The following is a 288,358-nucleotide window of genomic DNA, read 5'->3' as shown; positions in this document are numbered from 1 at the left end:
AAAGTATTTGGAATAAACATCCAATGCTTTGGCAGGACAAGAGGAAGGGACTGCGGTGTATCTTGGACATGTGGCCATGTGGCTGACAGGGTCTTGGTGCTCCAGCGGGGTGTCAGGCCTGAGCCTCTGAGGTGGGAGAGCCGAGTTCAGGACACTGGACCACCAGAGACTACCAGCTCCACGTGATATCAATCGGCGAGAGCTCTCCAAGAGATCTCCATCTCAATGCTAAGACCCAGCTCCACTCAACGACCAGCAAGCTCCAGTGCTGGACACCCCAGGCCAAACAATTAGCAAGACAGGAACACAACCCCACCCATTAGCAGAGAGGCTGCATAAAATCATAAGAAGTTCACATACACCCCAAAACACACCACCAGACGCGATCCTGCCCGCCAGAAAGACAAGATCCAGCCTCATCCACCAGAACACAGGCACCAGTCCCCTCCACCAGGAAGCCTACACAAGCCACTGAACCAACCTTACCCACGGGGGCAGACACCAAAAACAACAGGAACTACAAACCTGCAGCCTGTGAAAAGGAGACCCCAAACACAATAAATTAAGCAAAATGAGAAGACAGAGAAATACGCAGCAGATGAAGGAGCAAAGTAAAAACCCACCAGACCAAACAAATGAAGAGGAAATAGGCAGTTTACCTGAAAAAGAATTCAGAGTAATGATAGTAAAGATGATCCAAAATCTTGGAAATAGAATAGAGAAAATACAAGAAACATTTAACAAGGACCCAGAAGAACTAAAGAGCAAACAAACAATGATGAACAACACAATAAATGAAATTAAAAATTCTCTAGAAGGGATCAATAGCAGAATAACTGAGGCAGAAGAACAGATATGTGACTTGGAAGATAAAATAGTGGAAATAACTACTGCAGAGCAGAATAAAGAAAAAAGGATGAAAAGGATTGAGGACAGTCTTAGAGACCTCTGGGACAACATTAAACACACCAACATTCGAATTACAGAGGTCCCAGAAGAAGAAGAGAAAAAGAAAGGGACTGAGAAAATATTTGAAGAGATTATAGTTGAAAACTTCCCTAATATGGGAAAGGAAATAATCAAGTCCAGGAAGCGCAGAGAGTCCCATACAGGATAAATGCAAGGAGAAACGTGCCAAGACACATATTAATCAAACTATCAAAAATTAAATACAAAGAAAATATATTAAAAGCAGCAAGGGAAAAACAACAAATAACATACAAGGGAATCCCCATAAGGTTAACAGCTGATCTTTCAGCAGAAACTCTGCAAGCCAAAGGGAGTGGCAGGACATATTCAAAGTGATGAAACGGGAAAACCTACAACCAAGATTACTCTACCCACCAAGGATCTCATTCAGATTCAACAGAGAAATTAAAACCTTTACAGATGAGCAAAAGGTAAGAGAATTCAGCACCACCAAACCAGCTTTACAACAAATGCTAAGGGAGCTTCTCTAGGCAGGAAACACAAGAGAAAGAAAAGACCTACAATAACAAACCCAAAACAATTAAGAAAATGGTAATAGGAACATACGCATCGATAACCACCTTAAAAAGTGAATGGATTCAATGCTCCAACCAAAAGACATAGACTGGCTGAATGGATACAAAAACAAGACCCGTATATATGCTGTCTACAAGAGACCCACTTCAGACTTAGGGACACATACAGACTGAAAGTGAGGGGATGGAAAAAGATATTCCATGCAAATGGAAATCAAAAGAAAGCTGGAGTGGCAATTCTCATATCAGATAAAATAGACTTTAAAATAAAGACTATTACAAGAGACAAAAAAGGACACTACATAATGATCAGGGGATCAATCCAAGAAGAAGATATAACAATTGTAAATATTTATGCACCCAACATAGCAGCACCTCAATACATAAGGCAAATGCTAACAGCCATAAAGGGGGAAATCAACAGTAATACAATAATAGTAGGGGACTTTAACACCCCACTTTCACCAATGGACAGATCATCCAAAATGAAAATAAATAAGGAAACTCAATCTTTAAATGACACATTAAACAAGATGGACTTAAGTGATATTTATAGGACATTCCATCCACAAACAACAGAATACACTTTCTTCTCAAGTGCTCATGGAACATTCTCCAGGATAGATCATATCCTGGGTCACAAATCAAGCCTTGGTAAATTTAAGAAAACTGAAATCGTATCAAGCATCTTTACTGACCACAACACTATGAGACTACATCAGAACTGCAGGGAAAAAAACTGTAAGAAATACAAACACATGGAGGCTAAACAATATGTTACTAAATAACCAAGAGATCACTGAAGAAATCAGAGGAAATCAAAAATACCTAGAAACAAATGACAATGAAAACACGATGACCCAAAACCTATGGGATGCAGCAAAAGCAGTTCTAAGAGGGAAGTTTACAGCAATACAATCCTACCTCAAGAAACAAGAAACATCTCAGATAAACAACCTAACCTTACACCTAAAGGAACTATAGAAAGAAGAAAAAAAAATACCAAAGTTAGCAGAAGGAAAGAAATCATAAAGATCAGATCAGAAATGAATGAAAAATAAATGATAGCAAAGATCAATAAAACTAAAAGCTGGTTCTTTGAGAAGATAAACAAAACTGATAAACCATTAGCCAGACTCATCAAGAAAAAAAGGGAGAAGACGCAAATCAACAGAATTAGAAATGAAAAAGAAGAAGTAACAACTGACACTGCAGAAGTACAAAGGATCATGAGAGATTACTACAAGCAACTATATGCCAATAAAATGGACAACCAGGAAGAAATGGACAAATTCTTAGAAAAGCACAACCTTCCAAGACTGAACCAGGAAGAAATAGAAAATATAAACAGACCAATCACAAGCACTGAAACTGAAAATGTGATTAAAAATCTTCCAACAAACAAAAGCCCAGGACCAGATGGCTTCACAGGCGAATTCTAACAAACATTTAGAAAAGAGCTAACACCTATCCTTCTCAAACTCTTCCAAAATATAGCAGAGGGAGGAACACTCCCAAACTCATCCTACGAGGCCACCATCACCCTGATACCAAAACCAGACAAAGATGTCAAAAGAAAGAAAACTACAGGCCAATATCACTGATGAACATAGATGCAAAAATCCTCAACAAAATACTAGCAAACAGAATCCAACAGCACATTAAAAGGATCATACACCATGATCAAGTGGGGTTTATCCCAGGAATGCAAGGATTCCTCAATATACGCAAATCAATCAATGTGATACACCATATTAACAAACTGAAGGAGAAAAACCAGATGATCATCTCAACAGATGCAGAAAAAGCTTTCAACAAAATTCAACACCCATTTATGATAAAAGCCCTCCAGAAAGTAGGCAAAGACAGAACTTACCTCAACATAATAAAGGCCATATATGACAAACCCACAGCCAATATCGTTTTCAATGGTGAAAAACTGAAACCATTTCCACTAAGATCAGGAACAAGACAAGGCTGCCCACTCTCACTACTACTATTCAACATAGTTTTGGAAGTTTTAGCCACAGCAATCAGAGAAGAAAAGGAATCCAAATCGGAAAGAAGAAGTAAAACTGTCACTGTCTGCAGATGACATGATACTATACATAGAGAATCCTAAAGATGCTACCAGAAAACTACTAGAGCTAATCAATGAATTTGGTAAAGTAGCAGGATACAAAATTAATGCACAGAAATCTCTTGCATTCCTATACACTAATGATGAAAAATCTGAAAGAGAAATTAAGGAAACACTCCCATTTACCATTGCAACAAAAAGAATAAAACACCTAGGAATAAACCTACCTAAGGAGACAAAAGATCTGTATGCAGAAAACTATAAGACACTGATGAAAGACATTAAAGATGGTACAAACAGATGGGAGAGCTATACCAAGCCCTTGGATTGGAAGAATCAATATTTTGAAAATGCCTACACTACCCAAAGCAACCTATAGATTCAATGCAATCCTTATCAAGCTACCAATGGCATTTTTCACAGAACTAGAACAAAAAATTTCACAATTTGTATGGAAACACAAAAGACCCTGAATACTAAAGCAATCTTGAGAAAGAAAAACAGAGCTGGAGGAATCAGGCTCCCTGACTTCAGATTATACTACAAAGATACAGTAATCAAGACAGTATGGTACTGGCACAAAAACAGAAATATAGACCAATGGAACAGGATAGAAAGCCCAGAGATAAACCCACACACATATGGTCACCTTATCTTTGATAAAGGAGGGAAGAATATACAGTGGAGGAAAGACAGCCTCTTCAATAAGTGGTGCTGGGAAAAATGGACAGCTACATGTAAAAGAATGAAATTAGAACACTTCCTAACACCATACACAAAAATAAACTCAAAATGGATTAAAGACCTAAATGTAAGGCCAGACACTATAAAACTCTTAGAGGAAAACATAGGCAGAACACTCTATGACATAAATCACAGCAAGATCCTTTTTGATCCACCTCCTAAAGAAATGGAAATAAAAACAAAAATAAACAAATGGGACCTAATGAAACTTAAAAGTTTTTGCACAGCAAAGGAAATCATAAACAAGACTAAAAGACAACCTTCAGAATGGGAGAAAATATTTGCAAACGAAGCAACTGACAAAGGATTAATCTCCAAAATATATAAGCAGCTCATGCAGCTCAATATCAAAAAAACAAACAACCCAATCCAAAAATGGGCAGAAGACCTAAATAGACATTTCTCCAAAGAGATACACAGATTGTCAACAAACACATGAAAGGATGCTCAACATCACTAATTATTAGAGAAATGCAAATCAAAACTACAATAAGGTATCACCTCACACTGGTCAGAATGGCCATCATCAAAAAATCTACAAACAATAAATGCTGGAGAGGAGGGTGTGGAGAAAAGGGAACCCTCTTGCACTGCTGGTGGGAATGTAAATTGGTACAGTCACTATGGAGAACAGTATGGTAATTCCTTAAAAAACTAACAACAGAACTACCATACGACCCAGCAATCCCACTACTGGGCATATACCCTGAGAAAACCATAATTCAAAAAGAGTCATGTACCACAATGTTCACTGCAGCACTATTTACAATAGCCAGGATGTGGAAGCAACCTAAGTGGCCATCGACAGATGAATGGATAAAGAAGTTGTGGTACATATATACAATGGAATATTACTCAGCCATAAAAAGAAACGAAATGGAGTTATTTGTAGTGAGGTGGATGGACCTAGAGTCTGTCATACAGAGTGAAGTAAGTCAGAAAGAGAAAAACAAATACCGTATGCTAACACATATATATAGAATCTAAAAAAAAGAAAAAAAAATGGTTCTGACGAACCTAGGGGCAGGACAGGCATAAAGACGCAGAGGTAGATAATGGACTTGAGGACATGAGGAAGTGAGAGAGTGGCATGGACATATACACACTACCAAATGTAAAATAGGTAGCTAGTGGGAAGCAGCCGCATAGCACAGGGACATCAGCTCAGTGCTTTGTGACCACCTAGAGGGGTGGGATAGGGAGGGTGGGAGGGAGACACCAGAGGAAGAGGATATGAGGATATACGTACACATATAGCTGATTCACTTTGTTATACAGCAGAAACTAACACAACACTGTAAGGCAATTATACTCCAATAAAGATGTTTAAAAATAATAATAATAAATACTGTGAAATTTTTCCAAAAAAATAATTAATTAATTAATTAAATAAAATCGCTACTCAACGTGGCTGTAATGATCAGCCTTGTTGTTGCCGAAAGTTTCACATGGCTACTTACATCCTGTAAAAGGAAATGGTGTCAAAATTGCAGAGCATTAAAAACAGAGGAGTTGCTCAAATGTTTGTTTTTGCCGAAAGTTTCACATGGCTACTTACATCCTGTAAAAGGAAATGGTGTCAAAATTGCAGAGCATTAAAAACAGAGGAGTTGCTCAACTGTTTGTTTTTGGTTTTTTATTTTGGGGGTTTGTTTGTTTCTCTTTTACCAAATAGGGCCATAAGTCTTTTCATTAGGGTTCAGTTCATGGCAATTTAGAACACACACACACATACACAAAAAGCCACAATAACTAAAGGAACATGAAGAAAAACAGAAACAAACAAAACCTCAGATTTAAAAAAAACGAAGAAGAAAACCCGTCTGTAATCAAGAAGGCAATCTCATAAATGGCTGAAGAGGTGAGGGCTCCAATTAATGAACTGACACTAAGTTTTTCAGAATTTCAGGATACAAAGAACATTCTTCCACGTCTGCTCCGAGGAGACCAGTAGCCAGAGCCTCACAAGCCTCTCTTCATTAAAATTATTTACAAAGGAAGCTTGGGGCTGACTATACCTGTCTTCCATAAGGAGCCAAACACATACCGTTTTCACCATGGATCTGTTCTTGCATGAAGCAAGGGCAGAACAAGTTGCACCAAAAAATGACCAACTGCCGGTACTCATGCCCATTTGGACCAGAGAAAAAAATTTCACGAATTTGTTTAGACTGATGGCTTCCATACGCCTCACTTTGTTGTCATTTTTTCCTCTCTGTTTCTCGTCACTTTTTCCCAATTACTTTGTATGCTCATTTCCCTACCTCTACAAATGTCATATATACTAGCTTTCTTTAACTTTGGATTCCAGAAGTTTCATACATTTGCCGTACGTTTAAAAGCCTTTATCACCGTCTCTTCTATCCTCTAAAGGCATGGCCGTCACATAAAAATTAGGTTCCAATGTCAAGTCAACCAACACTGAGGAACCAGTCAAGGTGAGGAGGGAAAGGAGGGCGGGAGAGGCGGGGGCAGGATGTAAGGCACGGAGGATGAAGGCTGCTCCTGCCTGGGAGGCCCACGGGGGAAGCGCCGCTCCTGGTCCAGCCCAGCAGCTCAGGCCCGACTCGCTTCTGACGTCTGTCTTCCCGCTGCTCAGCCAGAGGCGCCCGGAAGTCCAGGCACAAGTCGAGGGTGGGGAGGGCTGCCCCCATGCCACTCCTTCAGGTAAGAAACATCGAGGGGCCATGTAGACACTGATGACGCCTACTCATCCATTTTTCCCCCTTTTCGTTCTGTGTTTCCTGAAATTCAAGATCTGCGTCGTCCCCAGGGCTCTCCTGTGAGTGTGGCAAGGAAGGGCATCTGACCTCACCCCTTCGGAGGCTGCACCCCGGCCCCCTGGGTACCACGTTCCCGGCCCCTGCCTCTCACGGGACACTCCAGGCTCTTTGAAGTGGGCGATGTTTCTTCTTGCAGAATTCCACCCCATGTTACACTCTTCCTTCTTGTTAGCTCTCCGCAGGATTTAACCTGATTGCCCTTCCACCCTCCCGCCAGGAAATCCTCCCCAATTCCTGCACGTCACACCGAACTTGTCCGCTTTTGCCCCTTCGTGACTCCACGTCGGCCCCAGCGTGTTCCAGCCCCGATGTGGGTCTCCGGCCACCGCTCCTTCCCAGCTTCCCTGTTTTCTCAGGAGCCCCGGGACCTGCCGGCGCCCAAGGAGCCCCCGCCGCTCCCCCTTCGCTCCCGTCACGTCAGCCTGAGGTCTCTGCCCCACTTCCTGACGAGCCTCTTCCATCCCTGCGCCCCTCTGTTCCAGTCACCCCCAGCCTCTCACTGCTTCCCGACAGGTGCCTCCACATAGGTACGGATAACAGCCAACCTTCCTAAAGGTACTACTTTGATTCTGTAGCTCCACCACTCCAAGAAATGTCCCGAGAGACCCCCTCATCTAACGTTAGAGCTCAAACACTCCCGCTACATACACGCCGGCCATGTCCTCTTGATTTCACCTCTTCACCGTCGACGGTCTTCAGGTTCCTTTTCCATGAAACTGACTTTGACCACAAGGATGCACGTTAAACACCTTCTTCTCCGAAATCTTGCTGAACTTACTGTCACTTCACATAGTTGGTATTTAACTAAGTATAGACCCATACTGTTACATCACTATTTTACGTATTTTATTTTATCTCCACCAATGAAATGGTTAACCTAAAGTTTATTTTTCATTATTCTCACCATTGAACATATAGTAGGTATGTAATAGCTGTTAAACACTATTTGATTTGTTCAACAAGTATTTCTAGAGACCTGCTAAGCCACCGGCATTGTGCTGAGATACAACAGTGCACAAGGAAGATGTGATTCCCCCTTTAAGAGGTTTCAATCCAGTGAGTAAGTCACAGGGTAAGTGGTCGCAGCTCCTCCCCGTGTGAGCACCGTGACAGGGAGGCCCATGCGCCGTGGGGGCCAGAGCGGGGACCCCGGCCGGGAGAGATTCTGCAGCACACACACATCAGCGTCCAAGCGGTCCCCCCATCACCGCCTCCGCATCAAGAAGCCACCTGCCTTACTCAGGCACCTGCCCCCCAGCTTTCACACACTTCTCTTTTAGCAAGTCTGGTCACTAATGTAAGAAACTGAAAAGGTTAACGGTCAAAATGTGCAATGGTTACATTAATTTTTATGCACAATTCTGAAAATCAGAAATACAACCAAGTAAAACGTCGTGATTTTTCTTTTGACTTTTCGAAACCTCCAGATCCCTATTTCTTCAACCTGGAACATTTGCAGTGAAACACAAATAACAACAGTCACAGGCGCAAACCACGGAGTCATGACCACGCTCGATACCGCCCCGGCCGAGCGCCTGCCTCTGCTGCCCGGGGATGACTTACCGGGAGGATGGTTTTTTGGAAGCATAAATGGAACCCAACCACACAGCCCCTAAAACGCTAAGAGAAACCACACTGAGCCCACAGCGTGCTTCTGATGGAGTTTACAAAGTGAAAGTCAAATTCTGCAGCGGCGCGTCGGTGACATCAGGGTCTGGTGCACTGACCGCAACGCCCTCTGGGAAGGAGATGGGAGCTTTGTTTCTGAAAACTGTCACCTGCTTCACAGACAAATGTGAAATTCGTGCTTCTCCACAAGTAAACGTGTCCTCAGACACAGCTTACTTGGCATAAACCAACAGACCCTGTGCACCTACTCCAGGTACGTCACTCTGTGCCGTACGAAGTCACAAACAGCGTTTTCCTTCAAGGGCTTATCTCAACTCAACTAAAACCATCTGCACAGTTTTCCCGGTGAGGTCCGTCTCCTGGACGGGGTAGGAACCACTTCTTCTTGCTCATCATATCATTATTGCCCAGTGCCCAGCACGCTAACCTTGTTGACTGAAAAACACAAGTGTGCCAAGCTTCAAGGGTGGGGAAGGCGCATTTGAAGAAATATAACACAGCACCCCTGTCCCCAAGGAGTGTACAGACCTAGCTGGGTAGACAAGACAAAAGATAATTTAAGGAGCAGATTTAGCGAAGATACATGACAAATGCTTTAGATAATAACTTCACAGACATTGCACACATATTACTGCAATATACGTCTTTGTGCATAAAGCCTTATTGTGCAGAATTACATTCTTAAGTGATACTCCCAGAACTGGAATGATTTGGTGGTATTCTATAGAAAAATAACATTAATCCCCTTTTTGCAAAACAAAATTAATTTAAAAATGGTAATATCTGGAATATCCTAAACAAACTTCCTGGTTTTAAATGTCTGAAAGATATTTTAATAGAAAAATTATTTAAATGGATGAAACAAGAGACAAAGATAAAGGACTTTAAAACAATTCCTCACCACTCAGTCACTGTTATTACTCCAATGAGTAAAGAGCTTAGAAGTTGCCCCTCCTGTCCTGACAGCAAGAAAAAAGTTTAACAAACGGAAAATCAGTTATCTTTCTTGGATCTATCAGAAAATTGAGTCACAGGGCAAACAACTGCCCAGAAAACTGGAGACAGAAGAGTCAAGGAAATCACAGCAAGATCATCCTACCTGGCGCAGAAGCACTGCAGCTGTTAACTGGTGGGGACACGGAAATGGTGCTGTCGACGGCGGGGCTACAGCTGGACTCACCGGAGAGGAGAGATTCCTGGGGCCACAGTCCCAGGGGGACCCCACACTGTCATGGGTTGTAGCTCCATGGACAGGCCCAGATTCTCAGGTGACGAGCCAAGGAAAATCCTCCTCTGTTTCTGGCAGAGAGAAGGGGAAAGGAATGAATCATCACGTAAAGACACCCAGAGCGCTCGCTGATACAAAGGCCTACTCTGCAGGGGAAAACCGTACCCTACCTGGGGGAGGGTGACCACCATCCAGCCCTCTCTGGCCTTCCGTTCTCACCTGAGGAACACTGCAGAAGTCAGGAGCTACTTACAGGGGCTACTTACAGAAAGGCAGAGCACCGGAGAAGGAATAAATGAAGGAAAGTAAAATCATTTTTTTCTTATTCTTAATTGATGTCACAGATAAGTGTTTGTTCAAAGTCATCAGAGTAACAATGTCTCAGGTGATGGCAGTATATGGAGAAATGCAGTGTTATAAGGGATGGGCAGGCATCAGGGTATCAGGATACTTAGTTAATTTAAAAGCTACCTGTCCCCCCTCCTTAAGCAGTGTAGTGTTACCTGGAAGTGAACTTAGATTAGTGGCAAATGTATATGGCAAACTGTCTGGCAACCACTAGAGAAAAATTTAGAGGTAAGTATAATTGATGTGCTAAGAGAGGATAGAAAATGGGATTGTATAACATTTTGATCATAGGCCATCAATTAAAGCCAGAAAATCACTATCTAATCACTGTCTAACAGAGAACTGTATGCCCTGTGAACGAAAGTCTTCAAAGTAATCCTACGTCAGGGATCCTAACCCGTCTGAAAGTTACGGCATTCACCGCCTGGCACGCTATTTAGCACCCAGTCTGAAGATGGAGCTGAATGTTTGGAACCAGACCATCCCAACTGCCCAGCCTGGAGTGGTCACCAGGCAAAGACGGAGGCACAGGCGCCGGCCCGAGCATCAGGAGATCCAGGCTCCCAGTCTAATCTCCTGACGATTAGCTGATAGTTAGCCTGCGCCAGTTTCTTCGCACCTCTAGCCTCATTTGAATCATCATTAAAGTGAGCTAACATACTCTAATCTCTAATATTCTTTCCAAATTCACAATTCTTGAATTCTAAATTGATGAAAATAAAACAATAATTACTAAATGTACACAACTCTACTGTGCAACTCCAGACTGTATGTGAGTCTGCATACAGACAACACAAAATACAGTACGATAAGTTCCCACTGCCTTCGTTAATTGTTTTATAATTTGAAAGCCAAATGGTAATTCTTGTTTATCAACGGTAAACACAACGTACATAAAAATAGCCCATTCCACACCACATTTAAACTTACTTAGGTTTTCATTAACACCATGTTTCTTGACAAAGGAGACAACTTTCAAAGTTCTCCACTCATTTATCCTGAATTCTTGACTCTTGGTCTTACTGGTTTAAAGCCAAGACTCCTATCACATCACCAGAGGACCAAGAGTCCTGTGTAGCGTCTGTCACTGAACCCTGCGCTATACTCGATGGTACACGCGTTACCCCACGGACTCCTCATGACACACCTGTGAAGTAGGTATCATCCATATTGGATCCATAGAGAAACTGGGTCTCAGAGAGGTTAGGGAATTTGGCCCTTGTCATAAGTCTAGTACATTTCAGGGCCAAAGTTCAGTTCAAATCTCCCTCAGCTCACACCGTGCTCTTGCCACCCCCTTTCTGGAAAAAAAAAATGTACACAGAACCTCAATAAACAAAACGAATAACTGCGATAGTATATTGGACTTTTATAACACACAAATAAACATATTCATGTCCTATTATACAGTAAATCAATGAACATAATAATGAATTCTGATGAGATGTGACATCGGTGTTACTGTTACATTAGCAATTTTTTCAGGCTCTGCATCAGTTTACTCCTGTATTTTGTTTTGGATGCACAGCACCCAACACAGCTGAAAAAGCAGCAGGTTTTTAACATTTTTTACATTGCAGTTGCAGGCTACTCTTCAATCAAACTGATCCAGAAGTCTGAAGGAAGATGAGCAGGAAACTATAAAAATAAGAGCAGAAGGCCCAGAATTACAATACACACTACACTAACCTAAGCTACAAGGGCATGACTCCAAGACGCCGACCCGCTTGGTACTACACCATGGGCGGACAGACTCTCCCGAGGTCACGGCCAAACCAACACCCCAAAGTGTGCCCCACATTTCATGCAGCCAGTACACAGTACAAACATATCTACACAGGCTCGGGTAGCACAATCTTTTACAGAATTTGATGTGAATAGGTATCACAAGCCTGAATTTTTTTTAAAAAGAAGGAAAAGAGATCACTTAAGAGATGAAACTTTTGGAATTAATGATAGAGTTAGAGAGTTATAAGAAATGCCCCCAAGCGGCAGGATAGTCTTTATTTTAAAGTCTTCCCAAAAGAAGTTAATCTGGAAGCATAAATCAATGTCCTAATGGTTTGATATCTTCCAATGTATTAAAATATAGAATTTTCTGCAATTTGAGGATGTTATTTCTACCACTATTTTTAAAAAGAGCTTAAGAAAGAAACTCACAGACACAGAAAACAAACTTATGGTTACCAAAGGGGAAAGGGGAGGGGGAGGGATACATTAGGAGTTTGGGATTAACATACACATTGCTACATATAAAACAGATAACCAACAAGGACCTACTGTATAGCACAGGGAATGTTTTGTAATAACTTGTAAGGGAAAAGAATCTGAAAAAGAATACATACATATAAAAAGAATATATACACATATTAACTGAATCACTGTGCTGTACTCCTGAAACTAACACAACATTGTAAATCAACTATACTTTAATTTTTTTCAAAAAGAGTTTAAATTTTACATGAAGATATGTATTCATATTCACAGCACTAATGCACCCTGCTTTGGTGCTGTGAGGTTAGTCCTGATTGGAACATGCCTAGGAGGGCTATCTAATTCCAAATGCTCAAATAGGACTGTCAGGATGTAATGAGCTCTTCAAATGAAACCAATGACCTTGTTTTATTGGTTGCCTCTCCTTAATGGGAAGATAATACAGCGCTGTTGCACTGGGTATTTTTTCAATGCTCCCTTTGAGGTGCAGAGCTAAATTGATATTTTGTAGGCTATCAGTGGCTTGCCAAGTGTCAAAAGTGAAACAGCAGAGTAATCGGTTCCAATAATTTTCTTAAACAATATATAGTTTTAGTACTGAGTAATTTATTAACAAAACTAATGCCTAAGATGTTTTTGTCAAGTTTTGCAAAAATGGCATAAATGTTTAAGATGCCATCCACAAAGGCTGACTGCCAGGAAAAAGCAGTCCCATTACATAGGACTTTATGGAATATTTATAAGATTCAATTTAAAATAATTCCAGGCAGTTGGCCAAAAGTGCAAGATACTCGCTTCGTTTTATAATTTAAGCATTTTATGAAATTCAACAAAACAGAAGAGAATTTGAATAACTTCAGGTGCCCCAATAACACTTTCCTTGAGACTGTTCAATACCTTCGCAGATATATTCTACATATTTATCCATTTCTCCCCAAAGAATCCCTGAGATACCTTAAGAACTTACTTATGCCACAAAAATTGGTTGGTCCTTGATGGATTTTTTTAATCAACATATGGAAAGAAAGCAGAGGGATGGCATGAAAAGGGTCCCTGGATGTGGGCACTGGAATTATTAGACTACTAGACAAATTATACATATGAAAAGTTACAGTAGACAAAGCCCATAAACAGGATAACGCTGCACCGCCCAGCAAGGGGGGAAATCGCCACCAGCTTCAACTTCTGGTTGTCAACCTCCTCGCATAAGACAACGTGCTGGGACTTCCTTGGTGGCGCAGTGGTTAAGAATCCACCTGCCATGGACATATACACACTACCAAACGTAAAACAGATAGCTAGTGGGAAGCAGCCGCATAGCACAGGGAGATCAGCTCCGTGCTTTGTGACCACCTAGAGGGGTGGGATAGGGAGGGTGGGACGGAGATGCAAGAGGGAAGAGATATGGGGACATATGCATATGTATAGCTAATTCACTTTGTTATAAAGCAGAAACTAACACACCATTGTAAAGCAATTATACTCCAATAAAGGTGTTAAATTAATTAATTAATTAATTAAAAAAGAATCTGCCCACCAATGCAGGGGACAGGGGTTCGAGCCCTGGTCCGGGAAGATCCCACATGCCGCGGAGCAACTAAGCCCGTGAGCCACAACTACTGAGCCTGCGCTCTAGAGCCCACGAGCCACAACTACTGAAGCCCACGTGCCTAGAGCCCGTGCTCTGCAACAAGAGAAGCCACCACAATGAGAAGCCCGCACACCGCAACGAAGAGTAGCCCCCACTCACCGCAACCAGAGAAAGCCCGCGTGCAGCAACGAAGACCCAACGCAGCCAAAAATAAATACATAAATAAATAAATTTATTTAAAAAAAAAAAGATGACGTGCCTGCTGGCAGTGACACGAAGGAGGCAGCAAGTCACACCTGGGTGCAGAGACTGGCGACAATGCTTCACCGGGGAACGTGCAGATTGAATGAACCACGGGAAGTATTCCTTTCTCAATCGAGACGCACTTGCTCCAGGCCAGCTGAAGGGGTGTCATTTACTTAGAAAAAGAAAACTCGTGCCGTGATGAGGTTGAATACTGTGGCCTACTTCCAGGGATCTGGGGGCCGGGGCTGGTGGAAACAGGAATGTCCCCCTACATCGCATAGAGAACTAGTTTAAAATGTAACATTTGTTGAAGTACAGAACTGAGCGCCACAGAAAAGAACAGAAAACCCCAGAGGCCAAGAGTAAAAAGAGAAGGCAGAGAAGGGCGTTGCCAGCCAAGACTTTGGTGCCCCGAAGCCCCAGGGACTGGAGGCGTGGCCTGAGCCTGGAGTGGGGAGCTCGAACCCAGCAGGGGCTGAACCCAGAACCACCAAAGGCACCAAGGATGGAGCAGGGCAAAGACGCTTGCCGTCTCTGCAGGGTTTGGAGAGACAAGAGCATCCGTATGATACAGGATGGCCGCGTCGGCAGCACAGGAGGGTGCAGGGTGTGACTGCAAATGCCTGCAGGAAGCCGGAAATCCAAGCAGAGAAATCACCTTCACGCTGAGGCCGGAACCTCTGCGCCTGCATTGTGCCTCCAGACGCAAACAGTCCGGATGGACAGTTCCTAACCAGGGCAGATGGAAATCACACACACAAACACACAGACACACACGCCACACACACCCCACATACACACACATGCACATACATTCACACACACAGACCAGTTCAGGAAACTTCGTCACGGAGGAATTATGTAATTTTCCCACTGTCAAAGAGCTAATAAATAAAACAGCTGGTATCTGAACCCAAGCAGTACAGCTATAGAGTTTTTAAGACCCGACAGTCAAATCCAACATTTAATCTCTGCAGTGCTGCATGCACACAGCTGAATGAGATAGGAGGGAAATACATCTGGGCCAACAGGTGTCACTTGAAAAGAAATGACAAATTTAGAACCAAATGAAGATGAATGTAATACATATCGGTATCTTAGGGAAACGGTTCACATGGTACCTGAAGAAAAATATTTAGCCTTATGGGCATGGATGAAAATAAAATTAAAAATTAATGAGCTAAGTGTCCAACTTAAGCTTGTAAACCCTAAGGAGAGGGACAGTACTACAGATTGAATGTTTGTGTCCTCCCAGAATTTATATGTTGAGGCCCTGCCCCCAGCGTGGCTGTATTTGGAGACAGGGCCTCTAGGGAAATAATTAAGGTTAGATGAGGTCATGAGGGTGGGACCCCAATCCAATAGGACTAGTATCCTTATAGGAAGAGATGCCAGAGAGCTCCCCCGGCACTCACCGAGGAAAAGCCTGGTGAGGTCACAGCGAGAAGTCAGCATCTGCAGCCCAAGTGGAGAGGGCCTTCACCAGAGCCGGACCACACTGGCACCCTAACCTCAGACGTCCAGCCTCCAGAACTGTGAGAAGAAAACATCTGTTGTTTAAGCCGCCCCATCAATGGTACTTTGTTACGTCAGCCTTAGCTGAGTAACACAGAAGAAAACAAAGGTAAGAGCAGCATCATGACATGGAGAATAGTGAGGTGAGATGCTGTTCTACAACCGTGACCTTCATAAACTTCCTGGGCCATTTTGATCTACGATAACTTTGGATGTTTACAAATAGGTCATTCTCCAACTATTTTTCTTCCTAAAAATTGCCTTTGCTATTCTTGGTCATTTTCATACAAATTTTTAAATCAGCCCATCAATTTCCATAAAATATTGCGGGATTTTTATTGGAATTGCATTGAATCTACAGATGTCTTTGGAAATGATGACATTTTCACAAAAATGTGTTTTCCAATCCATGGATATAGCAAGTCTCTCCATATATGAGGGTCTTCCTAAATTTATTTCAGCAATGTTTTATAATTTTCAGTATAGAGATCTTGCACTTCTTTCACTAGATTTATTATTAGGTATTTCATCTCTGTGGTGCTACAGGTAATTTATTAAAATTTTATTTCTAATTATCTAATGACAGTGTATAGAAATGCAAGTATTAACCTTGAAAACTTTACCCATTAATGTGAATAGTTTACCTGCAGATTCTTCTGTCTATGTACACTACTCAATACAACATCTGAACACACTGAATCCAGTATCTGAACTATTTTCTATCTGCTGAGTGATTTCCTCAGTAGCAGTGATGACTGTATTTTTTAAAGGGATATTTAGGAATTACGCTTCCAGTTTACTTAGATTAGATGACAGTACATTAGAAGAGCTAGAATTCTTCCCTGTCCACCTCCACCCTCAGCCCAGGCTGAGCTCAACAGCCTTCCTGCAGACGTGGCCAGCATCCTGTGCTCACAGCTGTCTTTCCGAAATGACCTATGTATGACATCATCTTCCCCTTCCTTGTCTTTCCCCTGTCCTGCAAACGAGGTCTGTCTTCTTCATTCTGTATCCTCAACACCCACTGGAAGATAAGCTCTCAATAAATATCTATGGAACCAAAGGGCCAAACTAGGCTATTTGAGTCCAATAATGGCCAAGGCTTTCACTAAATGATCTTATTCAATCTTCATGAAAAACCTGTGAGGTACGAAGAGCAGGTATTATTAATAACCAGGTTACAGGAAACTATGGGTCAAAACAGTGGTTAAGGGGACTTCCCTGGCAGTCCAGTGGTTAAGACTTTGCCTTCCGATGCAGGGGGTGCGGGTTCGATCCCTGGTCGGGGAGCTAAGATCCCACATGCCTTGAGGCCAAAAAACCAAAACATAATACAGAAGCAATATTGTAACAGATTCTATAAAGACTTTAAAAATGGTCCACATCAAAAAAAATCTTAAAAAAAAAAAAACAGTGGTTAAGTAGGAACTGTCCACGGTATGAGCCCGGTCTGGGGCAGATCCAGGGCCCAGGTGGGCACATGCACGTCCCCTTCTGGGCTGTGTCCATACAAACATGAAAATGCTGAGAGTACGACTCCGGGTCAGATTTCTGTTGCACATCTAACCAACGCACATTACTGCCTTATGTGCCTGCCCCTATCACCCAAGTCTTCAGTAATAAAGGGCCTCTGCAGCAGGCAGGTCTCCCGCTTTTATTGTAAACCGATCCTAACTAGGCTACATGGTTCAGATCTTCACATCACCATAGTCAAAGTGGGCGGTTATCAACTTAAGTGTGTCCCCCAAATTCACATGTTGAAGCTCTAACCCCACATTGCTTCTTTAAAGAAGCAATTAAGGTTATAAGGGTGGAGCCCTGATCCAATAGGATAAGAGGGAGAAATACCAGGAATTCACCCAGAGAAGGGGTGGTGAGGACCCAGCAAGAAGGCCAGGAGAGGCCACAGCAGAAACCCAACCTGCCGGCCCCTTGACCTTGGGCTTCCAGCTCCAGATGGTGAGAGGATAAGTTTCCAGTGGCTGAGCCGCCCAGACTATGCCGTTTTGTTACGGCGCACGAGCTGACTAATACATGGGCCCCAAGCAAAGCTATTGGACAAATGACCCCCCCATGTGTTTGCACCTCCCCTGTCCAGGCCCCCTCACTTCCGGGCACCCAGGAAACTCGGAAGCACGGCACGTCCCACCCACTTGTCTTCTGCAGCAGACCCTGCACTGGATCTTGTCCCCACCCTCAACCCCGAAGTACCCACCCCGTGTGTACAACCTTCCACATGGACACACAGCAGCCAGAGAGAGGGGAATAATATGGGGGCGGCTACCACGATGGAGCAGAACTCACCAGGGCACATGAAGAGAAGGCAGCTACCACAACGACCACGTACAACCCCCAGCCTGGGGGCACCTAACCCTTCTGAACGATGGCAAGAGGAGAGGACGACCATCAAGGAACAGGACGCCCAGCTTGTTCCGACTCCAGGCCGACTCACGGTCTACCCCGTGCAGTGACAGTGGTGGCATAAGTAAGGCACATGGATGTGCAGCTGTGAGATTTATCACCAATAAATCTCTCTGACCCGTCACGGGAGAAGCAACAGTACCCAACGAGTTTGCATCAACATGTTTGTATTTATATATTTATGAAAAACTCTAAATTTTTATAAATATTTAAATTCATGCAATAAAAATTTCATTCCTTTGCTTCTTCTCTTGACTTCTCCACGGTTCCCACCTACCACCTCCTTTGCGACCATCTTAGTGCGACCATCCCTGGGATCAGATCAGGCTCACATTTCCAGTGACTTCTATTCTCATCCCAGTCCAACATGAGAACATGTTTGTGGCTCTCAGCTGTCTGTGGTGAAGGCACAAAGGGCGGTCAGTTGTCTTCCAAGGTGTGCAGGCCACATTTCACTCTACAATCCAAACTGTGCACGAGCCTCCCACGTTGTTCTCGCTGCATGTGAACTAGTGAAATCCAGTGACGTCTGCAGTTTAATTAACTATGCTGTGCCGAGGTTAATTTCCTAGGTGCTTTTCTCAGCTTTGATGATTACGTGATGGCTCCGCGTTCACGTCAGAGGGAGCAGGCGGAAGATGTACGGCGACTCTGTAGTATTCAGCAACTCTTCTTTACGTCTAAAATCATCTCAAAATAAAAGGTTAAGAAAAACAAAAACACAGGCTTTGGATTTGGCCTGGAGATGGGGGTATGGAGGAGACGGGTGGTCGCCTGCCGTCTGTTCAGCTGATTCTGATGGGAGTTGAGGGATGGTGGTCCCACCGCTGTTAACAAGACCCTCTATTTACTAAGTCGACATTGGCATCTGTAACAAACAGTCCCCAACATTTCTGTGGCTTAACACAAAAAAACTGTGCTTCTCTCTCCAACGCCAGCCTGGTGGAGGCTCTCTGTCTTCAGTTCGTGGCTGCTGGGGCCTCTCACGTGTCAGCATTAGTGGCAGAGGGAGAGTTCAAACGCTGGCCCCTGAGTTTTGTGGCCAGACCGGAAGCAAACCCACCACTTCTGCTCAAATTCCATCATTACCACCAAGTCACATGGCCACACCCAACTGAAAGGAAGCCTTCCTGTGAGTCCAGGACAAAGCCGTGGTGATGTGGCCAGCACTGGTGGCCTTGACCTTGACCCCTGACCCCAGGAGTCCCTTACCAGCCATCACAGCCTCACTCAGACGGAGGTGGAGACATAAAAGGCCACGCTCTGACCTCTGAGGCCTTCCCTGGGCCTCAGCCACTGGAGGCTGTCGTGACGGAGTCACAGTTACCGGTGGGAGGTGACCGGTCTGAAGCTCTAGTCGGGGTCAAAGGGTCAGCAGTCAGGACACTGCAGCATCATGACGAGCACTGGCCACTCTGCTCCGGCGGTGAGTCAAGAGCGAGGGTGAGAGGGCTCAGCTCCGGAATCGCCTCTGCGGGAGCCCAGTCACACCCTCGGTCTTGTGCCAGGTGTGCGACACACTGTCACCCGGCTTAACCCTCACGGCCACCTGTGAATCCAGCACAGACAGAGGAGCCTGAGGCTACACGTCCTGGGACCCCACAGGAGTGGGACAAGTCTGTCCCTGGAGCCAGGGCCTCACACTAGGAGCTTCCAGAGCCCGAGGCCTCCCATCCACGCCCGCCCCCAGCGACCGGCTCCATCACTGCAGAGTCCTGGCCACCTTGGAGTAGGTGTCCGTCCCTTGTATTTAAAAGACCCGCGTGATTCAGAGTCCTTTGCCTCACGATCGCCAGTAGAGGCACCTGGTCTGAGGTTCCTATGAGAAATGCTAATGACCTGTTGGAAAACTGAGCCCAGGACACCCCCTGTCATTATATGGTGAACTCTTCTTGGTCAACCCCCAACTTTTGGCAGCTAACAACCCCAACTCCCCAACTTTACTTACTTACTAGAGAGAACTTCCTTAAAAAAAACCAAAAAGCCCTACTGAATGGAGAAGAAACTCAGTGTCCGCATCTTGTGCATGGACCCCGGCTCTCTTGCATCTCTGACACCTGCCAGTGCAAACCCAAACACTTGTATTTTGGAAGTAAAACAAATGAAGAGACAGCCTGACCAGCCTCTGCGACAGGGTCCTGTGATGTTTCTCCTTCTTTAGAATTAATCCCTTTGGGCTTTCCATCCCCTTCTCAAGACCAAAATACTCCCCACAAAGTGCCGTAGGAACCGGAGTCCTTTCTTTCTTGCCTTTTCTTTTTTCCTAATGAGTGAGGCCCAGATGGGAATTTCCCAGTGGTCCAGTGGTTAGGACTTGGCGCTTTCACCTCCCGCCATGGCCTGGGATTCAACCCCTGGTCGGGGAACTAAGATCCCACAGGCTTCACAGTCAAAACAAACAAACAAAAAGGGATGGCCTCTTGCAGAGGCGCCATCAGCCCCCGTCAGCCCCCATCAGACCCCCCCGATTGGACCCCCATCAGCCCCCCGTCAGCCCCCATCAGACCCCCCATTGGACCCCCATCAGCCCCCCGTCAGCCCCCATCAGCCCCCCCATTGGACCCCCATCAGCCCCCCGTCAGCCCCCATCAGACCCCCCCGATTGGACCCCCATCAGCCCCCCGTCAGCCCCCATCAGCCCCCCCATTGGACCCCCATCAGCCCCCCGTCAGCCCCCATCAGCCCCCCCCGATTGGACCCCCATCAGCCCCCCGTCAGCCCCCATCAGACACCCCCGATTGGACCCCCATCAGCCCCCCGTCAGCCCCCCCATTGGACCCCCATCAGCCCCCCGTCAGCCCCCCCGATTGGACCCCCATCAGCCCCCCGTCAGCCCCCATCAGCCCCCCCACTGGACCCCCATCAGCCCCCCGTCAGCCCCCATCAGACCCCCCCGATTGGACCCCCATCAGCCCCCCGTCAGCCCCCATCAGACACCCCCGATTGGACCCCCATCAGCCCCCCGTCAGCCCCCATCAGCCCCCCCGTCAGCCCCCATCAGACCCCCCATCAGGTCCCCACTGGACCCAGTCCATGAGCTGGGCAAGCTCTCTCTGCCCGACGGTGCTGACAATGAGATGATAACCACTGCCACGGGGCGCCGGGGCCGCAGGGACGTGCTGTTAGCCACTCACCAAGCAGGACGTACTTATCACAAGCGCTCAGACCTTGAAAAGGACTCCCATTCCCGAGTAATATTTGCTCCTATGCTAATTCGATCTTGGAAAAACCAGGTTTCCCTCCCAAGAAACGCAAGTAAGAGAAAGAAGAGCAGGCTTTTAGCCAAAGCAAATGGGAGGAAGACTCTAATTCTGTCTCGACTCGTTTCACAGATTTTCCAATTTAGGGATTTGAAGAGGGTCCGCGCTTCACTTGTTTGTCCCAGCCTCTGCGACAGGGTCCTGTGATGCTTCTCCTTCTTTAGAATTAACTCCTTTGGGCTTTCCTTCACTTGTCTGTCCCTGTGACTTAAGACAAATCCTGCTGACAGCGACAAAGCACTTTCTCTGTCCCCACATCAGTTAATTTAAAGGGGACATGTTTACTAGCAGCTTCATCTGTTTAGTGCAAATACTCTTGCATTCTTTTCCTCCAGCAGAAACAAAGCCTTCAAAAATCACAGGGAAACTTCCAAAGTCTTAAGCTAGCCTTCGCAGCCACGTGACGTCTGTGTGCATCTCAGCTGCACACACACGCCTCCCTCAGCCCCTAAACTTCTTCCCTTTGTGAAACGTTAAGACCAGAAGCTGGCATTTTGAGTGCTGGTCGCCATTTTTACAACTTTGCACGGCGCAAACAATAAAATACCAACGAAAGCTCACTTTGATCCAAAGAAATCCCTTCCTCTGAGAATCAGCTGAAAGGAAAGCACCTTTTATGTTCTGTTGAAAACTGACAATAAACTTAATTAGACTTGACATACTGAATAAACCAACAGTTGTTGGAATTTCACAAACAGAATATACCAAGTTGCTTTTCTTTAGCTATTACGTAGTTATATCAGGAAACATTTGATTCTACCAAAGTAACCAGCTGCGTGGAAGTTTTAATATCAGATTTGCAAAAGAAGTATAGTATAATTTTAATACTGTACTTGCTAATCTTTCACTCTAAATACAGAGTAATCTTTTAAATTGAATTTAACTATGAAGCTTCCATAAAATAAAAAGGCATGATCTCATAAAATCAAATCAGTCTTTAATTGTAGTAATAAAAATTACATTTAAGTAATGGTGTCTCTGAGTTAATAGCTCCATAAAACAGCAGCTGAAAAGCCAATCTTTGCTACCTGAGCAACTATTTCTTTAACATTTCTGCAATTAAAAGATGAAGCTCTGATATAGACTCAAATTGTCCCATGACTCTGCAGAACTCCTGTTTGGAGTGAATCCCCAACCGAGCCCACCAGGAAGTGGTGAACGGGACATCACAGAGCAAAGATGAGTCCCCTTGGTCTCTGAAGGGGTGACTCACTTTAACTAGATTCCAGAGTAAAATGGCATCATTAAACCAGGCAACGTTAAGAAAACTAAATCTACGCCAACATTATCCTTATTAATAAAGATGGAAGTAAATTTTGTTGGTTTTTTTCACTGCACAGTGAGTAATATTTCCCCAGTATTACACATCGTTATTGCTATTTTGTGGATTACGGGGTTTATAAGTCTGATCTTCACTTTTAAATGCATCATGAAGCCAGCCAATGAGGAAATCCTACTTTACAAACGAACTTTATTTCCAAGAAAGGCTCCTACCTGTTTAAATCTTCAAGGTAACACGTGTTACTTCTGTGTCTCAGAGGAGACTACTAGCAGGGTTGAAAAGCAGCCCATGGGACGGGAGAAAATACTTGCAAATCATATGTCTCATTAAGGACTGATATCCAGAATACACAAAGAATTCCTAAAACTCAACAACAACAAAAACAAACAAAAACCCAATTCAAAATGGGCAAAAAAAAAAAAAAAGTAGCCTGTCTATTAAGAAGTTAATTCACCCTTTCCAAGGTTTCCAATCTTTTCATGCACCCAATTATTGAGCAAAATTACTTGCAAAAAACAGGAGGAGCTAGTGTCTCTGATTTAAATCAATAGCAGAAGGCTGGTCTCTGAACTACCTGGTCCATACAGCAAGAGGATGTTTTTCTCAGTTACTGAAGATAAAGGGACAATGAGGGACGATGTGATGATCCTTGGGCAGGGTACCCAGGGACACCAAGTCTGGCCCTCACCACCACCATCAGTCCCCACGAGGCCCTGAGGTGGTGAATAGGGGAAGGAGTGACTGGGCCACGCAGAACTTCACGTGTCCTTGGCCGTTGGCCCCCAACCCCAGTGTACAACCGTGTAAACTGGGCTGGATGTGCAGATGCCTTGTTTCCTAAGCTGCTTGGGAGTAGATGACTCTAAGGCAGTGAAACGCCACAGCTGCTCCTACCTTCATGCTCCCCACCGCCACCTTCAACTGTGGGACCGCAGCCTGGACCTGAGCACCGCGACACAAAAAAGGCAGGTCCAATCACGGTGCCTGTGGCTAGGAGAGCAGGTCGCCCTTCCCCGGCCCATCACCTCCTCGGCTAACAGAGTCTGATTTCTGCCGGGCACTCTGCTCCCAGGAACGAAGCACTACATCTTCCACCCTCCCTGGAAACTAGGGACTACATTCTGGCCGAAGCTGCATGATGGGACAAGCTCTGAGGGGCCTCACGCAGCTGGAAAGGGGTCTCCTTTTTCCTTCTTCCTTTCCTTTCTCTGTAGGCTTTACTACGACGTCTGGAGCTTCAGATGCTGTTTTAGCCAATGATCATGACCTTGAGAATGTAAATCCCTCCGGCAAAGCGCAAAGATAGAAGGATACTGAGGTCAGACTATTTTGTGGACCCGCCAGAGCAGCCTGTTGGCCAATTGCTTGTGCGTGTAGCTGACTATAATCTGAGCTCCATTATTTGCAATGACATGTCATCCCAAGAGTGTCCCCCACGCCACCCCGCCCCTGCCACCCTCATGAGTGGAGAAGCAGAGCCTGAGCCCAAACCAGCCCCCGGTGTGGGCGGCGGGGGAGAGGAAAGGGGAGGGCTGCCCAGAGGCCCCTCGGCCACCCCCGCCACCGCCACCCCCGAGGGCCGCTCTTGAGAAACGCCAAATAACACCTGTAGTGTTTGTCACTGGTGTCATTCATCTCACCTGAGGGACCGTCTTCTTCTCCGCCGGCTGGACTTGAAGCAGAAGGCTGTGAGGATCAATTCAACATACTGACCTCTGAAACTCAAGTTATTTTTCAAAGGGCAATACATCCTAAATGAACGGTCACAGGCGGTGACTTCTGAAAACGTTCGGAGGAGAAAGTCACTCGAAGGAGGACTTGGACCAGCCACGGAGAACAACGACGGAGACGTTTAGCAAAGAGGAGACCGAGGAGGGGGGCTGAAAGCAGCCGCGTGAACACGGCAGGCGACACACGCGCAGCGCCTTGCACCGCAGCCCAAGTCCCGGCCGCAAGCCCACGCCCCCGCCTCCGCCCACGCCCGCGGACGTCACGCACGGCACGCACGGCACGCAGGCACGCACGGCACGCCACGCCCCACACGTCCGCGGCTGCGGCGGTGGAGTCGCCGGATCCGCTTCCTTTCGCGGTTCCGGGAGGCTCGTGGCCGGTGGCCCGGGGGGAGCCCCGCACACGGGTGTAATCTCCCCTCGTTTAACCCTCTACCCGTTAGCAGTCACAGGTAATCATTTGAACTCGGAGCGAACGCCTTCCTCACACTTGCACCTTGTCTTCAGAGCCCTGGAGTAACCCAGGATTAACCCACTCTTTCAGCAAACGCTGGGAGCTCCTCGTGCGCCGAGCGCAGGCAGATGTGGGGCGCAGGTGTGCGCGGGGCTGGGGCACCAGCGGGCGCACGACACCCGAGCCTTCAACTCGGCGTCCCCTGGGTGCCGCCGACGACCACTGCCGGGGTGCGGCCACCCTGGGGGGATGAAGGACTGTCCCGGGGAAGCGACATGTGACCGATGCTCGGCCAGGCCGGCGGAGGAGAGAGAACAGTGCGTGCGGGGACCTGCCCTAGACAGGACTTTGCTGCGTTCAAGGCGCCGAGGCCGGGACGACCACATCCGAGAGCGCAAGGAAGCAGGAGGGGCCCTGGGCTGATGGCTTGAGAGCAGGCCTGGCCCTTCATTCTCAGGGCAACGAGTGTAATCACAAACATGACAAGATGACACTTGCAATTTCAAAGGGTTCCTCCAAAAGTTAGAACAGAAAGGCTGGGGGCAGGAGCGGGGGTGGGGCGGGTCGACCCCTGCTTCCACGAGGTCAGCGCTCGCCCCGCGTCCCCGCAGGACAGCACGGCAACGGCAGCGGGTGCGGAGGCAAAGGTGGATGCACGTTGTAAGGTGGGCGCGGAGGCCCGGATGGGACCGAGTGGAGGCCCGACCTGGGGTCCTGCCCTGCAGGGGTCAGAGGGCGTGAGGCGGGAAGGCAGAACCTGAGCGGCCCAGCCTTCTCGGAGTTAGCAGCGCTGCCCAGGAGCCCAGCGAGGTGGGGAGCGGAGCAGCGGAGGTGGGTCCAGAGACAGGGCCGCGGCCCACCACGTCCAAGGCTGCCGGGTGGTGAAGGAGCCGGGGAGTCAGGTTCACGGAAAAGAGGAGCCTATTGCTTATTCAGTGGTGTCGCCGCTGGCGTGATCAGAGTATTTTATCCTGTTTATTGCAAATGTTCAATATTTTTGCCATAATATTAGTTAAATGAGCTTTCTTAACTAACCCTAGAATTCAAATACAACTTAATAGTTTGTATTACAAGTTCCCAGAAAAACAAAACCTGACTTACAAAGGCGTTTTAGGACAGACACCCAAGACTGGCAGCACCTTCACAGAGAGAACCTGCCAGAATCGGGTATAAGGAAAGGATGGGACTTCGCTCTGACAGCATTACAGCTGGATCTCAGCCTAAAATGAAGCAACGCCAAGAGCCGCGGCACCACCACAGCCTGTTCGCAAGGCTCATAACCTCTGTGCTGTATTTGGCCAATTGTGCCTTTGAAGCAGCAGGAGGGTGGGAGCCTGACAAACGGCTCCCACTCACCCAGCATCATGCTGTCAGGGCGCGGGATCAACAAAGGGCAGCCAATGCAGGCGTGTGTGTCTTTATGCTGAACCTGAACTTAAAAGAGTGGCCAACACCTAGACCACATGTGATTTGCTGTCATTGTTCTCATCCAGCGTTAACTGGGAGCCATAGACATGTATTGGATTGGCCAAAAAGTGCCTTTGGTTTTTAAGTAAAAATAAAAGACACATTTTACATTTTCACCAAGAACTTTATTGAACAACGTATTCACCCTTTTGTTCCACTACCTTCTGCCGTTTTTCAGGCAACTTCATTCCATCTTCCCAAAACGTTTTATCTTTCTGAGCAAAGAACTGTTCCAGGTGCCTTTTACAATCTTCCAGGGAATTGAAATTTCTTCCATTAAGAGAAGTTTGTAAATGGAAATCCAAAGATGCAGTGTCTGGTGAATATGGCAGATGAATCAGAACTTCCCAGCCAAGCTGTCACAGTTTTTGCCTGGTCATCAAAGAAACACGTGGTCCTGCATTATCCTGCTGGAAGATTATGCATTTTCTGTTGACTAATTCTGGATGCTTTTCATCAAGTGCTTCTTTCAGTTGGTCTAATGGGAGCAGTGCTTGTTGGAATTAATCGTTTGGAAGGAGCTTATAACAGAGGACTCCCTTCCAATCCCACCATATACACAACATCACCTTTAGATGAAGACCGGCCCTTGGCGTGGCTGGTGGTGGTTCATTTCGCTTGCCCCACCATCTCTTCTGTTCCACATTAGTGCACAGTATCCACTTTGCATCACCTGTCACAATTTGTTTTAACAGTGGAATGTTTTTGTTACATTTCAGTAGAGAATCACATGTGGAAATACAGTCAAGAAAGTTTTTTTCTCTTTACTTATGTGGAACTCAAACATCAAAGTGGTGAACATAACCAAGCTGGTACAAATGATTTTCAGCGCTTAATTTGGATATTTTGAGTATGTCTGCTCTCTCCTGCGTGGTATAACGTTGATTGTTCTCAATTAATGTCTCGATTTGATCGCTGTCAACTTCAACTGGTCTACCCGACTGTGGAGCATCGTCCAGCGAGAAATCTATAGCACGATACTTTGCAGACCACCTTTGACACGTCCGATCAGTCACAGCACCTTCTCCATACACTACACAAATCTTTTTTTGCATTTCAGTTGCGTTTTTACCATTCTTAAAATAATAAAGTGTAATATGCTGAAAATGTTGCTTTTTTTCTTCCATCTTCAATATTAAAATGGCTACACAAAAAATTCACCAATTTTGATGTCTTTTTTAAATGCACGCTGATGTGACAGCTGTCACATATAATCTGACAAAATTGTTTTGAATGACGTTAAAGACAAAGAAGTGCTACTAGAGCCATCTTATGGAAAAAAAAGAACAAACATTTTGGCCAACCCAATACACACTGCCAACCTCAAACTCCCTAACTATTCCTCCTCCCATCCTTCTCCTCTGGTAACTGTAATTCTACATCGAGGCCACTGATGAGATTTAAACAAGCTGGAGTCAGGAAGCAGGATGTCAGAGATTTCTCCTCCCAGTTTACACCAGCTACTTCTTCATAGGTCTGGCGTGGGTCCTGGGCCCGGCGATCGCCTTACCTATCTCTCGGGTGGGCCCCGCCCCACCTTGCACTGAACTGTGAGCTGCACAGGGCAGGGACCTCCGTCATCCTCCCGGGCATCCTGCAGCCCGCTGCCCCGCACAGCACCGGCACCTGGCAGGCACTCGGTGTGGGTATTTACTGAATGATACGCAGAGCCATTAAATCCTTCACGTGGGGAGTGTCATGGCCAAGTCTGCATTTTAGATAGATCGTCCGACTGCTTTAAAGAGGAACTGATAGACCTTTTTTGCACAGCAGTGGTCCTAGTAAAGACAAAGAGAAAGTTGGAAGGCAAGGGATAGATGAGGTTTTTAAATCTGAGGTAAAATCTGCAGGACTCAATAACAAGAAACATAGTGTATTGCTTTCTTTCAAGATCATCTGTTGGTTTTAACTTATCGATAGAATCCTCAAATATCTGATTAAGATATATTAAAGAAAAAGCTTCAAGCTTCTTAATTCTACCTTTCCCCATTTCTCCTTTCTCTTTCTTCCTCTTCGTCACGAACTGGATGTTGTCTGACCCCAATGTCATAAAATCGGGCCTGTACAGCAGCTCTCCATCATCAAGATGAAGAGACAAACGTTAGATCAGACCCACGCAGATTCTGAGGGCACAAGTATGCTGCATGAGCCAGTGGCTGAGCTCCCCGGCACCTGCGCTGCTGCATCTCATCCCACACCCGAGGCCTCGGGAAGAGTATCCACTGACCAGCTGAGTTAGCGATGAGAACTCGGGCCTCTTGTGTGAATGGTCGTGTACGATAGGCTGGTACCACCCAAAACTGGGCAGCTGCAGCCCTACAGCCCCGTACAGGCTGCTTAAGGGAAATCCTCCTAGCAGGCAGAACTTCAGGTAAAGCATCTCGTTGTTCATTCTGCCCGGAAGGAAATATGGCCAGAGCTTTCCCGAGCAGTGGCTATCCATTTGGCTGGATGGTCAAAGATTTGGAGGGAATACACTTGGAAAGGTGACAACAAGGTGTGAGGAAACACGTGGAGAGACCTCTCCAATGGACACAGAGTGTGAGTGTATCTGTGTCTCGTGGGAAGGCTTAGCAAACGGCAGCTTCATCAGAGAAGGACTGGATGGGCTTCGTGAATGTCCGACAGCCTCTCTCCCAGTCGCCATGGCCATGTCACATGGACTCTTGAACAGAGGGGCTACAGCACCAAGAATGGAGGTTATTCTTGGGCTCAGCAGCGTGGACGTCCACTCACAGAGGCTGCTGTGGCTTTGGCCACCCTGCGTCCCACATTGCCAGCAGCAGAGGCCATCGCTGAGTCCTCGGGAGGTACCAGACCCCAGGGAGACCAGTTGCCCCCTGACAGCGGGCTGATAGCATTTCCATCATGGGAGAGGTAGGTCTGTCTTCTCTCTGGAATAGACAGGTACTCTAGACAGAGATTTGCTTTCCCTCCCCACAATGCTTTTGCCAAAATTGCCGTCCATGGAATTAGGCAATACTTTTTTCATCAACAGATATTCCATGTAACGCTGCTTCTGACCAGGGAACTCATCTGATGGCAAATACCATGTGGCAGTCGGCTCCTGTCCGTGAAATTCACTGCTCCTACCACCTTCTCCGTTCTTCTGAAGCAGCTGCCTAGTGGAATGGTAGCCTTGTAGGGCTGGGGTAACATCCTCCCAACTATGCTGTATGCTCTGAATCAGTGGCCCAAATAAGGTTCAAAGTTCAGCTCAGGCACTGCCCCAGGAAATCTTTCCGGAGTCAGACCTCCTCAAATGCACATGTCCTCGGACTGAGCAGGGGTCTCACAAATCACGTTATATCCCTTTATCATAATCATTACTACACTTTACTAATATTATCTGCCTACATATTTTCCTCCTCCTACCCTAAAATTTAAAATGCTCAAGGAACTGGTGCCTGACATAGACAAAACTTCATAAATATGTGTTAAATTGATTGTATCTAGCATTATACTTCTTATAGATAATTCTGCAGCAGTTTCAAAAAGATTATACACACCGACCAGATACATGGGGTTCAATACCTCACCTTGCTCCTTCAGGCAAAATCAGGAGTTAACAGCTTCCTTTCTCACCACAAAACGTCTCTGCATCAGTGCCGTCTGCTCCATCAACGTACTCACGTGCACACAAATTACACAGTCTACCTTTTCCCTTGTATCCCAGGCTGATACTAGGTAAGATATAGAATATTCATGTATAGAGGTTTCAGTAGCTTAGGGGTAAAGGTAGCAGTAAAAAATCATGAAGAAAATATTACATATCAAGTTTGTAGGCTTCAGCTAAAGCAGTAATTAGTGGAAAATCTTTAGCCTTAAATGTATATGTTAGAAAAGAAGAAAGCTGAAAATAAATGAGGTAACCATCCATCACAAATAGGAAGAAAAAATGTAAAGTACACTAAAGAAGATAGAGAAAGAAAGAAATAAAGGGCTGAAATTAATGCGATAAAAACAAACATTCAATAAAGAAGATCAAAGGCCAAAATTTGCTTTTTGAAGTAACTAGTGAAGTTGATAAATTTCTGACCTGAGCAAGGATTTAGAGAAGATGAACAAATAGCCAATATCAGGAGTGAAAAAAGGGACATCACTAGAGATACTTTAGGAATTATAAAGATAATGTTATGAACAACTTTATGCCTATAAAATTGAAAACTTCGAACAAAGTTTTTAATTCCTTGAAAAATATAACAAACTGACTCAAGAAATAAAGCAAAGCCTAAATCATTCTATAATAATTAATGAAATTAAATCAACAGATTTTCCCACTAAAAAAAATGCCATACTCAAGTGGTTTTATAAGTGACTTTTACCAAACTTTCAAGGAACAGATCACTAATCCCTTAACAAAATAGGAATAGAGGGGAAATGTTTGTCCAGATAAGGAATATCTACCAAAATCTGCATCAAAGTTCACTTTAGTGGTGAAACATTAGAAGCATTTCTTTTACTATCACAAATGAAACAATGATGCCGCAATCTCTTACAGTCAACATTGGACAAGAGGTATAGCTTGCACAGTTAAGAAAAGAAAAAGAAATTAAAGGCATGAGAATTGGAAAGGAACAGATTTCATTATTTATAGATGATACAACTGTCCAGAAGACCCAAAGAATATTCAGGAAAATTATTGAAAATAGAGTTTATCAAAATAACTTACCATACAATCCACATATAATAATCAATATCATTTCTTGACCAGTGACAGAAAAGAAAATCAAAAAATTTTAATACCACTCAAATAGCAAAGCAAACCTTTATAAATCACAAGGTATGGGTCTGACATCAGATGGGTAAAACCTACACGGAGACATTTTATAAAGTTTTATTGAAAGGCATTTAAAAAGAACTACAAAACAAATGCAGAGCGATACTATGCTGATGCACAGAAAGACTCAATATCATGCTGAATTCTCCCCCAACCAGATGTACCAGGTAACTCCACATATATCTAGAGTATTCAAGATGGTGGCACAGCTATAGACAACAACCCAATGGCAAAGAACAGAAATTACAGAATTAAACCCATGTATATATGGAAAGTTGATATAAAACAGAGACAGTTCTGTATACCACTGAAGAAAGGATAGCTATTTATTAAATGGTCCTGGGAAAATTAAGTGTCTTTAGTGAGGAAAAAAAAAAAAAAAAAAAAAAAAAAAAATATATATATATATATATATATATATATATATATATATATATATATATATATCAGACTGGATCTCTACATTATATCATACACAAAACTCAAGTCCAGGTAAATCAAAGGCACTATAGGTGAATATCTTTATGATCCTAGGGTAGAGAAATTTCTCTTAAACAGACGACAAAAAGCACTAACTATAAAGAGAAAGCTTGACAAATTGGGCTACATTAAAATTAAGAGCTTCTCTTTGTCAAAAAAGAATATAAAGAAAATGAAAAATAAGCCCCAAACTGGGATATTAGCAACACATCTAACTGACAAAGGACCTATATTCAGAATATATAAAGTACTACATATGAACATACTAGGTAAAGGTAAATGACATTAAATAAATAGAAAAAGACATGATCAGGGATTTCACAGAAGAGGAAATAACAGAAAGTTATCATATGAAAAGTTGTTCTACCTGAGTAATCAGGAAAATTCAAACTAAAACTATGATGGGGTCACACGTTACACTTACTAGATTTAAGAAGCTTAACAATGCCAAATGTTAGAGACACTGGATTGCAGAGAACTTTACACCCCACTCTTGGGAATATACATTGTTATAACCACTATGAAATCACTATAAAAAGCATTTTGACACTGTTTAATAAAGTTGGACACTTACATACCTTACCTAGGAATTTTATTATTAGGTATATACCCTAGAAAAATTCTTGTATCTCTATACCAGGGAACATGTGTAGAAATGTTTAGAGCAGCCCTAAGTCTAATAAAAAATAAACTAGGAAAAACCTGAATGTCCATTGACTGGAGAATGAATAAACAAATTGAGGTATAAGCATGACACAGTAGCAATGAAGAAAAAAAACAGATGACCTACAACTGTAGGCAACAGTGTGGATGAATCTAAAAAACATAACATTAAATGAAAAAAAGTCCTAGAAGATAATATTAAGTATGAGACCATTTGTATAAAGCTGAAAAATAAGGGGGGAAATGTAAACATATTGTTGAAGATATGAAATATATAGAATAAAACTGTATAAACAAAAGCAAGGAAATGATAAACACCAAATTCAGAATGGTGGGTTACCTCTGTAAGAGAATCCCTGTGATAGAATGAAAAAGGTACAGAGGTACATGCAAGGCTGTGGTGATCTTCTAGTCCCTACATTAGGGTGTGGGTTCAAATATTACCTTATGAAACTTTCACATATATTCACATATAATATATAAGAGAAAGAAACTCTACCTTATCTAATACCAAACCCAGGCAAACAGAGTACAAGAAAACCACACAACAATATCCCTCATGAACATAGATGCAAAAATTCCCCACAAAATATGAGCAGATTGAATCTAGCAATACAAAGAAAAGAATAATACTCCATTGTCAGGTGGGAAGGTGGGGATTATTCCAGGAATGCAAGGCTGGTTCAACATTCAAAAATCAATCAATGTAATGCATCATATAAACAGACAAAAGAAGACAAACCACATGATCATATGAATTGGTGCGCAAAAGCACTTAACAAAATTCAACATCAACTCATGATAAAGTACTCAGAAAACTGGGAATAAAGGGAAATCCCTTAATCTGATAAGGGGCATCTACAAAAAAAAAAAAAAAAAACCTAGAACTAACATTATATAAACATCATATTGCAGGTCCTAGCCAATTCAATGTGGCAAAAAAGAAAAATAAAAGGCATACAAAAATTTTCCCTGTTCTCAGATGCCATGATTATAGAAATCCCAAAGGTTCTACAAAACAAGCTTCTAAAACTAATAAGTGAGCTTAGCAAGTTCGTAGGATACAAAGTCAACCCACAAAAATCATGTTTCTGTATATAAGCAATAAAGAATTAGAAAGAAACATTTTTAAATAGTAATATTTATACTAGTTCCAAAAATCATACATTTAGGTATGAAAACTGTAAAACCTGTTTAAAGAAAGGAAGGAAGATCTAATTAAAAGGGGAGACATAACAATGTTCATGGGTTGGAAGACTCTCCAATCAACCTACAGGTTTAATGCAATTCCAATCAAAATCCCAGCAGAACTTTTGTGTATACATTCAAGCTGATTCAAAAATTGATAGGGAAAGACAAAGGATCTAAAATAGCCAAACAACTGAAAAGAAGAGCAAACTTGGAGGACCCCCCACTAACCAATTTTAAGAATTATTATAAAGCTACAGCAATCAAGACAGTATGGTATTGGCAAAGGAATAGAAGAAACATATCAGTGGAACAGAATAGAGAGTTCAAAAACAGACCCACACAAATACGGCCAGTTGATCTTTGACAGAGAAGCAAAGGCAATTAGTAGAAAATGGATAGTCTTTTCAACAAATGCTGCTGGAATAACTGGACATATGTATGCAAAAAAAACAAAAAACAAAAAGTTAACCACCATCTAAACCTCACAGCTTATATAAAAATAAACCCAAAATGCATCACAGATCTAAATCTCAAATATTAATCTATAAAAATTTTAGAAGAAATCATACGAGCAGTCTTTGTGACCTGGAGTTAGGTAGAGATTTTTTAGATATGACACTAAAAGCACAATCCATGGAAATAAACATTGATGAACTGGACTTCATCAAAATTAAGAAATGTTTACTCTGCAAAGGCACTGTTAAGAAAACAAAAAGATACGCTATAGACTGGGGGGCAATATTTGTAAATCACTTATCCACCAAAAGACTTGTATCCAGAAAATACAATGAATTCAAGCAACCCTTTTTTTTTCCAACATCTTTATTGGAGTATAATTGCTTCACAATGCTGTTAGTTTCTGCTGTATAACAAAGTGAGTCAGCTATATATATACATATATTCCCATATCCCCTCCCTCTTGCGTCTCCCTCCCACCCTCCCTATCCCACCCCTCTAGGTGGTCACAAAGCACGGAGCATGGAGCTGATCTCCCTGTGGCAACCCTTTTTTTTTAATGGGCAAAAGAACAGACACTTCACCAAAGAGAATATGCAGATGGAAAATAAGCACCCGAAAAGATTCTCAACACCATTCTCCATTGGGGGAAATTCAAACCACGATGAAATAGCACCACATGCATTATGAGGATGGCTACTAGGAGGAGGGGGAAGAGGAGGAGAAGGAGAAAGGAGAAACTGACAACATCATGTGCTGGTGAGGACGCGAAGCAACGAGAACTCTCCCACATGCACGCTGACAGCATCGTGTGAAGTTAAACACACTTACATGGGACCCCCCACTCCTAGATATCTATCCAAGAAAAATGAAAACATATGATCACACAAAAACCAGTATATGAATGTTTATAGTGGCTTTATCCATAGTTGCCAAAAACTGAAATCAACCCAAATGCCCATTAACCTGTGAATGGATTAACAAAGTGAGACACACTCACAAATCGGTATATGTCTCAGCAATAAAAAGGAACTTTGGATGCACGTCACAACACGAATGAATCTCAACTGCATTATGCTAAGGGGGAAAGCCAGACTCAAAAGGTCACATACGGCGTGATTTCATGTATAGGGCATTCCGGAGTAGGCAAAACTGGGGGGACAGAAAGTAGATGAGTGGCTGCCAGGGGCTGGGGACACAGGGAAGGGATTTATTACAAATGGACGGAAGGAAACACTTTGTGATGACAGGTATGTTGTTCATCTTGATTTTGGTGGTGGTTACGCGATTGTTTGTGTTCGTCAAAATGCATGGCACTGTACAGTCAAAAAGGGGTGTGAATTTTTTACCTCAATATACTTGACTTTAAAAATATTCTAGGTATAGAAATATAAATGTAAAGGAAAGTTATTGCTTCAAACAGGAAACAAAGGGAATGCCGATAAATAAAGGTATGCCTGGATAAATTCTGGTACACCCATACCATGTATTATTTTGCAGCTATTAATAATATATGTAATATGCAAGCTTGAATTTCCTACCAATCATTAAGTCTACAGATGCAGATTGAGCAGCAGAGCTAAACTTCTTTTAAGAGAATCGTAAGGTAGAAGAGAGAGGGTTAAGTGCATCCAAATGTCCTACATCCCAAACCTCTTTCTTTTACCTTTTTATTGATCTGAGCCATTGCTCGTTAAAACCAGAGAGGAAACGGAAGTACAGAGCATCGCGGAAAACAATTAATTTACCTCCCAGTATAATCAACCCAAGCTCAAGAAAAAGAATCTGAAACCAAATGTTCAGATGAAGATTATATGCCTTTGTTTTCCATCCAGTTTTTATGGTGTTTGAACAAGGATTTTTTTTTTAAAGCCTTGACTTTCAAAAGGTCACATGCGCAACATTTCCCTAAATCTTTGTCTAGTCTCACAACAAGGCGAGTTTCCTTAATGCTGCCGCCAATCAGGTAAAAGCCACGCCGAGGGGAAAGTTAAATAAAAAGCTATCTCAAATAGCATTTTTAAAAGGCAAACATCAACCTTGTAAGTATTAAAAGCACGTTCTAAAATCCGCTCTGATGACAGTTTAAGAAAGCCGCTTTTATGTGCGGGGAGCCCTGCGGTGCAAGGTCTTTTAAATGCGAGTGTTTACCTAAAATACCGGCAAGGGCCAGATCTGTCCTTGAAGAGGCGCCTTCAGATAGCACCCAGGGAGCTCAGCCTTGAACTAATAAACCGTCCCACACCTTTGTCTCGCCCGAGAAAGACCCAGGTCTGCTCTCTCACAAGAACGTACAAGCCTCTTTAAAGGACTTGGGTTTTTCACTCTGCGTCTCTGTACTTGTTGATTTAGAGTTTCTATGAGTGACAATGCACATCACTGGGGTTTTTTTTAACTGTCATCTGTGCTACTGAGTGTACTTTGACTCAGATCAAAGTTGAAAGCTTCTAGAAAGATACACAAACCACAGTGTGACAAATAGCATGCTGTGTTTGACCCAGCAAACAATAAATTACTTTCATCAATCCAGGTAAAGAATCCCATGTTTTCAATGCTAATTCTGAGGTCTGAAATGATAGAACTCTACTACATTCTCAAAGCGCGAAGAGCTTTAAATAATAAGGAAAAGACATAAATAAAACTCACATACTACAAGCACTGAAATTTCCATTGTTCAGAGAACTGTGATTTCAATCTGCTGTTGTCTGAAACCCAGTTGTAAAGTTTAAACTAAGTAACATAAGTTCAAATAAAACAAGTTAATTTGCCTCTATTTTCATAGTTGAAAAATAATTTTTAGTGTATCTGTGCCCAACCAGACGGTATAGAAGCAAGACTTCCATATCATCGGCAACACTACACAGCCTAGCTCTCTCCCGCATGGACTTTTACCACAAGGGACGCTTTGATAAGGACTGGCCACCAAATTCATCGGGACAGAAACACCAGCTTTGCCTGGTTGTACATTACACCACCTGTAACCACTACTAACAGCAAAAACACCAACCGTTTCCAAGCACGTGCTACCTACTAGGCACTGGGTAAGTGCTTTACATATATTCTCTCACTTAATCCTACAAAATCACCTAATTTAATTTACATATACTACCTAACTTAATCCTACAAAAATCCCCAGAGGCAGATATTATTACTCCCATTTTCCAGGTGAGGAAACTAAGGCACAAAGAAGATCTTGGGCAACTTGGCTAGATCTTGCCCAAGATCACACACACACCTAGTAAGTGACAGAGCCTGGATTTGAACCTGTCTTTTTTACTTCTAAAACCCAAGCTTTATTGCACTGTGTTAAGAACAGTTTATCCTAATAAACATAGTTACTATAATGGTTTAAGAACTGATACACTGATCTTTTACTTCAAAACCCTTCTGGAATCAAAGAAAAAAGTCCTCCTTTTTTATCCCTAACGGAGGGTTGGAGGGTTTAAATCATATGGGTATTCCAACACAGAAAAGGATGAATTCCACAAACGTTCGCTGGGTGTCTCCTATTGGGGGGGTGGGCTGCAGAACTGTGTACTGGGAACACCACAAATAAGAAAAACAAGCAAAATTATGTTCAATTCCATGAGATTGCTGGTTTTAATTTTTTTAGTATATTTTTGGATTCAGACGTCCTGCCAGAATCTAAAAATCAGTAAATTCAAAACTCAGCTAACATTTCAAAATGTGACTAATCCTTCTCCCCCCTATAACGACCCAGAAAAATTAGGTAACGCAATTTGGGCAACAACTGATAATCACAGAACAAAAATAGGGAAATTGCAAACTGCGGAATGAAAGCGGTTGGCCTTCCTCTGTGAGATCAGAGGTGACAAAACGTGCAAGAAGCACTGAGCTATGGCAACACCAGAAGTGACAGCAAAAGATCCGTCTTCACTCTTTACTCTCCAGCAAAGGCTACGTGTACTCACTTGGAAGGCCTTAGTGATGCTTAGTTTCATGGCTGTCGACATCTTTTTTTTAAGTTATTATGGAAATTCCTACAGGAAAAAAAAGTAAGTCTCAATTAGGAACCTAAAGCTTTCTTCTTTGCCACATTGAAACTATTTTTAATGAGTTGTGATTGTTTGAGGCCACGTAGGTTAAGTACCGGCTCCGTGCACAGAACACTGTCTCCTGCGGCCTCCGAGCACCTGGTCCCCGAGCTCCGGGGCACCCTGGCCGCCCTCCCGCCCGCCCGCGTCGCTAATGCTGCTCTATCCCTCCCAGAAAGCTCTTCCAGCCCAGACTCTCCTCTCTCCGGCCCGACTCCCGCCAGGTCAGGCTCCTCACAGCACAGTCCTGACGGGTCCTGCCCTCACTCAGCACCTCTGGTCCTTCCCACTTCCCACCGGCTCTCTGCAAACCTGTCCCCTCTCCCCTCCTTCCGCAGCCAAACCTGCTCTCACCTGGTCCCGAACACAGCTTCCCCACCTGCTCACCTGTGTGACTCCTTCCAGGACACTTGCTCTGCGCCTTGTGCCCAGATCTCTTGGTCTCTCATGGTCCACCTTCCCCTGCAGGGCTTCTCTGATTCCAGCCCGTCACCCCAAAGCCAGGAGGGCCGTCTCTCCCCCCCACCCCACCCCAGCTTACCCACGCTTCTCCACGAGTGGAGGGCAGCTCTTCTTACCTTAACTTCAGTTCTTCACACACTCGTTCTTCTCCCCCTTCGAAACTAAAGTCTCCTTGAGGGCAGGGCTCTGAACTGACTTAACTGTAATGTCTCTAGAGTTCTTGGCATCACACTTTCATAGAATAGACGTTTAATAAATATTAGTTTAATGAATAAACAAATCAAACATATATCTAAAGACGTGGCCACATGAAGTAGTTATGTCGAGAATAACACAGAAACAAACTTCAGTTAAAGTATACGTGAAAATACTCCCAAACCAAGCCACTGAGAGGAGTACAACATAATAGAACAGCTTTAGAAAAAGAGAACTAATATTTCATGTATTATCTTTCATTTAGCAGTTTCTTTTTGTATTTCTACTTACATAAAACTACCTCTTTTTCTGTTAAAGAAGTTTAAGCTTCGTAGAAGTTCTTAACATGACATTTGTTCCAGTGTGGTGTTTATTTCCTATTCGACACTGTCACAACTGAGGCAGCTGGACCCTTTCAGTATTCAACTTCATGCATTGCTGTGTACACAAAATGTGATGATTTCTTACAAAATTCACACACCTGCTGTACTTAAATATACTCCAAACTCACTTTCTTTATGAATCATTTTAAGGGTAATAAAGAGATAGTGACAGTTGTTATAATAGGATTTAATATGAATGAAAAGTACAACCTATGTAAAAGACTGTTGCTACCTAAAGGCTCAGAGCTAAGAAATTGAGTGCAATTTAAAAAAAAAAAAAGAATGGATACTTCATATGGAAACTTCTAGAGGATTTCAGTAACAGTGAAAACAAATACCATATGAATGACACGTATGACACAAAATTTTCACACATTTACTTCCAACTTACCTTTGAGCTGTGAAAAAAAATACATAGGCAACTGCATAAAAGTAGTTTAATGGCCTCATTTTAAACAGTGTCTGGATGAGTTAATAAATTCTGGACCCATGAGCTAAGATCGCACTTAAAAAGTAGTAATGATATGTTTCATATGTCAACGAAGTTGTCTTCTCATACCCGACAGTTTCACTTGTCCAGACAAAGCACACGATGTGGCCATGCCCAGGGGAGAGGGGTGAACAAACACAAAGTCGCAGGCAAAGAGCTCGCACACCAGCTGGATCCGCCCCTTCTTCCTGTACCCAGACACTCTCCCAGTCCTTTGCGGTGCCGCCCCTCTGATTTGGGCTTCACCCTGTGACTTGCGTTGACTGTCAGCATAGTAACACACATGCAAACAAAGGCCAGAGTGGCCCCTTTGCACTTTGCCGTCATCGTGAAGAACACACCTAGGCCAGCCAGCCTGGGGATGAAAAGCTTGTGGGGTACGACTGAGCGATCCCAGCTGCCCCAGCCAGCCTGGGGATGAAAAGCTTGTGGGGCACGACTGAGCGATCCCAGCTGCCCCAGCCAGCCCAGGTCAGCTGACGGCCTGCCAATGTTATTTGAATGACAGCTCTTTTTGGTTTCTTCCTTAGTAAGTTGGCTGTTCATGTGAGAAGTCATCCCAGATGAGGCCAGAATAACCTCCAGCTAAGCCCAGCCAAAATCGCCAACATGTAGGCTTACGCATAAGTCAGATGAATCCTATTGTTTGAAACCCCCTGAGTCTGGGGTGGAGAGGGGTTGTAATAGGGCATTACTGTGACAACAGGCAACTGACACGGCATGGAAACATGGAGGGACTAAGTATATAAATGGACAACAGCCAGACCGTACGTGACAATAGAACGCTGACCCACAATCTCTGCAGCAACCAGCCCAGGAAGCCAGACCACAGCCTACTGCAGCCATCGGCCAGGCAGTCAGGATTGGTCCATGCCGGCTTCCGTGTGTTTGACCCCTACTGTCAACTCAGGGCAAAGCAGAAGAGCTAAGTTGCCCCCAACCAGTGGTATAAGATGTCCCACTTCCGTTTAGCCTACCTCCAGCTTCCCTATGCCGGCAGCCTCCAGCAGGGCACACCTGAGCCTTCCCCTTTTTCACTGTGCAGCTCCCCACTCCCCTGCCTGCCTTCAAGGCTCTGCTGAACACAAGTGCTGGTGGCCGACTCCCTTGCGATCGCAAGCCCTGAATCAACAGCCTGTGTGTTCTTGGCCGGTCTTTATTTCCACAACATGAAGGGAGTAGAGAACTGTAGACATCATTACAAGCTGTGACAGATGTATAACCAGAAGCCAAATGGATGGGTCATAATATGCATAAATAGTGCCAGATCTAAAAACTGCATTGTAACATCCCTTCACTTCAACTTCACCTTTTAAAACAGAGTCTCTTGTAGCAGATGATTCAAGACATTCTTCAATGTGTTCCCAAGAGCTTCTCTTAATCCTTCAACCTCTAAACCTTTCTCTTTTGAAGCTCCTTCCTGGCCATCATCCTTGTCCTTTTCTCCTCTAAAATCACTACCTGGTCTAAATCTACCAGATCTTCGATCAGTGATGGCTTTACCTGTGAGGCTACCATGTCATTTTCATCAACAACATCAAGTCCTGATTCTTTCACAACATTTGTAATTTTAGCTTTGCGACCTATTTGTCTCATATTCTTAAAAGTTTAGAGTGTCCTCTGTCTGTGAGAGACGGACAAAGAAGCTGAGGCATAGCTAATAGTGGAAGGTGGAAGGGATATTTCCATAGAGCGAATTTTATAAATGTTTCGGTAGATAAATTTGATCATGAAACTGGGATAGCACTACTTCACTGTTTTCATATATTTTAGAAAGATCTTTTAGAAACAAAAATACTGTAGTAAAATATTTTATCTAAAAATAACCTCAATACTTTATATTTTTAAAAAAGCATGTATAGTGGGAGTCTCTTTATCTCAAATTTGCTCTTATAATCTGTCTCTCTGTATATATGCATTGGAAATATGGCTAAATGATGTTCACCAAATGTTCATGATAATTACTCCTTGGTGGTGGGATTTTAAGTATGTCTGAATATGTTTATATGTGTGTATATATGTTTACTTTCTTCTTTGTACAGTTATATATTGTAGAAATTTTATAACAAGGCTCTATGATTTTACAAAAACAGTAAATGTTTCCTTTTTAAAAACCCAAAACTTGAAAATAAACAAATAAAGATCTAAATCTATTCATTCAGTAACTTAACAACTTATGAAAGTAAAAAAAAATCTGGGAAAAGTTTAGAAATAATATATACACCAAATAAAAAGTAGGTACTGGGCTTCCCTGGTGGTGCAGTGGTTGAGAATCTGCCTACCAATGCAGGAGACACGGGTTTGAGCCCTGGTCTGGGAAGATCCCACATACCGCGGAGCAACTAAGCCCATGCACCACAACTACTAAGTCTGCACTCTAGAGCCCACGAGCCACAACTACTGAAGCCCACGCACCTAGAGCCCATGCTCCGCAGCAAGAGAAGCCACCGCAATGAGAAGCCCGTGCACCGCAACGAGGAGCAGCCCCCGCTCGCCGCAACCAGAGAAAGCCCACGTGCAGCAAGGAAGACCCAACACAGCCATAAATAAATAAATAAATAAATTTATTTTTTAAAAAATTAGAGCAGAAATCAATGAAATTGAAAACAGGAAAACAATAGAGAAAAATCAACAAAACCAAAGCTGGTACTTTTAAAAGGTCAATAAAATTTATAAACCTCTAACCAAGAAAAGAAGAGAGAAGACAGAAATTGCTAATCAGAAATTTAAATGGAATTATCAATGGATCACTAACGACCCATTGGACATAAAAAATAGTAAAGGAATATTCTGAACAACTCTACGCCCACAAATCTGATAACTTAAATCAAATGGACCAATTCCTTAAAAGATACAATGTAACAGAACTCATAAAAAGAGAAACAGATAATCTGAATAGGCCTATATTTAAGATAGTACATTAACAACTAATAACCTGCCAAAAAAATTAAGCAGCAGGTCCAGAGTGTTTCACTACAAGACTTTTAAGAAAGAACTCAGACAAATTCTCTACAATCTCATCCAGAAAAATAGAAGCATTACCCTGATACCCAAACTAGATAAAGACATTATAAGAAAGGAAGACTACAAACCACTATCCCTGATGAAAACAGATGCCAGTTCCTCAACAAATTATTAGCCAATAGAATCCAACAATGCATGAAAAGAATTACACACATGACCAGGTGAAATTTATTCCAGGTAGGCAAGGCTGGTTCAACATTTAAAAATCAATTAATGTAATCCATCACATCAACAGGCATCAAAAGAAAAAAAATCATATGATCCTATCAATAGATGCAGATAAAGCATATGACAAAATTCAACACCAATTCATTATAAAAACTCTTAGTGAACTAGGGATAGAGGAGAACTTCCTCAACTTGATAAAGAACATCTGTGTAAAACCTACAGCTAACATCAGACTTAATTGTGAGAAACTAGATGCTTTACCTGTCTGATGGGGAAAAAAAGCAAGAATGTCTCCTCATTCCACACCTATTCAACATCATACTGAAAGTCCTATCTAATGCAATAAGACAATAAAAGTAAATGATAAAAGTATACAGACTGGAAAGGAAGAACTAAAACTATATTTGTTCTCAGAAGACATCATTGTCTACATAGAAAATCCCAAAGAACTAGCAAAAAGAAAAAGAAAAGTCCTGGAACTAATAAACAATTATAGCAAGGTTGCAGGATACAAGGTTAATACACAAAAGTCAATCACTTTCTGTATACCAGCAACGCACCAGTGGAATTTGAAATTAAAAACAGAATACCATTTACATTAGCTCCAATAAAAATGATATACTTAAGTACAGATCTAATAAAATATGTATAAGACCTATGTATGGAAAATTACAAGACTCTGATGAAAGAAATCAAAGATCTAAATAAATAGAGAGATATTCCACGTCCATGAAGAGGAAGACAGTACGTTTAAAATATCAGTTCTTCCCCAATTTGATCTATGGATACAACACAATCAAAATCCCAGCAAATTATTTTGTGGCAATCAACAAACTGATTCTACAGTTCATTTGAAAAGGCACAAGACCCAGAATAGCCCACACGATACTAAAGAAGAAGAACAAAGTTCAAGCACTACCCCTCCGAACTTAAAAGACTTATTATAAAGCTACAGTAATCAAGACAATGTGGCACTGGTGAAAGAATGGACAGATAAATGGAACAGAATAGAGAGCCCAGGAAAAAAAAAAAAAGGGAATCTAGATACAGACCTTACATCTTTCACAAAAATTAACTCCAAATGGATAATACACCTAAATGTAAAATGCAAAAGTATAAAATTTGTAGACGATAACCTGTGAGAAAATCTAGGTGACCTTGGCTTTGGCAATGACTTTTTAATAACAACACCAAAAGCACAATTCATGAAACGAAAAAATTTTTAAAGATGGACTTCATTAAAATTTAAAACTCTGCTCTGTTAAAGGCACTGTTAAGAGAATGAAAAAGACAAGACACAGACTAGGGGGAAATCTTTGCAAAACACATATCTAATTATGGACTTCTATTCAAAATATACAAAGAACTTTTACCACTCAACAATAAGAAGGTAACCTATTTTTTTAAATGGACAAAAAATCTGAACAGACACCTCACCAAGGCAAATATACAGATAGCAAATAGGAATACCAAAAGATGCTCAACGTCACCTGCCATAAGAGAACTGCAAATTAAAACAAAAATGAGATGCCACCACACACCTATTAAAATGGCTAAAATTCAAATAACTTACAATATCAAGTACTGATGAGGATGTGGGGCTGGTGGGGATTTGAAAGGTACCCTTTGGAAGACTATTTGGCAGTTTCTTACAAAGCTAAACATAGTCTTCATATAATCCAGCAATCCAAATGAGCTGAAAACTTAGGTCTACACAAAAACTTGCACGCAAATGTTTACAACAGCTTTACTCACAATCGCCAAAACCTGGAAGCTACCAAGGTGTCCTTCAGTAGGTGAGTGGTACATAAACTTGATACATCCAAACAATGGAATATTACTCGGCAATAAAAAGAGATGAGCTATCAGGCTATAAAAAGACATGAAGGAAACTTGAATGCATATTGCTAGTGAAAGAAGCCAATCTGAAAAGGCTACACACTGTATGATTCCAACTCTGTGAAATTCTGGAAAAGGCAAAACTATAGACAGTACAAAGATCAGTGGTTGCCAGAGGTTCTGGGGGAAGGAAGGGAGAGATTTTTAGGGCAGTGAAATTCTGTGAATGATACTGTAATCGTGGACACATGATGTTATGCAATTGTCAAAACATTTACGACTCTACAAAAAGAGAAGTGAATTCTTAAACTATACACTTTAGTTAATCAGAATGTATCAACACTGGTTGGTTGATTGGGACAAATACAGCATACAAATGCAAGATGTTAATAACGGGAAACTGTACAGAAATGCTCTGTATTATGTGCTTATAATATATTCAGCGTCAAGGACTGTGTTAAGACAGGCAGGAGTAAAATATGCATCGAGTAGGACTAAGAATATTCTGCAGGTAACAAAGAAGAAACGTGAGAGCATTAACATATTAAATATGTGAGTAGAAGGAGGAAGAGGAGGTTAAACTAGTAAGAACCACTCTGATCCTGCCTGGAGTCCATCAGTACAGAGCTCAGAGCCTCGGCAGACGGGCAAACTCAATCTGTGTGGACCAGATGTATTAAGAATCCATACTTTCCCACCGCTAGTATCCAAGAATTTGTCCCTGGTGTAACAGTGGAAAAAACTCATCCTCAATCAGGAGACAAACTCCAACTGCCAGTTCTAGTTTTTGGACACTTTCCCTGGGCAGCAAAGAAGAACACAACTGACTCCATATTGAATCTAAACTTTGTGCTCAGTGGCCTGTGCTTGGTCATGCTGGCTCTGCACCTTTTGTAAAAGAAGGTTGCCTAGAGCCTGAAATATATTGTACATAACAGCCCTTTCTCAATGCTCTGCCTCCCAGGCTTGACCTTTAAAGGTGTAACACTTTCCATTTATGTAGAGGTAAAAAGTCTCAGAACGGAAAATAACAATTATCTTGCTGGAGGTTTAAAGGAACCTGTGAACAAAGGATTCTGGCACCAGGAAGTCTACAACAACCCCTCCTCTTTTAGCAAACAAGAAGCCTGAATGCTAACCTGGGTACAATGGTTCTTGGGACACGAGTCCACCACCTTCTCAGTCTGCTGGCTTTCTGAATAAAGTCACCATTCCTGGCCCCAGGACCTTGTCTCTGGCTTTACTGGTCGGCTGTGCGGTGAGCAGTATGGGCTTGGACTCCGTAACACCTGCATTGCTCCTACACAGACAAAATACAGTATAAGATTTCCCCTTCATGTAAATGTTTCCCATTAAATAGCCAGCCCTTCCTGTCTTCGGCTGCCCCTCCTTTGAGATGTGTGGGCACCATCACCCTCCTCGTCACAATGTCTATGCCTGGATCTCTAAACTACAGCCCCACACAGGAGGCTTCTTTCTTCAGCACCGTGGAGAACAGAACACAGCGTGCTTATTCCAGGCACACCTGTGTCCTCTGTGCAACTAAGCAAAGCAGCCAGACCCAGCTTGTCCTCTCCATGTGCATCTCATCTCCTCTCAGCTTTCTCTTCAGACCATTCCCAGAACATCCAATTCATGTTTTTGAAATTCTAAAATATATTAATCATGCAAGTGTAATCAGATAGGGTAGGGGGACCCCAGAGAAAGGGAACAGGCATGGCTTTCTAGACATAAGAGAAGCCACTTTTGGCCTGAGCCATTTTGTGATCTAAGCCTGGACGCAATGCTTGCCCTTGAACGGGTCTCAGTAATTACTGATCTTAAGGGAAGTGAGGACCAAAGGAAAAGCAGTCAAGAAACAATAGTTCAGCCATAAAACAGAGTCTGAGTTCCTCCTCAAGGGGTGCACATAACAATCTGATACAGTCATTGAGTTCTGCAGAAATTAAGGCCCCCACCAGGTACAGGATGGGATGATGACATTGACACTCGAAGAGCATGACTTGGATGAACTAAAGCTTGGACTCCGTCAACCTTCACCCCAATTCAGCGCTGAATTCTCCTCTGCTCAAGCCCCTTCATGAATATGCAAGTACCCTTAGCTTAAAACTTCCCCAACTTTGCTGTTTGGGGAGACACCACTTTGGGAAAGATCCCCAGAGTTCTCCTTACTTGCTGCAAGTACAGGAAGTCCCCTACATATGAAAGTTGCGAACTTTCAAAGATGCAGACGTGTGTTCATATGTCCAATCACGTAAGTTAGTTCACGTGTCTGGCATTATCTGTAAACGTTGGGTACCTAGGCTAACTTCGTTGGACTTACAAACAAATTGGACTTACGAACACGCTCTTGGAATGGAACTCGTTCGTATGCAGGTGACTTACTGTAATCAGTCCTTTCTTCTCCCGCTTTTTGGCTTGGTTGTGTCTTTTGGCTCAACACCCACCAAGAGTTGAACCCAGTTTTCAGGTAACATGAGTGCTTACATAAAGGGCACTGGACAGTACTTTGGAAAATGTACTCAGGGGGTTTTCAGAGGATGCAAACACACTCTACATATGCAATTTCTTAAGCCCATCTTGAAACAAACAAACAAAAAACGCTAGAAGCATAACTACAAATCATTGACAGCATGCTTTTGGGAGTGAGAAAGGTGGCTTATACAAGTTATTGAACCCTTCCCATCCAAGAATGTCACGTTCTGATGACGGACAGAACACTCTATCTGGAGGAGGGGTGAGGGACATGGTCCTCATAACATCTTCTTCAAATAACAACCATGTCAGCTATGCTTTCTGTCAACAATTACAAAGTAATAATTGCAAGACTAAATTTTTAAGCAAATGCCTGCAGAAAAATATTCTGTGTAGCTAAGAAGAAAGACCCATTTCTTTTGGATAGAAAACATGCAGGTAGTAAAACTGTCCTGAAAGTTTAAACACTTGGATGGAGGGAAGGAATTTTTAAAATGGGAATTTTTCTTAGATGTTTAAGTTCAATAAAAATACCTTAAAATGGATATAAAGACTAGCAGGCACTGAACTAGGCAGTTCACATACGTATGCCGTCTTAACCTCACCAGAGCCTTAAGGTGGTAATAATATACCTATTTGTCATTTGAATTCTTCCCATTACAAGTAACAGAAAACCAGACTTCAACTGGCTGAAGCATAAAGGGAATTTATTCACTCAGGTAAGTAGAAAGACTCAGAGTTGGGCTACCTCCAGGGCTTAAACTATCTCACCAGGGCTTGGACTCTGTCCAAATCTCTGCCACTTCCTGTATAATCCTCCTTCGGAGGTTCACGATGGCCCCCAACAGCTTCAGGCTCTCGCCTTGTGATGACAAGATAGCCAGCACAGCTGCAGTTTCACGTCTTTTCTTGTTTCTACATTCAGTAGGAAGAATTAAAGGAATTTTCCAGTAGCTGCCACAAATATACCGAGTCCATCTGATTAGCCCCACTAGGTCCTATGCTCATTCCAATTACAGTAAGTCCCCTACATACCAACCTTCAAGTTTCGAACTTTCAGAGATGCAAACGTGCATTCCCACGTCCAATCACGTAAGGTAGTTCACGTGTCTGGCGGACACTGTCACATGCGTGCATCCTCTACAAGGGGTTGTGCTTTTGTGTACTTCACTGTACAGTACTGTATAGAGTAGAGTAGTACAGTACCTTTATTTCTAGCCCAGGATGTCCAGAAGCAAGCATAAAAGCAGCGGTGATGTAGCTGGTACTGCTAAGAAGAGATTCACGACGCAAATGGCAAGGGGATTTTCTTTGAGGAGGCACTGTTAGTTTTTGAGGGACAGGACCCAAACGTAGAACGGCACACGAAGGTTGCAGCAGCCCTTCGGAATGCAATCCAGTGCTACCGCGTCACCTATGAGGAGAAAAAAAGAGCTACTACGTAGATATCACTGGATCATTTTTTCAAGAGGGTAGATAGAATTGCATCCAGCAAGGAACCAGAACCCGTGCCATCAACGTCAGGCGTGAGTGGAATTGCAGCTTGCCCTCCGTCTCCTATTGCTGAGGATCCTTCAGCTCTACCATCTCCCACCTCCTCTCCCTCCTCCAGTCAGTAACTCTTCTTGCCTGTTCACTCGATGCCAGCCCGTGTGTCACCTGTTGTTCTGTACTACTGTACTTTTCAAGGTATTGTACTGTAAGATTGAAAACATTTTCTTCATTTTTTGTTTGTTTTTTATGTATTCTTTATGTGAAAAGTATTATAAACCTATTACAGTACTATATAGCCGATTGTGTTAGTTGAGTACCTAGGCTAACTTTGTTGGACTTACGAACTGGACTTATGAACACGCTCTCAGAATGGATCTTGTTCATATGTAGGGGACTTACTGTAAGTCACTATGGCCAGGGCACTGAGATTTTCTGATGAGCTGAAGCTGGGCATATGTTCCATCCCAGGACTGAAGCATCCCCAGGACAATTGGTGGAGAAGGGCTCATGGATGCTGAGGGGAGAAGTAAGAAATGTCCCCTTTATGCATAGAACCCAAAAGTAAGATCTACCTATCTGAATCCAAAGCTTTCCCACTCTTTCCTCTGTGCTCTGAGTCACAGAACAAAAGGTCCTCAGGACTAGTGACCCTTACTTGTCTCCTAGACCCATCACCAACTGGAATGTAAATCAAGATTACAATATTTGTCAGAAAAGTTTGAAATATTATGTGAAAGATTACGAACTTCATTATGAATTTAATTTGGCTTTATCAAAAAAATTTACCTTGTTTTTAGTCTGCTTCAACAAACTTCCAAACAGTAGTGGCCATCTTAGAAAATTTAATTCCATTAGGAAAAAAATTATCTTCAATAAAGCTTCAGATTATCTTGTTTCATCAATATATCGTTTACTCCAATGTTACATCAAAAACTTTAACTTTTAGGCCTTTAACCATCAATGACCTACTTCCAATCAACTTGGTAACTTCTTTAGACCTCACTTTCAGAGAAGTGAAAAAAAAAGACTATTTGCATTTTGTATTTTTCTCTGTACTTTCAGCTGAACTTCATTTCAATAAAAGTTTAAATAGCACAGCTGAGTCACTGTCTCAACAAACTTCTATTGGCCTCTGCGTTGGGCCACCGTGAAGCGTTAGAGACTGGATTTAAGCTTACCTCCGTCAACTAAAAAAATCAAATATATGAAACAATGGTTTTCGGACACTGGACAACGGGCAGTGCAGGATGTGACGCTTAAAGAGGGGAAAGCAAGTGGGCCAGGCGTGTCCAGGCTACACCCGAGGCAGGGCCAGCGGCCTGGCTGCCTGGGGCAGTCAGGGCTCCAGGACCCGCAGCAGGACGCACTCCGGGAGCCGGAGCTCCGACGAACGCTACACGAAGGAAACCACGGAGCCGGGGGACTCGAAGACCCGCCCCACGTGCGTCCGCGCCCCGCGCTCCACACACCGCCACCGACACTTGCGCGAGCGCGCACGGCGGCGAGCATGCGCGGCGCGGCCCTGTGCGGCGCGCAGCAGATGAGCATGCGCGGTGTGAAAGCACCGCCCAAGCGATAGAGGCGTCTGTACCGTGCTCAGGGCAGAGCCGGTGAGCATGCGCAGTGTGGCTGCACGAAGGGCGGGACCTGTGAGCATGCGCAGTGTGGCAGAGCCGCAGCGGGCTTCCGGAAAGTGGTGCTCAGCGTGGGGCAGGACTGGGCCGTTGAGCATGCGCGCTGGCGTGCGACCGGAGCGGCGGCGGTTGCTAGGCAACGGCGAGCCGCAGAGGTGGAGGGCGTCGGCAGCGGTGGGTGTGCAGAGGGTGGGGTCGGTTCCGCTGCAGGTGCGGCCCCGGGTGGAGTAGAGAGGAGGGGTGGGATGGGTTGGGGAGGGCAGGGGAGGGGGCGCCCTGGAGGCGGGAGCGGCCGGGACTGTCCTGTGCAGCCCCAAAGGTCCTCGGGTCCCCAGGGCAGCCCGCCTACTCCGTGGCCATCCCTTGGGAGGGCCTAGAACGGTCACTGTCTGAGAACCACAACCAACCCGTTACTGAAAGGGGGTCCACGGTTAACATATACAGCGGACCCTTGAACGAGGGTGTGAACTGCCGGGCCCACCTGCAGGCCGTACCCGGATTTTCTTCAGCAAATATGTACCGCAGTGCTACACTCTCCCTGGCGGGGGACGGGGGTCGGGTGGAGGCTGACTCTGGGACTTGAGCGTCCTGGGGTTTTGGTGAAAACCGGCGGGTCCTGAAACCAGTCCCACGGATACCCAGGGACAGGAGGACTGTCATTTTACAACTGTTTCTGTGCTTCTGGCCAACCTGGGTGGAATCTCATCAAAAAAGTAAAACAAGGAATTCCTAATTTATAAAACCTGGCAACACAGTGTGTCCAATTGTCTTTTAAAAACTGTTTCTATGGTGTTCCTGTGTTTTTAACTAGCATGTTTCTAAATTAGTTTAAAGTCACTTAGACAAATCAGTAACTAATTACTTTGCCACCACAGTGGTATCTTTTTACCAAGCCCTACCTCTTTTAACTAATTGTTAACAATGGAATTTACAAAGAAAAAATATTCCTATTAATTTTAGCTCTTAATACTGGGTAAGGATTAAGTTTCTAACCCTACCGCTGCCACAGACTAATTACATAATTTTGGAGGAGTCAGTAATCTCTGGATATGTTTTCTCCTTTTAAAATGAAGTTGGACTAAATAGTTGAAAATAGTTTCTAATGCTGAAATTTAACGGCACTATAGGACTTACAAGGGGCACAGTTTTTAAAAGTTCTTGATGTTAAGCCCAGTGGCTTACAGTGTAGACACTTGAGATAAAATTGTCGACTGCAGATAGCTAGCTATGATTATTAAACAATTTTTAGGATAATGCAAACTGTATTCTGCCAGGTTGTGGGCATTTTTAAAGTAGAAGATTCTGTTAGTGATTTTTCAGCATTTTAAATACCTTCTACCATTTCTTCAGCCTAGACTGTTGTGATGCAATATTAGATGGAAACTCCTTCATTCTCCTCTTGATGCCAGAATTGAAGGGGAACGGGGTTGCCATAGAAGCTGTCACCTCACTGCTAAGGGGTCTTGGGGATCTCACAGACTCCTTTCCACTATGCTTGCTTTCCTCATTCTGCACTCACCCCTGAGGAAGCTCATTCTGCAGGACTAACTGAATATAGGTGTTGATCCTCAGATACATATTTGGATTAATTCGTCTCTCGTCTTACAATCAGGCCCGCAGCAGTACTCCCTAGATTACTCCAGCAGTTTACTGTTCCTTCCCATCCCAATATATTTTGGACTCTCGTCTTCATAAGATATACCCTTGTCTAAAAACTAAAAGGGCCAATTCCAAATTCTTCCACCAGCTTTTTTTTTTTTTTTTTTTTGTCTGCGTTGGGTCTCCTTTGCTGCACGCAGGCTTTCTCTAGTTTCGGCGAGTGGGGGCTACTCTTTGTTGCGGTGCGAGGGCTTCTCACTGTGGTGGCTTCTCTTGTTGCAGAGCATGGGCTCTAGGTGCGTGGGCTTCAGTAGTTGTGGCACGTGGGCTCTAGAGCGCAGGCTCAGTAGTTGTGGCGCACGGGCTTAGTTCCACTGCAGCATGTGGGATCTTCCCAGACCAGGGCTCGAACCCGTGTCCCGTGCATTGGCAGGAGGATTCTTAACCACTGTGCCACCAGGGAAGCCCCTTTCCATCAGCTTTGAAGGGAACTGGATCAAGCGTAACTGTTTACAGAGTATCTTCTGTGTAGAAGGACCTATTTTAGATACTTTACAAAGGTTGTCTCATTTAATCCTAACAGTAACCCTGCAAGGAGAGCATTATTATATCTGTCTTGAGGTGGGGAAACAGCCTCAGATATGCTACGTATCTTGTAGAAACAGGTAGAGCAAGACTAGAACCCATGTTTGTGCCTCATATTCTGTATGTCTCTGTTGTGGATAGAGTGAAGTCAGACAGTATTCCTCTTACATCCCAGGGCGTCCACTGTTCCCTTCTCCTCTAAAACATAAATACCTGCTGAGTTCTGGAGTGCCTGTGCTTTTCTTGTACCTGTGGGGTAGCATGTTCATTGCCTGCTCTCTGTCCTTCAAATCCCTGTTTTAATATTATCCCTTTAAGAGGTATTTCACTTACATTCTCTGATCTTTGTAGTCTGAAATTTTGTTGTATTCACGTATAGTATCACTATATTTAGCAACAGATTGTTCTCATTCATATTAATAGGTTCCCTCCAACTATCAGGAGAACTGCTTGAGGACAGGTGAATCAAGTCGTGACCGGCTTGAGTTCCTCTGGGATCAGAGCACAGAGCTTCGTGCTGTGCTGGTGCGCATTCGTCATCAGTTAGGCTCTCCATATTTCTCTTCCCCATAAACTTCATCAGAGATTTTAGGTACACTCTAACGTTGGCTTTCTGTTGGCTTTTTTACAGTAGAAGAATCAAAGGACTGGGATATGAAATGATGATATAATTTGATATAGCCAAGCAACCACTTCTCCTGAGTCAGCATGTTAAAAAATAAGGTACACAATCCTTTTTAAAACATACACATTATTTTACTCATGAATGTATTTTAATTCAGCTATTTGACAGTATAAAAAATAGTTTGCAAACCTTGCTTCAGTGAGGAACTGTCAGCTGTAGTACTTGGTGTAAGCATCTCTTAGCTGCATGGGAATTGTATTGTGTATAAGTTTTCACTAAAAAAGCATACACTTTTAAATGCAAGATTCTCTTTAGTATCACAGAAGCAAGCTTGGCCTGGAGTCTAATTATAGTGAAACAGAATGTGCTCAGGCACGCCCAGCTTATATACGTCAGAATGCATTTATTCATATTATGATTAAGGTCTTAGTAATTAAGTGAAAAGATGTTACTATGTCGTTAACATAAATGGTGAGACTGGGCTTTGCTCCCCTGACTTGGGTAACGACGGGTGAAGCATTCTTTACTACTGGATTTGGTCTGGTATGCCATCAAGGTTGAGTGTTAAAGCATAAGCTTTCTTGTAAATGGTACATTAGATAATGTTCTGCATGTAAGGCTTTTTTCCCCACTTTTTAGGGTCATTCATCTAAACAGGATAACTTAGCAGTCACTGCAGTGGCTTTACAAGATCACATTTTACATGATCTTCAACTTCGAAATCTTTCAATAGCAGATCATTCTAAGACAAAGGACAAATGTACAAACGTACATTCTTGGACAGAGAACAGATCCAAGTCTCTAAAAAGAAATACAAAAGCAATAATAGATACTGGACTTAAAAAAACCACCCAAGGCCCTAAAGTGGAAGATCCAGAAAAAGAATACGTTCTTGATCCAAAACCACCACCATTAACTTTAGGTAAGCTAATCTTCATTCATATTTTGACTTATTAGAGCTAAAGAATCTAGTTGAGATTAATAGTACCATTTTCTCTGGTACAGAAATTATTTTAACTTATAATCTTACAGAAAGATATGTCTGTACTGAAGTTTAAAAGCAATAATGGGGCCAATTTGAGCAAGAAAATAAAGATAGTAATGATAAGTAGAGTAAGAATAAGTAAAAACAGAATAAAGTAGATATCCATTAATCTACAGTGACAGAAATAAATAATTGAAGAAATAAATAAGTAATGGGAAAGGCTGTTTCTTACAGTAGAATGACAACTATAAGTATAGCAGACCAGAGGTAGAAATAGAAAATCACCATGTGGTAAAGACCACACTGATAACAACCATCTGAGGACGCTGGAACTAGAGGGGGAGTCGCGTTGAGACACAGGTGGGGGCACAGCCTCATGGCATTGCCCCAGGGGCCAACTCACCGCAGGAGAAGCAACAACACCTTTACCAAGTGACAAAGTCTGACGCCAGGCTCTCAGAAGGACGCAGATCCCTCCTAGGGCATTCTCACCAAAGATGCATCTCCGAGTGTAACTCTGAGGAAAACTTAGATGACCCTGGTGGAAGGACATTCTACACAGTTCCTGGCCAGCGCTCTGCAAAAGCATCAAGAGAAGCAAATAAAGACTGAGGTGCTGTCCCAGATCCTGGGAGGCCAAGGGGACAGGCCTGTGAGTGATCAGGGTCAGAACAAAAGGACGTCAGTGAGACAAGAACGACATCCTGCGGGGAGTATAGATTAATTGAGAGCGTTGGATCAACATAAATTGCTAGATTGGACCATCGCACTCAGGTCGTGTAAAATGTGAACATCTGGGGAAGCCAAGTGCAAGGCACGTGAGGATTCTTTACACGGTTTTACAACCGTTTACAAGTCCGAGATTATTTTAAACTGCAAAGTTAGGAATAGAAAAGGTTTTGATTTTTATTTATTATTTTTATTTTTTGCAAGGGAGGCTGGGAAGTAAGGTCCAGCTGTGTGCCCAGGAGGAGGGGAACAGGCTGGTGAACATCAGCTAGCTTCCGCCATAGATTCAAAGGATTAAAAGGGTTTATCCCTGCGAAGAAAGAGGAAGAATGTTCTTGACGGAGGAGAAGACAGAGGCAGGGCTCTGAGGCAAGAGAGCTGGGGCGTTTGAGGAGCTGAAATAAGAACAGAGTGGCGGAGCCTGGTGAGCTAGGATGGAGGAGAGCGGGAGAGCAGGGAAGAAATGGGAGGGGTCGGATGAGGAGAGGGGCTTGGGGTTTTAATATTTTTGTTGTGGTAAAATATACATAACACCTGCCCACTCTCACCACTATTATTCAACATAGTTTTGGAAGTCTTAGCCACAGCAGTCAGAGAAGAAAAAGAAATAAAACGAATCCAAATCGGAAAAGAAGTAAAGCTGTCACTGTTTGCAGATGACATGATACTGTACATAGAGAATCCTAAAGATGCTACCAGAAAACTACTAGAGCTAATCAATGAATTTGGTAAAGTAGCAGGATACAAAATTAATGCACAGAACTACGTTGCATTCTTATACACTAAGGATGAAAAATCTGAAAGTGAAATTATGGAAACTCTCCCATTTACCACTGCAACAAAAAGAATAAAATACCTAGGAATAAACCTACTTAAGGAGACAAAAGACCTGTATGCAGAAAATTATATGACATTGATGAAAGAAATTAAAGATGATACAAATAGATGGAGAGATATACCATGTTCTTGGATTGGAAGAATCAACATTGTGAAAATGACTATACTACCCAAAGCAATCTACAGATTCAATGCAATCCCTATCAAGGTACCAATGGCATTTTTCACAGACTAGAACAAAAAATTTCACAATTTGTATGGAAACACAAAACACTCTGAATAGCCAAAGCAATCTTGAGAAAGAAAAACGGAGCTGGAGGAATCAGGCTCCTGGACTTCAGACTCTACTACAAAGCTACAGTCATCAAGACAGTATGGTATTGGCACAAAAAGCAGAAATATATATCAATGGAACAGGATAGAAAGTCCAGAGATAGGGCTTCCCTGGTGGTGCAGTAGTTAAGAATCTGCCTGCCAATGCAGGGGACACAGGTTCGAGCCCTGGTCAGGGAAGATCCCCCATGCCACAGAGCAATTAAGCCCATGAGCCACAACTACTGAAACCTGTGCACCTAGAGCCCGTGCTCCACAGCAAGAGAAGCCATCGCAATGTGAAGCCTGCGCACCTCAACAAAGAGTAGCCCCTGCTCACCGCAACAAGAGAAAGCTCGTGTGCAGCAAAAATAAAATAAATAAATTCATTAAAAAAAAAGAAAGTCCAGAGATAAACCCATGCACATATGGTCACCTTATCTTTGATAAAGGAGGCAAGAATATACAATGGAGAAAGACAGCCTCTTCAATAAGTGGTGCTGGGAAAACTGGACAGCTACATGTAAAAGAATGAAATTAGAACACTCCCTAACACCATACACAAAAATAAACTCAAAATGGATTAAAGACCTAAATTTAAGGCCAGACACTATCAAACTCTTAGAAGAAAACATAAGCAGAACACTCTATGACATAAATCACAGCAAGATCCTTTTTGACCCACCTCCTAAAGAAATGGAAATAAAAACAAAAATAAACAAATGGGACCTAATGAAACTTAAAAGCTTTTGCACAGCAAAGGAAACCATAAACAAGACAAAAAGACAACCTTCAGAATGGGAGAAAATATTTGCAAATGAATCAAGAGACAAAGGATTAATCTCCAAAATATACAAGCAGCTCATGCAGCTCAATATCAAAAAAACAAACAACGCAATCCCAAAATGGGCAGAAGACCTAAATAGACATTTCTCCAAAGAAGATATACAGATTGACAACAAACACATGAAAGAATGCTCAACATCATTAATCATTACAGAAATGCAAATCAAAACTACAATGAGATATCATCTCACACCGGTCAGAATGGCCATCATCAAAAAATCTACAAACAATAAATGCTGGAAGGGTGTGGAGGAAAGGGAACCCTCATACACTGTTGGTGGGAATGTAAATTGATACAGCCACTATGGAGAACAGTATGGAGGTTCCTTAAAAAACTAAAAACAGAACTACCATACGACCCATTAATCCCACTACTGGGCATATACCCTGAGAAAACCATAATTCAAAAAGAGTCATGTACCAATCTTCATTGCAGCTCTGTTTACAATAGCCAGGACATGGAAGCAACCTAAGCGTCCATGACAGATGAAGGGATAAAGAAGATGTGGCACGTATACACAATGGAATATTACTCAGCCATAAAAAGAAACGAAATGGAGTTATTTGTAGTGAGGTGGATGGACCTAGAGTCTGTCATACAGAGTGAAGTAAGTCAGAAAGAGAAAAACAAATACCATATGCTAACACATATATATGGAATCTAAAAAAAAAAAAAAAAAAAAAAAAGGTCAGGAAGAACCTAGGGGCAAGATGGGAATAAAGATGCAGACCTACTAGAGAATGGACTTGATGACATGGGGAGGGGGAAGGGTAAGCTGGGACAAAGTGAGAGAGTGGCATGGACATATGTACACTACCAAGTGTAAAACTGATAGCTAGTGGGAAGCAGCCGCATAGCACAGGGAGATCAGCTCTGTGCTTTGTGACCACCTAGAGGGGTGGGATAGGGAGGGTGGGAGGGAGGGAGACGCAAGAGGGAGGAGATATGGGGATGTATGTATATGTATAACTGATTCACTTTGTTATACAGCAGAAACTAACACACCATTGTAAAGCAATTATACTCCAATAAAGGTGTTTAAAAAAAAAAGAGAAAAAAATATACATAACATCAAATTTACCATTTCAACCATTTTTAAGCGCACAATTCAGTGGCATTAAGCGCATTCCCACTGTTGAGCGACCATCGCCGCTGTCCGTCTCCAGGACGTTTTCATCTTCCCAAACTCTGTCCCCGCCCCCAGCCTTGGGCAACCACAAATTCACTTTGTGTCTCTACGAATCTGACTACTTTAGGAGCCGCATATAATAGCAGTCATACGATACTTGTGCTTTTGTGTTTATTGCTTTTAGCATAACATCTCCAAGGTCCGTTCATGTTGTAGCACTATCAGAATTTCATCCTTGTTTAGGACAGAATACCATTCCATTGCCTGCATATAGCACATTTGGTTTATCCATTCCATCAATGGACACTTGAGTTGTTTCTCCCTTTCGGTTACTGTGAATAATGCTGCTGTGAACATTGGTGTACAAATATCTGCTTGAGTCCCTGCTTTCAGTTCTTTGGCAAATACACCAAGAGGAGGAATTGCTGGATCATATGGTAATTCTATATTTAATTTTTTGATGAAGCACCATGAAGTTTTCAGTGATGCTGGGCACGGAAAGTAGGTTTGGCTGGGACCTTGCGTCCGAGGGCAGGTGACGGATGGAGGAGGAGCCGAAGGCCTGTGGGCAGGAGCTGAACCGCGAAGAGGGAGCCTGAGGTTGCTGCGATGCCCAGTGGACACTTTGTCATTCTCCCCGGAACTGCTAACAGTGCTAGTTCTGTCCTAGACACGGCATCTCACACGAGAGGCGCAGGCTTGGAGAATGTGACAGTGATTTAGTGACTGTCTTCCATGTGCATGTACAGTTTACAGAAATGATCAAGCAGCCTCAGAGCAGTCACCTGAGCAGGGTAGATGTAAATTAGACATCAGGAAGAGAATCCCAATTTGGAGTAAATGAGTCATTCTTTCAGGAGCTCTTATTTTAAAAATCTAATTATTATGCATATTAGTTACTAATGAGGTTGGACCACATGCTTTTTTTTTTAACATCTTTATTGGAGTATAACTGCTTTACAATGGTGTCTTAGTTTCTGCTTTATAACAAAGTGAATCAGCTATACATATACATATATTCCCATATCTCCTCCCTCTTGCATGGTCACAGAGCACCGAGCTGGTCTCCCTGTGCTATGCAGCTGCTTCCCACTAGCTATCTATTTTACATTTGGTAGTGTATATATGTCCATGCCACTCTCTCACTTCGTCCCAGCTTACCTTTGCCCCTCCCCATATCCTCAAGTCCATTCTCTATGTCTGCATCTTTATTGCTGTCCTGCCCCTAGGTTCTTCAGAACATTTTTTTTTTTTTTTAGATTCCACATATATGTGTTAGCATATGGTATTTGTTTTTCTCTTTCTGACTTACTTCACTCTGTATGACAGACTCTAGGTCCATCCACCTCACTACAAATAATTTTGTTTCTTTATATGGCTGAGTAATATTGCATTGTATATATGTGCCACATCTTCTTTATCCATTCATCTGTCATGGACACTTAGGTTGCTTCCATGTCCTGGCTATTGTAAACAGAGCTGCAATGAAGATTATAGTACATGACTCTTTCTGAATTATGGTTTTCTCAGGGTATATGCCCAGTAGTGGGATTAATGGGTCGTATGGTAGTTCTATTTTTAGTTCTTTAAGGAACCTCCATACTGTTCTCCATAGTGGCTGTATCAATTTACATTCCCACCAACAGTGCAAGAGGGTTGGTTCCCTTTTCTCCACACCCTCTCCAGCATTTATTGTTTGTAGATTTTTTGATGATGGTCATTCTCACCAGTATGAGGTGATACCTCATTGTAGTTTTGATTTGCATTTCTGTAATGATTAATGATGTTGAGCATTCTTTCATGTGTTTGTTGTCAATCTGTATATCTTCTTTGGAGAAATGTCTATTTAGGTCTTCTGCCCATTTTGGGATTGCGTTTATTTTTTTGATATTGAGCTGCATGAGCTGCTTATAAATTTTGGAGATTAATCCTTTGTTAGTTGCTTCATTTGCAAATATTTTCTCCCATTCTGAGGGTTGTCTTTTCATCTTGTTTATGGTTTCCTTTGCTGTGCAAAAGCTTTTAAATTTCACTAGGTCCCATTTGTTCATTTTTGCTTTTATTTCCCTTACTCTAGAATGTGGGTCAAAAAGGATCTTGCTGTGATTTATGTCATAGAGTGCTCTGCCTATGTTTTCCTCTAAGAGTTTTATAGTGTCTGCCCTTACATACAGGTCTTTAATCCATTTTGAGTTTATTTTTGTGTATGGTGTTAGGGAGTGTTCTAATTTCATTCTTTTACATGTAGTTGTCCAGTTTTCCCAGCACAACTTATTGAAGAGGCTGTCTTTTCTCCATTGTATATTCTTGCCTCCTTTATCAAAGATAAGGTGACCATATGTGCGTGGGTTTATCTCTGGGCTTTCTATCCTGTTCCATTGATCTATATTTCTGTTTTTTGTGCCACTACCATACTGTCTCGATGACTGTAGCTTTGTAGTATAATCTGAAGTCAGGGAGCCTGATTCCTCCAGCTCTGTTTTTCTTTCTCAAGATTGCTTTGGCTATTCAGGGTCTTTTGTGTTTCCATACAAATTGTGAAATTTTTGGTTCTAGTTCTGTGAAAAATGCCATTGGTACCTTGATAGGGATTGCACTGAATCTGTAGATTGCTTTGGGTAGTATAGTCATTTTCACAATGTTGATTCTTCCAATCCAAGAACATGGTATATCTCTCCATCTGTTTGTATCATCTTTAATTTCTTTCATCAGTGTCTAATAGTTTTCTGCATACAGGTCTTTTGTCTCCTTAGGTAGGTTTATTCCTAGGTGTTTTATTCTTTTTGTTGCAATGGTAAATGGGAGTGTTTCCTTAATTTCTATTTCAGATTTTTCATCATTAGTGTAGAGGAATGCAAGAGATTTCTGTGCATTAATTTTGTATCCTGCTACTTTACCAAATTCATTGATTAGCTCTAGTATTTTTCTGGTAGCATCTTTAGGATTCTCTACGTATAGTGTCATGTCATCTGCAAACAGTGACAGCTTAACTTCTTTTCCGATTTAGATTCCTTTTAGTTCTTTTTTCTTTTCTGATTGCTGTGGCTAAAACTTACAAAACTCTGTCGAATAATAGTGGTGAGAGTGGACAGCCTTGTCTTGTTCCTGATCATAGAGGAAATGGTTTCAGTTTTTCACCATTGAGAATGATGTATCATGTATCATTTAAAGCTTGTGTTTCCTTATTTATTTTCATTTTGCATGATCTGTCCATTGGTGAAAGTGGGGTGTTAAAGTCCCCTACTATTACTGTGTTACTCTCAATTTCCCCTTTATGGCTGTTAGCATTTGCCTTATGTATTGAGGTGTTCCTATGTTGGGTGCCTAAATATTTACAATTGTTATATCTTCTTCTTGGATTCCCTTGATCATTGTGCAGTGTCCTTCTTTGTCTCTTGTAATAGTCTTTATTTTAAACTCTATTTTATCTGATATGAGAATTGCCACTCCAGCTTTCTTTTGATTTCCATTTGCATGGAATATCTTTTTCCATCCCCTCACTTTCAGTCTGTATGTGTCCCTAGGTCCAAAGTAGGTCTCTTGTAGACAGCATATATACGGGTCTTGTTTTTGTATCCATTCAGCCAGTATGTGTCTTTTGGTTGGAGCATTGAATCCATTTACATTTAAGGTAGTTATTGATATCTATGTTCCTATTACCATTTTCTTAACTGTTTTGGGTTTGTTTCTGTAGGTCTTTTCCTTCTCTTGTGTTTCCTGCCTAGTGAAGTTCCTTTAGCATTTGTTGTAGAGCTGGTTTGGTGGTGTTGAATTCTCTTAGCTTTTGCTTATCTGTAAAGGTTTTAATTTCTCCCTGGAATCTGAATGAGATCCTTGCTGGGTAGAGTAATCTTGGTCGTAGGTTTTTCTCTTTCATCACTTTAAATATGTCCTGCCAGTCCCTTTGGCTTGCAGAGTTTCTGCTGAAAGATCAGCTGTTAACCTTATGGGGATTCCCTTGTATGTTGTTTGTTGTTTTTCCCTTGCTGCTTTTAATATTTTTTCTTTGCATTTAATTTTTGATAGTTTGATTAATATGTGTCTTGGCATGTTTCTCCTTGGATTTATCCTGTACGGGACTCTCTGCACTTCCTGGACTTGATTAACTATTTCCTTTCCCATATTAAGGAAGTTTTCAACTATAATCTCTTCAAATATTTTCTCAGTCCCTTTCTTTTTCTCTTCTTCTTCTGGGACCCTTATAATTCGAATGTTGGTGTGTTTAATGTTGTCCCAGAGGTCTCTAAGATTGTCCTCAGTTCTTTTCATTCTTTTTTCTTTATTCTGCTCTGCAGTAGTTATTTCCCCTATTTTATCTTCCACGTCACTTGTCCATTCTTCTGCCTCAGTTATTCTGCTATTCATTCCTTCTAGAGAATTTTTAATTTCATTTATTGTGTTGTTCATCATTGTTTGTTTGGTCTTTAGTTCTTCTAGGTCCTTGTTCAATGTTTCTTGTATTTTCTCCATTCTGCTTCCAAGATTTTGGATCATCTTTACTATCATTACTCTGAATTCTTTTTCAGGTAGACTGCATACTTCCTCTTCATTTGTTTGGTCTGGTGGCTTTTTACCTTGCTCCTTCATCTGCTGTGTGTTTCTCTGTGTTCTCATTTTGCTTAACTTACTGTGTTTGGGGTCTCCTTTTCACAGGCTGCAGGTTTGTAGTTCCTGTTGTTTTTGGTGTCTGCCCCCAGTGGGTAAGGTTGGTTCAGTGGCTTGTGGAGGCTTCCTGGTGGAGGGGACTGGTGCCTGTGTTCTGGTGGATGAGGCTGGATCTTGTCTTTCTGGTGGGCAGGACTGCATCTGGTGGTGTGTTTTGGGGTGTCTGTGAACTTACTATGATTTTAGGCAGCCTCTCTGCTAATGGGTGGGGTTGTGTTCCTGTCTTGCTAGTTGTTTGGCATAGGGCGTCCAGCACTGTAGCTTGCTGGCCGTTGGGTGGAGCTGGGTCTTAGCGTTGAGACAGAAATCTCTGGGAGAGCTCTCGCCAATTGATATTACGTGGGGCCAGGAGGTCTCTGGTGGACCAGTGTCCTGAACTCGGCTCTCCTACCTCAGAGGCTGAGGCCTGACAGCCAGCCAGAGCACCAAGACGCTATTAGCCACACGGCTCACAAGAAAAGGGAGAAAAAAGAGAGAAAAAATAATAATAAAAAATAAAATAAAAATATTAAAATAAAACAATTTTTAAATTACTAAAATAAGAAAATAAAAAGGTAATTAAAAAATAAAAAGAGCAACCAAACCAGTAAACAAATCTACCAATGATAATAAACTCTAAATACTAAACTAAGAGAAACATAAAACCAGAAACAAATGAGATGCAGAAAGCAAACCCCAAGTCTACAGTTGCTCCCAAAGTCCACCTCCTCAATTTGGGATGATTCGTTGTCTAGTCAGGTATTCCACAGATGCAGGTACATCACGTTGATCGTGGAGCTTTAATCTGCTGCTCCTGAGGCTGCTGGGAGAGATTTCCCTTTCTCTTCTTTGTTCGCACAGCTCCTGGGGTTCAGCTTTGGATGTGGCCCCGCCTCTGCGTGTAGGTCGCCTGAGGGCGTCTGTTCTTCACTCAGGCAGGACGGGGTTAAAGGAGCAGCTGCTTTGGGGGCTCTGGCTCACTCAGGCGGGGGGAGGGAGCGGTACGGAGGAGGCGGGGCAAGCCTGCGGCGGCAGAGGCGTCGTGATGTTGCAGCAGCCTGAGGCGCGCCATGCGTTCTCCCGGGGAAGTTGTCCCCGGATCCCGGGACCCTGGCGGTGGTGGGCTGCACAGGCTCCTGGGAGGGGCAGTGTGGAGAGTGACCTGGGCTCACACACAGGCTTCTTGGTGGCGGCAGCAGCAGCCTTAGCATCTCATGCCCGTCTCTGGAGCTCCTTTAAGCAGCGCTCTTAATCCCCTCTCCTCGCGCACCAGGAAACAAAGAGGCAAGAAAAAGTCTCTTGTCTCTTCGGCAGCTGCAGACGTTTTCCTGGACTCCCTCCCACTAGCTATGGTGCACTAGCCCCTTCAGTCTGTGTTCACGCCGCCAACCCCAGTCCTCTCCCTGCCATCTGACCGAAGCCCGAGCCTCAGCTCCCAGCCCCGCCCGCCCTGGCGGGGGAGCAGACAAGCCTCTCGGGCTGGTGAGTGCTGGTCGGTACTGCTCCTCCGTGCGGGAATCTCTCCGCTTTGCCCTCCGCACCCCTGTGGCTGCGCTCTCCTCCGTGGCTCCGAAGCTTCCCCCCTCCGCCACCCGCATTCCCCGCCCACGAAGGGGCTCCTAGTGTGTGGACACCTTTCCTCCTTCACGGCTCCCTCCCACTGGTGCAGGTCCCGTCCCTATTCTTTTTTCTCTGTTTTTCCTTTTTTCTTTTGCCCTACCCAGTACGTGGGGAGTTTCTTGCCTTTTGGGAGGTCTGAGGTCTGCCAGCGTTCAGTAGGTGTTCTGTAGGTGTTGTTCCACATGTAGATGTATTTCTGATGTATTTGTGGGGAGGAAGGTGATCTCCACGTCTTACTCCTCCGCCATCTTGAAGGTCCCCTGACATGCTCTTGATTATTATCCAAACATAGTATTGCACTTGGGTTTGCTGCCTTTTCTTGCTGATTTGCTGGAGTTCTTTGTGTCCTCTTCACATTAATCCCATGTTGTTTTAGCCACAGACAATATCTTCTCTGGGCCTGTCACCGTCTTTTACTTTTATGTCTGATTTTATATTTGAATAAAATCTTCATTCTGATTACTGTTAAGTCTATCAGTTTTTCTCTTTATCGTTTATGATTTGGGGTTATCGTTATGAAATCCTTACCCATTCTGAGATCACAAAGATGTCCCCACATTTTCTTTACTACCTTTGAAGTTTTGCCTTTCACATTTAGGCCTCATCACAGTATATTTTGCAAATGGTTTGGGGAACATCAATTGGTATAACAATTTAAGTTAGATTCTTCCCTCAAACCGTAAACCATCCTTAGCTGGCTGTGGCACCCCCTTATGCATATACCAACTTTTCTGTGTTTATGGGAAAGAGGGAGAGATAGAGTGTGTGTGATCGGAGCTTCTGTTTCTATGTCATTATCTCACTGTTTTAATTTATATAATTTTGTAATATGTCTTAATAACTGGGTAGGAAAAGACCCAAAATTTGTCCCCAAAAATCTCTTCCAAAAATATATTCTCTCAGTACATTAAAATACAGTAGGTAGGGACTTCCCTGGTGGTGCAGTGGTTAAGAATCTGCCTGCCAGTGCAGGGGACATGGGTTCGAGCCCTGGTCCGGGAAGATCCCACATGCCATGGAGCAACTAAGCCTGTGCGCCACAACTACTGAGCCTGTGCTCTAGAGCCTGCGAGCCACAACTACTGAGCCCACGTGCCACAACTACTGAAGCCCGCGCACCTAGAGGCCATGCTCTGCAACAAGAGAAGCCACTGCAATGAGAAGCCCGCACACTGCAACGAAGAGTAGTCCCTGCTTGCCGCAACTAGAGAAAGCCCATGCACAGCAATGAAGACCCAATGCGGCCAAAAAATAAATTAAAAATTTTTAAATAGTAAAAATAAAATACAGTAGGTGATCTTTCATTTTATCTTCATGGAGACATTTTTTCTAGAACCTTCCATCATCCTGCTCCCATCTGGACCAGTTGCTCTGTGGGGCTGGTGCAGAGCTTTTAACCCCGGATCTCTTCTCAGCATCATCCTGTGGATTGAGGACCTTTGGCTCTTTTGGGTTAGGTCTTCTTTCCCTTAGTTGACTCGTGCCTTGCAGTGAAGTTATCCCCCAGGAGCTTCCTAAGAAAGAGTGCATGAGAGGCCACATACAGGCTCGCAGACAAAAGATACTTTTATTCTGCTCTGACATTGGATTGTGGCTAATAAGAGATTTTGATATGGGAATCTTTATCTCAGAATTTTGGAAGAATTGCCTTCTGGTGTCTGTGTTGCTATAGATATGTCTGATATGATTCTGATACCTGGTCCTTTGGGATCTTTTTCTGCCTCTGAAGTTTCACAGTGACAGGACTTGGTGTGAGTCCTTCCTTCTGGGCCTTGCTGTGTCCTCTCAAGCTAGAAATGCAGGTCCTCTTCCGGGAGACATTTGGACTCTTTATTTACTCTCCGTTTTCTTTGCTTTCTTTCTGGAATGCCTGTCTTTCAGATGTCAGACTGATCCTTCAGTTTTCCTGTTTTCTGTCTCCTCCTATATTTTTCTACTTTGAGATTATCTTAAGTTCCTCTCCCAGGCTTTGGTTGACTTTCACATTTCCGTTGAAGGCTGAAGGGTTTCCATTTTCAGGAGCTCTTTTTGGTACTCTGAGCGTTCCTGTTGCAGCCTCCTGTTCTTGTTTGGTAGACGTAACCCTTCACTCTCTGTCCCTGAAGACGGCCCTGTAGGTTGACGCCGTGTCCACTCAATGGCCTGGGGTCGGGGTGTAGGGAGTGGAAGCTGGTGCTCACCGCCCCACCGCCATCCTGCCGAGCTTGTGGAACATCCTTCTTCAGAGTGAGTGTTTCCACCGGATTGGTATTTCCGCATACCAGGCCTGCTCCAGGGTAGGCACGCGGTAGGTTCTCAAACACCGCTGAAGGAAGGGACTACCCTGACGGTGATCGCATGTCATAGGAATCTTTTAGCAAGGGAAGAACTGGATTGATGCTCACTTTACAGAGGCCACTGACGGCAGAAACAAGCTAAATTGGAAGGAGGCAATGCCAAAGGCCGAGAGAGAATTAGCTGAGAGATGGGGGAGACCTTTGGCCAATACCTGTGAAGACATTTGTAAAAGTGGATATCAGTCCGGCCTACCTTATAGAATCGTTATGAAAATGAAAAAGGTATGGGGAATTCTTTGTAAATAAAAGCCTAAAGCATAAATGTAAGATAGTATTCTCCTTGACTTCTGTTCACGCGTATATATAAAAGCAGCATTCTAAATATGGTGGAATAAAGTATGCAATGGAAATGTTTTGCTTTAATATTTGCAAAATAATGTCATTAAAATTATGCATGTTACCATATTCTAAAAGAGATTTAACTCATATTTCATATTGTTTTAACTTCAGCACAGAAGCTGGGCCTCTTTGAACCTCCCCCATTGCCACTGTCATCAGATGAATGGGAAAAAGTGAAGCAAAGATCCGTCCTGCAAGGGGCGTCCATGCAGCCATGCCCAATATGCAAAGAAGAGTTTGAACTTCGCCCGCAGGTGTTTAGCGTGAGCTTAGATAAGCAGGCCTATGGGGCATTCTCTCGTGACTGGACTCTGAACTGGGGCTAAGGGAGTCCATGCTTCATTTTCCAGTCTCTTCCTCCTATGTGACCCTCAAAGACTTACATTTTGTTTCCATTAATTAGAGTATGTGTGTGAGAAAGAGCTAAACACCCTCATTAAACAGTCTTATTTACTGAATGCTATTAGTTCTCAAGTACAAAGTTTGTACAAAAGGAATGTTCCCATTCCAGTGGCCGTGAGCAGCTGGGGGTGAGTGGGGACACTGCTGGGAGAGTACCGAGGGCAGAAGGATGGGAACTTTTAAGTTGTTTTGTGACTTGAAACCATAAAAGAAAAACCAAGCTTGAATATCTCCAAAGAATCTGTGGAAGGATCTTTAAGTAAAATCTTTTAACAATCTTTATTCATGAAAGTTTACCATAGTAAGATTGATGATAATATGCATAATATACAATCAATCTATGTCATAGGGGTTTTTTCTATACATACTTTGTCTGCCTAATTAAACTTTAATCTCCTGAAAGTTAGGGACTCTGCTATTCTTAGATTTTTTTTTTTTTTTGAGCTAATGGCCACCGTGTAGTGATTTCTCACATGCATAGCATTATGCTTCCTACACAGAGGCACTTGGAACTTTGCTTTAAAAAATACAGCAAATACAGTTAAAGGCAGGCTTAAAATTCACAGCCTAGGAACCCCAGCTTTACCTACTATACTGGCACATAAACCCTCAAACTTAATTTGCTTTAATAAGTTTCACTGTTAATGAGTTAGTTCACAGTCATAAAATTGTGTTCTTTACTAATTTGAACTCACACGTTATTTTAAACATACTTATTATGTTCTAGTTCTCTATCAGAACCTAATCTTACATATATGAAAGTTGGATATTTCAGAAAGATATTAGCCCTTAAAGCACAGAAATACCTCTAGGATGATTTAGCATTTTAGTAGCAAAAGAGCTAATAAAGCCACAAGGAATCTTTCTGGCCCCAGCAACCTCTTTCTTAATTATGCTATAAATATCTAGCCTGACTGTGGTATGAAGAATGAAAGTTTGAAGTTGAATATCTTAAGGGGGAATCAGGATGCAACATGCCCACCATTTCTTCCATTTTGTTTTTTATAAATTTCTCACTATAGTATTTTTGGTTCTAGATATAGACATGTGTTTATTTTGCATTTCTAGTTATTGTTCTCATGTTTAGCTTTTTCCTTAGTTATAAACAATACTTGGCATTTTCCCGACATTTGATGATTTGAGAAGGCTTCGGTTAATCTCACGTGTCCCTGAGATAGGCATTATACCCCTTTAACAGATGAGGACATAAACAATTCACGTGATCCACAGTAGGCCAGCTCAGGAAGTGTGCTTGGGACAGCTAGAATCTAATCTGAACTTCTGGGACATTTTCAGTGTATTCACCACTGCTGAATCGTTTATTTTTGTTATCTCAGAGAGTGTTTGCCAATAACAAATATTTATGGACATTTAAAAGTATATTTTAAATATACGGAGTAAAATATTATTCAGTGTAGATCATCAAATGTCTGCTGATCGATAAAACACTCTGAAAGATGGTTCTATAGAGAATGAGCAATTGAATGCACGAAAGGCTGCCGTTAGATTCAAGGGGGATCATTAAAAAGGACCCTCATGACTGAGTTTTTCCAATTTAGGCTTATTGGTGGCAGGCAGTAAGTTTCAAGGAAAGGTTTTAGAACTTCTAAGTTCTATTTGTTCTGATATTTCTTCCATTCTTCCCATTAAAGAAGAAAAGTGTAGACCGAACGAAGGCATGGGGGTTCACTTTGAAACTGGAAAGTTTCACCAAGATCAGGTGGCCCTGGGAAGGTGGAAGCCTGCACTGCTGGGGAAATGCCTCTGCCGCCTGCCTCCGTCCCGCACATTCGGAGAGAGGCCGCGGGCGCCTGAGTCACTTGTCCTGGCTGTCCTGGTCTCACCCCTCCCTGGCCTTTCCTTCCAGAAGAGCCAGCTACCTTTTTCTTCGTTCAGTCCAAGCTGCTTTGTCACAGCCCAGAATGTCATCACTTAGTGGAGAATTTGGGTCACAGGAAGGTGGAATTTTCTGGAGACCACACTTTCCCTGCATTTAAAAAAGAAAAAGTGATTCATATGTCTCTAGGATGTATTGCTAATTAAATTTAAGAGTGCAGCTGAGTTGAACAAAGTCCTAAGAAAAGATGTTTGTTTTCCCTTCTCTGCTCCCCGCCCCCCAGCCTGGGTCCCCACCAGCGTGCACTCTCTCTTTGGATCTGCCCAGAAATACTTCTCTTTTGTAATTGTTTCAGTTTTAAATATACACTCATTCTACAGCAAACTTCATGTGTTCGTTTGATGTTTCAGATTGTTGTTAAGTTAGTTTTTCTTGTTGAGATTATATACCTGCGCTATGCTAAACTGAAACGCCAAATATTGTAAATATCAAAGTTGTTAATCAGCTTTTTAAATTTTTCAAAGAAACAACACAGCCTACCCTTTAAATAGTCAGAATTTTTCTCTTAATTAATGCATTTATGCTGCTTCTCTTTTAAACTAATTTAAACTTCAAACATCTGTCTTCTCGTGAACAGGTGCTGCTTTCATGCTCCCATGTGTTCCACGGGGTGAGTAACCCGCCTCCGCCCCATCCTGCAGCGCTCGCAGCATCCTTGTAGCTCAGAGGGGTGGAGCCTCGTCTCTCTCACTTAAAGGCTCCTAAAAGGAACCATTTATTTTATCCATAATCACCATTTACGCGTAGAAATATGACTTTAGGCTAGAGTACAATTCATCCTGTTTCGAAAAGGGTGAATTTTCTGTGGCAAAAGAGCCACAAATGTTTGTAGGAGAGAGTGTGGCTGGTAAGGTACGTCAGAGTGGGTGACAGCTCTCGTCCTCTGAGTTCGCTGCACAGTCGCCCGTATGCAGGGACCATCCGCCTTCACACGAGGTGTTCCCAGAAGTTTTTGATGTATCTGCATGTATATTCTTGTAAAATACCATTTTGGGAACAAGTTTCAGGAGGAAGGTGTTAGCATCTGATGAAACTTCTCCCCTTCATAATCTGAATTGGGCTAAGTCTCATAATTATGAGAGAAAACAACACTATAATTACATTAGAAGTAAAAATGTTGTTTATAAGTAATTACTCGCAAAATTTTAAGTGAAATGTTTTTCTTCAGGCATGCCTTCAGGCTTTTGAAAAGTTCGCAAATAAAAAAACCTGTCCTCTCTGTAGAAAGAACCAGTATCAAACCAGAGTGATTCACGACGGGGCCCGGCTCTTCAGAACAAAGTGTGCGGCCAGGTGAGGGGTCCCCGAGCCGCAGGGACGTGCCTGCCCATCTGAGAGGGTGCTCGGAGGCCTCTGGAAGCTGCGGGGGGTCTTCCCTGGGGCCTCGCCGCGCCCCGGGGCTGGCACGGCGGGGCTGATGGGGTCCTGTGCTCCAGGATCCAGGCCTTCTGGAGGGGACACGTGGTCAGGAAGTGGTACCGGGAGCTGAGGAGGACGGTGCCGCCCACGGACGCCAAGTTGAGGAGAAAGTTCTTTGAAGCAAAGGTGGGTGTGACCCTCGACGCTCCGGGCCGGGTCCCTGCCGGTGACTCATGGGTCACGGAGGCCAGCGAGGCCGTGAAACCCTGAGCCTTACTTCAGTTTGGGGCTTTTTACAAATGGTTGAGATGCGGGCACCTTAAACTGGCTTTCTAACCCAGGCGGTCCATACTTTCAGATTTCCTCTTCTAGTCAAATCATAAAATTCATAAAATTGGAATAAGTTTAAATTCAAAGCAACTTCTGTTTGGCCATTTTATGACAGTTGTTTAAATAAACATCCCCTGAGAAATGGAAGGGAACTTAAAAAAAAAAAAAAAAAGGCCCGCAGTGCTACCATTTTATTGAGGACCTCCTGGGGTCACCAAAATGCGAGCGTTTTAGAGATAAATAACTTTAGTTTCTACCCTTTCTTTTAACCATTTTTATCTGTACTTTTCGGCTTGTTTGACAACTTTCTGTTATGTGCCTCATACAAAAAGGCCAGGCCCAGAGGAAGGAGCAGCTCCCCGGGCCGCAGTCCCCGGTCTGCCCTCCCCAGCTCTGCGGCTTCAGGCCAACAGCTGCAGCTGCGGCCTCAGAGTCTGCGCCTGTGATGTGAAGGCGGTAATCCCTCCCTGCAGAGCTGCTCCAACCCTGAGAGTCGCAGCACACAGTAGGCACCTGAAAATTTGTATCTATTACAAATGTTAACATATTGTTCAAGTTAATCTTTATGCTGTTTTAGATTTAGGGCTAGTCCACACTTCTTTAGGATAGCACTGTATGAGAGTACGGTATTCTGACGATGTGACCCTCAAATCACTGAGATAAAACTCACAGTCACGCTTCCCTGTTACGGTTATTTGTGGAAGCATCACTCACACATTTATTTCGATCTTTTCTAAACGTACCTGTCTTTTGGGCTGCACTCCCATGTGGAACAATGAGTGATAGAAAATTACCCTTCACTGTATGCGGGATCCCCTCTCTTCTGCTGTGTGACTTCCGTGGGCGTGTGAAGCGTAAGGACCTTGGCCCCGTGCAGCTGCCATCAACACATCACCCCCGTGCTGTCATCCGACCCCAGGCCTGACCTCAGGCCGCCGGGCTGCTGTCTGTGCGTCTCCTTCTCTGGCGTCTTGCAACTTCGCCCACCCTCTGTGTGCCGGGGTGGGAGGTGTGAGGGGGCTTCTTCACAGTGTCCCAGGACTGCGCGGGAATCCTAAGAGTAAGAGGATTGAGGCTCGACTCTAAAGCAGTGCAATGATAGATCTTTTTTCTAATACCTTCCTGATCGCTTAGGTAACTGTTCCAGGCAAGGTGGCTATCAGTATGTGCAAAAGAAAATCAGAGTCATGGCCTATGTGATGTCTGTGCCTCAGACTTACCAAGAAAATATACTTGATTTGCCCTCAGGAGTAGGAGACCATTAAAGGCAGTATGTGAGCAAATGGCCTTAAAACACTGTGGCTCTTGATGACGGAGGTTGAACAGTGGGTGGAGAGATTTGCTTCTGTGGCGCCGGCCGGCCGGAGATGCCCACGGTGCTGTCCCCTGTCCTGGCTCTAGGAGGCGCCCCTCTGGCAGGGTGGGCAGTTCCTGCAGCCGCTCTGGCCTTTGGAGAAGTCGGGGGCAGAAGCAGGGGGGTGAGAGGCTGTGATCGAGTATCTGGGATTCTACCTTGTTTTCTCCTAGTCATTCACACCCCTTCCAGCAGGACGGGGCGCAGAGGACGTCTGGGACGGGATGGGGTCCTGTTCTGTTGCACTTCTGATCATTTAGTAGATGACTTTTGCAATTTGATGATTTTTCCTACCTTTTCCAACTTGATGGAGCTCACATGCTGAGCTATAGGCATGATCTAGGAAGCGTTAATCCACAACTTTAAAATGCCAGTGTGCTTTAATGGAATTTGAAAGATGATTGAACTAGGTCACTGAATTTCATTTTACCCAGGATTCTATAGATATGTTCAGACTATATGGATGCACACAAATGACAGTTTGAGAACTATATGTCAGGAAATTACTGTAAGCTATTGGGTGAACAACTGTCGAGGAACTGGATTTTCACACAATCTCAAAGAATCATCCCACACATCAGTGAGAATTTATAAAGAGAATGAGAAGTCTGCACACTGGAAAGGTCTGGAAGACATCTTCGCAGCCCAGTGACCACCACTAGCTGCACAGAGTGACCCATGGGTCTCTCACGTGCATGGGGAGCACTGGGACCAAACACTGCCTTTGCACGTTCACGCCAAAGCTGCTTCACCTGAACCCAGTCATGCGGACACACGTAGCCAGGTAAATCCAAAGTGAGGACTATTCCGCAAAGCAGCTGACTTCAACTGTAAAATGTTAATAAAGAAAAGAAGAGGAATGTTCTAGAACAAAGCTGTCTGAGAGATATAACATTTAAATGTAATGAGAGGTCTTTGATTGGATCCTGGATCAAAACTAAACGTAAAACCAGTGCTATAATTGGGATATGTGGGGATATGAACATGGACCATATATTACACAGTAGTCATGTGTCAGTTGTGTGTTCATTGCAGTGTCACTGTCAGGTACAGTGTCCTGGTTCTCAGGAGTCACATGCTGAAGGATTTAGGGGTGAAGTATTGTGATGTCTGCATCTAACCCTTAAATAGATCACACACTCACATATACACATGTACATCCGAAGAGAGAATACAAATGCAGTGAAATGTTAACAATTAAAATGTAAAGATAAACTCTATATGAAATGTAGAACTACAATGTACAGTTTCTAAATCCCAAGGAGTTGGGCTTGAGTCAGAAATGAGAAGGAAGGGGCGGGAGGTTGGAGGGGAGGAGGAGAGGGTATAAACAAAAATGGAATTCACTCCTTACACCAGAATATATTCCATACAGAACAAAGAGTTAAACATGAAAACTTAAACATAGTAATTTTAGAAGAAGGCATTATAAAATAAATTCCTCATCTGGTAGTGAGAAAGACCTCTCTGGTACGATCTGTAAAACGATAAACACACACACACAAACCATAAAGGAACGGATTCGTAACTACATAAAACTTCAAAACGTATGTATAAGGAGAAAAAATTGAAAGACCAATGACAAATCAGGAAAACATATTTGCAATTCAAAGGACTAAAAGCAAATTTCCTTAATATGTGACAAGCAGTTTACAGGACTATGGATACGTGATTACTGTATAAAAAGACGCTCAACCTTACTCATAATTAGAGAAAACTAAACTAAAGCAAAAATAAGAACCTGTTTCACCTATTAGATTGGCAAGAATTGAAAATTTTGATGATAATTATCTAGAGCTGATAAGAAGGAGGGGGAAATAGTCTTATAAGCCATTGGTAGAACTAAGAATGTACCATCCTGCTGGCTGACAGTTCCCTTTGATCCCTTCTCTAGAAATTTACCCCCCAGATATGCTCATAATGTTTTCTAAGATACATTCATGAGTATGTTAACTATAGCAATGATTATAAAAGAGGAAGAACCATAAACAACCCAAGAGCCCGCCACCAAGGAAGCATGCATACAATGATTTCTTCACAGCAATTATGAAGACCAAAGTGGATATATATGTGGTGATATAAAAAGATTTCCTACAGGGACTTCCCTTGCGGTCCAGTGGTTAGGGCTCCACGCTTCCACTGCAGGGGGCACGGGTTCGATCCCTGGTCGGGGAAATAAAATCCCGAATACCACGTGGCACGGCCAAAGCATAAAAAAAAAAAAGATTTCATACAAGTCAGGAAAAGGCAACAAGAAAGGATAATGAGTAGAAAATGTAAGATGATAGGATAACAGTTACAACAAACAACGATTGAGATAAATTTCTGTATTAAACAATAGATTCTTGAATTACATTGAAAAAAATCTGCTAGTAGCTGCTTATGGGAGATTTGAACCAAATGAAACAAAAATGTTCTACACAAAAACATGTTCAAGAATAAATGAGGAATGTGCAAACAAAAGAAATAAAATAGAAAATCACAATAAAATAAATGAATTTTAAAGTGTATTTGGGAATCAAGAATCTAACATACACTATTCTGGTGTGTTCATGACACTGCTATTCCGTGGTACATAGCTAAAGCTGTACTTAGAGGACAGTAGTGTCAAGTACATTTATTATTGAACAAGAAAGATGAAAGAATAATGAACCAACCATTCAAATCTTTAAATGTAGGAAGTAGAAAGTATAAAAATAAAATAAGTAATTTATTAGGAAAAAAGTAAAACTGGTAAATGAAGCCAATAGCTGGTATTTTGGAAAAGAGAAACTATAAGATAAATAGCTCATCAGAGTTTAAAAAACATTAACAGTGAGGTGGATGGACCTAGAGTCTGTCATACAGAGTGAAGTAAGCCAGAAAGAGAAAAACAAATACCGTGTGCTAACACATATATATGGAATCTAAAAAACAGAAAAAATGGTTCTGATGAACCTAGGGGCAGGACAGGAATAAAGATGCAGACATAGAGAATGGAATTGAGGACACGGGGACGGGGAAGGGTAAGCTGGGACGAAGTGAGAGAGTGGCATTGACATATATACACTACCAAATGTAAAACAGATAGCTAGTGGGAAGCAGCCACATAGCACAGGGAGATCAGCTCAGTGCTTTGTGACCACCTAGAGGGGTGGGTTAGGGAGGGTGAGAGGGAGAGGCAAGAGAGGGGATATGGCGATATATGTATACATATAGCTGATTCACTTTGTTATACAGTAGAAACTAACACAACATTGTAAAGCAATTACACTCCAATAAAGCTGTTAAAAAAGAAAAAAAAGCTCTTCCCAAAACAAAACAAAACAAAAACAGGAACAACTACGAGGTAAAGTCTCACCAGGGTTAAAACAAATTAGATAAAGCAGAATGCAGATACACAGAATGGGAGACATAATCACATATGTGGAAATTATCTCTAAATTATAAAAGACTATTGTATACAACTTTGTGCTGTTAAATCTGAAAATGTAATTGAAATTACCTCCTATAAAAATAGCAAACATAGAAAGAAATATAAAAATGACTGAGAAAGGGGCTTTCCTGGTGGCGCAGTGGTTACGAGTCCACCTGCCAATGCAGGGGACTCTGGTGGGTCCAAGCCCTGGTCTGGGAAGATCCCACATGCCTTGGAGCACCTAAGCCCATGCGCCACAACTACTGAGCCTGCACTCTAGAGCCTGTGAGCCACAACTACTGAAGCCTGAACACCTAGAGCCCATGCTCCACAACAAGAGAAGCCACCACAATGAGAAGCCTGCGCACTGCAACAAAGAGTAGCCCCCACTCGCTGCAACTAGAGAAAGCCCGCGTGCAGCAATGAAGACCTAATGCAGCCAAAAATAAAATAAATAAATTTTAAGAAAATGACTGAGAAAAATTATATTAAAGCATCTCAGTCTTTACTGAAAATATATTAAATTTAACAGCCATTCCTAATAATGACAGCGAACTAGAACTAAATGAAATTTCCTTGTCACAATAAAGACTACATATCGGAAACTAAAAACACATTATTTTAGATAGTGAAACCCTAAAGATGCAAAATAGGTTACCCACAATCACACTTTGGCCATTCCTTGCCAATGCAATAATACAAGAAAACAAAAATACAATGTGTGTGCATTATATAATCCATATTTATTATCTATACACATGGATTTTAAATCTATAAAATCATTTGAAAAATTATTAGAACGAAACCATTAGATGTTCAAATTCAAGATAAATATGCAATAATAATTGCATCCTGTATAGCAACAATAATCAGATATAAAATGCAATGGAAAAGGATCCCGTTCATAATAGTTAATACCTAAAAATAAACTTATAAGAAATATACAAATACTGATAAGGAAAAGTTTTTCTGAGGATGACGTTGGCAACATGGCCAAATAAGTTGTCCCTCACTTGTATTCCCCATAACCAGCAACACAGCTTGGCATTCATCCATGGACAAAACTGCCTTAGTGGGAACTGTGGGATCCAGCACCATAAGCCAAGAGACCCGGGAGGAGTCTCACCCACCCAAGCATCGGGTCACAGGCACACACACCTTGGTCCAGGCTGTGGACCCTGAAGTGGCCCTTGAACCTGCTCCAAGCTGCCCCAGCCCCTCTCGCCTGCAGCCTGGGTGCCCCTGGAGAGCACTGCCTTAGACAATCACCTACCAACAAGAAAACCTTTGTGGAAGCCCAGGTTTCCAAAGGCAAAGTTCCAGCACACTGTTGGAACAAAAATATATATATACAAGTTTGGACACATTGGAGAGGGAAAGAAGAATAGCCTGACTTTACCCATGTCACCCTCCCGCCAAGGAAGCACAGCTCAGGGCCAAGTGATTTCTCCCACAGGGGAAAATGAGGGCATGTGAGTAAGTGCCTGGCTTCCCCAGCCATGTGGGACACTGCCAAAGAGGCTCATCTTTCCCTCACCCCATCCAGAGTACTGAATCATGAGCCACATGACTGGGGATGGAAAAGGCTGGGGAAGCAGTAAATAGGACTCTCAGAGGACACTGAAGGGATGTGGATCCTACCGACAGTGTTGAGGACTCCATCAAGAAGCCCACTCAGGAGCCACTGGGGAGGCCTCTCCTGCAGGTCCCTCTCCTGGCCCCAGCACTCCACGTGCCTCGCCCGCACCACGTGGCTGGCTCCCTGGGTGCACCCCTGACAGTGAGAGCCAGCTTTGGCAGATAGCTAGTGAGCACGTGCAGAAAGCCAGCCCAGGTCTGCAGGCAGGGAGGCACCACCGACTTGAGCTCCAGCCTCGCCTTGGGAAAGCAAAGGAGGCTGTCAGCACCTGGCCTGATATGTTGCAGGATTGAGAGAAGGCACACATGCTTGGAATTCTGCCACAGAGGGAGCAAGGAGCGAGGAGCGGGCGTATCCACAGACCGTCTGAGAAGCCTCAGTATCCCAGCAGGGCTGGTGAAAGGGATTTGTCTCCTGAAGTCAGTCAGTAACGACTGGGGGAAGTGACTGCTTCCTCAGATGCAAAGACAGCAACACAAGACTTCAAGGAACATGAAAATCAAGGAAATATGACAACACCAAAGGATCACACTAATCTTCCAATAACTGACCTCAAAGACACAGAGATCTGTGATTTATGTGATAAAGAATTCAAAATAAATGTTTTGAGGAAGCTCGATGAGCTACAAGAAAATACAGAAAAACCATTCAACGAAATCAGGAAAACAATACAGGAACAAAATGAGAAGTTTAACAGAGGGACAGAAAAAATTAAAAAGAACCAAGTAAATTCTGGAGCTGAAGTATACAATGAATGAAATGAAAAATTCAATAGAAAGCATCAACATTAGAATGGATCAACCAGAAGAACGAGCCTGTGAATTAGAAGACAAAACCTTTGAAATTATTCAGTAAGAGGAGAACAAAGAAAAAAGAAAAAGAGTGAAGAAAGCATATGTGATCTTTGGGATACAGCAGAAGAAACAATTTGTAAATTATTAGAGTCCCAGGAGAGGAGAGGGAGAAGGAGGCAGAAAGGATATAAAGAAACAATGGCTGAGAACTTCCCAGATCGGGGAGAGATTTCGATATCCAAGTGTATGAAGCTCATAGGTCACCAAACAAACTCAATTTAAAGAGATCTTCTCCAAGACACATTACAATAAAACTCAAAAATCAAAGACAAAGAGAGAATCTTAAAAGCAGCAAGAGAAAATAAGCTTGTAACTAACTTAACAAGAAAATGCCCAAAGGCTAACAGTGGATTTCTCAGCAGAAACCTCATGGGCCAGAAGATGCCCAAGTGCTAAAAGGAAAACACTGCCAACCAAGAATACTCTATCTGGCAAAGATGTCCTTCAGAAATGAAGGAGAGATTAAAGACTTTCCCAGACAAACAAAAGCTGAGGGAGTTCATCACTAGACCTGCCTCACGAGAAGTGCTGAAAGGAGTTTTTCAAGCTTAAAAGAAAGGATGCTAATTAGTAACATGAAAACATATGAATATATTCATCACACTTGTGAAAGAAAGTACATAGTCACATTCAGAATATTCTAATATTGTAGTATTGTGGTGTATTAACCACTTAACTCTCTTATAAAGGTTAAAGGACAAAAGTATTAAAAATAACTATAGCTACAATAATTTGTTAATGAATCTACACTACAAAAAAGATGTAAACTGTGACATCAAAAACACAAAAGGGGGGGAGTAAAAGGGTAAAGTTTTTGTATGCAATCAAAGTTATCAGTGTGAAATACACTTATACCTATACGATGTTTTATGTAAGCCTCATGGTAACCACAAAGCAAAACCCTACAGTAGATACACTAAGATAAAGAGAAAGGAATGAGTGCGTACCACTCTGGAAAGTCATCAATTCACAACGGAACACAGCAAGTGAGGAAGAAAGGAACAAGGGAACTACAAAACAGCCAGAAGACAATAAGGTGGCATTAGTAAGTCCTTACCTATCAGTAATTACTCTTAATGCAAATGAATTAATTTCTCCAATCAAAAGGCATAGAATGACTGGATAGATAAAAAACAAAACTCATATGCTGCCGACAAGAGACTCACTCCACCATTAAGGGCTCAAAGTGCAGGGACAGAAAAAGATATTCTACTCACGTGGAACCCAAAAGAGAGCAGGGGTAGCTATGCTTCTGTTAGACAAAATGGACTTTAAAGATGTAACAGACAGAGAAGGTCATTATATAATGATAAAGTGATTAATTCATCAAGAGGATTTAACAAAAATTAACTCAAAATGCATTAAAGACTTAAACCTAAAGCCTGAAACCACAAAACTCCTAGAAGAAAGCACAGGGGCAGGGAATTCCCTGCCAGTCCAGTGGTTAAGACTTCACTTTCCAATGCAGGGGACATGGGTTCAATTCCTGGTCAGGGAACTAAGATTCCACACCGTGGGGCAAATAAGCCCGCGTGCCACAACTACTGAGCTCGCATGCCTCAACGAGAAAGCCCGTGTGCCGCAAACTACAAGAGCCCATGTGCTCTGGAGCCCTCATGCCACAACTAGAGAGAAACTCGCACACCACAACTAAGAGCCTGCGTGCTACAACTAAGACCCGATGCAGCCAAAAGAAGAAAAATAAATAAATAAAATAAAATAAATATTAAAAAAAGAGAAAGAAAGCACAGGGGAGAATCTTGACAATGGTCTTGGCAATGATTTTTTGGATATAACACCAAAAACACAAGCAACAAAAGCAAAAATAAATAAATGGACTACATCAAACTTAATAGCTTCTGCACATCACTGGAAACAGTCTACAAAATGAAAAAAGACAACTTACAGAATGGGAGAAAATATTTGCAAATCATATATCTCATAAGGGGTTTTTATCCAAAATATATAAAGAACATATACAACTCAATAGCCAAAAAACCCAAATGTCTGATTAAAAAACTGGGCAGAGGAGGTGAATAGGCATTTTTCTGAAGACATAACAAATGGCCAACAGGTACATGAAAAAGGTCTTCAGTATCACTAATCATCAGGAAAATGCAAATCAGCACCACCATGAGATATCACCTCACACCTCTTAGAATGACTGTCATCAAAAAGACAACAAATACCAACTGTTGGTGATGTGGAGAAAAGGGAGCCCTCCTGCACTGTTGGTGAGAATGTAAATTGGTGCAGCCTCTATGGAGAACAGTATGGAGGTTCCTCAAAAAATTAAAAGTAGGACTACCATATGATCCAGCAATTCCACTCCTGGGCATCTCTCCTTCCACAGGAGATGAAATCAAGATCTCACAGAGATTTCGGCACTTCCATGTTCATGGCAGCATTAGGCACAGCAGCCAAGACACGGAAACAACCTGTCAGTCAACAGATAAATGGATAAGAAGATGTGGTACATCTACAATGGAATTCAGCCAAGAGAAAGAAAGAAATCCTACCATTTGCAACAACATGAATGAACCTTGAGGACGTTATGCTAAATGAAATAAGTCAGACAGAGAAAGACAAATATGGTATGATTCCACTTATGTGTAGAATCTAAAAAAGTCAAACTCACAGAAACAGACCAGATGGTGGTGGCCAGGGGCTTGGGGAGGGGGTGGGGGGAACGGGGAGATGCCGGTCAGAGAGCAAGCTTCCAGTTAGGAGATGTCCTAATGCACAGCGTGGTGACTACTGTTAACAGTATGGTATTATAGCCTTGAAAGTTGCCAAGGGATCTGAAACGTTCTCACCACAAAAAAGAAATGGTAACTGTGTGAGATGGTGGGGGTGTTAACTAACCCTCCGGTGGCCATCGTTTCCCAACATATAAATGCATCAAATCATCACATTGTACACCTTAAACTTACACCATGTTGTACATCAGTTATATCCCAATAAGGCTGTAATGAGGGAGAACATCCTTGTTAAATATCAAAATATATATAAAATTTTGGTAACTAAGATTCTTGTGAAATGTTAGATGAACAGGTGATGAACCAGTAGAAAGTTACCAACCTCAGTGCACAGGGATTCTAAGTCTACAGTGAAGGACACATATGAGATCAGTGAAGAAAAAGAGTGAGAAAGTCAATTAATTTATGCATTCATGTGAAGGAGAAAAATAGACATTACTTCATACCTTATTCTCAAAAAAGTTCCACATGGATTAATTATGTAAATACTTTTTAAGTGAATAAATAAAATTAGTAGAATACAACATAGATGTCGTACTGGGCACTGAGCTCTGCCTGCGCTCTGGCAGGGGGAACGGCCTGGTGACCCCGGTGTGAGGTAGGAGCTTCGAAAGCCCTCCTGACGCTGCAGGTGGAGCGAGGGGTCAGCGGCCCCCACCTCGCCAGGCCGCTGTGCAGAAAAGTACTGGACACACTGATGGTGGGCAAGGCAAAGTGACCGCCTTCACTTGGATTTTTAGTAACAGTGGAGCATTGGCTTACGCATACATTAAGACACATATATTATTTAGGAGTTTCGGCTATTTTCTTGTGGTTTTTAAAAGATGTAATCCTGTGAGTAGAATAAGTATTTCACGGTGCAATACTAGAACAGCCTGATGACAAAGAATGTTAGACATATGAAACAACCCTGCACCCTGAGTTAGGAAAGAAAGAAATCATCATCCAGAGGTGCCTTTAGGAAAGACTTTTATCTTAGTTTAATAGCATACCCTATTTTACAAAAAGAATTAAATAGCATTTTTCTAATGATAGAAACTGAATTTTATTCAGTTCATCAAGGAACAAACGTGTGTTTCAGTAAAAAAATAAGTTTGAACTGATCATTTTCCTTTAAATACCTGTAAAAATACTTTAACTTAAGCTTGTCCGTATAATGAGGCTTTAAAATCTAGAAATCACAGATTAAGATATTTAAAGTAGGGCTTCCCTGGTAGCGCAGTGGTTGAGCATCAGCTTGCCAGTGCAGGGCACGCGGGTTCGAGCCCTGCTCTGGGAAGATCCCACATGCCGCAGAGCAACTAGATCCGTGAGCCACAACTACTGAGCTCTGTGCGTCTGGAGCTTGTGCTCCGCAACAACAGGCCGCGATAGACAGAGGCCCGCGCACCGCGATGAAGAGTGGCCCCCGCTTGCCGCAACTGGAGAAAGCCCTTGCATAGAAACGAAGACCCAACACAGCTAAAAATAAATAAATAATAAAAATAAAGGAATTCCTTAAAAAAAAAAAAAAGATATTTAAAGTAAAAATATAACTCTTGGTCCTAGATTCTCATTATATTCATCTTTACAGTTTTTCAGAACTAAACTTGTATCCTGAAGCCCAGCTTCAGAAGAATTGGGGTCCGTAGGTTTCCTAGTAATAGATGCAGTGAAAGGTAAATTCCAAAGCCAAAGTGAACAGTGAGTTTATCAAGGCTCCTTTGGGCGGGAGACCAGCTCTGTGACAGGGACATTCCAGGAGTGCCAGGTTTCCTGCACAGGCCTGCCTTTCAGCTCTGCGTTTTGACCCCCGTGTCTTCACCCCGTCACCCTCCTCACAACCTAAACGTGCACAGAACTTTAGATCAGTGGACTATTAGGGATCCAGTGTTTGAATTTTAGAAGTTGGAGCGTTTACAAAGCAAACTGTGCAGTGACTACAGTATCAGGTGCGGCAAAATTCTTCACTACCTGTGGAACCATAGTTCTCGAATCTGGGGTGACGTGCAACCACCAGCCACATTTCCAAGCTGTATCTCCATACTCACCACTGGTGACAGTTAGATTAATGCAAATTCGTCTTATGTTTAGTCTAAACAACTGAAATTGCAAATTACTAGAAGAAATAGATCATGTGATGCATCCCGCTGTCCAAGGCAGATAGATATGTCAGATCCACCGCCTCATTAGTCAGTGAGGCCAAGACGTTGCAGCAGCTTCTGCCTTCTCCCCCAGCAGCCTGCTGCCATTCTGTACTCCAGTGGCCTCCAGACCTTTGGAGTCTACAGATGGTCAAAGAGAGACTCAGGGCTCCAACAAGGTCACTGCCAACTTTCAAAACCTTTCTATTTTGCCAAGTAAGAGTTAAAACCAAGCATCATACACCATCAGAATCATCTCATAAAAGGAGGACTATTTTTCAACACCAGGAAAGTTGGAAATGCTTGACCACCACTAAAGGATATGCCTTTACACTGAACCATTTAGCTTTAAAAAATTTCACTCCACTGAATTCACTTTTTTTCTTTTCTGGCAGATGGGTGAAAACTTCTTTGTCATACTTGGGAACCACTGGTTTAACTACCTTCAGGGAAAAGAAGTCTAATCAACAGAAAAGAAAGGCAAAGAGGGATAATAATGTGATATTTTTAGGCACAATAAATGAGGAAGTGCTTGTTTCCTTTAAAGTTTCAAGCTCTCACCAAGATGGATATGTTTTTAATACTCTAGATTAGATTAGCTCAGGCCATTCTATTTTTATAAATTAATCTATCTTACTTGCAAAAGAACTGTGGCCTTGCATTTTCACTCTTCTGTTGCAGAGGGGATTCATGAAGTCTTTCCTTACCTTAGTTTTCCTGCATCTACTGGGTCTTAACTAATTAGTAGAATACAGAGGTCATCTTTCTACAAATAGCCATGCTTCCATATGCTGAGGATTTCTCTTCGCAGATCTGCCTTGCTTTGAAATATCACTGGCACATTCCTAACAAGACTGAAGCAGAGCAAAGTGAAGTTGTGTTACACTGTAGGTTCTTTTAAATAGATGGCAGTCCTGCGGTAAGAACTGCGCGGGTCAAATTTTGCGTTTTGTACCCACAAGTAAGTGTCAGAAGTAACCTTGAGTCAGCAGCGCCTTTGTCATGGAGGGCGCTGGGGCCGTAGGGATGATCCAGGAGGCCTGGTGCGCTCCTGCGTCGTCTGGTGAACTCAGATCAAAGCCGCCTGGAGAGGTCACTAGAGCTGCTGTGCTCATACCTGTCACCAGTGTGTACAGAAAGCCCAAGTGTTGCCCAGAATGCAGTGGTTGGTCCTTGAATGCCTTTGATCCTTATCTAGAAATTCTGCTAGCATATGTCATATAATTGAGGTATGGCCTTTTATTGCTGCAATTAAAACTTTTCAAATGCATTATACTATCTCAACCCAAGCTAAAAGTCCTGAGCATTGTTTAAAAAGTGAGGTTGGGGATTTGTCAGATGCTGTGGGTGACTTTAGGGGCTGCCGCTCCCACACCCTCCCGCAGGAGACTTCTCTTACTTTTTTTCATTTACATCTCGCCAAACAGCATAATGGTCTTAAAGTTTGTTTAGTCCTTTGACTTCCTTTATCACACAGAGATGGCAAACATTCTGTTGCTAACTTGAAGTGGCTCCAAGCAGCAAGACTGGGAGGACATTAAACCAGTAAAAGCTTATCAACTGATTCATTGATATGCTGTAAATTCCAGGCTTTTCACTTTGCTTTTGAGGGCGGCCGTAAGTCAACACATTAGTAAGCAATTGCTGACATCAAGATGGATGCTGAGAGGGGCCTCCTGGGCAGACAGAGTTCACCTGGGCACTTTTGTTAGTATATTTTTTTTACTGTTTAGCCAGGATGTACTTGTAAATGACCAGTAATTGCTTTATATATCAATAACCTGAATTCGTAATTACTTAATTTATCACATATCTGAAATGTGAGAGTGAAAAAGAAAAATATAAGAAGATATTCATTTTTTAATTGAAAATGTTATGTATTTTGTCCGTAGAATTAATATTAACCACTAGTTTGAAAACTAGAACTCAATCGTCTTTGCGTGTGTGGTGCTTGCCTTTTCAATCACTGAAGGCCTCTGACCCATGTGACAGTGAGGCAGTAAATAGGAGAAGGATGCTAATCACACAGGAATTTGACATTTGAGAAATATTTCATAATAGCTACACTTAGGACATTGCTCTGACCTGGCCACGATAGGTAGTCCGTAAATATATGCTGATTTAAGTTTTTACAATATTACCCTTGTTAACTTTCCAATACTTGAAGCACAAGAATAAAGACGGTCACATCAGTTCACTTTTAGAAATTTGCCATAAATATATACTGAAGGATTTTCGGCATGTTTATTAACAAGCTAACGTCAGTGTTATAATTAGAAGCCAAACATTGATGCTTCACTGAATCTTGACACGGCAGGCTCCTTCAGCATCATTCCACGCAGACAGTCCTTTTTTTCAATCCCCACAAAGGAACTTGTACTGCACTCCTTTAGAATATGCACATTAGGGCATGTACGTGTCTCCATTTCTAATCTATTGCAAACTAAAGTCGACATTTTTTATTGAACGCCAAGGGCCTCGCCAAGATAAATCTAAGGAACGAGGAGATAAGAAATACACACAGGAAAAACGTATGAGCACCCAGCCGGTGACAAGTGTCAAGCGAAGGGGCCAAAAGTGCTCTCTGGGCGTCCAGAGAGCGCGCACGTCCAGCCCAGGCGCGGGGGACACACAGCTGTGCAAAGGTCGCAGGGACGGAGGAGCATGACAGTCATTCGTGGGCTGAGTGAGTCTGGCCAGACCGGAAGATCCCTACGGGAAAGTAGTGCCTTTCCTGAGGAGAGGCGGGGGCGAGGCCCGGGGAGGAGAAGCTGGCATCAGGGATGGAGGGCGAGGTGGGGACGGCAGTCTCCCCTGCAGGCGGTGAGGGCGAGGGAGCAGCTGGGGGCGCCTGGCCCACACCTGCCTGCCCCTCCTGCCCCTGCACCTCGCAGTCAGACCCTCTCTTCCGCACCCTCTCCTGGCCTCCCCCCCCACCCCCAATCCACCTTCCTGCTGGGTTGGGCGCCCTGTCCTTAAAGGAACAAGATGTGTCCCGGCCCGGCCCGGCCCGGCCCAGGCTCCTCTGGGACCCGTCTGTGCTTTCTATCCCTCACCCTGCCACAGCTAAACGGCAGCGTAAAGGCAAAATTACTTAGCTTAGGTTGAATAACCTGCATTTTAAGTCTTTAACCACCACTGCATATAAAGGGGATTGTTATTCTTCTCATTTACGACATGCTTGCCATTTAAGCCGAGGAAGAAAGCATGGTCGTTAACGAGTGTGAAGGTGATGCCAGGTGTGCCAGGCAGGCTGGCGGACAGGAGAATACAAACGCGCGCACCTGCGTCCGGCGCTGACCCTGCGCCTCGCCCGTTCAGGACGTGGTTCCGGGTGGGGAGCCGCTGCTTTCCAGCGGCCTCCGCAGACCCGAGCGTCGCCCCGGAGCCCCTGCCTGCTTCCCCACCAGACTCACGGCCTCCTCTGGGTGCGCCCCACCTTCCTGGAGGGAAAGAGGCAGGAAACACTCTGTTGAAAACGGTATCAGTTTCAACCAGCCGTGTCATGGAGAAAACCCCGAGGAGACGAAGGCGCAGGGAGCCGACTGTGAGGGTCGGAGGCTAGCGAGGCCGGCCGGGCGCGTTAAGACCCGCCCTCCGCACAGGCACTAGCTGCATCTGCGAAACTGACGAGCCCGTTTCTTCAGCAAGTGTTTCTGCTGTGTCCCCCGTAGTTGGCGTACGGAGCGACCCACAGACAGACAGAGGCGGGGACCCAGGGAGAGCTCTGCACGGTGGGCCAGCGTTGAGTGCAGCACTCAGCGCCCAAGCTGACAGTGAGAAGGAATGGAGGCGGCCCGCAGCGCAGGGAGGCGACATCGGGGACCGTCCCCACTGGGGCCACGTGGGACCCAGCAGCGTGCACACTAGCTCCAACTCAAGCCGTGAGAACTCACTCAACGTGTAGGAAGAGCACCACAGAGATACCTCGCCACACACGTGACAACATTAACATATATATACAGAGAGGGATATATAAATACTCGTGGCCTCCACATTTACTCTGTTGCTCTAAGTGAGCTTTGAAAGCTCACGGGGACACCTCACACTTGGAGTTGGGTGGTTACGTCTCCAGGAATGATGACTAAAGCTGTGTTAAATAACTTTGACTCAAAAATTAATCGGGAAACTTCTATGATGGCAGTTCTCAAGCATGACTGAGCATCAGAACCCCCTGGGGGTTGTTAAACCACAGACGGCTGCTTCCTACCTGCAGGTTCTGACCCAGGAGGGCTGGGCCGGCCCGGGAGTTGGCATTGCTGACAAGTTACCAGGTGATGCAGATGCTGCGGGTCCGGGGACCTCACCTGAGAAGCAGCATTGCGATCCTTTCACACCAACCTGTCTGCTCCAAGTAGCACTTCTGTTCAGAACTAATTTGAGAACACACCTCATAATCTGAGATACTCTGTAAGGTCTGGAATAGAACGTGATCCTTTTTATTCTGAGGTATAATTTTGGAGGAAGAAAAGACCTTACCTTACAGGTCTATATGGGAAATATCTCACACTTCAAGAAAACCCAATTTACAGAAAACTTGAATTATAAAACATTAATTGGAAGGCAGTTGTATGCATTTCCAAGTAATTCTTCCTTTTATAAAGTATAGGGAACTCTTCTATTTTCAATAATTTATTTGGATTTATCAGGTATTTGAAAGGCTGAGGAACAGAGAAAATGAAACACTGCCAGCTGGAGCCCATAAGCTAGGATCCAGCTGCCAGGCAAGTGTAATTAGAATCAGCAAGAAACAGAATTGGATTCATAGATGGAAAAGCATCTTCCTCCAGACCTCCAAGTACGGCTGAAAAACAACTGCATGCAAAACCCCAAAACACAGGTGCCTGGATTACAACCCCGTGGGCCGCCTGCCGTGTTACAGCACGGCCTTTCCCTGAAACCCAGCACGCATCCTTGTTAACACCCAGGGACCAAGGCTGGGCAGGCTCACTCACCACAACCGCTGCCCCCTTCCCGCGCAGGCTCGAGTCTTCTTGCGGGACGGATGGGAATTGGGAGGGAACACCAGGTCCGTGAAGGCACCTTCTGATGGAGGTGACTTACAGAGACATGGCATCCCGCCAGGTTGTCCACATAAAAACAAATGAACAGACAAACCGCGCACATGGGATGTCCAGTAGAGTAGGATACTTGAAATGGGAAAGTCCTCCACGTCCACAGAGAACATGTTCCGCGCATCACACACCTAAATGACTGCGAGGTTTGATGGGCTGAGTTCCTTTCATCCTGCCCAGTTCCATGAAACAGCCACAGTCTCTCAGCCAGGACACTGCTAATTGCTGAAACAAATAAACCCCTAATTTCAACGACTGAAAATAGAAGCTTCAGTGACCTGAGTTGCAGCGTGCCACCCTGTGGGACACAGATACTGTCCCCCCCATCCTTTTGCCCTACCATCCCCTGGGCCTCAGAGACCTGTGTGTCCAGCCCAGAGACCCCATTCCCATTGGAAACGCTGTGTCACGTGGCCCCACCTAGCACAGGGGGAATGGGGAATGTGGTTTCTGGTTGGGACGCCTTCTGCAGACCGCTCTGTGCTGGGGAAGGACGAGCACGACAGCCAGCAGGTGACAGCCGCCACCGTCACACCCTTTAAACAACAGATCACCCCTACCGTTTACATCAGCCTTCAAACGTTTCACAGACGAGCTATCGAGCGGCCCTGGGTTGGCTACCTCTCTGTGCCCGGACGTGAGGTCACTCCTTTCTAGTGTCTTTCTGAGCCGCCAGGCCACGCTGTCCAGTGCGGGAAGCCACGAGCCACCTGTGGCGGTCCAGTCCACATGGAGGTGTGATGCGCGGGCACAGCATGCTCGGATTTCAAAGCCTTTCAGGAAGGAAAGAATATAAAGATCTCAACAGCTTATTCAATTGATACATTTTGAAGTGATAAATATTTTGGATATGTTGGGTTACGTAAAATATTAAATTTAATTCCACCTATTTAGAAACTTTTCTTAATGTGGCTCCTATAAATTTTAAGATTAGACATGGCTCACGTGACATTTCTTGCAGACGGTGTCGATCTAGACTAGCTGGTGAAGTCTTACATTTTAGAAAGTTCTAAAACAATTATACGAAAAGGGTTTTTTCCAAGTATATCATACAGCACTTTGAGAAGATCAGGGAGAGAGAAAAAATAAGACCAAATACAGCCCTATCCCCAAATCTCTTTAATAAAAACCATTTACTCCTGTGCCCCAGCTGTTCACAGGCCTTTTTCTTTTCTTTAAATTTTTATTGGAGTATTGTTGATTTACAATGTTGTGTTAGTTTCAGGTGTAAAGCAAAGTGAATCAGTTATACATATACATATATCCACTCTTTTTTAGGTTCTTTCCCCATATAGGTCATTACAGAGTACTGAGTAGAGTTCCCTGTGCTATACAGTAGGTCCTTATTAGTTACCTATTTTATATATTGTAGTGTGTATATGTCAATCCCAGACTTCCAATTTATCCCTCTCCCCTCACCCCCTGGTAACCATAAATTTGTTTTCTAAATCTGTGACTCTATTTCCATTTTGTAGATAAATTCATACTGAGTGAAGTAAGTCAGGCAGAAAAAGACAAATATCATATGATAGAGTTTGTATGTGGAATCTAAAACAAAGGGAGGGAGTACAAATGAACTTGCCCAGTCTTTTCTCATAAGATTCCCTCAACAGCGAACATAACTTGCCCAAGGTCATTCAGCTGGTAACTGAGAGTCTGGATTTGAACCCACAGTGATAATCCAGGTCTTTAAAACGTAACTGAAATCCATGAAACTCTTTTTCCTTCCCAGCCCATCTAAGGAGACCGACTTCTGGAATCTTGACGCCCTTTGGAATCACAATATCACTCACCTATCTAGGCATCCCTGCTAATGTGTATGTTCCTGAAAAATCATGCAGGACTTATGGGAAAATGGGCAAGCCATCTAAAACCTGTGCAGCTGTAACCAAAACACTAACAAAAACCCTAAAAAGTTTAAGACGTTAAATTTCTAATAAACCAATAACTATACGACCTTGTGTTTTCTAAAAAGGAGTGGACGGCATCTTGATGGAAGGGTATACACAGAAGACTTAAAGATTCCTAATTTGGGAGATTACAATTCAGAGAGATCAGAGAGACTCACACAGTAAATATTTCCAAAGGCCAGACTGAGTCCAGAGCAGGGAGGCTGGAGGATATCACAGTTTCGCTACTTTGCAGTGAGCAACTGTTACCACTTAATGGACCAAAAATGCACACACTTTGGTCCATCTGGGGGAAGTCACGCATGAGTCCACATACCTCCCACGTGATCTAGGCATGTTGCATTTTACGAATCACAGGTGAGGGAACTTGCACTGCAAATGCGTGCATTCATCCTGGCAATTCTGGTTTGCTGCCATCAGGAGGCGACAGCATGCCACAGCTAACAACTAACTCATTTGTCCTGAAATCACTATGCTTTTCTAAATCTTTCTGTATCAAAATATAGACCTTTATAAAAGGACTGAGCTTGGCGGAACATTAGAGACTGTATTTAAGGCTAATGCTTCTAAAGCAGAACAAAAGTTTGAGACAAAATGTAACACGCCGTCTCCATATTTACGCTAGCAGTGAAAACAGGATTTTAAGGTAAGTCCTAAAGATGTGTTCTGTAGCAAGGGGACATACAATTGTCCATAAACTGATTAACTCAGCTTATTTTTTAAGGTCCTTAGGCAAGGGGTGGGGTTCAAAATTATGATTTTAGAGCTCGGTGAGAAAAGCAGAATGAGTAACCAGTTTGAAAGAAGGAGATAATCTTTCTCTTGGAAAGATTACTTTCTAAATGTTTTTTAAAAACCATTTTTCAAAACGTTCACACTAAAATGATCATTCATAGTCTGCAACCCCAGGGGAAGATGTTGTGGAGCAAGGGGAAGCGAAGCAGCTCTCATTAGCGACGGCCTGGTGGTGGCCCCAGGAAAGCGGCCCTGTGCAGTGACCGTCCCCGTGAAGACTAGGGTAGCTGCTGCCAGACCAGGATGACCATGTGACTACTTGTGCAAAATTCTAATCCTTTCTCCTCTCAGCTTCTCATCAATGTATTCCCTGCTAACAAGCAAGGCTTACAACCAGGTGCCCCATTCTGGTAAAATCTCTGCACCAATTCTCTGGACTTGGAGTGATTAAGGAAATCGCCGTGTGTCTATTTCCCCAAGAAGTACTATTCAGAGGCAGGGCCTTAGCGAAATGAGCAGGAAAGGTGGTCAGGACTCAAGAAGGTGCTTCCCTTCAACCTCCCTCCAGAACTTCTCGCTGCCTTTGTGTAAGTGTGCCCCCGCCGTGTCCCCAGTTCACAGAAATCAGCCACCGCCTGCTGTGCTCTTACCACACGGACATAGACGAGCTCTTCTCAGAGATCGACCGCTGCCTGGCCCTCAACCGCAGCGTGCTGCAGCAGCTCGAGGACAGGTGTGGCCACGAGCTCACGGAAGAGGACTGGGGGAAGATCCAGACACAGGTAGGCTGTGCCCGGGACAGGGCAGCCAGCGGCTCTGCAGTGCTGCCTGGGGAGGGACCCACCAGGAAAGGGGGGGCCCGGCCTGTGCCCGCACCACGTGGGGCCCCAGGACCTTCACCACCCACTCTGGGGTGAGCGCCAAGGCCCTTGAGTGTGAAATTCTGCTTTGATGATGGCATTTTGTGAAAGCGCCGAGGGAAGAGGCCTCCCCACATGCTCTTCCCCCACCCCCTGGAGTTTCCCTGCAGGTCCCAGCCTGCCCTCCTCTTGCATCTGTAGGAGCCATGAAAGAACGACACTCCAAATCCCACAGAGGAAACAATTGCTTAGAAAATCACAGAAAGAGGAAAATGTGTAAAGAAGTTTAGCAGCTACAGAGTATCAAGAAATTTGAAAAAGACTACTCTTCATTGCTTAATTAAAAGAAAATCTATATTATTAATGTTCAGCATTTTATAAAGTATTTGTGTTTCAAAATGGGTTATCCCAGGGGTGTTACTATCCCTTTCCATTTTTCACAAGAGTAGCAGAGTACGTATATAATTAATGTTATTTTAACACAGAATGAAATATCTTCATTTTTAGAAGATCCACGTCTGTCAGTATACAGTTCTCACTTAAATTTCCGGAACTTCCTATCACGATGAAACCAACCACCTGCGTGACAAACCCCCGTGTCCTTCTGTGTTGCAGGCCCTGCTCCGGGAGAGCCCCGAGTGTTCCATCTGCCTCAGCCCGCTCTCCGTCGGCGGCCAGGCTCACCTGGTCCCCTCGGCACGGCACACGGCCCTCCTGTCCTGCTCACACGTGTTTCACCACACGTGTCTCCTTGCTCTGGAGGAGTTCTCCTTGGGGGACACTTCTCCCTTCCACGTGTGTCCTCTCTGCCGCTCTTGCTATCAAAAGAAAATTCTTGAATGTTGAATTCACAGGAATAAAATTATATAATTCGGGGGGAAAGGTTTACCTTAATTTTGGTAGTTGTACTTAGGAAAGCTAACGATATTTTAAAAGCTGGCAACCCATCCAATTTTAGTCTTTATAAAAAGAAAACTTCAGATTCATGAGTTTAATCAGTTGAGGTAAGTGAGGAATGGACTAAAAACTTCTGTCTTAGAGGTTCTGTAATTTGTTGATTTGCTCTGCCTCTAGTGGGCCAGCTGGAATTGCTCATAACAGTAAAGGGACTCCCTTCTGACACAGTAGCCTGGCTCACTGGCCCATTTCCACAGCGGTTCTGATTGGCCCGCAGGGGGGCTGCTGGTAGGGTTACAATACTCTGTCTTCCCAGGCCTGGCCCCCGCGTGGCTGGGTACTTACCTACAGCTAGTGTCGACCACAACCTAAAGGTCCTCTGCCACTCCTAATTCTTGTTTTGTAGTAACTGCTTTATTTCTATAGGATAAATTACTGTTGTACTTCAGCACTTTGAATATATAAACCCAAGACATGAAAATAAAATATTCAGTGGTTTCAACATCAGAAAATAGTAAATCACATAGTAATGACTTAGAGCCACATATACTGTTTTAGTTCATACGTGAAGAAATCCACGAAATCTTCCTGGGAGCCTGGTCGCTTACAAGAATGAAGCGCAGTTGGATGGTGAGGTGCCCCAGCTGCTGGAACAGATAAGGCCCAAACCTCAGGGACGGACAAAGCGGCCTGTTCTTGTGAACCCCAGCCCTTCGGCAGCGGGTGAGGGCTGAGGGGCTTCTCTAAGTGGACCCTGGCTCGTGGCCCGTGGCCCTGCCCGGGCTCCCCAGTGCCTCTCCCGTGTGCTGAGGCAGAGACGTTTGTGGCCGCGCCGGGGCACCTGGCACACAAGACCGCAGCCACAAGTAACTGCAGGCAAGGAGACAGGAAGCCCGGCCCGGGAGGAAAAAGACAGACAGGTTGCCAAGGCCAGGAGCACGCCTGCCACGGGTGCAGAACAGCCCCAGTGTCGTGTGGGAAGAAATACTAAATGTATGTTCCTATTTATTTTCTACCCCATCCTTTTAAAACACTCATCTGGCATGTTTTATTTATATATAGCCATATACATGTATGTCATTTAAATGAGTCAATCCACACATGTTGGCGTGTGCTCACTTTTCAATGGTGGAGTTACAGGGGGAATGGACGTCAGGTTGGCTGGTTATCACGAAACTATCACAGTGGAGCTGTTCTGATGTGATTTTTCCCATTACAAAATGTGGAGACTAACTTGGAGAATGATTTAAAGAGTGAGTGAACACTTCTGTTGTGAGACAGCAGAGGGAGGCTGGATCCCAGACGTCACTTTTCCGTTCAGAAGGCCCACGAGGCAGAGCACAGCCGTGTGATACGACTGGGCCAGTCTGATTCCAGGCCCCAAACCTGGAATCTGTGAGGAGAGTCCAGGGATGCCCAGGTCACTCAGTGATAGTAAGAGGCCCCTAAGGGCCAGGTGTGACCATGTCCCTGCACTCCTGTCCCTGGGCACGATGACTGGGTGTGGCCGCCCAAACCCCCGGCAGTCCCGCCTGCTTTCTGAACCCACTTCTCAAGCCTTCCCACTGCATCTGCGAGCTGTCAAGTCCTTCCAGTAAACTCTTTTCCTGCTAAGTGAGCACGGTCCGCCTCTGCTCTTTGCAACCAAGTACTCCACTGACCGAGGCCTTAGTTAATTGTAGGCAGCGGGTACACAGGGAAAATCAGTGAGGATGGAAATCTGGGGTTGGTCATCATTGGGGAAGATGGCAGTGAAAACCCCATGAGTGTTCAGGGGTGAGTCTCACACAGCTGTGAAAGTCGATGGCAAATCAGGTGATTTTCTTATTGACAAGTCTTCTGGAACAGCATGCCCAACAAAGCCTTGGGGAGACCAAGTTACAACCACAGAACAGTAAAAAAAAAAAAAAAAAAAAAAGCACTTCAGTGGAGTAGCTGCTTCTCTGGACAGTTTGAAGACGACAACACATTCTCAGGTCAAGCCACGAACACCACACGGACTTTTGTACGGTAACATCACAGCCTCTTCAGGTCTCATTCAAAAATTGGTCATCGTCCAAGAAAGAGTTGGGGCCCTAAGAAGCGTGAGTTTGGTGGAGGACTCACTTGGGAGAGGGAAAGTCTGTGATGTTATTTAAATCCATGTATAATCCATAAATTTCTGGAGTTATTTACAAATACCATTTTTACCTTTCCAGGTGGTTGGGTATTTAGTTTATTACCATTTTGATTAGTAAATCCCAGTTTTGTTTCATTTTATCAGGGAGTATGATTTTATTGTCCCATTGCTGTAAAAACGCTTATGACAAGCAGCATTTATTACTTATCTGTTGGATGGGGGCTGCCTGCTCTGTGGTGGGCTCAGCTGGGCTTGGCTGCAAACTGTACCTTAGATCCAGATGTGTTCCCTGAGCTTGGTGAATTTGGTTTCTGGCACCTGCAACCAAAGAGCTCTGATGAGCACAAGATAGCACAAACTAAGGTGGAACCAGAGAAGAGAAAGAAGCAAGAGGACTTCCCTGGCGGTCCAGTGCTTAAGACTCCTTGCTTCCACTGCAGGGGGTGCGGGTTCGATCCCTGGTCGGGGAGCTAGGGTCCCGCATGCCGTGTGGTGCAGCAAAAAAAAAAAAAAAGAAAAGAAAGAAACAAGTGGTAGCAAAAGAAGGCAAGAAGGAGGCTGAGCTCCATATGATGAACACCTCGCACACCTGAGCTAGCAGTGGCCCCAACAGGAAGACCGTGTGTTACGCGATTCCTCACGTCCATGAGTTAAAGAGAGTTCAGGGAGAAAATGGCTACCCTCTCTCTCTTTTTATGAAAAGTGCCTCCTCTCTCTCATTGTTTGACTTGGCAACTGGGGTGGCTGTGGAGTACGGCTCGGATCTCCTTTCAAGAACACCGGCCGTGGGGAGTCAGCCGGCTGACGTCCTCCAGACGCTGCCCCTCCACGTCAGACTCGGAGCTCAAGCCAAGGCCACACGCTCCCCAGGCTGCTCCTGAGCACTCGGGGTCCAGACGACTCACACCAGTAGTCCTCCCACCTCACAGACCACCGCTCCTTATGCTCAGCTCAGACATGGCTTTTCCCATAAAAAGGCGGCTGTATGACAGACAGAATAAACACATGGTGTTCACTCCGAGGTCCCAAGATGCAGTGGTGAGTTTCCTGGGACAGATCTTGTAAAGTATTCCTCATACAGGCTGATGACCTCACACCAAGGTCAACGTGTACTGATACACCTCAATGGACAACAGGGTGTGGACAGGTAACTTCCTCCCGGGGAAGCTGAGAGCCTGCAGAGGACACGCGAAGACGAGGCCCCGAGTCCGCCCTGAAGTGAGCGCTAACAGCACCAGAGTGCCTACTTAAGTAAGTCACATAGGGATCTCAGCTCTTATTCTAGTGGCGCAAACTCAGATGCCTTCTGCGGCCGAGCAATAACAGATAAGCGGGAAAGCAGTTGGTTACTGATTAGTATCCATGATCCTACAACATGGAACTTAACGCTGCCAGATTATCTAATTTTTGAAGAGACTATCTCTCACTCAAAAGACACCGAGGCTTTTGACTCTGATGACAATATGGTACTGGCATAAAAAGACAAATAGATCAGTGGAACAGAATAGAGAGCCCAAAAATAAACCCAAGCATATATGATCGATTAATTTACATCAAACAAGCTAAGAATATACAATGAAGAAAGAAGTCTCTTTAATAAATGGTGTTAGAAAAACTGGACAGCTACATGCAAAAGAGTGATGCTGGACCCCAGTCTTAAACTATATACAAAAATCAACTCAAAATGGACTTAAGGACTTGAACTTAAGAGCTGAAACCATAAAACTTCTAGAAGAATACACAGGTGGTAAGCTCCTTGACATAAATCTTAGCAATTATTTTTTGGATGTGACACCAAAAGCAATACAACAAAAGCAAAAATAAATAAATAAAAAATATAAAATAAAAAAGCTTCTGCAAAACAAATATCAACAAAATGAAAAGGTAACAACCTACAGAATGGGAGAAAATATTTGCAAATCATGTATCTGTTAAGGGGTTAATATCCAAAAATACATAAAGAACTTATACAGCTCAATAGCAAAAAAATAATCTGATTAGAAAATGGACAGAAGATCTGAATAAACATTTTTCCAAATAAGACATACAGGTGGCTAACAGGTACATGAAAAGATGCTCAACATCAGTAATCAACAGGAAAATACAAATCAAAACCAATGAGATATCACCTCACAACCGTTAGAATGACTACTATCAAAAAGACAAGAAAAAAGTGCTGGGGAGGGTGTGGAGAACAGGGAGCCCTCCTGCGCTGTTGGCGGGGATGTAAATTGGTGCAGCCACCGTGGAGAGCAGTATGGAGGTTCCTCAAAAAACTAAGAATAGAACTACCAAATGATTTAGCGATTCTACTTCCGGGTATGTATCCAGAAGAAATGAAATCAGGATCTCCAAGAGATGTCTGCATCCCCATATTCACTGCAGCATTATGTGCAATAACCAAGTCATGAAGACAATTTTAAGCGTCCATCAATGGATGAATGGTTAGAGAACATGTGGTATGTAAAATATTATTCCTCTGTAAAAAGGAAATTCTGCCATTTGTGACAACATGGATGGAACTTAAAGCCATCACGCTAAGTGAAATAAGTAAGAGAAAGACAAATACCATATGATCTCACTTGTATGTGGAATCTAAAAAAACAAAAAAACAAACTCATAGATACAGAGGACAAACTGGTGGTGGCCAGTGGAAGGGGGGTGGAGGTGGTGAGAAAACGGGTGAAGGGGGTCAAAAGGTACAAACTCACAGTTATAAAATAAGTCCTGGGGATGTAATGTGCAGCATGGGGACCAGAGTTAACAATACTGTACTGGAACCATCAAATGCTTACTTTATGCTTTCTGCAGGGAGTGTGGATGTACATCTAACTTACCTAAAATGGTGTAAGACTTTTTAAAAACGTTATCCCTGGTTCTCATGGTAGTGTTAGGGGATGAAGTTTTCTATGAGCCCCAATAACCAGCTGTAATATTGAATTCATGAGCCCAGGCCATAACCTATCTCTGCCCAGTGAGAGAAAGGCCTAAGAAGATCAAAGATTACACTTTGGCAAAATTCTTTGTTACATGGTATTTCTGAAATTTTGAAATAATCTAGATGTACAAAAAAGTTATGGGCTTCCCTGGTGGCGCAGTGGTTGAGAGTCTGCCTGCCAATGCAGGGGACACGGGTTCGAGCCCTGGTCTGGGAAGATCCCACATGCCGCGGAGCAACTGGGCCCGTGAGCCACAACTGCTGAGCCTGAGCGTCTGGAGCCTCTGCTCCACAACAAGAGAGGCCGCGATAGTGAGAGGCCCGCACACCGCGATGAAGAGTGGCCCCCACTCGCCGCAACTGGAGAAAGCCCTCACACAGATACGAAGACCCAACACAGCCAAAAATAAACATAATAAATAAATAATAAATAAAAATTTAAAAAAAAAAAAAAAAAAGTTATAACAACAGAATTCCCATGTAGCCTCCACCCAGCTTCCCCTCATGTTAGCATGCCACAGTAAAACTGTCTAAACCAGAAACTAACACTGATACAACAGTGTTAACTAATCTACAAATTTGATCAATTGTCTCTGAGATGTTTTGTGAACAAGAATTTTCTTTGCCAACAAGAATGCTCATGTCTAAAAGAATGTACCTTCCAAATTATAAGCCAAGTGTATACAGTGATGTCACCATACTATGTGGAAGTTTCCAGACAGAGGAGAATGAGTCATTGACAAGAGCTCCATGAAATGAAGAGTACGTCTAAGTATTCATAATTCCAAACACAAGGTTAGTGTTTGCTACATTAAAAGAGGCGAATAATCTTCAAAACAGTTTATGAGATATACTAATTAGAGTTTCAGGTTATAGAATTTAGAAATAAGCTTGATTTTATGGACAACTGGTTTATGGAAAAGGCACTGAAATCACGCATATTGTTTACTATATTGCCACAACCGACTCATCATCTGGGGAAACAATAAAGCTGATCAAGGATCGGCTGGAACTGCATTCAGGTGCTCACGTCGGGGTCGGACCTGACTGCGGTGGCCTGAGTGCAAGACGAGTTGCCATCTCCTAGGGAGCCCCAGGAGGGCAGGCAGGGCAGCTGTGCACCCCACGGGCACCCAAGCTCTTGTGACTGTCCATCTTCAAGGTAAGTTCATGGTGGGAAGTGGCTCAGAGCCCCAGTCCTAATTCCCTATCACATCCACGGTGCTTCTCCTGGCGGACTCGCTTCTTGGAGTCACCTTTCCGGGGACCCTCACAGCAATCTCCCTGATCACCCCTGAGCCGTGTGGCCACAGCTACCCACCGTGGGGGGCTGGGTACACTGCCACCTTACAGAAAACCAGACTTGTGGTGCTTAGCATGAAGGAGAGCAGGTGTGTGCCAGTGACGGTCTGCACAGCCACTATCTCATTCCTTTCATCAAAATAAACTCCAGACAAAGGGATGCCTGATTACCAAAAAACAGAGGCTTAAAAGTAGTTATGTTTGAGGTGATGAAAATGTTCTGGAATTAGATGGTGGTGATGTTTGTGAATATACTTAATGTTAAAAGAGAAAAACCACAGGCCCAAAATGGTCACTTGTGTCACTTGTGCTAAAGCCCATGATACTTGACCTAACTGCAGTTTTGGCCTTCACCAGAAATGTAATCTTGATCAACCAGTCTGGAATCTTCTAGTCTTCACCAAGGAGGTAGTCTGCCACGTGGGCCCTCTCCACCCCCAGAGGAAGACGAGGCAATCTGCATGATGAAACCCTTGCTGTTCCCTTCCCCCCAAATGATGTCTTGAACCAAAAATATTCCTTCCTTTTCTTTGGCTAATAGCTCCCTTGCCCCACCCTTCTCCCTATAAAAACCTTCTGTTTTGTACAACCCCTGGGAGCTCCTTCTAGGTGCTAGATGGGATGCTGCCCTAATCATAAGCCACCTAATAAGGCCAATTAGAGCCTCAATTTACTTGGTTGAATTTTGGTTTTTGAACACTAAACACCAGTGAACTGTTTACTCTGAGAGTGAATTTTACGGTGCACCGTCAAGCCCCCCAAGATGGCTGCTCTCTTGCTCTCTGGACATCCCCTGCTGGACCAGTCCCTGCCTCACCTACACCCTACTCACCTGGCTGACCTTCCCTCTTCATCACAGAGTCTGATCAGTAACTGCCTACATGCTTGTCCCCGGCCCCAGCTACTGACCGTCCTAATCTTCCCATCAGAACGGCTCCACTAGGATAGTTTCCCTGGTAACCAGCCGACCTGATGTCCATCCCCCTGTAACCCTCACCCCCGCCCCGCCCCACAGCCGGAGGTGCCACTGCAGGACTTTGCTTCAGAGATAAGATCCTGGGTCCAATAAACTACTGATGTCTCTGTCGCCACCACCAGGTTCTTTCTTTGGTCTCGCGACTGGGCAATTACAGGGCTTGCAGACCTGTAGGGTGCAGCCCAACATGTGATATGTGAGCTACATCTTAATTAAAAGAGTTAGAGACAACAACAGATAAATATTTTTACCTTGGAGTAGGGACTCTTGGAGTAGGGAAGTCCTAAGTACGATATCAAAAAATTTATGGGAAATTGTCAATTGTGACTACTTCAAAATTTTAGATTTCCATGTAGCAGAAAACAATGTGAACAAGTTAAAAAAACAAATAACCAGGAAAAATATTTACAACACAACAGAAAGACAAATATTTACTACTGTAATAGAAAGGTTTTATAAAACAATAAGAAATACCAAAAGTGGGCTAAGTACATTTAATAACTCATAAAAGCAGAAATACAAATAGTTGCTAAAATTCTTTTTAAAGTTCCCCCCACTAGTTATTAAAAGTGTGAGAAAAACAGTATTTGCCCATCAAGTTGCCACTAATGTAAAAGACTGGCAAAATCCAGTGTTAGCTAGACACACACATGCTGCTGATGAGAGCATGATGATATGGTCTTTCTCTTGGAAGTGTGCATTCTCTTTGATCCACTTTCATTTCTAGGAATTATGTGACATTGTGACTTATAATAAAAAATACACATGTGGTCCTCCTCCATTTCTGGAACAGAGCTCTGAAGACCCTTGTAATTTCCTAAGTGATAAGAGGATAAGGGTATCTTTTTATATTCATAACAAGCCCCTTTCAACCACACCTGGGCTTATGTGAATGAGGTGACTTTTTTTTTTTAATTGAAGTAGAGTTGATTTACAATATTGTGTTAGTTTCAGGTGTACAGTGATTCGGTTATACATATATATACACATATTTATCTATATTCTTTTTTTTCTGATTCTTTTCCATTATAGTTTGCTACAAGATATTGAATATACTTCTCTGTGCTATACAGTAAATCCTTGCTGTTTATTTATTTTATATATGGTAGTGTGTATCTGTTAATCCCATACTGCCAATTTGTCTCCCCACCCTTCCCCTTTGGTAACCACAAGTTTGTTTTCTATGTCTGAATTTGTTTGTTTTATAAATAAGTTCATTTGTACCACTTTTTAGATTCCACATATAAGTGATATCATGATATTTGCCTTTCTCTGTCTGACTTATGGCATTATTTCATTCTTTTTTATGGCTGAGTAACATTCCATTGTGCATATATTCTTTATCCATTCATCTGTCAATGGACATTTAGGTTGTTTCCATGTCTTGGTTATTGTAAATAGTGCTGGTATGAACGCTGGGGTGCATGTAAATTTTCAAATTAGAGTTTTCTCCAGATATATGCCCAGGAGTAGGATTGCAGGATCATACGGTAACTCTATCTTTAGTTTTTTTAAGGAACCTCCACGCTGTTTTCCATAGTGGCTGCACCAATTTACATTCCCACCAGCTGTGTAGGAGGGTTCCCTTTTCTCCACACTGAATGAGGTGACTTCCGGAAACTCCCCAAGGATGGCCAGGGGAACCAACCAACTAATTAGGGGTCAGCCCCACCCTCCTGACCTCTGGGGAGTGGAAAGGGGCTAGAGGGTGAGCTCATCGCTAGTGGCCAATCATTTAATCCATCACGCCTATATAGTGAAGCCTCCACACACACAAAAACCGCTAACTGAAGGGACTCCGAGAGCTTCCGTGTCGGTGAACGCATGGAGGCTCTAGGAGCGTGGGGCACCCCGAGAGGGTGGGGAAGTTCAGTGCCCCTTCCCCAAACCTGGCCTGTGCATCTCTTCCATCTGGCTGTTCCTGACTTGTATCCTTTATGGGAAACAGGTAATCTAGCAAGTCAACTGTCTTCCAGCATTCTGTGAGCTGCTCTAGCAAACTACTGAACTGGAAGAGGGGGTCCTGGGACCCTCTGATGTACAGCTGGTTGGTCAGAAGCACAGGTGACAGCCTGGGCTTGGGATCAGCATCTGAAGCGGGGGGGTGGGGGGGGGGGTAGGCAGCCAGTCTTATTGGGACTGAGCCCCTAACATGTGGGTGTGCCCTAATTTCATGAAGATAGTGTCAGAATTGAATTGAATTGTAGGACACCCATGTAGTTATCCACAGAGAATTGGAGAAATACTTGGTGTAGAAAAAAACCCCACATATTTGGTGGTTTACAAGTGAAATAGTGAGAGTACGAGAAAGAGGAGTTTTTCATTACAAACTTCTAAGGAGATAATAGAACACTGTGCTAAGATACATGTAGAAAGCTATTTGTTAGTATTTACAGTAGTTCGAAACTGGAAATAATCTAGACACCCATCCCTAAGGAGTTGATTAAAATATGGTCCATACACATCAAGAGGAATACTATATAGCCATTCAATGGAATGATGTAAACCTGCATCTATTGGCAGGAAAAGAAGCTCACGAACAAACGAGGTTCCACATGCATACGACAATCCTGTGGTTGCACGTGGTTCGTCACAGAGCAACCACATGGAATTACAATGACAATTTAAACGCTGACACTTGAGTTAGGTCAGGCAAATCAGCAGAAACACCGTGACGGTCCAATATCATTGCGCAACCCCCCATCTTTTCTGGCTGAGCTGAGAAGCTTGCGGGACCTCAGATCCCCGACCAGGGATTGAACCCAGGCCTCGGCAGGGAAAGCGCTGTGTCCTAACCACTGGACCGCCAGGGAATTCCTCACTGCCTTTTGTAGACAGACTTGGCTTCTATTTAAAAGACAAAGCCTCATAAGGAAACTAATTAATTTAATGTTTGACACGTCTAGACTCTCAAGCTTAACCAAATAAACGTAATGAGGATGTGGAGACCCAAAAATGCTTTCTTGTCTGTTACAAGTTTTTAACATAGCCTGTATGATTCCAAAATCCTCATCATAATTTAAGAAATGATGATTTTAGGCAACTCCAGTAGATGAAAAATTTCCACGAGGATAAGTGAGGACTCACTTAGAAAAGCCCCATATGGACCAGATAAATGCTGAATGGCTTTTATGGAGCTGGTCTCAGTTGTTCTTATACAGCCCCACTATCAAAAATTTTAAAGTCTTATTTTAGCCCTTTATAGGATCTGCTACAGCTAATTGTGACATTATCTTAAAAATGTCAAGCAACTATAAGAGAACATTTAAATAAATTATTTAAAATAACAGCTAATACTTATCAAGTACCTAATGTTTCAGGCCCTGTGTCAGTGGCTGTGGCATGTCGGCCACAGCCTGGTGCACATGTAACACATACATAGATACACATGCACAGATACACATGCACTGATACACATACACAGATACACAGATACATATGCAGATACACATGCACAGATACACAAACACAGATACACAGATACACATGCACAGATACACATACACAGATACACATACACTGATACACATGCACAGATACACATACACAGATACACATGCACTGATACACATACACAGATACACATACACAGATACACATGCACTGATACACATACACAGATACACATACACTGATACACATGCACAGATACACATACACAGATACACATGCACTGATACACATACACAGATACACATACACAGATACACATGCACTGATACACATACACAGATACACATACACTGATACACATGCACTGATACACATGCACTGATACACATGCACAGATACACAGATACACATGCACAGATACACATGCACAAATACACACACACTGATACACATGCACAGATACACATGCACAGATACACATACACTGATACACATACATAGATACAGAAGCCACCCGGCGTGTTCCACTACATGGTACACAGGTGTGATTCCCCCCCTTTCAGATTGGTAAATAACTATGGCTACTGTTTCCTAGCGCTTTTTCACAACCACAGGTCCTGCCTGCCCCTTTTACGTGTTGGGGAAAGGAATGCAGAAATCATGAGGAAACCGAAGCTCTGGTCAGCTCACGCTGAGGCTCAAGGCCGCCAGTTCCAGGCCTGTGCTCGCTGAGCACCAGTGGCTCACAGCGGCTCTGCCTAAACCCCTCCCAGATGCAGAGCTCGCTGTACGGCGGGAAACCTGCAGGGCCGCGCCCTGTGACACGTGAAGCAGAACCACCATCTTTAAAAACCTTTCCCGGACCGTTTTTCTTCCTTCCAAGGCAATCACGCCACATTCTTAAAGCCCAAATATCGCACACGTGTTCTCTACCTGGTTCAGTGTCCTCACCAAGCACCACGAAGACAGGTAACAATTTTAAACAAGTCCCTTTGTTCGGTCTCAGAGGCTCTGATCTTAGCTAGGGCTCTGTCAACTGGTCTCAGGGCCTCCTGTGTGAAAACAGGTGCCTTCTTTTCATCAGCTGTAATTGATAAGTAAAGTCTATCTGAGAAGCAATGTTTATAAAGTGGTTAAGGGTAAGGACTCAGGAGCCAGCTGGCCCGGGATTCGAATCCTGTGCCCTGTGGGTCCCCGGGCAGGTTACTTAACCTCTCTGTGCTTTAGCTTCTTCATCTGCAAAGTGGGAATACTAACAGTACCTACTTCACAGGATTGTCAGGAGGATTAAATAAGTTACATATTTAAATAAACATGCATATACACACACATATAAAATGCTTAGAACAATACCTGGCACAGGAAAGCACTATTTAAGTGGCTACTGCTATTATTATTGTTGTTGTTACTACTATTTTAAAGCAGTAAGTCCCTTTTGCAAGCTATATACATAAAATTCGTCTCATTTTAGAACCACATCTTAGATATCTACTTATGTTACCTGCATTATTAAATGTTTAGCTGCATAACTGAGAAAGAACTAAGTCTGCTTGAGTTTCTAAGGCCTAGAAATATGGACCCTGGGACTATGCCACACTTCTGCAACTCCCCATCAGCACTAAGACAAGTGGAAAGACAGACGATGTTCAAACACCTGACTCAATATCCTGGCGCTGGAAAATTCTGAACCACCCGACTGGAGTCACTAAGAAAAGAAATCAAAACCCCCAAACCAGGAAGAGGTGAGACTCAGTGATACTGACCTGTGTTCACAGACAGCTCTTCAACTCCCTAGCCGTGTGACCTCAGCAAATCTTAACCTTCGTGTGTTTGGGCCCCTTCTCTGCAAAATGGAGGCGGGTGTTTTCCCATCTCCCAGGTCTTCGGGCTGCTGAGCGCGAGAACATAGCACCTGCCTCCCTTCCCCTGCGCCCCCTTCACCTCCTTGACTGCGAGGTCTGATGAGATGCCACCGTGAGGGCTAAAAAGAGAAAAGAAGAAGTGAATCGCTGCTGAGACTGAAGTAAAGAGAGGATGAGAGAGAGTGGAGGTGATGAGAAACTCTCTGAACAGGCACAGGCCGGGGAGAGACAGGTGCTAGCGTCGGCAATCATACCTCTGTCACTTCATCCTCAAGGCCACTGTTAAGCCGACAGAGAAAAACTATAGAAGATTTCAAGAGGGCTGTGAAAGGAAAGCTGCAGAATCAATATGCTAGCTCCAGAAGTATCCCAAATCCTTGATCCTCAGTGTCACTGTTTGTAAGCAGTACATTCTTTTAGTAATAGCTTTTCAAAGGAAAAGACATTACATCCTTCACGTAGTATTCTTAGAAACTGATAAAACTTTCTTCCTCAGATTCACAGCCCACATTTGAATCTCAGCCTCCTCACATCGAGACACTGAAGATCCTTCTGTTTCTCTCTGGTCCTCAGAAAGCATGCACAGCAGCTGCTGCTGCCCTGCTTTCTGTAATCCATGCTTGTGAGAACCTGACTTCTTCACACCTTTAGAAGAGCACAACACCAAAGTCATATCCAGTATGACTGGGTTTTGTGTGAATTTCTTGTTTGACTACATTTGAACTTGAAAAAACTTTTTCCTAATTGAATTGCAAAGAATTGGAAGTTAAATAACTTATCTTGAAAACTAGCTCCCAGCACTACTCCTTTAAGACATATGGATCAATCACTTAGTTTTGAAATTTTATAATCCACTTTTTAGAGTTTGAGCAATTTCTACTGATTTTAATTACATTCTTTTCAGTGGAACAAGTAATTTGCATATGCAATCCTTTTGTTTCAGTGGTATTTGCAATAATGAATTTTACCTGAACAATATTCAAAAGCCAAAAAAATGCTTTGTATTCTTTCAGCCAGGAAATGACTTGGTGGTTTGTGTCAAGTATTTTTTAAAAAAATACCTTAGAAAAATACCAACAAAACAGAATAGAAAAAGCCAGCATGCATCACACACAGTAAAAGTAGGTACTGTTTTGTTAAATTTTTGTTTGTATGTATAGAAGTATGTACGTGTGTGTGAGTTACAATGTAAACTGGATTTCTTACTCTGGTCAGAAGTCTGAAAGCCACTGCCGTAGAGGCTTCTATTTGTCAGTGAATGAAGCACATGCTAAAGGCATTTGCCTTCCAAGCACTCTGGATTAAGCTGCTCACACCACAATCAGGTATGTGGCTCAGTCCTTCAATGGAAGAAATCAGAGAAATCAAATCTAAATAAGTCAAATAAATAACATACATGATTTCAATTACTGATGCTACATTTTAGGTTGCAAGAAATTGATCTATCAAAAACTCCCCAACAAAAAGGAGAGAAAATATCCACTCCTTCCTCAATTCAACATTCCACCAGAATAGTTATTGCCCTTTATAAAATTGAAATGAAAATAACCTATATATGCTCTTAAGTTTTAGCCATGATGGTATTTAAGATTAAAAAATAAAAAACACATTTGAGTACTTATAAACCAAAATATGAAATCACTTTTTGTAAAACTTTAATTTCTGAGACATTTAAAAAGTCACACTAAAAGTATCTCATAGAAACAAGACTGATAACCTGTAAACAAAACACTCTGTAAACAAAAATAATTTGCCAGTGCATCCAAACATTATTTTTAAAGTAACATCATACCAATTTTTTAAAAGTTTAAAAAGTCAGTACTGCATGTATCCTCATACTTAAAAAAAATTATTGTAAGAACTCTGCCTTTATATACTAAGTACTGTGCTAACAACATAGAAAGCCACCTAGGGCTTTCACGCGATGTAAGCCTGTGTTGCTGGCAAATAAGGCGGTTACAGAGGCCACAGGGAGGCCGACTGCTCCAGAAAGCCAGGCAGAAGCCGATGCCCCGAAGGTCAGGTATATATGTACCTTTGACGCACCCGAGACTGAGAACCACCAGGAAGGTTTCATTCTCATCCACTGTCAACCCCTCAGCGTGGCACTGAAGGTGCTAACGTGTGTGTGTGTGTGTGTGTGTAATTTTCACATAAAGTCTCATATTTACAGCAGATCTATTTTTACATAGAATGTATATAAAGCTAAACAAATTTTAAATCTAAGAAATATCTTGGAAAATCAGTAAAAATCATTACAAACGTTATAATCTGTAAAATTTATAACTTCAAAATAGTTTATTTACATACTGTAGAACCAATGAATGATAAGAATTGGCCCAGTCTCCTCAAGAAACTTTGTGATTGCAGTGCCTAATGTCCTTTTAAAATAGATCCTAGCGGTGAGAAAACATAAAAGGAGCATTTGATTTAACGCAGTCAGCGATGTACCCCATCCACTTAGAAGGAAGGCCGTTTCAGGCCCGTCCGGCTGCCGGCGCCGGGACCTCGGACCTAAGGCCTCGTGCCCGCCCCGCACTGCACTCACAGCTGCAGTAACAGGAAGCTCACGGGTGCCTGTCCTTACCGGTCCTCCGGTGCTCGGTCTCAGTGCGCTGCACCCGCTTCTGCCACAGGTGCATATGCCAGCCTCCAGTGTGCGTCCAAGAGAAGCACCTGCATTCAGAGTAAGTGTCTCACTCAAGAGGAAGATTGTGCTTGTGACCAGGAATACACCAGGTGTTTCTAGAGCCTCAAGTGCTTGTCATTACGTGCAGACCGAGGATGTGACCACCTGTATTTGCTTCCACAGAAGGCATCTTGCACCCAAGGTTCAAAACCGTCCCTCTGTTACACACAGCAATGAAGAAGCATCCACTAAGAGCTTCAGGAATTTATAATACATTTCACTCCTTACTAATCCAAACCTGGCTTAAGTCCTCTGACGGAAAGAAACTTTCAAATGAACAAAGAGTTGATATAGACATTGAAAAGTTTAATATTTTACTCAAAAATTTTCAGACATCTTACAAATACCCAGAAGCTCTTCCTCTGGATGTCTGCCCTGAAATTGGTGTAAGTTAAAAGTGATATTCTTTTATTTAAAGGAATTCCTTTCTCTTCTCCCCTTGACCTGGTCTGCTCAAAGCAAGCAAGTTTCGGTAAAAATCAAAACTTGCAATTAACACTTAAATAGGTATAATTACCAGTAAAATTAGAAAGCAGCCAATTTTTATTCATTTTCTCAGTATGTGGATCTTATGCTGAGAAATTCACCCATACTAGACTGGTGGTATTTACTGAGTGTTATTTAGAATCACAAAATGTTCTTTTATTTTAAAACTAAGCTGCATTTTAACAAGAAGAGAACCTCAGAAGGCAATGCAGAGGTATAAATAAATAAAGGAGAAGTATACACAATGGAGCTTTGGGTTACTTTCTCTTATTATATTGGATCTAAGTGGAAATTTTTGATGTCAAAATATATATAGCCTGTTTTTCATAAATTTCTCCCAAAAAACCCTTTAAATTCAACAATTTGAGAAAACTGTTCTTCTACTTTTGTCTGAACACAATCTGTTGCCAAACACACAGCGCATATGAACATATGTGTTTATAGAAGCTGCATGATATGAATTGTGTGCAAGTGGACCCATCTGCTATTTTTGCATGCACAATTTCTGGTACTCAATCCTAGTGGATGGTAACACAGAGTATAATGTTATAGCTTTTATTCAGTGGACTTAAAGTCAAGAACCCATCCCAAGAATTATTTACAATTTAATAACTGAATGATCATCAGACCACGATACACTGCAAAACTTTTCTTACATCATGAATGCTGATGCTGTGTGTTTTGGGTGTTAAATGGTAACATTCGTAAGTCTGATGTTTAAATTGGCATGTACAGAAGTGATCAAAGCCTGAAGACTGTGGCGATAGAAGGGGTGTCTACCACAGAGCACTTATAGTTCATAATGGACACAAGGAGCACAGGGAATTAAGGGATTTCTGAAAAAAATGCTTAAAAAAAACTGAGTGTACATATAGCCTATAAGGCAAAATCTAAGTTACAAGTGTATTCAACACTGGCAACTATGTTATGAGAGGTAATACTGAATTATATACACAAACTGTCAAAGAACTATGATTACATAATACTTCCTACCATAGCTTATTCCACTGGACAGTAGGAGGTATTCCTGTGGCATTCTACCAAGGCTCAAGTTTTAAAAGAATTTTGTATTTTTCCCTTGACTCAAAGTCCAATCAATATCATTCTGTAACATAAATCAGAACTATGCTTTTGTTTTTTCTTTAAGGAAGTAAAAAATATAATTTGCAACCATTTACAGTTCCAATGTACCCATTGCAGTATCATCTATAAACTTTCATTTTTTGCAGAAACTTCACATCTAAGTACCAAGGATGCCCTTTCATGTAGGGCATGAATGGAATTCATTTTGAATGGAATATATAGCAAGATTTAAGTGAATCCTTAGAAAGCCCCAAAGTTGGCCTTTTCTAACACGCTCACATGGGTGCATAACTGATGCAAGCAAACATGGCCCCAGAAGGCGCGCCGCCCTGAGGAGCCTGCACCCGGCTGGAAACTAACAAGGGACCCCCCAAAGGTAAATAAAAAGAAGAAGACCTGCAACAGCCAAGCTCTTAGATTATGAAAACGACACTGACAGGCCCAGGCCCTAAACGTGGACCACAGGCAGCAGCAAGCATCCCTGACTGACGGGAATGTCACGAGTTTGGGGTGCTCAGGCTCTTGATTGCAGAGCGGTGCTGTGGGGCTCACAGTGCTTTCTGATGCCCATTTGCAGAAGGCTTTGCGGTTTCTGAATCCCTTGAAGTATCTGATAAGTGAAGTTTATGAAGCCCTGCAGGAAAATGAAGAAAATGTAAGAACTAATGCGCTGTTGAGAGGTCGGGCAGAGTGTGCCGTGTTCCTGAGGGAACCGTGCCGCTCTGGCTACACTCCCTGCAGGATGAAAGGGCCCTTCTCCCCACCGGCAGCGCCCGGGCCTGAGCTGAAGACAGCTGCCCAGGAGGCGGTCAGGCGTCCCCTAGTTCAGGGCAGGCTGGGAGTCCTTCCTTCACCCAACAACCCACGGGGCCGGCTCAGGCTTCCGGTGAGATGCAGCGGCCACTGCCCTCCGCACAGCTCCTGCCCCTGCCCCGCCCTCCACCTTGGTCCAAGAGCAACTTCTAATAAACCTCCTCCTGCAGGCTTATCCCCATACCCGAGTGCCCTTCCCAGGGAACAACCTGAAACGAGGATGACCCCATTTTTGTTTTAAAAGACACCCATACATATACACTCCCAGGAAAACACAGGGAAAGACACATCAAAACATAAAGCATGCAAGTAAAAAGAAAAGCAACGGAAGACACTACCAAGAAGAAAGAAATGGCAACAGAACAAACTGACCATAAATAAGATTTCACTACTCAAAGATATTTCACAGAGTAAAAGATTATTACTACCTTTTAAGTTACATTACTTTCCGTCTGTATCAAACAGCAATTATTTGCATAGTATACCTGACACGTAGAACAATACTGTGCCCTCACAGGCAGAAAAGTGAGAAGAAATTTTAAGAGTTTAAGTGGCATTAAAGCTCTGAGCACTTTAACAAAATGAAGCATAAAGACATTCAAGAACACATAAGCAACACATCCATGGAAAAGATTTTGAGAAAACAATTTTTATAAGGCTCAAATATTTGTAAAAATATACCTGGATAAGATTATTTTTCCCCTAAAATTTCAGATGGTTGTCTATCTGACTGGTAAGCAGTTTTATATCCCTCGTAAGCCAACACAGCACTCCAAATTTTAAGATTTCTATCACTGCATATCTTAATGAAAGAAAAGGTAAAATTGAGCCTGTCTATGATGCATGACTGGGAAGGGAAAAATAAATCAATCCAGCACACACAAAAAAACAGTTCTTGTCTCAGGAACGGCCAAGCCACTGAGTGACAAAAGGCACCTACAACTGCTGGACATGAGGAAGCGTGTTAACACAGGCCGGCTGCAGAAGGAAGTGGGCAAAGAGAGCAGCGACCAAGTGATCAACGCCCTCACTGGAACAGAACCCCTTTAGGATCGATTATTTCAATGAGTTATTTCTAAAACCTGGGTGTAGCACAGGTTATACATTCAGGAAAAGTACAATGTCTCTCTTCTGCAAAAACAATCAGCTCCACCACCATCATGGTAGCTAAATTCTGAGTGTCTACTATGTGCCAGATGCTCTATGAGGTAGATGTTATGATTCTCAATGCACAGCAGCAGAGGAAAAAATCCCTCCCACCCCACCTCCTACACACACACAAAAGAAGAAGAAGAAAAAAGAAAGGAGATAGTTAAATTTTATATTTTATAATCAAATTATTATTCCCAGTGAAGTCATATTTAAGATCTCAGATCATTCACACATGACATACACTTAATGAGGATCTTTTTCTAGGTATAAGGCATTGCCTCCTTAGAGCATTCCAAAGAGTAACAGAAAACATTAAGGAAAAAAAAAAAACTGTATCTATTAGATGTTTTACACAACTCTTGATGATTTCACTGCCTCTTATGGTCAAAGAGCCAACACAACATTTACAACCTTTACCTTCGGTTAAATTACATTTTACTGCTTTAATAAAGACTTCCTTAGCAAGATGCTATCCAGAATACCCAACCCAAACGCTAAATTTACTGCAATTTATTCATAACCATCTCATTTTCGTGAATGGTAAGTAGGAATTTATCTGAGATTATGGCTAACTAATATTGCTGATGCTACAACAGGCTTAGAAATGAAATTTTAACACTAAAAATTTGGCTGAGAGGACTGTTTGATTCTGACTTCATCTTTAGATTTTAATCTGACCAGCAATAAGGAACCTAGGCATTAAAATCCATAAATCATCTGGTGCTTCAGCTGAAATGAGATGTAACTTTCCCTTTCGGGCCAATATCTCATCAGCCACCCCCTCTCACGATAAATTTGCAGTAAAACAGACATGAATAGATAATCTGAAATCCTTTTTCCTTCCCAAAGGTCATACTTTCAAGCATCAGGGTTGGAAAGGCTTGGTGGCATGCAAAGCTTTATTGTTGTTCATAAGGTTTAAAGTATCTGAAAACAGAATCTTAACGAATCAATCATTATGTTGCCTTTTGCAATAGCTAAAAGCCACAAAGGAATATGGAGTGTAAGCATTCAAATGATGTCAATTCAGGTAAATGAGCTAATGTCAAGACTTTCTACAATAAATCAGTACCTTTCCCTTCTTTTATAAAATTACACACCCTAAAGCCAAGAGGGTTTATATAGCAAGACAGTTTATATTGTCCTGGTATTCCTAAAATACAAAGCCTGAAATATGTTTAGCACTAATGTTGAAGCAAGCATGAAAAATACGTTCATAGGTTACGTTTGTACCCTTTATAGCTTAGCCAAACCTATGGTTTTTAATACTGTCACAATGCACATGACTCACAGAATACATAATGAATGCCCTCTCTCTTATTAATGCCAAGAACACTAATATTTTTATTCTGAATTATTATTTGACTAACTGAAGAGAATTATAATTGTGGGTCAGCCTGATACCTATAAAATTCAATCCTCAAAAAAACCTTTAACTAGAAACTAGTAAGAGAATCAACACCAAATATAAGCCTTTAGCACACCATCATCCTCAGCTCACCACACCTCCCCTCATCATCGTAACCAAAGAGCTACTGTTTACTGAGCTCTTACCAGGTACTAGGATTATGCTTAGGCCCTTAAAAGAACTATTTCAGCTAATATTCACAACAGTCCTGAAAGAAGAAGATATTATCACCATTTTACAGATGAGAAAGATGAGACTTAATGAAGTAATTTTATACAAGAGCATAACCAGTAAGTAGTGGGTCAGGAATGTGACCTCTAAGGATTTACACATTTGGAAAAATGAATAGGTGAAGACTTAAAATTAGCTGAAATGTCAAAATTATTAATAAGTAGAAAAAGAGAAAAATACCCATAAACCTCAGAATTACCTAGGGCCTTGAAAAGTTCTTCTCGTACAGCGGAGGTGAATTTTCTGACCAGACACAATGTTGTCATAATAGCAAAAAGCAAATTGTAGGATAACACAATATAGAAATTTCCCAGCCAATTAAACCTTCCAAAGTCTCCAAGTAGATCAAATCTAGTGATTCCTGTTAAAAATAAATAAAATAGCCCTTAATAAAATCAGGTACAATAAATTTACATATATATAACAAAATAAAGTACAAATCAGATAGATCAAATTCTATGGACTTTCTCATTTCTGTTAGTGGGATCCTAGGTAAAACGCAGGGCTGTTACCTGGTGGGAAAACCCCAGTCAACCCTAAGCGACTCTGCCCACATATCGCAGCCTCTTGGAAGCGATGAGCAAGGGCGCTGACATGAGTCACTCGCTCAGAAGTTCCGCCGACATCCACAAGAAACCCACCGTGCCACTCGTGTGGGGCGGGTAGGTGCAGCCTGCTCCCCTGAACTAGGAACCCAGGGTCGTGATGGAAGAGACACCTGACAAACCCTCTCACCTCCCCCACCCTTGTCCCCTCTTCATGCAGGTTCCTGTTCACATGTCACCTCCTCCGAGAAGCCACCTGATTCCCCTACCCAAGACAGTGGACCTGCCAATGCCCTGCACCCTGATTATGTTTCTTCACAGCACACACTGCCTGAAATGTTTCTTATCCTTTGTGGTTTATTTATTGCCTACTTTCGCCACTAGAATGTAAGTTCTATAAGAACAGGGACTGTGTCATTTTCATTCCTATAATTCCAATGCCCAGAGCAATGCCTTGCACATACTTAAAACTTATTACATAACGAATAAACAAATAGAGTGATTCCTTTCCAAGGGAAAAAACACACACACACATTATTCATCTGAGTTGGATGCTACAGGCTTGTGCAGGGAAATGGCCAAAGCTGGAAATACAGTGTAATTATGTCGTATAGGTTGGAAATGCAGTGCAGTTGTATCATATAGGCACTGAAGTTACTTAAATTCACCTATACACATTTAAAAAACAAGTCTTTTTATTGAAAAAGAAATCTGAATAGTCATTCTATTCAATGAGCACGTGTCCTAGGCCCAATACTTATTGGAAAGAATATGCGAATGGTAGGGTTTTTCTGACTACTGGTAAATGAATAAATAAATAAGTAAAACAGCATTCAAGTGGTCAGTCAACTGAGAGATGACGGGATTGTGGACATTCTTTAAGGAAGAAACTGAAGAGCTACTCGGGGCCATATAAAAGTTTAACCACAAAGGACCGTATAGACAAAATCATGTACCTTTAATTTTATGGGTGATCTAAGAATTTCAAAAATAACTTTGACTAAACTCAATTTCACCTTATCAGCTGACTTTTAAACTTAACTCTCATCCCCACTCAATGAAATCCCATCACCTATTATACAGACAGACTCCACAAAAGCAGCTTATGGAGACAACAGAAAAACAGCAGGTTTCAAATAGCAGCTCTTTCGTAGCCACATCTATCCAGGACCAATGTATTTGAATTTGAGAGACAAAAACCTATCATAATATTTTAAAGAAATATAAGGTTAGTGAAAACATACAATAAAATATCTTTTAAAAGAAGGTAAAAGGGACCCAGACCCTAGTAGAGTATGCAGCGTAGGTCACACCATGAGATCATGGCAACAATCCTGGCGGCAGTTTATCAGACTAAAGACTTAATAAGACTTCAATCTATTAAAAAGAATATGGGACTTCCCTGGTGGCACAGTGGTTAAGAATCTGCCTGCCAATGCAGGGGACATGGATTCACGCCCTGGTCCGGGAAAATCCCACATGCCCCGGAGCAACTAAGCCCGTGCGCCACAACTACTGAGCCTGCGCTCTAGAGCCCGTGCTCTGCAACAAGAGAAGCCACCGCAATGAGAAGCCCATGCACCACCACAGAGTAGCCCCCATGCGCCGCAACTAGAGAAAGCCCACGTGCAGCACCGAAGACCCAATGCAGCCAAAAACTAAATTAATTAATTAAAAAGAAAAAAGAATATGTATCTAATCATATATATTATTTTTCAAATGAAGTACCACTTAATTTAAACTAGGCAGTTATATGTAAACAAGGTACAGTCCTCCCAAAATGAACTTCAGTGGTTTCATGGCCCAGGGATCCCAGATAAGCATATTTGATTTTATGCATTTTTTAAAAAACATTTATTTATTTTTGGCTCCATTGGGTCTTCGTTGCCATGCGCGGGCTTTCTCTGGTTTCGGCAAGCAGGGGCTACTCTTCGTTGAGGTGCCCGCAGGCTTCTCATTGCGGTGGCTTCTCTTGTTGTGGAGCACGGGCTCTGGGAGTGCGGGCTTCAGTAGTTGTGGTACGTGGGCTTAGTTGCACCGCGGCATGCGGGATTTTCCCGGACCAGGGCTCGAACCCATGTCCCCTGCCTGCATTGGCAGGCGGATTCTTAACCACTGCACCACCAGGGAAGCCCAGCATATTTGATCTTTAGGGTCAAAGACTCCTGAGAATCTGGTGAGAGCCATGGAATTTTTCACAAGAAAAACACACATATATGAGGGGGTGCGCGTGGGCGCACGCACACACACACACACAATTGTGCATATCATGAAGCTCATATTTATGGAGGAACTGACAAATAAAAGAATAAAAACCCTCACCCAGATGCGCTATAAGAGTCTTATCCGGTCTCAAAAATTTTTTTTTTTTTTTTTTTTAATGAGGATCTTGAATCAGATGCGTATGTTTGATTGATTGATTGATTGATTGATTTTGGCTGTGTTGGGTCTTCGTTTCTGTGCGAGGGCTTTCTCCAGTTGTGGCAAGCGGGGGCCACTCTTCATCGCGATGCGCGGGCCTCTCTCGTTGCGGAGCACAGGCTCCAGACGCGCAGGCTCAGCAGTTGTGGCTCACGGGCCCAGCCGCTCTGCGGCATGTGGGATCTTCCCAGGCCAGGGCTCGAACCCGTGTCCCCTGCATTAGCAGGCAGATTCTCAACCACTGCGCCACCAGGGAAGCCCTCAAAAATTTTTGATCATACACCACTAAAAGCAAAGATAAAATCAGAGTCCATATACCCATTATATGTGTATTTTAATTATTTATAAACTACTGATATATACGTACTACTCACTGACATTTACATTATTTTACACACAAAACAAAGACTTTAAAAATTAAAACAATAGGGCTTCCCTGGTGGCGCAGTGGTTGAGAATCTGCCTGCCAATGCAGGGGACACGGGTTCGAGCCCTGGTCTGGGAAGATCCCACATGCCGCGGAGCAACTAGGCCCGTGAGCCACATTTGCTGAGCCTGCACGTCTGGAGCCTGTGCTCCGCAGCAAGAGAGGCCGTGACAGTGAAAGGCCCGCGCACCGCAATGAAGAGTGGCCCCCACTTGCCACAACTAGAGAAAGCCCTCGCACAGAAACGAAGACCCAACACAGCTAAAAATAAATAAATAAATTAATTAATTAATTAAAAAAATTATAACAATAAAAATAAATACAAGTTCTAATAGTTTCTTCACACAGCCCAATGACTTACTTTGTGAATGGACGGGAAACAAACTCCACTTTGGAAACCACAGTCATATGCTAAATAGCAATTTGGCACTGCCCAGAACTTGGCCTGTGTCGTGCTGGGACAGCACCACTGCACGAGAGTGAAGTCGGGGGCAGAAAGCATTTGCAGAGTGAGAAGGGAAGGTATGTTATGAACAACAGAAAAATGCTTTCATTAGAACTTCTTAGTGGACTCAACTTGGTATCTTGAGAATCAGGGTCAAGACCCAGTGAGAAACACCAGGCAAAGAGCAATCTCTCTCATTAGGTGTCCTGGTCCCCAGATACCTCAGGTTGGCCTCACAGACAGAAATCCAGGAGTCTGTTGCTAGAGTACGTGTGAGGCAGCAGACAAAATAATTAGAGACTATAGGGACGAGCTCTAAAGACCTTGTTGTTTCAAATTTAATGTTTTAAAAATCTAACTAATATCGACTGACTAAAAGATTACTCTGGTACCACACAGTTCTTCACTTCTGAAAATCTTCTATTAGACAAGAAGCCTTAAATAATCACTTTTCTAAAATGTCTGAGAGGATTGTGTCACAGTAATAATTAAACTGTACAATGTACTTTTTATTTTAATTCTTTTCTTCCAGTTTTATTGAGATATAATTTACATACCTCATTATGTAAGTTTAATGTGTGCAGCATAATGACTGGACCCACATACAAAAGAAATGATTATTATAATAAGTTTAGTGAACATTCATCACCTCAGATAAAAACTTTAAAAAGCTAAGAAGAACTTTTTCCATGTGATGAGAACTCTCAGGATTTACCCCCGTAACAACCTGCCTCTACAGCACACAGCAGTGTTAATTCTAGGTATCACGTTGCACATCACACCCCTAGTACTCATTTATCTTGTAACTGGACGTCTGTACCTTTTGACGGCCTTCATCCAGTTCCCCTTCCACCCACCTCTCGTCCCTGCTAACCACAAATCTGATCTTTTTTCCTATGAGTTTGTTTTTGAAGTATGATCGACCTAAAACACTATAAGTTCCTGTTACACAACATAGTGATTCAATATTTCTATACATTTCAAAATGATCACGATGTCTAGTTACACAGTTATTGACTATATTCCCCACACTGTACATTTCAGACCGTGAATTCTGCAACTCTAACCTCCTCACCTATTTCTTTCCTCCTCTTACCGCCCTCCCTCTGGAAACCACCTGCCCTCTGTATCTATAACTCTGTTTCCATTTTGCTATGTTTGTTCATTTGTTTTGTTTCTTGGATTTCATATTATCAGTGAAATCATACAGTATTTGTCTTTCTCTGTCTGACTTATTTCACCAAGCGTAATACCCTCTAGGTCTACCCATGTTGTCACAAATGGTTATATTTCAATCTTTTTTATGTTTGAGTAATATTCCACTGTGTGTGTGTGTATGTGTGTGTCTGTGTGTGTGTGGTGTGGTGTGTGGATATACACACACCCCACATCTTTATCCATTCATCTATTGATGGGCACTTCGGTTGCTTCCATATCTTAGCTATTATAAATAATGCTGCAATGAACATAGGGGTGCATATATATTTTCTAATTAGTGTTTTCATTTTCTTCAGATAAATACCCAGGAGTGGGATTGCAGGATTGAATGGTAACTCTATCTTTAGTTTTTTAAGGAACCTCCCTACTGTTCTCCATAGTAGCTGCACCAATTTACATTCCCATCAACAGTGCAGGAGGGTTCCTTTTTCTCCATACCCTCTCCAGCATTTATTATTTGTAGACTTTTTGATAATGGCCATTCTGACCAGTGTAAGGTAATACCTCGTTGTAGTTTTGATTTGTATTTCTCTAATAATTAGCAATGTTGAGCATCTTTTCATGTGTCTCTTGGCCACTTGTATGTCCTCTTTGGAGAAATGTCTATTTAGATCTTGTGCCCATTTTTTGATTGGGCTGGGGTTTTTTTTTGATATTGAGCCTTTGTATATTAACTACTTATCGGATATATGATTTGCAAATATCTTCTCCCATTCAGTAAGCAGCCTTTTCATTTTGTTGACAGTTTCTTTCATTGTGCAAAAGATTTTTAGTTTGATGCAGTCCCATTTATTTTTGCTTTTGTTTCCCTTGCCTGAGGAGACAGATCCCAAAAACATATTGCTAAGGCTGATGTCAAAGAGCATACTGCCTGTGTTTTCTTCTAGAAGTTTTATGATTTCAGGTCTTACACTTAAATAATCTGTTTTGAATTTATTTTTGTGCATGATGTGAGAGTGGTCCAGTTTGATTCTTTTGCATATAGCTGTCCAGTTTTTACAACACCATTTATTGAAAAGGCTGTCTTTTCCCCCATTGTACATTCTTGCCTCCTCTGTCATAGATTAATTGATATAGCTGCATGGGTTAACTTCTGGGCTCTCTATTCTGTTCCATTGAGCTATGTGTCTGTTTTTGTGCCAGTACCATGCTGTTTTGATGACTGTAGCTTTGTAGTATCGTTTAAAATCAGGAAGCATTGATACCTCCAGCTTCATTCTTCCTTCTCAAAATTGTTTTGGCAATTCAGTATCTTTTGTAGTTCCACACAAATTTTAGAATTATTTGTTCTAGTTCTGTGAAAAATGTCATTGGCATTTTGATTGTACTGATTCTGTAGATTGCTTTGGGTAGTATGGTCACTTTAACAATGTTAATTCTTCCAATCCATGAACACAGTATTTCTCTTCATCTGTTGTGTTGCTTTCAATTTCTTTCATCAGTGTTTTCTGAGTACAGGTCTTTGCCTCCTTACTTAGATATATTCCTAGCTATTTTACTCTTTTTGATGCAATGGTAAATGAGATTATTTTCTTAATTTCTTTTTCTGATAGTTTGTTGTTAGTGTATAGAAATGCAACAGATTTCTGTATACTGATTGCTGTATATTAATTTTGCATCCTGCAACTTTATGGAATTCATTGATGGGGTCTAATAGTTTTTTGGTGGTGCCTGTAGGATTCTCTAAGTATAGTATCATGTCATCAGCAAACAGTGACAGTTTTACGTCTTCCTTTCTAATTTGGATTCCTTTTATTTCTTTTTCTCGTCTGACTGCTGTGGCTAGGACTTCAAATACTATGTTGAATAAAAGCAGCAGGACTGGGCATCACTGTCTTGTTCCTGATCTTACAGAAAATGCTTTCAGCTTTTCACCACTGAGTATGATGTTAGCTGTGGGCTTATCATATATGGCCTTTATTATTTTGAGGTATGTTCCCTCTATCCAGTTTGTGCAGAGCTTTTTATCATAAATGGATACTGAATTTTGTCAAAAGCTTTTTCTGCATCTATTGAGATGATCATATGATTTTTATGCTTCAAGTGTCTTAATGTGATATATAACATTGATTGATTTGCAGATACTGAACCATCCTTGCATCCCTGGAATAAATACCACTTGATTTATTTATTTATTGGTGTATGATCCTTTTAATGTACTGTTGAATTTGGTTTGCTAAGATTTTGTTGAGGATTTTTGTACATGTTCCTCAGTGCTATTGGTCTGTAATTTTTTCGTGTGATAGCTTTGTCTGGTTTTGATATCAGGGTGATAGCATGCCTTCCTTTGCAATTGTTTAGAATAGTATGCAAAGGACAGGTGTTAACTCTTCTGTAAATGTGTGGTAGAATTCATTTGTGAAGCCATCTGGTCCCGGACTTTTGTTTGCTGGGAGTTTTTATTATTGATTCTATTTCATTACTGGCTATTGGTCTGTTCATATTTTCTATTTCTTTCTGGTTCAGTCTTGGGAGACCATACATTTCTAGGAATTTGTCCATTTCTTCTAGGTTGTCCATTTTATTGGCATACAGTTGTTTTTAGTAATCTCTTATAATCCTTTGTATTTCTGTGGTATAGGTTGTAATGTCTTCTTTTTAATTTCTGATATTAATTCGGGCCCTCTCTTTTTTTCTTACCAGTCTGGATAAAGGCTTATCAATTTTGTTTACCTTTTCAAAGAACCAGCTCTTAATTTCATTGTTCTTTTTTTTTTTTTTTAGTTTCTATTTCATTTATTTCTGCTGTGATCTTTTATGATTTCTTTCCTTCTACTAACTTTGAGTTTTGTTTGTTCTTCTTTTTCTAGTTCTTTTAGGTATACAGTAAGATTCTTTATTTGAAATTTTTCTTGTTTCCTGAGGTAGGCTTTTATCACTATAAATGGCCCTCTTAGAATTGCTTTTGCTGAATCCCATAGATTTTGGATCATTGTGTTTTCATTTTCATTTGTCTACAGGTATTTTTAAATTTCTTCTTTGATTTCTTCAGTGACCCATTGGTTGTTTAGTAACATATTGTTTAGCCCCCACATGTTTGTGTTTTGGGAAGTTTTTTTTACTGTAATTGATTTCTAGTCTTATAGTATTACAGTTAGAAAAGATGCTTAATATGATTTCAATTTCCATAAATTTACCAAGACTTGTTTTGAGGCCTAGCATGTGATCTAGCATGTGCAGAATGTTCCTTGGGCACTTGAAAAGAATGTGTATTCTGCTGCTTTTGGATGGAACAGTCTGTATATATCTATTAAGTCCATTTGGACTAATGTACTTTTTAATTAAAAATACCAACACAAGAAAAAGTAACAATACTTAAAGTTTTAACTTAATAAGACATACAAATGTAAAATACTTCAAAATCTCTATTTCTAGGGAAATATATAAAAGGATACTAAGGCAGCAAATTTTAAAATACTACTAACTATAAGAAAATTTTATTTACCAAATGCTGTCATTTCACTCTCCTAGTCAAATACTGAAATGCTTATTCCCACTCGGAAGTTCATTTCTTTAAAAGATAAGTAAAATATATACCAGGTAAGAAGCTCAGTTAGTTAAACAGCAGCTAAGCATAAGGCCACATTATCTGAATTATCTGTCAATAAAATACTCTTCATAACAAACCTAGTGCAGCTCCCTGCACTAGGATTCAACTGAAAATGTTTTATGCATAATTCCTTGAATAAAGATCTTTTTGAATCCATACCTATAAAAGAACTAAGGTACAAAACAAAACCTCATTTCAAGAAAGAGCTGGTTACTCCACCTGCAATATGAGTCAAGAGAATTTACGTTTGTTAGCCCACCTGAGTCAACTTAGACTTTTAGCAAGCAGATTCATGTTCCTTAGCTAGCAAGAAGTTGAGAGAGAATTTATAAAGCTTGACACACTAGAAGGATCATTAAAGTAACTTTCTCAATAAATCATGTGTGCTGGCATATCACACAGATGGCTGACATGAATATCCATGGCTTTAATGAAAGACTGCCAAAAAGAGCACATACTTTTATTATAAAAAACAAATTTATAAATTAAGTGTTCTTTGACAAAACATTGGGATTAACACATTTCCCCCCTCTCTGGACTCCCATAATAGTTAGTATAAATTATTATCTTGACTAGATTTTTAAATTCCCTTCTCTAAACAAGGCTTTTGAAATAAATTTACCTACAGTGTCAAAAAATAAATGTGACTTAAAGAGTATGAAATAAGAAAATCTACAATCAATTTTGAATATCATTAATTTCAGGACTAATGTAAATAGGCTGTCAATTATTTTATTTATTCACAAAGAAAGGAATTCTAAAACTAATGAGAGGTTCCACTTTTGGGGGGTAACAGAAGATGATGTTAAAGGAAAGAGTTTAAATCTGACCAGTCTTACTCTGCAAATAGATTTTCATTATATTACATCAATTAGAAATATGTTTATTGACTTCAGATTCCAGCCAAAACTAAGTGAAGGAGACCAGATTTTCCCTCACACCTGAATCAATCAAAAAACTGGACCAAATATACAAAACCGTGGTATTCGAGACCCTGAACATCTAGCAATGAAGGTCAATGATGCTGAGATGAGAAACAAGCAAGGTGGGCCCTTTGTTTGTCATAGCTCCTGCCTAAAGAGGGCTTTCTGACTCAGAGTGGAAAGGAACAGGGACAGAGTCCAACCATCTCATTGAGTTGAGGTGCAGGTGGAGCTTGGGACAGCATGGTGGCTAGAGAGCTGAACAGGGTGGGAACCTGAGAGGTGTGCACAGGACGTCTTGAGTATTCAGTCGGGAACTGACCAACACGTTGCTTGTGGGAAAACAACCAACCCAGAAATGACACAGATGACAGAATGAGTATGAAGGACATTAAAACAATTATAACTATATTCCTTATATTTCAGAAGCGAGAGGAAAGCATGAACTTGTTAAGTAGAGACATAAAAGATATAAAACAGACCCAAATTTACCTTCTACAGAGAAAAATTACAATGTAAGGTATGAAAAATACATTAGATGGGATTAAAGACAGATTAGACACTGCAAAAGATGAGATTAGTAAACTTGAAGACATTTTCAACAGAAACTACTCAAAATGAAATACAGAAAGCAAAACAAAACAAAAAAACGAATGGAGCATGAGTGACTAAAAAAGAAAATGATTATGTCAATAGATACAGAAAAAGCATTTAACAAAATACAACATCCACTCCTAATAAAAACTCTAGCTAAGCAGGAAAAGAAGGGAACTTCTTCAAGCTGGTAAAAGGCATCTACAAAAACAAAGAAACAAACAAAAACTATAGCTAATACCAGTTAATGGTAAAAGTCAGAATGCTTTCCCACTATGGTGAGGAACAAGTCAAGGACATCTGCCCTCATCACACTTCTATTCAACATTGTACTGGAGGCCCTAGATAATGCAGTAGGGAAGAAAAATAAATAAAAGCATCCATATTGGAAAGGAAGAAGTAAAACTGCCTTTATTCACAGACATCATAATCATCAAAGTAGAAAATTCAATGAAACCTATAAAATAGATTTAACAGAATTACTAGAACTAATAAGTGAACTTATTAGCAAAGTTGCAAAATAAAAGATCAATATACAAAAATCAACTGTATGTCTACGTACTAGCAATGAACTATTGGAAACTGAATTTTTTTTAAAAAATACCATTCACAACAGTATCAAATGTGCAAGACCTGAACATAAAACTACAAACACTGCTGAGACAAATTAAAGAACTAAATAAGTACAGACTGTTCAAGGACTGAAAGACTCAATACTGTAAAGACATTAATCATCTCCAATTTGTTCTACAGATTAAACACAATCCAAATCAAAACCCTAGCAGACATCTGTGTGAAAAATGACAAGCTATTTTTAAAAGTCATATAGGAATGCAAAGGACTTAGAATAACTAAAACCACTCTGAAAAAAAGAACAAAGCTGAAGGACTTACACTACCTGATTTCAAGTCTCATGATCAACCCACAGTAACACAGATGGTGTAGTATTGATGTAAAGACAGAGACATCGATGGAACAAAATAGAGTTCAGAAATAGATCTGCACCCACACATACATGGACAATAGATTTCCAACAAAGCTTCAAAGGCAATTCAGTGGAAAAGAATAGATTGTTCAAGCAGTGGTGCTGGAATAATTGGTTACCAAATGCCAAAAAATAAACTTTCATTCATACCTCATACTATATATAGAAATTAACTCAAAATAGGTCATGGACCTAAGTATAAAATTTCTAGAAGAAAACATCGGAGATAATCTTTGTGATCTTGGGTTAGAGAAAGATTTACTAGGTATGACACCAAAAGCACAATCCATAAAAGAAAATTTCGTTAATTTGTTTTCATCAAATTAAGAATGTCTGTACTTTGAAAGATATTGGTAAAAGAATAAAAAGACAAGCCACTGAATGGGGAAGATATTTGCAAATCACGTATTGTGATAAAGCACTTTTAAAAAATGAGCCAAAGATCTGAATAAATATTTCATCAAAAAAATATACAGATGGCAAATGAGCACACTAGTCATCTGAGAAATTCAAGTTAAATCCACAAAAAGATACCACTACACACCTATTAGAAGGGCTAATGTTAAACTGACTGACTATACCAAGTATTGGTGAAGACGTAGAAGAACCAGAGTTTTCATACACCTGTGATGGAGATATAAAATGGTATAAGCACTTTGGAACAGTTCAGCCGTTTCTTTAAAAATGAAGTATACACCCAGGCATTCCATTTCTAGTTACTACCCAAGAGAAATGAAAGCCTAAGTCCGTACAGAGACTTGGATGTGAATGTCCATGGCAGCTTTATTTACAATAGCCAAAAGCTGTAAACAACTCAAATGCCTTTCAATGGGTGAATGGAAAAACAAATTGTGGTATATATGTACAATGGAATACTACTCAACAATAAAAAGAGAGTGAACTATTGACACATGAAACAACATTGATGAATCTTAAAATAAATACACTGAGTAAAAGAAACCAAAAAATAGTACACAGTGTATGATTTCATTTATAAAAAATTCTAGGAAATGTGAACTAATTTATAGTTATAAAAAGGTCAGTGGTTGCCTGGGGATATTGCTGGGGCAGGGGTGTGGGGGGGAGGGATGGAGACAGGTGTGAGGGAGGAACTATACAGGGCCAAAAGGAAACATTTGAGGGTGACAGACTTATCCACTATCTTGATTGCAGTAACAGGTTCACAGTTACACAAGTTATGCCAAACTTACCAAATTATATACTCTAAATATGTACAGTTTATGATATGTGACTTATACCTCAATAAAGCTGTTAAAATGCATTTATCAGGCTTCAGACTATATATCCCATATCATGCATGAATATATTAGTGTATGGCTGTGTCAACTAGATTTAATTAGAAAGTCTATATTTCTGTATTTGCTGTTGTGGTATGAGTTAAATTTTAAAGTATTTTTGAGTTCCTATTCATATTCCTGACCCTACACAGGTACTGTAAGAGTTACAAGTAAGTATGTATAACATTTATTCCCTTCATGGAATTGAGAGTCTTCCTAAGAAGATTTTCATGACATGAAATACTTCCGGCACAACTAAAAGTCTTTGTACAGTTAAGTGAAATGAAAAATTGAAAAGCACACGAGTTCCTCCATTGCACACACGTCCTAAATGCTATGTGCAGGCACCTGATACACTTGACCATTACTTCCCTTAAGGAGCTCACAGTTTTATGGAGCGAAGAGAAAAGTGAGCAGTTAGAACACAATGTGACAAGTGACATGGCAGATATACGGAGGACTGAGAAAAGTATTTTGGGGGTACACAGGAGGGAGCTTAAAGGGGGAGAAATTCAAGGAAAACTTTACCTGTGGAGTTAATGGTGAGCTGACTCTCAGATGACATGTTAGGTTATGCCAGAGAACAGGTGATGACAAAATTATTCACACAGACGAAGTAACATATTCAAAGACATAGTGGGTACACAGCAGTATTTGCTTCCCATCCCAACACAACTGGAGAGCACCCCTTTTATTCATGATGGTTCAGAATGTAAGGCTCGGAGAGGCAAGAGATGTAGTTGGACATACAGGCGGAGTTAGGCATAAATGTTCTTCTGTGCCACCTTATGGAAACAGGTAATTATTCTAATGGCCAAAGACTTTAAAGCACTGGGAGCACGGTAATGACAGGATCACATTTTCACTGTAAGAGAAAGAGGTGCTGAACTAACCCTTAGATCATGACTAAACTCTGGGTGGAGAGGAGGGTGGAGGAGACACTCCCACCTGGGATGCTATCAGTACAATAAAGGCCCCTGTTGTCTGATCCCTCTTCCTTTATCAAGTGCGTAACACTAGAGAGACAAATAAGTCAAAGACTGACTCATAGTCATAACAATATTTAGGCCTCAGGACCAAAACTACAGCTACATAAGGAACAACCATCTCTGAGAACAATCTGAAGACTAGCAGAACAGATTTTTCAACAACTAAGGATATAAAGAAAAGGCCACTTGAGATGGATGCGCAGAGACTTGGTCTAGTCAGAACCCACATCCCCCCGTGTAGCAACCCAGAGCAGGAGGGATATCATGACGGCACAGGTGCCCCCTGAGGAGCAAGGGGTCCAGGCGCCATGTCAGGCTCCCCCGCCCAGGGGACCTACACCAGGAAGATGAGCCCTCACAACGTCTGGCTTTGAAAACCAGCAGAGGCTAACCTCCAGGAGAGCCAGAGGGCTGCTGGAAGCCAAGACTCCACTCAGGAAGGGCACATGCGCCAACGTACTCGCTCTGAGTTCCAGCAGAGGCAGCAGCTTGAAAAGCAACTGGGTCATACAAGGAGACTCGTGACTAACTTTAGGGAGTGTGGAGGAGCAGGGATCTGGTAGAACTTTCTCCAGGGACAGAAGTGCTGCCATCTTTCTCTTACTCTCCTTCCACCTGGCTGGCCTGGTACTGGGAGGCACCATTTCTATCACTGTCCATGAACCTAGCTAACACCATGCGGCCCATCCTGGAATTCCCGTGAGGACCAGCCCCTCCAAAGCGGCTCCTGCCCCACCCCACCTGGCAGGCAGCCTCAGCCAGCTCTGGCGCCCCTCCAAAGCAGCTCCTGCTCCAAGGGGCACCAGTGTGCCGGTAGCAGTTGCAGTCAGCTGGCCTGGGGGCCAACCCCGCCCACCAGTGCCCCCTCAGCAATCGTGGCCCAGCCACAGCAGGGAGGTATGTGCACCCCACACAAGGGGATGCCCCTGAAGCACCTGGCTCTGGTGACTGGGGGTGGGATTCACAACTTGGCCCCATAAGACACCTATATACGGCCATTCCTTCAAGACCAGGAGATGCAGCTGATATGCCTAATACACAGAAACAAACACAAAGAGGCAAACGAGGAGACAATACCTTCCGGATGAAAGAACAAGACAAAACTCCAGAAAATGAACTAAATGAAACGGAGATATGCAATTTACCAGATAAAGAGTTCAAATGAATAGACATAAAGAGATGCTCACCAAACTTGGGAGAAGAAAGGATGAACTCAGTGAGAATTTAAAAAAAGAAATAGAAAAAAATATATACATATATATTTTTTAAAATCAGAATTGAAGAATATAATAACTGAAATGAAAAATACACTAGAGGGAATCAACAGCAGGTGAGAGGATGCAGAAGAACGGATCAGCAAACTGGAAGACTAGGTAGCAGAAATCAATCAGAAGAGCAAAAAGAAAAAAGGACTTAAAAAAAATGAAGGCAGTTTAAGGGACCTCTGAGACAACATCAAGCATGCTAACATTTGCATTATAGAGGTCCCAAAAAAAGAAGAGAGAGAAAGGGACAGGGAATCTATTTGAAGAAATCAGCCTGACAGCTTCCCTAACTAGGCAAAGGAAACAGACATCCAGGTCCAGAGATCCCAAACAAGATGAACACAAAGAGACTCACACCAAGTCACATTATTATTAAAATGTCAAAAGTTTAAGATAAAGAGAGAATCTTAAAAGCAGCAAGAGAAAAACAACTAGTTACATACAAGGGAACCCCTACAGTTCAGCTGATTTTTCAGCAGGAACTTTACAGGCCAGAAGAGATTGGTATGATATACTGAAAGGACTGAAAGGAAAAAACTTACAACCAAGAATACTCTACCCCAGGGGTCCCCATCCCCCCAGCCGTGGACCAGTACTGGCCCTCAGCCTGTTAGGAACCGGGCCACGCAGCAGCAGGAGGCGAGCGGCAGGTGAGCAAGCAAAGCTTCATCTGCCGCTCCCCAGCGCTCGCGTTACCACCTGAACCATCCCACCCCCCTCCCCCATCCATGGAAAAACTGTCTTCCACAAAACCGGTCCCTGGTGCCGAAAAGGTTGGGGACCGCTGCTCTAACCAACAAGACTATCATTCAGAATTGAAGGAGAAATAATTCCCCAAACAAGCAAAAGCTAAAAAAGTTCATCACCACTAAACTGGCTTAACAAGGGACTTCATTAAAGGGAAAAGAAAAGGCCACAACTAGAAACAAGAAAATTATGAAAGAAAAAAATCTCACTGGTAAAGGCAAACATATAGTAAAGGTAGTGGCTCAACGACCTGTAAAGCTAGTATGAAGGCTAAAAGACAAAACTGGTAAAAATCATCTGTATCTAAAATAAATGGTTAAGTGATACACAAAATAAAAAGATGTAAAATATGACATCAAAAACATAAAGTGTGATGGGGAGGGAGGGTGGGATGTAGTGCTTTTACAATGCACTCAAACTTATGCAACCGTCAACTTATAATGGACTGCTATATACATAGCAGGTTGTTACACAGGAACACCATAGTACCCACAAACATAAAACCTATGAAAGATACACAAAAACTAAAGAGAAGGGAATACAAACATAACACTAAATAAAGTCATCAAATCACAAAGGAAGAGAACAAGAGAAGAAAAGAACAAAGAAGAATTATCAAAAAACGCAGAAAACAATTAACAAAATGGTAATAAATAAATACCTATCAATAATTATTTTAAATGTAAATGAATTAAATGCTCTAATCAAAAGACATACGGTGGCTGAATGAAAAAAGACAAGACCCAAATATATGCTGCTTACTAGAAACTTACTTCAGATCTAAAGGCACACACAGGCTGAAGGTAAAGAGATGGAAAAAGATATTCGATGCAAACGGAAATGAAAGGGAAGCTAGAGTAGCAAAACACAAATTCAAAAAGATACATGCACCCCAATGTTCACTGCAGCATTGTTTACAATAGCCAAGATATGGAAGCAACCTAAGTGTCCATCTATGGATGAATGGATAAAGAACGTGTGATATATATATCTATATGTATGTGTATATATGTATATATATATATATATATACACATACATACAATGGAATATTAGTCAGCCAAAAAAACCTGAAATCTTGCCATTTGCAACACATGGATGGATCTAGAGGGTATCATGCTAAGTGAAATAAGCCAGACACAGAAACACAAATACCATATGATCTCACTTATATGTGGAATCTAAAAAACGAAACAAAATGAAAATAGGCTCATGGATACAGAGAACAAACGGTGGTTGCTAAGGGGAGGGGAGTGGGAGGGTGGGTGAAATAGGTAAAGGGGATTAAGACGCACAAACTTTCAGTTATAAAAGAAATAAGCTACAGGGACATAATATGCAGCATAGGGAATATGGCCAATAACACTGTAATAACTCTGTATGATGACAGATGGTCACTAGGCTTATCATGGGGATCAATTCATAATGTAGATAAATGTCAAATCACTATGTTGTACACCTGAAGCTAATATAATATTGTACGTCAACTATACTAAAATAATAAACAAATAAATAAATAAAAATTTAAGGAAAAATTTAGCCCTTGGGATTAGATTACCATGTCAAGGAAACAGGGAAGAGAACAAATATCAATATTTACTATCTACTGTGTAAAGATCTTTTCTTAAAAATATAATTTATTGAGATGAAATTCACATAGCATAAAATTAACTAAATAATTCAGTGCATTTACTGCATTCACAACATGTGCAACCACCATCTCTATCTAACTGCAAAACATTTCCATCAGTTGAAAGTGAAAGCCCCTACCCATTAGCAGTTTTTCCTCACTACCCCTCCCCCCAGTCCCTGGCAACCACTAATCTACTTTCTGTCTCTATGAATCTTCCTCTTCTGGACACTTCATATAAGTGGAGCCATACACTATGTGACCTTTTGGGTCTGGCTTATTTCACTCAGCACAATGTTTTGTTTTTTTTTTTTTTTTTTTAATGAGGATCTTGAATCAGACGCGTATGTTTTGATTGATTGATTGATTGATTGATTTTGGCTGTGTTGGGTCTTCGTTTCTGTGCGAGGGCTTTCTCCAGTTGTGGCAAGCGGGGGCCACTCTTCATCGCGATGCGCGGGCCTCTCTCGTTGCGGAGCACAGGCTCCAGACGCGCAGGCTCAGCAGTTGTGGCTCACGGGCCCAGCCGCTCTGCGGCATGTGGGATCTTCCCAGGCCAGGGCTCGAACCCGTGTCCCCTGCATTAGCAGGCAGATTCTCAACCACTGCACCACCAGGGAAGCCCAGCACAATGTTTTCAAGGTTCATCCACGCTGTAGCGTGTCTCAGTGCTTCATTCCTTTTTCTTTTTTTGTTTAATTTTGGTAGAACGAGCATAACATAAAATTTACCACCTTAATCATTTTTAAGTATGCAGTTCAGAAGTGTTAAGTACCTTCACACTGTTGTACAACTAACGTCCCGAACTCTTTTCATCTTGCAAAACTGAAACTCTGTTCTCACTAAAGAACAATTCTCCATTTTCCTGTCCCCCAGGCACTGGGACCCACCATTGCACTGTCTGTTTCTATGAATTAGATGACTCTAGGTACCTCATATAAGTGGAATCATACAGCATCTGTCTTTTTGTGACTGACTTATTTCACTTAGGCATCATTCCTTTTTACAGCTGAATGATATTACATTGTATGTATGAACCACGATTTATTTATCCATTCATCTGTCAATGGATGCTTGCGTTGTTTCTAACTTTGCCTATTATGTAAGGGTCTTTTAAAATAATACAACTAGCATACTTGGTCAAAAAAGCTTGGAACATGGAAATAAAGGTAACCAGGATGAAAGGAGGATGCCTAGAATATCCTGGTTCACCTATTCTGAGACAGTCCACATTCAACATGGTGGCATCCAATGACATCACAAATATTTATTAACTAGGGACTGTGAGGGATAAAAAGACGCATAAAATTTGGTCTTGCCCTTTAAGAAATGTAAAGTCCCTTGAGAAAGTCAATTCGCATAGGTACGTATACCACAAGGCTGAAACAAGAATCTGGTACACCTTCACATACGACAGAGGATGCAACCTGGCCTAAGAGGGTGGAAGGACTTGCACAGGCAGAGAAAGGTTGAGACCGTGGGAACAGTGTGAACCAATGTGGGCCTGGAGATGGAAAAGTGCATTTGCAAATATCACATCAACTTTAGTCATGACTATTTACATGCTACAAACTCATTTTGTCCTAAGGTGAAGCAATTTAACTCAGTAGTCCAGATGAACTAGCATATGTGAATTTTAATACAAATTAAAATTAAATGAATGGTAATTATAATCATAGCCCAAGAACAAACTTGAAGTGCTAATTTTAAAACAAGTGTAAGTTTAAGACCTCCAATGATGGTAACTGCCTACTCTCTTCCTGGAGAAAATCTCCTGAGATGGGGCCTCCAGAGTATCTCTCAATATCACATCCTCATTTGGAAAATTAAATACTTCCCTGGTTCTTTTGCTTTGGTTTCACTTCTTACTCTACCCTCCTCAAAGAAAAGAACACCTGTTTAGAATCCACTTCATGAACATTCCCTCACAATGAAATATTAAAATAAAATCATATACTCAGCTCTCTGCTTTGATGCTAAACAAGTCTGATTCTTTGCACTTTTTTTTACAAGGGAAATGGGAAGGCAGGGGTGAATGTGAGAAATATTAACAAGATGAAAATGAGGAGTGCCATTAGGTATTGGTACAGGAAGGTGGAGGCATCTAATAAACTCCCCAGTTTCTGGTTTGGCATACTGAATAGAAAGTGCCCAAGGATGGAAGTACAAGGGAGGGAGAAAAGGAGAGAGGAGGGAACGAGGGAAAGATGGAGGGAAGGAAGGAGGGACACTCACACAGACACACACACACGTGCACGCACGTAGGGGTCGCACAGGGGAAATGACCAATGTGAGATGGCTGCGGGACAACACGTGGAGTACAGAGGCAGGGTTATCTGCTCCTAGCTCAGGGGTGGGTGGTGGGTTAGACGTGCGCATCTGGGGACAAGTGTGTGGATGAAGCGGAGGAGCAGTAAAAGAGACAGCTAAAGAATAGCCAGAGAAGGAGAAGGAGAAAAAAGAGGAGTGGTGCCCATATATTAAGAAAGAAGACCTCTGTGAAGCGGGGTTACAAACAGCAAGTGCTACTGAGCAATTAAGATGAAAACAAAATGCACACGACTGGGCAACCAGGAGGTCACTGGTGACCTGAGCAGGAAGAGATAATTAAGTATTCTGGGTTGAAATTCATTTTCAGCTGACTGAATTCTGATGGAGGAAGTGAGTTCAAAACCTCTTCCTCTTTTAACTCCTACTGATGGCACAACAAAGCTAGACGTCAAAGAAGAAACAAGAACGCCCATCAGAAACTAAGTAACACCCAGGTGACAGTTATAAATTTCCTACAGAGTGCACTGTGTGTGTGCGTGCACATGCACACGCGCGAGTGTGTGTGTGTGTGTGTACACACAGAAAAAGATTTTAAAAGCTACATATCAAATTGATTCCTGGAAACTCTAAAGAAAGGACTGGTATTAAAAGTGGTGGTCGGTAGGACCTTCAAGATGGCAGAGGAGTAAGACATGGAGATCACCTTCCTCCCCAAATACATCAAAAATACATCTACATGTGGAACAACTCCTACAGAACACCTACTGAATGCTGGCAGAAGACCTCAGACATCCCAAAAGGGTCTTCGTGGTCCGGCTGGCTGTCAGGCCTGAGCCTCTGAGGTGGGAGAGCCGAGTTCAGGACACTGGACCACCAGAGACCTCCCAGCCCCACGTAATATGAATCAGCGACAGCTCCCCAAAGATCTCTGTCTCAACACTAAGACCCAGCTCCACTCAACGACCAGCAAACTCCAGTGCTGGACAACCCAGGCCAAACAACTAGCAAGACAGGAACACAACCCCACCCATTAGCAGACAGGCTGCCTAAAATCATAAAAAGTTCACAGACCCCCCAAAACACACCACCAGACGCAATCCTGCCCGCCAGAAAGACAAGATCCAGCCTCATCCACCAGAACACAGGCACCAGTCCCCTCCAACAGGAAGCCTACACAACCCACTGAACCAACCTTACCCACTGGGGGAAGACACCAAAAACAACAGGAACTATGAACCTGCAGCCTGCAAAAAGGAGACCCCAAACACAGTTAAGTTAAACAAAATGAGAAGACAGAGAAATACACAGCAGATGAAGGAGCAAAGTAAAAACCCACCAGACCAAACAAATGAAGAGGAACTAGGCAGTCTACCTGAAAAAGAATTCAGAGTAATGATAGTAAAGATGATCCAAAAACTTGGAAACAGAATGGAGAAAATACAAGAAATGCTGAACAAGGACTTAGAAGAACTAAAGAGCAAACAAACAATGATGAACAACACAATAAATGAAATTAAAAATTCTCTAGAAGGAATCAATAGCAAAATAACTGAGGCAGAAGAACGGACTAGTGACGTGGAAGATAAAACAGTGGAAATAACTACCGCAGAGCAGAATAAAGAAAAAAGAATGAAAAGAACTGAGGACAATCTCAGAGATCTCGGGGACAACATTAAACGCACCAACATTCGAATTACAGGGGTCCCAGAAGAAGAAGAGAAAAAGAAAGGGACTGAGAAAATATTTGAAGAGATTATAGTTGAAAACTTCCCTAATATGGGAAAGGAAATAATCAAGTCCAGGAAGTGCAGAGAGTCCCATACAGGATAAATCCAAGGAGAAACACGCCAAGACACATATTAATCAAACTATCAAAAATTAAATACAAAGAAAATATATTAAAAGCAGCAAGGGAAAAACAACAAATAACATACAAGGGAATCCCCATAAGGTTAACAGCTGATCTTTCAGCAGAAACTCTGCAAGCCAAAGGGAGTGACAGGACATATTCAAAGTGATGAAAGGGAAAAACATACAACCAAGATTACTCTACCCAGCAAGGATCTCATTCAGATTCAATGGAGAAATTAAAATCTTTACAGACAAGCAAAAGCTAAGAGAATTCAGCACCACCAAACCAGTTTTACAACAAATGCTAAGGGAGCTTCTCTAGGCAGAAAACACAAGAGAAAGAAAAGACCTACAATAACAAACCCAAAACAATTAAGAAAATGGTAATAGGAACATACACATCGATAACTACCTCAAATGTAAATGGATTCAATGCTCCAACCAAAAGACATAGACTGGCTGAATGGATACAAAAACAAGACCCATATATATGCTGTCTACAAGAGACCCACTTCAGACCTAGGGACACATACAGACTGAAAGTGAGGGAATGGAAAAAGATATTCCATGCAAATGGAAATCAAAAGAAAGCTGGAGTGGCAATTCTCATATCAGATAAAATAGACTTTAAAATAAAGACTATTACAAGAGACAAAGAAGGACACTACATAATGATCAAGGGATCAATCCAAGAAGAAGATATAACAATTGTAAATATTTATGCACCCAACATAGCAGCACCTCAATACATAAGGCAAATGCTAATAGCCATAAAAGGGGAAATTGACAGTAACACAATCATAATAGGGGACTTTAACACCCCACTTTCACCAATGGACAGATCATCCAAAATGAAAATAAATAAGAAAATTCAAGCTTTAAATGAACCATTAAACAAGATGGACTTAACTGATATCTATAGGACAGTCCATCCACAAACAACAGCATACACTTTCTTCTCAAGTGCTCATGGAACATTCTCCAGGATAGAGCATATCTTGGGTCACAAATCAAGCCTTGGTAAATTTAAGAAAATTGAAATTGTATCAAGTATCTTTCCTTACCACAACGCTATGAGACTGCATATCAATTACAGGGAAAAAAACTGTAAAAAGTACAAACACATGGAGGCTAAACAATACGTAACTAAATAACCAAGAGATCACTGAAGAAATCAAAGAAGAAATCAAAAAATACCTAGAAACAAATGACAATGAAAACATGATGACCCAAAACCTACGGGATGCAGTAAAAGCAGTTCTAAGAGGGAAGTTTATATCAATACAATCCTACCTCAAGAAACAAGAAATATCTCAAATAAACAACCTAACCTTACACCTAAAGCAATTAGAGAAAGAACAACAACAAAAAAAACCCCAGGGCTTCCCTGGTGGCGCAGTGGTTGAGAATCTGCCTGCCAATGCAGGGGACACAGGTTCGAGCCCTGGTCTGGGAAGATCCCACATGCCGCAGAGCAACTGGGCCCGTGAGCCACAGCTACTGAGCCTGCGCGTCTGGAGCCTGTGCTCCGCAACAAGAGAGGCCGTGACAGCGAGAGGCCCGCGCACCGTGATGAAGAGTGGCCCCCGCTCGCCGCAACTAGAGAAAACCCTCGCACAGAAACGAAGACCCAGCACAGCCAAAAATAAATAAATAAATAAATAAAAATTAAAAAAAAAAAAACAAAAAAAAAACCCCCAAAGTTAGCAGAAGGAAAGAAATCATAAAGATCAGATCAGAAATAAATGAAAAAGAAATGAAGGAAACGATAGCAAAGATCAATAAAACTAAAAGCTGGTTCTTTGAGAAGATAAACAAAACTGATAAACCATTAGCCAGACTCATCAAGAAAAAAAGGGAGAGGACTCAAATCAACAGAATTAAAAATGAAAAAGGAGAAGTAACAACTGACACTGCAGAAATACAAAGGATCATGAGAGATTACTACAAGCAACTATATGCCAATAAAATGGACAACCTAGAAGAAATGGACAAATTCTTAGAAAAGCACAACCTTCCAAGACTGAACCAGGAAGAAATAGAAAATATAAACAGATCAATCACAAGCACTGAAACTGAAACTGTGATTAAAAATCTTCCAACAGTGACTTCCCTGGTGGCACAGTGATTAAGAATCCACCTGCCAATGCAGGGGACATGGGTTCGAGCCCTGGTCTGGGAAGATCCCACATGCCGCGGAGCAACTAAGCCCGTGTACCACAACTACTGAGCCTGTGCTCTAGAGCCAACGAGCCACAACTACTGAGCCTATGTGTTGCAACTACTGAAGCCTGCAAGCATAGAGCCCATGCTCCGCGACAAGAGAAGCCACTGCAGTGAGAAGCCCGTGCACCGCAACAAAGAGTAGCTCCCACTCGCCGCAACCAGAGAAAGCTCGTGCGCAGCAGTGAAGACCCAAGACAGCCAAAAATAAAATAAATAAATAAATTTATTAAAAAAAAAAATCTTCCAACAAACAAAAGCCCAGGACCAGATGGCTTCACAGGCGAATTCTATCAAACATTTAGAGAAGAGCTAATGCCTATCCTTTTCAAACTCTTCCAAAATATAGCAGAGGGAGGAACAACCCCAAACTCATTCTACGAGTCTACCTACCATCACCCTGATACCAAAACCAGACAAAGATGTCACAAAAAAAGAAAACTACAGGCCAATATCACTGATGAACACAGATGCAAAAATCCTCAACAAAATACTAGCAAACAGAATCCAACAGCACATTAAAAGGATCATACACCATGATCAAGTGGGGTTTATCCCAGGAATGCAAGGATTCTTCCATATACGCAAATCAATCAATGTGATACACCATATTAACAAATCCAAGGATAAAAACCATATAATCATCTCAACAGATGCAGAAAAAGCTTTTGACAAAATTCAACATCCATTTGTAATAAAATCCCTCCAGGAAGTAGGCATAGAGGGAACTTACCTCAACATAATAAAGGCCATATATGACAAACCCACAGCCAACATCGTTCTCAATGGTGAAAAACTGAAACCATTTCCTGTAAGATCAGGAACAAGACAAGAATGCCCACTCTCACCACTATTATTCAACATAGTTATGAAAGTTTTAGCCACAGCAATCAGAGAAGAAAAAGAAATAAAAGGAATCCAAATCGGAAAAGAAGAAGTAAAACTGTCACTGTTTGCAGATGACATGATACTATACATCGAGAATCCTAAAGATGCTACCAGAAAAATACTAGTGCTAATCAATGAATTTGGTAAAGTAGCAGGATACAAAATTAATGCACAGAAATCTCTTGCATTCCTATACACTAATGATGAAAAATCTGAAAGAGAAATTAAGGAAACACTCCCAGTTACCATTGCAACAAAAACAATAAAATACCTAGGAATAAACCTACCTAGGGAGACAAAAGACCTGTATGCAGAAAACTTTAAGACACTGATGAAAGAAATTAAAGACGATACAAACAGATGGAGAGATATACCATATTCTTGAATTGGAGGAATCAATATTGTGAAAATGACTCTACTACCCAAAGCAATCAACAGATTCAGTGCAATCCCTATCAACCTACCCATGGCATTTTTCACAGAACTAGAACCAAAAATTTCACAATTTGTATGGAAACATGAAAGACCCCGAATAGCCAAAGCAATCTTGAGAAAGAAAAATGTAGCTGGAGGAATCAGGCTCCCTGACTTCAGACTATACTACAAAGCTACAGTCATTAAGACAGTATGGTAGTGGCACAAAAGCAGAAATATAGAATAATGGAGCAGGATAGAAAGCCCAGAGAGAAACCCACGCACATATGGTCACCTTATCTTTGATAAAGGAGGCAAGAATACACAATGGAGAAAAGACAGCCTCTTCAATAAGTGGTGCTGGGAAAACTGGACAGCTACATGTAAAAGAATGAAATTAGAACACTCCCTGACACCATACACAAAAATAAACTCAAAATGGATTAAAGACCTATATGTGAGGCTAGACACTATAAAACTCTTAGAGGAAAACATAAGCAGAACACTCTATGACATAAATCACAGCAAGATCCTTTCTGACCCACCTCCTATAGGAAAGGAAATAAAAACAAAAATGAACAAATGGGCCCTAATGAAACTTAAAAGCTTTTGCACAGCAAAGGAAACCATAAACACGACGAAAAGACAACCCTCAGAATGGGAGGGAATATTTGCAAATGAAGTGACTGACAAAGGATTAATCTCTAAATATACAAGCAGCTCATGCAGCTCAATATCACAAAAACAAAAAACACAATCCAAAAATGGGCAGAAGACCTAAATAGACATTTCTCTAAAGAAGATATACAGATTGCCAACAAACACATGAAAGGATGCTCAACATCACTAATCATTAGAGAAATGCAAATCAAAACTACAATGAGGTATCATCTCACACCAGTCAGAATGGCCCTCAACAAAATATCTACAAACAATAAATGCTGGAGAGGGTGTGGAGAAAAGGGAACCAACCCTCTTGCACTGTTGGTGGGAATGTAAATTGATACAGCCACTATGGAGAACAGCATGCAGGTTCCTTAAAAAACTAAAAATAGAACTTCCATACGACCCAGCAATCCCAGTACCAGGCATATACCCTGAGAAAACCATAATTCAAAAAGTCATGTACCACAGTGTTCATTGCAGCACTATTTACAATAGCCAGGACATGGAAGCAACCTAAGTGTCCATGACAGATGAATGGATAAAGAAGATGTGGCACATATATACAATGGAATATTACTCAGCCATAAAAAGGAACGAAACTGAGTTATTTGTAGTGAGGTGGATGGACCCAGAGTCTGTCATACAGAGTGAAGTAAGTCAGAAAGAGAAAAACAAATACCGTAAACTAACAGATATATATGGAATCTAAAAAAAAAATGGTTCTGATGAACCTAGGGGCAGGACAGGAATAAAGATGCAGATATAGAGAATGGACTTGAGGACATGGGGAGGGGGAAGGGTAAGCTGGGACGAAGTGAGAGAGTGGCATGGACATATATACACTACCAAATGTAGAATAGATAGCTAGTGGGAAGCAGCCACATAGCACAGGGAGATCAGCTCGGTGTTTTGTGACCACCTAGAGGGGTGGGATAGGGAGGGTGGGAGGCAGACGCAAGAGGGAGGGGATATGGGGATATATGTATACGTATATGTATAGCTGATTCACTTCGTTATATAGCAGAAACTAAGACAACATTATAAAGCAATTATACTCCAATAAAGATGTTAAATAAATAAATAAATAAAAATAAAAGTGGTGGTCAAGGGGGCTTCCCTGGTGGCGCAGTGGTTGAGAATCTGCCTGCTAATGCAGGGTACACTGGTTCGCGCTCTGGTCTGAGAAGATCCCACATGCCGCGGAGCAACTAGGCCCGTGAGCCACAACTACTGAGCCTGCGCGTCTGGAGCCTGTGCTCCGCAATAAGAGAGGCCGCGATAGTGAGAGGCCCTCGCACCACGATGAAGAGTGGCCCCCGCTTGCCGCAACTAGAGAAAGCCCTCGCACAGAAACGAAGACCCAACACAGCCAAAAATAAATAAATAAGTAAATATTTAAAATAGTGTGGGGGGAAAAAAAAAAGTGGCGGTCAAAAGGAATTTGAGCCTGATCTGTTTTTAATATTCCTCATAAGAAGTTATTCATGTACATACTTAAAAATTAATTTAAAAATAAAATTTCCTATAAATAAGGAGATAATCTGTTCATCAGTCTCAGAGTTGGCCATGTATAGGTGTACTATTAAGTATTCTCAGCCAGGTTGGGGGTCTTGATTCTTAGTGGAAATTAGACCCTTACTGTAGTTTACGTTCTAGTTTTCATTGTAACATTTTAATTCTTAACATTTAAAAAATTACATCTTAAGGCTCCCTCCAACTAAATAATCCTAACTGGAATTAATTTCATATGAAAAATATTTTATAACAAATCAAAACTTAAGGGAGTTGAACGTATGTCAACAGATGGCTAAGTTATTTAGAATATGTGGCCAACACGATACTTCCTCAGGCAAGAAGGACTATGTGCTCTGAAACAAGAACAGCAACAGAAGGACACGACAAGTGGACACTGGGAACGGGGGTGTTGAGGGAGTGAGCATTAGTGACTCTCTGACTTCTTTCAGACATTTGACACAGAATACTTTTCCTTTATAATTAAAAATCCTAACTAGATATACAAATTTATTGGTCAGGTATAAGAACATTAGTAATCAATCAAAAGTTAATTTTACCACTCATTTATTACTCTCTGCAATATAACAGAATATAATTAAGTCATACACAATTTTTTTGCGGAGAAATTTTCAATACAGGGTTTAGAATTATTTTTACATCAAAGCCATAATTAGGAATATATATTAAGATTTATACTTCAATTTCACATTTGTCATGTCTAAGCATCATTTATTTCTGATTCACACTGGAGAGGGAAAGCTCAGGGTAAAGATTACTAGTGTATTTACAAACCCAAATAAAGACCTCTCCCGTAAAGGACCAGTTTTTAAACATAGTCCCTTCATCAAGGAACAAAAGAGAATAATACACTTTAAATCCTGCAAGATGATGGACTATATGGGACCCAAATGAGAAATACATGGAAATACTAAAAATAGATCCAAGCTGATTTGAAAGGTTAAGTGTTTTTTGTTTTAAGTGTATTAAAAAAAATCTGCTTTTGGGCCTTGAATAACTTAAAATTTACAGAAAGAATTTCAGGATGAAAATACAACTAACTATAAAAATAACTTCAAAATGGAAATTAGTAAAAGTATTACGAAGTCTATTGGTTGCATCTGAGAAAATTTTTCCTGTTAAAGGAGATTTCAAATAAAGAATAATGTAAAAACTGTCAATCTCTCAGTTGTTTCTTGATTAAGCATAACCAAGAACATGTCAGCAATCTCGCAAAATCTATTCTCACAAAATTCACTGCTGCCTTTAAAATATTTTGTTATAGCAAAGTCTGGGCCTCTATAGATAATTTATTAGGTTTGAGCCTGTTCTATTTTCACTTTGTGAACCATCTCCTCTAATCACCTTGAGAGTCTATTATACCAAAGAGTAAACTGATTGCTAAAAATAAGGACATCATATCCCTCAAAATGTTGGATTTTTCAAAACTGAACACTAAACAGGCAGCAAAACAACGTTTTGGAAAGCATATCCACTGACATGGCATCAGTTTTAAAAGGTTTTAAAGATTTCAAATAAAAAGTGTTACGCACAGATTCTTTGTGTTTCCAATGGACAACAAAACTATCATCGATATTAATTGTATTTGGCTAAAAATACATAGCCAAAATGCTCCTCACAACCTAATTCTTTGTGGCAAGTGATATGCTTGTAAAATCTACTTAGTGGTAATTTTTTAATTAGTATAAAATCTTCCATATTTAAATATAAGAAGCTATTTCAGAGGAATTCTGTAATAAATCTGTCATATCACACCAGGCATTCAAGTCTAAAGCTATAGTTTATACCAATGATGCAGCAATAGCAGTTGGCAAATTAAATTTTTTAAAAAACATTTTCATTTTTGAAGCAAAAATATCACCAAATTAATCATTTTATACACAGGATTCAATACACTTGCAATTTACAATTAAAGTTATAATCATCACTAAAAATTACTAAAGTAAGAGAAAAACTGCACTTATACAGATAAATTATAATTTTCCTTGCTCCTTCATTTCTCATTTAACTGAGAACGCCGGCTGAATTCACAGGAGCAAAGGAGAGCACCCTAAGGGTCAGGACTTCCTTGTGAGAGGCAATGAGAAAGAGTGAAAAATTTCACAGCTTGGAATTTGGTTGTTAAATACATCCTCTATTCTAGTCTTATAAGCTTTTCAGCTAGTAAATCAAAATCCCGTTATACACTAAGATAATATTCATGACAATTCTCTATATTTTATCTTCTTAAAATCAAAGACTCAATTCTAAAGGGTTAATAGAGGCATTACAAAGTAACTCTCTAGTTTGCATTTCCCATAATACTAAAATAAAGCTTTTTCTTTTAGTCTAGAAATTTGCTTTTTTAATACTGTGAAAAGCCTCTATGAATCTGTTTAACGTATTTATTTCTTTTCATCTATTCAGTGCCACTGGGCATAACATGTAGTGCAGTGCGTGTTGATATTTTGCAAAGCACCACATGACTCACTGTACCCTAATGCACTCCATTAATCCTGTTTGGACAGCTGGGTCCAGGCATTTGTTAGCTGCATTTTAATTGTTCCATCTTTCTTTTTCTTCTTTTTATTTATCTCTATGGCAAACTACTCAGGAATTTAATTTGTTGATCTTCAAAAAGCACATTTTGCCATTAATTTGTTTTCTTTGTATTAAAACTGTACTCAGCACGTAATTTTCTTCCATAAAATCCATATATTACTATTAACAATTAATCTTAAATAACAGAGCACAGTGAATTTCATAAATGATAAAATGGTAGGTTGGCTACAATATCACAGAAATTATTTGTTGGACTGCCATAATACAAACGATCACAGTTAGCTACAAATCAAGTTACTAAAGTGTATATTTATGGCATTTTCAAGATTAGCACACCATAAGCAGATGTCAAAACGATAACAAGTCCTATAATGCAAACACAAAAGAAATAAGACCTCTAAGTAAATGAGCTTTGTATTAGTCTGTGGAATGGCGGTCCCTTCTACATTTACATTTAGATTTCACTTGTATTAAAACATGAACTTCTCTGTAAGCATTATGAAGATGACCACAAAGCTTATACCCTTCCTGGCACAGCCTGCATCCCCGACAGCTGTGGGCCTTGAATAAATAATGGAGGCCACGTAAGCGCTAAAACAAAAGCAATTCAAAGTTACTTGCAATCTTTGTCATAAGCATGTTGCTAAGGTTGAATAATGGGATTTTCCTAATCATTTGTGAACACTCAAGTCAAAATCTAAGTCTAGAAAACGGAACAGAACTGCCTAGTGGAAATTTTTGTCTGAAATAATATTTAGCCAAGAACTGAGAATACAGTCTGCAACAGTGCTTTATAAAAGATAAGAACACCAAACGAAGGAAGATTTATTCAACTATTTCAATGACAAAGTGGAAATATTTTACTTTTAAATGATGACCAAAATTCTCTGTGAATTGAAAAATTAAGAAAACTACATAAATCACAAGCCAGTAAAAAGCTGAAGAACTAAAGGATGACCTTTAAATCAGTGCGTGCTCTCCTAGATCTTACTGCTTTCAAGTCTATTCCCGGGACATAAAGCAGCTTAAAATAAGTGTTACACATTCTCAATTTTTTAAACCACATACTAAATTACACATTTTTAAAAACATTTCACGTAGAAAAAATTAGTTTAGTATTTTCTAGACATTAAATATTGTTTTTTTTTAAAAAATCACAGTTTCCTCACTAGAGGACTCCAAAACTTAGTCAATGAAAAAAATAAAGTCTATTGTTTGGACAAGGACTATTTCTAAGTACTTGAAAAAATAAGTGGTCTTTATTTGATAAAAGTGCTTATTTTGGTACAGCTCTGTATATAAATGAATTACAGAAGTAAAAGCATAAAATAATGTGGGAGGGAATAATATATTTCAAAGAGTGATCTCTTTGAAAAACAGTTTAGAAACTAGAAGTTTAGCAAGAAGTTTGATACTTGAAAAGCTACTGACTTTAAATGAAAAGTTCTCATTTAAACTTACCCAGTGTTCTTGACATAACAGGCAGTGCGGAGCTCAAGACCAAGATTGACACACAATTCCCAATGATCTGTTATGAGAAATCAGAAAGAATATTGGGCAGTTACACAGTATACGGATAAATAAAATCCATTCACATTCTGGCAAGTTACTGGACATTTCAGTTACCTACTGTACTTTGCTAACTTCTGAATGATACTATTCAATATAGAAAATAAAGAGAACAGAAACTTTTCTACAAACATTTAAAGTTCTATCTGTGAGTTCTAGAAGATATTTACAGTACCTGACACAAATATAAAGTTATAGAACACTTAAATTACTTCACACCTCGGACAACGCATTTTACATTATTGACTGAGGTTGCTGATTTCAAAAAGGTTTGCCTAACAAGTAAAAAGTAATTAATATTTTTAATACTTCTGACTCTACTTTTAAAGCCAAGACTACTGCTCAAGATAGATAATATCTACTTCTAATATGTTTAACTATTATAAGATTTAATACCAAAAAGCTAGAAATCCAAAACACCTAAATTCTAGTAATTTTCAATATATCCTATACTTACTCTTTCATATTAAGTAAGAGATGCTGAAAATACTACTTAGTACTTATGATTACTTAAACTAGATGCTAAGTATCTCAAGAAGTCATAGCATTTTAGATAAAGATATATAAAAATAACTTCTCCCCTTCAGAATAAGCTGAAAATATGGAATATATAATAAAAAAGAAAAGAAGCCAGCAGCTCTTGTTATTCTTCATTGTCAGCCTGTGGGAATATTTTACAAATGCAGTCACTATATAAGATAACAGCCTTTGTTATTCCAAAGCCAATGACATATTGTAGAAAGTCAAATTAGCCTCAGACTACAAAATGTTTCTGAATAGAACTCTTCCGTCTTGCTTTAATTATTCAAATTTGAAATACTTTGTCTCTACTACTTGTAGCAACTAAGTTCTTCAGATTTCAAACAAGCTCCCTGAAGTACAGTCAGCACAATCAAAGTTACTCATTAGCAATACGTTTTCTTTGTAGGAAAAAGAGTCCTTTCAGGAGCCGTCTATAGCTAGTTAACAAGCTCTGCGGTTCTATGCATTTACAAGTGAATGGATGCCATCCAAATTAAACAGAGCACATCCTTTTCCCACTCATTCAGCATTTTGAAAATCTTCCAGTGTGTGTGTTTACGCAACTTACAAACAAATACCTAGAACCGCAAATGAACCATTCACCACGATTACTAAATAAAACAGTCTGTTTGTCTTGGAAGGCAAAAGGGAGGCACAGTCACCTAAGACTTTACCTTACCTTTGTCATCGTTGTGTCATCCTTCTTGGGAATAAAGTTTCCAAAAAATCGGAGGCTATAGAAACCGACAACAGAGGACACCATAAGATAGCTGTGAGAATCAAGGAAAAACTCTCCAAAGAATGTGTTTCCTTAAGTTCTCAATTGTCTCCAAAATATCTTAAGGCCGAAAGGAAAAACAAAACAAAACAAAATGCCACTTGGAGTGCTTGAGGAAGACTGACTTGTTTTTTCTTCCAGGAAAGTGTCTTAGTAAATTACCACTGTCCCAGAAAACTAGACAGAAAACTTGTTAACAGACAGAACTTCAGTTAAAGAAAGGATACAAAATCAAAATGATTTCAAGTGCAGCTCCCACAAAACCAAAAGCAGAAAGAGAAGCATTTCCTATTCCAGGCCCCTGGGGGAAAAAAAAACACTTTTCAGAATTCAATGACACTATTATATTTGGTTTCCCTAAAATTGTTGTTTCATAAATATAGGACAGTTGAAATTAGGAACATTTAATACCCTGGAGTAACATCTAGACGTTCAAACGAAAATAAAACGTGACGAGACTGAATTCATCAACTAATTCAACCACATGTTAACACTTTTAACAAGCTCAAAACATTTCTGATTTATCTCAAATATAATTTAAGTTACTTATCAAAATGATATGATTATTGTTAAATCCTAAATATTCTTGGAAGAAATTTTTTTTAAATATAATAGTATAATAAGAATAGAACACATAATTGTCTGAACACTAAGGCAACATATAAAAACTATACAATTAAAATATGTCAAAAGGAAGCTAAGCAAAGAAAGAAAGTGAATGCACATATCCTGTTACTACTCTTGAAAGTTTCCTTTCCCTAAATCTTCCTTGGGAATTCAGGGATTTAATTAACACATTTTCCAAATGCAATGCTATAAATTTTTCCCTAAACATCATACCTATTCTCAAAACCTATCTTTATCTAGAACTTAACAAAACAAGTAGAAAAAGTAATATTTATTAATGAGGCCAGACAGGCAAAAAATCATTTCTTACTGAAGTAGGAACAATGTTTTCAAAGCATACTAATTACAGAAACTCTCTGAATACAAACTACTACTTTGCTATCAGCTTCAATTACATCTAACAGATATACCAGGATAATTAAGAATATAAAGTCAGCTTAATAAAAAAATAAACCAATAAATAATATCATATTATTTATACAATCTAATATAGGCATGAAGAAGTTAGAATACCCATGGAAATTTCATATATAAATAAGGTAATGGACAAAGAATTTACCAACTTTTGTCAATCTTTTGAAGAAAAAATGAATAATGCTAACAGAAAGCTTATTAACTGGGATGGAAAACACTTTGGAAATATTCTCTGTCTCAACAGAAGGCCTACAGGCAAGATTAAGATGATCTGATTTATTTACACAATCATAAAAAGAGCATACCACATATAAGTCCTTCTGTACTATGCACGAAAGGAATGGTACAAAAATGTACCACAGGGCTTGGGCCTCACCTAGTATGTGGTATAAGAAAATGGGTTAAAAAATGGATAGAAGTCAACACAGTAGTTGACTTCTGCTTGATCAATGGATTTGGGTCTAAACAAAAGACAAAAGACAAGGCTGTGGATGGAGGAGGACTGCTCACTGCTGTGTTTCGTTAGTGGAATGACAGACCTGAAGCAAGCTGGCAGGCTCGCAGTGGTGGAGAGGCCATGGCAGTGAGAGATGGCACAAGGTCCTGAAGAGGCTGGGGGCAGGGAGCTAAACTGAGAATACTGCTGAAAGAATTAGCTTCTGAAAGAAGCTTCATCTTTGACTGAAGGAAAGGAATTAAGATAAACATTGGCTTTTTTCTATGAGAGAAAAGGTGTATTGTGTGGTTCAGAGAGAGAAGTGGCATGTAGGGAAGCAAAATCTGCACCCCAAAAGCTGTCTCTCTGGCATAAGGATCATTTTAGGCTGATTGTTTTTAAGAAACAGAAGACTCCTTAAGTCTTTCTTTTTAGCGCCACTCCCACCTCACCCCTTAACTGCCTAAAAGAATTCAGACGAAGGACCTGGTCCAGGCGGAGCACTATCACCAGAGACAGCTACAAAGAGTATGGGCTGAGTGTGGTAGACGGAACCTGGCAAGACCTGGAGACCAAAGGCCTCTCTGTGTCCCCTCTGTTTACCGAACATCTGCTTTTCCATCTCCATGTGAATTGCCTTCCTCCCGCTTGAAGTTCCAAGCTCCTACCCCCTTCTCCTTCTCTTAGATGGAATATAAGCCTCAATTGCCCAACCTGTCCTGGGGTCTCATTATTCTTACCGGGCTCCCACATACACATAATTAAATTCTGTTTTCTCCTGTTAATCTGTCTCATGTAAATTTAATTCTTAGACCAGCCAGAAGATCCTAGAAAGGGTTAAGGGAAATGTTTTCCCTCCCCCAAAGCATGAAAAGTTTGGAAGAGTTTTGAAGTCATATCTATGGGAGATGACAAAGGTGCTAACTTCGAAAAGTGTAATAAAATGTCAAAACTTAAATGCTACTTCAAGTATCCAAAAGTTTATAGAGACACCTAGAAAAAGTATGTCATATATGAATATTTAGTGGAAACTACCTTCCATAAGGAGAATATATTTAAATAGACTAATTGATGCAACTTAATAAAATCATGAATTTTTAAACAAGAGAAAAAATTAAGTTAATTCATGAAAAGATGTATATCTGACTCTCCTCCAGCAACTGAACATTTTGACTCAAGTTCATAAAATGACTCCTTTGAGGCATGAGTCCTTACAACCACATATTTGGATCCTTTGCGAACGCAATGAATCCATCTAATAAACTCTTTATATCTCACTATTTCACAGAACATACATTTTCTTAAAGGATCACAAATATGAATTTCAGTAAAACAAAGATAAACTCTGATACAAAGTGTAAAAGGAAACTCTGATACTTGATTAAAAAGCCAGACAATCCAAAATAAGAAATCAGAAACAAAAAATATAGTTCAGAAACACTGTTTATGAAAGCTCACTGCATAAAGAAATTCATACAACTTGAAGTATATATATGCAGAAAGGTGAATGTTTTCATTTATTTATTTGAAACACTCAGTTTATACACACAGAATACTTTTGCAAAAGAAAGACATTTTAAAGCATTTTACTTTACCCTTGTTCCCTTTGGCATTGCTGTTTCATCAATCAACAGGCAAAGAATATTACAAGCCACCAAGAGGACCGAAATGGACTACAACACAAAAAGTAAGCCATCAGTTTTGAATTTCAAAGATATTTTGTCAATACACACACATTAAAATCTAAGTAACCAACCAAATGTATGCTTCAGAATAGAGGAAAAGCAGTCAAGACCAAAACTCTACATATAAACCTGAAGTAATGAGACTATAAAAACTCCAGAATAAATTCGTAAAAATTCTGCAAAGTATTATAATCTCAAAGCTTAAGAAAAAAGCTATTAATATAGATCCATTTATTAACTGATTTTACCAGTTGGAACCCACAACTCCACATATTTTAAAAATGGTTAAAATGTTATCAGAACTAATTTAATAACATAATTTTCAGATCTTATCACAGAGTTTGATCAGGGTATCTGCAACACTTTGTCTCTTCTTAATTTTCAATTGAAACAAAAGAATGAATTTCCTGCTTCTATGAGGAAATAGATAATCTTGAGGACTTTTCAAAATTACCATTAATTTCATTTTTTGCTCTATTGAGTTTTTACAAATAAAAGCATAGATGGATTTTAATCCTGTTGATAGAAAACCAGTTTACCTGAAACCATTTAGCTGAGGGAGTTGCCATACACAAATGCTAAAGTAAATAAAAAATAATCTGCCTTATTTAACTAGGCAAATAAATTCTTACTGTCTCAATAAGAAGGAGAACCATAACAGCAGGATACACCAAGTTTCTTTCCCATGCTGAAGCCTTTTTGCGCCTCTCTATTAGAAGGAAAAACAAAATATAATAAAAGTTTCAGTAATTTCCAAAACTTCTCCCCAGATTCACATTTTCATTCCCTACTAATACAACCAGTATGTATTATTCTTACATAAATTATCTTTTCCTAAAAACATAAATTATTTTTAATTTTCCTCCACAAACTATAAAAATCAGAATTTTAAAATCAGTTTGCTACATTAAACATCTCAATCCTGTGATGCTCAAATTTTAGCACTGTAAAGACGTTTCAATTATTGATGAAACATATTGTGGATATACAGCTTACTCTGAAAATATAGTAATATTTGTATTTCTTTTTTAAATTTACATATTATTATAATGATAGATTTACACACTGATAGAGATCTGGAAATATCAGGTAACATGAGTAAGAATCCCCTCTAATCCCACATCCCAAAGGTAAACACTTCCAGTTTTCTAAAGGCTGGAAGCAAACCTCTATTTCTAGTGACAAAGGTCTACCTTGTAACACACCAATCCTTATGCCATGAACAACTGGAAAAGATGGATCAAACTTAATTTTTTAAAAAGAAATGTGTATGAAGATGTTAGAGAGCTACCATAATAATGGAAATCGAAGTCATTCTAGCTTTTTCTGCAGATTCCAAAGGGATTTTTAAATAACTGATTATGATTTCTGCAAATAAAGCAGTTTACTTATTTTCCAAAAAAAAAAGGAGGGAAAATAAAGAAAAAAATTTAAGAGTAAAAAGGTCTAGCATATGTATAACTGGAGTCTGAGGAAATAAAAGAGAATGAGCAGATGCGGTATTTGATGAGATAATGGCCAACAATTTCCCAAGTGGATGAAAGACATTAAGCCACACACTCATGAAGTGTCACAGATCTCAAGAAGGATAAATACAAAGAAAAAAGACATTAAAAGATAATAATAACAGAAGATTACTTATCAGAAATAATACAAGTGAAAAGATAGTGGAGTGATATTTTGGAACATCATCATCTTTGAAAAGTCATTTTGTACACAGACAAAACAACAACAAAAAGTGAATAAATACATGCTCATCCCCTCCCCAAACTAAAAGACAATCTTTATTAACAGCTTTGGACAGACTGAAAGCTTGTAACATAGAGATTTCACAATTTTAAAAAATATTCCAGACTACAGTAAAGTCTTTAATAAGAAACCAAGACCAATACATAAGTCAAGGAAAAAAATGTACAATACCTAACTTTGTCTTAAGAGTCTTTACGTTGTCAAGTTCTTGTTCCAACTCCGTTATATTGTGTTCCACTGATGAAGACAGTCCTATCAAAAGCAAAAACATTTTAGAAACATAACAACAGAACCCCAGAACAGGCAGCCCTCACATTTAATGAAAATATAAAAAACACACTGCAAATCCTGATCACTAATAATGAAAACAAGGGCTGCTGTGACTCACAGAAAAGTACATCCATTTCTTTACTCCTTAAAACTTCCAAGTTCTTGCTGATTAAACACTACATGTTTCCTAGAAAATTTCTTACTCTGGTAAAATTCTTACTTGATCTATTATTAATTTTTCATTGATTACAAAAGCATCATGTGCTTATTATAAAAAGTGAAAGAAAATCAAGATCTCCTCTCTTCATCCCACCTCCCTAACGTGACAACTGTCAACAGCTTGGGTGAGGTTTTCTTCACCTTCATGTACATACTCATAACATACATACACATCATACTCACGGTTTTTACCATGTATTTTATAAGAATGGGTCAAATCAGACATTATTTCACCACTTGCTTTCCTAGTTAATGATATGTCCACATTGACAGACAGCCCCAACTTCTTAACAGCTGAATAATAATTCCAGAATATGGATGTCCTTCAATTTTATTCAGAATTATTCCATTTATGAATATTCAGGTTTTCCTCAATTTTTTCCCACTACAAACATTTTTCTATGAACATCCAGTACTTTTTGGTTCTATTATTTTTGTAGGACAGAGTCTCAAAATTCAGACTGCTGAGTCAAAGGATATGAGCATTTACAGTTTTAAGAGACATTTAAAAGTTACTTCCCCCCAAATATTGTGATATATTGTAGTAAGTTATTATAATAATTTACATTTCTATGAACACTTTATTATAAAATATGCTTGATGTCAGATGATTTTGCCCAACTGTAGGCTAACGTAAGTGCTCTGAGCACCCACTTAAGGTGAGCCAGGCTAAGCTGTGTTTGGTAGGTTAGATATTTTCAACTTATAATGGGTTTACCAGGACATAACCCATCGTAAGTCAAGGAAGATCTGTGTTTTCCAATCTCTTCCCCAGCAGTGGATGTTGTAACTCTTGAATTTTTGCCAATATGATGGGTAAAAAATATTTTCCCATTGTTACTTTAACATGTACACCATGTTCATATTTTCTGCTTGTTTCTTCAGTGGTTTGTATATGTCCATACTCTTTCTATTTTAACTGCTAAATTCTGAAATGGACAAATTAAAATCCCCCACTACAACTGTACTTTGAATAGTTTTTTCTCAGTTTTTAAGAATTTTTTCATTATGCGTTTGTATTTGCTAAGATTTGGGGGCTCCTATAAGACTGTAACATGTTCCTTATGAATCACACCTTTTATCACTGCATCATGACCCTCAGTGTCTTTAATGCTTTTCTTTACATTCATCCCCCCCTTTCATATATCATCGTATTGGTAATTTTGGTTAGAGCAATATCCAATGCCTACATTATTACAATACAAATTCTCTCTGCCACTTACCCATGTAATAAACTATGATTAGCTTTCCTTTCTTCCATAACATTCTTCTTCCCACCCCCAGAATTAATCTTTTTTTTTACATTTGCTTAGTTTTTTATGCATTTACTACTAGTTCGAAGCTAAACCTTCCTCCCAAATGTCTTTATTTCCTCCAGCAGCTTACGAAGAAAAGGTGAATGGGAGGTAATTTTTTGGAAACTATACAAGTCTGAATATGAAAGTTTGGTTAAATATAAATTATTTTTTTATATTTAAAAACTATAAATGAGGAATGAAAAGGTATGTGGTTTACAGGGACTTAAACCCTCATCTTCCATAGCTGCCAGGTAATAGTTAACTTAATGCTGGAAAATCAAGAAATAGCAGGGGAACCTTTTTATTTAGTGTTTACGAGCTTATTATTCTTTATTAGTTAGTTCAAAATTAATTACCCTTCAGAATCGTGAAGTCACTGCTCCACCGCCCCCCAGCTTCCAGTGTCAGCTCTGAGAAGTCTGAAGCTCTTCTTCCTCCTGGACCTGAGTGTGAACTGCTTCTCATTCTCCCTGAGAGAACGTGTCGGCCTTTGTCCCAGTGTCGGTGAGTCACTCTCATGTTCCATGTTGGGCACTGAGTGAGCACTTTCAATCTCCAAGTTCTCGTCCTTTAGAGCTGAGAAATTTTCTTGATTTTGTCATTTCCTCCTTCCTGTTTTCTCTCCTCTCCCCACTTGGAATTCTATTAGTTGGATGTTAGATCTCCTGAACTGGTCCTCTACTATTCTTAACTCTTCCCTGTGGTTGTCATTTTTGACCTATTTTCTTTAACTTCCAATCTTTTAGATACATTATCATTTCTAAATTTCAAGAGGCCCTTTCTGTTCACTAGCTATTCCATTTTTAATGGAATCCTGGCTCTTCTCATGGATGCAATCTCAGTCTCTCACAGGATACTGATGATAGATTTTACTTTTTTCTTATCCTGTGCATATTCCATCTCCCCCTGGGGTTCTTTATTGTTTGTTTGTTTGTTTTGGCCCCTACTTTCCCATGAGAGGTCTTTCTCTTAAGTATGGTAAGGCTTAGTCGTCTGTTCATATTTAAGAAGGAAGCACTAAAAATGATAATTTGAAACTCTAAGATTGCATGGGTGGCACCTGACAAGACTTCCTGTTGGGTAATCCAGCTGCGTTTTTCATGGACACCCAACTGCTAGCAGGGTGTGAGGATTTCCTCCTGGGTAGACAGATTCCCCAGATAAGACTCTCTGATCTCCTTCTTGGGGTATTAAAGCTTGGTTGTCCAGGTGAAGGGAGATGGGAGCTCACACATTTAGTTTGTAAGCACTCATCCCATCCTCCACTCCCCCCATCTGTGCCCAGGCCACAGTCTCACCTTCTCTGGAGAATAACCCTCCCTCTACTGCTGAGGTGGGGAAGAGGCAGTGGTCTGGTACCCTGGATGGAGGGGAAAGATGTGGGGATCAAATCGCTTCATAAGCAGGCTTTTCACCAATCCTCCTTATCTTAACTTGTCCCACTTTATCCCCACTTTCACAGGTGTCTGGTAGTACCACTTTTGGGAACTTTAGGGGATTCTGGAATATAAATCAAGCACAGATGGCTTAGGATTCAGCTTTCTTGGGTCTGCTAAATTAGTTACTTCTAAAATTCTCTCAGGTCTGCTAAATTTCAAAAATTTTTTATGGCTTTCTCCTCTCAAGTTTTCCTTCTTTTAGGTTTATACTTCTCTGACCCTCAGTGTTCTCATCTGTGAAATGGGGGGTATTATTAGGATGCTTTCTGCTGAGTCAGAAAACTCAACTCAAAGTACCTTAAAAAATAAGAAAATAATTTCATGTAATTGGAAGATTACACACAGAGTGGGCTTCAAAGTGGGTTTTCCAGCAGCTCAACAGTGACATCCAGGGACTGAATTCTGCCATCCCCAAGTTGGTCTATTATGAAGACTGGTGCTTTCTTCTTTCATGTAATTTCATAATTTCTGTTTATTTTATTTTGTTCATTATTTCTTCTTTCCCTAGCAAGTGGAATTTCTGTTTATCCTTTTACTCATGTTAATTTGACACTTCAGTGGTTACTTTCTCATTCTTAACACATATACTTAGACTTATGTTTTTTTCAACCTAACCCCACAGGGAAACCTTACTAGGTAACTTATCCCACACCAAGGTGAAGCTTTCACAACACTTTTTTAAAACCATTCTCTCACTGCTTTCCACTCACCCCTCCTAAGTTCTGGACTGTGCTGAGATTGTTTTAAAAATATTTAGTTTGAGATTATTACTAAATTTTTCCAATGGTACGGAAGCCACCATATCCTTAATGACTAGAAGAGTACCTAGTTACTAAATATACAGCTATAAAATGAATAAATAAATGAATGTCTTTTTGTGCCCTAATAGATATATGACATCTTTGGAAATATATGAGTTTTTAATTGCAATCTTCCCTGCCCCCCTAAGACTACAGATTATTTAATAATCCTTAACAGGTTATAAAAGGGAAGTTTGATGTTGGTCTCTCTCTCCTATGTAAGTAATTTTTCTATGTGAAAGCTTGTAAATCTTTTTTATTATTATCATCATTATTCTTGGAATTCGTGAATCGTATAACTCTGGATCTGTTTATTTCCTGCTTAATAATCTTGCCTAGGACTCTGTGACTTTTTTAATGTACACTCAAGTCTTTCCTCAGCTCACTGACCAGTTCTTCTATTATTTATTTACTTTTTCCTACTTGTTCTTTTTTCTTCTCCTAGATGTCTATTACTTAGACTAGGTATATTAGCTCTGTAGTCCATGTCTATTATTTCATTAGTGATTTCCTTCTCTTTGTTCTTTTGTTCTGTGACACAAAATAGTTATTCCACTTGATTCTACCAGATGATTAATTCAATTTGCAGAAGGACTGTATTATTTTTCTATTGCTACTATAACAAATTACCACAAACTTAGTGGCTTAAAGCAATACAAATGTATTATCTTACAGTTCTGGAGGTCAGAAGTCTAAAATCAAGGTGTCAGCAGGACTGTGTTCCTTCTGGGGACTCTAAGGGAGAATCTGTTTGTCTTTTCCAGTTTCTGGAGGCTGCCAGCACTCCTTGGCTCATGGTCCCTTTTTCAGATCACTCCACCCTCTGCTTCCACTGCCACATTTCCTTCTCTGACCCTCCTGCCTCATCTTTCACTTATAACAATGCTGTGGGACTTCCCTGGTGGCGCAGTGGTTAAGAATCCGCCTGCCAATGAAGGGGACACGGGTTCAAGCCCTGACGCAGGAAGATCCCGCGGAGCAACTAAGCCCATGCGCCACAACTACTGAGCCTGCGCTCTACAGCCCAAGAGCCACAACTACTGAGCCCGCGAGCCACAACTACTGAGCCTGCACGCCACAACTACTGAAGCCCACGCGCCTGGAGCCCGTGGTCCGCAACAAGAGAAGCCACCACAATGAGAAGCCCATGCACCGCAACAAAGAGTAGCCCCCGCTCGCCGCAACTAGAGAAAGCCCACACACGGCAACGAAGACCCAACACAGCCATACATACATACATACATACATACATAAATTTATTTATTTAAAAAAAACAATGTTGTGATGACACCGGGCCTATCAGATCACCTAGGATAATCTCGAGACCCCCATCACTTAATCACACTGCAAAGTCCCTTTTGCCATGTAAGGGGTCATGTTTACAGGCTCTTGGGGTTAGGACTTGGGTACCTTCGCGCGACACTATTCTGTCTACCACAAGGACTGTCACATCTTTTGTCTACTGAATTTTTAATGTTTTTTCCCACATTCTAGGCAATCCTTTTTCTACTCTAATTATATCTCTTTGAAAATTGGTATTTACTTTTGGGGGCTAATAACAAATTCTTATTTGTCTCTCCCATTAGTTAACTTCAGTTGGAATCACACTTTCTCGCTATTCATCTCGGCCTTCGTCACTCAGTCCTAAGCGAATGGTAACTTTTCTGTATCTGCCGCTATTCTTCCCTTCACACCTACTCAGGGCAGACAGTCGCTCAAACAGTGATAAAACATCTGGAGGGCCCAGTAATTTTTGTTCTTGGGGAGTACAGATGAACTGACCAGAAATATTGACTCAGGAGAAAGACGACTCAGTGCTCTGGCATCTCTCAAGATACAAATAGCGCTCCTTTCTCAAAGGGAGAAAGACTTAAGGGAGGATTCAGGCCAACAACCCAAGGCAGCAGGGTACAAATGCACTAAGCCCTCTTGTGGAATCACAAAACTTCAGTCTTACCCCAAGTTTCTAAGAAAGGTAAGTATTCCCCACTGCATTTCCTTTCTCACTTCCGTCCATCACTAAAGAGAGAGAAATCCAATACTCTCTCTCTTTTGGAGAACCTGAGGTCTTGAAACCACTGAAATGTTATACACTATTTCCAGAGCTCATGAGTTTCATCATTTTACTTGCCAGTATATAGTTTATAAGAGAACAGGGGTAAAGATAGTATAGATGTATTCAGGTAGTGTGACCCAAAACTACTAAACTTTGACTACAAATTTAGCAGCCAAAACAAAAAGAGAAACATGTAAGTTACAGAATTAACGGATATTTCTGTATAACAAAGAGATTTACAGTAAGATGGCATAGCATTATAAGATTTTCAAGTATCTTTGAATATAATAGTCTTAGAGATAAGTATATTTTACTTTTTATCCCATTTCTTTACAAATTATATGGTATGTATCTGTAGTTAATGCTCATTTAACTTCTATATCTGATAAATTACAAATACAATTCCAAACTACATTTCATTCCCTATACTTGTGAAGAAAAGCATTATTCCAGTAACCAGTTCACTGCTAGAAAAAATAATCTGATGAATATTCAGAATTTTGAAAGGGAATCAGAGTAGACAGTATTCCTGCTGCCAATGTAAAATTAAGTGAAAAGACATAAATGCCTACTTTGTGGGTGTGATGTCTACAAAGCTCAATACAGATGTCTAGACTAATCAATGTTTTCAAAGGAAAATAACTAAAGTGATATTTCTATAACACTGTGTGTTTATTTTTTGGTGACACAATGCTAGGCACACAATACGTAGTTAATAAACACTGACTGAGTTGCATACTAAAATCAAGAATACATTCTTATTGTCCTCAAAGAAATTACGCCTTTTTTAAATGACTAGATTCATCTGGAATAACACAGTTTTCAAAGACACCACCATCCTTTACTATATATCTCACTACCTAAGTGAGAAAAGTAAGCTTGTTTGGGCGGAATATCCTATCATAAATGACTGGAAGGAAATGATGGCTCTTGTAAGGAATCATGATACACTGCAAACAATTCTGGAATGTTACACAAATTTAAGCTGCAGCAACAAAGTGATCAAAATATCCTAAAGAACTGTATTATCATTACTTTACTTCAAAATGAATCTAAAATATTCAATGTCAGCATTGTCTAGTCAATAAGTCAAATTGGTAGACAAAACCTGTTTGGACTAGTCATGAAAAATAAAAAGGGATTCGCCAAGAAAACCACAAAGCAGCTCATTTAAGGTCAATTTAACGGTATTATTCTGTTTTCCTTCCAGCCTCAACGTAAGACTTCACTACCTCAAAGGAAATTGTAAGAGTATCTATTTGCATTCCCCCTAGGTGATTGGCAGTTCACCACCAATTAGTTCAAAATTACACTGTTACTAGCATGCAATAAAAACAACACCTTTCATCTTTCTTACACAGGTAAGAATATCTTCAGAGCCAATAACTTTGATCAAATGAGTATTTTTGATCCTGCCCCACCCATCTCTTTGGATTCAGGAAAACTAATAGCTGAAGGCAACTTTTCCCAGCTTTATTCTTAAACTGAAAAACTAGTGTGGTATTGAAAATATTTTGCTCGCAAGATAACATAATTTCCCAAAGTCCAGCACTTCTTCAATAATTAAGCTGTCCTTATACCTTTTCTTTTTTTTTTTTAGGTACTTATTTATTTATTCATATTTGGCTGCGTGGGGTCTTTCATTGCTGTGCGTGGGCTTTCTCTAGTTGCGGTGAGCAGGGGCTACTCTTCATTGCAGTGCGCAGGCTTCTTACTGCGGTGGCTTCTCTTGTTGCAGAGCACGGGCTCTAGAGCGCAGGCTCAGTAGTTGTGGCGCACGGGCTTAGTTGCTCCGCAGCATGTGGGATCTTCCTGGACCAGGGCTCGAAACCATGTCCCCTGCATTGGCAGGTGGATTCTTAACCACTGCGCCACCAGGGAAGCCCACACCTTTTCTTAATATGGAAGAGAGCCTTAACTGACATGCATTCATATATTAAAGGACAGACACTAATTATTTAATGTAAAATGTATAATGCTATATTTTAAAAAACAAACATAAATCTCCAACTGGGTATGTAAACAATTCAAAGAATAAGAAGCAATAAAACAATCTCCCTAAACAATTCAGTACCATAAACAATTCAGTGCCCTAAACTTAGTGCCATAATGAATACTACTTGGAAATAGATACCTCTAGTATAAACATTATTTTTTCATTTAACTTTTAAATTTAGCATATAGCCAAAAGAAAGCTGATTAGAAAATCTGTTATCTAAGTAACTCTTTAAAATTTTCATTATACTTAGTACTTTAAATTGACCAAAGTTATTTCTATCACCAAGAATGTGAGGTCACTCAAGTACTTTTCATTATTTCTAGTCACTCAGACAAACAAGTTAGTTGTTAAAGCCCAAGACTCCTAATAATTCATAGAATGAACAGTCTCCATCCCCTAAGCAAACACCAATTACTGTACACCATAAAGCCACTGATGATTAGACAGGCCCCAGAAAGATTTTGAAAACTGAAGCCTGGCCATGAAATCTCTAAAGCATCTATCTGGGCATGAACAAATACTATTACTATCTACAGAGGAGATAGACAACCCCGCATACTCAAAAACTCTATTTCTATTCCATTTGCAGTGCTAACATTTGTTAAAAATAATAGTTTCTATTTACTTCTGACATATCCACAAAAATATGGCTAATTATAGAACCAAGTAATATGATACTTTTGATATTCAACACAATTTTGAAAATGCAAAATACTTTGATTATAAATGACCACAAGCAAGATGGAGAGTATTAAACAATCAGCTTTAGGAACATTATATGAAGCTATGTACAATTAAAGTAATGGTTTGGCCTTTTTTCTTCTACTTTAGCTATAAGTTATTGGTAGATCTTAAGCTAGATAAGATGCTAAGATTATTTTATATGTGCTACTCTCGGGAACACCATCCTCCACATAAGTGTGGTTGAACAAGCAGCTCGTATGCATTAATTCATCTTCTGCTAACAAATTTGGATCATCTATACAGAGAAATCTCTTTCTCTAAATTTCAGAGAATATATGGTACTTAACTCTTAAATTATTCTATAGTTTGTTATTCCAAAGGATTCCTCATCTACTAATACTGTATCTCTTCAGTCAATTCATTTCATCCCTTCATCATCTCATTATCTGGGTCATATTTTATTGTCATGAAAAGTGATTATATGGCCCAAGAAACTGAATAAATTTTAACAAGGTGTCTCTCACAGTTTCAGAACCTTGGACCCAAATTTTGATACCTTATTAGAAACCATTTAATTAGTATTACCAGTAGAATTAATACTCTTTTCTGTTAGTTCATAAAGTCAAGATATTACTAAATATTTTCTTCTATCACAGTATTGCCCAAAAAAGGGTCATTCAGTGTCAACAATCTTTGCTATGTATGTTTGTGATGAAAGCTGATATTTGATCACCTTCAGCCTGTCACTAAGCCCAAACATTTCTCGAAGTGGGCCAGAGTCTGCTAAATCTGAGACAGTCTCACTTCAGTGGTATAACCAACAGAATAACCATTGCTAGACTACAGAAGAATGCCTAAGGAAAGTCAAGATGAAAGTAACATAGCGGACATGAGATAAAACCCAACATAAGCTTCCTTATACCATTACAGGTGTTATGTGAAAGACATCATATAGCTAACTGTCTTGCCAATGACAATGGGAAAGCTTCCGACAGGATGCTAGAACTCTAAAGCAAGCATAGACTGCCTGGCAAACTCAGCTTTGTTATAAACAGCAAGATTCAAGGACTGATGGTGACAAAATGCTTCTGACAGGTCACTTAGTTCCACAAAAAATTCAGGTATGTCGTTTTTTTCAATCCTTTACCTTTCAGAATACAAAGGTACTGCAACATGACACTCAGCAAAAATGAAACAAGTACATCTTCTGTGCTCTTAAAAATAAAGAATCAAAAAAAAAAAAATTAAAAAAAAATAAAGAATCAATATCAACTTCAATAGAAAAAGCTTTAAAAAAGAGATTAGAATGAAGCAGGAAAGTAACTGCCACCAAAAGTGATATACTAACTTTTTATCATGAAGATGAAAATAGTACCTAACAAAACTAAATTGAATCATTAAGTTCAAAGGCTATAATATTTTTTAATAAATTACATTAAAAGAACTGTGAAGGTTTTGAACTTAAACAACAAAAAATAATTCCTATTCATTATGGTGCTTCTAAAGGTACCCAGTACACCCATAGGCTATACACACAAAAGCTAATTATTTCAATTAATGCTGCTGCATAACTTAAACACTTAAGCAGGCTAATGATAAATATATAACTTAGTCCTGGGAAGGAATTACGGAAGATTTTCTACCACGATCAATGTAATGAGACTTTCTGCTGGGCTACTCTTCAGGGGTCCTGGAGTAGAAATGGATTGTGACTGCTCCTATTTCATGGCTTAACAATAGGGGACAATCACCTTATTTCTGCTTCTTCACTAACACCTCCAGCCCCTCAATCTTGGTTTGTCTCCAGAGGTCTCTACTATGGGCTTTCCTAAATACTCTTCCATGTGATTGTCTTTTATGCTATCACCAAATTTTACTTCTTCCTTCTTCACATCTATGGTAAAATGACAACCATCCACCATGCGTGTTTTTCATCTATCCATTTACACATGCAACAAATATTTACTACCAACCCACATGTCTGGCAGTATCAGAGGATCAGGAAGAAAACAAGCAAAAATCCCTGCCCTGTGGAGTTCCTGTTCCAGGTGGAGAGATGGGCAATATATGAAAAGTGAGCAGCATGTCAGCGATTGGAAAGTGCCATGGAAACAATAAAGCAGGAAGGGGGAAAGAAGTGCCAGGGTGGAGGTGGGCCTGGCACTACGAAATCACAGCCACAAGGCTCACAGCATGGGAAAGCCCATCGAGAAGGGGACCATTAGGTAAAGACCTGAAAGGCAGGAGGCAGAGGTGGGGCAGGCCGCATGAGAAAAGAACAGCAAGGAGACTGCAGGAGAGGAAGCCAGAGGATGCAGAAGCTACAGACGGGGAGCCAACAAGTGAGATCTGACTTACATTTTCAAGCGCTCTCTTTGACTCACAAGGCCAAAGATGGATGCAGGCAGCCCACTAGGAAACTACAGAATCTAACCAAGAGGTGACTGGCCACTCAGACTAGAGTGGTGACAGTGCAAGTGGTGAGGCGTGGTCAGATGCTGGAGAGGCTTTGAAGCGAGAGCTGACAGCTTTGCGAAGGAATCCACATGGGAATTAAGAGAAAGAGACGCCAAGGAATTAGCCTGAGCACCTGGAGGAATGGATTTGCCACCTACAGGGATGGGTCCACTCTAACAGAGGCGGAATTAGTTGATCCTGGACTAGATATGTTCAAGATGCCAATTAGCCCAGTGGAATGTCTACTAGGAGGCTGGATCTACACAGTTGGAGGTCAGCAGCACACAGGTGGCATAAAGCCATGCGGCCAAAGGACACAACCAGAGGAGGGCAGGCAAACAGAAAAGAGAGGTTTAAGGACCGAGGCATGAGGCAGACCCGTGTGAAGAAGGAATGGACACAGAGAAAACTCAGCAAAGTAGGCTGAGAAGCAGCAGCCCATTAAGTGGAAGGACAAGGAAAGAGTAGCAAACTGAAAAGCAAGCGGAATAAAACTATTTCAAGGAGAGGGGAGTGTAAGATGAGGACTCTGAACTCGTGGCCAACCTGGCACCAGCACTTCGGGAGAGTCGTGGAGGCAGAAGTGAGTTCAAAGCCAAACGTTCAAAGCACAGAAATGAAGCCAACAAGAATACAATCCTTGGGAGTTCCGCTATAAAAGTGGGAAAGCAATGAGGTGGTGAGCTGGAGTGGGTAGGAGGTCAAGATAGATTGATTTGCTTTCCTTCCTTCTGAGGAAATAAAAATTTGTATTCTAAGGCAAGTCAAGGAAAATGTTAACATAAAAAGTTTTCTCTGCCCTTTGGCCGCCTCTCTCCCCACACTGTGCACCATGTATCTGCACTATGCATTGACCACACGGCCCCATCCGCAGAAATACCTGCTCAACCATAAAGAGCAACGTTCTCCTGGCACCAACAAGACGACTCCTTAGGAGATAACCTTCCTTCTTAATCCTGTAAAGGACCGCGATGACCCACCACCCACTACTCACTTTGTATGTGTAGGTCTGGACTGTATAAATTGTTCACAATACGTCATTTAATGTACAGCCCTCTGTCTCAAAAACTTACACAACTGTGCTTTGACCTCTAAGAGGAGGAACGGTTCTTGGAGTTTTCTGAGAGACTGTTCCCAAGTTATAATCCTCAATTTGGTTTGAATAAAATTTTCCATTTCTTTCTTAGATCAACTGATTAGTTTTTCATCGACACTTCCTTCCTTTCCTTCCTCTCTTTCACTTGGTCTTTCATTCTGTTGAGAAAAATCACAGTAATTCTCTATGCTGATGGAAATGATCCAGTTGGTGAAAAACTGATTTTGTAAGAGAAATGTAGAACGGCTAGAGTTCTGTCCTAGAATCAGTGAGAAGGGACAGCATCCAGTGCAAGAGGGGAGGGCCAACCGTAGCCAGCAGCAGGGACGGTCCAGCCACAGCGTAAGCAGAAGAGGCAGCACAAGCAGGGGCAGCTGCAGGTAGGTGAATCCACACAAAGGGAAACGCTCGTGCAAGTTCTGTCATAATTGCTTCTATTTCCTCAAGAAAATAGGAAGCAAAGTTATCACCTGAGAGTGACAGTGAAGAAGGTCTGAGAAAAGAGAAGATATAAATAGTCATCGAGGAGAACCTACGGTCACGCACATAAAGAAAGGCCAGGCAGTTACGGTCAGAGGTGAACAGACGTGAGTGCAGAGGACATCCAGAGCTGGCTGGAAGCAAGGCTGGAGTCTTGCCAGGCATGAGTACAACAAAGTGAGAAGGAAAGGGGACTGAGGGTGCACGTGAGGGACCAGTTATAACAAGGGACCGGTTATAACGACGGCCCAGGAATTTAAACTGTGACAAAGCAAGGGTATGATGGAAAAGGGTGGGGATGGTAATGAAAAGTTATTAGGATAAATAAATGACACATTAAGTCTCAATACTGAAGAACTGTGGGAAGTAAGCTAGAAAAATCAGAGCTGGAAAGGAGGAGGACTGATTTTGAGATTATGCAAGAACCTGAGCTCCCGCTCATGACAAGGCCTGCATTATAATCCCAGGCAATAAGCAGCTGAGGGAGATCATTGGAAGAGAGAGGTCAAGGAGCTCCCAGAGTACTGGGACACTGAAACCACCAAGAATTATGATAGGTGTTGCAGAGAGAATGATCATGAATGTGGAGATAAAACAACATCCTCCAGGAGAGCGCAGGAACAGCCTGGGATTGGAGGGGTGCCTGAAAAGGGGAGAAGGCATCAATCAGGTCCAGGTCTAAAGACGTGAGATTCAAAGTGTCTGAAAGAGAGCAAGAGGAGCCCAGCCAAACTCTAGGAGGAGCAAATGCGGCTGTGGGGAAACAGCTCCCACCGAGGGGGCTCCCAAGGAACCACGGTGCTTCACGCAAGAGGGCGAAGGCTGAGCATCCAGGGTTCTGAGGAGGGGTTCTGAGGTTCTCAGGGTTCTGAGTCAGCGCTCAGCTCCAAGCGCTAAAGCAGAAAGTTTCACGAGCTAGGGGACAGTGGGAAATTGGGGCAGAAATGGGACAAAAAGAGACATGGGGAACACAGAGTCTGAGATGCAAAGAACTGGAAATCCCAGGCTCCTCATGCCAGCCATCAGAAAGGGGCAAAGAGCAAAACGCACCCATTATCCCTGCGGGTCCCAAGTGCCGAGGGCGGGAAGGCACAGGAGTCTTGTCAGAGCCGCACGAGCTCTGGGGACATCACTTTACTCTTGCCAGGGTAGGTGGACGTGAGGGAAGGGGGCTTAGCCAGATGGCGTGGCGCTCGGGCTCCCTCCTGCTCCAGGATCACATACAAGTCCCCTCCATTTCTTTCCAAGTCTTTCAGCGCTGGACACAACCTTCACAGAGTCTCACCGTTTCTTTTCCTGTTCTTCAGTTAACTAGTCCATGATCTTGAGACTCAGGTTCTAAATTCACCTGCACAATGTCTGGTGCTTAGAAGAAGATGTGCAGTAAACAGAAAAGGGAGGAGAAAGAGTGGAGCAGACTGGTAACAGGATGGCTTCTTTATAACAGTATACCTGTTAGCTTTATTTTATTACTGTATTTTATGAAATACCAATAATATTAACAAGAACAAAACCTCTAGCACCATCAAGTGTCAGTGAGAAGCAATGGAGAAGTCACAGGCAGGCAGCCCATCCTAAAGCTACACTGATAACTTAAACACCAGGCATGAAAACACAACTCCAGGAATATAATAACTACCACAACAAGTCATCTTATCTTCCAGAAAAAAATAGTGTTAGTCCCACAGTAAAGCACCTCTTGATATTAAGTATCATGTTTTTTCCAGATAACTGTAAAGCTGGGATCAGAGCAAACCACGCAGATGTTCCCAAGATTCAAGATTCATGCGATGCGCGTCACAGCCCATGCAAACCAAGAAAGCACACTCAATGTGCCCTTAGCAAACACCACCACAAATTCTGGGGTGAATCACCGCTGTAATCTGTATTTTTAAAAATCTTTTACTCTATCCTGCAATTCTTTTTAATAGCCCAGAGTAAAAAAGTTAAAACTTCACTTTTTAAAAATAATTTAAAATATAAAATAACTGTTACAACAAAATACACTTGACATAGTACTAGATTAAATAAAATCCCTGGGGGGCTTCCCTGGTGGCACAGTGGTTAAGAATCCGCCTGCCAGTGCAGGGGATACGGGTTTGAGTCCTGGTCCGGGAAGATCCCACATGCCGCGGAGCAACTAAGCCCGTGCGCCACAACTACTGAGCCTGCGCTCTAGAGACCATGTGCCACAACTACTGAAGCCCGTGTGCTGCAACTACTGAAGCTCGTGCTCTGCAACAAGAGAAGCCACCGCAACGAAGCACACGCACTGCAAGGAAGAGTAGCCCCCACTCACCGCAACTAGAGAAAGCCCACGCGCAGCAATGAAGACCTAATGCGGCCAAAAATAAATAAATTTTTAAAAAATAAAATAAAATCCATGGGGTGATTTCCATTACTAACCTCCCATGATCTATATTTTCTTAAAAAATAGCAAATCATAAAATACAGTTTTGTTCCATCTTGGTTTTTTCCTCTGCACATACTGATAAATATACTTTACTGAAGCTCACAATTCTTAGTCTATGTTAGTCAAAATGTCCATTTTGCCATAGAACGCTTTATGTTACAAGCCTATTATTTTCTACCTGAAACAGTCCATAGTGCTAACCAACAGCAAACAGCAAAACTATAGCATTTATCCCAACAAAGAGTCTCACTGGAAAGATTTTAATGACAACCTACCAACAGAGCAGTCAGAAGTAGTGCATGGCTTCCCAAAACGGCAGAAAATAAAATTACCCTTAGCATTAGCTATCATACCATCCTAATCCCCTACAAACTATAACATTTTTGTGCTAGCTGGAGAGTTTTGTTTATTTTGGCTTTGCCTCATCATATAATACCTTAAACTTCTGGCAAGTATTTCCTTTTCAATTTCTTTTCTTTTAATAAATTTATTTATTTTTAAAATATTTATTTATTTATTTATTTATGGCTGTGTTGGGTCTTCGTTGCTGTGCACAGGCTTTCTCTAGTTGCAGCGAGCGGGGGCTACTCTTCTTTGCGGTGCTCGGGCGTCTCATTGCAGTGGCTTCTCTTGTTGCGGAGCACAGGCTCTACGCGAATGGGCTCAGTGGTTGTGGCACACGGGCTCAGTAGTTGTGGCTCACAGGCTCTAGAGCTCAGGCTCAGTAGTTGTGGCGCACGGGCTTAGTTGCTCCACGTCATGTGGGATCTTCCCAGACCAGGGCTTGAACCCGTATCCTCTGCACTGGCAGGCGGATTCTTAACCACTGTGCCAGCAGGGAAGTCCTCCTTTTCAGTTTCTTTAGATATAACGAACCACTTTTGATGTGAGGAGCCAAGGATCTAGAAAGATTCTGGAGGGACTTTTTTTTCCCCATTGCTGAAGGACAAAGTGAGAAAAGGCTATATGTGGAAGTTTGCTTTGATTAGACTTAATTCAAATTCTTTAATTCACAGAGCAGTGTGTTTTATCCTCCCTAGATCTTAGCCTCCTGAGCTGTAAGGCAGAACTAGTATATTTCTAGGCTGACACATAAGCCCCACACACTGCAGGAGGCAGCTGGACATGTATTCTTTATGATTCAGGCATGTTTTATTACACAGCAGCATGATTACCTAAGATAAATTCATTATAATATTAACTACTTTAATGAAATATGATAAAGCTGACAGTATTGATTAAAGTTATAATTTTTAAATTAAATAGGCTTATATATTAAAGTAGCTTTAATAAAGTTAGAAGAATAAAAGATACCTGTAGTTCCAGTCTAAAAGTTATCAGTATCAAAGCATGTAATTATTACTGACAAGAATTCTCTAGAATAGATACAATCTGAAATTCTTTGATCTAAGAATAAAGCTCTAAATGTTATCAACACTTTTGGGTTGATGATTTAAATTCACTATTTGTAACTGAAGAAAATAGGTATTTTCCTTCCCATTTCTCAGTATTTCACAGTTAAAGTAACCTTCCATTTTATACCTACTCTTGAATTATGGTTAGCTATTAATAATCTGATCTTGGTGGTTAGGTTTTCAACATTTAAAAAAAACTTTGTAGGAGAAAAGAGTGCAGGGTGAATTTCATTTGAGTAAAACAAAGAAAATTTTACTATGTCATTTCTCTGTTAAACTGTCATTACTCTTTTCTTCATTGGTTCATCATTTGAAGACAAAAATGATCAGTAATTAAAAATTAAATTTTAACATCTTTGACATGCTTACATTGTTATCAGCTAACAATGAACAGCATCCCCAAATGACAACAGAGTTCCTAAGTACAACAGAGTCTAATCTGGCCCCTTAGTGTCAGAGAAACACTGCTTTTTACCATGCATTAGAGATTTCAACAGGAGAGACATGAGGTAGGGATACTACAGTCACTAAGACAACATGCAAATCTGCAGAACCTCAGCAACTACAAGTCAAAAAGCTTCCAATACGTTAGGATCTGGTAGAAGAGGGATATACCTTAGTGGCCAGTGTCTCAGCACTGAACTGACCCTGCTGGTTACAGCTGATATCGGTTAGGGAGAGATGCGACCCTGACCAAAGTGCTGCGACTCCTCAGTAAGCCTCTTCTCACCTGGGAAGTTCACGTGTTTCTCTGACATCTTGGCCTCAGGCAACAGCACAAGGTCCTGAGAGGCTTGTATTTTTCCCCTCAATTATCTGTCTTTTTTGAATTAAATAATCGTTTATTCTGGTCTAAATATGTAATAAATACATACCATTTAGTCGTCGCTGAAGTGCTTCTTCCTCTAGAGTAATAATATAAATTTGTTCATCCAGGTCCTCAAGAATCTAAATTTAAACATCAAACTATTGAATAATACATTACGTAAGTAGTGCTTACAAGAATATTTAGGCTATTTGGCCTATAATTTAGATAACCATTCAAATTACTAGGAATCTAAATTAAAAATGCTCAAACTATTCTACTGGCAAATTAAGTAGAAATTCTTAGTATATTAACTAAGCACATCAAAAGCTGATTATCACAAACTCTACATACATTTAAATTGATTTTTTTCAGTTTAAAGAATTAAAGAACTCTGCAACTCTCTCAGTGGCACACAAATGTATGAATTCTAAACATCCAGAAAGCTACATGCAGTAGTATCTCTACGCCCAAGCCAATATTATAGAGCCAGAGGAATAGATCACCCAGTCCAACACTGCTTTCTCATCTACATTAACCTGCATCATGTGTAAAACAAGAAATCCATAAACTAAATCACTACCATCAATACTTTCCATTTACATCATCATTATATACTAAAAAATTTCCACAAATATTAAACACTGGTATTATGAAAACCTTCCTATAGACAGAACCCTAGAAAAATAGTGTGCTAACATACACACCACTCACTACCACAGTATACAGCACTAGTAAAAACAACCACCAAAAAACCCCACTAATCAGTAACCAATTATATGGGATATTATCTGCTCTGTGTAAGGGTTGGTGTGCTTCATCCCCTTGATTCTACAGCAACCCTATGAAAAACAGACTGCTCTCGCTGCATCTTGTAATATGCCAAGAAACAAAGGTTTGGCAAAGAAAAGTTATCTGTCTTCAAAGCCTGTGCTCTTAGCCACTCTGGGCTGATGGGGACCTAAATATGGATCAGACTTAGTCCTTGACCTCAAACAGCTTATATTCTAGTGTCCAGGAGAGATATGAAAAGTCAAAAAGAAAAAAAAATTATAGAATTGAAAGTAATGTCATAACTGAAGCTAAAATAAAATGTTAACAAAAGTTCAGAGGAAGAAAGATTCCCAGCTGCTATTTGGGAAGAAAGAAGTCTTGGCAAATGGTTTTGATGGTAGTAGCATCTTACCCAATAGCTTCATTTACCAAAAGGAGGAAAGGCATTTTGCTCAGAGGAAATGACAAGCAAAACATACAGGTGGAGAGGTACAAAGTACACTTAGCAATAAAGTTGCTCGATGACTCTGGAGCTTATGGCAAAACAAGGAGTGGTCCAGAGCCCAGGCTCTGAAAAGAGCCTCCAGGTTCAAATCCTGCCTCATCCTCTCAGATCTGTGATCTTGTATAAGCTACTTGATCTCCCTGAACCACAGATAATTCAACCATAAAATAAGAACGCCATCACCTAACTTATGGGTTTGTCATCAGGATTAAATGAAATTATTAAGTAAATAAAGTACTTAGTGCAAGCATACAGCATATACTTAATTACTGAATAAATAACCATTATTATTGGATGTTAGGAACAAGAAAAGAGGCAAACATTAAAAAGTTTGAAGATGTTACTAATAATAGACAAGTTTGGGAGAAAATAAGCTTGGGGAGGTTGGATAAGTAAGTAGTTTGATTTTGTATCTGTTGAGTTTTCAGCTCCATAGGGTCTTCAATTATAGCACTTAAGATATACTGTAGTTTGTATTCACTATCTTTTTCTCACTAGAATTAGACATTTAGAAGTGATATGGAAGTGGCAGAGGTGCTCAGGAAAACAGAGCAGAGCACCTTTAGACCAAGGACAGAACTTTCAACATTTGCCTATTTTAGGGGGAAGAAAGTGGAAATGGAGAGAGAGACCAAAAAAACAAACAAAACAACAACAACAACAACAAAAAATCCAGAGAACTAGGAAGAAACTAAATGAATGCAATGTCACAAAACCTCTTTAAGAGGGAAGTAAATTTCAAGATTTAATAGAACATGTATTGTATTTGAGTGTGTGTACATTTATGTAGCAGGTTAAAAATCCATTTTTATTTTTTAAAAATACAAAGATTATTTATTAAAAAACTTTCAAAATTAAGCAAGCATTTACTAAAAGAATGTCTACTATGATATTCTCTCAGTTTTTTCCCTTGATGAATTATGCTGATAGGGAAGAAAAACATATAACCATAATAATTTCATAAATACTACTAGTGAAATATAAAGGGGAATATGAGAAATGCAGAGGAAGGAGCTTGATTATTTTAGCTTAAAGAAGAAGTGAGGCAAGGGTCAAAGACAGGTAGTAAATACAGCTGGTCTCAGAGCCAGGACTTCAGGAGGCTGTCAGGTGGCTGAAGCAGGTAAGAGGCAGAAACGAGAGAAAGACCTTCGACATGCCTGGGAAGGGGAAGAATCCAGGCTGCTCTGGGCACAGCAAGTCAGCTGTGAGACTGGCTAGAAACAGAGTCACCAGGGAAGCAATGGGGGCAGGGGCAGCTACAGGCAAATTCAGCGGGGGACAGCTGTGAAAGGCCTTGTATCATGTGAATAGCTTAGACTTGAGCTTGTAGGCAATGAGGATCCATGAAAACAATGTGACAATTCCCTAGATACAGGTAAGAATTATTGTCATTTTATTAAATATTTGACAAAATAGCTAGAGGCCCAAGTAACTTAGGGACAAATCATCAAAACTACTACCAACTGAAAATTATTTTTAAATGAATATACAGCATTTCTGAGATTAAAGGAAAAAGTATAATTCAATTAATCAAGATATAATATGCAGACAAATTTTCAGAAAATAACTGCTTTGTAAGTCAAAGAATATATATAGTAAACTTTGAAACACAAAAGTTACCATTTGATAGAAGATAATGGACTCCTAAAATACCTGTAAATATCTGTACATTTTGTCTTCAAATTTGCTAGAAGAATTCCTAGCTGAGTGCCTATAGTTAGTATTTTAAGAGCAAAAGCAAATTTGGTTTCCAAAGATGAAAAAGATTAAAACAAAAACAATAACAATTTGGGTTATAAACACGTAAAAATATTCTTCTGTTTCTGAATGCTAGTTTAGAACCTAAAAGATGTTCAAATGTAAAAATGTCTATTTAACAAACAAAATGGTTTACAACATCATACTCACTGTTGGCTTCACCAACAGCTGCCCCATGACTGTGAACATGCGGGAGAGGCCAACTGGAGTGCACACTGCAGAACAGAGAGAGCTCACTTCAGAGTTAGGAGAGAAACTGCCAGCCCCAAATAAAGCAAACTCAAAGACTCCTGTTGTAGGAAAATGCTTGTTTCCAATCTAGGTTCTCGCAGTGTTTTGTCACAGGGCTCCTCAATGTCACCATTAGAGAAGCTCTAGGGGTTCGTGCGCAGACGACGGGCATTCTTATACTTAAGGAAAGATTCATGAAGACTAAAGGAGGCGTAGGATATGCCAGATTCTAGCAGCTGAATAATAATAAGTATTTTCACTTAAAAGAAATTAAAGAAAACCAACCAGAGAACAGACTAAATTTCAAGTACTAACTGAATCGAGTATCAGACAAGAATATCCGAAAGTGACAACTATAACCTTACATCCTTTTACCTATTTTTATCTGCTTATAACATCTCTGAGATATGTTGTGATGCCTTAAGTAAAACAAAACAAGTTGTGAAAAAAAGACTGCCAATTCATCGTACAGAATTCCACCATTACCATTCAAAAGTAGAAGCTAGTGTTGTGATGGGGGGGGAGGCACGTGCATGTCTGACTCTCTCCCCCTCCCTCTCTCTTTCCAACTCTGTGCAAGAGGCTTTCTTTAGAGAAAAACAAAAGTATAATTTCAAGGTTTCAGTTTATCAAAATTTATCTTGAATATACAGAAAAAGTTAAGGGCCAACTTTTAAAAATATCTCCAAGCTGTTAAGGAATCTCATCGGGAAACTTGTCTGTAATTTTCTAGAACACAGAACAACTCTACTTTATTATCAATATTATGTCAGAAAAATACTTACAGAGAAGTAACAAACATCCCATCAATGATATACAGGAATATAAATAAGGTAGGTAGAACTCCCAGAGATCTATTAAAAAATGTAAATATCTTTTAGTGCATCCAAAATACCATACATTGATATATAGACTGACAATAAATTAATGTATAGTAAACATCATAATTGCCTATTTGAGTCTACTGAACCATATAATTTCTAAATTGTACAATAAAAAGATCTAAAACAGAAGAACAGGAAATAACCCTTTTGCAAAACCTGTTTGGAGGGAGAAAATGAGCCTCCATGGAATTTTAAGAACAGAAACCAATTAAGCAAAGGAAAAAAAAATCTGAAAAGCTGCTTGCTCATTCTACATACAAGAAACACACAAACATTCATTTCTTTCCTTAAACATGTCGAAAGACTTTTTAATTTTGTAAATTAACAACAAGGATTAACTATACAAAGAACTATTAAAATGTTTTAAAAAGTGAATGTGTAATTATATTCCAAACTGTAGTCTCCACTAGAGAAACTGGTTTAAACAAGTCAATCCGTACCATATAAAGATTCCATACTCGCAGCGTCATTGTCAATGAGTGCCGAGGCTACCCACACTATCCCAAGAATAAGCAAGGCCAGAAGAATAAGCATGACCAGAGTTTCTAAAATTCGGGCTCGGATTCCCTGAAAAATATAATAAAGATATAATTTTAATATTTTATTTCATCACATGAACAATTAGGTTTCTGTCTATATGAAAGCATAAAAATTCTTTGAAAGGAAAGGAAATTTACATTTATTAGCAGGACAAAAAACACTAAATGTTTACTGTTTGTAACGTTTAGGCTGACTTTTTTTTTTTTTTTAAGTTTTTTTTTTTTTTTTTTAAGGATTTTCTTTTTAATTAATTAATTTATTTATTTTTGTCTGTATTGGGTCTTCGGTTCGTGCGAGGGCTTTCTCCAGTTGCGGCAAGCGGGGGCCACTCTTCATCGCGGTGCGGGGACCGCTCTTCATCGCGGTGCGCGGGCCTTTCTCCATCGCGGCCCCTCCCGTTGCGGGGCACAGGCTCCAGACGCGCAGGCTCAGCAATTGTGGCTCACGGGCCCAGCTGCTCCGTGGCATGTGGGATCTTCCCAGACCAGGGCTCGAACCCGTGTCCCCTGCATTAGCAGGCAGATTCTCAACCACTGCGCCACCAGGGAAGCCCTAGGCTGACTTTTCAAAATTATGTAAAACACCATTAAGCTTTGAGGAAAGTACCAAAACAATTCTTCATAAAAACATTTTGCAGAACCATTTTAAACAATTAATTACTTTCCTAACACTTTCCACCAAGAAAGTAGATTAACAAATTTTTATCTGTGATTCTAATCAAGGGAATATAAGGCTAATTAAGGCATACTGCCAAACAGTTCCGTGAACACCCAACTTGGTGAAAGCACAAAGCACCATCTACTAGAGAACACAGGGGTTCTGTTAGCTCCCCACAGCCTCCAGAGCCCTCTAGTGTCCAGACGAAGAACTCCTCGTGGTAATCCAGCCTTAGAAACCGTGGAAATGGACAGTATTTATATCAATTAAATATCATCCCTTTCTCCACATTAGATAGAAATTTCATTAAATCCACGAGGCTGGAATATAATAAAGAATCATCATGCACAATTTTGTTTTAAATATAAAACAAATTCTGACCTCAGGGCCAAACGACAGGCCAGACTTATAAACTCAAAACCTACGGGACAAGGCAAAAACAAAAAATAAAACTTTCTCATATTCTTAGAAAGTCATCAAATGATTGAACCTGTACCTAAATGTAAAGATTCATGTTGATATTTTATACTGTAATGCACTAATTTACAACATCTAACACAACAAAATTATAACTATATCCATGTTTCTCAGTAAGTCATATAATCTTTCCTTCCATATTAAAAATAGTTTAAAGATATGAACTATAAATAAAAATCTAAAACATAGACTTATTTCAATTTTGCCCTAAATATTATTTTCTAATTTCTGAATTACAGCAACAGGTTGCACTTAAATCATAGCACCCCAGTTCCTCAAATTCAATAGGAAAGGAAATGTCCTAAAGCCACGGCCAAAGTGTTCCCAGCCCTAAATGATGACTCAGAGTTGAAGCGGTCTTTTCTTCCTAGTCCAGCCTTACCAGGACTGCCCCTGACAGGTTAAAATGTGTCTTCAAATGGAAGAGTCAGGGCACCTTACACACTCATAGCAAGGGAGGCTGGTAAACCAGAGTGATGACGACCTGTATTTTATTTAACACATTAGATCTCATAGTAGCTATTACTCAAGTGAGATGAAACAGGAACAGTCACAAAATGCACTACTAAAAAATACACTCCTACTTACTGAAGAACTCTCTGAACCTACACTTAACACATTCAAACCATTAGGATACCAAAACATGACCACTACCTTTTAGCACTGATTTTTTTCTCTCTTCCTCTCTTTCTAAGCAAGAACCTTTTAATCACACATTAAATATTATCTGGAAAGTCTATAAATAAAACAGATAAAAAGAGTAAGCTCTGGAGTGCATGTGTTACACCCCCTCAGCTTTGTCTTTTCCTGCCTCTGACTGGAGCCCGAATCCTGCATGCCTCTGACCAGCCGATGGGAACATCAAAGCTCTCAAAACATGTAACACGTGTCTTAAGTGTTATGATGTACGAGCTAAACAGTAGTGCTACTTGGAACTGTTTGAGACCTGACGTCCAAAAAAAGGGCATTTTAATAATACATGTTATAATTATTATACTAAGCAATTACAATGTAACAATAAGTTTAAGTGTTATAATGATAATAAGTTTGGGGAACCAATCACCAGTAAGACTTACACACATCCCCTGATATCTTGGTAAGGAGTATTTCTTCGCAGCTAAATTTGTTTTTCATCAGATCTGTCTCTCTGTGTTAGAAGGCAGTGCTCCGTGGGTCTCTCCCACTTCCGTGCATCTCACAAGCACAGGCAGGGGCAGTCCGCATTCTGGACTGTCTTTTCAAAGACTTCTGTACAGCAAACAGCCTTGGAAGACAGAGATGGTGTCTCTGCAGTAGAGGCAGGTCTGCTTACCGTACAGTGTGAAACAGAAGGTCCCCCCGCAGAGCACAGGGCAGGCAGGCTTGCTTGCACCCCATTACAAATAATGCGGGTTCCCTAAATGCAGGGCTCCTCAGCCATGACACGAGCCCACTGTGGGGACAGCTCCCACCTGGGCCGCATCACCCCCATGGGGCTCGGGGTCCTGGGGAACTGACAGGAACAGGAGGCTCCTGTGCCTGCACGCTGAGAAATGAAGCCTCTGACCCAGGAGTCTGTGTCTACAACCAGAGTCTGCGAGTCTGGCAAACTAACCTGTCAGCTTGCAAGTACCATAAAATCTCAGACCTCTGCAGTTCTGGAAAGCTTTGGGCAACAAGAATGGAAAGCTCACACGGCTTTCTAGGTAAGAACAAACAAGGGCCCACACAGGTTGGGTTCAGGGCTACAAGAAGACCCCCAGGATCGAGCCGTGAATCCTCTCACCCAGGCCGTAGGCAGGCAGGAGAAGTAAGGGCCCCCATGACCTGGCAGCTGGCAAGTGTCTGGGGTCTGAGCTGTGAAGGGGAGTGAGACAACCCACTGGCAGTCTGGCTACGCTCCCTCTCCCTGAGCAGAAGCAGGAAGGGGTCTTATTGTGACGATGTACAGCAAGCCTTGCAAGGCCAATTGAAAGGAACTGTCCTATCTAGGACTACGGTTACGGGGAACTATTTTTCTTGTATACTTGGTGCCTTGTTGTATTTTCCAAATTTTTTAGAGTGGATGTATATGACTTTAAGAAATAGGAGAACAAACTAATGTTGTTCTAATTTTCAATTTTTTTCTTACAATAATAAACATCCAAGAGTTTGGCACCCATAAGAATAACTTTTTAAAAATATCCAAGTTCGGTTTATGAGATAGACAGTATAATAAGCTCGTTAAGAGCCCCAACTCTACCAGCAGACCACTTGGGCTCAAATCCTGTCTCCGTCACTGACCAACTGTGTAACCCTGGGCAAATGCCTAAAGCACACTGTGCCTCAGTTTCCTCCTTTGTAGAACGAGTTTATTAATGACACCCCTACTCCGTGGGTTGTTATCAGAACCAAATGAGCTAATACTGCAACGTGCCGAGCTCAATGTCTGGTACCTAGTAAGGATTAACTGTAATAACTCAAACTGCTGCCTTTGTGTTTGGAATCTCCAAGGCTTGGGAATTCGCATATCATTTGTCTTTCTCAATTAAATTTATACCACCTTCTAATGCCACCTTGTCACTCTTTCCCATCTTTGCCACCCACCATGTACAGACCTAGAAGAAACAATCCCATCTTTCTTGATATATGAGCACCCAGTTCACAAGAGCTTCTCATCACATCCCCTGCCACCCTAAGTACCATACACGCTCATAATGAACCTGACCTGCGTTCTACTACGGCCGCCCACACAGCTAACCAGACCCCATCATCTCTCAGGGCCACCTCTGAGATCTCCCACGGTGAAGCTGCCCCTCGGCCCACAGCCTCCTAGTCTCCTCCGATCTTGCAGCCCTCCAACCTAGCTCTAACCCAGCTCTAACCTAGCTCTATGTCCTCATCATGATAATCTCTCCTCCCTTGATCTTCCCAATCCCTCCAATCTGTCTTGTTTTCACTGTCTAAACCCCACGGTGAACTAGTATATTTTGATGATAATTCAGTATCAATAATACTCTAGTATTCCTGGCCCTTTTAACTTCCACCAGGCCACTTTAATTCCACCTGGAAGCTCACTCCAAATTCTCAGCACTGTTAAAGAAATCTACAAAATCATGAGAAGTGTTGGCTACTACGTTCCAAAGCGCCCTTCAATGTTCCCGGCAATCCTTACACTGATCGCCGGCTAATAACTCCCTCAAAGGTTCTTAAATGTGTTCCAGTCTCCTTGACCCTAATCTCATGCCCTGCGTTCTTAACTACAGCTGACCTTACCTCTCCCTTAGTAAGACACAGCTGGGTGGCCTGCACGTCCCCTCAGCTCCCTTCCCCTATCCCTTGGTTTCTCTCGCCATTCCGATTTCTTTCATTCTGTAAAGGAAAATACCTCAGATCCCTTTTCTCCGATGGCACAATCTTAGATGTCCATCCTTTCACAAGCTGTATCAGTGCTTCTCAAACATCAGCGTGGAACAGATTTACCAAGGGGCTTGTCAGTTCCTGAGTACCTGTACAAAGTGGCTCCTCAGTCAATTCTGATGAAGATGGTCTACCAGATAGACTCTCTCTTCTTCCCTGGATGATCTTGCCTCCTCACGTGGCCAACGACTCTCAAATATATACCTCTAGTCCAAATATTACCCCTGAGGCCAAGATCCATACATCCCAATGGCCACCTTGCCTTAGATATCTCACAGCTAACCTTAAACTGAATTCTAAAATCAAATTCATCATTTTATCCCTTAGACCTGCTCCTCCTTCAGTGTCCCATACCTCAATAAATGGCATCATTATCCACTTTGTTGTTTTGCCAGACACTCTGGAAACACCCTTGTCACCTCCTTTCCTGCTGTACCCCACCTCTCCCCAAAACACATACACACACCCTGGACCCTGGTCCAGTCGAACACCGAGTCCTTTCGATTCTCCTATGTAATTACGACTCAAGTTCATCCACCTCTCTTCCTACTGCCATAACGTCTATCTGGTGGACAACACCCCAGCCTCCTAGCTATTAGTCCTACATCCACACTCTTGTCTCTCCCTGACCTGGTGCCTACATCGCATGGAAATGTGATCTTCTCAAAAAGCAAATCTGATCATGCCACTCTTAGTCATAACTTACTAACAGAGGTACAGGCCTGCACCTGGGAAACAGATGCATTAATGCAACAACAAACAATAAAAATCAAATCTCATGTGGTACATATATACAATGGAATAGTACTCAGCCATAAAAAGGAACAAAACTGGGTCATTTGCAGAGACGTGGATGGACCTAGAGACTGTCATACAGAGTGAAGTAAGTCAGAAAGAGAAAAACAAATATCGTATATTAACGTATATATGTGGAATCTAGAAAAATGGTAGATGATCTTATTTGCAAGAGACACAGACGTAGAGAACAAACATATGGATACCAAGGGGGCAAGGGGAGGGTGGGATGTATTGGGAGATTGGAAATGACATTTATACACTATTGATACTATGTACAAAATAGATAACTAATGAGAACCTACTGTACAGCACAGGGAACTCTACTCAATGCTCTGTGGTGACCTAAATGGGAAGGAAATCCAAAAAAGTGGGGATACATGTATACGTATAGCTGATTCACTCTGCTGTACAGCAGAAACTAACACAACATTGTAAAGCAACTATACTCCAATAAAAATTAATTTAAAATTTAAAAAATTTAAAAAAAAAAATTGAACCTCATTAGCACCATTCTCTAACTGAGGTGCTGCGTAAGTATGTCCTTAAAGTTGGGCCTTACTCTTTTTTCTGCTGTTTAGATACTGCGCAAACTAATTATAGATGAAAAAAGAACAAATTATTTATGATTAAATAGCATAGAACAGTGCTGTCCAACGGATATTTCTGTGATGATATAAATGCTCTATTCTGTGCTACCCATTAACATAGCTAATAACCATATGTGTTTATTGAGTACTTAGAATGTAGCTACTGTGACTGAAGAACTGGTTTTTAATTTTACTGCATTTTAGTTATTTTAAATTTATATAGCCACACATGGCTAATGGTTACCATATAGGTCAGAGCAGACTACTAATAGTCTGTTTCTAACAAAATCTGATATAAGCACTCTCTGTACTCTCAAGTACTTTCTGGTCATTTTCCTAAATTTAACCTTGACATAAAATTCTTTGAACAGCCTGGTTAAAGTAACAGCCTCTTTTAACATGCTATAGCTCTAGATTAGCCTCTTTTAACATGCTATATAGATTAGTGTTTCAAGTAGAATTTATGTCAAAGAGAAGAAATCTATTACTAAGTTTAAAAATTACTCCATTCTATTTACATAAAGAAAAAATACATTCTCTCATTCAGAAAAATAGATAGCATTTAAAATGCAACCTAAGTATAAACCAGTCTGAAAGTGACAATGAAGTTAAAATAGCAACATATTTATCCACATATACTTACAAACTAAGTCCCAAATAAATCTCTTATGTGATTAAAAAGTATATGTGAACAGTCTTTCTAAAAGGAAACAGCTATCAATATTATCACTCCAAGAGTATGCTTTTACTATTATAAATATGTGAATAATATCAAGAAAAAAATGTCTAAAATGTACATTCACATGCTTAAGCAAATAAGAAACATTTAAACAAATAAACCTCTGTAGTCAAAGCATATGAACTCTTCAAAAATTTATTTCAAATTGATCAACATTTCTTTTGAAAGATAACAAATAACTCATAAAAGAAATCTGCTCATTTTCGGTTATTAATCTAAATTTAAAGAAGAGTAAATTAGGAATTATAGAAAAGGCTGCCACAGAGCAAGCCATCAAAATTATGGAATATGATTATACCTGTTTATGAAATATTGAAGATAACTGATGTAGTTAGAAATAACTGTTATACTGACTTAATCCACTAGGAGGCTAGGACAATTATGTTTTCCTTTTGTTATTTTTATTCCCTTTTTGTGATTAAATGGGACAAAATCAGCCCAACTTGAAATCAATTAAATATCATACTTATGAGCTTTAGCAAAACCAACAGAAAAATATAACAAATCTTTTCATTAAATGCAATGTGGCAGAGTTTTTTACCTTCAACAACTTTAGAACAGAGAGAAGAGAGGTGAAGGGATTATAAATAATCAGAAACTTCATTTGTTAATCTGGCATCGACTGGCTCATATGAGTGCCAAAAATATACAAATTGTTATCACTACCTTTCTTGAAATCAGTAAAATATTACAAAGCCTAAAGGGTACAGGCTTTGTGGCATGTAGAGTGTGAGCTTTTTGAACTTTTGTATGTGGTTCTGTCTGCAAAGTAATGAAAAGCATTGTGAGAGCTTTTATCACTACCATTAATCACCAGCAGGACAGCATATAAGCAAAAAAATATGCCTACTGCTCATTTTTCCATTCAGAGTCAGAATCAGGAGCTAGGCAGCCCCAAGGGGAAGGTCCCTATCAACGCCACTCTTGCACACACTGAGCTGAAAGATGTACCAGATGTCAGAGTAACTTACCGAGATACCCCGCAAACAACAAAGGGGCAAAACACTGTCAGAGCGGAAGAAGGTTCCCATTGCTCATCTTAAAAATTAAGAAAAGTCTCCTGAATATAAGATCGCAGAACTGTAAGAACTACTTGTCATCAACAGTTGTACTTGCTCACAATTTTCACACAATTGTGAATGCTTATACTATGCCATACAGTACCAGGATTTCATGTACTTCGTAATGTATTTATGAATACTTGTCTTAACCCCTCCCAAAAACCATAAATCTGTTACCTTAAAGAAACTCCATCCCTTTTATTAAAATCATAGTGTAATAAGCACTCAGCGTATTAGTAGAAAACATCATCAGAATAAAGTACTTTCTTTCAGTCAAGGAAACATTATCTTGTTTTTAAGAAAAGTAAGCTATATAATTAATTACATTAGTTTCATACCAGTATTGTTTTGGAAATTACAACTATCTCAATATTTTAACAGTTTAAATTAGATTAAATAAGCTAGTGAAGGCTAAACACCAAATTTTGGTGCTGGTCAATTACACAGTAAATGCTCTGTACTGAACATCAATGAAGTGAAAATTACAATACATTTACAAAAGCTCTAACGATAAACTGATATGTTTCTATGGTGATGAACATTTAAACAAGATTTTGCATGGACATCTTGACCTCGTGGAAGGTATGTAAACACCACTTTATATACTATGTCTCCACCCATCAGGAAAGCCTGGGAAAAATTTCTACATTCACAGAACATTTAAAATAAATATCAAGCCATTGTTTCCATTTAACAAAAAGGGTCTCTTAGTAACATTAAGATAAGGTTTGTTCAGCATGACATCAAGACTGCACCAAACATACATGCAGTCATCTGGAGAAGATCGATAGAAGCACTAATAAAGAACAGAAAATAAAGGCAGGTATTAATTATTTTAAACCATGAAAAAACTACAAACAAGCATTCCTAGAGAGTGTCAACCATTTCCCCCTTTGCTCCCAAAGTAATCATTAAAAGTAGAGACAAAAAGAGTTTTGGTCCCAAGTCAAAGAAAATAGCTTTATAGAAAGTGTTGTTAAGCTCTATAGTGAATTGTTTTTTAGTTATTAATATTTTCTGCAGTTTATTATATATATATATATACATATTTATTCAATAGTCATACACAGTAGAAAAACTAAAACTATAAGATTCTCAAGTTATTAAAACTTGACAAAAGGAAAGTATTTTAGAATAAGTTAAAATAATAACACTAACATTGCTGTTCATTGAACTAAGATGTTCACTATATTTAAATTTATGGGCAGAAATTTCTCATGATAGTAAACAAACAAAATCCTCCAGATTGCAAGTAAATGAATTAATACAGCAAGTTTCCAACATGTAAATGAAAGAACTGAATTGTAAAAAGACTGCAGGGACTTTACATCAAAATGTTTAAACATAATTCTAAATTTGGGAAAAAAACATTTCTCAGTACACTTCATCACATCAAAATAATTTAATGGTTAGCCAGTAAGGATCTTTTCTAATTCTAATTCTGTTCTAATAATTCTTTAGTTATAAACTTGATGGAAAAAAAGAGATGGCAACTATTTGCAAAGCTCCTACTACGTAGTTGCTTTATATGTGCTCACTGAATATTCACAATAAAGGCAAATTTATTATAAATGAGAAAGCTCACATCCAAAAAGTTAAATAATCTGTCTATGGTCACCCTGTTCCAGGCCTGCCAGAACTCTCTTTAAATCAGGTCTGCCAGCTTCTGGAGCCTGTGCTTTCTACCCTCCCCACAAGACAGAAATAAGACATAAAAGACAAACTGATGTGGAAATAGGAGGTGGGGGGAGAATGCTTAAAACATACTTAAGGCAACCTATAATTTTAGCAAAGAAACTAAATCAAAATACACAAAAGCTTCTTTTACTAGGATATTAATTTTCAATTCCGTAATAGCAAGCTCATGCTGAGCAAACGCTCAGTCCTTTAATGTAACAGAACACTGTAGCCAATACGTTACTAGTCCTGTCATAAAACACCCAGGAACAAGTTCCAATACAGACACAACAAAAGAAAAATCATTAGGGTTATTATTTATTACATGACTATAGCAAAATGTACAAGATACTAAAGTGTAGAATATTAATATAAAAGCAATTCCACATGATAATTTAGGTAATAGTGTCATATTGCTTTTGTGGCAAACAGTACATTTACACAAAAAGCACTAGGAATTCCAAAATACCACAGAAGAGCTATCCTTATGACAGTGAACAAAATAGGAAACATACACAAAAAGCTTAAGGCTGTCTGCCTGCTCTAAACCCAGACCAATCCCTCCAAAGCTGCGTTGGGCCCCTCTCTCTCATTTCCACAGCCCCTCCAGCTCTCAATAACAGCTACTTGGGGTGTGTAGGTGTGCATGCATGTGTGATTATTTTATAGTTTTCCACTGAATATCAACAACTTGGCATTTTGGTTTTTCTTATCAGTTTGGTTAATATGAGCCCATCACCAAGAAATAAATCACCTTTTTTCCTTTCTATTTTTAAATACTGAAAGTATAGACATGTCTCGCTTTCTTTCCCTTTGCACTTCTGCAATTTGCACTTTGCAGATAATTGCATTTTTTACAAATTGAAGGTTTGTGGCAACCCTGCATCGAACAAGTCTATCGGTGCCACTTTTCCAACAGCATTTGCTCACTTTGTGTGTCTGTGTTACATTTTGGTAATTCTCACAATATTTCAAACTTTTTCATTTTTATTATATTTGTTATGGTGATCTGTGATCAGTGATCTTTGATGTTACTACTGTAATTGTTTTGGACGTCACGAACTACACCAACACAAGATGGCAACAATCAATAAATGTTGTGTGTGTTCTGACTGCTCCACCAACCAGCCCTTCCCCCATCTCTCTCCCTCTCCTTGGACCTCCCTGTTCCCTGAGACACAACCATGTTGAAATCAGGCCAACTAATAACCCTACAATGGCCTCCAAGCGTTCAAGTGAAAGGAAGAGTCGCATGTCTCTCACTTTAAATCAAAAGCTAGAAATGCTGAAGCTGAGTGAGGAAGGCGTGTGGAAAGCTGACAGGCTGAAGGCTAGGCCTCTTGCTCCAAACAGCCAAGTCGTGAAGGCAAAGGAACGTTCTTGAAGGAGATTAAGGTGCTGCTCCAGTGAGCACACGAATGGTAAGAAAGCAACACAGCCTTATTGCTGTTGAGGAGAAAGTTTTAGTGGTCTGAACAGGTGATCAAACCAGCCACGACATTGCCTGAAGCCAAAGCCTAATGCAGGCAAGGCCCTAACTCTCTTCAAGTCTGTGAAGGCTGAGACAGGTGAGTAAGCTGCAGAAGAAAAGCCTGAAGCTAGCAGAGGTTGGCTCATGAAGTTTAAGGAAAGAAGCCGTCTCCATAACATAAAAGTGCAGACGAAGCACCAAGTGCTAATGTAGAAGCCGCAGCAAGTTATCCAGAAGATCTAGCTAAGATCATTAATGAAGGCAGCTACACGAAACAACAGATTTTCAATGTAGACAAAAGAGCCTTCTATTGAAAGATGTCAACTAGGACTTTCATAGTAGAGAGAAGTCAATGCCTGGCTTCAAAGCTTCAAAGGACAGGCTGACTTTTTTTTTTTTTTTTAACATCTTTATTGGAGTACAATTGCTTTACAATGGTGTGTTAGTTTCCGCTGTATAACAAAGTGAATCAGCTATATGTGTACGTATATCCCCATATCCCCTCCCTCTTGCGTCTCCCTCCCACCCTCCCTATCCCACCCCTCTAGGTGGTCACAAAGCACTGAGCTGATCTCCCTGTGCTATGCAGCTGCTTCCCACTAGCTATCTATTTTACATTTGGTAGTGTATATATGTCCATGCCACTCTCTCACTTTGTCCCAGCTTACCCTTCCCCCTCCCCGTGTCCTCAAGTCCATTCTCTACGTCTGTGTCTTTATTCCTGTCTTGCCCCTAGGTTCCTCAGAACCATTTTTTTTTTAGATTCCATATATATGTGTTAGCGTACAGTATTTGTTTTTCTCTTTCTGACTTACTTCACTCTGTATGAGTCTGTAGGTCCATCCACCTCACTACAAATAACTCCATTTCATTTCTTTTTATGGCTGAGTAATATTCCATTGTATATATGTGCCACATCTTCTTTATCCATTCATCTGTCAATGGACACTTAGGTTGCTTCCGAGGCCTGGCTACTGACAGGCTGACTCCTGATAGGGGCTAAGGCAGCTGGTGACTAAGTTGAAGCCAGTGTTCACTAACCATTCCAAAAATCCTAGGGCCCTTAAGAATCATGCTCAATCTACTCTGCCTGTGCTCTGTAAGTGGAACAAAGCCTGGATGATAGCACATCTGTTTACAACATGGTTTACTGGATATTTTACACCCACTGCTGAGATCCACTGCTCAGAAAAAAAGATTCCTTTCAAAAACTACTGCTCACTGACAATGCACCTAGTCACCCGACAGCTCTGATGGAGATGTACGAGATTCATGTTGTTTTCATACCTGCCAACACGACAACCGTTCTGCAGCCCATGAATCAAGGAGTAATTTTGACTTGCAAGTCGTATTTAAGAAATACATTTCGTAAGGCTGTAGCTGCCATAGTGAGTCCTCTGATGATCTGGGCAAAGTCACTTGAAAACCTTTTGGAAAGGATTCACCATTCTAAATGCCATTAAGCACATTTATGATTCATGGGAAGAGGTCAAAATACCAACATTCACAGGAGTTTGGAAGACGTTGATTCTAACCTTCATGGATGACTTGGAGGGGTTCAAGACTTCAGTGGAGGAAGTAACAGCAGATGTGGTGGAAACAGCAGGAGAACTAGAATTAGAAGTGGAGCCTGAGATGTGACTGAATTGCTGTAATCTCAGGACAAACTTTCACAGAAAAGCATTGCTTCTTATGGATGAGCAAAAGAAAATGGTTTCTTGAGATGGAATCTACTGCTGGTGAAGACGCTGTGAAGATTGTGGAAATGACGACAAAGGATTTAGACTAGGACATGAACTTAGCTGATGAGGCAGCAGCAGGGTCTGCGAGGACTGAGTCCAATTCTGAAAGAAGTTCTACCATCGGTAAAACGCTACCAAACAGCACGGCACGCTGCAGAGAAATCATTCATGACAGGAAGAGTCAGTCGACGCGGCACACTTCACTGTCGTCTTATTCTAAGGGCCTGCCACGGCCCCCCGGGCCTTCCGCAGCAGCACCCTGATCAGCCAGCAGCCAACGTCGAGGCAGGACAAGACCCTCCCCCAGCAAAAAGATACCGACTAACTGAAGGCTCAGAGGCCGGTTAGTATTTTTTTAGCAAAGACGTATTTTTTTTAAACATCTTTATTGGAGTATAATTGCTTTACAATGGTGTGTTAGTTTCTGCTCCATAACAAAGTGAATCAGCTATACATATACATATATCCCCACATCCCCTCCCTCTTGCGTCTCCCTCCCACCCTCCCTATCCCACCCCTCTAGGTGGTCACAAAGCACCGAGCTGATCTCCCTGTGCTATGCGGCTGCTTCCCACTAGCTATCTGTTTTACATTTGGTAGTGTGTATATGTCCATGTCACTCTCTCACTTCGTCCCAGCTTGCCCTTCCCTGTCCCCATGTCCTCAAGTCTATTCTCTACGTCTGCATCCTTATTCCTATTAGCAAAGAGGTATTTTTTAATTAAGGTATGTACATTGTTTTTTAGACACAATGCTATTGCACATTTAATAGACTACAGTATAGTGTAATCACAACTTTTCTTTGTACTGGGAAGCCAAAAAATTCGTGTGACTCACTTTATTGCAATATTCCCTCTACTGCAGTGGTCTGGAACCAAACCCACAATATCTCTGAGGTATGTCAGTCTGTACACTGTTTAGCTTTATATGTCTATTAAATACCTGTGGATAGACCACCCAACCTAAAGGAACGTCACCACAACCACTGTGCACCCATGTAGCCCTCCCAACCACACACCTGCTGCACCAACCTGCCCAATGGTAACCACCAATTTGAACTGCCGTGCTCATCACTTACTTTTTTTTATGACGGTTAAGTATATATAACATAAAATTTATCATTTTAACAACTTTTAACTGTAGAGTTCTGTGGCATTAAGTACATTCACACAGTCATGCAACCATCACCACCATCCATCTCTAGAGCTTTTTATATTTTCCAACTCAAACTCTGCACCCCATTAAACAGTAACTCCCCATCTAACCCCAGCCCCTGTACACCCACCGTCGACTTTCTGTCTCTATGAATTTGATTACACTAGGACGCTCATATAAGCGGAATCATACAGTATTTGTCTTGTTGTGCCTGACTTTCACTTAGCATAATGCTCTCAAGGTTCATCCATGTTGTAGTATGTGAGAATTTCCTTCCTTGTTAAGGCTAAATAATACACTACTGTATGCACATACCACAATTTGTTTATCTATTAATCCACTGATGGATACTTGGGTTGTTTCCACCTTTGGCTATTGAAAATAATCCTGTCATGAAAATGGGTGTATAAATATCTGTGGAGTCCTTCCTTTAATTCTTTTGTGTACACACCCAGAAGTGGAATATCTGGATCATGTGGTAATTATATTTTTAATTTTTTGAGCAACCACTATACTGTTTTCCACAGTGGTCGCACCATTTTATATTCTGACCAACAGTGTACAAGAGTTCCAATTTCTCAATATCCTCACCAATACTTGTTATTTTCTAGCAGCCATTCTAATGGGTGTGGAGAAGTATCTTCTTGTGGTTTTGATTTGCATTTCCCTAATGCCTAGTGACACTAGGGTCTTTTCATGTGCTTATTGGTCATTTGCATATCTTCTTCAAAGCAATGTCTATTCAAGTCCCTTGTTCCTTTTTTAATATTTGATAGAGTAAGTTCTATCACCATGTTCTTCAAAATTGCTTTGGCTATTCTTGGCTCTCTGCCCTCCCAAAGAATTTTACTATCTCCTTGTCACATGCCATAAGATAACCTCTTAAAAATTTTATTAGAATTGCACTGACTCTAAAAAATAATTTGAGAACTGGTATTTTTATCATATAAAGAAATTCATAAACATAGAATATCTATCCAATTAACTAGGTCTTCTTAACATCTTTCAATAAGATTTTTTCTTTCCATATATTATTTCAATAAGGTTTTAAAAATCATTTGTTGGGTTTATTTCAACATACCTTAGTTGTCTTGCTATTATAAAAGGTATTTTTAATTAGATTTTCTGTTTGTTGCTGTTACTTATTGATTTTCCTATATTAATCCTAGATCCAGCTTCCTTGCTAAATTTTCTTATTGGAATTATCATTTATCTTTAGATTCTATAGGATTTTTCAAACGACAATATCATCTGTTAATCATGACTATTTTGTTTGTTCCTTTCAATTTTTCCTTTTCTTGTCTAACTGTACTGGTAAAGAACTCTACTATAGTGCTGTCTATTGTTAGAAATAAAAGTACTCAAGATGGCATCCCAATTTTAAAGTAAATACTTTTAACATTTTACTGCTAAGAACAATGTCAGTTGCAGTCTTAGAGTAGATATCCATTATCAGGTTAAGCAAGTTCCCTTTAGTTCTTAGTTTGCTTTTTAATCATGAATGGTTACTGATTTCATGGATGTGTTCTGCGTCTCTTCTGAGGTGTTCACTTGATTCTTTTCTCTCATTTACTCTCCTAATATGAATTACAGTCATAGATTTTCTAGTGTTAAACCAACCTTGATAGCTGAAATAAATTTTTTTGGATGATGATCTTTTGTGTTGGACTCAGCTTAATATTTTCTGATTCACAAGTATTCATGAAAAGGAATGGCATATAATGTTCCTTTCTCCTATTAATCCTGTCTGCTTTCAGCATCAAGATTCCACTAGTTCCATAAAATACAACTGTGAGTGTTCCATCTTCCAATCTCCAGACAAATTTGTTGAAACTGTAGTTATCTATTCTTTAACGTCTGATAGAAATATCCTGGAAACTGTCTAGACTTGATTTTTATCAGAATGACTCAACAGAACTTTCATTTCTGGCAATATTGAGGACGAGATATCCTTAATTCCCTCTGCCAAGATAAGTCTAAAATGCTAGATCAAATATTTTCAAATCTCTCAGAAATCTTTTCTTTGTCTATTAACTCTGAGTAGTGCATTGAATTTGGTCCCTCTCACAATGTTGACTTTTCCCAGATGTCTGGTCATCTCCTGAGTCCCTGTTCATCTTTATATACACAAGTTTTTGTCCTGCTTCTTTCTGTAATCATCTCATGACTCTGGTGACAGTGAATCTAGAGAAGCAGGCTCCAGTTCTGGGTGAGGTGTCTCGGTAGCTTGTGCCCTGGTGGGCCCTTGTAAGTTTACCGACTCTCAACTTCCAGGACCCACGTGCTCTGCTTTAGCCCACAGCAAGTGTTACTGCTGCTTGCTGATGGCAGCTCCTCTCTGAGCACCCTGGTCCTTTCTGTTCTTCACATCCTTTAGAACATGATTTTAATTTCTGATAAAACCAGGTCAAAGGAGAATTTGAAGAACACATATACGTAGATAACCAGAAATATTAAAATCAATTTGCTAATAGATGCAAAATGGGATAACATCCTGTGGGACAATAAAATGAAATGTTTGGAGTTATCTTTTGCATAGGGAAGAAATCAATTACATCTCTATCAGACAAATTACTTCGCATTGCTCTCAGTTTCCTACAAGTTAACTCTAACCCTAGGGAGATGTAATATAGCCAAGTCAACAGAAAATCAGCCAAAGGTGCACACCCCTATAGGACCAGAAAACCCCCAGCATCCACTAGACAATGGCTAGAACTCCAATGACAGAACACCCAGGATCTTCTTTGCCCATTTCCAAGTCTTGGACAATTTTTCATGGCACTAGAAAATTTATGTACACAAAATAAATGATTAAAGTAAGACGGACATAAAATATATATATACACTAATTATAATTACACAATGATCCAAGTACAAATGTTGACAGGTAATTTGGAATGATATAAAATACAATGTAGAGTTAATTGGCTTTCCCTAAACTTGTTTAAATTATAATTAAAATATTAATGAAAAACCGATAGAAGTCAAGATACACAGGAGAATCAGCCAAAATCATCAACCTCGTGAGTATGCTTCATGCAAGCCAAATAAGACACAGGGAAATTAAAGATCCTGGAATACACAGACACATTTAGGAAGGGCTTGTACGTTTGTAGAAATCATCCTGGAAGCCTGAGAAGGAATTTCTGAACACTATATTGGAAAAGATCGTCTTTAAACAACCTTAAGGCCATGAGAGGCCAAAACAGCTACAAAGCTAAAGAGGAGAGGCCAAAAGAAAAGACTGCGCCCCACACTTGTCAACGAAATCAGAGCCAATTCAAGCAGAGACCACAAAGCCTCCCAGGTCTGGAAAAAAGAACAAAGAATGCCTCCAAATTAACAAATAACTGAATTCCAGACAAAGGGCCAGTAAAGCTAACAGGTGGAGAGATAGAGGAATCAGGTACATCAGTTCAAGATGACAGATTAATAATCACATACATTTTTTTACCACAGAAAACAGGAAAAATATAAAATAAATACATAATCAATCAATCAACTGCACTGTCCCTAGCAGCTGCAACAGTACCTAGAATACAATAAGTGGTCAATAGGAATTAACTGAATGAATTAATTATGGTAGAAGACAAGAGCTCCATCAGCAGAGTAGCAATGTTGAGAAATCCCTAAATGATAGGACGCACTTGGGATCAAATCTATGGAGAAATGTCCAGAGGAAATTATAGACTAAAAAAAAAAATTAAAAGAAAATAAGAGAAGTAAGAAAAGAGCAATGATTCCAGGCACTACAAGCTGCAAAAAGTCCAAAAAGATGTGTAATCATACCTAAGAATTTTTAAATATTAAAAAATAATAGGTAAGAGTAATATTACTGTATACATTTCTTTAGAATAACTGAACAGAGAAAAAGTTACTTAGATTCACTCTTTTTAATCACCTCACAAAATTAACTATAGATAGATTAAAATATTAGATCTTTGTAAAAACTCACATAAAAAGTAGCTAAAATAGAATAGACTACATTATTCATCCTTGGCTCTGAAGGAATAAAAACACTTTCAGAACTAAACCACTATCAAATTACTAAGAAAGAGTGTTCGATTAAAATGGAAAAAAGTTTGGATAAAATGTAATCAGGTCTTGTTTAGGCCTGCTTATATGTTTGTTGTCAAGTCCTGAGTTTTCTCACACAATTAAGTTAAAGACAATTAAATAGCCTATGTCATAAATAGGACCAGCTCAAAAATTTACACATATGATGAATCTTAATTACATTAAATCAACTTCCTAAAACCAACATTAATTATATGTTTATTGAAACCACTTAAAATTAAAATTTATACGTTATGTTAAAATATTATACATCAGGTTGAAATGATAAAATGATACATAATACTCTGAAAAATGCTTTATGCTAATTTCTTGGTTTGGGGTCTCCCAACAATACAGGTAGTAATATCAAACCCCAACTCCTGTGAGGTAGAGGCCTGTGGACTAACTCTCAGGGGAGACTTCTGCCCAGAGCTGAGCCTGACAGACGCTCCCCATCACTGTGTGTATGTGTGTGTGTGTGTGTGTGTGTGTGTGTGTGTGTAATAAGTTTGCCCTTTCCCTGTCACTGTGTGTGTGTGTAACAAGTTTGCCCTTTGGCTGAGGGCTTTCAGTTCCAACTCCTAGCCTGAATGCATCCATGGTCCTGTACCACCTTGTAACTACCTCCCTGCCCTAACTAGGGCACCACTTACTCAGTTACCATTTAAGTTTTGTTGTGCCTGTTCGGTTTTGGTCCTTGGAGATTTTATGGAGGTGAGTTACAGATATAGCATTATGCAGAGAACAATGCTAGAAGGCAGTATGGAGGTTACTTTGTGTGGGAATGAAACTGGAAGCAGAAAACACAGATGGACAGTGGTTTAAATAATCCAAGTAAGAAATGATGAAGCCTGAACTAAGGTAATAACAGAAAGAGAAGAGAAATCTTATTCAGAATACTTAAAGTATATTTGTTATATAATGCAATAAGCTCTTCTCACAACATAAGGTACTTCATTAAATATCTTCTAAAAAAAAATCAGAAATATCATTTAATTCTAGGCATTTAAAAGGAAGCACCTAGAGGGGTGGGATAGGGAGGGTGGGAGGGAGACGCAAGAGGGAGGAGATATGGGGATATATGTATATGTATAGCTGATTCACTTGGTTATAACGCAGAAACTAACACACCATTGTAAAGCAATTATACCCCAATAAAGATGTTAAAAAAAAAAAAGGAAGCAAAAATCATTAAGAGATAAGTTTTCCTGATACTTCAAAAAGGATTTAAAAAAATTCTTAAGCCCTTCACAAGTCTGTTTAAAAACAGACTGCTTATAAAACTTAATACTCATTAATTAATGTGTAAAGAGAAACATTAATATCAAGTAATCCCAAATAAAATATGAAAGTATAAAAGTATTTAAATCCAGCACTATAAAACAACTTAAAATCTCTTCTTTGTGTTCCAAGAAAGATAATAGGAAACGTTTCCTTTAAATTGACCATTTCACTATATTTAATTCTTTTTTTTTTTTTTTATAAATTTATTTATTTATTTATTTTTGGCTGTGTTGGGTCTTCGTTTCTGTGCGACGGCTTTCTCCAGTTGCGGCGAGCAGGGGCCACTCTTCATCGCGGTGCGCGGGCCTCTCACTGTCACACCCTATCCCGTTGCCGAGCACAGGCTCCAGACACGCAGGCTCAGTAGTTGTGGCGCATGGGCTTAGTTGCCCCACGCCATGTGGGATCTTCCCAGACCAGGGCTCGAACCCGTGTCCCCTGCATTGGCAGGCAGATTCTTAACCACTGCGCCACCAGGGAAGCCCTTAATTCTTTTTCTACTGTTCAGGCATCCTTATTTTTTGTTTTTGCCTGCTCACCTTATTTTTAATAACTAAAAGAACATACATTTTATGTATTTTTTTAACAGTTCAATTGATTTAAAAGTCAATCACTCTAGAACAGTAAGAACTTGTCTTTCTAGATGAGAATTTCCTTTCCTTAACAGAAAGTGTGCAAACCAATAAATTTTTAAGTAGTATAACTATTAATGACTTAAGTCTAAGGAAAAGTACATAATATACTGCAACCTAAAATATTACCTAATATCAAAACTATCAAACAATCCTATTGCCTTTGATGTGTCTAAATACACAACTTTTATTTCTGGTACAAATGGGCCAAATAAATGGGTTGTAAAGTAATATATCAAGTTCCAGCTATATATTGGCATACATTTCATAGAGATCAGAAGGTTAACACTGTGACATGCTGAATAAATGATTTTACAGACAAATAAATATGAGTTTAAATGCCAAATAAATAAAAGATTTTAACAATCCAAATTCTAGCCTCTTGGGTGAGCTCTCGTCCTACAGGTCTGTGGGTATGTATCATAATTGTGTAAGAAGCTCTCTAGTCAGCATTAAATCTGACATTTAATTTTACTTTCAAATAAAGTTCATTCCAACCAAGGGTAGGTAGTTTTCAACTCCCCCAAAAAAAGTTTTAGAAAGGAGACTCTAATTGATAACAATGGCTATTCCTATGAAATTGTTTTATGAATATTAGAAGTATTAGAGCCAGTTTAATTAAAAGTATAATTACTTTAACATCTAAACCTGGTGATTTTACATTTCCTCCCTACCAAAACTTCTCATTTAACAAATTATGAGACATTAGTTGGTAATTTAATCATCATATAAAGTTTGAAATTCAGCTACCTATTAAATACCTTCTTTTTACAACCTATACTGTTACAAGATAAAACCATTTATATTTCAAAAAGTAAATAAACAAAGCTATGTTGACGCCACTCTAATTTCTTACATCGTTTTGCTATCACATATAAAGTTATATCACACAAATCTTCCTGATTTCATTATCAACTTGCTCACAGTTGGTACATTTGAGTCCCTAATACTAACTGCCGCTTCTACTGTGTCTTGGTGCTTTACAAACAGATTTGGTGAAGTAACCTGAGGACGAGGTAAGGACTGCAGCCCATTTTCCAGATGGAGACACTAAGAACCGTGCCTGGACTTCCAGGTTGGTAAAAGAAGAGTCAGGATTTAAGTCCAGGTCTTCTGAAAGCCAGAGCTTACAGTTTTGCCACTATACAAAACTCTTTATGCAAATAAAGAGACTATCTAGCCTTACAGTAGAAATCTCTCCTTTTTTGATAAATGGAGAGAGAGTATCATACCATCACCAAGTATGCAGGAACTGAGCAACGTGCTATTTACCAATAACTGACACTGTTACTGAAGTTATAATTTAGTCGCCTCCAACATGCAGCTGTACTGAGAAGAGTGACAAAACTAACGTCATTTCATTAACTAAATGATTTTTAACTCAAAATCCTTATGAACTCAGATAATTTTTAAATGAAATAAATGTACCCTTTTCTTCAAAATAATACTTTTCTGTGTCTTTCTCTGACATCCTATACGTCAAGCTTCAATGTCTGAAGTGCTCAGTTTACATTATTATAACCACGCCTTTTACAGTAGAGTCACAATTCCAACAGGAACCTTGCATGTAACAACACTACCAGAATCGAATGTTTTGAAAATACTCATTCTTATCTATATTGTTTCTATGGAAAAAATTAGTCCTCACAATTGGAAGAGGGTAGAGGAATTCTGTTAATAAATTACTGATTTTTTTTCTTGAAGGTGTTGGAAAATCAAATTAACACATAACAATAGTTAGTGAGATATGACTCCATTTTCTGTAATAAACACCAAGATCAAAACGAGACCCAAGGTAAATTTCCTTGAAAGGTTCCCAGCAGGAGTTTCCCTTTTTGTATGTGATTTCCTCTCACCCACAAAAACCATGCAAATATGCGCATGTGCCACTAACACTAAGCAGCACTTCCTTAATCACTCATTTCCAACAATTTATGGATGATCAGTGGCAAAAACGAGCAAAAATAATGAAAGAATGCAATGAAAGCTCACTGAGACCGAGCTGGACTTCCTACTCATTTCTGTGTCTCTTTAAGATGGAGGCCTGATACAAATTAGCCACTGGGGGGAAAAAGTCATCTGGTCATAAAATACAGTACAAGGTCACTTTTATGTAAGTTTGCCAAAAGGGACATAAACCAGGACAATTTCAAACTGTGACACAGGATAGAAACATATTGGAACGATGTCTGTTCCCCCTCTATTGTGCTGTCACGGTGCTCAGCTTTATAGGCCTTCCAAGCACCGCACCCAGCTCTCGGCTTCCACCTGGCCAGTCTAATTAATTAAGAAAGGAAGTCACCTCAGATTTTGTACTTTTTGCTTTTATTATCAAGCACTTCGTTTGAAGTTCTAGGAGTTAACCTCTTAATCCTACAGACCATGTGCTATGTTCTGGACATCTGGGGGTGTCTGGATGGCTTAGGTAATTGGTCAGGATGTTGCTGTCACTTATGTTAAATGTTATACCATGACTTCAAACCAAAGATAGGCATTAATGTGAGGCACAATATAAAGCTGCTCCCAGAAACATCTTTGGTTCATGAAATAATCTGTCATTGAAGGGTTTTTTTTACTTTCATTAAGTTGCTGAATTTTTTCCTCATGACATTTTTTTTCCTTATGACATTTTAATTCAAAGTAAGATGTTACGATACAATATGAAACAAACACATTCCTAACTCCCATTTAAACCCTAGCCAGAGGTTAGACCGGTTCATTACGCAATCGAAAAACACCTTCTGGCATCACCCCAAATAACCTAGAGGTCCCTCTGAGGCAGAGTGGGGAGAGAGACTCACACAGCTGACCTGAGTGTAACAGGAACAGGAGCGCTGCCAGCCCTAAGATTCTCATACTCTGGTGTGTGACTAAGCAACGGAGATAAAAACTGTGGAGAAAACATGTCTACCACAAAACAAAAACAAAACCCACCAGACGCAACCTCTTCACCAGAGTTGAAACATAAGATGTAAGCTTGGGTTGGGGTCAGCTTCAAACACACATGAACATATGTAATGCTTGCTACAATATATACGGGTGACAGCCTATAATATAAATAATCTAGAGTAAATAAAAATTTAACTGCTAGCAGAATTCCAAGATAAAAGGTACCTTCTTACCAAAAAAAAAAAAAAAAAAAAAAAGAAAGAAAGAAAAAGAAAAAAGAAGAAACCTTGCTTTATCAAGACCACTTACATTCTCCTACCCTTGAGAACTGTAAAGAATGGGAATAGCTAGGAGATGGTCCCCAAAAAAAAGAAACATACGCCATGGTAAGGAGAGAGAAGAAAGGCGATTCAAGGCCCTTAAAAGGACATGGTCAACCCCCCAGGCCTAAAATGTCCTGTTTGAATTAACATAGTGGTTTAATTAAAAACTAAGTAGAGAATTCTGCTTAATTTGATTTTCAATTCAAGCTCTGCATCCGCCATGGCCAGTGGCCAATTTCCGCATCTCGGCACAATATGCAAGGGGCTGCTTTAAAATCGATTGCCCAGGGGAATCAATGGGAGTTTGGTGGGACCATATGCCATTTAGGGGCTCCACCAGACTTCAACATAGTAAAACAACACCAGGAAGTAGCCAAAGGAAAAAAAGGAAATTTAACTTAACCATATTACAAGTTTGTCCTTACTCAAATTATTGTGCTGAAATCTACCAATTAGAAGTGTTTTCTAAGCTCTCCTCAATGTTGCCTTGGAAGTAGATATGTCAAATGTAACCAATGAGCAAAGGGTTTTAAAGGGATACACACAAATATATACATGCTTGCCAGCCAGCTGTGTCAAAGATGTCAGCGACCCACCCCCTTCATCAGAGCAGCAGAGTTCCTGACTGTGATACAACCTATAGCTCTGTGGAAAGCGCTACAGATCTCACCAAACACTGTTCAGAACCTGTGCAAGTAAATACCAGATGATCTTATATAACAGAAAGGCATAATACTGCAAGGCTCAAACATATACCTAACACATTTAGACTTAAATATACAATGCTAATAATAACCCTTGCAACTCCCATGTAACTGAAAAAGGTGAATATTGTAAAATAACATGCCATGATTACCCTGATTTTAAAGCTCTCTAAACATTTCTAATAGGAACTACATGCACCTTCTCTTTCTTTTTTTTAATTTTATTGTAGTATACTCGATTTACAGTGTTGTGTTAATTTCTGCTGTACAGCAAAGTGACTCAGTTATACATACATATTCTTTTTCATATTCTTTTCCATCATGGTTTATCCCAGGATATTGAATATAGTTCCCTGTAGATGCACCTTCTCTTTAGGCAATTTTGATTCTGCTTCAGTACATGCCATTTCAAAATGGGAAAAATAATTTGGAATCTTAAAACTGCCTAAGATAATAATACATGAATAATTAAGAGCTGACTCTATTTAGTTGCTTTCTAATGATCTATCCATATAACACTGATGTTTCCTAGAATACTTATCAGTCAAATACATGAACCTCTAGGATAGTGACAATAATACCTAACATTTACTGAGCTAAATCCCGGGCTAAATGCTTTACATGAATAATCACCTCTCATTTAATCCTCCAAATGAAACAGTAAGGTAACTATCATTACTATACCCCTTTTACAGAAAGAAATCCTGAGGTTTAGATGATGTAACTAGCCCAGGCAGTCTGACACTAAAGACAAATTTTCTCACCTTAGTACCTGCAGTCTCTCTTCCACTGGCCCCTCCCTCAGCATAATAGAATTATTCTACCTCTTCTCCTCCAAGCCACAACCCCATCTCCCTCTTTCCTTTAACAGCATTAAAGACAAAACACTTTAATTTGGTTTCTGCAACTCCCATTCATCCCCAAGCTACCAGATTCTAAGAAACGGTAACCATCCTGAGCTCTGCCTTCTCCCCCTCTTTTTAAATCCTTCACTGTGGGGACTTCCCTGGCGGTCCAGTGGTTAAGAGTCTGCACTCCCAATGCAGGGGGCCCGGGTTCGATCCCTGGTCAGGGAACTAGATCCCGCATGCCGCAACTAAGACCCGGCACAGCCAAATAAATAAATATATTTTTTAAAAATCCTTCGCAGGGTTTGGGAATTAACTGGATTGGTCATGTCGACTGCACCCTACAATCACTCAACACATCAGTCCCCTTTGAGACCATGAAATGTAGCTGGTGACCTTGAGGAATTCTGAGGAGGCTGACATAGTCAGAGATGTGCTTAGAAAAGGCATTCTTCTAATCATGTATAAAGAGACTAGAAGTAAACAGTTTAGAGGGAAGAACTGCTGTACAACTGTAGGTGCAAAAGATTTTTACTTACCTTCTCATACCCCTCCTCAAGATGATTCTCCCCTTTGACCTTAGTCTACAAGGGGGAACAGGAGAACAGTAAATCACTGGGTTCTTGGGTCCGTTGTTTTTAATTCTAGAGATGGTGCTACCTCTGTTCCCACAGATTCAGCCAAGTCCCTTTTCTAGTTGGTTAGTTCACAGGAAGGGAGGGAAATAATTTGGAGACAAAGGGGTTTGTCCATATTACACACTGCTTTTTAAAATAATTTATTTAACTAATAACTAGATTTTTATGAAAAGCATAAACTAGGGAGCGCACCTTTAATACCAAACATGAAAATATATTTAACACTGAGCTTTACCAGTTGCTTTTGCACTTGATAAGATTACACACGAGACAGAGCTAGGGAGAGGGGAGCGCTGTGCATGTTTAAAGCAAACATCAACATGGCAATTTTAGTGACATATGTTGAAACGCTCTGTTTAACAGAGCCAGGTGCATGACTGATTCAGTATGGTGACATCTCTACCAAACAGTGTCTCGCATTGTGTGGTGCATGTACTCCTTTCCCTAGTGACATATGTTGAAATTCTGACGTGTTTTTATCTCTAAATATGCTTAAATAAAACAGTAGATGCAAAAATTCTTTCCAAAAATCCTCTGCCAACTCCCTGTTGTCTACAGCATAAAACCCAAACTATGTGGTAGAGGACTCAAGCCTCCAGGATCTGATCCTGACAAGGGGTCTCTCGCCATTCTCCATTCTACAGCTAAGCATCAGCCAGCCACTCCCTCAATTCAGGCAGAATCCAGGCCTTTGCTCAAGCCTCGAATGCTCACCTGCAAGTCTCAGCTCAAGTGCAGGCTAACCCCCCCCCGAAGCTTCCCCAATTCTCCAGGCAAATCAAGACCTCCACTCACAGCCGCTCGCTGTGTAAAAGTTCATCCACCACATGCTACTTGTTTTCATCTCTGAGGTCATCCTCTCTTAATCCCTTGAAGGCAAGAACCCTGTCTTTTCACTTCTGTACCCAGCAAGCTCCTTTAACAGCATAGCAATTACCACTTAGTATGTGCCTAGTAAAACTCTGTCAAACGTATGACTATCCATCAAAAGGCTCCAAAATTCCACAGAAATTGCTTTCTCAAGCTTCTCTGATGACCTTGTTTCTTCTCCATGCTCTTCCTTTTCGACCCCACTCTGATGTCATGTTTTACATTCCACTCTCCTGAGCTCTGTCTGGGCTTCCAGGTCACACCCTGCTTGTTCTCCTACTATCTGACGTCCCCACGCAAAGCCCCGCCTTGCCCCTTCCTCTGCCCTTGCGCTGTGGTCCTCTTCCCCTCCCTCCTCGTCGGTGCCTGGCCGGCTTTAGCTGTGCTCTCCACAGTGCTGACCGGTGAAGAATGTGCACACTCTGGGGAGGTTAGAAGCAAGCCCTGGGTTTTAGTTCTAGTTTTGCAATGGTACATATGTGGTTCTTAGACAATTTAATAACATTAATATCTTTGGATCTCAGTTTCCTCCTTATAAAAGGAGGGTTTGAACTAAATCCCTTTCAGCAGCAAAACTTCCTATCATTCTTCAAGAAATTATGAACAAAGAGTTTTTTAAACTGAAACTATGCAAGTCTTTCCCATTACATGGATGACTTAAATAATTTACATACGTCATTATAAAAAACAAACCTAATATATAAAAGCCAGTTTTCTCAATGTAGGTTTGACCACCATACCCAACCATCCATTCCGATCTCAGTACATTCACTAAATATGAAACCAACCATCTATCGCAATATGAATATGAATAACCGTAACTAAAAATTAGAAAGGTGCAATGTGCCTATAAACTGTAACACCAGAACTCATTTTGTCAAGTTTAAAAGTCACCCCAAAAGTACTACCTACTGAAATCTTCGCATTATATTCCAAGCTTTTATAGCAAACAGCTCCACAAGCTATAAATGGAAATGCTGTTCCCTTCACTTTAAAATGCTCTATTCAAGGACAGAGGGAGTTACTATCATTGACAAGGTCTGGATTAACTGTTTAAGATGCTCTTGCGGACTGTCCTGTTTTGCCCACTTCTCACGCTCCCACATTCACCTAATATCAGTAAGTCACAGGATCCTGGGAATAAGAAAGGAATAATAGCTATTGTGTCAGGTTTATTCATTCTACAAAAGAACACTCCACCAACTTTGCACATAGTATAAAATCATTCAAAGGTCAAAAGATGACTTCCTCCCTGTAGACATGTAAAATAATTCAATATGTAACACTGTTACCATTATTGTAAAAACATTATTAATATTAACAAGACATTATTATTAATTAAACTTCTTACATTCCAATAAAATGGTTGTTTAAGCCTACTTTTTTCTAGTTCAACATGAATGATATTTATTTCTTCATTGAAGAAATTTAATTCTAAAACATGATTCACTTACCTTTTTCAGGCCAGCAAAACCTTCTGATTCCAGAAAGAAAAAGGCAAAGGGCATCAACACAAATAAACAAAGATTGGAAAAGAGAGAAGCAAGGTTCCACAAACCTGTGAGAAGGATAACAATACAAGAAAGATGAGTTTAGATACTGACAATCTTGTCAAAGAAAATTACTGTGCTAAATTGTAATATCAAAGCTCTGTACTTTTTAATAGTAAAAATAAACATAAACTTGAATAGAGAGGCCTAACAAATGACGTAAACTTAGAAATCAGAAAAATAATTACATATTTCTATAAAATTTTTGTAACTTGTACCTATTGGGAAAAGCCAATACAGAAACTAATAATTTTTCCTCATGCTCTAAAATAAATTCACTAAACATATGACATATGCAGAGATCCAAAGATACAGCCTCTTCAGACATATTGGCACCTGAATATTTAAATTAGAGCCAGTAGCATTTATCGAGCACTTAATAAATGCCAGATACTCTACTAAACATTTTACATGAATAATCTTGTTTAATTTAAGCCTCATAAAAACCCGAAATGTAATAATTAGCATTTATTGAGCCCTTATGTGCCAAGCGCTATTCTAAGTGATTTACAGATATTATACAAACTCATTTACTCTTCACAGCAATCCCCCCAAAAATGACAGAGGCTGCTTATATAAAACCTGCCACGGCTGCAGAGCCTGCAAGTAGCTGCACTAATTCCTGGGATTTTTAAAAACCACTACATCATAGAAGTTTTAGTAAGCAACTCCAAGTGGTAAAGAAAATGTAAGAGGGGCAAGCAAGCTCACATCACCTTTTCCCTTTCTGGCACATTCTGCACTCATAAAATCACAATAAAAAGCAACTTAGATGATAATAAGACTAGATTTTTAAAAATACAGAACTTTAGGTATGTCACTGGGATAATATTTGGACCAACATCTCACTTTGTATAGGTAAAACACTCAACTTTAAAACTGATGGCTACAATCTTCATTAAAATTTGTAAAATCAAGAATCAAAGATAAAAATTATGCTAAATATAAATTCAATGTACTACATACAATTATGATCCAATGCTTCTGAAAACAGGCAACTCATGTTCTTTCAACACCCTTATTTACAAGGCACTGTTCCATGCACTGGAGACGTAGTAACAGCAGAACACAAACCTCTGCCCTCACAGAGCTTCCTTTCCAGACACATGGAGACTACACACTGAGCTCTCAGGGAACCAAGGAAACTAGTTCTCAACTGCCTTGGTTACAAATTAACATATGTGTTTCATAACTACCCTAAATCCTTTTTGGAACAGCATGGAATACAAACAAAAAGAATGAATGCAGCACTTGTACAGGTTACCTAGAGAGATGTACTTCCTTTAGTAAATGAGGTGATGTAATTAAAAATCAATTTACAGTTTCTTATTCAAAAATCTAGGTATTTAGATTGAATGAATTTTACAATATATATTTATCTCAGCAGGAAATAAAATGTTTTACAAAATATTTTCAAAAACAATGTTTCACATCTCTCAGAGGAAAAACTTTAATTTGTACTTTTAAAAATAAAAAATGTTCTAAAATACTTTTCCACTTCTCAGTCTCTAAAAAAAAAGATGCTCAATATCTTAACCCTTTTCTTCATTCAAAGGGGTTATAATTACAGCCAATTGTTGTATCGTGTTAATAACCAGGAAGAACACACAGAATGGTGGCCAAATGCACACACGGGACTTTCACACAGACCTGGGTTCGAGCCCCATCTGCACTTCCATGTGACAACACTTCTAAGCCACAGGTTCTTCATCTATACAATGAGGCTGAGGATCATGTCTGTAGGTGGTGCTGAGAAGTCAGTGAAATAATACATGAACAACCATCACCACGCCTGTCACAAAATAAGCACTTAATGACTTTTTGCTTTTAATAACAGTAACATCTCCAGAGGCTACCAACACACAGTGCTAATTAGCCCCTGTACCAAAGTACCATACTTTCTGAGAAGCCATGTTCACTTTGCAGAAAATCACGACATATATAAGAAGTAAAAATATTAGTTTCTAAAAAATTTGTTGAGTTATAATTGACATAAACCACACACAAATTGTACAGTTTCATAAAATGTGGCAGTTATATCACCATAACCAAGATAATATATCCATCACCCCTAAGTTTCCTCGTACCATTTTATAATCAGTGTCTCCTGCCACTCCCTATCCCACCCCATTCTCCATCAGCCAGATTGTACACTTTATAAAAGACTGTATTTTCTAAAATTTTCTATAAATGGTAAGTGTAGTATGTACTCCTGTTTTTGTCTGGCTTCTGTCACCTAGCGCAATTCTTCTGAGATTTTCCAACACTGTGGCAGTATCAGTAGTCTATCCCTTTGTATCAGATTGAATCCAGTTACTACACTGCATCCATCCACAGGCAAACTGCTACCTGGGTTGTGGCTCTCACAACTAAAGCTGTTATAAACACTCACATATGAGTCTTCGTATGGACACAGGCTTTCATGTCTTTGGGGTAAATATGTGGGCATGCAATGTCTGGGTCATATAGTAGGTGTACGTTTAACATTTTAAGAAACTGCCAAAATGTTTTCCAAAGTAGGTGTATAACTTCACATTCCTATCAGCAGAATTCAAATCTCATCCACATTTTGACAAAAAATGGTATGGGCAGTCTTTTCAGCTTCAGCCATTCTAATAGGTGTACAGTGGTATCTCATTACTGCTTTAATTTGCATTTCCCCAATGAATAATGACGTGAACATCTTCTCATGAACTTATTTGCCATCCATTTACATCTTCTTTGCTAAAACATCTCTTCAAATCTGTTGCCCATTGTTTCATTGGGTTGTCTGTTTACTTACTGAGTATACTTTATATACTCTGAATACAAGTCTCTTATCAGGCATATGATTTACAGATATTTTCTCGCACTTTGTGAATTGTCTTTTCATCCTCTTAACAGTATCTTCCAAAGAACAAAATTTCTTAATGTTGATGAAGTCCAATTTATCAATGTTTTCTTTACGGATCATGCTTTAGCTATCTTACCCAAGAAATTATGGTCTAGTTCAGTGTCAAAGACCTTCTCCTGTATTTCCTTCTTACAAGTGTTACAGTTTTAGGATTTACATTTAGATCTACGATTCTTTCAAATTACTTTCTGTATATGGAGCCAGATATGGATTTAAGTTCATTTTTTACCTACGATTATCCAATTGCTCCAGTACCATTTGTTGAAAATAGCCTTTTCCGCCAAATAGCCTTTGCACCTTTGTTAAAAATAAATTTACAATACGTTTGGATATATTCCTGGACTCTCTATTCTACTGAGTTGCTCTATCTATCTTCCTGCTAATGCATACAGCACAGTATCGATTACTATGGCCTTAAAATAATCTTTGAGTTGGGTAGTCAGTCCTCCAATTTTGTTCTCTTTCAAAGTTGTTTTGGCTAATAATATAAGTCGTTTGAATTCCCATCTAAAATCTTAGACCAGCTTTTCAATTTCTACAAAAAAATCAACCTGGTATTTTGACTAAGATTGTGTTGAATCTATAGATCAATTTGGGGAGAACTAACATCTTTACAGTACTGTCTTCTAATCTGTGAACACAGCACTTCTCTCCATTTATTACAGTATGCTTTAATTTTCCTCAGCAGTGTTTCCTAGTTTACAGTATACAGGTCTCGCACATCCCTAAGCACTTCACATTTTTGATTCTACTGTAAATAAACGGCACTGGTTTTTAAATCAATTTCCAATTATCCATTGCTAGCATACAGAAATGCAATGGAGTTTTATATATTGATCTTGTATCTTTGCAACCTTGCAAAACTCACTTATTAGTTCTAATAGCTTTCCTATAATAGATTCCATCAGAATTTCTATATAGTCATATAATCTGTTAACAGAGACAGTTTTACTTTTTCCTTTCCAATCTCAATGTCCTTTATTCTTTAAAAATCACCAGAACCATGTCGAATAGAAGTGGTAAGAGGGGATCTCAGGAAAAAAAGCATTCAGTCTTTCACTATTAAGTATGATGTTACCTGTAGGGTTTTCATAGATGCTCTTTATTAAGATGAGGGAACTCCCTTCCATGCCTAATTTGCTGAGAGATTTTATCAGGAATGGACATTGAATTTTGTCATATGCTTTTTCTGTGTATATTGTGATGACCATATGAATTTTCTTTTTTAGTATGTGCATATGGTAAATTAAATTCATTGATCTTGTCAAAAGTCATGATGTATTACCCTTTTTATTTATTGTTATATTTGATTTGCTAAAATTTTGTTTAAAATTTATGCATCTATATTCATGAGGGATATTCTTCTATAGTTTTCATGTATGTCTGTCTGGTTTTGGTGTCAGGGTAATGCTGGTCTCAGAGTTAGGAAGTATTCCCTCATTTTCAATTTTCTTAAAAAGTCTGTGTAGAATTGGCATTATTTCTTCCTTAAATATTTGGGAGGACTGAAAATGAAGTCTTCTTAGCCTAGAGTTTTGTGAGAATGTTTGCAACATTTCCACAATGTCTGAGAGGGTTTCAGTAGTTTTTGCCTTTCAAGGAATTTTTCCATTTCTCTAAGTTCTTGAATTTATTGGCATAAAGGTGTTCATAATATGCACTAATTATGCTTTTAACAGCTGTAGAATCTGTAGTGATATCACATCTCTCATTCCTGATATTGATAACTGGTATCTTTTTTTTCTGATCAATCTGGCTAAAGCCTTATCAATATTATTGATCCTCTCATTGATTTTCTCTACATTTTGTTTTTTATTTTGTTCATTTCTCCTCTCATCTTTTTTTATTTCCCATCCTCTTACTTTGGGATTCATTTGCTCTCCTTTTTCTAGTTTCTTATGGTGGAAGCTGGAGGAATTAATTTAAGACCTTTTTTTCTTTTCTAAAACAGGTATCTTTGTGCTATAAATTTTGGAATGTTTTATTTTCATTTTCATTGAGTTCAAAGTACTTTCAAATTTCCCTTTTGATTTCTTCTCTGACCTAAGAGTTATTGTGAAGTATGTTATTTAGATACCAAATACTTGAGGGATTTTCTAGATATGCTGCTGTCACTGATTTCCCATTTAACTTCACTGTTGTTAGGGAGCATATCTTCTATGACTTAAAGTACTGAGACTTGTTTCATGGCACAGAATATGGTTTTCTTGGTAAATGTTCCCAGAGTACTTGAAAAGAATGTGTATTTCACTATTGTTGGGCTGAGTGTTCCATAAATACAAATTAAGCCAAGTTAGTTAAGTGTTAAAAATCCTTAATTTTTTCCTGGCTACTTGTTCTATCAATTATTGAAAAGGGGACAGTGATATGTCTGAATATAACTGTGATTTTGACTATTAATTCTTTCATTTCTGTAAGTTTTTGCTTCATGTATTTAATAGGTATTTAATAAATAGGAAATTTTTAGGTAGGTAATAGGTAACATTTATTACTATGTTCTTTTGATGAATGAACCCCTTCATCATTATGAAATGATCTTCTTTATGCCTGATAACATTCCTTACCCTTTTCTGATAATAATATACCTATACCATCTCCCTTTTCATTAGAATTAGTATAGCAAATCTTTTTGCTCCTATTGCTGTTAACCTATGTGTGTGTTTACATTTAAAGTGAGTTTCTTATAGGCAGCATATACTTGGCTTTCTTTTTTATTCAATCTGATAATCTCTGCCTTTTAATTGGAATGTTTAGACCACTGATGTTTATTGATATGATCGGGCTGCAGTATATCAATTTGCTCTTTGTCTTCTACTTGCCCCATTGTTCTGTCTTCTCTTTGCCTTCTTTTTCCGTGACCCTCTGGATCAACTATTGTTATGACTCCATTCTATTTCTTTTGTTTGCTTACTGACTGTATCTCCTCTTTGAGCTACTCTAGGGTTGTTTGGGGTTTATCATATACACCTTTAACTCATCATAATCTGCCTTCAAGAGGTATTACAATACTTCATGTACAGCCTAAGAACCTTACAACAGCCTATTGCCATTTCTTTCCTCCTGCCCTTGCATTATTGTTGTCAGGCGCTTTTACTTGCACATTATAAAACTCACAATTTACTGTTACTATTTTTTATTTAAAGAGCCAATTCTCTTTTAATAAGATTTATATGAAATAGAAATACTCTTTTATATTTACCCTCAAATTCGCCACTTCTAGTGATCTTCATTCTGTTTTACAGATCCAGATTTCTATCTTCTACCAATTTGCCTCTGCCTAAAGGATGTCCCTTATTTTTGGTAGTATAGGTCTGTGGTGATGAACTTTCACCTTTTGTATATCTGATACTGTCTTTATTTTGACTTTGTTTTGGAAAAATATTTTCACTGGATATAGAACTAGGTTGGTGGGGTTTTCTTTTTTCAGTACTTTAAAGATGTTGCTACCCTGCCATCTGGCTTGCATTTTTTTCCCACAAGAAATATGCTGGAATTCACATCATTGCTCCTCTGTACTTTGTCTTTTTCTCTGAATGCTTTTAAGATTTCTCCGTATCACTGGTTTTGACCAATCTGATGATGTATCTTGGCAGGTCTCCTGTAACTAGGGCTAGTTGAGCTTCTTGGATAAGAGGGTTTAGAGTTTTCATCTAATCTTGAAATCTTTCTGCCATCAGTTTTTCAAATATTTTTCTTAACCCTCCGTCTTTTAGGAACATCAGTTATATCACTGATGCCCTGGTCAGTTTTTCAGTCATTTTTTTGTTTCTTTTTTAGACTGTTTTCTATTGCTATGTCTCAGAGTTCACTAATCTCTTCTGCAAAAATACCTAATTTGCTTTTATCCCATCCAATATATTTTCATGTCAGATATTACAGGTTTCATCTCTAGAAGTTTATTTGGTTCTTTTTTTACATCTTTTATATCTCAATATGTTCAGTTATGTTCAGTCTTTCCTCCAGCTTCTGGAACGTATGAAATACTTACAAGAAATGTTTCAATGCTCTTGTCTACTAGTTCTGAATCTGCGTCAACTGTAAGTTTTGACTGATTTTTCTCTTCATTAGGCGTTGTATTTTCCTGCTTTGTGCTCAGCTGAAGTCTCATGGTAGGCAGAGTGAACCCCCAAAGATATCCATGCCTTAATCCCTGGAATTCTTATACAGTATATTAGTGAATATGTTACAAGGTATATTCGTTTTCTGGGGCTTCTGTAACAAAGTACCACAAACTGGAAGGCTTCAAACAACAGAAATTTATTCTCTCACAGTTGTGGAGGCTAGCAGTCCAAAACCAAGGTGCCAGCAGGACCATACTCCTTCTGGAGGTTCTAGGGAAGAATGCTTCCTTAGAGGTGGCTGCCTGTAACATTTGGCATTCCTGGGCTTGTAGATTCATCACTCCAATCTCTGCCTTTGTCTTCACATTCTTCCCCTGTGTATGTCTCTGTTTTATCTTCTAATAAGGATACTAGTTATTGGACTAGGGCCCACCCTAATCCATTATGACCTTATTTTACTAATTATATCAGCAAAGATATTGTTTCCAAATAAGGTTACGTTCTGAGGTTCTAAATGGACACGAATTTGGGGAAAACACTTTTCAACCAAATATACATGGCAAAAAAGGATGTTGCAGATATAATTAAGGCTATGGACCTTAATAAAGAGAGAGGGGGAAACCATCTTGGATTAGCCAGGTGGGTACAACCTAACCAAAGGAGCCCTTAAAAGCAGAGAATTTTCTCTAAGAGGAGTCAGAGATGCAGCAGAAGGGTAAGACAGGGAGGAAGTTGACACAACTTTGCTGGAGGGGGCATCACATGGAAAACCTGAGAAAAGAGGCAGACAGCCTATAGGGCAAAGATTGGCACCTGACTAACAGCTAGCAAGGAAATGGGGGCCTCAGTCTTACAACCACGAAGAACCAAATTCAGCCAACAAGCTGAATGAACTTTGAAGCAAATTCTTCCCCACAGCCTCCAATAAAGAAAACAAATCTGTGAAAACCTTAATTTCAGCCCATGAGACCCTAAGCTGAGGGCCTTTTGTTTGTTTGCCAAAAAGGGAACATCAGTTTCATAAGATTTTACTAAGGGAAATGTTTAAACTGAGAATATGACAGCCCATTAATTCTACCCATCTGTGTAAAACAAAATGCTTAGTTGAGCTTCTGACCAGTTTGTAAGACACTTAAACAGAACTAACGCTTCTACATTTGTTTATATTTTTGTGTACATGTACACCCAAGCCTTACGATACCAAAACATCTTTCAAATACAGAAAGGTTTTAACAAATCCAACTTCAATAAAATATTGAATGTACTCTGTGTACTTAGTGCACAACCAGGGATTCGCACTGTGAAGACGTGGCGGCAGATGTCTAAGTGAGGGGCACTTTATGTCTGACCAGCCTGGGTTTGCATCTATCAGCTATACGTGACCTGCAAAAGGGACTTCAACTCTGTCGTCCTGTTTCCTCATGTATAAAATGGGCTATAACATAACTCATAGATCACGTGTGAACAGCAGAAGAGAAATAACATACCAAAATGTTAAATTAATGTCAGTGCCTCTCCCCGCCCTGTCTCAACATAATACAAATGGTCCAAAACCCTGTAAAACTCCAATGCACATCAGCAATCAGACCAGATAGACAAAAAAGTGATATGAGTTACAGCTAAAATTAGGTCTCAGCCCTTTCCTTAAAGAATGATTCTCATTAATTACACCAAAAAAAAACTTACGTAACAACAATCTGTAAACTTATATGATATGAAAAATATATGAAAACAACAATGATAAAAAAATAGGCACAGAAAATAAATTGCAAAGAAATATACCAAATTATTAACAGTGTGAATGTAGTGGAATTATGGATGATTTTTTCTTCCCACTGGCCTACATATTCTAAGTTTTCTATAAGGAGCACATAAAGACAAATTTAAACTCCTTTGTGAAACTCAAAATCCTTCACCTCACTATGTCATATAACTTCCCCACAAAATGCCTAAGAAAGGGCAGAGAACGGCAAAGCTTAATTGAGGTGGAGATGCTAGCTGGGCCCCTCATCAGCCACAGATCTCAGCCTATTTATTTTCTATCCTCACTAAGCACAATTCATATTCTACCCTCTGCAAAATCACAAATTATCGCGTGGCAGGGGGCTTCAAAGATTGCTCTCAAATAGTTGCAACCATGAATATAAAACCTTGAATGCTTCATTATAATTTTATAATTGGAGGAAAAAAATTTACTTAGGTTTTGTAATTTGAAACAATCAATTATCATCCATGGTAAAAAACAGACTTTATTATTGTTATTGAGCTCTAAATATACATACTTCCAGAATTTATCTTTCTAATCATATGTGTGTCCCTTTCATGTAGTGAAAAATACAAATTCAAATTCTTCTCTGGAAATCAAAAGTTAAAAAACAAAAGTCTGCCTTAGGCAAAAGATCACAAATCAGTAAACGTATCTATTCTGACTAACCAACATACTTAAAATGAAGATAGTTATGAAAATTTATATAAAGAAATCTTTATCAACAGATATTATCAAGCAGCGATCTGCTGAACAAGTGAAGAAAATGATCAGGATGATCGCAAAGATTCTGAATAACAACTCATTTAAGTTTGCAATGAAATTAGATACCTTCTTTTATGTACTGAACTTTATATATAATACATACAATTTAAAATTTTTTTTTGATTTTCCCCACTTCCCTTTTTCCAGGAGATTCAACATTACTGCTGATGGTCTTATCAACCACAATTGCAAAAAAGAGATATAACCTCCACCATATTTACTTTTGCAAGAAAAATTCACTTAACACCAAGAATTTGAGAGTTAACATACTACGTAACAGTATGATCATCTATGTAAATAACCAGCTTTTTTTCAAAGTCTAAATAATTCAATGCAAAAAATTAAGTTTTATTAGCCAGAATATATGTGAAAGCTTCAGACTCAGCTTATGCTAATTTAATTATCAAATTTGCAACATATAATAAAGTTAAAGTTACTATGAGAAGAACATTTAATATATAGAAAAATAATAAAGCTACTGTACACGCCTAAGTTGCCATTTTATTCTTGGAAACTGTGTAAAACTTAGTAAGTTTCCAGCATTTTGCAAACATACATCAGACATACACACATAAATATCCCTTAAGAATATTCTACAATTTTGATAAAACATTCCAAAATTAAAAATTAGAGCTAATACACATAAATACATACTACCACCACTTTTATTGTATTATATATTATTACATATTAATTTGTAAAATAAAAAGGAATGTTAGCTAAATTTCTCTACTTCAGAAAGCTAAAATTATGTGCTCTCCGACATGGTAGTAGAACCCTAAAAATTCAGAAACCTTGTAGTTTATCTAAATCTGTTTCAATGACAATCTTTTTGAAAGATATTCAATGTCTATCCCCAAAAGAGGTATGTAAACTTAAAAGTTATTTAATAATCCCAGAATAATTAGTCTAAAACCCAAGCAAACCAAACTGAATTGCCAGATCACCAATGGATGCATTACCTTCTAGCTCCATCTGCTGGAGTCACAAAATATTTCAATACAATATACAACATTATGAAGCAAATAATCTATCACTTTTTAACCACACAGACAAAAAACTTCATGAACTTAAATAAGAAAATTAATCCAAGTTCAGCCATATTTAATAATTTCCAAAATAACAAAACTAAGTTAAAACCAATATTTCACTGGAATTAACGATCTAATCCAATTGTCAAAAAGTGACATATAATTAAAAAAATGCTATGAAGAAAGCATAAGCTTTAAAAGAAAGACTGCAAGTTTGCTTTTGAATAGTGACTATTGTGAGAACTTCAGAATTAAAATAGCTTTTGCTTATGCACTTAGAAGGGAAAAAAACCAAAAAGAACGATTTTAGCAATAAGCTATTAAACTTTTTAAGTTTTTTCTTATAACAAAAAAGCAATACACATCTACTATAGAAATATTATACAAGGCAAGCACCAAAACAAACTTCGTTTATAAATATAAATTTTTTATATCATATAATCCCACCACCCAGAGAAAAACATTTTTTTAGACATCTTTCTATATCAACAAATACTCATCTATATCATCATCATCTATAATGGTCAAAAAAGCATTCCACTGTTTGGATCTACCAAAATTTAATTAAGCAAATTTCCTACTTAGACTGTTTTTTATTTTTACTATTATGAACAATAACTATGCAGTAACTATAGTGATGCACATTATAACAAATCACTGAACTATTGAGACCAATTAACTAGAAATCATTAGTAACATTTAATTAACAATGGTACCTTAAAATATTGTAAGAACTGACTTTTGATTAATATTTATACATGAGTAAACATAATACTTATTTTTCATTTTTTTAAGTTTTATTGCTTATAATCTAAAAGTTTGAATTTTCTGACCTTCTGTGGGACTTGAAAATGTATAAAACAAAGATGGATTTTGTACTGTTCCTTCATCATGTCCAAAACAGCATATTGGCTATTCATGCTGACAAATCAAAATAAAGCACACATACCTTGCAAAGTCAAGTCAGATTCACTGCAGTTATCTTTTAACAGGCTGAATCTTAAAACGGGCAATCATGTTCTAAACGTGTGTCTCTGTCTGGTCACAAGTGAGTATGGACAGCTTAGCAAAAACTGGGCCCCACTGAGAGAAAATACCTCAAAAACTGAAGAATTATTTCCATGTTTTATTTAAGGCTACAACTTAATTACATCCCAAGATGTATCGATGTTTCATTTTTATATTAATTTTAAACTCACATACATAAAATTACCACTTTAAAACGAATAATTCAGTGGCATTAGTTCATTCGCAATGTCGTGCAACCACTACCTTTATCTAGTTCCAGAACATTCTCATCACTCAAAAAGGAAAACCCACTAAGCAGGTGAATCATGATTTTTTAATTTATGGAACTGAAGAGTTTCATATTTTTCTACTAATTTTTTTAACAGCAGTCAAGATACAGAAAGTGAATACAAAGAGATACTTTCTTTTTTCTGTCCATTTTTGCTTTTTCTATTTTAATTCTAATAATAAATTATAATTATAATAATAAAAATAACAATACAAATTTTAGCCATCATTTTAATTTGCCATATCTGCCCCTTTTGTATCATCCTATAATAAACTATATTATTATTTATTAATGTAATTTATTAATTCTAGCCCAGAGAAGTGAAGTGGCATTCCAAGGTAATATAGTTAGCACCTAATATTTCAAACACATGTCCAAGATCCAAACGCTGTACTTAAGCCAAACTGAATATATTTACACATACCAAAGCATTATTGACACATATTTTAGCCTCTAATCCTCATGTGATTCACACATTAACGGCACAATCGTTCCATATTGTTAATTTTTAGAATAAGCCATTAAATTTCTTTTCAAATTAAGTCTACTTTTACCAAAGTATTCCTAATGATACAATTAATAACTATTACTCATCCAATCAATGAACCGTTATTGAACATTTTCAGTGTGCAAGAACTGGGACAGGTGCCTCATGGGAGATGAAGAGAATTTAAGACATGTTCCCAGTCCTCAAAGACTTTAGCACAAATTCACAAAACATTTCTGGCTCTGAACTGACACTATCTCCAGGGGACCCAAAACATCACCCCAGTTAGAGCAGGGGCTTGTGGAGGTCAGGTGGTCAGGAGAGTTTCAGCTCAGGTCTCACACGTCTCACAGTGGGTCCCTGAACCTGTTGTGCGGTTCTTTCCCCAGCTCTGGAATGCACAATTGGAATGGATATGCTCAAAAGCAGGCAGAATCCCCACAATGGTTCCCTGACCTGTGGAGAAAGGGCTATTATAGTGAGAAAGGCCAAACAGAGGCCACTAGAACTGCCTCTAACTAGGAAAATAGTAACCCAAAAGAAATCCCACATTCCTGAAGGTAATGCAGGGATTAGTGCAGCCATCAAGGACTTGAAAGATGAGGGGTAGTGATTCCCACATCCCCAAGAAAGACGGATCTTGGAGAATGACACTGGATTCTCGTAAGCTTTACCAGGTGGTGACTCTAATTGTAGCTGCCGTAGCAGACTTGGTTGCGTTGCTAGGGTAAACGAACACATCTCCTGGTACCTGGTATGCGGCTACTGATGTGACAAATGCTTTTTTTCTCCATCCCTGTCCATAAGGCCCACCAGAAGCATTTTGCTTCCAGCTGGCAAGGCAAGCAATACACCTTCACTGTCCTAACTCAGGGATATACCACCCCTCTGGACCTATGTCACAATTCAGTTTGCAGGGATCTTGATCACCATTCCCTTCCAGAAGATTGCACGTCGCTCCACTACACGGATGACGGTATGCTAATCAGACCGAGTGAGCGAGAAGTAGCCACCACTCTAATCGGTAAGACATTTTCATATCAGGGGGTGGGAAATAAATCCAACAAAAATTCAGGAGCCTTCTACTTCAGTGAACTTTCTAGGGGTCCAGTGGTGTGGGCCATGTCAAGACCTCCCTTCTAAAGACCGCTGCATCTGGCCTCTCCTACAACCAAAACAGAGGCGCAAGGCTCAGGGGGCTTCTTTGGATTTGGGAGGCAATGTACTCCTCACTTGGTTGTGTTACTCTAGCCCATTTACTGAGTGACCCAAAAAGCCGCTGGTTTTGAGGGGGGCCCAGAACAAGAGAAGGCTTTGCAGCTCTGCAGCTCCAGGCGGCTATGCAAGCTGCTCCGCCCTTGGCCTTATGATCCAGCAGATCCAATGGTGCCGGAAGCATCGGCAGCAGACAGTATGCAGTTCGGAGCCTTTGGCAGCCCCTAGAGGTGAATCACAGCAAAGGCTCTTAGGATGTCGGAGCAAAGCCCTGCCATCCCCTGCAGATAACTACCTTCCTTCTGAGAAACAGCTATTGGTTTGCTGTTGGGCCTTAGCAGAGACTTGACTGTGGGCCACCAAGTTACCATGCGACCTGAGCTGCCCATCATGAAATGGTGTTATCTTTATCCGGCCCACCAAGCCATAATGTGGGCATGCACAGCAACATCCCAAAGTCAGATGGAGGTGGTGTACACATGATCACACCCGAGCGGGCCCTGCAGGCACAAGTAAGTCACATGAAGAAGTGGCCCAGATGCCCACGGTCCCCACTCCTGCTGCTCTGCCTTCTCTCCCCTGGCCTCGTGGGGATTCCTCCGGATCAGCTGGCAGAGGAAGAGAAGTCTGGGCCTGACTCACAGACGGTTCTGCACAATATGCAGACACCGCCCCCAAGTGGACAGCTGCAGCACTACAGCCCTCCCTGGGACATCTCCAAAGGACAGTGGTGAATGGGAATCCTCCCGGTGGACAGGACTTTGGGCAGTGTACCTGACTGTTCACTTTGCTTGGAAAAATGGCCAGACATGCAATTATATATTCATATTGGCCAATGGCTTGGCTGGATGGTTGGGGACTTGGAAGGAACATGACTGGAAAATTGGTAACAAGGAAACTTGGAGAAGAGGTATGCAGACAGACCACTCTAAATGGGAAAAAAGAAAAAGGTGAAGATATTTATATCCCATGTGACTGCTCATTAAAGGGGGACCTCAGCAGAGGATTTTAATATTAAAGTGGATAGAATTACCTTATCCTAGTTCTACAGATACCAGTCAACCTCTTTCCCAAGCCACCCGTGTAATCACCCAATGAGCTCATGAAAAAAGTGGCCATGGTGGCAGGGATGGAGGTTATGCGTAGGCTCAGCGACACAGACTTACACTCTCCAAAGCTGACCTGGCTACTGTCACCACTGAGGCCTTCAATATCATACTGGAACTATCCCATGGGCTCTCCTGGGTCTCCCTTATGACAGTTTGGCCCCATTCATGGTTATAATTTTTTAAAAGCAAAGAAGCAAGCATATCTGAGGTTGACAAATCTTCAACCCCAAGACAATCTAAGGAAATAAACACTCCCTTGGATGTCATCCACAAGGTTAAAAAAAAAACTATGAATTCAGAAGAGAAAGATAAATAGGAAGCTTCATGAAACTCACTACATGCAGTGAAGGATACAGATCTACCAAAAAATTAGAAGCAGAAACAAAGTCAGGGATCATAAAACCCTGAAGAACAATGTCCAGAGCTGACGGCTTAGGCTTCCCAAGACCAATTTCTGAGAATACATCTAGAAGCAATGATATAACTTAGACGACTCTTCCTCTAGCTCCTCAACTTTCAGCTGATGTGGTCCCCTGGAGGTTAAAGTTATTGTTTATAGTTTATCTACTCACTCAACAGATGTTTACTGGGCTACCACTATGTGGGAAGCACTGTTCTAAGCCCTGATTTATAAACAAGGTACAATGCCTGAGCTTACACCCCTTAACATTATAATGAGAAAGACAACCAACACAAACAAATACATTTACTTCCCAGGTTAATGCCTCCAGCATTAAATATATAGCATGTCATATACTGGTAGCTCTCACTTCCAGTCCATAAACAGAATAAAAGAAATGGCTCTGATTTAGAGTATTTGAAGGTCATTAAGTACATCATACAATTTCTATTTAGTAAAACTGGAAACAAAGGCCAGTTCACTCATAATACTAGTTAGCCTGGCCTGAGACCGCCTGCACTGCTAGTGAAAACACCTGGAGCTCAACCCTCAAAAATGTATGCCCACAGAACCCACAGCCTTACAGAAAGCTAGGGCCAGAAGGAACAGTCTTCGACAAACGTTTCAGACAACATATGCAAAAAACATTTGTAAATCATATATTATCTATGTATCGGTTAATAACACACAGCACTGTCATCTAAAAATAATTCACCAGAAAAATCCTGATAAATATATTTTTCAACTCACCATTACTTTCCAGGTTGTTTCCTGCCTTTCATAGTGACTTTTCAGCAGGTGGCTTACTTTTTGCATCAATTTCAGTAAAAACCTTAATTTGCTTGAGTTTTTCAATTGCTAATCAACAAAAATGCAGTAATTTCTCTTTATTCACTTAATAGTTAGTCCTAAGTTTACTGAATTCATTTGGTCTTCAGAGCATCAGTGACTCTGAAGCCTGACAGAAACCACAAGCCCAGTGTAAAGTATGTGATAGACTAATATGTTAAAATTCTTCTTGTCAAGAAACAGGATAAGCAGTATTAAAGGACAATTAGGAAGGAAATGTTTGCAATTAACCTGATAGATAGCTAATACTTTAAAACACTGCAAAAATGGGCAAAGGAAATACAGGGAGGCAATTTACTAAAAAATAAATACAAATGACCTATAAATGTGCTTTGTAAATGTCCACCCTCACTAGTAATTAAAGAAATGTAAATTTAAAATCAGAAATTTCTCATCTATTGAATTGGCAGGTCTTTTTAACTAACACCCAAAACTGGTGAAGATACATTTTGGGAATAGAGATGCTCACACACTACATGAAAGTGGAACTGCTAGCAAAAATCAGACAGTTTTTCTGAGGAATAATTGGGAAATACCTTTTCAAAAACCTTTAAAGTATGCTTACTGGGAAAGTAAACTGCAGAAATTTGTCCTAAAGACAAACATTTATTTGTAAAGATGTACAATGTAGCTTTTTAAACTAAAACACTGGGAACAACTCATGATAATAATGGCTCTAGGCAATATTGTAAATAGCACAGAAAAGTACTTCAGGCATGGAAACCTCCCCACTATATGATGATGGGTGCACAGACAAATCGACAGTGCGTACAGTAGGGTTCCATTTCATCATTTACTTGGTTATGTGTTCACACGTGCACTCACACAACATTGAAGGGTTTAGGTCATCACAGTATTCACAGTAGTTCTCTGGGTTGTAGGGTTGTGAGTAATATTAATTTTCTTCACTGTAAATTTTGTTTTCCAAATTTTCTATAGCAAATATGTATTTCTTTAAACACACACAAATGGGTAAGAAAAAAGGTAGTTATCTGTATAAACTCCAGATGGATTAAAGAGTTAAGTGTAAACAAAACCATTTTTAAAAGAACAAGAAAAAAAAAGGAGTATTTGTCACATCTCAGGAAGGGAAAGGATCTCCTAGACACAAAAAGAGAGAAATCAAAGGAAGAAAAAGACTGGACAACATAAAAATGCAAAAATTCTGTAACCAAAAAAAAAACAAAATTAGAAAGTAAACTAACAACTAGAAAAACATATTTACAAAAATCTGATAAATAGCTGATGTATTTCACATATAAAGAGATAACATAATTCAATATGAAAAATAGTGGGCAAAAGACAATGAAACATATAAAAAAGATATGTGTATTAGATTTTTTAATATATTTTATAAATTAAAATTAAAATGTCCTACCTCACTAAAAATGTCCAGAAAATGACAGAGCCAAGATTGGAATTCAGGTCTGTTTTGCTTGAAGGCAATATACCATGTTGCCAAAATAAGTCATTACTTTTTTAAACCACATTAATTTTAAAGTTTGTCCATGACAGAAGAGTTTTCCCCCTTCTACCATGCATTTTGAAAACACAAAAGAAACTAACAGCAAATAAATAAAATAGAAACTATGGTGGGGTTTTTTTTTAGATCCTAAATGGAGGTTGAGTTCTTCTGACATATCCAGATAAACCAAAATTCTCTTGCTAAATATTTAAATGAAAATGTATTTATCAAAATCACAGTCAGTATAAAAACTGCTTCTTGTAGAAAAGCCTTTCACAACTAACTACGAATAGGAATAGTAAGTAAAATCTGGTTTTCTGATTTTATTAAAGACTCAAATGGTTTACTGAAGGAAGATGCAAATTATTAAAGAAACTAAGAAAAGGAAAAATTTTAAATATAGTACAGTAGAAAATTAAAACATTAATTGTGATTATATTAAGCAATATATACTAACCATGAATCAGGGAGCCATTTAGCCACTGAATATAGTAGTTCTGAGGAAAAGAAAGCAGGATTTCATTGCTGATTATTGAGAAGGGTAAAAGCAAAACCGCCCCAGCTGAAACTGCTAGAGTGAACGTGCTCAGAAACAACCTGGAAGAGAAGAGCATCATTGTCACCAGTGGCTGGAAAACGCAAAGAATATGGGAGTAATTCAAAAAGAATAGAATCAAAACTCTTAAATTTTTTAAATCCAAAAAGAATTACATATGCATTTCATTGCATACATGTAGTTGGAAGACAAGTGATATACATATGGTCCTGGAAGTTAAACTAGACCAACTCTAAAACTTACTCTGTGAAAAAACCATTAAGTCTAAAGAGTCGGCCTAAAGCAGACATACACTAGAGACAGAATACTTCCCACATTTTACGAAGAATAAATTGTAGTCTCATTCCTCTTTAAATTTAAGTATTTATTTCACAACTGCATTTAATTAACAACTATGGCAATATATGCTAACAGTAACGCAAAAACCGGCTCAGGTGAAAAAATGCTTGTGAACACAGTATGAAAAAAGAATTACGTGAAAATGGTTATTTCAGGAAGAAGAAACTTACAAACCTATTGGTCTACCACCTCTTAAAATGGGTAAAGGTTAAATAAACTATATAGTAAACTGTAGGCAACTATTAAAATTATACATTAAATATTTAAAACACAATTTTGTCATTTTTTGATATAAGATATCTCTAATACGTACTAATATGGAAAGATGTCTAAAATAAATTAAAAATAAAAACACGAAGAAAAGCATGGACAATAAATATAAAACATGCTCTCCCCCGCCCCCCCCCCCAACAAAGTGCATATTTACACACAGGAAAATAGAGGTACATTTAAAAATCTAGCATAATATATAACAATTCCTAGGAGAGTGGGACTACAGGGGGCTTTCTCAGTTACACGTCTCAAATGTTTAAAATTTTATATCTAATTTTTTAAAGATTATTTTAAAAGACTAAAATGGCAAAGGAAAAGGGAACCTCACTGACATTAGAGATGAAACCTTAATATTCATTCCATTAAATTTAATGTAGAAAGAATGTGAAAATACATGTAAGAAGATATAAGAAAAAATCATACTAAACGCTCAAAATACACATCTAATAGAGTAACTTTGAGGCCAATGCCATCTTGTGGCAACCAAAAGAAGCGTTTTCCTACTTAAAAGCTGAAAATAACCATGAAACCTCCCGTTCAGTAAATCGCTAGTAAATTTTTTAATGCAGACCATATGATACACACCAAAAATACAATTCAGTTCAGACACAGAAAAAGCCTTACAAACGGGTTTTGCTGAATGGACAACACGTTTCCTGGGAAAAGCAGAGACACACCCTTGCCCCAGGCCCACTGCCAACTCCAGCACTTACCCACCAGTGAGTGCCTCAAGCAACCTTCGTTTCTGTCCTCACAGGTCTGTCGCTACCATTCCTTCCTTCTTCCAACAGGAAAATTTAGACCACATCCACGATCTCCCCATTCCAGGTCCTGCACAGCTCTCCCAATTTGCCCTTCCAGGCTCCTCTGGCCACAACAGATTCCCACATACAGGCTGGCTTACCTAACCTCCTTGTATCCCCAACGTGAATGGGTTTTCTGGCTCCATGCCCTGGGCACAGTTGGCCCTCTCCCTCGGGTCCCCTCTGCGTCATCTGCCCCGTGAAGCACTCCTCAGCGGCTCCCTTCTCGCTCCTCTCAATAAAGTCAGTCCCTCCTCTCTTGGTGCTCATGACACTGACCCACACGCAGCAGTGAAGGCTAACCATGGCTTCCAGGTCTGAAGCTGGGAGATGTAATCTCACCAAGGAGTAAGATTATGAGGGCAAACAGATGAAGTTTTTGAAATCAAAAGTGATCCAGAAAATCCTAAATATATATGGTCACTGTAAATATAATACTGGATCTTACGTCAAAAACCTTCTAGGGACTTCCCTGGTGGTGCAGTGGTTAAGAATACGCCTGCTGGGCTTCCCTGGTGGCGCAGTGGTTGAGAATCTGCCTGCTAATGCAGGGGACACGGGTTCGAGCCCTGGTCTGGGAAGATCCCACATGCCACGGAGCAGCTGGGCCCGTGAGCCACAACTACTGAGCCTGCGCGTCTGGAGCCTGTGCCCCGCAACGGGAGGGGCCGCGATAGTGAAAGGCCCGCGCACCGCGATGAAGAGCGGTCCCCGCACCGCGATGAAGAGTGGCCCCCACTTGCCGCAATTAGAGAAAGCCCTCGCACGAACCGAAGACCCAACACAGCCAAAAATAAATAAATAAATAAATAAAGTAGCTATACAATTAAAAAAAAAAAAAAAAAGAATACGCCTGCCAATGCAGGGGACACAGGCTCGAGCCCTGGTCCGGGAAGATCCCACATGCCACAGATCAACTAAGCCCGTGCGCCACAACTACTGAGCCTGCACTCTAGGGCCCGCGAGCCACAACTACTGAGCCCGTGTGCTGCAACTACCGAAGCCCACGCGCCTAGAGCCCATGCTCTGTAGCAAGAGAAGCCACCGCAATGAGAAGCCCACGCACTGCAATGAAGAGTAGCCCCCGCTCTCCGCAACCAGAGAAAGCCCGCGCGCAGCAATGAAGACCCAACGCAGCCAAAAATAATTTTTTTTTAAAAACCCTCTAGAATCTACTGCACTTTAGGTATTGTGATTGACCCTAGACATGCAAAACAAGGTAATACCATGCTCCCTGTTGCCCTTGAGTAGCTGTGAGGAGAACTATCCACAAAAGGCTGACGGGACAGAGTTAAATGCTGGCAAGGGGTCCTCAAGGTAAGGCCCTGGGTCAAGTCAGAAAATGGCAGCCATCACTGCTTACACAACTATGAAGCAGTGCACCTCGGAATTGAAGGCAACCTCAGAAACGTCGCCTTCTGAAACGGAGCAGATTCTGAGGACAGAGCCAACAGGACTGCCCAGTGTGGGATGACAGAGGGCTCAGGGATGACCAAGACCACCTCCTGAGAGTGGGAGTGGTGGAGCAGCCATCAGCTGTGACATCAGCTGTGACGGGGACGGCTGCAGCTGAGCGGGCTGGCAAGGGAGATGAGGGAGCCAGCTTTGGCTCTGTGGAGTCTGACATGTCCACAAGCCAGGAAAGTCACAGATGCCATGCTTCACGCTTCTCTCTACAGGCTACCAGGTGGCCTAGGATGTCTGTCTGCCCCATTACTGGTCGCAGTCTCTGCTCACTGGCCAAGGTGCCGTCTGCCAAGGCTCTCCACTCTAAAGTTCCTCTTCCCTTTGTGGGAAGCTAAGTTTGGAACTAGGAAAATGTCCTGTTCCTCGTCAAATAAGTTACCCACCTGTTGGTGTCTATCTGTATGGACTCGAGATTGCTCTGCTCTGTCCTGTGTTAGATCCATGACAATCCTGATTGTGACGCTCAGACTGTCCCTGAGTAGGTGTGAAAGCCCCTGAAGGCTTCCCTGTCTTCGTGATGTACCGCCATCACTCTGGAGCACTTCCCTGCACTGCGGCACTGCAAGATGGACGAAAGAGCCTGGAACTTTCCCTACCCCAGCCCTGCAATCAGCCTTCCCCCCAAGGAGCACTGATTCCTTTTAGTGGAAACAAAAATCTGGGCGCTAAATATACTCCTTGCTGTTGGGGTGTCATGCTCCCAGGTGAGCACGGACAGGCAGTGAAGAGGCAGCTCTAGGGGCGTAAGTATGCACTAGGTATACATGTACACACAAACACGTACGTGTACCCACGCTTTACATCTAGACTGGGTTCAGTAACTCTATACTGAAAAACGTCTGAGTCCATACAGATACCTCCAACTGCACCACAACAACTTAGTGTTCACTGTCGTGTTCCCGCTTTCCCTAACTGTAAGTGGTCCCCACTGTCTTTAACAGCCTCCTGCCACACTGACCCCCTCACCCTGGAGGCACCATGTGCTCAGGTGAGCCCCATTTTGGACTGCCCTGCCCTGTGAACACCCTCCCCACCTGAGCACTGACAGCCAGGCAAGGCCATCCACCAGGGACACCCTTCCCACCCTGCGTGGGCTCTGAGTCCCCGTGACAGAGCACCCCCCAACGCAGCGGGTGCCCCTCTTCACCCCCTCGGGACAACATCGTGCCTGGATTCCCCTCTGCAGGAAAACTTCCCTTCTCCTCTCAAATCCTGAGAGTCAACACCAGCTCACCCCCTCGTGCTCTGACCCCTGCACCAGGCCTCCCTCCTGCCTGGACAAGCCATCCTTAAAAGCAGTTTCACCAGTTAGGCGCTTTGATCCAGATCAAATCAAACAACCAGCTGAGAGAAAATGTAATTTAGGGTTGAAAAGAACAGAGAGAGTGAATTTGGGGGCATGAGTGATACAAACAGAGGACAGAATGAAGGCCTTTAAGGAGCAAAAGAGAAAGCGAAGGTGGGTTTAAAGGGAGGTGAGAGAGGCCAGGGAAAGACTCCTCAGCCTGACGCGGGGCTGCAGTAAGCCGCGGGGAACCCTCCCTCCCTCAGGTGGCCAGACGGTGCTGGCCATCACCTACCCTTGGGGACTTGTCTGAACTCTTTCAGAACGCTGGGCCACTGTTTCTCCTCCTTTAAGCACAGCATCTCATTCTGCTCCTTCCTCTTCAGTGGGAGGAGGGCGGGCAAGGAAAGAGGGTTGGGGGAGAAGTACAACAACCCTGAGCTCACACCCGCCGCGCACCGAGCACCCCCCGACTTTTTTTTTGCGTATGTTATTTAATCCACACAACATGCTACAAAGCAGGTGGTAGCTCGAGCTCACATATGGAGGAAAGGAATCCTTCTCAGTCTCTTCTGAAATCAAGTTAATCTTGAGTTCAGAATGTGAACCCAGCTCTGCCTGACTCCTCGGTTCTCACTCACTCCACCACAGAAGGGAAGAAAGGCAGTGGGAGACAAATAGGCCAGTGGGTGGGGCAGCTAGGGGGACAGGCTAGGTCAGAGCCGCCCTCCCAGGTGGCCTTCTCCGCCACACTTCCCCTTCCTGAATTTATAAGGGCACACACATCTACCTTCAGGAAGGGGGCATCTGTGCGCATCACCATGGTGCAAAAACCACCTGCTGGGAGAAACCCAAACCCCTCAGACAGGCCACGCCAGCCGCCATGTAAAGCAGGTGAGGCCGCCCCCCCCCCGGCACCACCACAAGGAGACGGCCATATTTTCATAAAACACAATGCAAGTGTAAAATCCAGTGGGATATGTTCTTGTCTTTTTACAAATTATTGATCTACAAACGCATTTAAGTAGATTTACCACCAAAAGTGGAATGCAGACTAAACCGAGAGGGGTGCACATCTCACAAGTACTTCACACCTGCAGGACTGGGAAAGAATTCATGTCTGCCCTTTAGTTGGGCTCTATCATCAGCATACACAAGCAGAAAGAGAGCTATAAGGAACCTAAGAGGACCATCTGGGCCCATCTCCCTGCTCACAGTAGGTAAATGTTCAATTAACCAGAATAGATGTCTGCCCCTGTTCCAAGGCCATTCAAACAGCCAAGAGCTTTCTTTCTTTCTTTCTTTGGCCCAGCAATTTTCCCAATCTTAAGCCCATTTCCTGGTTAAATCCTCTGAAGAGTAAATCTGTTGGCTCCTTAAATAAGTAAAGTTTAACAGGAGATAATCAATCCTCAATTATCCATGTATTTGCTTATATGTGCTTTCCAAGGATAGGACTAACATTTGATAAAGGTGCTGTAATACTTTAAGTGAATTTTTTCCATATTTCTGCCCAAAAGGCAAAATTAAGTTTTGAAAATTTATGAATTTAGAATGAGAAACAAGACAATTGAACATTAAAATACATACGAAATCCTGTTGACTATCGCATCTTCATCTTCTTGCTCATCTGCAAAAATGTTCAAGGTATTAGTATTCTTTTATCTTCCAACAAAATGTTTCATTAATTTAATAAAAGCATGAACAAAAATATAAACTTGAAGAAGCAATTATTGAATAGAAATTATTTTCAAAAAGCACTATGTTTATTTCAGCACAGATCAAAATCTAAATCTCATTAAATCAGATAGGATAGACTATGTTAAAGAACAGTGTTTTGATTGATCAAAAAATGCTGATTAACAAAACTCCCATATGTAAATTTAAATCTTCCAAAATATTTAGTGCTCAAGGAAATAAAACTCAGTAGAACCCTAGAACCACTATCAAGTTTATTGCTATACAATGTCAGTGAAATTGCTAGTGAATGAAATTTTCTGGTTGATAATAGCCAAAAAAAATTTTTACTATAAAATTAAAATTCAGAATTTTAGAACTCATATAGTTTTCTGTAATTTGGGTCTATCGTTAGTAATGGTAATAATGAGGACTTTCTTGGATCATCCTAAACCACCTTGGATACCATTGCCTTGATACTTCATCATTTCATTCAAGTTACAGACAGAAATTATCAAGTTCTGTGTCGTTTTTAAGTAGGAGCAAGATGGCCCTTGCTCCTGTGCTCCTTCACCTTACCCTCTCCCTCTCTCATGGCTGTTGGCCATCTTTTTTGTCCTCCCACGTAATCTTACCAGCTAAGGAAACTATGATCCAATTACAAAAATATTACACAACACCCCGGCCCCTCCTTCTCCTCAGTACCTAACTGGGGTTGTCCTCAAAGGCCCTCCGCGTAGGTCTATGGAATTCTGAGCGCCCACCTGTTTCAGTGACAATGGCATATTTGGGCCATTCTCTTAGTCCAATCTCCATTCTTAATTACTGACTGCCCAAAATAGTTTTACAACCAAAGAGACCACAAAATAGCATAGTCACAATTAATTTTTATACTGTTGTACCCACATCCAATCAACCACCGTATCTTGAAGATTGTTTTAATAGCTTCATATCCATTTCAATTCTATTGCCAACCCTCTACTAACCAGGTCCAGGGTCCTCATTACCCTCTCCCGTGATGACTCTAAGAAGCATCTAATAAATACCCTGTTTTCCTGCTCATATCCCCTGATTTCCTCTAAAACAATGCATTATTCATTCATTCTCTATCTCTCCCTCCTTCTGTGCCCATAATCTATGAAACCTGGTGCCAAAACATCTCTTAAAACAGCTAAGATACTGTCTTGGATCCCAGGTCTTCAAAATTTTGAGAGATTATAGAATCCAAGGAGTGTTTCAGCACAGTCACCGAGCCAAGTAGTGCACTAGAGCAAGCACTATTTCCTGATTTCTTTCAAAATTCTGACAAGTTTAAAATAACATACGGAAGCTTTACTATATGGAATCCTTAAATATTCACATGGCACCAAACTATTAGCCCAGCATCACACGTGGAAATCTTGTGATTTCTAGGAAATAGCTGAGATTTAACAGACGTCAGTAAAGCAACTGGTGAGTTACTTATAAAACTCTGGCATAAAAATCTGTGAATTAATCAGCACAAAATTCACTAAAAAAAAGAAAAGACACAGTGGTCCCTCTGGTGAGATAAGGATACATATGAAATAATAAAAGGATAATATAATATACAATTGAATGCTAAATGTATTACGGAGACTCTGAATTCTATACCGCTTCAGAAAAAGAAAAGATATTCTGATAGTCAGAGAAAGAACTGGGTGGGGGTGATGAGGGGTATGCTCAAATTCAGAGCCAGTCACAGGGAACCAAATACCCTCATAAACTCTGGAATTTCCCAGAAAGTAAAGAGCCCTGGACTATTCTTAGTTGAACATAAGAATGGTGATAGAAAAGGGCTCGGGTCTAAGGAGATGACCCTGCGAGTAGTCAGGTTCCCTGGAGGTTATTTTTAGGGCTCTTAGCACCACGCAACTGCTTGCTTCCATCACGGGCGTCCTGAATATACTAACTATGCCGACGCGCACCATATAGCCATGGACCATGCCTAGACCACTTGGCATTGGAATCAAAGCTTTAATAACAATGTGTCTACTAACCTGATTTTCTCTTGTATCTTGTGATGATGAAGTAGGAGACAATGTAGAGAATGGCAAAGAGAAGGAAACAGATCTGAAACAAAACAAATTTAACACATCATTTACATTTTTTGCATATCTTTTTAAGTAATAGAAGATACATCTTTGGCATTCATAGGGAAAAAGAATTTAATCTATCACAAAGTAAAAATTTTAGCTAATAAAAAGTGTTATGAAATATTAACTTATACAAACTAGTCAGCCCAGTTTAAAACCATTCCAGAAAAAAAAGCCCAATGGACATTTTGCTTTTCATAACTTGACCAAGTTGTTTTCAAAATCATGTGGAACTATAAAGAAGCAGACCATCACCAACAATTTTGAAAAATAAAGTTTTTTTTATTTTTATCTCAATGAGAGGCTACTAACCTTACCAAATATTAAAACATACTATTAATATAAAGCTTCAATAACATTTTAAGAGTGTGCTGACACCAAAACTTGACAGGTCAATGAAACAGATTCTATCATATAAAAATTCATATCAGGTGGTTGTACATACACGAGACCTCACAAATCAAGGTGGGGTGGGGGGCGATTATTCAATAATTAAACCACATGTCAAAACAAACAGCAGGTGAACAAGATACTTTTTTAATATTAAATTCCTTTTAATTTCTATTAGATCTAGGGGATGGCAGGCAAAAAAGGATGGGTGAAGGAATGGGAGATATCAGTATAGTCAAAGATCAAGTATGCTTTAGATAAAGGCCTAATGGAGCTGTGGACCATGGTAGAAATATTTTGAAGACTCTCAAATGAAACCATTCCAGGTGATGATAAAGGCTCGGGATCACCCCTATGCATGGATTTCTGAAGAAGGGTTGGCGGCCATATGACTGAGAATGATCATGGCCTAGGCAGTAAATATCCACTGAGCAGAGTAGTGATATGATCTGACATACTGCAAAAGGCTCACTCTAGTTACAATGTGGAAAATAAATTAGAAAGGGGAAATGACGGAAGCAGGGAGACCAGTTAGGACTCGCTGCAATAATACAGAGGAGAAGTCACTTAGACCTGTGCTGTGGAGGTGTTAAGAAGTTATCAAGTTCTGGGTATGTTTTGAAAGCAGACTTGAGAGGACTTGTAGGGATAAACATAAGGTTCTTGGCTTGAGAAACTGGAAAGAAAGAGTTGCCATTTCCTGAGTCAGGGAAGATCAAAAGAGGAGTAGTTTTGGGGTAGAAATAAGAATAGAGTTTACATTGCTGAATTTGAAACATATATTATTCACTCAGGTGGAGAGGTTGAATGGGCAGTTAGATATAAAAATGTGTACAGCTCAGGGGAAGGAACCAGGCTAGGGGGAAAAAAAGAAGAGTCATCAGCAGATAGATGGTATTTAAAGCCATGAGACTAGATGAGATTTCCACTGTAGGTGGTGTATAGCCAGAGAAGAGAAGTCTGAGAACAGAGTCCTGGGCTCTCAAATATTTAGAAGCCGACTCGAGAGAAGGAATCGGCAAAAGCTGACTGAGAAGCAGCAGCAAAGAAGAGACTGACGTACTGAAAGCCAAGTGAAGAAAGTTTATCTAGGAAAAGGGAATTATCTACCGCGTCAAATGCTGCTGAAAGGCAAAGTAAGGTGAGCACTGAGAACTGACAAATGGATTTAGCAACATGGAGGTCATCGGTGACCTTGACAAGAGCTGTTCTTCTGGAAGGGTGGAGAGAAAACCCTGACTGAAATGGATTAAGCGAGGAGAAAACTTGGAGCAAAATGAAAGTAGACAGTTCTTACCAGGAGTTTTATGATAAAGGGCGGCAAAGGAAATGTAAAAGGGACTGCTGAGAGGGGTTTTTTTAAGATGAGAAAAGTTATACAGTTGTTGAAATAATCCAGTACTTACTTCTGATGCACGAAAGAAAGGGAGAATCGCTGAAGAAATGTGCTCAAGTTGAGGGGCTACATACAAAAATTTATCCAGAGTAAAAGGAAGAAGGTGGAGGAAAAGCAGGAACTGAGAGAACATTTGAGTCCCTCTGCAGGTGGGTAAGTAGATGGTGGTAGAAGCACAAAGACATTATCTTTTGATGGCTTCTATTTTCTCAGTGAAAGAGAAGTTCATCAAATGAGTTACACATGAGGGTGGGGCGAGAAGTATGTAAGTCACGCAGGAGAATGGGAGAATAAATGGATTTGAGAAACACAACAGAAGTGAGGGACAACGGGAAATGAAATGGTCTTTAAAGTTTCAGGCAAGCTCAAGCCAAGACTAAGCAATGCAGGAAGCCTGATGATGCTATACAACACAACACAAGAGCTTGATTCTTAGATGCTGAGGCAGATGTAGGTTGAGTCCCCAAGAACTATCACAGGCTTGATGATTCTAACAAATAACCTATTCTCTCTCCTCCCCTTTACAGCCTACACTTGTGGACTTCCACTTTTCACCACCACTCACTCACTCGTCCAACCACTTATCTGACTTCACGCCCACTGACCCACTCAAAGTGCTTCTGGCAGTGGTCAGTGATGTCCCAACAGCCAAATTACACTTTCATGATTTCACTTGCCCTCTAAGCAGCAACTTGCACGTCAGCAATCTTCCTCCTTCTCTGATTATTCTCCCAGACTCCATCACTAGCTTCCCTTTTCCTGCCAGCCTTTAAACATTATTCTTCTCTATGATTTCTGAGCGGAGCCAGAAATCTATTCTCATTCCACAAGCTCTTCATAGGTAACCTCATCTGCTCCCAGGGTTTGAACCACCAACCCCCAGAAATCCCTAGACCACTATTTGAGAACCACTGGTTTAGGGTATTAGCAAGAGTGAGTGAAATAATGGGCCATGAAACCTAAGTGGATTGGAAGAAAAGTGAACCCAAGTGATGGACAGGAGTGGACATGCCAATCAACTGAGGTTCCTGGTAGAGAAGTAGCTGCAATAAAAGTACTTGACCAAGGAAGCTGGAAGAATACAAAGTTGTGACTAAAGCATGTTTTAGGATTTTTTAAATTAGTAATTAAAGGTGGAGAAGAGTAGTTTCAGGAGTTCCAAGGAGTTTGTGCAGAAGTGGTAGATGAGAAGGCATGAAAGTTAATGGACAAACGGAAATCAAGGGACCAAAATGCATGGCATGGGATGGAAAAGACTAATGGAAAGCAATCCATCGAAGAGTAGAAGGCTAACAATTATAAAAACAAGTGTAAGTATTACTAATTTGGAAATAAAAGCTACCCACTATGAAAATAAACATACAACTATACCAGACTGGAACAACAACAAAAAAAAAAATCACAGAACTAGTCAGACTATTTTTCTAGTTCCAAAGATGGGACTAGGAGCAGGTGCTCCTTCTCTAAACGAGCACACGTGTATCAGAGAGACAGACCCACGGGGATATGTAAAATGAAAACAAGCATAATGATGCCGCCTATTCTCCTACATTCAGTGGAGGCAAAAGGAAATTCCTAACCAAAAAAAGAAGGAAGTCATTCCAGCTCCCCACCACTAAAGGTGAGGTACAGCTGATAAAAAGGGAGAGGATGTGCTCTCATGGTTCTCTGAAAAGACTGAGCTTTTCTCTCCTGGTCAGGGAAGGAAGAACAAGGCTACCAGAGCCCATAAGCAGAAGCACAGGGTGCATGTCCTCTGTGCCAGCTGACCCAAAGCAGGTGCTTCAGCCCTCACTGGGGGCCACACGGCTTTAGTCCTGATGCTGATCAAGAATGGCCAGGCATTTGGGAGCTAAGTTACCCAGTCACAAGTAACCTAATACAGGTATTTCTGAAGTTTGCTTTACACCACTTCACTTTTTAGAAAGACCCACTTCAGTACCTGTTTTTGGTAACCAAACAAAATCCAAAGAGGATTTTCGCTTTTACCAAAAAAAGGCGAAAAGCGAAAATCTCGTTCAGCTCAGCGTGTTTTGCAGCGAGCGTTACAGAGGCAGCGCCCATCCCAGCAGTGAGAGCGGCCCCGTCAAGCTCCTTCCCAGAACCACACTCAGCATCTCAGCAGCAAGCCGCTACAGCTGTGAGCCGTGTCTGTGAGCACCTGTGCTTCATCTCGATTGATTTTGTGTATCTGTGAGCAAGATGGGTCCTAAAGTAACTGCTTCTCTACTTTGTGCCATTTCAGCTCAGGAAAGGTTTCCTAGGACGCTCTTTCAGAGGTCGGAAAAAACCTATATCTAAAATATGTTGTTAAAAGCAAATATTCTGGGCTTCCCTGGTGGCGCAGTGGTTGAGAATCTGCCTGCTAATGCAGGGGACACGGGTTCGAGCCCTGGTCTGGGAAGATCCCACATGCCGCGGAGCAGCTGGGCCCGTGAGCCACAGCTGCTGAGCCTGCGCGTCTGGAGCCTGTGCCCCGCAACGGGAGGGGCCGCGATAGTGAAAGGCCCGCGCACCGCGATGAAGAGCGGTCCCCGTACCGCGATGAAGAGTGGCCCCCACTTGCCGTAACCAGAGAAAGCCCTCGCACGAACTGAAGACCCAACACAGCCATAAATAAATAAATAAATAAATAAAGTAGCTATAAAATTAAAAAAAAAAAAAAAAAAAGCAAATATTCTTGAATTCCAGGTATAAGATTTAAACCTAAATTCAAACTAGTGCATTATAATCAAACTGTATTACAAGCTTTTCATTTAAGGCTGATGGGCTTCAGCTAATTTAAGATGACCACAGGGAATAAACATCATGCGAGGGATGGGTACAAATGGCCTTAAGGAAAGCTACCACTAACACGTTTCTAACAAAATCCTGGGAGAGAAGACAAGTAAACTGTAACTGAGCCAATAATCTCACTCCACAGCAGAGCCAATAAACCTGGCTTTATTTTAAAGTTGCTAAATCAAAAATTTGAGATGTTGAGTATCCTTTAAAGTTACAAGTGAACCACAAAATAACTAAAATTAAAATTATAATTCTTTCAAATTACCCTAAGAGCCAGGCTATGTAGTAAAACACAAGAAAACACAAATAGTTACAAAAATAAGATAATAAACTAAAGATGAAACATATTAAAATCATAATTGTAAATAAAACTGTCAAAAGAAAACTCTCACAGACTAAGATATAGCTAAAATAAAGTGACTTGGGACGGTTGAAAGCAAAAGGATAAATAAAGACATACCCAGCAGATGCTAACAACAAAGAAAGTTAGCCTGTCACATTTTTTTTTCTCTCAGACAAGGCTGAATTTAAGACAAAAAGTGCTAAGACAAATTGGGGCACTTTGTGAACAATGGTATAATCCACAATGAGGAAATAATCTTTATGCACCAAAAACACAGAACCAAATGACACTTTTTAAAACTGAATATGCAAGGAAAAATAAAACACTACTTTAGTTGAAAGAATTTAATTCACCATGAATGAAAAAGTAAACCCAAACCAAATACATAATAATAAATGTGAATTTCTTAAGTATTAGGAATGCTCTAATAAATAAATATGTTACCATATTGAATGCTCTATACCCCTATGTGCCCCATATTCTGCCACCCACTGCCCCAGCCCCTCACAACCACTAATCTGACTTCTGTTTCTAGCGATTTGCCTATTCTGGATATTTCATATAAAGGAATCATAAAATATCTGACATTTTGTGTGTGGCTTCTTTCACTTGGCATGTTTTCAAGGTTCATCCATGTTGCAGCGTGTATAAAAACATCATTCCTCCAGACTTTTTATAGAAAAATAAAAATTTGATTAAAAACACACTGAATTCTTGTTGCTAGTAGCTATAAGCATTCCTTTCAGATATACTTGCATATGTACACAAGGATATATAGATATACACACACACATACATAAAGATGTTCATTGTTTTACTGTTTGTAATTGCAACATACTACCTTTCAAAAGAGAAGACAAAATTACCAGTGCTCTATTTCCACAATTAATTTGAATCCAAACACATGCTGATATCCACTCTTCTAAGAGTTACTAGCACTATCACAATAAATTGCCCCGTGTCTTTCAACTTGTGCTTCAGTAAAGGAAAAAATATTTCCTTGCAAAAAAATAACACTGAGACCTTTAACAAGGGGTAAATAGTCCATCTTTCAGGACTAACACAGCAAATTTCTAGTTCATTAATGTCACCTACAATATTACACTTTATTACTTGTTCTTGAGATTTTTCAGATTCTATGACTTGCATTTTTTAACAATGCAAGTCACCAGCAAAAAGTTCTTTAAATTCCTTCTGAAACCCAGTCCAGAAAAACATAAAGGAAGAACAGCTTTATGTGAGAGGAGCGGGCATCAGAGCCAGTTGTCACTCGCCCTTTGTCCTTCGGGCTCTTTCATCCCAATCACAACCATTCTACCCACAAAGCCTCCCTCCTTCTGAATCCCCACAAACTCCTAGTTCACAAATTTAGCACAGCAATGATTTCTACTAAATGTTTCATGTAAATAAAACTTGTCCCCTAAACTATGTATTACATGCAATATACTTTAGGTATATCGGAGGTACTAACACAAATAGGAATGATCTTGTGCATCTCTTGAATCCTGCTGAGTGCCTAGATAAATAATTTTAAAACAAACTGAGTAAATCACACTCCCTTCCCACTGCTGGTTCCTTAGCCTCAGTCAGGTATGATCAGGGCAAGGGGAAGACACTTAGAACTGGATAAAAGGTGGAAGTTTAGATTAGACTGGACTCAATTTTTCAATATGTGAAAGTGACTATAAAGCTATAAGATGAGCCCCAAGTTGTCATGAGGGGTAGGGTACAAAGATGCAACAAAGCATCCTTGCAAGCAGCAGTGGGAGGAAATTAAGCTGCTTTATAACTATTTCCTATCAAGTTTACCCATGCAATAAACACTTAAGTACTGACCTCTTAATGATATTAAAGATGGAAGATCTTCCATGAAGATGGAAGATCTTGCCATTAATTTAGACCTCTGATCTTTTTAATCAGAGTATGTAGTTTTCCTCATATAGATTTGAACATATTTTGTTAGATTTACACCTAAGCATTTGGGGGTGGGGGTGTATTAATGTAAATGGTGCTGTGTTTTTAATTTCAAATTCCAAGTTTTCATTGCTCATATACAGGAAAGCAATTGACTATTGTTTATTAACTTTGTATCTTGAAACCCTGCTGTAATCTCTTATTAGTCCCAGCAGGTTTTTGTTGTTACTGACTCTTTGGCGTGTCATCTGAGAACAAAAACAGTTTTGTTTTTTGTTTTTGGCCACGCTGCGCAGCTTGCAGGATCCTAGTTCCCCGACCAGGGACTGAACCCGGGCCCCGGCAGTGAAAGCGCCAAGTCCTAACCACTGGACCACCAGGAAATTCCCCAGTTTTATTTATTTATTCCCGATCTATATACCTATTATCTCCTTTTCTTTTGTTAATGCCTCAGCTAGGACTTCCAGTGATGCTGAAAAGGAGTGGTAAGAGGGGACATCCGTGCCTTGTTCCTGATCCTAGTGGGAAAGCTTCTAGTTTCTCCCCATTAAGTATGACGTTAGCTATAGATATTCTGTGGATGTTCTTTACCAAGTTGAGGAAGTTCCCCGCTATTTCTAGTTTACTGAGAAATTTTATCAGGAATGGATGCTGAATTTTGCCAACTGCTTTTTCTGCATCTACTGATAGGATCTTATGATATTTCTTCTTTAGTCTGTTGACGTGATGGACTACATTAAGTGATTTTTGTATAATTCTTTTTATACACTGTTGGAATTAATTTGCTAATATTTTCTTGCAGAATTGTGCATCTATGCCCATGAGCGATATCAGTCTGTAGTTTTCTTTTATTGCAATGTCTTTGTCTGTTTAGTAGTAGGGTCATGCTAGCCTCATAGAAGAAGTTAGGAAGTAGTCCCTCTTCTTCTATTTTCTGTAAGAGACTGCAGATAATTGATATCACTTCTTCCTTAAATATGTGTTAGAATTCACCAGCCAAACAATCTGGCACTGGTTTTTGGAAGGTTAACTGCTGATTCAAGTTCTTTAGTAGATATAGACCTCCTCAAATTATCTGCTTTTCCTTGTGTGAGCTTTGATAAATTGTATCTCTGAAGGAATTTGTTCATTTCATATAAGTTTTCAAATATGTGGGCACAGAATTGTTCATAATATTCCTTTAGTAACTTTTTAATGCCCATGGAATCAGTAGCAATGGCCTTCTCCTTCATTTCTGGTATTAGTAATGTGTTTTCCCTCTGTTTTTCTTAGTTAGCCTAGGGAGAGGTTTATCATTCTTACTGATATTCTCAAAGAACAAGCTTTTGGTTTTGCAGACTTTTAAAATTTATTTCCTGCTTTCGGTTTCATTGATTTTTGCTCTATTTCTTATTATCACTTCTCTTTTGCTTACTTTGAAATTACTTTGCTCTTCTTTTTCTAGTTTTCTAAGGTAGAAGCTTAGATTATTGATTTTAGATCTTTCTTCTTTTTTAATATATCCATTCAATGCTACAAATTTCTCCCTAAGCACTGTTTTTGCTACATCCCACCAAATTTTGATAAACTGTGTTTTCATTTTCATTTAAAAATATTTTTAAATTTCTCTTGAGACTTTTTCTTTGACCCATGTGTTATTTAGAAGTGTACTGTTTAATCTCCAATTACTTTGGAGCTTCCCAGCTATATTTCTGTTACTAATCTGTAACTTAACTCGACTCTGGTATGAGAACAGACATTGTATGATTTCTATCCTTTTAAGTTTAAGGTGTGTTTTATGGCCTAGAAGGTGGTCCATCTTGGTGAATGTTCCATGCAAGCTTGAGAAGAATGCACACTGTGCTGTTGTTGGATGAAGGAGTCTGTAAATGTCAATTAGATCCAGTTGACTGACGGTGTTATTTAGTTCAACTATATATATATATATATATATATATATATATATATAGCCAATTACCAATAGAGGGCGTGTTGCAGTCTCCAGCTATATCAGTGGATTCATCCATTTCTTTTGGCAGTTCAATCAGTTTTTGCCTCATGTATTTTGATGCTCTTTTGTTAGGTACATACACATTAAGGATTGCTATGCCTTCTTAGAAAGCTGACCCTTTATCATTATATATTGCTCCTTTTAGCGCTGACAGTCTTCCTTGCTCTGCAGTCCACCTTGTCTGAAATTAACACAGATACTCCAGCTCTCTCTTGATTAGCGTTAGCACGGTATATCTTTCTGTGTCCCTTTACTTTTAATATATCTGTATCTTTACATTTAGTGGATTTCTTATAGACAACATATAGTTGGGGTTTTTAATCCACTCTGACCATTTGTCTTTTAATTGGTTTATTTAGACCATTCACATTTAAAGTGATCATTGATATTGTTGTTTTAATATTTATCATAGTTTTAACTATTTTCTATTCACTGACCTTGTTCTTTGTTTCCATTTTTGTCTTTCAGTCCTTTTCTGCCATCTCAGTTTTAACTGAGCATTTTATATGATTCTATGTTCTCTCCTCTCTTAGCATATCAATTACACTTCTTTTTAAATTTTTTTATCGGTTGCCCTAGAGTTTACAATTTACAACTACTCTAAATCTACTTTCAAACAATACTATACTGCTTCATGGGTAGTACAGATACCTTACAGCAGAGTTTTCCCAATTCCTTCCTCCTGTCCCTATAACATTACTATCATTCATTTCACTTATCCACAAGCTAATCACTGGATACACTGGTGCTATTACTTTCAATAAACTGTTACCTGTTGGATCAAGAGTAAAAGATTTTATTCACCCTTAGTTGATTTCTCTCTAACACTCCTCCTTTCTTTATGTAAATCTGAGTTTCTCACCTAAATAATTTTCCATCTCTCTGAAGAACTTCTGTTAAAATTTCTTGTCAAGCAGGTCTATTAGCAACAACTTCCCTCAATTTTTGTTTGTACTGCATAGCATAGGGAATTCTATTCAATATCTTGTAATAACCTATAATGGAAAAGAATCTTAAAAAGAATAGATAGATAAATAGATATAACTGAACCACTTAGCTGTACACCTGAAACTAATACAACATTATAAACTAACTATACTTAAATTTTTAAAATGGTCAAAAAAACAAAAAATATTTTTTTAATTTTAAAAAAGAGCCCAATTTAAAAGTGGACGGGGACTTCCCAAGTGGTGCAGTGGTTAAGAATCCACCTGCCAATTCAGGGGACATGGGTTCGAGCCCTGGTCCGGGAAGATCCCACATGCCACGGAGCAACTAAGCCCGTGTGCCACAACTACCGAGCCTGTGTTCTAGAGCCTGCGAGCCACAACTACTGAGCCCGCGTGCCACAGCTACTGAAGCCCGCACACCTAGAGCCCGTGCTCTGCAACAAGAGAAGCCACCACAATGAGAAGCCTGTGCACTGCAACGAAGAGTAGCCCCCACTCGCTGCAACTAGAGAAAGCCCGTGCACAGCAACAAAGACCCAACACAGCCAAATAAATAAATAAATAAATAAAATTTTAAAAATAAATAAAATAAAATAAAAAATGAAAACGGACAAAGAATCTGAATAGGCACATTCCCCCAAAGAAAATATACAAATGGCCAATAAGCATACAGAAAGATGTCTAACATCATTAGTCATCAGGGAAACACAAATCAAAAGCACAACGAGATAATACGTAATACTCACCAGGATGGCTATAATTAAAAATCAAAAAGACCATTAATGACAAGTGTTGAAGAGAATATGGAGAAACTGGAACTCTCATGCTGGTGGTAGAAATGTGCAATGGTGCCATGATTCTGGAAAATAGTTTGTCAGTTCCTCAAAATATTAAACACGGAGTTATCACCATATGACCTAGCAATTCCACCCAAGAGAAATAAAAACATAGGTCCACACAAAAACTCGTACACAAATGTTCACAGCAACACTTTTCATAAGAGCCAAAAAGTGGAAACAACCTGAAGCTCCATCAACTAAAGAATGAATAAATAAAACATGGAACATCCATACAATGGAATATTATTTGACCATAAAAAAGAATGGAGGGCTTCCCTGGTGGCGCAGTGGTTGAGAATCTGCCTGCCAATGCAGGGGACACGGGTTCGAGCCCTGGTCTGGGAAGATCCCATATGCCACGGAGCAACTGGGCCCGTGAGCCACAATTACTGAGCCTGCGCGTCTGGAGCCTGTGCTCCGCAACAAGAGAGGCCGCGATAGTGAGAGGCCCGCGCACCGCGATGAAGAGTGGTCCCCACTTGCCGCAACTAGAGAAAGCCCTCGCACAGAAACGAAGACTCAACACAGTCATAAATAAATAAATAAATAAATAAAAGAACGTGAATTTCTAAAAAAAAAAAAAAAAAAAGAATGGAGTATGGCTGCATGCTACAACATGGATGAGCCTTGAAATCATCATGCTAATTGAAAGAAGCTAGACACCAAAAAAAAACACATATTGCATGATTCAATTAATATGAAATACCCAGAATAGGCAAAGGCAGATTAGTGGCTGTCTAGAACTGGAAGGAGGAGAATTCAGGGGTAAATGGGGAATGAACTGCTAAAGAGTATAATATTTCTTTTTAAGATAATAAAAATGTTCTATGATTAGACTGTGGTGATGGCCGCACAATTCATGAATATACTAAAAATCACCGAAATGGGTAAACTGTATGATATGTGAATTATATCTCAATAAAACTTTAAAGAACAGTTGAGTTGGTTTTGTGCAGCATTCCCATTGTTCTGACAAGAACAAAATACACATACATGCATGAACTACTAAATGCACGTTGTACAATTTCAGTGATTTCATATGAGTTAAATGCTCTTACATTTGCATTTAAAATTTGCATTGCACCATATCAAGATAAACCGTAAAATTCATGGTAATAGGACTTCCTTGGTGGTGTAGTAGTTAAGAATCCGCCTGCCAATGCAGGGCACACGGGTTCAATCCCTGGCCCAGGAAGATCCCACACACCACGGAACGACTAAGCCCATGCGCCACAACTACTGAGCCTGTGCTCTAGAGCCCTTGAGCCACAACTACTGAAGCTCGTGCGCCTAGAGCCCGTGCTCCGCAACAAGAGAAGCCACCGCAGTGAGAAGCCCACACACCGCAACTAGAGAAAGCCCACTCGCCGCAACTAGAGAAAGCCCGAGCACAGCAACGAAGACCCAACGCAGCCAGAAATAAATAAATAAAAAATAAATAAATTTCAAAAAAAAATTCATGCTAATAAAATTTAATTTTTTTACTTAAAACAACATTGAATAGCATGTAAAAAAAATACATGACAAGTTGGGAAAAAACCACTGAATAAAGGAAAATGCTTTATATTTTAGTACCTTTAATTGCATTTTCTTCCTGCTTTTCGAACAAAGAACCCATATTTTCATTTTGCACTGGGCCCCCAAAATTTTGCACTGGGCTAGCCCTGGAACAAATTTGAAAACCACTGCGTGGAACTTCCTGGAGAGCAAGTACAGAATATGAATATGAAGAAAAAAGTTCCCATCACCTTGCTCTTTTAACATCTAGACATTAAGTTAACAAAGCTACATCAAGTGCTCTTGGTAACTAGTAGAACACTGAAACTAGTTCAAAAATCATCTATTCTTGAACAAGCTTAACCAAAGTCCACAGAAACAACAAATCCCATATGATCAAGTGTTCAGCACTGTGCCAAGCACCTTCCTAACACTGTCTCATGTAATTCTCACAACTTTGAGGTAGGTATTGTAATTCCCAGTTTTGCAGACAAGGAAAGTTAAGATTCCAAGAGATGAAGCAACTTGCCCAACACCACACAGCTAGTAAGCAGCCAAGATATGACTGGAGCCTACTCTGCCCCAATCCAGAGCCAACAAATCTGCCTCCATGTTCCGCTTCCAGTACTGCAGTGCAGTAGGGAGAAACACAGGCTCTCAATAGAGCCTAATGGTTAAAACTGGGGGTCTGAAAGAGTATTAGACGAGGGGTAGCAACAGTTATAGGCCTCAATAATACATCTGATATTAAAATATACAACATCAATCCCATAAAATCACCATCTCATGAATTACCATGCTGGTGAAACAAACACTGTTTGCAGTCCTAGATGCCCAGCTTTCTGTAAAATTCCTTATTTAGTTATGGTGCTCTATGAAAGATACAGACACAGTAAATTTGAGAAGAACTAAAATAATGTTAGATAAATGACTTCTTAAGGTCAAAAACTCCTACTTTAAGGGATATGTGGAATGTTCCTGAAACCCAAGCCCCCAAGAAGATACACATGTAGAAAAACTGTTCTAATTAAACATCAGAATAACTTTAAAAATTCCTATCTTGAGAGTCTATGGCCCACACAACTAAAACACTATGAGCTTTATCATGAGTCCTGCTGCAAAGAGCCACAAAGGAAAAAAAATATTGTATTCCCTCTCCAACTTTACGTTCCCCTCATGCAATTTCAAGTTTACACAAATTTATTTCTACAAACCTTTTCAAAAGCCAAGAAATTCTGGCATCCCCAAAGTCCTGGTGGAGATGGATCAGCAATGGAAAAACAGGTCAACTAGGAAGACAGAGAGGAATGGTTTTTACAAAGACACCTCGGAAGGCACCCCACCACAGTCTGTGAGGGCAGCAGGAAGACAAGTACATAAAAGGTAACAAGTGCTCTGACATGGAGTCCTCAAGGGCAGAGCTAGGGTTCTACGCCCAGTGACTGGAAAAGGTCACCCAAAGCCCCTCCCACATCCAGCACACAGTTCTTCAGTGCCAATGGAATGATAGTGAGGAGCAGGGTCTCAGGAGCTAAAAACTCCAAGTCAAAAAGCAGAAAGACACTGAACATCTGGACAGAGGGAGAGACATAAAGAAATACTTCTCAGAATACATACTACTCAAAATAATCCAAAATGCATTTACAAGAATTCCATTGATATTCTAGGGAAGTGGATCCTGAAAGATTCTAACACACAAAGGATGATAGATATTAACAGTGTAAAATTAGAATTTTTTGTCTTTATTTGGTGTCCTTTCTGAGTTGTTTTAAGTGTTAAAACATTTATAAGGGATTTCAAAAAGAAATTCTGAACTTTATTCCCTCACGTCTCTTTTTTGCTATAACGCCATAAGTTCCCTGAATTATCTTACTACCAAGGTTTTCAGGAAATTGACCTGTAATATCATATTTACATATAATCTTCAAAGCCCTAACATTATCATGAGTGAATACCTACAAATATCTACTACACACACTGTGGAGAATAAAACAAAAACATATGGCTCTCAAGGGATTTATACTCTATCTTACTGCATAATTTTGGCTTGGATACAAAAGGAAGACTAACACTAAAAATCATGCTGAAAGGATATGACATTCTTTGGATGCCTACATATCTCAGGAAATATACTTCCAATTGTCACTTAAGAAGGAAAAGAATAGGGAAAAAGGAAAAATAATCTCAAGTGTAATGAGGAATGCCTCAGTCCCCTTTAACCTCAAGTACAGAACTAGAAACAGGTGATGTATACCCACAAGGAGTACAGCACAGGCCAAAGCTGCTACAACCAATTACCACAAACTTAGTGACTTAACACAAATTTATAACTTCATAGTTCTGGAGGTCAAAAATCCAACACGGGTTTCACTGTGCTAAAAGCAAGGTATCAGCAGGGCTAGTTTCTTCTGGAGACTCTAAGGGAAAATCCATGTCCTTGTCTTTCCCAGACTCTGGAGGCCACCCACATTCCTTGACTTGTGGCTCCTTCCTCCACCTTCAAAGTGCATCACTCCAACCTCTGGTTGTCATCACATCTTCTCAAACTGTGACCCTCCTGCCTCCCTCTTATAAGGACCCTTGTGATTGCACTCACCCAAATAATCCAGGATAATCTTCCCCTTAACGTAATCACATCTGCAAAGCACTTCTGCCATCTAATAAGATAACATATTCACAGGCTCCAGAGAATATACCACGTGGACACCGTTATGGGCCACTGTACCGCCTACCAAGGGAAATCGATTTAACCCAGGTTCAGCAAACTCAAATACAAAGAATCCTCTATACCTCTATCCCATTCTTCTTGGTTCACCAATACTGTAAAATCATCTCCATATATACTGGCTATTGGATTTGTATCTACTACACCATCCACTCTAAGATTTTATGACCACAATGAGAAAGGGAAAAGCATCCCCTGCATCTGGGAGCTGGCCTGCTACTATCAACAGGCCTTGAAGCAACCTTCAAACTGGCTAGCAACTCACAGCCAGGTACTCACAGCTAGAACTTGATGATTCTCCCGTCGAAAATAAACAACTTCAGAGAACATTAACATCAGAGAAGGCCACTCTGTAGTCATGCCTCAACAAAGATGAGAAACATGAACACTGTCCAAATCATAAAAATGACCAAACATTTCCCCACCCTGGCTAGTAAGAATGACTTACATCTTTACCAATTACAGTTTTGGCCTCCCTCAAATCTTTCTCCTTCAAGATAAGATCTATTAAGATATCCAGTCATAGAATTATCTCTGCTTCCTAACAGCATCCAATACAGATCAAAGCCCCACTTCACTTCCATTAACTCTTCCCAAATCACCTAACACAAGCCCAAATCCTATTTTAAAAAGTTGTTTTCTAATACTCTCTTACTGAGATGCCTCACAGTTCCCCATGGTATGCATTTTCCCTCACTGTAACATGCAATAAACCTGACTTATCCAACTACAAGTGTGTTCCTGGGGGTCTTTGGCTGAAGAACAATGACAAAGGTCAGAAAAGACTATGGATCCCCAGACAACTGAATTCCAAATTTATGTACAACATTGGTGATTGGCTCCATCTTCTGCCCAACCCCTATTCTCAAGCGAAAAGGACTAAAGTTGTAAGCTCTAGCACAAGGAGTAAGCCATGGGGGTGAGGGCAAGACCGTGGTAGGAAAAGGCAGGTAACCTCACCTAAGGAAGCAGCGGGTGGAGGAGGATTCCTGGCACCCCCATTTTTCCCCACTCCTATTGAGCCAAAAGGGAGCCAAATAAATGGCAGGGTCCTACAACCTCTACTGTTGTAAAATTCCCAGTCAACCCTAGAATTGTCCCCAAATGCATTACAGCCAAGTGAGAGAGTTTTGTCCACAACTAGGATAAGGAAGAATTTAGATTATGCAGCCAGACCCCAAAGCTCCCAGCCAGCTAGCTTCATAGGCTCTCCTTGGTCCTTTCATCAGCCTTACAGTAAGCCAACTCTCCATTTTATGTAACTGACCTAGTTGGATGCCACTGAACCCTGTCCTGGTGGAGGTTTAAACCTTATAGGCTGTAAACAGAGTACAGGCTGTGGGATGAGCCTGCCTGGATTCAAACTTTGGCTCTATCGCACACTGTGACAGGTGCTGTGAAGTACCTACTTCACAGGGTTGTCATCTTCAAATAAGATAACCTGGTTAGTACTCGATAAGTGTTCTTTCTTATTAATCTAGTGAAGGGATTATGGACACTTTTTAGTACAGTCGTGTAATAATCTGTGATCATTTTAACTATATTGGTGAAAGTGGCATCAATGTAAGATAACCACTTTGAAGATATCATCGAAATAAATGTATCCAAAGAACAGATGTACTGAAAGACAAATGCTGCTGTGCAACTATGGCAGCATAAGAAATAGGTACATATAAATTACTGTCAATGTTTCAGCTCTCCTGATGGGTATTAATAAGCTAGAGTCAATGCTTTAGAATCCTGGGTGATGGTTCATGTGTGTATATTATTTAAAAACAGGTTAATCAAAAGCAGGTCACAGATAAACAAATGAAAAGTTTGTGTGTGAACCAAAGATTAAAAATAATCCAATTCTGTGCACCTGAAGTCCAAAAGGAAAAGGAAAAAAGACAGCAAAAGGGAAGGAAACGGATCATTACATTTAGCTGATAGTAGCAGCTAAATGTAATCATTATAGTAACTGACAAGAGAACTCTGAGATATTCATAATATTAAAGAGAAAGTAAAATTATTACATGAGCATTTAAAAGTTAAACACTATACCACATACAAAAATTAACTCAAAACAGATCAAAGACCTCATAAATGTAAGTTAAAACTACACAACTCAGAAGAAAACATAAGGAAAAATCTTCATGACATTGAATTTAGCAATGATTTCTTGGATATAACACCAAAAACACAGGCAACAATGACAAAAAATACGTAAATTGGACTAAATCAAAATTTAAAGTTTTAGTCCACCAAAGAACACTATAAATAGTTTTAAAAAAGGCAACCCACAGAATGGGAGAGAATATTTCAAATCACAAAGGAATTAACATCCAGAATATATAAAGAACTCCTAAAACTCAACAACAAAACAACCCAATTCAAAAATGGGCAAAGGACTTAGACATTTCCTCAAAGAAAATATACAAATGTCCAAACGCACATGAAACAATGCTCAATGTCACTCATCATCAGGGAAACATAAATCAAAACCATAATGAGCTACCACTGCACACCCACTAGGGTAACTATTATTGTTAAAAAAACAGAAAACAACATGTGTTGGTGAAGATATGGAGAAACTGAAACCCTGGCACATTACTGTTGCGAATGTAAAATGGTCCAGCCACTGTGGAAAACATGGCAGCTTCTCAAAAAATTAAACATAGGATTACCATGTGATCCAACAATTCCAATTCTGGGTATATACCCAAAAGAATTGAAAGCAAGGTCCGGAACAAATATTCATTCATTCATTCATTTGACTATTCAAACATGTTCATAGCAACATTATTCACAGTAGCCAGAAAACAACCCAAATGTCCACTGACGGATGAATGGATAAGCAACACATGGTATATACACACAACAGAATATTATCCAGCCTTAAAAAGGAAGGAAATTCTGACACATGCTTCAACATGGATGAAACTTGAAAGCATTATGCTAAGTGAAATAAGCCAGACACAAAAGAACAAATATTTTATGACTCCACTTACATGAGATACCTGGACCAAAAAGTTCCCTTGGTTTTTAAGTAAAAATAAAAGACATATTTTTCATTTTCACCAAGAACTTTATTGAACAACATATTCACCATTTTGTTCCATTACCTTCTGCCATTTTTCAGGCAACTTCATAATTCCATCTTCTTAAAACTTTTTTATCTTTTTGAGCAAAGAACTGTTCCAGATGCCTTTTACAGTCTTCCAGGGAATTGAAATTTTTTCCATTAAGAGAATTTTGTAAAGACCAAAATAAATGGAAATCCGAAGGTGCAATCTCTGGTGAATACGAAGGATGAATCAGAACTTCCCAGCCAAGCTAACAGTTTTTGCCTGGTCATCAAAGAAACATGCAGTTTTGCACTATCCTGATAGAAGATTATGTGTTTTCTGTTGACTAATTCTGGATGCTTTTCGTCGAGTGCTACTTTCAGTTGGTCTAACTGGGAGCAGTACTTGTTGGAATTAATCGTTTGGTTTTCCGGGAGGAGCTCATAATAGAGGACCCCCATCCAATCCCACCATATACACAACATCACCTTCTTTGGATCAAGACCGGCCTTTGGTGTGGTTGGTGGTGGTTCATTTCGCTTGCCCCACCATCTCTTCTGTTCCACATTATTGCACAGTATCCACTTTTCATTGACAGTCACAATTTGTTTTAAAAACGGAACATTTTCGCTATGTTTAAGTAGAGAATCGCATGCGGAAGTACAGTCAACAAGGTTTTTTTCACTTAACTTATGTGGAACCCAAACATCAAAGCGATCAACATAACCAAGCTGGTACAAATGATTTTCAGTGCTTGATTTGGATATTTTGAGTACGTCGACTATCTCCCACGGGGTAAAAGGTTAATTGTTCTCAATTAATGTCTCGATTTGATTGCTATCAACTTCAACTGGGCTACCAGACCATGGAGCATCGTCCAGCGAGAAATCTCCAGCACGAAACTTCGCAAACCACTTTTGACACATTCGATCAGTCACAGCAACTTCTCCATACACTGCACAAATCTTTTTTTGGGTTTCAGGTGCAATTTTACCTTTCTTGAAACAATAAAGCATAAGATGCCGAAAATGTTGCTTTTTTCCTTCCATCTTCAATATTAAAATGGCTACACAAAAATTCACCAATTTTGATAAGTTTTTTTTAAATGCACACTGATATGACTGACAGCTGTCACAATACAATCTGACAAAATTGTTTTGAATGAAGTTTAAGACAACCAAGCACTAGTAGAGCCTTCTTATGGGAGGGGGAACCGAACGAACTTTTTGGCCAACCCAATAAAATCTAGAGAGATAGAAAGTAGAATGGTGGTTACCAGAAGGAGAGAGGAACGGGGAGTTACTGATCAAAGGAGACACTTTCAGTTTGGAATGACGAAAAAGTTCTGGAGATGGATGGTGGTGATGGTCGCAAAACAATGCGAATGTACTTCATGTCACTGGACTGCACACTTTAAAATGGTAAATTGAAGGTTACATATATTTTATCTTTTAAGCAAAACCAAAAAGAGTTGAATACTTAAAAGAACTAATAAGGCCATGGCAATCAGAGAAGAAAAAGAAATAACGGGAATCCAAATTGGATAAGAAGTTAAACTGTCACTGTTTGCAGATGACATGATACTACACATAGAAAATCATAAAGATGCTGCCAGAAAACTACTAGAGCTCATCAATGAATTCAATAAAGTTGCAGGATACAAAATTAACACATAGAAATCTCCTGCATTCCTATACACTAAAAACGAAAGATCAAAAAGAGAAATTAAGGAAACAACCCCATTTACCATCACATCAAAAAGAATAAAATACCTAGGAATAAACCTACCTAAGAAGGCAAAAGACCTGTACTCTGAAAACTATAAGATGCTGATGAAAGAAATCGAAGATGACACAGATGGATAGATACACCGTGTCCTTAGATTGGAAGAATCAATACTGTCAAAATGACTATTCTACCCAAGGCAATCTACAGATTCAATGCAATCCTTATCAAATTACCAATGGCATTTTTCACAGAACTGAAACAAAAAAAAATTTTAATTTGTATGGAAACATAAAAGATCCCAAATAGCCAAAGCAATCCTGAGAAAGAAAAATGGAGTTGGAGGAATCAGGCCCCCTGACTTCAGATTATACTACAAAGCTACAGTAATCAAAACAGTATGGTACTGGAACAAAATAACAGAAATATAGATCAATGGAACAGGACTGAAAGCCCAGGAGTAAACTCACACACCTACGGTAAATTAACCTACGACAAAGGAGGTAAGAATATATGATGGAGAAAAGACATCTCTTCAATAAGTGGTGCTGGGAAAACTGGACAGCTACATGTAAAAGAATGAAGTTAAAACATTCTCTAACACCATACACAAACCTAAATGTAAGGCCAGACACTATAAAACTGTTAGAAGAAAACATAGGCAGAATACTCTTTGACATAAATTGCAGCAATATCTGGGATTTCCCTGGTGGCACAGTGGATAAGACTCCACGGTCCCAATGCAGGGGGCCTGGGTTCGATCCCTGGTCCGGGAACTAGATCCCACAAGCATGCCACAAGTAAGAGTTCGCATGCCACAACTGGGGAGCCGGAGAGCCGCAACTAAGGAGCCCACGTGCTGCAACTAAGGAACCAGCAAGCCTCAACTAAGGAATCCACCTGCCGCAACTAAGACCCAGTGCAACCAAATAAATAAACATTTAAAAAAATAATAATAAATTGCAGCAATATCTTTTTGGATACACCTCCTAGAGTAACAAAAATAAAAACAAAAATAAACAAACGATACCTAATTAAACTTAAAAGCTTTTGCAGAGAAAAGGAAACCATAAACAAAATGAGAACCCACAGAATAGGAGAAAATATTTGCAAATGAAGCAACCGACAAGGGATTAATCTCCAAAACATACAAACAGCTTATGCAGCTCTATACCACAAAAACAAACAACCCAATCAAAAAAAAATGGACAGAACTTCCCTGGTGGCGCAGTGGTTAAGAATCTGCCTGCCAATGCAGGGGACACGGGTTTGATCCCTGATCTGGGAAGATCCCACATGCCGCGGAGCAACTAAGCCCGTGCGCCATAACTACCGAGCCTGCGCTCTAGAGCCCGCGAGCCACAACTACTGAGGCCACGTGCCACAACTACTGAAGCCCACGTGCCTAGAGCCCTGCTCCGCAACAAGAGAAGCCACCACAATGAGAAGCCCGCACACCGCAATGAAGAGTAGCCCCCGCTCTCCACAACTACAGAAAGCCCGCATACAGCAACGAAGACCCAGTGCAACCAAAAATAAATAAATTAATTAAATAAATTTAAAAAAAAATGGACAGAAGATCTCAACAGACATTTCTCCCAAGAAGACATACAGGTGGCCACAAAGCACATGAAAAGATGCTCAACATCACTAATTATTAGAGAAATGCATATCAAAACTACAATGAGGTATCACCTCACATTGGTCAGAATGGCCATCATCAAAAAGTCTACAAACGACACATGCTGGAGAGGATGTGGAGAAAAGGGAACCCTCTTGCTCTGTTGGTGGGAATGTAAATTGGTACAACCACTATGGAGAACAGTATGGAGGTTCCTTAAAAAACTAAAAATAGAACTACCATATGACCCAGCAATCCCACTTCTGGGTGTATATCCAGAGAAAACCATAGTTCAAAATGATACATGAACCCCAATATTCATTGCAGCACTATTTATAATAGCAAAGACATGGAAGCAACCTAGATGTCCATCAACAGAAAAATGGATAAATAAGATGTGGTACATATATACAATGGGATATTTTCTCAGCCATAAAAAAAGAATGAAATAATGCCATTTGCAGCAACATGGATGGACCTAGAGATTATTACACTAAGTGAAGTCAGATAGAGAAAGACAAATATCATATGATATCACTTATATGTGGACTCTTTAAAAAAATGATACAAATGAACTTATTTACAAAACAGAAACAGACTCAGACTTCGAAAACAAACTTACGGTTACCAAAGGAGGGGGGCAGGAGGGATAAATTAGAAGTTTGGGATTAACAAACACACACGAGTATATATAAAATAGATAATCAACAAAGACCTACTGTATAGCACAGGGAACTCTACTCAATACTCTGTAATAACCTATATGGGAAAAGCATCTGAAAAAGAATGGATATATGTATATGTATAAATGAACCACTTTGCTGTATACCTGAAACTAGCACAACATTGTAAATCGACTATAATATAAAATTTTAAAGAATTTTGAAGTTGTTTAATTTAAAATATTAATAAATAAAAGAATTGGCAACAAGTCCTAGAGAAAAATCAAGCATTTATACTCACTCTAAATATGAATACTTTGAGGAAGGAAAGCCAAAGACTGGAAATTCACTAAGCTTGGTCACTGTCTGCACTGGTTCTGCAGAGAGTGGAGTATACCCACCACCCAAGGGTGCCGGTCCAGGAGAAGTAGGGGTGAGGAGGAGCAGAACTAAGGAATTCTAGAATCAGTGCCAAAACTGAGTTGTTTCTAGGGTAGGAGACAAAAATAAAGCTCCTGGCTACTATAACGTGGGTCCCTTTCTCAATCCAAATAAGAGAACATCTGATTAATTTAAAATAAAGCCAAAAACAAATAGACCAAGGAAACAGCACAGAATCAAAATTAAACCCCACAAATAATACAGTTATACCTAATTTGTGACTAAGGTCATAAATGGTGCTGAAGCAATTGGACATCCATGTGAAAAAAATATATACGAATCCTACTTTACAACATACACAAAAAATAAATTCCAGATGAACTGTAGGTTTAAATGGGAGGAGTAAATCAATAAACCATTTAGAGAAAAGCACAAGAGGACATCTTCCTTACCTTGAGTAAGCAAAAATTTCTTAAACAGGACATAAAACATACTGATCATAAAAGAAAAAAATTCTAATAAAGTGAACTATATTAAACTTAAGAATTTCTGCTCATTAGAAGATATCATTAAGCAAGTGAAAAGGCATCCACAGAATGAAAAAAAGATTTACTATATATATATACACACACAGACGTATGCATATGTATACACATATATATACATATACATGACCAAAGTATCATATCCAGAAAACATAAACAACTCTTGCAAATCAATATTAAAAAGATAAACAAGGGACTTCCCCGGCAGTCCAGTGGTAAAGAATCCGCCTTCCAATGTAGGAGACGCGGGTTCAATCCCTGGTGGGGAACTAGGATCCCACATGCCGCGGGGCAACTAAGCCCGCGCGCCACAACTGCTGAGCTCGCGCGCCACAACTGCTGAGCTCGCGCGCCTCAACGAGAGAGCCCGCGTGGCGCAAACTACAGAGCCCACGCGCTCTGGAGCACGCGCGCCACAACTAGAGAGAAGCCCGCGCGCCGCAACGAAAGACCCCGCGTGCGGCAACTACGACCCCGACGCAGCCAAAAAAAATAAGGAAAATAAATAAATTAAATAAATCTGTTTTTAAAATAAGCAATTAAAAAAAAAAGGCTGTTACTTATTTTTAAAAAAATAATAATAAGTTTAAAAATGGGAAAAAGACCTGAAGACTCTTCACAAAAGATTTCCAAATGACCAATACACATATGAAAAGGTGCTGAAATTCATTATCATCAGGGAAATGCAAATAAAGTCTTTTGTGCAACAGATACCATGACACTTACCAGAATGGCTAAAATTAAAAAAAAAAAAAGAAAAAGAAAACAAAACAAAATACTAAGTGTCCTACAGATGGGAAGCAAATCACGCCTCTCCTACAGCGCTGGTGGGAGTGTAAATTGGTACAACCCACTTTGGCAAACTGTTTAAAAGTATCTACTCAAGATGAAACAAACCCACAACCTATAACCTAGAGGTTCCGTGCTTAGGTATGGACCTAACAAACGCGTCCACATGTTCACCAGAAGACATGTACAAGAATACTCGCAACCAAAACCTGAAAACTACTGAAGTGCCCACCAACAGTGAACTAAACATAAACTGTGCTACAGTCACACAACTACAGCGTTCGGGGTGAACTGCAACTACATACAACAGAGAGGAAATTCACAAACGCTGCTGAGTGAAGGAAATCGGACACAAAAGAGGGCATACTGTAAGGCTCCATTTACGTAGAAGTTCAAAACTAAGCTAATCTACTACAGCCAGGACAGTGCTCACTCTTGGTGGAGTGGAGAGCAACGGGACGGGGAAAAGGGATGGGCCTCTGAGATGCTAATAATAACTGTGTTTCACAGGCTGTGTTCAGAATTCCACAGGTGTGTTTAAAGGGCTTCGAGCTGCACATGTATGATGATGTACTTCTCTGTTTATTTTAGCTTCAATTTAAAACTTGAAACTAATATGCCGTAGCAGAGTCCACCAGTTCAGAATTTATACCTCTTTATTCCAAGGTATGACTTGGCAAAGTGATGCTCAATTTTCTAGATCAAGAACTACACAAACCAGGCAATTCTCAAAAACCAAGACACTGACTGAATTTGAGAGAAGTTAGTTAGAAGAGCGGAGGGGTAAACACAAATACACAACATATATATATTTTACATTGCAATTAAAACATAAACAAACACAACCACAACGTGTTCTAGTGCGCCAGAAAAAGGTAAAAACATCAACGTAGACTCCTACGGCCGAGCCTGCTTCCCGACCCCTGCCAGCAGCACAGAAGAAACAGGGGACCAAGAAAGGATGACTTCCTTCAGAAGCTGCTTCCACGGCACAGAGGACTTCTGCCCAGGCCCTCAATCCCACCCATCGCCGGCCTTCACACCCCAACGCAAGGTTTCGGGCTCAGCCCAAGAGGGGAGGAGGGCGACGGGTGAGGGGCGGAAAGGTGGGCGCTAAACCCGGCCGAGGTGACTAGTCGGGCTGGGAGAGCGAGCCCGGCGCCTGCGCGGGGCCACCCAGGTCCCGCCAGACACCCACCCGCACACCTGTCTACCGTGCCAGGCCCGGGAGGTGCCAGGCCACGGCGCGCGGGCCGCGGGACCGTCGTCCACCGCCTGGAGGGCCGACGCCGCCGACCCGGCCCGGGAAGAGCCCTGGGGGAGGAGGACGCAGGCGGCCCCGAAGCACTCCCGGGGGCCGGACAGGTGACTCGACGGAACCGCGCCCAGGACGGAGAGCAGGTGGGCGCAGGGCGGGGGGCGGAGCCTGGGGGAGGGGCGCGGCGCGAGGCGGAGGGGCGGGGGCGGGGAGGCGGTACAGGGGAGACCGCGAGGGCCGCGAGGGGGAAGGGGCGGGGAGGGACAGGCGGGCAGCAGGCTGGGAGGGGGCGGGCGGAGGGCGCTCACCGTGGACTCCCGCACTTGGCTGTGGAAGTGCTGCTCCCGCGCCGACACCTCGTCCTGCCCTTCCATCCTCCTTCATGCCCGCCGCCGCGCCGCCCGCGTCCGCGCACTCCGCCGCACCATCGCCTGCCGGCCCGAGGGGCTGGACGGCCGCCTCGCCGGCCGGGACGGGAGCAGCCTGCCGCTGCAGAGACCGCGAGCAAGACACCGGGCGCTGCCTCAGCCGCCGCCTCAGAAGAAGCCGCTCTGGCTGCTGAGGGCGGGCGCCGCGCGAGCCGGGGCGGGGCGAGGGCGGGGCTTGACGTCAGAAGAAGGCGCCGCGCGTCAGAGGAGCGCGCCGCGACGCCTGAGGGGCCTGAGGCTGAGGGGCGGGGCCTGCCGGGCGGGGCTTGGGGGCCACGCCCCCGGGGAGCGGAGGCCGGCGGGCGCCCGCGAATTCCCGCAGGGAGCGGGGTGAGGAGCTAGCGGTTGGGGTCGGGTCTCCGGGCGCGTGCTTCCTCCCCGCTCCCGGTGAGGGTGAACTAACGGAGGTGGGCGGGCCGGCGCACCGGGTTAGCAGGCGTTTATCCTGTATGGCCGCAGCAGTCAGCGCCCCTCAACAGCACGAGCCCCGCCTGCAGAGCCCTAGGCGGCGTCCAGCAGGAGGCCTCCCGCGGGAACTGTCACTCCGCCAAAGTAAGTAAAAGGTCGGAAACTGGTTGTTTCTGGACGCGCTTTGGGCGGAAACCCCGGAAACCTGGCTTCTCTGGGTCTGATAAGCGGTTGGGCTGCCGCTGGTCTTGGGCTTCCCCACCTGGATAATGTAGATAGCCCTGAACGTGAGGCCCTGCCACATCCGAGGGCGGCCCAGTACTAGGGAGGCTACATGACCCTCCTGAGAGCCTCCATGATCCGTTAGTTTGGGGACGGCCAAATATGCCACACACAGTACATAAGTCCCCTACCTACACATGAGTTACGTTGGAGAGCGTTAGCCAATCTAATTTGTTCGTTAAGTCCAAGAAGTTAGCCTAGGTACCCCTCTAACACAATTGGCTCTATACCGCTGCTGTTACGCTTGCTTCCGGACATCCTGGGCTTGAAATAAAGGTACTGTAGTACTGTACTGTATCCAGTACTGTGCAGTAGAGTACACAAAAGCACAACCACTTGTAGAGGATGCGCGCACGTGACAATGTACGCCAGACACGTGAACTACCTTACCTGATTGGACGTTCCAACACACGTTCACATCTTTGAAAGTTCGCAACTTGAAGGTTCATATGTAGGCGACTTACTGTAATTCACCCCTATTCTGCATTAAGTACCTTTTTGTTGTTGTTTGCAATAAAAATGAATTTGAAGGATATTTATCATTTTAGTTTTGGATTTGGTGCGTATAAGAAAGTCACTTAAATTGCTATTGGCTGTGACGTTTGGCATCTCTGAGAATTCTTAGGAAGCGAGAAAATCTACAAATTGCTTTCAAATTATGTTTATGATATATGTTAATTTAGATTTTGAAGTATCTTTTTGTGATTTTGAGCTAAAACTTTTTTTCACGACTCCAACTTTTTTTTTTTATCGCCCCTGAAAAGCTTGTAGGCCTCCACATACTGTGCCTATAATGCCTTATGCCAGAAAATGGTGGTGGGGACTTGGAGAACATGAGGCTTGTTCTGAGCCAGTACTGCTGCTGCCATAGGCTGATAAGAATCCAGGAATAATTTTCAAGTGGTTAAATTCAGTGTTCATCTCTATTTTTTAAAAGTCTCTGAACCCTAAAGAACCTGGGAAAGATAAAGGAGTATCTGTTTTTCTGAACACCCAGCTTCTGAGAGCTGGGTTAAATGCCTGCGTGAAATGACCTGGATAATTTCTGGGGTAATCTCTCCAAATCAGAGGGTAATGAGATCTGATTTTAAGATATGACATTTAGACACATATTCCAGAAAGTCAATAAATATAGCATTTCTGATCTTTCTAACCCAACACTCCAGCCATCTAGACCTTTTTATTTTCTTTTATGCAGCTGTCTGTAAAGGTTCGCTCACCTTTGATCTTAGTTGTTTCCCTGTGTTTGGTACTTACAACACTTAGCCCAGGGTAGTAGACCTCAAAAATGCCCACAAGCTCTTCCCTGTACACTCACCCCTTTGCCTTGTGGCTTTGCCCCTCCTCCCAGCAAGGAGTGGAGCCTATTTTCCACCCTTGAATCTGGGCCTGGACATGTGACTTGCTTTGGCCAAAGGGACATTAGAAAATACGAAGCTGTTGAGAAGTGCTTGTGCGTTAGGGCTTGCCCCTTCTCACGGCCCCTGGGCACCCTCCAACTGCCATTGTGTAAAATCGTCCCACCCAAGCTGGTAAGGGGTGTCGCAGTTATCTCTGTCACCCCAGCTGACACCCTCTTTTCTGCATCTCCCTAAAACATGAATTCCCCCAAAACACAGTTCTTCCGCTCTGCTGAAAGCACTGCAATGCAGTATTCTCATTACCTGTAGAAGAAATCAGACTCCTGAACTGGCATTCAAGACCTTGACTTTGGGGCCCCACCCTGCCCTTCCAACTGTTCCCACTTCTCTCTCTAAAGAACCCTTTCCTGCAGGCTGGCTTCCTCCTCTCTCCAATCCCCTGGGCCTTTCCATTGCCAAGGCCCGGAACTTTTACCCATTCCATACCCTCTTTCCTCCTCTTCAGATTCCGTGCTACCACTCTTTTACTGTCCACACCAAGACCTTCCTTCTCCAAAAAGTCTTTCCTGGAAATTCCAGTCTCTTCATTCATTCATTCATTCAAAACCATGAACACACCATGGAAAGAATACTGCTTCAGTCTCTGCTCTGGGGGCGCTTACAGGAGGAAAACAGAGAACGTTCAGCCATCCATCTGACACTTGGCACACACGACCTTATATTTTATCTCAGCATTTCCTGCATGTGTGTCTATCCACAGTCAGAGTACAAGCTCTTTCAGGTCTGGAGTATCTCTTCCTGCATCATGTAAACCTCCGTGTATTTCCTGCAATACCTATTAGAATGCTTTGCCCAAAGGAGACAGTTGACGAGTATTTATTGGTCAATAGATTGGTTGCCCTGAGAAATTCCCCAAAGACTTCTTCAAACTTCAGTAAGTCTTCAGATTTCTATACCAAGGTAGATAATTGTATGGACGTTGCCCGTGTGTGCAACATTACGACTCACGTTTCCACAATGAGAATGCTGCTTGTTACTATGTACTCCAGTTTGACTATCACGACGTGTCTTTGAACCTGCCAAAATTCAGGATGGTTTCCTTCATTCCACTGGGCCTTGCTTTGATTCTCTTGATTACAATGAGATCAAAGTTTTGAGACATAAGGACATAGAGACCAATTTTTTTCTTGTCTTTATGCCCCATACAAAACCAAGCCAAGCAATGTTCAGATGTAAGCTGAATTCCTTCCAGCCTCTATTAAAGGGCTTCTTTTTTTCCTTTATCCAAATACTCACAGCAAGAGAGATAAACAAGCAAAAGTCTAGAAACAAGCCAGCTGTCCATCTACAGTGGAAAGCGTAAACAAACTGTGATGTGTTCGCGTACTGGAATTTTACCATGGTGTGAAAAATCCACGAACCACAGCTGCAAGCAACAATATGGGTGAGTCTCTACAACAGCACTGAGCAAAAAAAAAAAAAAAAAAGGTCACAGAAGAATACATACAGTATGATTCCACTTACATAAAGTTCAAAACCATGTAGAACTAAACAGGATATTACTTAGGGATGCAAACGTGTGGTAGAATTATAAAGAAGAGCAGTGATAAACCTCTAAGAAGGAAGGTCAGAGGAGAGATTAGGCAGAGGCATTCAGAGGGCTGCAAAGGGAATGATAACGCACGTTTCTTACACGTGCGGGGTGGGGACAGGGGTCACAGCGCCTTGTTGCGTTGCTGTTTATGCATCGTATATGTTGCATAAACTATGTCTATTCACTATTTAAATAAAGGAATTGTTTTAAGAGGCACCACTGTCTGGTAGCCTAAACTGTGGCTTCTCTGCCTCAGCTTGACCCCTTGCTAAAGGGAGCATCTTAGAGTGGAGTCAACACCAAGCAAGGATTCTGGAAACCAGGTTCCAGCTCTGCCAGGCGTGGCCTTTTGGGCCTCGCTTCAGTTACTGATGCCTAAGGTCCTTTCAAAACTCTGTTTATGGCCTTAAAAGTTCATTTGGAAACTTTCCACACAACCCTGTGTTTCTGCTGGAGCTTTCATGGGTCAGAGGAAGAAGAGAACGGGCATCGGTTGCTTGGCTCCAAACCCGAGCGTCATTCTGAATTCCACGCCGCCCCTTGCACCCCAAAGCCCACCCATCACCAAGAATTGTTGCCTCTCCCACCAAAGCACGTCTCAGGTCAGCCACTTCTCACACCCCCGCTGCTATCTCCTGGCCAGAGCCACCCCATCCCTCAAATGGCCTCTGAGCCATCTCCCCACATCCCCTCTTCCCAGCCCCTCGTCTGCCCCCCACCAGTCCAGCCCAAGAGATAAGCACGGAAGTCAGACTTCTCCCTCCCCCGCCCCCTCCCCGAGCTTCCCATCTCGCTCAGACTCAAACACTAACCTCTCACGGAGACCTTCAGGGACCCCGGACCCCGCCCCGCCCACCTCCTCAGCCTCCTACCACTGCCCCATTGCCTGTGCCCTTCCGTCCACTCGGCCCAGAATGCGCTTCCCCTGGGTCACAACTGCCCCTTTGTCACTTACACTGCAGCATGAATGTTATCAACGCGGAGAGGCCATCAGAGACCAACCCAGGTGCTTGCTCAGTTCACCTTGTTTTATTTTCCTCAAAACAGGACCACTGAAATTATTTCTGTATGGGTTTGTTTTCTGTCCAGTCTAATTTGTCTGGTTCACTATTTTCCAACACCAAGCACAGTGCCTGGCAAGTATTAGGAGCTCAGTAAATCTTTCTTAGATAAAGAACTAAATGTGTGAATGAGAGAGAGAGAGAGAGAGAGAGAGAGAGAGGGTGGTGGGAACTAGCTTTTGTAGAATAACCAGTACATTCCAGGGGTCTCACATGCATTATGTAATTTAACCATCACAATAACTCTGTGAGGTAGGTATTGTCGGCTCCATTTGACCATTGATGACACTGAGGAGAGGGTAAGCGACCTCACATAGTCCACATTCGAACCCACATCCACCTGACTCACTCACTCCTGTCCTTTCCACAGTACTATTGCCCCTGCCACGCAATAAAACCACAACCTGGCTTCATCATGGGTGACACAGAGGGAAACTCCCAGGTCCCTCTGTTGGGCATTCTGCCCTAACCACTCACCTCCCCTTCCCCCGAAATTATTCTGCCCTCATTTGTGTGCCTGAGTATGTGCTCAAGCATACCGGTAAGTACAGGCTCTCTCTGCCCCTGGAGCTGCAGGAGTGGTGTAGTAGTCAGGGCTCTCCAGAGGAAGAGCGCAATAGGGGATACAGAGAGATAAACACGAAAGATAGATAGATAGATACATAGATAGACAGACAGGCAGACACAATATGGTTTCTAATTCCATTCTCTATAATAAAGAGCCAAGGTTCCTTGGGAGGTGGCTGATTCTAGGGCTGGGGCAAGAAATATACACCATTAGCCTGGAGCATCTCATAGTGCCAGAAAATAGGAAAGTGATCAAGGGAATTCTCTGGCGGTCCAGTGGTTAGGACTCAGTGCTCTCACTGCCAGGGCCCAGGGTTTGATCCCTGGTCAGGGAACTAAGATCCCACAAGTCTCACGGTGCTGCAAAAAAAAAAAAGTGATCAAAAACCAAAACGATGAAGGTATAGGGGTATGACAGAGGGACACAGGCGCCAACCTGAAAGAGTTCCCAATGGCCAAAGCAAAAATAATTCGAACATCAAAATAAATAGCAAATATTGGGTTAGAATTAAAGTATAAAGTAAATATTCATGAGTCAATACTGATATAAACAAATATTAATTTAGGTAAATTCTCCCCCACAAAAAAGTGGAGCTTACCTCCGCACCCCTGAGTGTTGCTAGACTTAGTGACCTGCACCCAAAGAACAGACAAGAGAAGGAAAAGTAAAGTAACTGCAGTGGAGAAACCTGGGGGTCAGTGTGAGCGCCATCAGAGGCTAGTCACGTTGACAGCATGCACCTTTGATGAGGGGTGATGAGAACGGCCCTTCACCCATGAGGCCTTTCTCCCAGAACGCACACCCTCAGTCCAACCATGAGAAAAATGTCAGACGACCTCACATTGAACAGCTTTCTACAAAATACCAGACCAGTACTCCCCAAAGTTGTCAAGGTCATCAAAAACAAGGGAAGTTTGGAAAATCATCTCGGGCCTTAGAGGAGGCTAAGGATAATAATGTATCAACATTAGTTCATTGGTTGTGATAAATGTACCATTAAGTAAGAGGAAGACAGCGCGGGAGCCTGGATACGGGGCACACAGGAACTCTTACTCTCTTTGCAACTTTTCTGTAAATCAAAAATTTAAAGTTTAGTTTTTAAAAAGGAAGAGAAAGAATACCAGGTACCTTGCAAAATCTCCAGGAGGACCAGAGAACCAGACTTGAAGGAAAGATGCCCCAGTCAAGAGCTGGTCCCTTGAAGACACCAGTGCACCATTTCTGAGTGTAGACACACAGCCCATCCACGGCTTATCTGATGCTGGTCACTTCTAAGACTTCTCCTATCTGGACCCTGGATGTGGCTAATTGGCAGAGCCTGGGTCATGAGCACACACCTGAGCTGCAAAGGAAGAGAGTGCTATTTTCCACTTCTTTCATGGAGTAGACTCCCTGCTTCATAGGATGGGGGATTCCCTTGACGTAGGAAGGGGCTTCGAATATTGTTCAATCAAAAAGAATTATACGGTCCAAATACAAAGTTCTCTAATGACCCAGCATAATCCAAGTATGAAATCTACACCCTAAAGAAACAAATGGGCTTTAGAATTTTGGTAAGTGATGACCACCCAGTGATGTGCTGGAGACCCCTGGCGCTGGCTTGTGAAAGCAAGTTGCTAATTTTTAGGAATTTTGCAAAGCCAGTTGTTAAACACAACACTATTTAAAACTGAATTACATAAACTTACACTTAATTAAACTATATTTTTTAAAGGTAAAAACTACTGAAAATCCATCATGTCCTAATTATTTTATTATACTTTCCTTGAGTCTACTTACATGTCCTTTACAACGATATGCTGCTCCTTGTTCAGTGACCTCACATTGGTAGCTGAGATCGGCCGTGCTGGGAGCATTTACACCATGGAAATCAGCAAATGCTGCAAATCAGGGCCCTTTCCCTCCCCCTTGTACAGCTGGCTATTAGATACAGCACACCAGTGGAGCCAGCAAAGATTTTAGAAAGAGCCTAAAATGAAGATTTTCCTTATTTTGGGCGGAAGTCAAACAACAGATGATCAGAGTTGGCGTCCTTTCATGGAAACTGAGCAAGACTCTCGCCTGCTGGAGGTCATCCCAAGTGTCTGGAGAGCTGGACCAAGGGGGCTTCTGAAGGGGAAACAGGATTTTTCTCAAGAAAACAATTCTAAATCTGTGAAAATTTAGAAACATCCATTACTCCGTGCTAATGAAACACTGGCAGTTTGTATATTTGTTGGTGTTTTAAAGGGGCAGAATAAAGCCATTATTCCCTCATGCAGGAGGGATAGCATGCATGGGTCCAGGTTCAGGGAGGGGATAGAGGTGCTGGTCTGTGTCTGTTCATTTCCCGGGGCCACCATAACAGAGTACCCCGGACTGGACAGCTTAAGCAACAGAAATTTATCTTCTCACAATTCCGGAAGCTGGAAATCTGAGATCAAAGTGTGGACAGGGTCATTGCTCCTGAGGCCTGTCTCCTTGACACGTAGATGGCTGTCTTCTCCCCATGTCCTCATATGGCCGTCCCTCTGTGTGTGTCTGTGTCCTGGTCTCCTCTTCTTATAAGGACACTGGTCACATTGGATCAGGGCCCACCCATACGACCTCATTTAACTTAATCACCTCTTTAAAGACCCATCTCCAAATGCAGTCACATTCTGAAATACTGGGGATTAGGAGTTCAACATGTGAAGTTAGGGGGACACAGTTCTGCACAGGGAGCATGTGAAAGTCTATTCCAGTTGCCACTCTTCTCTCAGGGAAATAAACAGCAAGGTCAGCCGCCAGAGGGAAGAGTGCGGAGTAGTGTTTGAGGTCCTGGGAGAGAAGAGGTGGGGTCGTGCAGGAGTGGATGGGGGAAACACATGTGACCTCTGAGCAGCACTAGCCTCCCGTCAAAGCCCAGGCACCAGGCCCCTGCTTCTAACCACCCACGCTGCTCCGTGATCCCAGCAGCGCAGCGCCTTGGATGCGTGGCCTGACCTCTTGTGAACATCGTCAGATGAACTGAGAGTTTGGTAATTAGATGGGAGAGTGCCTAGGAATGTGCTCTCCAATCTCAGAGGCCTGGGTTAGAATGTCAGCTTCACCACGTCTAGGTTTCAGGACCATGGACAGGTCACTCACCTGCTGTGCCTTTTCTCTCCTGTGTAAATGGAAATAGAGCTGCTTGCCTGATACGGTTATTCTAATTAAATGACACATCCATAAAGTGCAAGGACACAGTAAAAGTTAGCTGTCATCATCACACCATTACTTGAAAAGCCAGAATCTAAGCATGGATTGTGTGACATTTACACATTGGGTTATATATCGATGTTTATGAAATACAGGTTTCTGAGAAATTCATAGCAAACTTGTAACTTTTACACAGGAGATTAAAGACTGAAAGAATGCTTTAAATGCATGAAAGGAGCTTTAATTTGCCAAGAAATTGTGTGGCTGTAGTATCCGTAGGAGTTGAGACTTACAAGGACTAATCAGAGGAAACCAAAGGATGTGGACCTGTAATTAGCTGGGGGGAAATTACAGGGAATCATGGGAATTTAAATCCACAGCTAAAAATAGCAGCATCCTCCTCCACTTCCTCTTCAGCCTTTGGTGTCAGTTTAGGATTTTTAACAAGATTTCATCTTAGGTTAATTGTTAAGTTCATTTCACCATCCCTGGCCAACTCTCCTTGAAGTATAAATAAAGAGATGATCAAGCGTCTGCTAGTAGAAGAAAGGAGAGAAGAGGCATGAATAATTCCTGTGTATTCAGGATTTGGCCTTCTTCACCCAGGGTGCTGTTGTCTTAGTGTGTACCCTCGGGCCCCCTACCCTGTACACAATAACCATCTGACAGCCACGGGACAGCAGGACCCCAGGAATTCCAAGATAAAGAGACTTGCACAGACATCTTTAAAGTTCCCTCCCCCACCCAGGCAGTGTAGACACAAAAACACCTTATCTCTGACTGAAAGGAAGCGACGTTTCCCACCCAGGACCCCGCTGAATGGCAGGAAGAAGCAGGAAGAACACGTGGGCGCACGTGGCAGGCTATCCAGGAGGGAGACGGGGCGCACAGAGGCCCAAGGAGAGGACAGGATGCGTCCTCGGGCGCACCGCAGACTCCGCCTTGTTATGAAAGCCTAATGGCGTGAGCAACTCCAGCCCCGTTAAACGTCTGCCGGCCAAGGACAGGAGCAGGCCCCCGCACGCGGTTCTGGCTGCGCAGGTCCTGCTCCGGCCTTGGCACAGGTCATGGCGAGGAAGCCGCCTGGTTGGGGGATGTTCCGACTGGACAACCAGTTCATAAACTGCCCGAGGAGAGGGCACTGAGAGCTTTGGGAAATGGATGCTGAACTTTCAGCACTTTCTACATTAGAAAGCTTTTAAACTGCACTTTCTAAAGAGGAAAAAGATGGAAACATGAGGAAGCCATACTTAAGAGGGTAGTCCTTCTCCCCTGGCCCTCAGGTCCGTTCTCTGGGTGCACCCGGTGGGGTAAAGGTTTCTACCCATTCCTCCTGATTTTTCTACTCATAAATGTGTTTTTTAATTACACAGTTGAGATCTATTTTGCTACTTGATATTTTTATTTAACAGTGTATCTTGGCTATCTTACATGTACAGATGTATTCCATTCTTCTCACCGCTTAGTTAGTCGTCCATTGATTAACTAGTCCTTACTGCATGTATTTAACCAGTTGCATGTGGATAGACATTCAGATTGTTTACAGTTTTTGTTTTGTTTTGTATTCCTATGTAAACTATGTTGTGCATAGATCCTTGTACATATTTATTTGCACACGTGTACAAATCTTGGAGGCGATCACCCACCTCCCACTTGGGAGTTTCCAGATGAGGTCAAAGCAGCCCAGATGCTTTTGGAAAAGGCTACTTCATGCCCAGGCCCCCTCCCAGCAAAGGGTTCTGAGGGGGACCGGGTGGGGACAGAGCCAGAGCTGCCTGGAATGGGGGTGGGTTGCATCCTGAGTCCCCACTTGCCACCAAGCCTGGGTGGGGAGACAGTGCCTGTAGCACGTCAGGGAATTCACCAGGCGAAGGCAGACCTCACCCAGGCCACCCCCCAGGGGCTGCGGGCCCTGACCAAGCCCTGGGACACGCCCCCTGAGGACGACTGACATCAGCAGCCTGGGAGCTAGACTCTCCCCTTGCCGCTGAGCTTTAACCCCTGAGAGCCCAGACCCAGGGGTGAGCAGGCGCAGGTGCGAAGGGCTGGGTTCAGGGGTGAGTCCACTGAGCCTGTCCTCTTGTCCCCACGCTGTGCTTTCCTGGTTACCCTCAAATGTTTGTTTCTCCAGATCAACTTTGATATCATTTGTTGTTACCTCCGAACCCCCCAAATCCTCTTGGTCTTCAGTTGGAATTGAGTTACGGGAGAACAGACATTTTTTACAACATTTGAGTCTTCCTGTCCAAAACAAGGAATATCTTCGTCTGTATCTAAGTGAACTGACATCTTTCTATCAGCTCTTGGCTCTGGGGTTGCAAGCCACACACGGGGGCTAGAAACATGTGAAGTTTCTCTAAGACTCCTCCCTCTCTCCAGGCTTGTCTGCCCCGGGGCAGATCACGCCCAAGGAGGCAGCCTTTCTACACAGAGAACCCAGGTTCACTGTCACGGCAGATGCTCCTTGAAGAGCCAGCCCCAAGCGGTCGGCTGTAACCTCACCGGCACCAGGTGGCCCCTCTACCAACTGTTACTTAAGGAGCTGGAAGGGCTGATCTGCGGAGCTTGTAAACCTTGACAGAAATATCTTGGTCACCTTTATGGGCTCCCAGGCAGTGGCATTCCTAAACATCCTGCTACTAATGTTCCTCTTTTACAGCATTTTTAAACCAATTTTCAAGTGGGTGTCATAAAATCAGTCTATCCAGGAAGTCAGCCCCATAATCTCCAGGACATAAACTTTAAAAGCAAGATGTAAAATGCCGATGGGACGCCCTGACATGCCTCCACTCTGTGCTCAGGTGCGAGTTTATTAGCAAAGCATTAGGCCGTAAAGGTCCACTTCAGGGAGCGGACTGAAAGCGCACCGGTCGTAGGTGGGGCCTGCCAGGTGGTGAGAAACTGATCTGGGAGGACAGAAAAATTACTCCAATGTCAGCAGCGCTTGCTAATTTCCAAAGTGTTTACCTTCTGGGGGGGGTTTCTATGACTGTAAAACATTGAGACACACACACACACAACAGCCTGAGAGGGACCTCCCCGGCGGTCCAGTGGTTGAGACTCCACACTTCCAATGCAGGGGGCAAGGGTTCCATCCCTGGCCAGGAAACTAAGATCCCACATGCCGCGGCCAAAAAACTAAAAAAATAAAAAATTCTTTTAAAGATTAAAAAAAATTAAAAAACAGCCTGAGACCCTCGTGTTGCATCGTGTGTTATTGTGTCGTGCGGCGCAGTAGAAGTTCTCACTGTCATTGTTGTCTTTTTGTGTATTTGTCTCCCTAAGTGTCAGTTCTCTAAGGGCAGGGCCCACGCCTGCAATTTCCCTCTCCGGCACTTGACACTGTTCTCACAGAGCTTCTCCGGAAAGGCTTGCTGTCAACGATGACCCGGAGGTCACAGGCGGGAACAGGCTCGTAGAAGCGCCTGTTTGTCCCTGCGTCAAGAAATCTTCGAATGAGGCAGAAGTTCAATGCAAGAACCAAACACAAGCGTTGCTTTGGAAAACACTTCATTAACCTGATGTTTGTCTGATGGGAGCCATGTGTGCCTGGGCTTGAGTGTCACAGAACGTTAGCAGCGGTTGGGGTCCCTCTCCCCGACCAAGGCTGACGCCTTGGCTGGAGGCTTGAGCCTCACCCCACTCCCCACCCCCCTTGCTGTTTGTCCTGCTCAGGAAGGGGAGTTCTGAGGAGGAGGCCGGGCAGGGCTAGGGGGCAGCAGTGGCACATGAAACGCACCTGAAAGCGCGCGCCAGTGGCTGCACACTCTCCCAGGTCCCCACAGGGCTCCTCTGATTGGTTCTTCCTGCCGCTGGGCCCTCAGAGCCACCAATCTCTCTCCATGCCGGGGCCCCAGGTTCTGAGCATAGGAGCCCATCACAAATCACAGGACTGGCATATTTTGCACCAAAGGTGATGCTATTTATCCTACTTATCTTTACACTGAATTTTTCCTTTATCATGGACTTAGCCTGGATCTTAGGGCAATATCTTCTAGTGGAATCAACTGACAGTGTTACAGAAGAAGAAACAGGCTGAGAGAGGAGAATATGCTCCACGGTCTGGCTCCTGGTTCCTCTTTACACCTCATGGATTCCCCCAATGTGAGAAAAGCATAATAAACTACAGTCGCTCACTGAAGAATGGGCCTTAAAATGAGAATCTATCCTAATTTATTAGTACTTCCCAAACTGGACCTAAAAATTTTATCACTAATAATGTTTTACTTTTATGGGTATTTTGTAGCTCACAAAGCACATGTCATCCATTATTTAAATTCACAATAACCCAACAAGATAAACTAGGGTTGTCATCCCTTTTTAACAGATGAGGAAACTGAAATATAATGAGGTAAAATAACATACCCAGGCTTGCACAGTTAGTAAACCACAGAGGCAATTCCAACCTTCAGATCTCTGTTCCAAGTCCAAAGCTCTCTCTCCCGCTCTACGGAGCCATCCAGAAGAAGGGATGAGTTATAGACATAGTTAGGGATAGAGATACAGTTACAGTGTGGACAGATGCAGATGTAGAACAATCATAGCTACAGATACGGGTAGAGATGTTAGAGATGTAGTTATGGTTTTGCTGTGGATGTGAATATAGATGTGGTGGTGGTTATGGATGTAGAGGTAGATGTATAGTTATAGAGAGACATAGAGATGGAGATGGAGACGGAGATGCAGGTGGGGATGGAGATGCAGATGGAGATGAAGATGGAGATGCAGATGGAGATGAAGATGGAAATGGAGAAGGAGATGCAGATGGGGATGGGAATGGAGAAGGAGATGCAGATGGGGATGGAGATGGAGATGGAAATGGAGAAGGAGATGCAGGTGGGGATGGAGATGGAGATAGAGATATGAAATGCCCCTTGAGCTAGCCGAATTAAAATTCTAATATGCAGCAAGAAAACCCTGGGTCTAGATACTCTAGGTCCCGGCCATTCCCTTCTGTTCACAGAAGATCTTGTTTAAGGGAGATGATGCCGTAGAAATGACTTCTGCCAAGCTGGAGAGTTCTGGGACTGCTGGTTCCGTGTACTGAAAGGGATGATAAAATTTCCCTTTCTCTTGTTCATCAAAATTAGCCTTTAGGACTTCCCTGGTGGCGCAGTGGTTAAGAATCCACCTGCCAATGCAGGGGACACAGGTTCAGTCCCTGGTCTGGGAAGATCCCACATGCTGCGGAGCAGCTAAGCCCGGGCGCCACAACTACTGAGCCCACGGGCTGCAACTACTGAAGCCCGCACGCCTAGAGCCCGTGCTCCGCAACAAGAGAAGCCGCCGCAATGAGAAGCCCGTGTACTACAACAAAGAGTAGCCCCCGCTTACCACAACTAGTGAAAGCCCATGCGCAGCAATGAAGACCCAACGCAGCCAAAATAAATAAATAAATAAATAAATAAATAAATAAATAAATAAAAATCAGCCTTTAATATATTTAGAAATTTTGGAGCTCCCTGGGACAGTCTGGGATATTAGTTTATATATAGTCCTACTTTGTCTTTATATATTTGAAAAATAAAAGGTGAAACTCAAAGGAAAAAATGAACAGTAAAAATATTTGTTGTATTTTTTACTATTATAAAAGTAAATTATATTTTAAGAGTTCCAATACATTTCTAACTGTGGTAGATTTTAAGGTAATTATGTGTCTCTTCAGTAATATATTTGCTATCAACTTATTGCATAAAAGGATTGCTTGCGAATTCAAGATTATTTTTAGATTTATAGCCCTTTCAAGTGAAAAGGGGGTTTTTCAGGAGTACTTCTGATTTCCAGTTTCTGGTGAATTTTCCATTTGCCATCAATAATGCTCCCTGCAGAAATTCCCCATTCATGTAAATCGAGCCTGACATTCCTATAATGCACAGTGCAAAAGAGCGCTCTTAGGGCAGGGAATAACGTGCGTGAATTATGTCAGGCCAGCATGCAGAAACCGTTCATCCCACAATTTATGAATGCAGATGCTCCCAAAACATGTTTTGGTATTCTAAAGAGATGTACGTGTTTTTATATTCATTGGCTATCTTGATAAATGTTTATTGTGGGCGCAGTGAAAACTGCTGATTTGAAAAGATATTTTTGTAATCATTTTTTGGCCTACATCTAATGTTTATTACTCACATGATCAAAATTGTATGGCTCTATTGCCCAGTCTAATGTTGTTTTTGTTGTTTTGATTTTTCCAGAGTAAAGTCTTTGTGAAAGGCATCAGTTGAAACCTCAGAGTTTGGCTTTCTCTGCAGGTGTGCTGGGGGCCTCAGTGTCCGTGTGCCTCAGCTGCCTGGGCTCAGTCTGTCCAGGAGGGATTTGGAAAGGACCTAGGTAAGTAGCAGAGATACAGTTAAAGATGCTATAGTGTATCATGTTATGTTGTGTTACTTTACATTACCTTATATTACGCTGTCTTACATTACAGTTGTGCTGTGCTGTGTTGCTTTATGTTGCTCATACTATATATCATATCATATTATTACATTATATTGTTTTAGACTCTAGAGCTATGGTTGCAATGCAGAAAAAGAATTTTGTCTGAGTTGAGGATGGAGTTAGTGTTTGGGCTGAATGATACACTGTCACACTGTCCGCATTCCCTGGATAGTTGCTATTCTCTTCACTTTCTGTCCTATGACTTGATGATTAAAGTCTGGGTTTTGATTTGTTTGTGTGGTGGTTTTGAAAATTAAAGGCTGAGAACTCACACTTACCCAGCCTCCTGCCTTCATGTGGGGTGTGTGTGTGTGTGTGTGTTTGTGTGTGTGTGTGTTCCTGAAGATCGCAGGGGCTGGGATTCTATAATGTATCTCAGGGACCCGTTCTCCTATCTGCGCCCCTGAGTCATCAGCCTTCATTCACACAAATGTAGAAGCTGGCGGACGCTCTGACTTCCCCTCCAAGGCTGTCCACTCAGTGCTTCTCACAATGATGTCTGTCTTGCTTAGCTCCTGGCCAGTGTCTGGGAGTGGAATTTAGTCTGTTATTTGAATAACAATTACAAGAAAAAGCATGCAAATAGACGTGTAACATTAACTGAGGAATTATTTTTGAAAGACACTTAGTCACCTTCTTATAGTTAAGTCATTGATAAGAAACCATTATTCTTTTTGTGAAAGATTGCTCCAGAAGCATTAGAAATCCAAGTAGGAATAAATCAATTAATTTTCAAAACTTGCAGGAATAAACTTTATTCTGAAATCATGAACGTTCTCTTCTAATTAAATTCAAATATGGTTAACTCCTTTCAGACATGTTACAATAATAAATAGTAGACTGGGGCGGTGGTGGTGAATATCCTTGATCCCTGTAAATAATTAGATTGGTTGGCTAATAGAGCATAATATCTAACACTGTAAAAATCCCAACCTTCTACATCTGTCTCATTAACAAAAATAAATAGGTTTGTGTTAGGCCCGCAGACTAACGCAGGAACCCAGTATTATTCCAGGACCTGCCAAAGGAGGGGAGGACTCTTGCTGGCAGTGGGTATCAACATGGTTTTCCTCTTCCTACAAAGAGGGTGGGATGTGATTAGATTAGCAGCTCTCACAGTTACACTGCTGGTCGGTAACAGCCGAGGGGCGGACACAGGAACCGGTTCTCTCTAGGGGGCCCCAGGGGCATGGCAAAGAGCTTCTTTCTGCTTTGCAGAGATGGGTGATGAGGGTCCAGTGAGATGATGCCAGTGGTCAGTGTGAACGTAGCGGGCAGTGTGAACATGGCGACAGCCCAGCCAGACCCCCCTTCAGTGCTTCCCCAGACATACCCATGCCCCTCACTCTTCCCTCAGGGTGTTTACAGAGTCACGCTGACATTCTTCCATCCATGAATGCTTGCCGAGGAGGAGGATCAAGCTTGCACTGTGGGCCACGTTTGCACTTGCCTGATCTGTCCTGGGAAATTGTTGTCCATCCTTTGTGTTCTAAGCAGGGTGACCTGATATCTTGTTCGGGGGTGAAGAAGACTTCTACAATCACCCTCTTCTCTTTCTTTTTAGTGTCATCCATTCAGTTCACCAGTATTGACTTTCTCTGTGCTCAGCACTATTCTAGGCACTGAGAATATTTGCATAAATAAAGTTGATAAGTACATACTCACATAAATACAGAACAATACTTACAGCCCTCAGCTGTCCTATGCTTATAATTTAGGAGAGAGACAAATGTAATTGATAATTATAATTAATAACTTAATCAATTAAGTAACAGGTAATGATTGATAAATCCTGTATTGAGAATTAAAATATGATCTTTTAGATAAAGAGCAGATTAGGTCTAGAAAGACCCAAAGGAGAACTCTGAAAGGTGGGAAGAGAAAAGTGGATCGGTTAGGGGCCCAGGCTGGAGGGGTACCAGGGCAGGGGGCATCACACAACCCCCGACCAGCAGCACAGGGGGACAGGCCGGGCATCTCCTGACCCGCAGCCCTGAACAGAGGGCGGGGCACATAGGCTCATCCCTCCCCCAGGTCCAGTAGGAGTTCTGCCCACTGACAAGCCCAGGTGACCCAGCAGCAGCAGCAGAGGACTGACCAGAAGTGGCCCTCCCTCACCTAGAACAACTGGACGACCAGGGGCTCCAGGGGAGGAACCCACCATCTGGCCCAGGAAACACTCCAGGCTCTGGGGCTGGGAACTCTCCCTACTGGAAGGCATCAGGTGGTCTGGCCTGGGGAAGATGCCCCCACCCCCTTAGGTGGCACCAGCAGGGACCAGGGGGAGCCCCACCAGCACCAGATAACAAGCAGACTGAACACTCCAAGCACTAAAACTGCCATTAGAACCACAGCCCAAGGAAGCAGGCCAAGAACTGTACGCTAAACCTAAATGGGGTGACCGCCTGCTGAAATAAAAGATCCAAATTGCACTGAGTCTCCTGATATAATAGCTGCAACGTCCAGGATACAATCGAAAATTGCATGTCATTCCAAGAACTAGGAATATCACAACCAGAGTGGGAAAAGACGATCAACCAATATCAACACCAAGACCAGATCAGATGTTGGAATCATCAAACAGGGTTTTAAAGTAGCTGTGAACAAAAATGTGTCAGTGAGTAATTACAAATTCTCTGAAAACAAAAAAGTAGAAACCTCAGCAGAGAAATAGACATTATTTAAAAAAAAAAAAAAAAGAAAATTATAGAACTGAAAACTACAATAACCAAAATAGAAAACTCACTGGACACACTCAGGAGTGGAGCGGGGATGGCAAAGGCTAGGATCAATGACCTTGAGGACAGATCAGCAGAATCTACACAATGTCAATAACAGAGAGAATAGACTGAAAAAAAAAAAAATTCACAGAGCTTCAGGGACCTGTGGGACAATAACAAAAGATCCCACACTCACAACATCAGAGTCCCAGAAGAGGAGAAAAATAGTAGAGCTGAAAGAGGATTCCACGAAATAATGGCTGAAAAATTGGGAAATTTGGTAAAAGGCATAAACCTACAGATTCAAGAAACTGAGCTTATCCTAAGCAGGATAAACCCAAAGAAATCCATCCAAGACACATCATAATTAAACTTCAGGAAACCAAAGACAAAAAAAAATCGTGAAAGACAAATTACTGATAGATGAACACCAATTCGGATGACAACAGATTTGTCATTGGAAACCCCAGAGGCTAGAGGAAAAGGCATGACATTTGTCCAGTGCTGAAAAACTGATTTGTGAGCCACAAATTCTATAGCCTCAGTGAAAGTATCCTTCAGGAATAAAGGGAAAGTAACGACATTCTCAGAAATAAAAAAACTAAAAGAATTTGTCACTAACAGACCTACCCTTCAAGCATGGCTAAAGGAAGTTCTTCAAACATTAAGGTAATGACAAAAGAAGGAATCTTAGAGCATCAGGAAGGAAGAAGAAAGGACAGAAGGAGCAGAAATAGGGGTCAATGCAACAGGCTTCCTTTTCCTCATGAGTTTTCAAAGTCATGTTTGATGATTGCAACGAAAATTGTGACACTGTTCAATACCCAGGACCAGGATGTTTAAAAGTGGAACCTAAATGGAAGTACAGTTTCCACACTTCACCTCCGGTGGGAAAATGGGCCACGACATCACAGACACTCCCTGAGTGCTCATCGGAAGAAGCTGAGCTGGAGCAATCACATGGCAAGCTGATACCAAATTTGGGGAAAACATGTTGAAATTTGCATTTTTCCCACTAGATCACTAAGACCCGATGCTCAGTTGAACCATACTTAAAATGTGAGTATTCAAAGGTGAGTGCAGAAAAATCCCTCTTGCTTATCCTTCCTCTGGTTCAACATTAGTCAAACCTGCTAACGCACAAATTTCCTCATCTGATTACAGAGACGGTGCCTTGGATCACGACGGCTGCCTGTGTTTGCTGTCATGATTTTAAGACTATTACGTAAAAAGCCATCGTTCTCTAACACACACACCCAAAAGGTCTTATTTGGCATTGAAAGTGGTCTGTGATTTTCTGCTTTACCTGGAGCATCGCCTCCATTATTCATTTTATTCCAATAACAGTAGCATTGCTGCCATCTGAAAAGAGAATGCACTCTGCTAAACTGGCAACCAAGAAGCAGAGACATAGCAACAAACGAGAGAATGGAAAAGGAGACAAGGGATGCTAACAGAAAACAGGGACCAGAAGGGCAGCCCTGAAGATGAGGGTCCTGGCTCCTGAGACCCTGGGGAGGAGCAGGGACAGGGAGGTGACAAGCCCCTGCCCTCCCCTGGGAGCTGGGGACTGGGGTGCTCTCTCTGCATGTGACCTCCCCACTCACCTCCTCAGATTACGGATTGGCCATTTAGGGGTGTTCTTCCTTGAAGAGGCAACGTAGGAGGGAACCCTGGTGAGGCTGGCATGGTCTCAACCCCTCCATTTCTGGTCACCCCGCTTCTGCCAAGGTCCGGGCTTCCGTGTATCCCCTGACGTGGCAGTTTAGGGGGTCCCTGCAGCGTGAGCTATTTCCCCCTAGTAGGACCCACATGCCCCCGACCCCCACCCCCAGGCCTTTACCTGGATCTCTCTGAGCCACCTGTTTCTACATCCTGCCTCTCCCTTAGCAATCCTGGCTTCTGCTGAGTCACGGAGAGTCACTGCCACCCGCGGGCCTGGTGTCCCAGTGTGGAGGAGAGAAACTTGACCCAGAGAAGGCCGGGCGCCTTGAGTCATTCTCAAAAGTTTCACCGTCCTGGGTGGTCACATCCAGTGGCCCTCGTCAGCTCACGTCCACACTCTGGCTGCCACAGGCAGGAAGAGGGAACGCCTGCCCCTCTCACCTCCCGAGCGGGAGACAGGCCTGGCCTTGCCCCCTTCTTGGGATCAGGCAGCCGCAGGAACAGTGCAGCACTACAGATGCCCTCTGACAGCCGCCTGGGTCCCTCTCACCCACGTGCTCTGGGACTTCTGCTGCAATTGAGTTTCTGTGCCAGTGAAGCTCTCAGGGCAAGAGCCTAAACCGTGAGCAATTTACCGTGTTAACGAAGGTGGCCCTGGGAGGCCTTGCCCAGGAAGAGATGGTCCTGCAGGAGTGGGCCCTTCGTGTGGGGAGGCTACCAGGCAATGAGCTTAAGGAATTGGAGGAAGACACTGTTGTGTTTCATGTGCCTCCCTGGATGGTCCTGGAGATGTTGAAAACCGGCCGGGGTCTCAGGGAGCCTGGGCCCCCGGCTGCCTCCCTGGACTGTCCTGGGTGAAACCTGCAAGCGACAGATAGAGTTCTAGGGCCCACCGTGCACCCAACCCTCCACCAGTAGCAGGGTTTTTTTGTTTTTTTTTTTTTTGCTTTAAAGCACATTGTCATACTACATGTGACTCTTTTTGTCTCTACTTGCACCTAGAGGTGATGCCACAAATAAAACACTAAAATGGGAGCGTTTCGGGAAAAAAAAAATAGAATCCAGAATATTCTGAGCCACTTAAACTCCTCTGGAAAAATGGAAAAAACAGTTGTGGAAGTGTCAATACTTCTATTGTATTTAGACAACATCTTTAAATGTCAAGTTTGTATGTGATTGTGAGATGTATATAAACGGAGGCATTATTATCATTCTATCATAATTTACTACTTGACCAAAATAAACTAATAAGATAAATAAATACATATGCTCATCCCCAACTGACTAATATGACCCTGAATAGAAATAAAATATTGGATGAGCTGGAGATGCCAAGTTTAAACTGGATTAGCGACAGAATCTCAGTGTGCTTTTTCGATATAATTAACATGATGATTTAATATGTTTTTAGCTCAGAATCATCGTAAGAGGTTTTTTGTAGTAACGTAGAAATGAACACACACTCATCCAAGCTGCAGAGGAATAAAAGGTTATAATATTTTTGAGTTCTCCTGGCAGAGTGATCCATTCTCATCAATCTCATGCTCAGCAGGAGAGCCTAAGTATGTTTTTCTCCCCATCATTCATAGTCGTTATTTAATGTGGGGTAACAGCCACAGTCTTCATTAATATATTAACCTATGGCTCAAAAAGGCCTCGCAGTAAACCAGCTAAAGACTCCTCCTGGCAGGTTCATGTCACAGGGCTTGCAGACATTAACCACTGGAAACACTGACTCAGGGATAAGCCCAAAGTTAATAACCAGTCAAAGTCGGCTGGCTGACAAGCAGAAAGAGGGAGCCAAGAAGCCGACCTCAGGGAACCCACGTGCAAGCTGTTCAAGAGGGACAGGGCACAACCACGTGTAAAACCTTATAGGAACGTTCTGCAGCTTCAAAAAGAATGAGGTGGACCTACCTGTTGCAAAATGGAATGAGTGCTAAATATATGGTTACGTGAAAAAAAATGAAGACACCACATGGACTAAACTCTTAGTTGCTCAGCATTCTAGCACTGAGGGGTCCCCAGAGGAACGGCTGACTCCCGGCCTGCTCACCCTAAAGCTAACCCTACCGAGGCTCCCTGGAAACGCACAGCACGCTTTCCTAATGACACCAGATTTCGGTTCTTTCAAGGAAATCATAGACTCGTGTAGATGTGTAATGAGACAGTAAAGCATGTGTCTGTGGACTCTGCTTCCCGGTTTCCAGATGACTCACAGTGCAAGTCTCTTCGCACCGTAAGCCCAGGGGTCGCCCGTCCTGCTCACCCTACAGTGAAGCCTGGCTCTGATGAGCCTCCACAGGACACACGCGCCATTGCCTATTCCGTAGCTTGAAGGTCAGCAAAGAACGGCCGGACATAACAGGGAAACCAGAAATGCGAAGGAGAAAGAACAAGGGAAACAAGAAAAAGGGAACCAAGAAATCATATGCACCTATGATCCCGTATCGATTTAAAATATACACAGTGTGTCAGAGAAAGACAAATATCACATGATATCACTTGTGTGTGGAATCTAAAAAAAATCATACAAATGAATTTATTTATAAAACAGAAACAGACTCACAGACTTAGAAAACAAACTTAACAGTTACCAAAGGGGAAAGGGTGGCAGGGAGGGCTAAATTAGGAGTTTGGGATTAACAGATACACCCTACTGTATATAAAACAGATATACAACAAGGACGTAGCACAGGGAACTGTATTCAGTATCTTGTAATAACTTATAATGGAAAAGAATCTGAAAAAAATAGATATATTGTATGTAGGGAGTTCCCTGACGATCCAGTGGTTAGGACTTGGCACTTTCACTGCTGTGGCCCTGGGTTCAAAACCTGGTCAGGGAGCTGGGATCCTGCAGGCCATTCGGCACAGTCAAAAAAAAAAAAAAAAGAATATATATATATCCGAATCACTTTGCTGTATACCAGAAAGTAACACAACATTGTAAATCAACTATACTTCAGTTAAAAATATATATATACACAGTGTGTTTGTAAATACACCAACATATGTGTGTTTATACGTGTGCATATATATGTGTATCTGGAAAGATATGTACTCAGATTCGAACAGTGCTAATCTCTAGGTGGTGGGACATGCTTTTTTTTGACTGTTATGTTTTTCAGTTTTCATCTTCCAATTCCATAAGTGTACAATGCTTCTGAAATTACACAAAAAATGTTTTTCAAAATAGAAATAAACTAAAACAGTATATTAAAAACCTAGAGTGATCTGAGATGTTGCAGGAAACAGAACAGAACTTCAAAAAAGACTCTGAATAGTATCTTAGAGATCCTGGGGAACAAATGCATTCGTAAAACAAGAATAGAATGACATGATAAAGGAAAGAATAGAGGACAAGTAACTTTTAAAAGAATGCTGAAATTGAAAACATGAATAGAAAAGTTGTAAGATGGAGCTGGGGAAAAAGGCAGATGGAAAATATGGGAAGCAATAAAAGACTTAGAACATCAGTCCAAAAAATTTCAACATCTAACCAATAAGAGTCCCAGAAAGAGAGTGTAAAGAATCTGAGAGGTGAATGTTGTTAAAGAGATTATCAGAAATTATCAGAATCAAAAGTCTTCAGATGGAGAGTTCTCAGCACAATAAATGAAAAAGAGACCCAAATCTCAATATATCACTTCAGAACACACAAAGAGACAAGAATCAGATTGGCATCTGATTTTCCATAAACAACACTAGATGCTAGAAAATAATGAAGCAACATCTTCAAAGTTCCTAGGGAAAAAATTCTGCGTAACCTAAAATTCTGCAGCCCACCAAACCACCAATCAAGTGTGAGGTAGAATACAATCATTTTCAGATATGACATATACAGAGTTTACTTCATGCTCTCTCCTTCCCCTTCTGGGAAGTTACTCAAGAATGTGAATCAGAGAATGGAGAGAAAGTGACAAGCAGAGGGACACTCGTCCGCTCGCCCTGCCCCCTTCCAGGAAGCAGCCCCGGAGCTTAATGAGGGGAAACCCTGGGTGACAGCAGTCTGGCTCCTACCTAGTGAAAGGACGCAGAAGGAGAATGCTGTACCTTAGGTGTCTTTACAGAGGGTGAATAGGAGGAGCCATGTCAAAGGTTGGGTTTTCCAGAAACAGGAGCTGGGATGGAGTTTGTGTTGGAGATCCACACAGAGGAAAGGGGAGGAAGCAGGGTTGGGCAGCTGTGGCTCAGGCCAGGAGCCTGCAGGGCATCAGAGGAGCCCCCAAAATCCCCTCCCCCAGCCCATCACTAGACGTGGACCACCCAGGGAAGGGCGTGCCCGTGGTCAGGGAGGCTCTCGGCAGCAGAGGCCAGCCCTGAAGGGGCATCTGGTGCACACGTCTCTTGGTCGGCCCACAGCGCAGTCCATGGCAAACCCCTGGAAAGCACAGAGATGAGCTGCAGGGGTTCTATCAGCCCCCTGCAAAATCTACAGGCAGGATGCTAAGTTATGGTTCTGAAGAGTTTTCTATGGGGGGGAGCACAGAGTAAGTTAGTCTAAGTATGCAATTTCCTGAAAACGGGTTAATGAAACTTAAAGGATATAAAAACTAAATTAATTTTTAAGATCTTCATCTCCAATATCCATTGCCTAGGCTAAGTTTCTTTTTTAAAAACTTTGCTTTTTTAAGAGCAGTTTAGGCCGACAATAAAACTGAGAGGAAGAGATTTCCCGTACGGCCACCCGCTGCCCGCACGCAGGCAGAGCCTCCCCTTTGTTGACAGCACTCACCAGAATGGTTCATTTGTCTTACCGAAGGTGAACCTACATTGACACATCAAAATCACCTAAGTCCATGGTTTATCCTAGGGCTCACTCTTGGTGTTGTACACTCAGTGGATTTGGACAAATGTGCAATGACATAGAGCCATCATTATCATATCATAAAGAGTATTTTCACTGCCCTAAAAACCCTCTGTGCTCTAGCTATTCAGCTTTTCCCAACCCCCCCCCCTCCAAAACCACTGCTGTCTTTACCGTCCCCGTAGTTGTGCCCTTTCCAGATTGTCATAGAGTCAGAACCATGCGGTGTGTCGCCTTTCCAGACTGGCTTTCACTTAGTGATTCCATGCCTTGTCTTGGCTTCACAGCTCATCTCTTTTTAGCACCGGATGATGATATTTCACTCTCTGGATACACCACAGGTTCTTTATCCTCTCACCTACTGATGGACATACTAGTTGCCTCCAAGTTTTGGCAATTATGAATAAAGCTGCTCTAAGTATTTGCGTGCAGGTTTTGTGTGGGGATGTGTTTTCAACTCTTCTGGGTGAATACCAAGGAGCATGCTTGCTGGATTATATGGTAAGAGTATGTCTCATTTTGAAAGACGCCGCCCAACTGCCTTGCAAAGTGGCTGCACCGTCTTGCGTTCCCACCAGCAGCGAGGGTTCCGGCCGCTCCGCGTCCTCGCCAGCATTTGGCGTTGTCAGTGCTCTGGATTTGGGCCATTCTCAGAGGTGTGGAGTGGTGTCTCATTGTTGTTTTAATCTGCATTTCCCTGATGACATATGATGTGGAGCGTCCTTTCATATATGCTTACTTGCCATCTGTGTATCTTCTTTGCTGAGGTATCTATTAAGGTCTCTGGCCAATTGTTTTAGTTGGGTTGTTTTCTTATTGTTGAGTTTTGAGAGTTCTTTGTCTATTTTGGATAATAACCCTTTATCAAATGTGTCTTTTGCAAATATTTTCTTCCAGTCTGTGGCTTATCTCTTAATTCCCTTGATATGGCCTTTTGCAGAGCAGACGTTTTTAATTTTAATGAAATCCAGCTTAACAATGATTTCTTTCATGGATCGTGTCTTTGGTGTTGTATCTAAAAAGGCATCACCGTACCCAAGATCATCTAGGTTTTCTCCTATGTTATCTTCTAGGGGGTTTGCATTTTACATTTAGGTCTATGATCCATTCTGAGTTAATTAGGTTAGGCTTTTGACAGTATTTATGTGATAGATTGCTCAAAACTATCTCCACTCCTAAGTTTGTTGCAGCATCACTTACAATAGCCAAGATATGTAAACAACCTATGTGTCCATCGACAGATGAATGGATAAAGAAAATGTGATGTATACATACAATCAAATATTATTCAGCCTTAAAAAAGAATATACGTTATATTCTGTTTTATGCTACAACATGGATGAACCAGGAGGGCATCATGCTCAGTGAAGTAAGCCCATCCCAGAAGGACAAATCCTGCATGATTCCACTTATCTGAGGAATCTAAAGTAATCAAACTCACAGAAGCAGAGGGTAGAATGGTTGTTGCCAGGGGCTGGGGGAGGGGAGACGTGTGGGGTTGTTAATAGGCCTAAAGTTTCAGTTGTACAGGATAAACAGTTTCCAGAGATCTGCTGTACAACTTAGTGCCTCCAGTTAACAATTCTGTATTTTATTCTTGAAAATTAGTTTTAAGAGTGTAGATCTCATGTTAAGTGTTCTTATGACAAAAAAGGGAGGGCCATGAGGAAGTTAGCAGGTGATGGATAAGTTTATTGACTGTGGTGATGGTATCACAAGTGAAAGCACATGTCCATACTCAACAAAGTGTATACATCAAATATGTGCATTTTTTATATATAACAGTTATATCTCAATAAAACCATAAATAAGATTGATCAGGTTACTGTAATACACTTATGCTAGGTTATTTTTTGAAAAGAGATTCCTATGCTTTAGATATCAGCATACCAAGTGTTTTTATTTGCACAGCAAGGCTGAGGTTGTATTCTAAACGTCTAAAACCCTGACTTATTTCCCTATCCTCATGAAGGACAGCTGTATCTTCCATGGAATAGGATTATGGAGGCGCCAAAGGCAAACTGCTTTTCAATAGTTTCGACAAGTACTCAGTTACAGCGCCATCATTCTGTTCCTCTGCGTAGAATAAGAGCAATAGGGACAAGCCCAGGGTTAAACCCTATTTCTTATCCCATTTAGGGCTCTGTTAAAGGATATTTTAAGGACATCCTCTACTATCATAAAAGAACTAAGAACTAAAGAATTATCAAATCAGATGCCAGAGTTAGGCTGACAAGAACGCCTATTTTAGTGTGGGCGTGATGATATTTTACTGTTTCTCTTGACAGTACCTGATGGGTAGGTTTAGCTGTGTCCTGAGGCCCCTGGGAACACAGCAGTAGTTCTGCATCATCGACACGAAGGAGGATTTCCTGTTTATTTAATTTTAGAGGCCACGTGACCAGATCAGCTAAGAACTATTCTGAAATCTTTAGATGTAAGGACTGTGTAAAACAGAGCCATCTTAACATAATTAAACATGGAATTTGATGTCAGGAGGCCATTCCTCCCCACTCTGATTTCCTCAGTGACATTATGATAAAGGCAAAAGGTGCATTAAAAGCTTTGGATCTATATTGAGGTCGTAAAATCTCGCCCATAGACAGTTCCTGTCTGGGGATTCATATGCCAGAAATAGATCAATAAATGCTGTGAAAAGTTCTACACTATTTTCAACCAACTGCTCTATAAAGTGTAAGTGAATGCTCGCTAGCTGGGAATGTTAAATTACGGTAGCTGGGAGTATTAAATTACAATACACTCAAATTAAATAATTTGTTTTCTATTTATTTTCTTGGGGAAATTAATTGAGAAATGAAATGTTAGACTTGTCTCGTTTTCCGGGTAAAGTCCTGAAAATAAGCTCTGGCCGACACCAACCCCAGATAGGTGCCCTTTCCCACCCCGCAGCAGATGCTGGATGGAGACTCTTACTCTTGGGCTCTCAGGGTGAGAACCTGATATCATAAAACTCTAGTGGTGGGACTTCCCTGGTGGCGCAGTGGTTAAGAATCCGCCTGCCGATGCAGGGGACACGGGTTCGAGCCCTGGTCCGGGAAGAGCCCACATGCCGTGGAGCAACTAAGCCCAAGCGCCACAACTACTGAGCCTGCGCTCTGGAGCCCGTGAGCCACAACTACTGAAGGCCACGCACTTAGAGCCCGTGCTACACAACAAAAGAAGCCACCACAATGAGAAGCCCGCGCACCTCAACGAAGAGTAGCCCCCGCTCGCCGCAACTAGAGGAAGCCTGTGCGCAGCAACGAAGACCCAACACAGCCAAAAATAAATAAATAAATTTATTTTAAAAAAAAACTCTAGTGGTGGCACAAAGTTTGCAATCAGAGAAATGCCTTTCTCATGGCAAAAGCCAGCTATTCCCAACTGACCAGAAATAAGACAAAAGAAGCAAATGCATCTTGGTATAGATGCCCACTCTCTGAAAACCTGTATAAATTGCTCTGAACGACAGAACGTGGGCAGGTTTCTGTGGTCTTCAGGAAGATGGCAGGTGACTGGATCAAAATCAGGCCTAATAAACGTCGCCAAGGTGAGGGGACCTTCAGAGCCACGCTCCGTCTCTCCAACAGGAAGGATCACTTTCCAGGCAACTGAAAGATTAATCACACATTTCACAAAGGAGACTCGAGGTTCGGTAATGTGAGACCTTGATTTACAATGGTCTTCTGATTTACTGCTGTGTCTTTTTCAACCCTGCTATTTAAAACACGCCTCATTTAAAAGCTCATGTTTAGGCAGTGTTTGTTGCTAAAGATTCATTCTATGCTAATAGGAAAATTAGTCTGTCTACACATAGTCCCAGATCTCCCAAGCCACAGGTCCAGGTCCAACCTCCAATAAAACTGCTTGCCAGGTGATAGATACTGGTTTTCTTCTGGGTAGTTACTATTTCTTTGTCTTTTTTTTTTTTTTTTTTTTCAAATGCAGTTTAAATGTTAGGGAAGCAACATAAGAAAGATGCCTCACAGCAGTAGTCTTGCTGGGTGAATACAAATGATAAGTATTTTTAGAGGGGCCCATTTTTCCACAGTACGACACCATTCGTGCAGCTCTTCATCCTTCAGGGAGCACTTGGAAACGCCTCACTGGAGTCATGGGTAGCCCGCCAGGGAGATGCAGCCAGCACTCTCCGCACTGGCTCGCCCAAGCTCTGCCACCCCCGCACCAGCAAGGTGAGGAGCGACTGCAATTCTGTGTCTATTGCACACCCTTCCTGCTGCCTCCTGGGATCTCGGGGACGCTAAGTGAATTGATAAGTTTCTAAAAGCTTAGACTAGTGCCTGGCTCATAGCAAACACGCCATGAATGTGAGCCATGCTTATTGTGATTGACATGGGAAAAATTAAAGTTCATCATGTGCTAAATATCATTAGCACAAGAGTTTACTGCAAGACCACAGATGATTTTTTAAAGGACCTGTTAAAATTCTCCTGAAGAACTAAAAGTGTTGCAGTGGGGATAACTGAAGTAATCAAAATGAGCCCACAATTTCCCACGTGAACCTCGAGATCCAAGTGACTCGACCACGGATTCCCAGCTCTGCTGCTGTGAACATTGAAAACCTCTCCACTTCAATCAACCAAGAAACAGGTGTTTTCTGAAGGCCTTTATGCCAGGCCCTGAGAAATCAGAAAAGTGTGACCCAGGTCCCCGGCCTTGGGGAAGACAAGCAAGGGCTGTCATGCAGGTGCTGGGGAATTCTGAGTGAGGGGGACATCTGGGGACAGGGAAGGAGAGACTCAAGGTCAATTTCAAAACAGCGGTCATATTTGGTTGGGGCTAAATGGGTGAGGCAGTGTCGCCACGAGCACGGGGGAAGGCGGCCCCACTAGGCAGAGGGAAGGACGAACAGGAAGCTGGGGTGTAGCTCTGGTGGCTCCGGGGACAGAGGGAGAAGGCGCCACCTGAAATGTACGGCGGTGCTGTCTGCCCACCACCCCTGCGCCTGCCTCCGGGGATTAATCCATCCTCCGCTCTGGAGCGCGTCTCCTGGGGTCCTCATGAAGTCGTCATCCTCGCGGTGGTCCATTCTCCTGGGCACACGAGGGCTTCGGGAAACGGAAGGAATGGAATAGGATCCCCACCCTCCTTTTCCCAAAGTGTGTGTGTGTGTGTGTGTGTGTGTGTGTGTGTGTGAGAAAGAATTTGGGGCTGAGGGAGGAGGAAACCAAGTTCGGGTTTAGAAAAATTAGGAAGAATACTCTCCCTTGGTTACTTCTGGATCGTTGTTTGATTATTAGCAGCAGGTTTTGTTTCTTTTGACTACTCTGTTAAGTTGGATTCTTCCAGAAGCAGACCCTGAGACGAGGATTTTAGTGCGGGAGGTGTGGTTGAGGACCGACGCCCGAAGCGCCGTGGGGAAGTGGGGAGTTGGGCCAGGACGCCAGCGCCCGGAGGAGGCTGTGGGCAGCTGGACGCGGTGCGCATGCCCAGCAGCCCTCCGAGTCCGCCGGGCCGCGGAAGAAGCCGTGGTGGCCCGAGGGCTACGCCCCGGGGGTACCCACCCTCCAGCCCTCAGCCCACCTGCACGTCCCGGCAGGACCGGAGAGAAAGCCCCTTGCTCCAGGACGCCGCAGGTATCTGCTGCGTGGAGGACACGGGGAGGAACCGCCAAAAGTGTCTTCTACAACCTTCTTTCTCAAACTTTTTGATATTATCTGGACATGTGACTTTGAACTTCTCATAGTCAAAAGGAAACTATTTTCATTTAGAAAAAATAAAATATGCCTGGTTGGGACTTCCCTGGCGGCCCAGTGGTTAAGACTCCCCCTTCCGGTGCAGGGGGTGCGGGTTCGATCCCTGGTCGGGGAGCTAAGATCCCACATGCCTGGCGGCCAAAAAACCAAAACATAAAACAGAAGCAATATTGTAACAGAGTCAATGAAGACTTTAAAAATTGTCCACATCAAAAAAAAAAATCTTAAAAACAATATGCCTGGTTGCTGTCATATTGCCAGGGTTTCTGAAAGAAGACAGTGTCTGCATTTAGTCTGTGATCTGAGCGATATGAGAGGGCTGGTGCCTGGGGCCAGTGGTGATACTAAGCAGCATTTATGCAATTGCCAAGAGCCGCATTCAAGGTTTTTTGGGGTTTTTTTTCTTTCTTTTTTGTAAGTGTGGGAGGTTTCTTTGCATTCAAGTTTTACTAGTTTGCTCTAATATAAGCAAAATATAGTCTAATCAAGATAAGTATGATAGCCATCTAGACAGACAAAGAGATTTATAAGCACACGTAAAAACAGCAGTCGTCCTCAGTCCCATCTCGCCAGTCACGGCCCACACGATGCGTTAGGCTGGATGGCCTCATGCGAGAATATTCATGGGAAACAAACCTCATCTAAGGTTGCCCTGCATGGATACAGGACTGCCTGACCATAAAGCCTGCTGTAGAATCAACAAAAACAGAGACAGTAGTAAAAAGTAACGAGAAATCTTGCATAACTAACGAAACAGGCTTAACTTTTGCAGAGAAGGTAAAGGGTGCCTGTGTCGGAAATGTTCCTACCCTCAATTCAAGAGCATTTAGGTAATGTGCACTCCATACAGGAGAAGCGTCTCCAGATAACAGAAAAACACAGTGAAAATGGGGAGAAGTATATAGAAAGAACAGGAAGAGCTAATGAAAATTAACGACGCATCTGAACTGCAGCCAGAGGTGGGTGTAACTCTATGTTACTCAAATGCATAAGCGCTGACCGATGCAGCCCACGCCAGGGAACAAAGATTTTGTAAGGACTCTGGTAATCGGGAATGAAATTGATAACCACAGTGAAAGCCACGACATTAATAAAAAAGGGATCAATGACACAGACAAATATATTTACAGATCATTGCCTAACTTGAGGCCTGCAAAGACCCAGATGTATCACTGCCTTCAAATTTATTTATAGATCAGTGTCTTAATGTGATGAATAGTTGGCTTATAAACTAAAAATACTGAAAATCTCAACATATAACTATGACTTTTTTCCCTTTCCTTTACTGGGCAGAGATGGCAGTGCAGGTCTGTGACCCAGGGACAGCTCCTTAGTCATCTGTGAGTGGTGTCGCATGGTGAGCCTACCCTGCAGCTAACGGAATAAAGCACACACTGCTGCCCAGAGGAAAAACTCGGCTCAGAGGCCCAGTTTCACTGGAGCCCCTCCCATGGGGCATCCTTCTTCCCAGTCCAGTCTGACCCCCTTGCTCCTGCTTACCTGGCCCCTGCCCCTCTTGGCTCGGCTGCACCACTGATAATTAACGTAGCAAAAAGAAAAGACGGAGGATGTGCTGGCTGTGAAAGTTCATTTTGGCCCCAGTAGGATCTGAAGGCATTTACTCATTCATTCATTCATTCACTCATTTGTTCACTGCCTACTGCGTGAACTAGCCCCTGGGGGATAGAAACACGCTGCAGGAAGTTGAAGAAGAATCTGAGCGGCAAGACGCAGACACAGAGGAGACCACAGAATTCCTCTAAGACGAGGGTTACGTAAGAGCAGTAAGCAGGGAAACTGCTCCAGCAAAGGTGCCCCGTCCAGCAGAAGAGGGCGGGTGTTCCAGCCAAGGGCATGTGGGACGCCAGGGAGGCCAGACCCAGCAGCCCTGGAGGAGGGGGCAGGGAGGGGGCGAGGGGGCGGGGAGGTGGACCACAAGGGCTGAAGCGAGCGCCCAGGCTGCCAGTGGGTTGGAGAGGACCAAGGTAGGGCCCCGGCACTGGGGCAGTGGCCATAACGATGGAGAGCGCCCAGGCTGCCAGTGGGTTGGAGAGGACCAAGGTAGGGCCCCGGCACTGGGGCAGTGGCCATAAGGATGGAGAGCGCCCAGGCTGCCAGTGGGTTGGAGAGGACCAAGGTAGGGCCCCGGCACTGGGGCAGTGGCCATAACGATGGAGAGGAAGGAGCCAACAGGCCGGGGTCTGACTGAATGTTCTCCATCAGGGTCAGTGGGAGGGCTGCTGGGGAGGAAGTCTGGGTGGTGAGGATGCTGAAGAAGGGGGTCGCTGACCTCTCACCTATCAGATGGGCAGAGAGGAACAGCTGGGACGGGTCACCGAAGGGGAGGTGTGGGGGACCGGCGCTCACACTCTCAAGTTTAGCACGGGTTGGCACAGCTTTGGGGTTGGAAATTTGGCATTATCTGTTCATTTATACACTTTCCCTAAGCAATTTCTAGGACGATAACCTTGTGAAACCCTTGCACGGTCCTGCGCACACACGCACACACACACACACACATACACACACACAGAGGGATGTTTGCTGTGGCATTGTTTAATAGTGCAAAAATACACATATATGTTTTTAAAAGGAAACAAATACTCACCATTAGCAGATTGGTTACATAAATTATGCCCATAAAGCCATTGAAAAGAGTGAGGGACCCAGAATCGGCGGTTCTCAGTTGTTAACGTGCTGGAGAGGCTGCCGGGATCCTGGAAGGCTGATAAATGCAGATTCTGGCCCAGTGGGTCTGGGGAGGGCCCGTGATGCTGCGTTTCCAGCAGGCCTCCAGGCAACGCTGCTGTCAGGGCATAGATTACTGACGTGGGGACAAAAACCTGAGCTGTATCATCAAGAGCAAAAGGGAAACTGCAAAGCGATACATCCTATTTTGGTAAAGAGTAATCGTAACGCAAGTTAATGTGTGCCTTGACTATCTGGAAGGAAATGTATTTCTGGGAGGAAGAGCTAAAGGTGGGCTTCCCCTTTCTACATTACACATTTAACTACGATATTTCTGGGTTTTATGGTGAGCATGAATTATTTTTGTACCAGAAAAAACAATATCTTAAAATAAGAAATCAATAAATTGACACATTGAAACAAAAAGTTTGTGAACCTGAGCGTTATGGACTGAATGTTTATGTTCCCCCCAAATTCATATTTTTAATCCTAACCCCCAAAGTGAAGGTGTTAGGAGGTGGGGTCTTTGCAAGGTGATTAGGTCATGGGGGTGAAGCGCTGATGATGGGATTAGGGCCTTTATAAATGGGACCCCAGGGAGCTCCCTCCCCCCCTCCCCCAGGGGTGGACACAGCGAGAAGACGGCCGTCGATGAACCAGGAAGCGGGTCGCCACCAGACACTGGATCTGCTGGCACCCTGTTCTTGGACTTCCAGCCTCCAGAACCATGGGGAACGAATGTCTGAAGTTTCAGCTGCACAGTTCATGGCGTTCTGTTATAGGAGCCCAAACGGACTAAGACACAGAGTGAAAGGTTACACTTCAACTGTATATCATATTACTCTTAATAGATCATTCGTGCTATTATTTTAAAGAGCTGTCAGCAACCAGCAGTTTTTTCCAGGCTGGGGAACAAGTGTCTGATGCAACAGCCTCTGTCTGCCCATCAATTCTGATCCACCTCAGTCAGCCCTGCCAGCTGCAGGGCCATCGCTTCAAAACGCAGCCCCGTTCCAGTTACCCTCCCCCCCACCCACGTGTCCACCCAGAACACCGCACCGGCTCCCCACTGGTCCCAGCATCAACACCAGGCCTAGCCTCGCCCGCTTCTCCAACGCCTCTTGCCCACACACGCACGCACACACATGCCAGCGTCCTGCCCTACTACCTGCTGTGGGCCCTCTGTTGCACGTGCGTCAGCCCCTGTGTCATTCATGGACTGCTCCATGTTTGCAACCAGATGATAAAGCCGCCTGTTCCTCCCCAGCCAGCCCCTTTCACCAGGACCAGGGAAAGGTACCAGCCGTCCAGCGCCCTCATGCCTGCCGACCCCTCCAGGCTCGGAGAGACACAGCTTCTCCAAGTGCCAGGCAGTCAGAATCGCTGCAAAGGCCTCCTGGACGTTAGGATCTTGGGGTTGAAAAAGAACCCCAAGATTTGCCCACATCAATCCCCCACGAAGTCTTCCAAGTCGTGGCTTCAGAGCAAAGAAACTTCTGAGCAATCTTGGTCCCAGGTTGGAGCAGGTGCAGAGGATTCTGGAAGCTGGCTGCCTCCGCGCAGCTGCTGGGGGCCAGACCCCTTCTTTCAGAGCGCCCGGCAGGAATGAGTGAATGTAATTCATTTGCTTCCTGTTAAAACGGGGTAGCCGCTATTAGTACCAGAGAAGTTGCTGAATGAGAGAGAGGCACGGGCTGCAGGGCTTCACCAGGAACGAGAGCCTGGGGAGACTTGGGTGGGGGGGGCGTGTAGCCCACACTGTTCACTCCTTCCCTCTCCCTCCCGGCAGGGATCAGTCGCATCCTCGGCCAGGGCCCGGGAGGAGGTGCTCAGGAAGGCGAGGGGCCGTGCGCCGGGACCCCCCCCCTCCTGCTTCTCACCCAACGACTGGGGGCTCCAGCTGGGAGACCCTTCCTCCCCGTCACTTCACTCCAGGAACTGAGGACACAGTGGTCTGGGGAGCTCTCCATGTAGAGCGAATCACGGCTCAGCCTGCGATGGAGCGGTTAATACTCCAAACGAGCCCTCACAGGTAGTCACGTGAGGAGACCACAGCCCCAAAGTGCAGGTGACAAAGAGGGACAGACCAGAAACCAAGAGCCCCGCAGAGCTGCTTAGGGAGAGCAGGGGGGATGGTGTCAGTTCCATTGTGGAACAAAAGAAAGAAGTTAATTTTTAAATCTCACTAATTTTATTTTACCTCTCCCAAAACCTTCCCTATTTATCTTTTTTTTTTTTTTTTTGGCCGCGTTGGGTCTTCGTTGCTGCGCACGGGCTTTCTCTAGTTGCGGCGAGCGGGGGCTACTCTTCGTCGTGGTGTGTGGGCTTCTCATTGCGGTGGCTTCTCGTTGCGAAGCACGGGCTCTAGGCGCGTGGGCTTCAGTAGTTGTGGCTCGCGGGCTCTAGAGCGCAGGCTCAGTAGCTGTGGCGCACGGCCTTAGTTGCTCTGCGGAATGTGGGATCTTCCCTGACCAGGGTTCGAACCCGTGTCCCCTGCATTGGCAGGTGGATTCTTAACCACTGTGCCACCAGGGAAGCCCTGTAACCACTGTGCCACCAGGGAAGCCCTGTAATCAGATGTTTAACCATGCCTTTTAAGTCTTTTGTCATTTATAGATATTTTTGTACTCTGATGCTGTTAGAAAAAGTGCTTCATCACCAAGGAGATTCATAGAAAGCAGTTACAGCAGTTCCACACCAAGATGATGGCTATGCAAGGAATACAGCCCATACTGACTTAAAACAAGCTGTCCTGCCCCGGGGGCCCCTAGATCAGGCATCCAGAGAATTTTACTCCCTGACAGGCAGGGTCAACGCCCCTACCCAGGCTTGAAGCAGTTACAGAAGACAGACCATTGCCCTTCTGCTTCCCATAAGAATATGGGAGTAAAATCTCTGCGGGGGGGTGGGGGTGGGAGGGCGGGGATGAAGCAGGAGGGAAAGGGGCAGGGCACAACCTTTGGAAGAATGACATAGCCTGAGGACATGACATAAACTGATTAGAACCAAATGGGTCCAAGATGGCGGACAAGTCGACTTCCACTAGACCGTGAGCCTCAGTACACGCTCACTGTAACACATCAGCAAGCTAAATGACACACCCACAGGCACCACTACAGTTCCAAAGCCAACCATAAGGATCAAAAAGTGGGCGGTGGCCCAATTCCTGGAAATCCCCGCCCCTTCCTAAAATAGCTGGAATATTCCTCCCACTCATTAGCCTATGAAATTACGCACTCCCATAAAAACTGACAACCCCACACCCTGGGGCCTTTCTCACCTTCTGAGGAGTGTGTTTCTCTATAAATAAATCCACTTCTTACCTAAAAAAAAAAAAATCTGATTAATTTCATGACAGCCCTGTGGGATGGGCACTCTGATCTCCCTGCTCTGCAGACGGGACGCTGAGTCTCCGTGGGTTGGGCAGGTCACACACAGTGACGTCAGGATCTGAGCCGAGCCCGGAGCCCCGGCTTGAACTTCCATCCCCGTGTCACTCTGGTCCCTACAGGAAGATTTCTTTGCTGGTCACCATTAAGCCCTGAGTACTGTTGGTCCCCAGCTCCCACCTTCCCGTCTGTTGTATTCGCTTCCCAGTACAAATCACCCAGTGACAAAGCGCCACAAACCAGGCAGCTTAAAACAGACATTTAGAGTCTCGGTCCTGAGGCTGAAAGTCGGAAATCAAGGTGTAGGCGGGGTGGGTCCCTCCCGGGTGGGTCCCTCCCAGGGCTGCAGGACAGGACCTACTCCAGGCCTCCTCCAGCTTCTGATGTGGCTGCAATCCTTGGAGTCCCTGGGCTCGAGGAGCATCTCCGCCATCGCTGCCTCGGACATCGCATAGCCTTCTATCTGTGTGTGAGCTGTGAGCCCCAATTTCCCTCTTAAGAACACCTGTCTTTGGATGTAGGGCCTGCCCAATCCAGCAAGGCCTCCTCCTAACTTTGCATCTGCAAAGGCCCTATTTCCACACGAGGGCACGTCCACAAATTCCAGCGGACTTGAACTCAGGGGGGATACCAGTCACCCCAGGGGGCGGCTGTCCATGGAGCGGTAATCAGGGAACATCATCCCCGGGAATCCCAGCAATCCTAATAAGGGACAGGTGCGTCATTACGCGGAGCGCGGAGGGACCTGAGGCCTGAGGTTGAGTGAAAGGAGCAGTGAGCTCAGGACCAAGCTTCCCGTGAGCAACACGCAGCGACACACCGCGTGGTCCCATGGCTCCACCCGCGCTCCACCCGCGCTCCACCCGCACACGCGTCCTTAAGGATCCACCCCCACCCCTACCCCGTAAGCGCGGTTACTACTGTGGAACGTCGTTAGGAGCCTTCTTTACCATAATCTCTAAAGTTTTCGTTTTTAAACGAGAATGAATTTGTGCGCATTCGAAAGTTAAAGTTTACAGTCTTTTAAGAGCAGGCACCATTTGCTGCCGTGCGGCTCCCTGCGCTGCCGCCCTCCCGCCAGCAGGGGGCGCCGCCCCGCCCCGCGCAGCGCGCCGCTCTCCGCCCGGAAGTCTCGCCCCAACCGGAAGTCGCGCGTCGGCGCGTCCCGGAAAATATCGGAGTCTACGAGCGCTGCAGCCCTGGTCCCGAGCGGCTGCCGGGGGCACATGGCCCGTGGGAAGCGCCGAGTCGGGCGCGGGCCGCGCCGCGGGCCTGGGGGCGGTGGGGAGGGGGCCCTGAAGCGGCTAAAGCTAGCAGTGGAGGAGTTCGTGCAGGCGACTTCGGAGAGCGAGACCCCCGGCGGCCGCGAGGGGCCCCGGGCTCAGGGACGCGTGCGCCCGGGCGGGAGGAAAAGCCGCAGGGAGCTGAGGAAGGAGAAGCGGCACCTGAGGAAGGCGCGCCGGCTCCAGAGGACGGCCGGCCCCTCGCAGGGCCCGGGCCCGGGCGGCGGCGGAGCCGGGGGAGCGAGCGGCCCCCGGGCGGAGGCGACGCAGGAGGAGGACGGCCAGCCGTCCCCACGGCGGG

The 288,358-nt window shown here is 41.4% G+C and overlaps 3 protein-coding genes and 1 long non-coding RNA gene across 18 annotated transcripts in view; 3 read left to right on the top strand and 1 right to left on the bottom strand.

The window, feature by feature from the left end:
• Nucleotides 1-50,328: 50,328 nt before the first annotated feature.
• RNF32 (ring finger protein 32) lies at nt 50,329-92,752 on the top strand. 2 transcript variants are annotated; one of them, XM_007165468.2, is made up of 9 exons: nt 50,329-50,460; nt 53,102-53,193; nt 53,735-54,017; nt 66,985-67,127; nt 69,750-69,782; nt 70,341-70,465; nt 70,609-70,717; nt 91,322-91,489; nt 92,183-92,752. In XM_007165468.2, exons 2-9 carry the CDS (start codon nt 53,179-53,181, stop codon nt 92,411-92,413), a joined length of 1,107 nt encoding a protein of 368 aa, XP_007165530.2. In that variant the 5' UTR covers nt 50,329-50,460; nt 53,102-53,178; the 3' UTR covers nt 92,414-92,752. The 2 variants fall into 2 exon arrangements, 1 of the variants encoding a protein (XP_007165530.2); XR_009008835.1 differs by lacking the exons at nt 53,735-54,017; nt 69,750-69,782; nt 70,341-70,465; ... (1 more) ...; nt 91,322-91,489; nt 92,183-92,752 and having other exon boundaries at nt 50,413-50,460; nt 66,985-67,117.
• LMBR1 (limb development membrane protein 1) lies at nt 87,309-251,024 on the bottom strand. 10 transcript variants are annotated; one of them, XM_057549889.1, is made up of 18 exons: nt 250,798-250,999; nt 225,538-225,610; nt 223,433-223,472; nt 217,577-217,716; nt 199,687-199,790; nt 197,264-197,308; nt 172,147-172,273; nt 171,608-171,676; nt 170,742-170,806; nt 167,622-167,694; nt 150,292-150,372; nt 149,004-149,080; nt 148,282-148,359; nt 145,437-145,510; nt 145,111-145,201; nt 143,802-143,868; nt 88,623-88,835; nt 87,315-88,287 (listed from the first exon to the last, which is right to left on the bottom strand). In XM_057549889.1, the coding sequence occupies exons 1-18, from the start codon at nt 250,861-250,863 to the stop codon at nt 87,935-87,937; spliced, it is 1,836 nt and encodes a 611-aa protein (XP_057405872.1). In that variant the 5' UTR covers nt 250,864-250,999; the 3' UTR covers nt 87,315-87,934. The 10 variants fall into 10 exon arrangements, with proteins under 10 accessions (XP_057405880.1, XP_057405872.1, XP_057405873.1 ...); XM_057549891.1 differs by having other exon boundaries at nt 88,068-88,287; nt 88,684-88,835; XM_057549892.1 differs by lacking the exons at nt 87,315-88,287; nt 88,623-88,835 and adding exons at nt 108,771-109,946; nt 113,116-113,277.
• A 189-nt stretch (nt 251,025-251,213) lies between these two features.
• Nucleotides 251,214-275,366, top strand: LOC103014582 (uncharacterized). 3 transcript variants are annotated; one of them, XR_003623219.2, is made up of 4 exons: nt 251,214-251,469; nt 254,267-254,412; nt 265,545-265,680; nt 275,268-275,366. It is a non-coding gene; the product is annotated as an uncharacterized LOC103014582 (long non-coding RNA). The 3 variants fall into 3 exon arrangements; XR_009008776.1 differs by lacking the exon at nt 275,268-275,366 and adding an exon at nt 267,820-269,430; XR_449589.2 differs by lacking the exon at nt 275,268-275,366 and having other exon boundaries at nt 265,545-266,427.
• Nucleotides 275,367-287,945: 12,579 nt separating this feature from the next.
• Nucleotides 287,946-288,358, top strand: part of NOM1 (nucleolar protein with MIF4G domain 1) — a 15,670-nt gene continuing 15,257 nt past the window's right edge. For all 3 annotated transcript variants that reach the window (XM_007165490.2, XM_057550390.1, XM_057550389.1), the window contains exon 1: nt 287,946-288,358. This exon is cut by the window's right edge and continues 584 nt beyond it. In XM_007165490.2, the coding sequence (XP_007165552.2) occupies nt 288,001-288,358 (358 nt within the window). In that variant the 5' untranslated portion in view covers nt 287,946-288,000.

This window comes from Balaenoptera acutorostrata, chromosome 7 (assembly GCF_949987535.1).
Source record: "Balaenoptera acutorostrata chromosome 7, mBalAcu1.1, whole genome shotgun sequence".
Lineage (NCBI taxonomy): Eukaryota > Metazoa > Chordata > Mammalia > Artiodactyla > Balaenopteridae > Balaenoptera > Balaenoptera acutorostrata.
Note: the sequence above shows the minus strand (reverse complement) of the source record. Positions and strands in the feature narration are given on the sequence as shown.

Coding starts and splice junctions, on each gene's coding strand:
- RNF32 (XM_007165468.2), top strand. Junction 69,783..70,340: donor GCTCCCATGTGTTCCACGGG/GTGAGTAACCCG, acceptor GTTTTTCTTCAG/GCATGCCTTCAGGCTTTTGA. Junction 70,718..91,321: donor GAAAGTTCTTTGAAGCAAAG/GTGGGTGTGACC, acceptor CCGTGTCCCCAG/TTCACAGAAATCAGCCACCG.
- LMBR1 (XM_057549889.1), bottom strand. CDS start 250,863: ATGGAAGGGCAGGACGAGGTGTCGGCGCGGGAGCAGCACTTCCACAGC. Junction 217,717..223,432: donor GCGATAGTCAACAGGATTTC/GTATGTATTTTA, acceptor CTTCTCTTCCAG/GTTGTTTCTGAGCACGTTCA. Junction 148,360..149,003: donor TTCTCCTTCTTATTGAGACA/GTAAGAATTTAT, acceptor TTTGTGTTGTAG/TCCATTTCGGTCCTCTTGGT.